At 32.4% G+C, this 207950-nt stretch overlaps 19 protein-coding genes across 29 annotated transcripts in view; 7 read left to right on the plus strand and 12 right to left on the minus strand.

Moving 5' to 3' along the window:
* LOC130827394 (monothiol glutaredoxin-S6-like) overlaps positions 1-75 on the minus strand; it is a 572-nt gene extending 497 nt beyond the window's left edge. The window contains exon 1 of the mRNA XM_057693101.1: positions 1-75. This exon is cut by the window's left edge and continues 497 nt beyond it. Within this exon, the coding sequence (XP_057549084.1) occupies positions 1-19 (19 nt within the window). The 5' untranslated portion in view covers positions 20-75.
* A 6334-nt stretch (positions 76-6409) lies between these two features.
* Positions 6410-7016, minus strand: LOC130827395 (monothiol glutaredoxin-S1-like). The gene has a single exon (XM_057693102.1). The coding sequence runs from the start codon at positions 6974-6976 to the stop codon at positions 6656-6658; it is 321 nt and encodes a 106-aa protein (XP_057549085.1). The 5' UTR covers positions 6977-7016; the 3' UTR covers positions 6410-6655.
* A 10819-nt stretch (positions 7017-17835) lies between these two features.
* Positions 17836-27814, minus strand: LOC130827396 (E3 ubiquitin-protein ligase MIEL1-like). Its single transcript, XM_057693103.1, has 12 exons — positions 27639-27814; positions 27464-27551; positions 27315-27371; positions 27173-27205; positions 26012-26089; positions 25865-25908; positions 25729-25769; positions 23387-23469; positions 23205-23296; positions 19696-19765; positions 19162-19200; positions 17836-18228 (listed from the first exon to the last, which is right to left on the minus strand). Exons 1-12 carry the CDS (start codon positions 27722-27724, stop codon positions 18085-18087), a joined length of 855 nt encoding a protein of 284 aa, XP_057549086.1. The 5' UTR covers positions 27725-27814; the 3' UTR covers positions 17836-18084.
* A 610-nt stretch (positions 27815-28424) lies between these two features.
* Positions 28425-33386, plus strand: LOC130827397 (uncharacterized). The gene is made up of 3 exons (XM_057693105.1): positions 28425-28883; positions 31849-31922; positions 32991-33386. The coding sequence occupies exons 1-3, from the start codon at positions 28644-28646 to the stop codon at positions 33067-33069; spliced, it is 393 nt and encodes a 130-aa protein (XP_057549088.1). The 5' UTR covers positions 28425-28643; the 3' UTR covers positions 33070-33386.
* Positions 33387-38607: 5221 nt separating this feature from the next.
* Positions 38608-41500, plus strand: LOC130827398 (bidirectional sugar transporter SWEET9-like). The gene is made up of 5 exons (XM_057693106.1): positions 38608-38862; positions 39149-39362; positions 39743-39934; positions 40028-40147; positions 40840-41500. The coding sequence occupies exons 1-5, from the start codon at positions 38771-38773 to the stop codon at positions 41149-41151; spliced, it is 930 nt and encodes a 309-aa protein (XP_057549089.1). The 5' UTR covers positions 38608-38770; the 3' UTR covers positions 41152-41500.
* Positions 41501-57653: 16153 nt separating this feature from the next.
* LOC130827399 (protease Do-like 2, chloroplastic) lies at positions 57654-76865 on the minus strand. Its single transcript, XM_057693107.1, has 21 exons — positions 76547-76865; positions 75704-75883; positions 74585-74635; positions 74240-74313; positions 74090-74153; positions 71856-71900; positions 68779-68886; positions 67211-67288; positions 66632-66698; positions 64160-64218; positions 63915-64014; positions 63128-63207; positions 62803-62859; positions 61982-62085; positions 59304-59391; positions 59088-59173; positions 58970-58994; positions 58769-58840; positions 58512-58562; positions 58371-58431; positions 57654-58285 (listed from the first exon to the last, which is right to left on the minus strand). The coding sequence occupies exons 1-21, from the start codon at positions 76757-76759 to the stop codon at positions 58041-58043; spliced, it is 1908 nt and encodes a 635-aa protein (XP_057549090.1). The 5' UTR covers positions 76760-76865; the 3' UTR covers positions 57654-58040.
* A 2691-nt stretch (positions 76866-79556) lies between these two features.
* Positions 79557-92248, plus strand: LOC130827401 (4-hydroxybenzoate polyprenyltransferase, mitochondrial). Of its 7 annotated transcripts, none has more exons than XM_057693111.1 (12): positions 79557-79746; positions 80045-80108; positions 80573-81084; positions 81734-82221; positions 84554-84689; positions 85956-86077; positions 89608-89677; positions 89781-89930; positions 90264-90399; positions 90516-90612; positions 91531-91613; positions 91709-92248. In XM_057693111.1, the coding sequence occupies exons 4-11, from the start codon at positions 81779-81781 to the stop codon at positions 91598-91600; spliced, it is 1224 nt and encodes a 407-aa protein (XP_057549094.1). In that variant the 5' UTR covers positions 79557-79746; positions 80045-80108; positions 80573-81084; positions 81734-81778; the 3' UTR covers positions 91601-91613; positions 91709-92248. The 7 variants fall into 7 exon arrangements, with proteins under 7 accessions (XP_057549094.1, XP_057549097.1, XP_057549095.1 ...); XM_057693114.1 differs by having other exon boundaries at positions 80573-80631; XM_057693112.1 differs by lacking the exon at positions 80573-81084.
* Positions 92249-93341: 1093 nt separating this feature from the next.
* On the plus strand, positions 93342-97382 carry LOC130827400 (protein ACCELERATED CELL DEATH 6-like). The gene is made up of 3 exons (XM_057693108.1): positions 93342-94414; positions 95798-96324; positions 96665-97382. Exons 1-3 carry the CDS (start codon positions 93646-93648, stop codon positions 97313-97315), a joined length of 1947 nt encoding a protein of 648 aa, XP_057549091.1. The 5' UTR covers positions 93342-93645; the 3' UTR covers positions 97316-97382.
* Positions 97383-97516: 134 nt separating this feature from the next.
* Positions 97517-107479, minus strand: LOC130827402 (uncharacterized). 4 transcript variants are annotated; one of them, XM_057693120.1, is made up of 11 exons: positions 107140-107479; positions 105204-105245; positions 104953-105097; positions 103729-103958; positions 101383-101440; positions 100552-100629; positions 100320-100408; positions 99489-99570; positions 98994-99179; positions 98656-98827; positions 97517-98403 (listed from the first exon to the last, which is right to left on the minus strand). In XM_057693120.1, exons 1-10 carry the CDS (start codon positions 107277-107279, stop codon positions 98690-98692), a joined length of 1188 nt encoding a protein of 395 aa, XP_057549103.1. In that variant the 5' UTR covers positions 107280-107479; the 3' UTR covers positions 97517-98403; positions 98656-98689. The 4 variants fall into 4 exon arrangements, with proteins under 4 accessions (XP_057549103.1, XP_057549101.1, XP_057549102.1 ...); XM_057693118.1 differs by having other exon boundaries at positions 97517-98429; XM_057693119.1 differs by having other exon boundaries at positions 97517-98425; positions 107140-107468.
* Positions 107480-109610: 2131 nt separating this feature from the next.
* Positions 109611-121130, plus strand: LOC130827404 (uncharacterized). 2 transcript variants are annotated; one of them, XM_057693122.1, is made up of 4 exons: positions 109611-109776; positions 116746-117364; positions 117451-117570; positions 119859-121130. In XM_057693122.1, the coding sequence occupies exons 2-4, from the start codon at positions 116795-116797 to the stop codon at positions 120645-120647; spliced, it is 1479 nt and encodes a 492-aa protein (XP_057549105.1). In that variant the 5' UTR covers positions 109611-109776; positions 116746-116794; the 3' UTR covers positions 120648-121130. The 2 variants fall into 2 exon arrangements, with proteins under 2 accessions (XP_057549105.1, XP_057549104.1); XM_057693121.1 differs by having other exon boundaries at positions 109627-109776; positions 116777-117364.
* Positions 121131-122186: 1056 nt separating this feature from the next.
* LOC130827406 (RNA-binding protein BRN1-like) lies at positions 122187-130378 on the plus strand. The gene is made up of 9 exons (XM_057693123.1): positions 122187-124023; positions 124218-124300; positions 125715-125766; positions 125907-126032; positions 126176-126255; positions 128848-129030; positions 129223-129547; positions 129710-129853; positions 129928-130378. Exons 1-9 carry the CDS (start codon positions 123852-123854, stop codon positions 130053-130055), a joined length of 1293 nt encoding a protein of 430 aa, XP_057549106.1. The 5' UTR covers positions 122187-123851; the 3' UTR covers positions 130056-130378.
* An 8026-nt stretch (positions 130379-138404) lies between these two features.
* LOC130827407 (rho GTPase-activating protein 2-like) lies at positions 138405-143532 on the minus strand. The gene is made up of 4 exons (XM_057693124.1): positions 143068-143532; positions 140636-140756; positions 140043-140393; positions 138405-139668 (listed from the first exon to the last, which is right to left on the minus strand). The coding sequence occupies exons 1-4, from the start codon at positions 143433-143435 to the stop codon at positions 139174-139176; spliced, it is 1335 nt and encodes a 444-aa protein (XP_057549107.1). The 5' UTR covers positions 143436-143532; the 3' UTR covers positions 138405-139173.
* A 636-nt stretch (positions 143533-144168) lies between these two features.
* On the minus strand, positions 144169-161035 carry LOC130827408 (serine/threonine-protein phosphatase BSL1). The gene is made up of 21 exons (XM_057693125.1): positions 160634-161035; positions 160484-160544; positions 160303-160381; positions 160135-160214; positions 159915-160009; positions 156351-156450; positions 153634-153703; positions 151986-152087; positions 151346-151427; positions 151087-151257; positions 149947-150142; positions 149654-149855; positions 149414-149581; positions 149046-149284; positions 147907-147991; positions 147703-147801; positions 147210-147409; positions 147046-147121; positions 145437-145572; positions 145220-145359; positions 144169-145030 (listed from the first exon to the last, which is right to left on the minus strand). Exons 1-21 carry the CDS (start codon positions 160836-160838, stop codon positions 144947-144949), a joined length of 2670 nt encoding a protein of 889 aa, XP_057549108.1. The 5' UTR covers positions 160839-161035; the 3' UTR covers positions 144169-144946.
* A 5291-nt stretch (positions 161036-166326) lies between these two features.
* LOC130827410 (histone H2AX-like) lies at positions 166327-167385 on the plus strand. The gene is made up of 2 exons (XM_057693128.1): positions 166327-166799; positions 166883-167385. Exons 1-2 carry the CDS (start codon positions 166590-166592, stop codon positions 167108-167110), a joined length of 438 nt encoding a protein of 145 aa, XP_057549111.1. The 5' UTR covers positions 166327-166589; the 3' UTR covers positions 167111-167385.
* Positions 167386-169060: 1675 nt separating this feature from the next.
* On the minus strand, positions 169061-171110 carry LOC130827409 (anthocyanidin-3-O-glucoside rhamnosyltransferase-like). Its single transcript, XM_057693127.1, has one exon. It carries the CDS (start codon positions 170931-170933, stop codon positions 169527-169529), a length of 1407 nt encoding a protein of 468 aa, XP_057549110.1. The 5' UTR covers positions 170934-171110; the 3' UTR covers positions 169061-169526.
* A 2162-nt stretch (positions 171111-173272) lies between these two features.
* On the minus strand, positions 173273-176049 carry LOC130827411 (dimethylnonatriene synthase-like). The gene is made up of 2 exons (XM_057693129.1): positions 175009-176049; positions 173273-174293 (listed from the first exon to the last, which is right to left on the minus strand). Exons 1-2 carry the CDS (start codon positions 175987-175989, stop codon positions 173664-173666), a joined length of 1611 nt encoding a protein of 536 aa, XP_057549112.1. The 5' UTR covers positions 175990-176049; the 3' UTR covers positions 173273-173663.
* Positions 176050-186412: 10363 nt separating this feature from the next.
* Positions 186413-192970, minus strand: LOC130827412 (dimethylnonatriene synthase-like). Its single transcript, XM_057693130.1, has 2 exons — positions 191928-192970; positions 186413-187402 (listed from the first exon to the last, which is right to left on the minus strand). The coding sequence occupies exons 1-2, from the start codon at positions 192900-192902 to the stop codon at positions 186773-186775; spliced, it is 1605 nt and encodes a 534-aa protein (XP_057549113.1). The 5' UTR covers positions 192903-192970; the 3' UTR covers positions 186413-186772.
* A 3362-nt stretch (positions 192971-196332) lies between these two features.
* Positions 196333-200456, minus strand: LOC130827413 (uncharacterized). The gene is made up of 3 exons (XM_057693131.1): positions 200028-200456; positions 197098-197216; positions 196333-196526 (listed from the first exon to the last, which is right to left on the minus strand). The coding sequence occupies exons 1-3, from the start codon at positions 200342-200344 to the stop codon at positions 196483-196485; spliced, it is 480 nt and encodes a 159-aa protein (XP_057549114.1). The 5' UTR covers positions 200345-200456; the 3' UTR covers positions 196333-196482.
* A 2160-nt stretch (positions 200457-202616) lies between these two features.
* Positions 202617-203294, minus strand: LOC130826669 (uncharacterized). The gene has a single exon (XM_057692238.1). It carries the CDS (start codon positions 203292-203294, stop codon positions 202617-202619), a length of 678 nt encoding a protein of 225 aa, XP_057548221.1.
* Between the last annotated feature and the right edge of the window lie 4656 nt (positions 203295-207950).

Genomic DNA, 207950 nt, shown 5'->3' on the forward strand with positions numbered 1-207950 from the left:
ATGGCTTTAAGGTGTCCATAATTATTAAGAAAATAATCAATATGAATTAATATTATATATTTTAAAAATATATGGGTTTTGAGTAGTGTTTGTGGGATTATGTAGGTAAGTTGGCTTATGTGTTTATATATATATAGACATATAATGATAAAGAGTTGCCGCACATCTTTCTTTATGGGTATAGATTGTCGTTTTTTTTTTCCTATCCAATCTCTGATTGATCATAGTTTTTGTGGACGGGATACACTGAGTACAGTGATATCTTCTTTATGGGTATGAGTTACTGTCTTGTTTTCTTTAGTACTCCTAGATTATAGTTTTTATGCGGGCGATATACACCGAGTACGATGATGATAAAGAGTTGTTTCACTGTCATGAACTTAAAATGAGAGCATATGTTTTATTCTTGAAACTGTGGAGGAAAAACCAATTTAATGATTCTGATATTATAATACCTAATATTATTCACTCTTTTGACAATTACATGTTTAGTCTTTGTCCTAAGATCTTGATCTTTAAGACTCTTAATTCACTTTTCTAATTAGATGATGAAAAGTAAGCATGTTATTTCTACACGATTCAAAGTGTCTTTAATATGAAGAAACCAACTCAACTAAAAATTTAGGCTGATAGTTGAAATTTCAAGATGTATTATACACTCTAATACGCCCCCCACATGAGAGCCAATTGGGCTTGAAGTGTTGATGCTCGCAACACAACCCTCATCATTCCTGATGCTAAATGTTACATTTTAAATGAGGGGTGGTAGAGATTTAAATCTGTGACCTCTTATCACACTAGCTCTGATAACATGTTAAGAAATTAACCAAATCAACCAAAATGTTAAGCTAATGGTTAAGGCCCTGTGATATGTTATTATATACTCTAACCGGTAAATTTAACGTAAACTATTTGTTGATTATATTTCAAGTCGCATCGCATCGCATCATTCATGTTGTAAACATTTTCTAAATAAATGAACAATTATAAAGGTGTTAACAAATTTTACTTTGCGTTGTCTAAAGGAATATCTCAAGCTTTTGATTGATGTTTGATGTTAGAATAACTGCATCATTATTGTTATCGCGAATAATTGCATCATTATTGTTATCGGTGTAGTTACTGCAATCACGATATTTTGCCCATTGAGACAGTTGATTGCATGAAGATATCAACTCACTACATTTGCACAAGAATTAACAAAAATATAGAAAATTTCTTGTGATTTTAAAACCCAATTGTGTTTTGGTTACTTTTTTGTCATATATGATCATAATGGAATACATGAATAAGTTAGAAGGGTACTCTCAGACTATGTGGTCTGATATCTGAAAGGGTTTCGGTTGTCTCTCTAGCATTGTTAGTGATTTGATGAGGGTAAATCCCTTTTTTCCGTAAAAATATTAATATTCAATAAAGTAAAAATTCATATACTTCGTATATAATGGTATAACTGCAAGTAAATATTTTCATAACATTACAATACTAAATTTTCAAAATAAAAATAAATAATAGTTTAAAATATTCTCACCATTTTCTTAACAAAATATATATTCAAACATGTAGCATAAAATTACAATACTAAATCTAAAAGACGGCATTTACGTAGTTTCAAGAAGGCCCATTTGACTTGAATAAAGTAATAAACGGCTCTCCAAGAAATGAAGGGGTAAAACTAGAGATTATTCCAATTTATTTGGTTGGTGAGAAGAAGACAATAAGCTCCTTTTACAGGAAAGAAATTAAATTCGTTGATAAAAAGGATGATAATGGTGTGGGATTTTTAGGAATATATGAAAAATTGAATGGGTGTACAATTAACAAGTACGGATCAAGGTGACACCTGGATAAGCCTGGTTGGTTGAAATATTACGAGGTCTACTCCTCACGTCCAATGCCAAAGTACATTTCTTTCTATTAACATTGCAACATTTACTCATGCATGGATCTACCTACAATAAAATATAGAAATATTGTATTTATTTGGCTCGGTTTAAAATTAAGTCTTTTGTTCAAATTGATTTTAAAGTCGGGTTAAAATCAAAATTAGTTACAAAATTAGATTTTGTTTAAAGTCGAGTCTGTTTAAACATCTCTATCTCATACTGTGTGTCTATTAATGAGGGAAAAAAGCATATAGCACTTTAGGTGAAAGAAAAACAACTCCTTATCTAGAATAACAAAGAGCTATATACCTTTTTTGGCACAAAATTCTTATCACTTACTTTGTGGTGTTTTATTGTTGTACATACGTTTTTTATTTTGTGGTAAGAATAGAGAATCTCTATCAATCAAAAGGAATGAAAATTAATTCTTCTTATAAGTGATGACTGGTGAGCGAATTTTATGTTTGAGCAAGCAAATTTTTGTAGGTCATTTCTTCATCTTTTTCTTATCATTAGAATTTAAATTAGAAAATCTAATAGTTCAAACATTAGTCATAAGACACCCATTAGTCTATATATTATTTACCTATATTAACCTAGCTTCAAACACATAAAACCCTAAGAGTTTTTATTATGTGATTCCTATTTTATAAGTTAATTGTGTTTGAAGTTTTCAATTAATTAAGTTTAATCACGCATCAATAATGATTAGCCACCTAAAGAACATAGCTCTTATTGAGTGAAATGTGTTAAAAGTCTCTCAATTCTATTATTTTTTATACTTATACATTTGTTTCCAAAAACTTGTCAATACATGAAACTGTTTAAATCCAAAGAATCATCATCATCGTGCTCATAAAAACTACTCCCTTCTATTCTTCTTATTTGTCTCATTTAATGTTTGGGAACTATTTACTATTTACTCTTAATTTGTATTTTATTATTAATCTATAAGTTAAAATATAGTCAAGTGGAATCTTGTTTCATTATTCTCAATGCAAAGATTATTAATATCAAAGTTTCATAATTCTTAATTATGTATAATTAAAGATATTAATGGTTAAAATGTTATCTCGATAAATGTAAAAAAAGTAAATGGGACAAATAGGCCAAATAGAAAGGAGTATAATTTAATTCTGAGGAGCGATGAAGGATGACGAACACATACCCTTAAAATAGCTAGGATGTGTCCAAACTCCAAAGACTCAAGAAAGACAGTTATATCAAGAGACTCCTTTTCAAGGAGAGAGAATGACTGAAGTTAGACTTGTAAGGTCTTAATCTTACAACACAAGTTGAACCATTAGTATAAAAAAAATATAAAAAAAAAAGTAACTAAATGAGTAAATGAATTATCATGTAAATAGGCAAAGAACATGAGCAAAAACAGATAAGTGAAAAAAATATTAGTAGTCTAAGACACGAATTCTTATCATAAATCTATTCTATATATTCATCATCAAAAGAAATTAATAAAACATCTAGTTTTTCATTGCGAGCAATTTTAGAAATTAATAAATCATAAATCTATTCTATACGTAAGGGATGAATTTTGTTTCTTTAAAACACATGCAACAGTTTTGTTTTTAACGTGTAACTTTTTTTTTAATAATATTGGCCAGACGGTCTCTTATAAGAGTGGTTGAAGTAACTATAGTTGAACTACAAAATTTGAAAATAATAAGCCATTTGAACAAAAGTAGTAAAAATCCAAGCTTTGGACAAACTTTAATCCCAAAATAAGTGTTATTGCCTCCAAAGCTACGTTTAGTATATACTCTTTGTTAGTAATATCGAACCAGGGCAACAGCTGAAATTAAGTCAAGTGTTTGTTCGCTGTTAGTAACAGCGAACAGAGACTTTGGTAAAAAAAAAGTCAACATTTTTGTTCGTTGTTACTAATAGCGAACAAAAGCAGACTTGGTCAAACACAGGTCAAACTTCTGTTTCACTATTAGTAACAGAGAACAGAGGTTTGATCTGCTTTGACCAGGTCTGCATTTGTTCGTTGTTAGTAACAACGAACAGAGACTTGACTATTTTTTTGCCCTGCTTCCTAAGTTCGCTGTTACTAACAGTGAACGCATACTGAACCTAGCTTATGAGCCATAGACGCTTATTTTGGGATTAAAGTTTGCCCAAAGCTTAAATTTTGACTATTTTTATTCAAAAGGCTTTTTTTTCAAATTTTCGTTGAACTATAGTAGTATAGGCCCATATTTCCACCTAAGACAATTAGGAAATTTTGAAATCTTTAAGTCAAAAAATCAAAAAAATGAACTAAATAATCCAACTTTTAAATTTATTCCAAAAGTAAGCGTGCAATTTTCAAATCTGAGGTTTGGGCTGTTCGCAGTTAGGTCAAAAAAGACAAAATAGATGTTCGCAGTTACTAACTGCGAACAGCTATTTTGACTTGTTTTTATGGAGCATGTTGTTCGCAGTTACTAACTGCGAACAGCTATTTTGTATTTTTTGAGTAACTGCGAACAGCTCCAAACCTCATGTTTGGAAATTTTACGTTTTCTTTTGAAATAAGTTTGAAAGTTGAATTATTTAGTTCATTTTTAAAATTTTTTGACTTAAAAATTTCAAATTTTCAGACAATTAGTATCCCAATTCAGATTGGGTTGACCACGAGGCCCATCTTTTAAGTGTCCTAAGACAATTAGTATCCCAAATGAGTATCTTTGTTTCCATTTGCTCATTTTTCTGAACCTGTTATTATTTTTTTTTTCAAAGAAACTTACGGCATGCCTCTGATTAATGCCTTTCATTTAGGCTCAGTATCAAATTTTAAAAATAATAGTGTTGATTAGTTTGAAAGCTTGCCGACCCGTCGAGTTAAGGGTTGACGGATCGTTAAACTCGCGACATCGTGCATTTTTTTGCCATTTTTTCTTTCTTAGAGAGCTTGGAAGCCAGAGGGTGGACGAAATCGCCGAGTGCGCGACATTGGTTTTATCAATTTTTTATCGTCTCCCTTCGTATTGATGTTTTCACTCTTGCTCTGTTTTTCGTCTTCTAGAGGTGTTCATTCGAGTCATCATATTGATTTCTAATTAGGTGTTATAGGTCCGTTTGACATAGGTTTTGTGTCCATATTGTATTTTACTTAATGGAAATCATTTTAAAGACGGATCAAATCGATTTAATTTCGGGTTATTAGGTCTGTTTTAAACACCTATATTCCTTGCCTTTTTTTATGCCATACATTGCAACTTTTTATTTTTCTTTTGGTTCTCTAACACTCCTTTGCTTATGCTCAAACTATTTTAAAAATTTATTTTTCATATTTTTCTCAATATTTGTGATTGCTAAAATATGCTTATATTTTGGTTTCGAATTCTAATATCACTCAAAATATAAAAACTCATCCATAAAAAAATTTGTATTTCCCCTACTCCAATCTTCAAATTAACCACATTTATGTGTATTTGTGATATGATGTAATTGTTATCTTCCAACCTCAAACAAACGCAATATGATTCTCATGCTTCCTAAGCTCCTTTTAAAAGGCTTCTTCCATGCTTATTTCTTTAAAAGAACCAACAGATGCCAGATAGTATGCTCTTTTTATTGTTTATGGCAAACATAATTAAACAAATGTCAATCTCACAATTAGACGCTACCACTCTACATTAATAATAACTCGTCTGTCTTTTTGAATTTACTAAAAAAATTAAATTGTGCGCATAATATTAAGGGAGAGAAAATGTTTATATCGGAATTGAAAAGGTAGACAATTTCTGTTACCAAATCAAGTAAAACGTGTTGGATATACTTCATATGTAAGGAAGATCACATATCGCTAAAATATTAGATTGTGGACTGGCATATAATGCTTGGTGAGTAATCCTTCTAAAGTCATATGGTTTTGGAAAAGAGTAAAACTTATCAATTGTTGTATCTAAGTCAACGCTCATTACTCGTGACTCGTGAGTTTGTGGACTCGAACTCACAGTTGCCCCGTAAATATGTACACACAAGTGAACCTATAAGGTGATCATATGACGAATTATCATAACCTAACAAAACGTACAAAAATAAAATATATATAAATTGTGACCGCATCCAAATAAAAAATGTAACAACTAATAAGCCATTCCTTTATGAGAACATTCAACACCACTTACAAATAATCGTTGTTACAATGAATGTAAATATGTAATCCAATGTCAAACACAAGTTTATTAGAACCAAATTGGTTCTATGCTATGAAATTTTTTTATTGTAAGGTAGGCTGGATTGTTGCTGTTGAGGTATGAGAGAAGAGGATAACTAAGTAAAAATCAAATTTAAGACCTCTGCTTAGAAAAAGTGGCACTTGCTTTAATTGAGATAAAACTAGATTCTCATTTTATGCTATAGACTTGAATATGTGAATACATCTTATAATTCGAACAATCGCCCACCAAGCACACGCTGAAACCATGCATGTATTGTAGCGTCTATTTGTAATATTTATTTTTTGCATTATTTGGCTCATATATGCGACGCATTTCACTTTGAGAACGTCTCATTCAATAGTTTGTGAAATTTTATTTATATTCAGCTAGAGATAGCATACATTATATAGCAAAATGAAGATTGATGGTACACATAATTTTGATTTTCAATCTTTCGTAAACACACACAACATGAGGATCTAATCATGCTCAAAAGAACACACAACATGAGGATCTAATCATGCTCAAAAGAACGAGGCATTACACAACACACTTTATTTGCATTATCTTACCAATAGTCCTACAAAATTGAACCTAAAACTAAGTTCTATTCCATACCCAAATAGCTCGGGCATCTATCAGCAACTGAACAAGTCGACCTTGCACCTGAAGGCTAATCAAATCATTCGGACCACCAACAAAATTTCCGCCAATGAAGATGGATGGTACACTAGGTTTACGACCCATCATCTTTAGAACTCGATCAATATCACCGCCATTTGGCATTTGATCGAGTTCATATATAGTTGGGTTAGCACCAAATCCGCTAATGAGTTGTATCATAGAGTGACTTACAGGACAATTAGTCTTACTGAAAATCACCACTGGCCTTTCTTGCACCAAACCCTTCACAACATCCATATCTTTCAACTAATGTAGCAAACTCAAATACTAAGCCTTGCAAAATAGGTTTGTGATCGACAAAATGTTGCAAAATTGGCCTATTTATAAGCCTGCCCTTACGCAGATTATGTGCATACATTCAACAAATGATAGCGATGTTGATGACATGATAAGTTCGAGAAATTTGATCCAATAGGAAACTTTTTTCTTTCGATTTTCATCCCCATAAATATTCCGCGAAAATGACATCTTGCATCATCTATGTTCTTCATAACCTTGAAGCAGATGACATCGGGAACAAAAGTACAAAACATAGGCATCCATGAAAATGGACTTTGCTAACACCCCAAATGAAAAGAATATTAAGCAATCCTGCATATATTAAAAGATAGTCCCCCGTCGCTTAGAATTGTCCCAATTGACCGAAAAAAACTCACAAAAACTGATCGCAAACTCAAAGGGACATAGCACTAAATTATTTGCTTGTTTTTTGTTTTTAGATTTTTTTGAAAATTAAAAACCAAAAATGAAAAACCAGAATAAGTGGTTTTCAGTTAATTTTTAATGGTTAGTTTTAAAAATCATTGTATTTTTGTTAAATTTGACCAACTTTTTATTCATTATAAAACATATTTCATATCATATGATTTTTAAAATTAAAAACCAAAAAAGGGGCCTTTTAATTTCATTAGCAAACTAAAACCAAGAAAAGTGACAAAAATGTTTTACCGGTGATCTCTAAGGGGGTTCAAAATCAGATACCGGATCGATCCGGATCCGAAAATCCAATTTTTTGAATAGTGAAAATCATGATCCCATTTCGATCCAATAAACGGATATCTGACATCCTAATGTCCGCATCGAATACCGGAAATCCAGTTTTAAAATTCTTATACTTTAAGCTTTTGGATGAGTAGGTTTCTTGACATAGCATAAAAACCAACATGATAAAAAGGTTACAAGTTTGAATCTATACCACCCCTTACTTTAAAAAAAGACATCCAATGCTAGATCATCTATGTAATATCTCGTGTCAGAGAGCATGATAACAAGGAAAAATTGTTCTGAATAATCCCACCTATTTCAAATCTATTGTGAATAATCCCAATTATTGATTATTTTTAAATAATCCAACATTTGTATCTTTTTTGCTGACAGCACCCCTTGCCACATTTTAAACAGTTATTGTAGATATCTACTATCAAAAGGAGTAGGGTTAGACCAACTAAGAAGCATAAGGAGGAAGAAATAAGTATAACGGCTAGTAAGTACCTATAATAGCCGGTTAAAATGTAGAAAGAGGTGCTAGTTACATAGAATAAATGAACAATAAATGAGATTATTCAGGATAATATTTTCTAAAATATATAACATATCTTTGAAGTTGAAACTATTGATTTAAGCGTTTTATTGAATTAATTTATTTAAATATTTATATATGTGATGTATTATAAACTCGATTAATGAGCTAGTTACATAGAATACAAGTTTGGAAAAGTAGGTGGTCCATAAGAATAAGGCAACTTCGGCTCCTCGCATCCCATATAGAATGGGATATTAGACATAAGAGTAAGGTAATCTTCATTTACAAAACTCTAAATCAACGGTTTTGAACTGTATTTTTCAAATGATTTTTTAAGCCCAAAAACATATAATAATAATAATAATAATAATAATAATAATAATAAGTGTGTGGGTGCTCAGGTCTTTGCTCGACTCCCCACCGACTTATTGTAAAGTTTATCTCTATGAAATAGAATATGATAATAATAATAATAATAATAATAATAATATTATTATTATTATTATTATTATTATTATTATTATTATGAAGAGTGGAAGGGGAGAAACCCTTCCTCAAAGGTGGGCTCCCCTCTCCATGCTAATGCAAATTAGGTTGGTTTGTTGTTCTAACTGTTTGTACAGTTTGTTTTGGTTTAATGGAAAAGTTTCATTCTCCAAAAAAAAAATAAATAAATAAAATAAAATAATAATAATAATAATAATAATAATAATAATAATACAATAATTATTATTATTATTATTATTATTATTATTATTATTATTATTATAATTAATATTATTATTATTTGGAAGAAGAAGAAATTTTCTATTAAAAAATGCAAAAACATGAACAAGAAACAGCCCAGACAGACACAATTGACTTTTAATTTCTGCATCAGATTGCCAAGTAGGCACACACCTTCTCGAAAGGGTTTCCTACCCGCATTCTTCATGTGCATAGAAGACATCATATATGGTCCTATACATCCAACTAGTATCTCTATCGTCCTCTTTGACATAGATAATAGTGGACCGGGCTTTTACTTCATACTTGATAGTCTTCAAGACAATGTCAGTGGACTTAACTTTTGATTGCCAAATCACTTCATTTCGGGTTTGCCATATCTGGTATATTAGGCAGCTCAGGGCGATGCAAAAATGTTTTTCTTTGTCGTGGACATTCTCCATTTTTTTGCAGCTATGTTACTCAGCGAAGATATACGGACGTTAGACCCAAGCCATGCCAGAACCGCATCTAAACACGTTTTTACAAAATCTGCACGCAAAGAACAAATGGTCAATGGATTCCTTTACATCACCATAGAGTGGACGAGATTCATTTGGGGTTACACCCAATTTGAATAGGCGGTCTTTGGTCTTGAGTATTGAGGAATGCGATCCAAATGATGAATCTCGTCTTGGGGAGCACATGTCTTGACCAAACCAGCCTTCCCCAGTTCACCTTCCCAATGGGGGGTTGTAACTTCTGATATACCTTGTTAATGTAGTAGTTGTTTTGCTCCATTGAGTCCCATAGTTTTTATTTTACATAGCATATCTTCTTAAGTGCCCAGCTAGAGGTAACGAGTGGATTAAACAGTTTCCATCTACCTCATTTCATATACACCTCATGAACCCACTTTACCCAAAGCGAGTCCTGCATAGTGCTGATGCACCAAGCAATTTTCCCAACTGCAGCAATGTAACACCCCGTAATTTATCGGGATTAAAAATAAATAAAATATAATAAAATAAAGTATAACAAAATAAAATAAATAAGTAATATTGAATTATATTATTTTACATGGTTGATTATAAGAAACGAAATAAGTTTAATTTTAACGGTAACGAATTTTATCGCATACGTTGTTATTGCATAATATTTCCTTGCTGTTTTTAATTAAAAAAAAAGACAATTACATAATTAATAATTAATTAAAAAAAATAAAAGATTAGGGGAGGGGAAGGGTGGCCGGTTGTGTGAAGGAATGGGAGGAGTCTTGTAACTCCTCTCATAAGTGTGTATTATGGCACATTAAGCTCATCCCTTAATTGCCTATTAATTCTTGTGAACACCATTTGAGTTCTTCACCCTTCTAAGCTCTCAAGTGAACAAAAAAAAAATCAGAAAAATTCTCTCCTTTGTGCTTGTTGTTTCGGCATTCCAAAAAAAAAAATTGTTCTTTTGTTCTTCCATTCAATCTTTTGATCAAAGGGGTAAGTTTAATTGAATTGCTAGTTATAGATTTTATATACAAGGTTTTCTAAGATGAATTACATTTTATGTATGATGATATCCTATGACTTTGAGGAGGATTGAGTATATTTTTATGTAATTTTCTTTAACAATCCTTTAATAAACCTTAATTTTGTTAAAAGTATTAAGTTATGTTCTTAATTTATATTCTTTAACAAAGTTTAAATTTTGTTAAAGGGTGATTTGGTTTTATAATTCTCTATAAAATTTAATTTGTTAAGAGAATTAAGTATTTAATTTAGTTATCATAATTTATGAAATTTCAAGTCTCTTGAAGGATTTTGTGGATGTGATCTTGCTAGAATTATTTTGGTCATGAGATTTAAAAGAAAAAGGGGTTGATAATGTATATATATAATAATAATAATGATGAATTTTAAAAAATTTTTATGTATATGTTTTCGGGCAGCAGGTGATCTGCCTCGTTAAAGGTGCCGACCCGGAAACGTTAGTTGTTTTCCGTTGTTTTGTGCACCGTTGCGTTAAAAACTCGTTAAACGCTTAAAATAATTAAAAATAGTAAATGGATGTTAGAAATTACGAAAATTGGTACCCAAGGTAATTGACGCGTTCCGAACGCAATGGCGAAGTAGGATTTTTCATTTGAATTTTCTAATCTGTCCGAAATGGCCCTTAAAGTTTCTGGTCAGAATGTGAAATTTGGAACCTTTGGGAATTGGATGTAAACAATTAAAAATTATTAAGTCTTAGTGATATTTTAGTGTATGGAGTGGATTAAATGTGTAAACACGTCCTAATACGTGATCGTTTTGTGTGTATGTTATTTAGGACCTCAATTTATAAGAGGGCGAAATTTCTGTCGTGCTTGAACATTGTTGTTGCAGCGCTTAAAGGTACACGCTTAGACCATACTGTTTATGTGGTTGTGCAAGTAGTGTTGTTTTATTTCTAATCGCGGCTTTGTAAATCACATAAGGATTAGACACCTCAAATAATCTGAAAGGAATTTAATTGGAAATTGAGAATTTATGTATTGTCACCCGAAAGGGTTGACGTTTGGTTATATTATGTTACCCAAAGGGGTTAATGAATTGATTTGGATTATTATAATTATTGTTCCCATGGCAGTTTTGGATCATTACGGTCACCATGGGGGTATGCATACTTTAGCCTTTGACGACCCGAATAGAACGGGCAACGTCTTAGGTCGGTGTTTGCCTTGGGATTAGCTCTCCCAAGTGTAATCCTCCAAAAGGATTTGGATTTATACTTGAACAACCCGAACGGCAACGTTACAAGTTGGAATTATCTAATAACGAATGGTTTATACTTGAACGACCCGAACAGGACGGGCAACGTTACAAGTTGGGATTAATTAATAATAAATGTATTAGAGCCTATGCATGCTAGGATGAACATTTTGCTTGTATTCAACCTAATTGATATTTGTATGAAGTCTCTGACGTGTATTGGTTGTTTCTTTGGAACCTACTGTGTGTTGTCTTACGACGACTGGTAGGTTGATTGCAGGTGGGGTCTGGTGTGAGATCTCGACGTAGAACCCGTAATAATCAAGACTATGTTATTATCTTTTGTATTAGATTATGAGTAGAAAGAAACTCTGTATTTATGTAACAAGAGATAGTTTTCTTTTCGCTTCCGCTATTTCGATTAGTTTGTTTAGAGGCCTCTAGGCTCTCGAGTTGTACGTTAGAGCTTCCGCTGACTTATTATCTTTCACGCTGGTACTGTTTTCTGTTTTGTCTATGTTTCTTTATCGACGAAACGTTGACGGTCCTAGAGAAAAGTCTTCTCTGGAGTCCAAGAGTGAACCGGAATTTGTATTTTCATATGGATTTCCGGGTCACTTAACCCGGACCATTACAAGCAACGTTTCAAATTTTGAGGTTTTGAATGCCAAGACCTCCAGCCTTCTTATGAGTGCACACATTGGACCAGTCCACATTACCCGGCGAAGTGTTTTTGGCATCTCCATGCCAAAGATATGCTTGACATACAGAGTTCATTTCCTTTAGTACTTTCTTGGGGAGAATAAACATTTGGCACCAATAACTCTAAATACTCATGAGCACTGCATTCACCAATTGAAGTCTAGCAGCATACGTTAAGTACTTTGCATGCCAAGTCCTGATTCTCTCAGTCATCTTATCAACAAGGATGTCACATTCGACAACTGTTATGCGCTTTGAGGATAGGGGCACACCAAGGTACTTAACTAGGAGATTACCTAGAGGGAAATGGAGTTCTTCTGTCATAGAATTTTTTTGTTCATTGCTCAAACCTTCTAAGAACATCATGGATTTATTGCAGTTAGCATGAAGGCCTGAAGCCTTAGAAAAGAGGTTGATGCTCTCAATAAGGATTTGGATTGAGGTAGAGTCCCCTTGGTAAGTTCTTTCTCAGTCGCCTAAACTCTAACCAAAAATAAATTCACTTACTTTCTAAATACAACTTAATGTAGTAGGGTAGTAAGGTTCGTATCCACAGAGAGATGGGGTTTGAGAAGGTTTAGTATGATATGTGCTTTAGCAAATGAAATTGAAAACAATCATTAACACAAAGAAAAGGGGGGTTTTGATTTGTTTTTCTGAAATAAAATAACTTGAATAAGCAATGAACTACGTGAAATCTATAACAATGGTGTTTTCTAAAAATCAATGGAAAGGATATCTTGAGTTAAGTTGATTGTATACTTCTTGTTTCTCATTGATCATTTAATACTTTACTTAAGAAATTCACTTTTGACTACCTATTGTGAAGATGATTATACTTCTATTCTCCTTAAGTGTAGCTAAACATCAAAATCAGTTTGAATGTAAAGCTCTTACTATTAGTTAATTCACTCCAATCAGGGAATAAATTCAATCCAACAATAGCTTTAAGAAAAGAGAATCAATAGATTTGCTAAAACTATTCAAGCAAATAGTTTTCAATCAAAATGAAAAGTTCATTTAGATTCTAATCATTCATAATCTGCATTCACAATTAGAACTAGTTGCTACCATTAATCCAAGTACAAAACTAACTGATTTTTCAAATAGATTTAGCATAAATGAATATTGCAATAACAAGAACAATAGTTGATTTCCAATTCAAACAACATTCATAAGATTATAATAAGAACTCTTCAATAATCAAAAGTATATTAAGTAGAGGAATTCTTACAATGAGTAATTAGAAGTTTCCAATCAACCTTCCTCAAGAAATGAAAATCTAAGCCTGAAGCTCCATAACCATGGAAAATCAGAAATGAAGAAGAAGAAGTATTTTAATGAAAAATTACAAGATGATCCCATTCCTAAGCTTTCTTGCCTATTTATCAAGATTTGATAAAGCTTCTTGCTATTGGATTTGCTCATCATTTCTCTTTGCAAGTCGCCTCCCAAATCCCTCTAAACATCCAATTGAAAATGAAAGCCGAAATGAGAAAAGTGAAATAGTCGCCCAGCCTACAGACTGAACTCCGCACCCCACGTAAAACTCCGCATGCCGCGCACGCGCGAGCCGCGTAAAACTCCACGGGCCGCGCATCTCAGTCTGATCCGATTCTTTGCTTGCTTCTTCTTTGCTTGAAATGATATATTTACATAATGACCTTCTTAATAAGACTAGGATTATCATCTTAGAGAATTACATCAATAAAAATATTCTATAAAGTAATTTCTTTAATTGTCATATTGTTAAATCTAAATTCTACTTAATAAAACCGAAATTGAACTGGAAAAATACACAAAACAAAGTATTATCACCCCTTTACTCATCAACATAATATCATCTACGAAAATGAGGTAGTTTAGGCCTAATTTCTTGCATCTAGGGTGAAACCTAAACCTACTCGATTTGCTAGATGCTTTCAAGATTCTAGACAGGTATTCCATCCCGATAACAAAGAGTAGGGGGGACATAGGGTCACCTTGTTGTATGCCTCTTGTCGACCGAAAGAGTTCTGAAGGTTTGACCGACCTAAATCCGTCCTCATCCACCGTAAGGTTTACATGGTTGTTTGTTTTTTAATCCCAACCCTGCATTCCATGTTAGTATGTCCAAATTGACTGCATTTAGAGCACCATAGCGGAGTCCATTCATACTGTACCGATTGTGTCATCAATTCATCATGTTCATTCGTAAAGTATAGTTCCTCTGGAATTCCCTCATTGATGTCCATATCAACTAGTACTCGAGCATACCACATACGCTCTATCTTAAGCGTGGTTGTATCAAACTCGGCCTAGGTACCCCACAATCTTCCTCAGTGTAGATTCACCCCAATATCTTACATTAAGTTTTGGTAATTTGACCAAAATAGGCATGGTGGTAAAGCTATTCTTTTCATACAACATGTTTGCATCCCAAGGCTCAATTATAAATGGTTTCTTGTCAAACAAGAGCCCCGTCATGCCATAGGCTTTCTCCTGATCCTCTTTTGATTGAAATTTGACCAGAAATACTCCTCTATTTACCATTCCAATTTTATCGACCTTGGTCTTTCCAAATACGCTTAATGAACCCATCAATAACATGGAGGGGGGATTGGCACCAAAAACAAAACATACCACAGCATTCTCAAAGTATTTAACTTCCTTAGCAATGTCTTCATTAGTTCTTCTACAAATGTTTCGAGATTTTGTGGTCTTACCTGGTTGAGATTGTGATTCAGCAGGTTCTGGTATGGTTGTTGAACCTGCTTAATACTCATACTTTCATCATCACTGTCATCCGCGGTATTTTGTTTCAAAATTGAAGCCCAATTACGGTTGGATGTCTGGGATACAGAGCACAATCGCAGTTCGCCTCTGCTGCTGACTTTGGTTGGTCGGACGTTGAAGGTGGCGCCTCTTTGTCAATGGCTGGCGGTGACTTTTGCTTCTCTATCACTTTTCGTGGTCGCCCCCCTGTCCCTATTGGAAAGCAGTTCATACATTGCAGTTACATTATATTAGGCAGTTTAATATTGGGCAGTTATCCTTTGTCAGTTAATATAATTGAATAAATGCTCATGTATATATGGAATATGATACTAAGTAATAAAAAAGAGAGGAAAACAGTATCTTTCACAAAATAAAATTCCAGAAATCATTAAATCTTCAGTCCCATGGGAGGGCAGTAACTACCCAGAGAGAAGGACCACCTAAAACGGAAATTAATCGACCACCTGGACCACCTCTGCTGCTGGGTGCACAAGCTCCACCGTCAATCAACAAACCGAACCCTAAAATCGTCTCTCCATCGCAGGAGAGAGATGCAGCAGTTTGAGAGAGAAGGGTTTATTATTATTATTATTATTATTATTATTATTATTATTATTATGTACTACAGTTTCAAAACTTACGGTCCGTTTGGTTACCGTTACTAAATAGTGGTAATGAGAATGAATTTTAGTGAAAATTTTAGTGAAATTTACCATGTCATTTCCATGATAATGAAAAGTTGATCATTAAATTTTTTTTTTAGTCATAATTTTTCATTACCACCTAATACCACCTCTCCATATGGTAATGCAATGGAATGAATTTTGTGCAGAAAATAAGATGATTAAAGTAAAACAAGCAAAGCCATTAAACTTGTCATGAGATTTTCCCATCAAAATTATACTAATTTTTCCTTACCATTCTCACTATTTAATATCGACTACCAAACGAGCCGTTAAAGTTAATAATATTTTCTCGTTTTTCTTGTCGTTTTTCATATCAGATCGAATTTCGTTTGAGGTAACATTGAGTAAGACAAAAAGCTAAGCATCTCAATCAGAGATTCCACATTAAATGTAGTGGTGTTTGTCTTTTAGGAAGTGGCCAATTGCCAAGAATATATCTCCTCTTAAAATGACACTACAATTTTGCAGAACTAACCAATTGTCATTATCATCCTCTAATATCTCGATTCCCATTTTCTTTACAACTTCATTTTTCTCCAAACCTCAGTTTTTTTTATCATTTATTCATGAAATTAAAATGTTCTCAAAATAATGGAACTGCCTTTGTATCACAAATGTGTAAATGTTGCATCTGGAAGCCTATCAAATGTCCACTTTGGTACTTTGTCATATGTTAAAAGAAGCTCAAAAATATTAAAGAAATTAGGATTTGAAAGAATTGGAAAAGCGGAGCAAGAAGGAGAGGACGATAATTGTGTTATACTTGTAATTATAGTTGTACGTTTTCATTATTAATCAACTATAATTTTATGAATATACATCTTTAAGGGTTGCATATAAAAAAGAATCTTATATTTAACTTATATAATTTAATATTATTTTTGATTTCGAAACATAATATTTAATTATATTTAATTATTTTAACATTAATTCTTTGTTAGAAAGTTAAAATCATTATATAAAACATTAATTATTTTTCAATTTCTACATTAAATTATCTTAAAAATTTAATATTATTAATAATATACAAAATTTGTTAATTTTTATTTACAATCTTAAGGGCTGAAAATTATTACCCTAATTTTATATTTTTTTAAAAAATTTGTAAAAATAGCAAATTTGAAAGAAATGACGGTTTGGTTTTTACAAAATTAGACAAATGGCAAAAAGTGCTCCTTTTTTTCACTACTCAATGTGACGTGTGTTAATATTATCACTCCGAAACATATATACATACTTCTCATATGTTTTAATTGTTGTTCTCATAAAAAAAATTTCTACTTATATCGTAAATTTTGGAGAAAAATAACCTTATTCATCCTCATTTTAATATTTTAATAATGTTTATAGTCTCCATATATCTCCCGCACACTTCATTTTAACATTTTTATATTCATTATGGTCCTGCATGATTCCCACTAACTTTATAAAAATATTTTTTATTAATTGTGGTCCCCATATATTTTTTTCCACTAACTTTCTTTTAATATTTTTAAAAATGTTTATGGTCCATACTTTTCCTCATTAAATTTATTATTCAATAAATAATATATCCACCATCTAAAAAATTTTATATTTTTTAATTTTCGTGAACAATCCTTGTCAAAAATTCATTAAAAAACAAATGAAGTAATTTGTATCAAATTCAGATTGTTTTACTTAGTTACTTTACATCATTTTCTATTTTAGTAACAATCCCCACAATTATCTCTAAATTTCATCAACAATGTTTTGTCTCTCAATTCTTTACCACACTTGTTTAACCAACGACAAAGTTTTATTTATACGATTTTTATTATATTATTGAATAAACCTTATGAAGAAATATTCTATAAGTCTTCATCTTTTAAAAATATTCTATGATTGAAAATCAAATCATATTTCAGTTAGAACAAATATTACTTTCCCCAAATAAAATTTAAAGTTTTATTCTCACCTTTTTCTTCCTTCTCTCGACCTACCTTGTTATTGAAAAAAGAGTTCAAAGCTTACAAACAGAATAGGTTGTATATTATACGCGAAGTACACAGAAAACCATATACCTAATAGAGTATAGATACAGTAGGATCCAAAAATAATAGGTTTGGCGTGAACAAAAGTTTCATTTAATTCAGGAACCAAGAAACTCAAAGATAGACTCTACAAACAGAAGCCAAATTTTGGAATCTGAATATTTCTTCGATTGCATACTATAAAATGATGGAAACAAGTTCAAATCCGACAAAACAATCAGCTATCTGACGGTGGCTCCGGCTGAATATCAAACTTTTGAGTTACGCGAGTATTATAAGAATTGCATTTACTGCATTTGTGTCCAAATATATGGAACTTCACTCGGCTTGTACCACTGCAGTCATTGCAGAGGATCATTACCTGCAAATGTTGATTACGGAATCAGTACTTTTGCTCCAGAGAACGCATGAAAAATAGCTTTTTACAAATCTACTAATTCCGAGTGGTCATAGAACACTTCAGTAGTTTCCCTTTCCTAAAATAGTGAATGGTTTGTGATCGGTTTTAACAAACTGATCTTATGTAACATTGGTAAATGTGGAGCATGAGAACATTTAAGTAGTTACCATTTCCTGAAATAGAAGGTCAAATCAACTTTTGTCAAAAGTGTGAAAGTCAAGTGAAAAAACAGGGGAAGTATGAAACAACATAAAATCAAGGGAGTTTTGTGGTATTTCCAGAATCCAGATCTCTATCATGTCCAGCACATAAAGTACCATTCCATTTCATTACCCCAACGCCATTTAGTAGCTCCCACCTAGGAGGGTTTGTTATTACAATATCCAATACCAAGATCATTTATATTTCAATTAGTGAACCTAGGGGCAAGGCAAATATTTTGGAGGGGCCTTATTTATTTTTACGATGTCTTTTAAATGGGGCCCTTCATTATATAAAAAATATAATTTTTTTCCCCTTCAAGAAAAATAATTGAAGACAAAATGTATTGTAACATTATACTATTTCAAATATAAAAAAGGTTTACACACAAATGAAATCACTTAAAAAGTATTGCTCGGAACCAGGCTTGAATAGCACCATTTAATATTTGAGGCCCCTTACTTCGAGGGGCTCTATGCCGTTGGTTACCCGGGATGCCCCAAGAACTGCCCATGTGTAAACCATACACCACCATGACTACTTCCTAGCCTCATGTAGGAAGAGTACTTGGTGGCTATGAAGATTTGTGTTAACCCTCCACTGGCTACTAACCCAATTGCATCAGATAGAGAGCTTGAAGGTGAAATGTCAAAATATTTAAGCAATCACATAAGGAACTAGATAGAAGGGTACCTCGTGCTGAAACTCGGCAGGCATCGTAGTAGCTCCAATCTGCAATCTCAAAACAAGGTATGTAAGAAAATAGCAACCTATATTTGATACATGAAAAAGAAACCAAAACTTTTCTTCACCAAGATATTCCTGCATTACCTAGAACCTATCCAACTGATGCAACACAGATAGAACACTCAATTGTATGTGTAACCAGAGTAACAGAAGCGCCTAAACCACTTCATCGAAAACTAAACTAGAGGAGAAAGAGTAACTCAAGAGTCCCATTTGCAAAAACATCTTGTGCGATGTTATTTCCCAATAATGTCCATTCCACATTTCCACTTAAGCTTTTCTATTTAACAACTAGAATTACAAGAAAGCACAATATTTGTCACAAACCAGCACAATACTAAAGGACAATATCCTGTATTTCTCATAAACCTATAATGGGAATGTATGCACTTTAAAATGGAAAGGAACTGCATTACGTCAATGGAATTACACAAACTCTGGAAGAAAAGAAATTGAAACATGCAAGAAATTTTATTTTACCTCCGCATCCAACAGTTCCCAATTTCTTGACATGTCCACAGCAGATCTTGAGCACACAGGGCACCGATACCTAGGTCATGAAGGAACCACATTAGTCAGCATAAGGGGAAAAAAGGTTAATCTAAGTCTAAACAAAATTGAAATAAACAGAAAACCACCCAGCAGCCAAATAATGCCCAGTGAACTCGCACTTTTCATACAAAAATATAAGAAACATACTTTGGGTGATAAAATTTAGAAAAAAGAACAGCTTACAAACCCACTTCAATTGCATTATAACGATGTAAATCTTGACTAGCAATAAGTCACTTCATTTTTGGTGGGCTACAGATAGTAGATAAACAAGCTTAATTTCAAAGTTCAACTCACATCATTATTTACAAATACGTCATCATAATCCACATAAATCCAAGACATGCAAAGGCAATGGACAATTTAAAAGGAAATGATTTACAGTTGCTTGTTACATTATTCTGATGCATCACATTTTGAGGAAGCTATACTTTAATAGTTATTTTAAATACAATTCACATGAAATTTAGATGAAATTTACACTTACTAGGTCTATAATTGGATTTCACTAGTTGATAATGGTATTTAAACCCACACATTCAAGAAACTTAGTGAATCACCAGAACCACAAACAAGAGCAAAATGTTTTAAGGCAGTGAACGAAACTATCTACAGCTGAAATTATTTGCATTTTTCAATTACCAAATTCTTTGTAGCAGACAGAGAGAGGAAGGTCAGTGATGTTAATTGACATCTCTTAATTTTTGAGAAAAAAATAGTACTAAAAGTTAAGTTGGTTGAGTTGGTAGAGTAGTTCTCTTTTAACCCGCTGGTCTACAGTTCAAACCCCCACACACCCCCACAAGCCACAACTTCCGTCCTCTTTATTTTTAACATTTAGGGAGCAAAACCTAAAGGTGGCATTCGACACTAAGACAGAAACATTTTTACTCGACACTCAAACACACATAACCCTTACTATCAACACCTATTCACCATTTTCAACCAAAAAGTCGCCCCTCACTCCTTCCGTCACTTGTAACCTGTCTACCAGTTTTCCCTCCACCAACCGTATACCGAATTCCCCTCCAACGACCACCAGTCATCTCTTTATCTATTCAAACTCCAATCTCCAATATCAATTGATGACATTTCACTTCTCTTTGGACTTTGAAGGTATGTATATTGAACATTCCTCAAAATTTATTAGGTTACTTATGTATTCATCTTATTCATAATTTATTCGGGATTATTTTAAATATTTACACTTTTCATTGAATTAAAATGACAATTGTGTACATTAGGGTTTATTCCAAATTTAAGGGCTTTTTGTGGATTAGAGTTATTTAAAGGGGTTTTGTTTATTCTTTCAATCTGCATTTGATTATTATTTAGATTAGCTTGAAACTTAGAAGTTGGAAGAGCTTGTTTTGTTTGACAATATTTAAGGGTAACGGTTTTTTTTGTTAAATAATTTCCCTACGTTCAATTGTAAGTTATTCTTCATTTTCATTTCAAGGATGTTTGTTGGTCTGAAATTATATGTACTACTTCATTCACTTAACTTCTAACCTTGGTTTAAAGAAGCAATGCGACCTCTATGCTGTAAAATATATGTAGAATCAGTTAAACTAGTCACTATGAAGGTCATATATTGTTGAAAATTAGTGCATCGGACTCATAGAAGAACAAGATGCAATTTTTTATAGATTTGGCAGTGGATTAGGCAGTTGTGTGGACACACTAGGATGGATAACATAAGGAAGCAGGTTCCAAGAGATACGTCAGGGGTTGGACACATTTCTGCAAAGATGTGTGAAAGTAGATTGAGATAACTCAGACACATGCAATGAAAGAACATTGATGCACTTGTGAGAAGGGTGGAAAGCATTATGCTTAATGGAAAGAAAAGTCACAGTAGACCCAAGAAAATGTAAGAGGAACAAATTAGGAATTACATGAGCAAGTTATACCTCCCTGAGGAATTAACTAGGAATAAACCTTGTTCAAGACATCAAATTGTTATCGTAGACCGTTAATTTTCGTTGCTTTGACTAGTGTTGCTGCCCTATGATTTTTATTTTATGTGGCATATGTTTAAGCGTTAATATTTGTCTTGTCTCTCCTTATCTTGTATTGCTAATAGTTGAGGGTCTCTATGGCCGCAACTTCCTTTGCTAAGGTTATTGTCTGTCGTTTTCCTACCCTCTTTAGATTTTGATCATAGCTTCTATGAACAGGATACACTAGGTATAATGATGTAATTATTTGAGTAAATTCAGCAGTATACAAGCATTTTTTTACAAAAAAAACTAAATATTTTACATTTGAACAAGACTGTGAAACAGTAAAGCAGCATTCCAAAGCATCTGTTAGGAGTTCTACAAAAATGAATTAAATATTTTACATTTGAGCAAGACAGTGAAACTGTACAGAAGCATTTCAAAGCATGTGCTAGGAGTTTACTAGAAGTTTGCTACGGACATGTGAGAATCAAATAAATCAATCATATGCTTTTGAGACTACACCAATCATTTTACTGTCAGTTTAGAATGTACTCGCCTAGATCTATTAGAGTTTCTGGAAGATTTAGAGTATAAAATAAATATCCCCAAAGTCTACGCAGTGGTGAGGTGCTCGCCCGAGCTTTCAAGTGCTCGACTTGGAAAATTGTGCAAACAGAGACAGTAGGTTTGAGTGCCCACTTGCTCAAATGAGCAAGCAATTCAAGGGCTGCCAAGACAGAAGCTTCTTGTCGTTGATTGCTTGTCCAAGCAGCCTTGTGCTCCTCCGAGCCTGGGGCGGCTTCTACAAGCAAGCCTTATCATGTACTTGTGTTTACAATACATTTTTCTTATTTAGATGCATATATGCTTTGATGAGGACGTGTTGTTTTGCACATATACAGAGGGAATGAATTCATGTCATTATTTGCACATCTACAAAGGGCATGAATCTATATCATTACTCATTAAATAGTGGGCATGGGGTGAGAACTTCACTACATCTCTTTAGAGAACTTCATTACATCTCTTTAGACACACATTTGCTCTACGCAATCCATGATTCAAAGTTTCGTGCTAACTCTTTGCATTATAGTTTCTGATTTCTTATCCAACCTTAATACATTTCCTTTGTCTAAATTCTTTGTACTAAGATTGTACTACGGTTGTTTTTATCTCATTGTGTAATTTTCATATTCAACCAAGCACCTTTGTGAGCGAAATAAGACAACAGGATAGTTTTAAACGCTTGTAACCTGTATCTAATTTTTCCAATAGATTTAAGTGAATTGAACATATCTTCAAACACACTAAAGAATCTGTCCAAGTGAAATTTTAAACATACATTTGTAGTAATTACATCATTCCTAATAAGAGCTAATAACCAAATTTCCTGAAGTGAAATTTGTACATAGCTGACGGTTTGACACTTGGGAAAACAAAAAGAAGTCTAAAACACAATGAAAACAGATATAAGAATGTACAACTACTTACTGTTTCTGTTTTAACATGTTTTTAAAGCAATCCATATGAATTGTATGTCCACATCTCATGACTTGCGTGCCTTTGATCGAGTCAAACAGATACTGTCCAAAAAATACGACGTGATAAGGGTATTACAACAAAATTACTAGGGCACATTCAGAAACTAAAAAAATTAAAGTTGACTACCCTACCTCGTAGCAGATAGGGCAAAAATTCTTCATGGCATCTTGTACACACTCATGATTGTCACGAAGGCCCATGGAGTAACAAGATCCTACAGTTCATTTAAAAATAATCAAGGAGAATTCCTTCAACTTCGTAAATCAACATTTAGCACTAAGACATCTCTTTTTTAAGTACAACTCCTTCACCAATGCTTATCTCCTAAGTTCCAGTTTTAAGTTATCTCAACATGCCTTCAAGATTCAAAATGCATTTCTACCTACATGACAGGTCTATCGGCCACCAAAGATCCTGAGAAGGGACACAAGAACAAAAATGAAAGAACGTAGATGCTTTACATAAATGAAAGTGCATAGATCTGAAAACATAACAGTGAACACAGAGAAACTACATGGAATATTATGAGCAAAATAAAAAGGTCAAACAAGCTTCACTTCAATCTAGCAAAAGACATTAAACTATAAGAGTAAATATATATATCAACACGTATAGTGATGTAACTTGGAAAATAGTTTACGACCTTCCTAGGATACCTTTAGATATCCTGGAACATGGAGGGCTTATTGGGGCCTTATACTGACCTAAGATGGCTGAGAAAAAAATCCCAAGAGCCACAAAATTTAGATTAGCAGTCTGGCCGCCGGCGCACGCATTATAATACAGCTAACGTCAAACAAGAAAGATGACATAACTAGGAATAAATTGTTGGATACCACCATATATAATAGCTTTTTTGCCCAAAACCACCACCTATATGAAAGTTTTGACTCAAACCTTGACATAAGTTATTTCCTTTTGGAATCTAATGGCCAATTTCACTACTATTGGCCAAAATCATGATTCTTGACTGGCTACCTTAACCAAAATGTCAAAGCCTGTAATTTCAGACAAAGTGACAAGGGAACAATGCTAGTGATTCTTAAGTATGTCCAACGTAGCTTGATGTGATTAAACATATGATTAATGATTGGAACCACCAACTAAGTCATAATGGTTCCATGTTTAATTCATGTGGATTAGCTCTTAATCCAACCTACATGGAATATGTGCTCACCAATGAGCTTTTTACTACTGACTAGTGCAATTACACATTCACAGATACAAAATTATCATCCCCATAAGGATATCTTATGAGTACTATTAACTCCTCAAGTACTAAAATGAATAAGGAAACAATTAGGGGTCGTTTGGTACAGCAGCTTTGGGGTTGAGTAATAGAATCAAGAAACAATTTGCGTTACTGAGTGTTTGGTAGGGTATGTTCAATAACCCAATCCCTTAACTTGGCATTATAGGATCCACTAGTTTGTTTCCGCTTCTAATTGAACGGTAACAAATCAATCACCCTCTGTTTCTCTCTTTAGTCTTATTGCCCTTTGTCTTCATGCCCTCTTCTCTCTCCTCTTGCCCTTAAATTACACATTCATAGGTATATAGTACTCAATTGCGGTAGAAGTTGCAACTTTTATTTCCAAAAAACATTAGAATTTCGATTGGACTCCATAATTAGGTAGGCAACAACAAATTTTCAACAATATAACCAAAATGTCAAACTATCATCTAGATATTGTCGAAATTCCAAGCCACAAAGAAGGAGAAAGTGCCGCCAATAAACCATAAGAGTTGTTATTCGTATGCATAATATTTACACTTTCATCCACAAATCAAAAGGAGAATAAGAAGTGAATTCAAGTTGATTATCAATAGTTACGTCCACACTATATAAAGACCTCATATTCTGAAATTTTGAGAGGTGAAAGATTGCATACTTGAAGAACAAACCCTAATAAAACAAAGCCACAAATAAACCAAATCAAAAACATGAAGAATAGCACAGCCAATAACTTTACTTTAGCACAGATAACTGCTGAAAAATGTAGAGAAGTTCAAAGAAAAAGAGAAGTCAATATGAATTTTGAGTAAATTTCAAGAGAGGGAAAGAGAACGAATAAAGAAGATTAGGGTCAATAGTTGTGTACTTTTGGTGCTAGTAAGAGAAGAGAAAAAAAGAACAAATGGTCGATTACAATCAAGTTGACTTTTCTTTGGTTATTGTAATTGATTCCACTACTTGTGGACTCAAACCAAACAAATAACAACAATAATCCTTACCATTACTACTTTTCTTTTTTAAGTGTTTCATTTCATTTCATTTCCACCCCGTATACCAAATGGCCCCTTACTAGTAATGAAAGTGCGACAAATTGAACAAGATGAAAGAGAAGTAGGAATGCACTCATGACATGTGGGCTGTGGCAACCATAAAATGCACTTGTGGCAATAATAAATTTAGGCATTGGAATTTGGACAACACAAATAACTAAAAGAGGTTATAAGGACATAGACATACCACACTTTGCGCAATGAAAGAAGTTCTCACGACCACCAACCCTGAAATTCGATATTGACTGACTTTTACATTTTGCACAAAGAGGTATAGATAAGAGTTCAATAAAGCACAGAAACAGAAAGAAAAACTCACTGACCTGCAAATACCACATTCATCACAGTGGAATTGTTCTTTATGTATCTGCAACATAGCCAATAACCATATCAAGCCCGTGATATGACAAGGTAGATCACTATACTACCTTAATACCACAAAAGAAAAAACAAAGAGTTAATATCCTTACCTCATCATCATAGAACTTACAAACCTCACAAAAATACTCGCCCATGTTAACTCCACAACTAGAGCAAACTTTTGCTACCTGTTCATAGATAAGAAGTAACATGGACAAGAATCAATATGTATGATATTGATGTTAGATGTGAAGGGGAAGAAAAAATGGAAAACCAACACTTCAAACTTCAAAGCTATCATTAGAAAACCCAGAGTTATCCTCAATGTAGTATAAATCATTAACAAAGTTGGGTTACCAAGTAATAACAGTGTGATGACAGCCTACGAATTCAGCACAACATTTTTGTCCTTGATACTACATCTATTCATCATACTAACCATTTCCTAGCCAAGGGATTGTTATGTCACACCAAGATGAATGGGAGCAAGGAAAAGTACTAAAAATGGATTGTTTAGTTGTTCTTATAAAGTATAGTTATAGTTGACTCTACATGTGAAGGTACAATTCAACATGCTTCATGAGGATGGTTGGATGAAGAAAGGAAAAATTTGTCAATGTTAATGTCTTCGAAATTTGAGTTGTTATTTGTTGTAGAGAAGCAAAGGAGACTTTTCCTTAAGAGGGTTTTACTTTCTTTGTGGCGATTCAATTACTTAGACATTTATTACATATTTGTTGCTTAGTTAAAAGGAAAATAAAAAAACAAACTGCAGCATATATGATGGGTCATCAATTTTGAAATGTAATACAAAATATATTAACGATAGGGATCTTTATTGGACATTGTCATTCGGCCTTTTAGGGGAAGCTTCAAATAAGAATGTAAATTGTCATGCACTCATGATATTGAGGATAAAATTCAAAAGAATCATATTCACATTGGATACAGAAGGCCTGAAGCCTAAAATGTTTGACCTACTCATTCGTATTGTTAGAATTTTTATAACTTGAGTTAGATTCATTTTATAAGAAATTTTAACAATTAGGTAGAAATGTCTTCCCCTCTTATTTTTGAAAGGCGCAAGGCGGCCAAGCCACTAAGAGTCTCTAGAGACTAGGCTTTAGCCGTTAGGCAAAGGAACCAGCCTTTGGGTGTGAAGCACTTCAAATCAAAGGGAAAAAAAATAAATAAGCAAAATATGTTGAGCCGAGCAAAAGTAATGTAATAGAGCCTTAACCCAACGAGTTAGATAAAATAGAAAGACTAACCGGTTGCTCAGTATCACAAACCGCACAAATAACCTACAAAAATCCATCATCACAAAATTATAAACCTTCCTCAACACCAAGAACAATTTTTTGGAAAAAAGAAGATTTTTGGCATGGAGAATTGGTGAAAGTTAAACAGTACTTGCTTAATTTCATGGCGAACAAGCTCATGCTGCTCCTTGGGATTGGTCAAAGAGCTCTATATAATACAGAAAAAAAAAACCCTAAAATCAGTAATTAATCACAATTGAAAGCATTAAAATTAGAGAAAGAAAGAAAGAAAGAACGAACCATGGCTTCGTTGTGACAATGGCGGCATGTGAAAATTCGATTGCAGCAAGGAGCTCGAATTCGGCATCGTCTCTTGTAATGGTTGCATCTGGTCATTTTGAAAAATAAATCACAAAATAATTAGCAGAAAAGTTAAGAGTTGTACTCCTATTAGAGATGAAGAAATAGCAGTTACCCGAATTGTAACTTGCCGAAATCATGGCGGTCTTCGGGAAAGGAATTTTCTTCGCGGTTATGAGCTACAGAGGTTTCTTCCGCCATTGATAGACGACCGACCAGCAGCAGCAGCACAACTATTTACTCGTTCGTCGAATCCAAATCAAAAATCCAAATATATTTTTTTTGCCAAATAGAATGGAAATTCAATGCGGTAATATTGAATTTTTTGTTTTTTTCCATGTAGACAAACAATTTTTTTATTATTTTGACCCTTTAATTTTTTCACATGACAAACAAAACTGTTGATTTTTATTAATTTTAAACTATTTTTACCCTAATAATGACATTTATCCTAATTACCTTAAATGATTACATTTATTAAAATCCAATCGAAATAAATATTTAATTTACAATTTATTTATTAAGATATTGTTCTTACCTCACATATTAATTTAATGTTTTCTCCGTTTCATATACTCACTGCAAACTTTTGATCTTCAATCTTATTTAGGCAATTTTGACTCATTCATAAGCATTCATATAATTATAGAAGATTTTGTTTTATTCTTCTTAAAACCTAGTTTCTAAATATATAATTAGTATAGTTTTTCATTTAGTCTAAATAAATATTACTTCCTCCGTTTCACTATACTTGTCGTATTTGACTTTTTACACAATTTAATGTGTTAATTTGAATTATTATATATTAAACTATTTTCATCTAAAAATTATAAAAAATAAATATTATAAAAGTATACGATTAAACGATTCAAATAAAATCTCACTTTTTCATATCTATTCCTACACATAGAAGTATTGGATTTGGATGGATACGGAGAAAACGAGTCCACTTCCCGTTTCTCATTCTTCACTACCTCAGGAGCTCACTCCTCTTGCCATTTTTGGGGGAAATTGATTCATTTCACAAACTTGTTTGATTCCATTCCCAAACAAGAATTGCACAAAAATTTAACCCTACTCAAACCTCTGTTTGATTTAGTGGCAATTACAACCGATATTCATGGCTTCTACATTGAGAGTTGGATTACAGAAAGGTATTCAGTATAAAGAAATAGTTAATGGAAGCTTGTTTACTTTGACAAGATTCATCCATGGTTTTGCGCTTCCACCATCAATGGACTCCACACTATCTCCCCCTTTGACTCTACCTCATCAGTCTGATTCCGATTATTCATGCCAATATCCGGGTTTTGCTCCTGGCGGCGGATCCATGGATCTAACGGCTGTTCCCAAAAAGAAGGTACACTCTTTTCTACTTCTGTTTATCGTTCGTTTTTGGTTATTCCTTGACTTTTTAAATTTCTGGGTTATTAAGTTTTAAATTCAATTTTTACGGAACCATGGGTTTAGGGTTTTAGCGGCGACTGACGATTATTTTGAATGTTAGCTGTAGAATTATTTTCTTTCATTAATTTGCTAATAATTGAAATTGTTGAACATGGATGCTAGAAACTTTATTTATGCAGTAGCAATCAAGATAGGCATTTCACTTTTGGATGCTCTGCAAAGAGTTGAACTTCTTTTTTCAACCAATGCAATTAGTGGCTTTTACCAGGGCAGGGTTTGGGGATCCGGGCGAGGCAACTTTTCACTTGCTGGTGATAACAAAGAGATTATTTTCAATTCACCCTGATAGCAAACATAATGTGCAACTTCACGTAACTATAAAACAATACACATGATTTAATGTATCATTTTAATATAGTTTTTATAATCCGAAACCAAAACTGCAAAACTCTGGTCCCGTCGAGAATGGATAATAAAGAGCTAAATCTATAGAACCTATTTGTTCAAATGCCAATTTTTAGTGTGAATAACTTCATAGCATCATTGTCCTTCGTGACGTATTGAACTCTACTTTTCATGTATATAGGCAATGCCTCCTTGGTCATTTGATTTATTTCTTCAACATGAAGTATTGTTTGGGGACTTCAATTAAGTTCCTCCTCATAAATTTTGCTAACAGAAGCTAAATAGAAGCTTTATGTTGATTTACGTTCCTGAAAATGATCAATAATTACATCCCTGCATAACAAGCTGTAGATTTGGCTAAATGGTTAACATCTTAGTTATCACACACTGGCTTTAAGTCAGTTGTTTTACTTTAAAGACATTCATTTTTGTTTTCCTAAATGTTCAGCACGATAGCAATTAAGAAAATCTTGCAAGTCTCCTTGCATTGTTTAGTTCGGTTTGAATGTAATGGAATATATTTGAGGCCATTGCAAGGTTATGGGACACATCGGTTGTATGGGCAAATAATGTGGGGTTTATAGAGTAAATGAGCTCTCACCTACTAGGCTAGTCTTTTGGGTGAGTTCTCTTGTTTATTGCAGTTTTAAAAGGAAAGTGTGACATCCTCTTAGGGACAAAGAGAGTACATATATATATATGATGATATAATACATTTAAATATTAGCACTGCTGCTCATGAAATGTGAGTAGTTTATTTCCATGGTTAGCTCAAACAATTAGAAAAACAATCTAAGTTAAGTGTTTCCCTTTTCATACTTACATCAAGCAATTGATAACAACATTTGTTATTATTATTTTCCTTACTTCAATATTCCATTTCATTCACTTTTCACCATCCATACCAAATGATCCCTTAAAGACTACTATTATGAAGATTGAAGACTACAGGGATCCATTTGAGATTCATCGATGCTAGTTGTTTTTAAAATATTGACAACGCTATCTCTTGCATTTTCTTGGCTGTCCATAGTTTTGTTCATCAAGTTTTTTTTTTATTCGGGGTAATAGGGGGAAGTGAATCAATCCTTCTCATAGATTGAACGTCACAATGGTGAAAGAGAAAGCCCTCAACTATCCGACTAACTCATGATTCTTAATTGTTTATTTCAATATTGGCTCTTTCAAATTGATTTCAATGTAAGGCCTCTGCTTTTTTGTAGGTTGATTACAATTTTAACACTTGTGAGGGCTAACTTAAGCTAAGCCTTGTTCAAATTGGCAAGATACCATAAAAAAACAATAAAATTTATCAATAATCTTTGTTAAGGCTCAACTTTAGAAGCTTGGAAAAAGAACTTGAAGTCATTTGAGAAAAGGGAGATGACAAATAGATATACAGTGATAAGCATCAACTTGATTTCTTAAGAGGATCGCATGAATTGAAGAAACTTTGTAGTTTGAACTGCATGCACCAACTCACTTCCATTATACCTTTATTTTTCAATGATAATCTGTTCATCTCAGCTTAGTTTAAAAGGCGCGAGGCCTCTAAGATGGTAAGTGTCCCTAGAGTCTAGGCTCTAGAAGCCAATTGAAAGTGCTATCTTTTGAGTTTTAGGCACCCCTAAATCCAGTGAAAATATAAATTGAAAACTCCACAAAAATGAAAAGAAGAGACATAAAAGAAAGAGAAGAGAAACAAAGAAGAGTAGAAGGTAAAAAAATAATTGACGGATGCTTGCATCAAGACTCCTTGACTAAAACCAAAACGCTCTTAGACGGCGCTCAAATTAGGTGCTCTAAAGCACTATGAGGCACTCATCTTATGGAACCACCTCACCCAAATAATTTCTGTTCAGAAGCCTCTAAATTTGTGTAATAAGAGTGTTCATTGAGTTTTCCAAGAAAGATATTGCTGCTCAAAGTTCACATGCTACTTTTGATATATACTTCTTTGAACAAAATACTTGCTCATTTTACATTGATAATTTGCTTGATTGGATTTAGATGCATATTCTGAGATGAAATGTTCAAAAAAAATTCACCGAATGACTGTTTACCTATTTTGTTTCATGCGAATAGGGGGCAAGAAAGCTCTATGATGAAATGGTGGTTTAATTTGATGTTGTCTAAGAATGGGTTCAAACGTAAGTGTCGGTAAAGTAAATCAATGAACAATCTTAGTTCTATTGAAAGTAGAAGGGAAGATATAACATATGAGTCTAAATGATACAGAAAAAAAAAAAAAAGCTTTCCACCCACATTTTTTCTCGTGACTATCTCTTCATGTCTCAAGTTAATTTTTAACTTTTTGATGAGTTCAATTGTAACTCAATTGGGAGTAATTCATATCAATTAAGACACCAGAAATTTCTATTTCTAAAATCAGGCTGTATTGGTGCTTATTCTGATGCCCTTATCTGACATTATTTGACGTTTGTTAGCTCCGCTTCATCTATATATTTTGTTATTGCGTTGTATGTTATTTTAATTTATTTGTGCTTGATCAGGTTTCAAAACACAAAAGAGGCATTAGAAATGGACCGAAGGCTTTGAAGCCTACTCCTGTTATAATCCGATGCAAGTAAGGGGTTTATCTGATTTGTTTCTTTAGGCTTGATTAGTTGACAAGAATAGTCTACATGAACTGCTGCATTTGAAGTGCAGAAAACATAGAGTCTGACATTTGGATACTTTTTGGAATTATAAATTGATGAGGTTGGCGTTTGGTTATTGGTATTGAATGGTAGTAATAGGAATGAGTTTTAGTTTTAATTTTCACAAGATATGTTACGTCATTTCGGTTATAGTGGAGTTCTCGTCGTCAACCATGTGTTTTTCGTCATAATTTTTTCATTACCATCTAATACCATCTTTTCGAGTGGTAATGAATGAATGGATTTTTTCAAGAAAAAGAATGATTAGAGTATAAGCTTGATCATAAACCTTGTCAAGTAGTTTTTTAAGTTAATACATATAGTTTCATTATGATTTCCACCATTTGATACCCATAACTAAATAGGTCGTATTGACTTCAATTCTTGTAAGATCACTAACTGAAAGTCATTTCCTCTCCATCTTCATTCAGGGGAGCATTATGAAATTAAATATTAGAAGTTATGGCATCCAATGTATCCCTCTGGCTTTGGTAGTTACTAATTGTTTAGGATGCCTAGTATAGTACTCCCTCTGTCCCTCTCATTTTGCACAATTTTTCATTTCAATTTGTCCTACTGATTGTCTCATTTTTCAACTCAATTCCCTTTTCACTAAATTTCACCCATTTACACTAGGTGCAAAATAAGGACAGAGCGAGTAGTAAGTAGTAACCTATGATTAAATTTTATAGCATGCCACTATTGTAAATGGTCTTTTTTTAACTCCCATATCCTTATTAATGATGGTTGGTTATAACTTGACAAATTACTTTGAATGGAACACAAATTCATACATTAAAATGTGAAAATTGCTCTAATCTTTCCTTGGGAATTTGGCATTTCCATACTTTCAGTTGTAATATGGGTGCAAACTTTTATATAAATAACTTCAATATAGTCACCTGACTAGCTGGCTGATTAATTTTTTTTTTTTTTTTCATATTTGTGGGTTTTTTTTTTGTTTTGATGTCTGCTTCAACCTATTGGCTTCATAGGAGTTGCGGCCGTGTGAAATTGCCACATTTCTATTGTTGCGGAGGTCGCAGGGAAGATCTCGGAGATGCAGCTAATTGATTCAGTTCTTTGCTTCAACAGCATAAGTTTTCTTCATAACCGCATCGCCATTTAAAATCAAACTCAGAAGTTGCTAGAGTTGAATGTGCCATTAGCATATGCTTAGAATAATAATGCTTCTATTTGGGTATTTGGTTTGTTTGACACGACTATGAAATCATTACAAGAGTTAATCGCAAACAACCTATTTGTTTTTATATGGGTAAGTTGCAATTTGCATACATCAGATCTTTGAACCTTGTCTAGGTGAGAGTCACTTGACATTGGATAACTATATGATGATGATGAAATATCGATAATTGATACAATTCTTGGAAGACCTACTCTCCTTTTAGAACCATAACCGGGGCTTTTTTTTCGTTTTAGTCTATTTCATTGAATTGGTTTTATTTCTGTTTTTTTGTTTTGATCCACCTTTTTAATTCTTATCCATACATTTAACTTATTTTTTTTTCTCATACACTCATTTCTCCTACATTCTTATAAAACAAACCTTTTTTTATCACTTTTACCTGTTTTTCTTGATTCTCATTCTTTTATCATTGTTACAAAAGAACCATTATTGGTGATCGGTTCATGTGTTTGAGTCGTTTTAAAAGTGTGTATTGTGTCTTAATTGATAATACTAGAAAAATACAATACTTATTGTGATAAAATGTTCCTTTAAAGTAGTCTTACATTTGTTGTTGGACTTGGAATGGAGTAGACAATAGTAGAGTAAATAATTATGTGACTTGCAAAGCAGTTCCTAATGTCGTGCCCCATTTATGCAAAATTTTGTCCAAGTCTTGACTGATAGTATATACGTGTTGTGTTTGTGCAATTTTTTTCCCTAAATTTTCGTAACACTAGCTTTCAATGTTTCATCTTTACAATTTTTTATGTAAGATACTCTCCCTTTCCTTAAAAATTAGTGTTATTTTATTTAGTTTATTTTATTGAATTTGTTTTATTTTTATTTTTTAATAACTCATACTTTTTTTTATTTCTCATCTACACATTTTACTTAGATTTCATTTTATATACACATTTCTTTCACTTTTTCATAGTCACATGTGATTTGCATGCCTTACAAAGAGGTATATATATATATAGTTGGTACATCAAATAGAGTTTCAGAAATGACTAAATGAGGTTAAAAGACTGAAAGAATTTGAGTGTGATTAAATGAAAATTATGAAAACCATTACCAAAACAAAAAATGATGTAAAGCAAAAGAGATCATTCAAAATAAAAATTAAGTGTAAATTAAACGGAATAATACGGAGAAAACTCTTTTACTATTTTTTTCATTTTTCTTAATTTTCACTTTATTTTGTGCTACAGTAAACACCATTTGTTTGGGACAAAACGAGTAACACGAAAACATGAAGACGTACCACAAATTGCGTAAATTATTTAGGGTACTTATAAAAGTGATGATTTTAATTTCCCTCTTAATGTTTCAATAATCATGGTCAAGGATGAAAAAGTGAGGTACCAATGCACGATTCTTATTGTATAGTGTTGTGTTTCAAAATGTTACCGCCTCTGTTCCTATTTGTTCTTCCTATTTGGATATTTCACAAAGATTAAGAAAAAGAGAATCTTTGATGGTAGTGGGTATTATTTTAATTATATAATAGTGGGAAGTAATGATTGTATTGGAAGTATGAGGTTGTAGTGGGTATTATTTTAATTAAATAGTAGTGTGAAGTAATGATTGTATTGGAAGTATGAGAGAGAAAATAATTATAAATAAAAGAAAATGGGTACATTAAAAGAAAAGGGGGATTTTAAGGGGTAAAAGTGAGATAAAAACTTTCTAAAAATAGAAAGTATTCTAAAGTGGAAGAACTTTTAAAACTACCCGTTATAGTAATGTGGAAGATCAAAAAGGAACGGAGGGAGTACTTCATTTGTTTAATAGACCTATAAAATTTTATCTGATTATCATCCTTACAAGTAGTATATTCAAGTGGGTGGGGTCGAAACGACAGTCCTTGAGGTTTAGAAGATAGGGATTCCTCAGTTTTAGGCTTTGAGCGATGAATCCTCTATCAATCTCAAAGGTAGGACAAACATTATCGAAATCCTATTTATTTTCATGAATTGTCAAAATTGAGGCTTTTATTAATTAAAATAGAGATTTTCTTAACTAAATTAACACATCAACACAATTTTTAATTTAAATACTATAACTAATAAAGATTCAACAAGTACAATTTCTGACTAGAAATATCTTAAATGCAGTTGTTAAAAATCAGATTATGGTCCTTAAATAAGAAAATGGAGGAAAAATTAATGAGTTGATGGCTAATATTAAGGAACGTAAAATATGGAAAGGATTGAAAATTTTGATTATTATAGAAATTAAGATTGGGATTATTAATGTTTTATGAATAGGGTGAAAATTAAATTAATAACGTGACAGATTTGTTTTAAAAAGAGATAAAAATAGGAAAAATGTAATCAAAACTCAAAAGGATTTGAATATTTGATATTATTATGTTAATATGTTAAGTAAAATTCTAACTATATTAATATGTTATTTTAATGACATATATATATATATATATATATATATATATATATATATATATATATATATATATATATATATATATATATATATATATATATATATATATATATATATATATATATATATGAGGTCCTTTAGTTTTAAGGACGTACTGTAGTGAGCATCCCGCACACCCCCAAAATTACCTATGGCCCACTCGACTAATAAGTAGTGAGTACTTCTTTATCTCGTTTAAATTGTTATTAATAATTATATTTTTTTACAATATATCACTATCAGTAGTAATTTCGACTTTCATCAATACTGATTAGTGAACCTTTGGAATTCAAGGGAAAAAGCAGAAAGCTGTGAAATACCTCCTGCTCGTTGTTTCTTTAATTTGTGTAGTCTGTCATATTCTTACTTTGCAGATCCCATTCATTTATACTTCTAACTGAATTAGTTTCCACATATTTTATTGCTCAACAAGTGATGCAAGCATTTTTCTTATAAAAATACGTTTTAAAGACTTTCTAAAATAAAAAACATTTAAAAGCAAAAAGAGTACATAAAAGCTAATAAGTATTCTTAGTCCATAAATTATTCTTGCGAAATTAATAATAAAATTAACCCTTCATTATATGGTGTAATATTCTAAAATAATTCTCAATTCAACATGATGTAGTCACTACACAACAATAGTGTTCAATATTATATAACTCTAGATATATTTTGTTTACAAACTTATTCATTATCTTATTTGATTCTTTTTCAATTATAATTTATAAATATATATATATATATATATATATATATATATATATAAATTTAGAGATATTAAAAATATTAAATTAGTGTATTGAATAATATATATAAAGTGGAGCATAAATTAGAATTTGGAGTTGTTAATTCTTACTCCCTACTATTAATAATTAAAATTCTTATAAAAGATAACCAACAAGGTGAGGCTCCTACAAACAAACCTACTATACATCTAGCTTTTTACCAACAAAAAGTGACACTTAACAAAGAAAGGAATGAGTTGTTAATTTAAACATCAAACGTACTATTATCAAATACGTGCTATATAAATATTTTTGTATTATTTATTATTTATGATTATTTTATATATTGTGGTTAATGTGTAAGAAAAAATATAGTCAAATGAAAATTTGTTTTGAGTCATCTAATCATGTATTTTGATAATATCAGATATTTTTTATAATTTGTAATTATGTATAACTCAAGATATATATGATCAAAATATCGTGTTAATTTAGCAAGTATAATGAAATAGAAGATATATCAACGAACTGACTCAATCTAAATCTTAAGTTAATGGTTGAAGTCTTATGATAAGTTACACGTGAATATAACACAGATTCTCCTCATAGCTAATATAAAATATATTATTTAAAATAAGAGGCAAATAAAATTCTGGCCTAAAGTCGCCTTTTCATAACGCTATTTAAAAATAAGTAGAAACAAATGAAATGATTTTGATTTGCTTTCAAAATAAATTAAATGAAATGAGGTTGATAAATCTTCTTTATTTTAGTGCTCTTTGTTGGTCTAATAGACCAATAAAAATCATGCAATGAGACCAAATATCTTTCAATCATTAAGCAACTGCCAAGTGCCAAATACTAGTTGAGATTTCAGACATATATTTTAGGAGTAAGAATTAGATGATTATTCATGGGCAAAAAAGAAAGGAGAAACCTTTTTTAGTTTTAACCCATAACCTCTACCAAAATAACAAGATACGTATTTATAATAATAATAATAATAATAATAATAATAATAATAATAATAATAATAATAATAATAATAATCTAAGTTATACATCTTTCATAGACTAGCTTATTGTATTCAAAAGGGTGTAGGCGTTCAGCTTGTTGCTCGACTCCCTACCAATTTCTTGTAAAGTTTCTCTTTATAAAATTAATTATCCTTATAATAAAAAAGATAATATAATAATAAAAGAAGTCTGGTAAATAATACTTCCTCCGTTCTTATTTACTTGCACCCAAACAATTTTTGTGCATTTCAATGCGTTTGTCGAATTGTTTATATCTAGAGTTATAAATAACTAAAAATTATAAAAATTTGATATTATGAAAATATGCGACGAGATGAATAAAACAAGTTTCCACATGACTATGTTATTTTCTCGTATGATAGCCGCAATATGCAAAATTACTTTAAATAATAAATAATGCAAAAGTTAATTTAGTGCAATTAAAAAAACAAAGGAAGTAATAATAATAATAATAATAATAATAATAATAATAATAAATTGAAACTTAATTGCTCTCAACTAGAATAATTTAGGCAGCTCTAAGTCCCAAAGATCAATGATAGGAGGCTACTTAATTTGTTGTAACACCTAAATCAAATTTTTTTTTTTATAAAAAAATAATTCAACTAATTAATGCAAAATTAAACATGAAACATGATTTACGAGCTTTATCAATAAGGGAGATGTTAATTTATATTTAGGGAGAGAGATTAAAAGTGTTTAGTCTAGGATTAAGTATACCTCCCTTAATATAGCGGGGAGATTCAACACAAAGCGCCTTAATATTTCTAGTAACTCTATTTTTTTATAGTGTATGTGAAATTTTTTTCTATAAATTGACTAAAAGTAATTATTAGTCTATTAAATCGACTCAAATTCAACCTAATTTAAAATTTACTCATCTTCAGAATAACCCGAATAAAAATAATTGACACAATTCATTCCAACCAACCGTTTTAACAAGTTTAAATATGACTATTAGTCTAATAGTGTTAACAAGTTACAAGTAGGCAAATAGTAGCCGCTAGAAGTATTGCAAAACAGCTCAACATCTAGCAACAAATGTACTTAAATTAACGAACTTATTTTAAAAAATAAAAGTAAAAAAAGAAAAAAAAAAAAAAAAAAAAGTAGGAATTGATGAGTCATGAGACTCCCAAGGCACGCCATTTGTGCATCTGGGTATTCCCAATGAGTCCCTATATATACCATGTTTGTTCACCTTAGTATACTTGCCCAAGTAGCCAACTAACTATAATAAGAATTCTCTTCTTTCTCTTAATCTCTCTTTCTTCTCTCTAAGAGAAGCTTATTAAGCTTCTTAATTCTCATTCACCCTTATAATTATCTCTCTAATAAGGGTTAAGGTTGAGTTAATTAATTAATTATAGTTAAAAATGGCACTCTCTTCTCATCAACTCCATCAATTAACCTTCATCTTTGGCATTCTTGGTAACTTTGTATCTTGTGGTGTCTTCTTAGCTCCAATGTAAGATCCACCTCTTCTAAGTTTATAATATACTTATGTTTAATATGGTATCAGAGATCAACGTGACAAATTTAAATCATCTGAAATATTTAGCAACATGTATGAAAGAAACATATTAGCGAGGATGTATGATGGAGTATATAGCATATTATAAAGTTTCAGAGAATTTGTTATTATAATAATTTATATTAGCTATTATATATAATTCTAAAAATTATGTTAATTATTTTATTAATTGTTTTTAATAAAAAAAAATGTACTTGTGCAATGTTGTTGTATGATATAGGCCAACATTTTGGAGCATATACAAGAAGAAATCAACACAAGGGTTTCAAAGCATACCCTACTCGGTGGCACTCTTTAGTGCCATGCTGTTATTGTACTATGCCCTCATCAAGGAAAGCAATGGAATCATGATCATCACCATTAACACCTTTGGTTTTGTCACTGAAAGCTTCTATCTTATAATCTATCTCATTTACGCCACCAAAAAGGCTAGGGTACGTTATTACAATTTTAATTTATTTGATCATTCATTAATATGCCTATTTTTATAAAAAGAAATGTAGCAAATTTATGGTAAGTTTGCCCTAAAGTAGTTGTTTGGTATTTAGCTATCGAGCTAACAATATAATTTAATATTGTTCGGTAAAAATTACTGTCAAGGAACAAATTCAACCAAAAGCTAAAGTTAATGGTTGAGACCTCATGATATGTTACAGGATTTGAAGTTGTGACTTCGTGTGACGTTGGCTCTGATACCATATCAAGGAACCAACTCAACTAAACGCTTAAACTGATGTTTGACACTCTATTATATGTTATATACTCTAACAGTCACAGTAATTGTTGAAATATAATTTGTTTGATCTGCTTGCAGGCGTATACAGCAAGGTTGATTGGACTATTTAATATATTATTTTTTGGACTCATAGTTGGTGTAACAATGGTGTTTGTGCATGGAAGAGATGAACATACATTGTTATCTCGTGGTGGTATGCGTGAAAACGTTGTTGGGTGGATTTGTGGGATATTCTCTGTTTGTGTATTTGCAGCTCCACTTAGCGTCATGGTAAGAAATTAATTTATTTTATTTAATAAATAAATAAATATTATAAGAATTAATAAATATATTTAATTATTTGTTTTTATTTTATTATAACAGAGGATGGTAATAAGGACCAAGAGTGTAGAGTTTATGCCATTTGGGTTATCATTCTCCCTCACGTTTTGCGCTATTTTCTGGTTCTTCTTTGGATTTCTCATCAAAGACTTCTACATTGCTGTAAGTAAATACATTATTTTAGAAAATTAAAATTTATTGAGATTGTAATATTACGTATTTATATGAGAATTTTTAAAGAAATGTAATTTTAACAGGTTAGTGGGTAAAAATATTAGTATTTCAATCTATTATTATCAAAAAAAATTTAACTTTTGATGATTAATTAATAATTCCACTTATTATATGTGTCAGTTGAAAATGTACTTAACCTAAATAATTTAGATCATCTTATACTTAACGTTATTTCAACCTTAAAAACACTTTAAAACTTTATTTTTTTATTTAAAGATAGTCTCGGCAATGAAAATACCACTTTTTTAAAATTTTGAGTATATTTTCAACGGACACGTAAAATATAAGTGATTATTTACGTATCATCAAAAGGTGGATTTTTATATTCTTTAGTGGTTGTTAAAGGAACAAATTCAATTTGATGGTTGAGGCGAGATAATATAATTCAAAACCATGAGTACTTTTTGTCACATTAGTTCAAAGTCAACCAAAAGCTTAAGCTGATGATTGAGCCTCATAATATATATATATATATATATATATATATATATATATATATGGTATATACGCTAGCAGTGGACAATAAATTAAATTATTAATGTAAAAAATTATCTAAATTAAGGAAAATAAATTAAATTGATAAATTGTTATCTAATGGGTAAAAAAATGAAAAATTTCAGTTACCAAATGTGCTTGGATTTGGGTTTGGAATAGCTCAAATGATACTATACATAATCTACAAAGACTCATCAAAGAAGAAGCAAAATAAGAACATTGATTTAGTGATAAAAGAAGCAGATTTAATACAATTACAAGAATTGGGTGTAGACATAAAGCAAAATGATGGGAAAGTTGAGAAAAAAGAGGAAGATTCTACGGCATTACACCCTCAAAACAAGGCTATTACTTGTACTGCCGAAAGTATTCAAGTTATTGTCCAAGAAATGGCTCAAGAGAATAACAACAACAATAGCCTGCACCGTGAAATATGACCGTTGGTAATTCAAAAAATGGAGATCATTGCATGTATGAATGAATGAGTGAGTGAACAAGACGCTACATGCAATGCTATGTTTGTCGTTTCATTCTCACCATGCTGCGTTTTGATGGTGGATTATGTGGGGTCCATTGTTCTAAATTACATGATATGGAGAAGATGGAGAGAGGAGGAAGATAATAGGATTGAATTTAGTATTAAGCTTGCTTTATGTATATTTTATTATTATCTCTAAAATTAATATCTAGATTTAATTGTTGTACTTTTAGTTTTCATGTTTACGTATTGGAAGTGAGGAGTAATTTATCATTTGGTAGTAAATATTATTATGTTTAGTAATCTCTCTATGTGCAAATTACTCTTTATTTTATTTTTTTAAGGATGTAACGAACAAACCGAATATATATATATATATATATAGAGAGAGAGCTTATTATTTAAATGAAATTATAGCAGATTTTATGGAACAAATAAAAAAAATATTGCAATTTTAAAAGGATAAATTACTATTTCTCCAAAAATATCTTTAAAGGGTTAGATATAATCTTAACTCAATTAATTAGATTATTTTGTTAATTTTGATCACTAGTTAGAGAGTATTGTAAATTAGCGACATGTTTAGTTGTTGATATTAGATATTGGAAATTGTAATGAAAATATATAAGTACTTAATTAATTAATTAGCTAGAATAATTGTTACTTGAAAAGTTTGTGATTATGCTTTTACCTACTAAAATTTTTTATTTTTCATAGAATTACTTATTGTTGATCACTAGTAAATGACTATTCACCAATTAATGTAATATTATTAATTATAATTTGATGGATTTAGTAAAATATACTAACTAGGAGTATATTGATATTTTTTCCAATATGAAAAATATAAAAAAAATAAAAAAATTTTAATTTGATTTTATGATAATATGATAAAGTGTATGTTGTTGGATGAGTAAAGTGAAAATTGAAAAGTGTCCTTTATTTGATGTTATGAGCAAAGTGAAAGATATACTAAATGAGGTAATATTTTGCAATTATTGTACAACAATCGTATTGCCAATATAAAAGGGTTTTAAGAAAAATCTAGATTTGGAGGAAAATACTATAATTGGTGTTCAAGACATTGGATTGTATATATTAAGAAAGGGATGTTTCAACAACAGTGAAAGACAACACTAACACTTGTTTATCAAGACATTAATTATAATTACAAAATATCAATAATTCAATTACTACTACATATTTTTAGGAAAATTTGTAAAAAAATCCTTTTAATTGCTGATCGACTCAAAATACTATATACTCTCAAGTATTGAGATACTTGACCTTAAACACTATGGACATTATTTTCAACTACCTGTTTTCGAGGTATTTTGAGTCAATTAGCAACAATTGAGGATATACAAGATTAAGTATCTCAATACTTGAGGGTATACTTGTTAAATGATAGTTGGAGTTATTTTAAGTCAATCAACAATAATTGAGAGTATTTTTTACAAATTTTTCTACTTTTTATTAATATTAAGCTGACGATTGAAATTTAAGGATATGTTATATATATTTAATTACAACCCTCAACTAAAAACATTTATGGTTTCAAACAAATTATTTAACATACTATAAGATTTGATTTTTAATTATCAATATAAACTTTTGGTATATTATTATTCAACACTCACGCTACTAAATAGGAATCATTATCATTATAAATTAAAAGGAATAAGACATCCTTATAATCATGCATGCATGCATAAGATACAATAAAATTAATTAAATAGTTATAGTGACGCATCAATTTGAGATCAATTTATTGATGACTTTTAGCTATGTTTTTGAGTTACAAACTAATAGATTTTACATAAATTTAAAATGATGAATAATGATCAAAATGGAATTTTTAACTTATGGCTAAGTTATTTTAGAATATGTTATATACTCTAACATGTTATCGTATACTTTTAGTCTTTATGCATGTAACATAAGCTAGCCCTCCTCATACTTAGCGTGAAATATTCTGCTTTAAATGAAGGGCACGTGAGAATCAATCCGTAATCACTCATTCAAAAGATTAAGCTGATAATCGAAATCAATAATATTTTACTTATTATACTCTAACAATTGATTTAAAAAGTAGTCAAATAAAAAAAAAATATTGAACCTTAGTAATTATGTTGCACCTTTATTATAGATTTTACTAGTTTAGTCAATGATGAATGAAATGAGTAGGTCAAGGGACAAGTGTAGGTCCAAAACTACCACACCTTTATTAAGCTCAAAAGAAAGGCAAAAGGATTCAATCACTTTCATTTGATAGTATAGTATGCTTGTGAATTCACGGTTCATGTTGTTCCCTTTTACATTATTAAGCTCTTCAAGAAATAAACTATTCAAGAATTCTTAGGCTTTTTTGGTAATCACCAACACATTTGTACTTTCAAGTCAATAAGGTATATTATACCCATGGAATCCTCATTAGCTTATTGCACCATCCTAAAGCAACCATACTTATTTAATGGAATAAATGCATGTATTTTGCTACTTAGGTGTTGTTTAGGAAATGAATACTTCTCGAAGGAATGAATAGTGTTGTATTGTTGTACGGTTTTTTTATAAACTTCTTTGCTCAAAGATTACAAGTAAAAAGCAAAAACAAAGATAAAATACATGAGATTTTTACGTGGAAACTTTCTAAACCCAGTAGAAAAAAATCACTAAACTCCACTATGAATTGAGTAATGGACAATAATTGCAGCCTCCGTTGAATATGGCAATATAATAAACTCCTTTCTTTGATTAGTAATTTGGACGGATTCTATAAAGATTAATTTGCATCACTTAAGACACTTTGGATCTTGATATAGAATATGTGGGCGGTTGAATACTTTCCTTTTTATGTCATTTCTCCAACAGTAATACTTGAGAAAAGAATGAAATTGACATAGAGATACGAACAATCTCTTTACCCAGTCAGTACAAAAATATATAAATATGTGTTTAAGAAGGATGAAAAAGAATCGGAAATCTTAATGAAAATTTGCAAAGTTTTCAACAACTCCATGTGTTTAGAGAGATATAAATGAGAGTAATTTCCTATCAAATTCAATGTCATTAATCACCAAGCATGCTCTTATTTATAGAGTAATCATATGCTTCTAATTTTGGTTAATAATGAAAAACACGTTCATACGGATCAAAGCATCGCATAGCGAACAAACGCACTAATTAAGAGTTCCAAAAAGAGTGCACTTCCTAAGTTAAGCATCATAACCCTCAACCTCGAACGAGCACCACTTGTTTAGAGCTGATTTTTTTTGTTTGTTTCGTATGTACTTGGTAATTCTAAGCACTTAGACCCTTAATCTTATGTTTATTCGTGCTACTATCTTTCTACTCCCTCCAATTCAATTTAGTTGTTCTATTTGGTTTGAGTATAAATATTAAGAAAATGAATGAACCACCTAAAATTATAGACTCATGTGCAATATTGAGTGTTTTTAATATTAAGATTTGGAGGGGACCACATAAAATCGTAGATCCATGTGCATATTGGATACTTTTAACATTAAGAAAATGAGGAGACCACCTATAAATATAGGTCTTAGGATAGAAATGGGACAAGCAAGGTAAACTTACCCAATAAAAAAATAGGACAAGTAAAAAGAATTGAAGGAAGTAGTATTTTAGGGAAATCTTAATATACTCTAAATGTTCCAATACAAACAAATTTTAGTATATGTAAGGTATTGATTATATATAATATACAATTTTCTCTTCTCCAAAATATAATTTTATGAAGGAGTTATTTGGCAAACGACACATAGCTAGTAGGTGGTAGTTGATTGAAGTGGCTGATTTAATTTACCGAATAATAACTTAGGTGATTTGATCACTCAATTCTTTATTCATGTCAAAAAAAAACTAAAATTAATCATCCAATCAACTATTTCTCCAAACAGCTTCAAAATCTTAATACTTTAAATGAGCTCAAGGAGCTAGGTGATAAATTTGAATTTGACATACTTGAAACAAATTTGTTTAAACCCTTAAGAATAACTAAAAAGTGTAGTAAAAATATTTAGAATTGGTGTAGTCATGAAAGCCACGCCACAACATGCTTGTGTTGTGAGTTGATTCTGTTATATGTTCAAACAAGAGTTAATTGTGTACAAGGCATGAATTGAAATGAAAACATAATGAGATGGAGTGTAAGTTTTGCTTAATATAGATAATTTGCATTTTTCGATTTGCAATTGAAATTTGTGATCTCTTGTCACGTATATCTTGTCAAAAAACTAACTCAATTATAAGTTTAAACAGATAGTTGAGGACCCAAAATATTGATTGAGGTTATATATAACATATTTTAGGACCTCAACTCATAGAGTCTAGTAATTGTAATAAATACAATATTTCTAAATCCCTTAACGAGGATTTATTGGACGACAAGTCTGGTGCCAACAGCTACGATAATTTCAGCTCCAATAGCGTATGTTTAAGTATTTGTAGTTTAAATCTCGTAATTGGATCTTGGGGTGGTATGATCAGTCAATCTTGCGATATGAACCTATCGTCCTACCTTTTTCGCCAGCGATGCGCTTCTGGCCTTGATTGCCTAGATCGTGCTTGGTGCACTGTTACCTTGAAGAAATTAAAGTGCTCAAAGCAAGTATACGCTCTGTATACATCAGCATGAGATGTCATCATAAGATTTTGATCCTATTGTATTGACCTTCGAAATCAGAGTAATAATTAACACAAACAGTTATCTCTAACAAATATATTATATACTTTTAACAGTGATTTCACATCTTATCATTTACTAATATTAGTGGGAGGATTCTTGATTGTTTGTTAAAGAAAGGGGAGTTGGTGGCGACAGTCCAAAAGCATTGGCGTCAGAAGATTAATTGTGCAAAACAAAAAGTGAAGAGAAAGTTCGTTACAAGACACAAATATGAGCAACCATAACCGAGAGTGTGGGAAAAGCAAAAAAAGCAAGTAGATGCATCATGCATGCATGCTCATCATTGAAATTTTAAATCATCAAAGGATGGTTTACTTTAAACGTACACAAAGAAAATAATGTGGAATCTAGTCAATATTTCATTTTATTCTTCTTATGTAGCCTTTTCTACAATTCAATTCAATTATAACCCTATTACCTAAAAGAGTATCAATATGATTCAATGTCATCTTACATACATGTAAACCTATTAAAAAGGTCGAACAACCAGATTTAGGATCGGATCAATTTCTAGTTGGATTAGCAGCTTTGGGTCATATTGGGATAGGGGTTCCACTCGAGATAATTTTGGATTTGGTTAGCTTTAGGTCGTGTCCGGGTTCAGGTCGATCCAACGGATCAAATATTTTTAGATTTTTTCCATATCATATAGTTGAATTACGGATCATCATAATTGGATTACTGGCCATAATTTTTAGGTTATGATCTATTAATTTTCACTTTGATTTTTAATTGGCTTTCGATCGAGTCAAAAATTAAGAGCTCTATTTACATGTTCGCTTTCAACAAGGAACGTGTTGTCTTTAGATTAATTTAACTTATTTAAAAACATAACTTATTTTTTCTATCAAACGTAACTTTTTTTTAATTATATTCATGTAATTATTAAGTTGTGATAATTCGTCATATAATTTCACTGTGGCCCACTTGTATGGACACGGGACATCTATGGGCTCGGGTCCACAAACCCACGAGCCACAGGTACACTTGGTGAGGTTTATTGTTTTCTAAAACCATATGGTAGTAGAAAGTTTACCGCATTCAATATATATACAAGTTTACAACCCACTATTTGATCGCTTGTCTGGCTTATGAAGAATTTCCAATAGTAATTACTGTATTATGACAAATTAATTGTTACAAATTTTGTAAAATTAAAAAACATAACGATGTGATATTATAGCGAAAGATAATTATACCATGAGTTTTATGATTATTTCATTATTTGCGACAAAAGAGAAGAAGACTATAGTGGAGGAAGAAAATCGTTTTTTTATCTGAGGAAATTGAAAGAATTGAAGATTGGGATTTCTGCAAGATATGCTTACATGTTAAATGTAGATTGTAGCATAAGTACATCTCAATTTCTTAACAAGATCCCACAAACTTTTAATGAATAGTCATTATCTACCAACTTTGTAGTAAACGTTGGTGAACTATTATGGTATTTTATTTTCAATTTTAATTCTATCTTATTTTTATCAAATCGACACACTTTGAAGTACAAACCCATCAATTAGGCACCGATTAATTTATCTGATTGAAACTGATTTTTACTATTCAAATTGATATTTACTGATTTTTACTTAACTTTACTCGTCAAAATTGATTTTTGTTGATTGTAACCGATTAATAATTATAAATTAATACTGAGTTGAACTAAAACTAATTTTTATTGATTATAACTGATTTTCACTTATTGTAATTTTAATTGATTTTACCTGATTTTTGCTGATTGAAAATGATATTCATTGATTAAACTAATTTTAACTGATTAATTATTTTTAGGGATATTCTAGATGATAGCAATGAAATTTTGCGAAAGGCCAGTGATAGCAAAATTTTTAAAAAATTCCACAAAATAACATTATACTTTTAGAATTTAAGTTGCCATAATATTAATGTTCAAAAAACGTTATATTATACGTTAAGTTGTGAAATTTTATTTTTACCCTTGTTTTTTATTACTTCATTAACGAACATATTACCAATAAAATACCCACTTTCTTCATTATCTTTGATTTGGGTTGTATGCATATGTAGCAAACTCAAAGGATATGAGTTAGTTAAAAAAAAAAACTTATTTTGAGAAACTCATTTAAAGTGCTCAAACATCTAGGTCCCTTATAAAATAGGACAAGTTATAATATTTAACTTGAAATAACGAGCAAAATTATTACCAGAAAGATAGGTAAAAATCAATAATACAGACAAAAATAAAAAATAATACAAATTAAAGAGACAGAAGGAGATAGTACTAGTAATTAATTAGCAAATGGACATAGTAATTGAATTCATTTAAGCATAATCAAGCTAAGAAGGGGCTAGAAATAGAATTCATTTGTATAGCAAAATTTGCTTTAGATCTTTGAGGATCCCAAGAGCATGTGAGGCCTAAGGAAGCACAACAAAGTGGTTCATCAGATACTCCCATGCTTTGGAGGGCAGTCCGTACTCAACTAGTTGTTAGGTTTCAATGGCTCAAAACTAGTCCTTAAAAAGCCCTTGTTTTACTTTCAATGGATGGTTATAATGTTAACCCTTCATTCCCCTAAAACCCAATTTTTAATAACTCATGTGCCTCCAACTTTCATATTATTTGGTGTAGTTATCTTTATTTATTAGGGCATCTAGTACTAGTACTATTACTTCTTGTATTGTGCTTCTACTTAGACAAACTTTCTTTTACTCTTTTTTGGAATATGCTTATAGAATATATTTTTGAGTTTTTTTTAAATAAGTAGTATATATGAGAAGTAAAAAGTTTTCTTATGCAATGTAGGTATGTTGACTACTATATACCTAACTTATTTAGATTGAATGCCAATTTAGAGAGATTATGTGCATGTGTAAGGTGTCTGATCGTATAAAACTTATTAAAGTAAAAGGCATTAATATTTATCTAGAGATGTTCGTGATTGGCCTGATTAATTGACACCAATTATAATCCACCCCGTCACGAAATTGACCCATATATTATAACTGAAATTCACTTCAACACTTTTATTTGATTTACATCACTTTAATAGTTTAATTTTTATAAAAAAACCAAAAACATTTAAAATAATTAAGGTCTAAAAATTATATTGTGTTTTTTCTCTTAAATAATGATTCAATCCTATATACATTAGGTTAGCAGCTAGTTTTCTGAGAGACTATCTCTTATAGAGACGGCTTTTCAGGTACAATCATCTAACATTTTACAATTTAAATATAAAGAAAAACTTAAAAATAAACACGCGCTTTTTAACCTGTCTTAACGTATTGAAGTTGGTATTTTAACCTATTAAAGTTGGTATTTGGACTTTGTGTTTTTACATGTTAAGTTGATGTTTTAGCCTGTTAAGTTGTTGGTCTATTTAAGTTAGTATTTTAACCTATTGAAGTTGGTACTTTAACCTAGAAGAGTTAGTATTTTAACCTATTAAAGTTGGTGTTTTAACCTGTTGTAGTTGGTTAAAACACCAACTTTAAAATACCAACTTCAACAACACGAACTTTATAACACCAACTTCAACAGGTTAAAACATCAAGTTTAATAGGTTAAAATACCAACTTAACCATCATAAAACAATAACTTAAACAGGTTAAAATATCAACTTTAATAAGTTAAAATACTATTTTCAATTGTAAACAACTTGATAGGTTAAACTCCAAATTGGAAAAATACCAACTTTAATAGGCTAAACCACCAACTCGAATATGTTAAAATATCAACTTCAAAGATTAAAATACCAATTAGATATTAAGAAAAATAAAATAAAATTTAGCATGTAATTTTTTAATTTTCCATTTAATTATAATAAAAATATTTAAAATCAAAATTTACATTGAGTTACGTGTAAATAAATATAGCAAGTATCGGGTAACAAAGAAAGTATATCAGTAGAGATAATAGAGTACATTATATGAATTTATTTGCATCTATTCTCTGTTATTTTAGTGAGCAATAAGCATAGCCCCCAATATGTATGAGTGTAAAGTAAAATCATATGTTGACGGAATCTTGTCTTTGAAGCCGTATACGAAGTTGAACAGACCATGGTATAAAAAGCAAAGAGCTGTCATGACTTGTGTATTTGGACGCGTAAATGTTCACCGTTCAACTTACACTTTTTTTGTTCTAAAATACTTAATATATTAGATTTATTAATACTATTTATCTTTAAGCTTATTTTATATATTATGGTTAATATGTAAGAAAAAATATAATCAAATGAGATTTTGTTTGAATTATCTAATCGTATACCTTTATAACATTAGCTTTTTATAATTTTTAGTTAAGCATTATTTAAGATATAAATGATCAAAATCACGCATTGAATTACATAAAAAGTAAAATTTAGCAAGTATAATGAAATGAAGGAACTATATACTTCCTCCCTTTGACCCTTTTATAATACGTGCACTTATTACCTTTTTTTGTTGTTTTATAACACTTAAAATCTTTATATCCTTGGTAAAAAAACAATTCAGTAATTCTTATTATACTCTTGCTTTATTCTCACTCATTATATCATTACTTTTTCACCTGCCATTTAAATAGAATTAAATAGACGAAAAAGTCGAAAATGCATTTGAAAGTGATTTTTCTTAATTTGTGTATCAATCTAAAGGTGCAAGTAATTAAGAACAGAGGTAGTATATTTTTTATTTCGTTTAACTAATAACATTGTTGGTTGTAAACAATGACTTTTAAGTGATCATTTTTAGACTGTAAGTGCATATTATATAAACTCAATAAAGATAATTTCACCATGAGACTATCACATTTGAAAATTTGTGTTATAATATTAGCTTTACAACTAAATCATCACCTAACTTGAAATAATATAGTGTCATTATGTATATATTTTATTGTCAAATAAAAGTTTAGAAGGCGACACCCCTCCTGCAGTACCTATGTTTCGCCGCTAGAAATAAAAATGCTATATTTGACGTTCAACAGCGCACGCACATACGCACTATTTTTATAACTAATGGCAAAACCAAATGGATTTGATAGAATTTAAAAAATGAATAACTCAATTATTAGCTTAGTAGTATGAGGAGTTGCTCGTCGAGTTTATAAAATTATTTATACTTCTCTCTATCTTGAACGTGCGATAACTCATATGTGGGTAACAAAATTCAACGTAATCAGGTAGATATCTTTGGTGAAGATTCCAATTGCAATGAGTATGAAAAAAAAATGAGCAAATTGCAATTATCAAATTCAGAAACAGATAAAGCATAAATGACTTAAAAGTAATAAAGTAATTAGGCAAAATATAGTGTAATTATAACAGTTAATTAACCATTTTCTGTGATGTTAGTACAAGTATATTTGTCTTAGTAACATGCCTTGCAGTTTAAAGACCACCCCATTTCGCCAAGTGATGAACCGAAAGCATGCAACTAATTAAACCATTCAAGATTCCTCACAAAATTCCTTAGATGGAAGATTCTATCTTGGGTGACATAACTTATTTTGTTTTTTTATGTTATCTAGATTTAGTAAAGTTAAAGTAATTGCTAATCAATCAAGATGTTTATTCGGATCGATTTTGAGTCTGTTTAAAATCGAATTTTATGTCCACATTAATTTATATCATTACAAATTTTTTCAAGTTAAGTCGAAGTCGATTCGAGTATGCAAGGCAGGGCGAGCAAAGATTTTGAAAGTCCTATTTACCTTTGCAATGTCTTTTAATATGGAGTCCCTTATTATATTAAACGATAAAAGGTTTTGCACTTTAAGAAAAATAATCAAGAAAAAATGTATTGTAAGTTGTAAATTCGCCGATTAGTACGCCTTTTAGATTCGTGATTTGCTCAAAATAAATGGTTTAAAAATAGCATAAAACCGGTCATAATTCGTTTTTTTTGATTCGCGATTCACAAGGAAATTAGTAAATTATGCGACACTGGTAGCATTATATTACTTCAAATAAAAAAGGTTTGCAAACAAATTACTTAAAAAGTATTGCTCAAAATTGAAATTTGAATAGGACCATTTAATATTTGAGACCCCTTATTTCCAAGGGCTCTGGGTGGTCGGCTACCCCGAATACCCTAAAAACTGGCACTGATGCGAGGTAAGATAAATATCGAATAAATATCGAATTGAGTCCGATCGAGTCTGTTTTAACACTTCAACTTACGAGTTTAGGATCCTCTCCATTACTTCAAATGTAATGGAGGGTCCATTACTCAAATCTAAGAGTTAGAATTACTTAATAGAGGAAAATAGGGAGAATTTAAAATTTTATTTTTTATTCTAAAATAAACATCAAAATTTTAAAATAGGTAATTAAAAAAAGTAATAAAAAGGATCCTAACACTGAACTTACTAAGAACCAGGAAGGAAGTAATACAAAATGAGAAAAGGTTCACTCACTATAATGCATCACATTTTGGTCACCTGAACTTGGCATTTTCGAAGAATGGACAAATTTGAGAAGCTGATTAGTGATTACATGTGAGAAAAGATACTGTAATTTTTTTATTTTTCTTTATTTGTAAATTTTGCAACAAATATCATGTCAGAATCACAAACTTAGTTGATTGAATAAAAAAAACTCATAAATTCTTATATAACACAGTTTTACTAGAAGATATATTTTATACATGAGTTAAATAGCTCAATTATTTAAAAAGAAAAACTATAAGAAACTATCTTATCTATAGGTTTATTTGCAAAAACTTACTTTAAATACTTTTTTTTGCAAAAAAATACCTAATGTAATATATTTTTTTACAAATAACTACCATTTAACAGAAAATGTTAATTGACTGTTAAGTTTGAGAGTTCGACCAATTTGAGAATTAAGTTGTCTATGTGGCAATATCTCATTAGTCCTCGAATTTTAAAATAATTAAAAAATAGAACACATAAATCAACAAAAGAAATAAAAGTTATTTGACGTCATTTTTACTCATTATACGGTATTTTATTCAAAAAACGGACGTCGCGATTATTATTATGAGATAACTTTTTCGAAAATCCGTTCAGAACAAGTACTTATTTTCCAAAGATTTATTCCATAAGTTAATCACGACGTCCGTTTTTTAAAAAGATTTCATTATAATGGGTAAAGATGACGTTAAAAATCTTTTTTGATTTACGTGTTAAAAAATAGGCGAATAAGTACTTGTTTCGATGGGATTTTTAAAAGAGTTACTCCATAGGGATCATTGTGACGTTCATTTTTTGAAAAATCATCGTTATGATGGGTAAAAATGACGTTAAATATCTTTTTCGATTTACGTGTCGAAAAACAGGCGAATAAATACTTGTTTCGACCGGATTTTTGAAAGAGTTTCCCATAAGGATAATCGCGGCGTCCGTTTTTTGAAAAGATATCATTATGATGGGAAAAAATGACGTTAAAAATCTTTTTTTGTTACGTGTCGGAAAATAGGCGAATAAGTACTTGTTTCAACCGGATTTTCGAAAGAGTTATCTCATAAGGTTAATCACGACGTCCGTTTTTTTGAAAAAGTATCGTTATGATGGGTAAAAATAACGTCAAATATCTTTTATTTTTTTGTTAATTTATGTGTTTTGATTTTTAATTTTTTAAAAAATATGATAACCAATGAGATATTGCCACATAGACAACTTAACCTCTTGAATTGGTCAAACCCTCAAATTTAATGGTCAATTAAAATATATATTACATTAGGTAGTTTTTTGAAAAAAAATATATATAAGATAATTTTTTACAAATAAACCTATAAATAGGGTAATTGCTTATAATTTTTCCTAATTTAAATTATTAACATATAAATTCCTATATTAAGGTTATTTTGCTGAGACACGATACCTCAGAACACTAAGTGAGTAACTAAAATGTTTCCCTAACTTTTTTATTTATTCTTTGATTTAGTCATTCTAAAACATTTGTATTTTAGTTAGTTTAATTACTAAAAGGAAAATCTTACATTATTTGATAATATTGCACTACATAGTAGATTGTACAAATTATTGATATTGTTGGTTTATACTTGCACTTTATCGTAATGTTTCAAAATCAATCAAAATATGACATATCCTTTATTTTTTAACTTGGTATATGGGATCGTTTCATTATGAAATGAATTCATTATTTTTCTAATTGATCACGTTAAGATTGTAAGTGATCAAGTGATCACTTTAAAACTATAAATGATTTTACGATAAAAAATGTACATTTATCAGTATAATAGAAATGACTTCACCATAAGACCGTTTCATCTGATATTTTGCAAATATTTTAGCGTAGTGATCATTTTAGGAACGAATTTACAAGATTATTTTTTCTTACTTATGTCCATTATAAAAATGTTAATAATTGAGCAAAACTTGAAGGGAAAGTGTGTATGAAACTTTTTATGAGGTGAGATTTGATTTTTTTTTTTTATTCGGAAATGGGGAGTAGGCAAGGGAAGAAAAAATTTAAAAATAAATTTTTATGTAGGCAAGGGAAGAAAAAGATGAAAATAATTTTTTATATAGGCATTAAGAATTAAATTTAGGGTAAAAGAAAAAATTTTAAGCACAAAGCTAACCCACAACTCTTAATTTGATAATTTTGAGATATAGCAACAATTAATTTTTTTTTCCTTTTATGAAAATGTTTTATGGGTTTGCAGCCTACGAAAAACGAGTTAACTCCTCAAATTGTCTTTCTCGTGATTTTTATGCCTCTTTTTAAATCCTTATGGCTTGTCCATTTCTTTTTTCATAAGTTCTTACTTGAGACGTCTCTACAAAAGACTCCTCAATTTTAGGCCAGCTTAAATTTTAAATCTAAAAAAAGATTAAAATAAAAAACTGATTCTTAAAACACGCACGTTTCATATCAGTCTGAGTAACCTTTCAACTTCCATTTACACTTTCTTACTCTCGTTCCTGACATAACTTCCTCTTTCAAAGTTGATCTCTAAAACAACTTCCTTACAAACTTCCATTAACGATTTCTTACGGTTCCATTGTCATGTTCAAGGCTTCTCAAACTCGTTCCTTTCATCCTTTGATTTTAGTTTTCAAAAGTTGCGTTTCCATCAAAGGTATTTATTCATTCTTCTCTCAAAGGTGGAATTACAATATTCTGATTTTATGGTTCCATTAAAGCTTCCATTTTCATTTTTTTGGGGTTAATTGTGTTATATATTAGTTGGAATTACAATTTTCTAGTTTTTTTTTAAATAAAGCTTCATCAATGGTCGAAAACAATAATGTGAAGAAGACAACAATGTCCACTGTTTGGGGAAAGTAATAAAAGCAACAGTAGTTCTTCTGATTTTTTTTAAAAAAAAATTAACCAATAATGAAAAACAATGGTGTTGAAGAAAACAATGACTACTTTTTGAGAAAGCTAATAAAAACAATTATGGTTATAAGTTCATATATTTGAGTATATAACAAAAATAATTGGTGTTATATATTACCTCATTTTAATGTTAAATTGTAAATATAGTATAATTTGGAGTTATAACATAATATATTTAAGGTTATAACATAATATATTCGATGTTTTATAATAACATATATTTGGAGTTATAACATAATATATTTGTGGTTATAACATAATATATTTCGGGTTATAACTTAATATATTTGGAGTTATAACTTAATATATTTGGAGTTATAACATAATATATTTGTGGTTATAACATAATATATTTGGGATCATAACATAGATCCCTTGATCCTCTTTTTACGTCCCTTAGTTATACATTTTTTATAAATATGATTATGTAATAAATTTGCAATTTGTTTATTGTAGTGTTGACAACAACATATACATAAATTGCAAACTTCATTTATTTCTCACCAATGGAAAAGAGGTTGTGAAGCTAACTCCCAAGCAAATCGAGGATATTATGGTTATTGGATTTGAAGGATTGCTCAAGATCATGAAGCATTTGCTTTATATTGTAGTTTTGACAAGAACATATATACGAGTTTTAGTGTATATTTTAACTAGCGCTGGCAAAAGTTGACCCAACCTACTAACCCGACCTAAACCCAACCCGAAATAAGTGGGTTTGGGTTGAGACTTTTGACCCAATTAATTAAATGGGTCGACCCGACCTGATATGTTTATTAAATGGGTTAGGTTCAGGTCAAAATTTTAAACCTGAAAAAACCTGTATAACTCATTTAATTAAATGTGTTAATTTCGAGTTAAATCAATAAGTATAAGCTAAACTTAGTTCATTTAATATTTAATTATTTTTCATAGTAAATACAAAATAAACAACAAAAAAACATAAAGTTAAAATTAAAGCCTAAAAAATTAGATTTAATCAATGTTAAAAACTTTAAAACGAAAAAAGAAATTATAACTGGTTAAGTGGGTCGAAATCAGGTCAACTTAATTTGTTGCAGGTCGGGTCAAGGTTGTGATTTTTGACCCAATTAACTAAATGAGTTGGGTTTGGGTCAAGGTTTTCTGACCTGTTTATATATGACCTGAACCCAAACCCGATCCAACCTGATCTGTTTGACAGGCCTAATTTTAACACCCTTTACTGTTTGTAGTTCAATACTTCTTAAGTATTAAATTACTAAGTTGATATATTTGACTATTGTTATTTAAATAGGACAAAGTTGGTATTATAAAATTACATAATTGGTATTATAATAGTATACAATTGGAGTTATAATGATTTACCTTCTTTTTTGATATTATTGTCAAATTACAGTAGTTGCATTTATATATTTTATAAAGTTGGTATTATAATACTATATAGTTGAGATTATAATACTACAACGTTGATATTATTAAATTACACAATTGGTTTTATAATACACAATGTTATACTCTCAACTACATAGACCTATGTCAAATATTCACAGTTATAATACAAATTATATTTAATTATATCCCCAAATATATGAATTTATAACTACAATTGCTTTCATTACCCTTCTCCAAAAATTAGTCATTGTTGTCTTTTTCAACATCATTGTTTTCCACCATTCATGAAGCTTCATTTTAAAAAAAATCAGAAGAACCACAATTGATTTTATTACCTTCCCCCAACAGTAGATATTGTTGTCTTTTTTAACATCAATGTTCTCCACTATTGATGAAGCTTAATGAAAGAAAAAAAACTACAACTGAATTCAATCACTTAATCTTCCATCATAGTATGAAAAACTGGTTTCTTCATTTTCGAGGGATAAGTTAACATGGGAAAAGGCAGTTAATGATTAGACTTTTCATATTCCCGAATATAATATACGCGCGTGGGAAGAAAGCAGTGGTTTTTTTTTTTGAAGAAAGCAGCAGTTTTTTTAAAAAAAAAAAATTAAAGGGAAATGTGGGCTTAACTCTTGAAAGCCGTCTTTTCAAAAGACGGTCTTTCAAGACATCACCTGTTCTTTTTTTTTTTGGTCTTAAAGATTGAATAGTCGGTTTCCAAATTTATGCACTAATATACCTCATAATTAAAAACTCAAATTAAATGAGTCATGAATGAGTTATGAGAGTATACTCTTATACTTGAATGCGGTTAATACACTTAGGTTTATAATTCCTGTAAATTGAAGTTTACTCCACTCTAAATGTCCGATTTGGGAGATTTAAGCTCATTTCGTCAGTGCGCTTTTTCCAAGACCTATCAAGGAGATAGTCAGAGTCACTAAATCCCTTCAAGTTTCTTCCTTTCAAATCTTTAAACTCATAAATTGTTATCCAAACAAAGAAAAAAACAAAAAAAAAATACATTAGTTTAAATCCGTTTTTTTTACTCTCTCCAAATCCTACAATCCAAACATAATGTAAGCGAAGCATCTAGAAGATTCATCACTGTCAATTGTCAAGCTAGACTAGCTCATACTAGGACTCAACAAAATGGATTTGAACATGAATATAGCCTAAGGGGAAAATAATGGATTCTAATTGGTGGTGATTACAACAAAATGTTACAGCAAAACTTTACAAAGATGGTTTAACAGCCTTGTTTCTGCCTATAGCCCTTGTGCTCTCAACATATGTAGTAGTCTTCGGATAATCAAAACTTGAGAATATACTGGCGACTCGGTTTCAGCTGAAAAATACGGTGCAGCAGACGCTTTGACGAGGTTCTGCAGTGACCTAGCAGATGTTGAATATATGGCCAATTGAGAGAAAATGGAAGTCGGTAATGAGGTAAAAATTCGAGATGAATCACGCCCAAAGAAGCCCATCGAATCCAATTTCCAAGTTTGAAACAGGGCTATCCCCCAAATCGTTATCTACATCGTTATTGTCTAATTTGTTATCCATATATGGCTCAGTTAGATCAGAAGATCTTTCAGAAGGAATCCCGTAATCTTTTAAAATACAAGATGAGACAGCTGTAGCTGCTTCACGCTCTAATACAACGAGGTAATTATCTTCAAACTCGAATACAAGATACTTATCCTTGCAAGCTGAGAGACGGGCAAGATAGATGATGAGAAATGAAGTTTGCTAAATGCTAACATTAAGTTACTAAGGAAGGAATTGAGTCCTTACAATCGACGAGATGAGCTAGATGATGAATGTTTCTGATTTGTATTCCATTTAACTTCAAAACCTATAGTTAAACAGGCAGATGATCATAATCATAAAAACAAGTCAACATAGATAAGGGAGGTCCCGACTCTTGACTCTTACCTGTTGATTGCTCATATCTTCATATCCAATATTCACTTCATTGGCCAAGACCTAGGACAACAATTTCCATTGAAGGCTGAATAAGCTAGAGATTCAAAATATTCAAAACCAATAACAATGCAGTTCTTATATTCGAGTAAAAGGAGTAATTTTACTTATTCTTCTCTACTTGGTAACTGAAAAGGCCAATGATACCCTTGAGTAGCGTTTTTAAAAAAACTTATGTACAAAATTTACTAACATATATAAAAGGCTACCTGTGATAGGATCACTATTTGCTCTCCTTTGAATCGTGCCAACGAATATCTTGCTTTTGTCAATAGTTTCAGCTGAGAAAAGAGTGCAACTGATATCAAATGTTTTTAACAACTAAATAGAACTACCTAACACATTACACACCTATTTCACAAAAAAAAAAAAAAACATATAAAGAAATTGTTTCTCATTGATCAACTTACCCCCATAACTTCTTCACATTCCTCTCTGTCAACCAAGAAATAAAAGAATTAATTAGCGTTTCGAATAAAATTTACAAAAGACAAACACCACTGAAGCATAAATTTATCAGAAGGTTACTCTATAAGTGGTTCAGAGAGTGGGGTGAACACCAATCCAGCAACTATGAAATATGAAGGTTGACCTCCTTCAATATGAAATGGTACCTTAAAGATCAGGAAAAGAGAAGGTTAAGTCAAATTTTACAACAAAAGAAATCAAATAAAAGTTAACAGAAAGAAAAGAAAGCGAAAGCTACCCAAATCACCATGAATAATACATTAGTAACACACTTACCAGATGGACGCGCGGGTTTATAACTGTCTGAACTTTCATATGAGACCCATTTCTAATGATGCCAAGCTCAACAACATCACCTGAAAATCTACAGCAAGAAAAACCACAAACTATCTTAAAATGAGGCCATCAGCAACAAAATCAAGCTAATGGGCATTAAAGGTTTTTTCGATTGTGCACTAATTCCCCAAATGCAGCAGATCCAGTAAAGCCAACTATACCCCAGAGGAAAACAGGCATTGCTCTACTCCAGTAGCCAGATTCACTATAAGCTAAGATATTCCCAAGCAGATGGTACATTTTCAATGTAGCCAAAGATTTGTAGTTGTTTGATTCATGTTATGATGGACTATATTAAAATAATTCAATTATAAGCACTTCTTAATTATGTAAAGTTGAAGATGATGTTTGCTATCAAGGGTCTATCGAAAACAAACTCTTCGTTATCACTAAATAAAGCTAAGAGATTGCGTACATTCAACTCCCCCAAAGCCCGTCTAGGCGGGGGACACTTGATGACATTGGGGCAATGGACTGTAGTCGCATATACACAAGCAACGCTCTTTCCTAGAAATACCATTTCAAAGAAATTGAAAATTTATTGAACTAATTATTAATACAAAGGAAATCAGTAAACAAAGCCCAAAAAATGAAATCCAGTAGGCCACATCATATCTATAACATAGGCCTTGCAGTAATATGATATATAATATCATTTAGCACGAGTGGACCGGGAGGTTTTTGAGGCCAATAGCTAGGTGTGAACAAAATTGCACGTTCTCAATTTCGGAACCAGAACAGATTAGGAAGTGACGGCCTGATGGGTCCGGAACTGGAAATCTAGAACCATCGTCAATTCTAGTTCCAATTCCTAAATTTGGTAATCGTTTTCATTCAAGTTCTAATATTTTTTTTAAAAAATAAACACTCAACACGATCCCAACACCAAATTTATTTACTTGAGGTTTAGGCTTGAGTTTTCATCCAAAATAATTAGCCAAATGTTTCACAGGTTTGAACTTGACCTTTGACATATATAGCCAAATGTTCGACACTTTAAAACTTTCATTCATTCGAAAAGAAAAAATATAGAGGCACAACTATATACCAATAATAAAGCACACGAAACGAACAAATACAAATTTTTAGTTAACAATAACATTGAGCATGGAATCAGCATAGATAGGTGTGAACCAGTAATCACAAGTTTTCCATTTGACAGCCATACATGGCACATAGCCTCGTTCTGCAACCCCAGAACGTCCAAGATTGCCAGGGTGTGCACTATATCGCCAGGATCACGTATAACCAACATATTACAAAGGTTTTTCAGCTAACCGCAACTGAAATATAGCACATGAAATCACAAAACCATCCCACACTGACCACAAAATCCATTTAGTGATTACTACCGAAAATGTATTTTAGCATTATGATAGCCATTGAAATGCGACCCAAATCACTCAGGGGAGAAAATGAAAAAGATAAAGCCTAAATAACTGAAAAATTTTGCTTATAAAAAACATTTGTGAAGCACAAAATCAAATGCACTTTCTTATGTTATCTAAATCATTCTATACATAATGTATATTGTATCATGTGTCCCTTATTTCGATGAGGCCAAAGGTCAATAGTTCTTTGGTTTCAGATTATAATGGATTATAGTAAAATGACTCATTAAATTATGCGTACTTTTTATTTATGTGAAGTTGTTGATGGTGTTTGCTACCAGCTACCAAGGGTCAATCGGAAACAACCTCTTTGTGTTGCGTACATCCGACCCCCAAACCTCGCTTAGTTTGGAGTCACTTGATGGCATTGGGGTAATGGATTGTTGTAATGTATTTTGTACCCAATCATTCCCATGTCACTCAAGGTTTTTTCATGTTTCTATTCCTGTTCACATCCCTTCTGCCTATGCGAATTTTGTGGCATGTAACTATTACAAATGGTGGTATTGGAAATCCATGAAAATGGAGTACCACAAAATGTGGGGAGTTGCTTACGGAATCTCCCTCTTGGTTATACCAGCTTCCAATGTTTTGCAAGTTCCTTAATACCAACCAAATAAATTTTGGCAGTTCCTATGGATTTCACAATTCAAACAATTTTTCATGTACTAGAACTTCCTACTGGAGCAAACATTGATGTCAACTATATAATCTCTTTGTTGTAAAAAAAGATATGGACAAATAATTAGAAGAAAAGATAGAAAGGAATAAAATGGGGCAATTGGGAAATGAGAAAAAAATGTGAAAATTAGTGGGAGGAGAGACAACGTAGGTATAATAACATTACAAGATAGCAATGTTGCAACCAAAATGAACTTTTCCACAATGGGCAGTGTTGAAACTAATTACAAACATAGGAAGTAATTACAATAATCCAAAAAAAGAAAATGCTTCTCAACTAAGAATACTGAGTATTATTTCAGGTTCAATTTAGTTATTATCAAGAATGGACAATGTTATCTACTTTGCCAATCCACCATGCGAATAGAGAATTGAGAAAAGTGAATCATAAATGATTATGGTTTAATCTTTTCCCACTTTGAGTGAATTTCGCATTCAAAGGCAATTTAGACAGAGAACTAGGTAACACTGAGACTGACTAGCCGGAAAATTGAAGCCAAAAAAACATGTTATGAGCAAAGCATAGACGAAGAAAAAGAATATTACTTCTGACTAATTAGATAGCGGAATGCAATACGCTCAGTTGATCGGAAGGGCACGGTTCCTTCACAGCCAATACTGACATCATTAAAACTCACGATCACATCACCCTGAAAAATAGCATAGCTTTTTAGAGTTGTTTTGCTAGTTGCAGTCTCGCCAATATGATATATACTGAATGATCACATCTTCAAAGAGAAAACATCACTAACATCATGTAATGGTCAGCAGTAGATAATTTGCAGAATTAAGTTCAGCAAAAGGAAGAACAGGAAGTCCCATGCAGCTAATGAAAGACATGCAATTGATTTTAAAGGGAAAAGAAATGAATAACAAATGCTGAATGCGAATGTGGTAACCCTGCCATTATGCATTTGTGTTCTTTTCTTTTTTTCTATGTAGCCAGGAAACACTCCTTATCAGTTTGAATCATTTAAATTTATCTCCATAAAGAAACCCTTCAGATTTATCTTAAAGTTGACAAGGTTAAAGTTCTTTTTAAAATAAAATTGATCTAAGTGAAAGCTCTTTCCCAGGTCAATCTTTACACCTCTAGCTCTATCCAGCACTGGTGTACCCAAAATCTTAAGAGAAAATCAAAGAAAACTAAGCAGTAACATGACCTTAGATGACAGCTTGAAATTTTATGCAGCCAAAAACTGATGCCAAGTCTATTTTGTAATATCCAAATATGTTTGGGCAGTTATATAAGCAATATTTTAGTATTTACATAAGGCATTGTCCTAAACAATCTTCTCATTATTCACATAAAAAGCATAAATCAATTGCGCATGGAAACATTTGATTGGAAAAAACAATCAGATTACCTCCTTTAAGGCATTATGAGCATTTGAAGTGGGTTCCACTCGGCGCACTAGTACCCCCTGAAATTAATAGTTAAAAGTCAATGCAAACAGACATTGTGTGTTGATCAAATGACATCTGTAGATTACAGAATAAAAACATCAACTTTTCCTATGTCAAATAGCTAACACACTAATGTATTTATATTCTGGATGAAAAAAGTAGCACAACCTCAAGATGTAAGCAAATAACATATGAGAGAAATCCAAAAACATAAAAAGGACCATATCATACTTAGCTTAAGATCTTAACAGCAGTAAGTATCAATAACTGGATATAAAGATCAACCTCATTAGACGGCACTTTTAAGCAGGAGCGTAAAGCTGGATTCTCCAACTTCTGAAGCATTACACCAAGACAAGGGAAACCTGAATATATGTTCTTAAAGAATGTTATAAATTATTTAACAGATTCATAATTTGAAAACACAAAACTCGTAAATATGTAATTAAGACAGTTCATATGAGCTTCTGATCTGAATATTTTGAATGAAGTGAAGAAAACAGCCCCTAAAAGAAAATTGTAAGCTCTGTGGATCAAAAACAGTACTTGTGCTTCCTCCCTCCCTCGCCCCCTTGACCTATTACAAAAAAGTTCGGACTTCAGGGTACAGGAAAATTTTGAGGAACTGAACCCAAAGAAAATCCACAAGCTCCTCAGTTCGTTAAAACATGCAACTCAATGATCACATTGAAGATTCAACCGATAAGAAATGCATATTGGTTAGGTTAGAGTGTGGTATCACCCACCTGAGAACCAATTCTCTTGGGCTTAAAACAGCTAGAGTTCAGCTCAACTGAAGTAAATGGAACCAAACTGAATTGAACTTCCGTAAAATGAACTAAATGTGGAGTTTAACTGAAGTAAAATAAAGTACTAAACCGAATAAGAGCTAAACTCAAATGATTGAAGAACATAAAGAAAATATTAACACAAATTTAACAGCTTATTACATATACCAACTTTCATATATGAAAAAATTGCAATAAGGGATAGGGCACAAACAGTGTCAAAAACAGGATCATACAGTAAACTTTAAACCTATTTTTGGAGGGTAGAGATTAGGCTTAATTACCTGTGTACTTTCCATTCCTTTCATAGTCTGTTAAAAAATGAGACACAACAGTAGTTGGAATCACATATCCTATGTTCTCCGTATCGTCTGATCTGAGTACCTATTTTTAGCAACATAGTTATCAAGTCAACAACGCTGCCTCAATAATACATCAAAAGAATGGTAGGTCCATAAAAACTTAATAACAGAAAGATTCCACTTGAGAATTCCATACTAAAGTAGTGTCGTTCACAAATTTTCTATACCTGGAACGCAACACCAATGCACTCCCCTTGGTCATTGAACGCAGGACCTCCACTGTTACCTGACATTGACTAGCATTAGAAAATAGAATGAAATAAAAATATTCAAAAATAATGATTTAAAGTCAAAATGGTACTTTACTAACTCTATTTTTGTAAGATAGAACATCCTTTTGTCCATGAGTTTGTGTCTTCCCCTAAAACTTATTTTTCTATATTTAGCTTTTTCTTTGGCAAATCTATGGTCCCCCAAAATAGAAGTACATAAAGTGATACTTCTACAACAACAATGTTATAGCCTAAATCTTATTATGTATATAACCACTTCTTGATCAATTTCTCTTGTAGAAATGGATTGAAGATATTTGCAACACTCACTTAGCAGGAGCTCTTTTGTATCCAACTTTACACCATCTCTCCTTAGATCATCCTTCCCAAAATGATATTCCCACATACAACGCCTTACTCCCGCTTACTTTGACCCCTCTTGGCTTTAATGCCTACCTACACAACTCTCACATAGCATTGATCTCATCACTAGTATCATCTAATACGATGTCATAAACAAACGCTCGTCTCCTTTTGGTCATTCATAAATATTTTGTTTCTCTTTACTCCAACTTGTATACCTCATCATATGCTTTTGACTTTGCCTCACGTGCTATTTGTTTTACTAGCTTCCTTTTGTTGGTAAGTTCTCCTCCAACCTGCACTTTCTTATAGATAAGTAGCATTCATGCTTCTTCTTTATTACGGACTTTAACTCTTCATTCCAACATATGGCGTCCTTTTCCACTATCAAGCTGCCCTTTCATTCTCTGTATGTTATCATTAGTAATGCGGATATTACAATTCTTCATATTCGTTTAAGTGGAGTCAACATCCTCCTTGCATGCCTAATCCACTTCTTGAGAGGACCGATCAACAAAGACATTAACATTCCCTTATTTCCAAGTTCCTCCATCATATTTTTTCTTGTCCTTGGATTACTCTTTGATTGGGTGATTGCACACCAACATCGAGAAAGAGTTTGACTTTCACTCTAGGCATTTTCCTCTATCTTTTCTTCTATCAAGAAGAAATCGATTTGGATTGCATCCCTCCATTTTTTATAATTCACCAAATGGCACACATTCTATACCACGTGTTAACCACTAACAAATCATATGCTTGTGCAAAGTCCAAATAGACTCTCCCTTCTAAATTTTTTGTTCCATATCCAAAGCCTCCATGGATTGTTTCTTTCACTGTGAGTCGAACATCAAAGCATTCAAATCACCATCAACATATAGCTTCATCCCTACATGATTGGCTAACCTCTCATCCATCACAAATAACTCGCATTTTCTTCTTTTGTATATTCACTCAGTCGTGCACTTTTTGTCTCCCTTATATATTTTTTTCACCTTTGACATTATATTTGTTACTTTAAATATGATTCTTTCATTCTCATTGGCTTCAGTCTTTTAGGAAATTTTGAGAAACTACCTTTAAATATTTTTTTCGGAAGTTTACCTCTTTAAAAAATTTTCCAAATAACTATTTAAAAATTAATTTAGCGAAAAAACTAAACATTTGTGTAATTTGGTATTTTTTGCTGGCATCCTTGGTCTATATAATTTCAACAACGATTCCTCAACCCCTAGCTTTCTTACCCACCCATGAACCCACCACTTACTCGTATCCAACAACCATAATCACCATACCAATAACTCGAAAGCTAGTAGCCACCCAATTTGAACCCCCACGACACAACTTCAAACACCTTGTCAATATCTTGATCCCATCACCATATTGTCCACCATCAACAACCAACACTAAAATCAAAGATAGTCATTAAAAATCACTAACAAACACCAAAAGGGGAAGAGTAAGAGACACTAACGAACACATACCATTCAAATGAATAAGGGAGTTAGATGATCGAACTCACCAAGATAAGTACGAAGTTTTGACGGTCGAATTCAACAATAAAGAATGTGATTGTTCATGGAGGATATGCGATGGGAACCTTGTTGTGACAGTAAAAGAAAGAGGGGGGAGAAAATGCAAAGAGCGTTACGGTTGGAAGGTTATGGAGTTTGATGGTTGAGGAGTTGGATGGTCGTTGAGTGAAAATTTGCTATGAATTCTGTTGGAAGGTTCATAGAGAAACACAAAAAAGGTTAGATATTTTTTTCTTTAACTCGACCAAACATAAGAGAAAATTTTGTCATTTTGGTTCATTTCCTATTCTCACCTTTGATTTTATTCATTTCCCGCTCCTAAATGTTCGAAAGCCAAACATTAGTCGTATGGCTAAAAAGCAGTTTGTACGTAGATATTATCTTATTAGGAACCTTTTAACAAGAATTATCAAATACGCAATCTATCAAAAAAATTAAGGATAGTTTTTTCCAACAATAAAGAATTATTGTGTAAGGTGGCTTTTAATGCTCCAAAATAGTCCCATAGAAACAAAAGTTTTACACTGACCAGGATTAATGGCAGCGTCAATTTGAATGCCAAGCAAATCAGATGACCCATGAGCATACGATGTAACCTGGAACAAACAACTATTTAGCTACTTGCATATTCATTGGCTAGAGCACCTAATAGTAGCAAGGCAGGTATAGGACATTCCAGGCAACATGTTAGCACCAGAATACATAAGTTTAAACATTTCTTTCCTCAACTATAGAGAAACCAAGCTAATCTAAGACAAGAAGAATGTAAATATATATAATGATGAAGCTTAACAATTTAGCATCAACTTCCATCAAAGTTTAAATTCGGAGCATAAACTAAAGAACTTGAAATTAAATGTTTATATAAAAAAAAGTGATCCCTATTAATGGTGAAAAGATAACCAAATTTTTGCTATGATTACCATCTTTTCCAATTCTGTTGTATTTCATAACTTCACTACCAATTCACCATCTAGAAATAACAATGTTTATCAATGAAAATAAGCAAAGACGATATCCAAAATAAATCCTATAGCTATCATCCATATCAATGAACTAAAAAGTTCATTAACCAAAGTTTTATGTTTAGTTTAAATTATATTCAAACCTCTATTCGTGAGACCACCCCCTTTGTCACAGAAATTGTATCTCCTCCAAGGGGATATCCAACAACAGTGACTGAATCCTGCACACAAAAATGCCACATCATTAGTTATACATGTCTTCAGCAGCACTTGGATGATTTTTCAACAAACCATCGTAATGCTATTGTCAACAAGATGGACAAAATTTTAATGGAGTTGGTGAAGCAGAAATTCATCAACAATTTTCTCAATGTTGTAAACGAAGGTAAACAAAAATCATAATGAAAGTAACATGTATGAACAATTTGCTATATCTCAATGTATATGATCAATTTCATGAAGAAATCAATATTATCCATTTGTGGTGTCATTTAAAAGAACACTCAAGCAGTTTATAATAAATAATGTGTTTATGAAGTAACAAGATAGACAAGAGGATACTTTGGCGCTTAATGCTTTCTTTAATCTAAAGGAACCGGGAAATAGTTGATTAGACCACTCAAAAAGTGCCCTTCATTAAGTTTTGGGAAAGGAAACATAGATTGCAAGACTTGATAGTTGATTATTTGCTAAAAACATGAGATCTTCATCATGCATGAACATGGGCCAAGATTCGACCTAGCTATATCACTCAACTCTATTCTCATCAAATCACTTCAAACTTGGATATATTAGTCAACTAAGGAGCAAGAGGAAGATACTACTCGTCAATGTAAGACTTATCGCCTTTCTTCACCCATGGATCCAAATATTATTATTGTACACAAGTTAGCCTAATGCTTAAAAGGTAAAAATTAATAAAATCAAAGGAATAAAATATGGATTATTCATCATTTGATTTTGCTTTGGATACTTCTATTTACTAGATTGTTGCTTGATGTCTTAATTACCAATTCTTTGTTCACTGTACCAAGCATACAAAGAATGAACAATATTTGTAGGAAGCTCAACTTCAAGCAATAGTGATTTTTAAGACTGAAACAGTGTGCTCTTGTCACTATTTCAGTTTTATGATCTATTTTCAAGCAAATGTTTGATTCGTTCCACTATTCAATGCTTGCTTTCATCTGAATCGAACAATTTGTTTTCAATCAAGAATTTCAGCTAGATTAATGAGAAATTCATCATACTAAGAATAATATACGAAGAGACTAGGATGTATGGAGCGTTGCACATAAAAAGGAAATCAAATGATACCAAACAGCACCTAAGTAATTAAAAGAAAATAGTAGTTTGCTAGGCAAAACTAAAAGAATAGTAGTTGAAAATTCTTTGTACTTTTTAAGAAATGCCAAACCAATTTTCAACAATTAAAATAATCATGGGTTATTTTTTCAACTAATTTACTTGGCCATATATATGAAGTTAGACATATAATAGCATATGCAAATTGAAAAGAGAATTCCTGCTTCTGCAAAAAAAGTTGCATAAAGAGGTATTCAACAGTGTGTATTTTTTTAATGTTACACTGGAATAAAGAATCCAACACAGCTTTCCAGCTTCAATCAATTTACTACCATTAAAAAACTTGATATAAATAAAAAAAAAATATTGTTCACAATTCACATGATTAATGGGAGCAAACTGGGACCTGTAGATGTGGTAGCCGACCTAAACGCAGTGGCTCAGCTCCTTTCCAGAACTCCTCATTTTCCACAGAAAGCAATGCTATGTCACAATCAACACCTCTGGCTAAAACCTGTACAAATGAACTAAGAGGAACATAAGTTGTTGAAATCCCTCACAAGTCACAACAATGAAAACCATCTGAATTATAAACTTATGGACTGATATATGAACTTATAATTCCTAAAATTTGTTAATGAAAAGGTGAAACAACCATGGCCAACTCATATGAGCTTATTGGTCGTTATCGGAAATTCGTAAAGTCTACAATGGACCAAGTCCACACTGCCGCACTTAACTTAATACATATTTTTGATAATTTTTCACCATTATCTTGTAGCTTCAGACTGATAATATCATAACCATAAAAACTTGAAAACCCTTGTCAAAAGTTAAGCAAAAATATTTGAAAGCTCAGAAGGTCCAACATTTTACTGGTTTGAACCTGGTCAGCGATAGACTTTTTGAACTAACTTACTGATTCAGAAACTAATCTGATTACGGTACATGAACAAGGAAATCTCATTTGAAATTGCATGGACTTCACGACTTCACCTTTCAAAATAAGTTTCAGGAGGATAAATCCAAAAAAAGTTCATATGAGGTCTATTATTTTTGTTATATAAGGGCTACCATGATATGATAAGTTAGCAGCTAACAATGATAATGAGATCATAAAAGTTAATATTAGTTTTAATTAGATAAAATATGAGATCAATGTTATGCAGGGGGAAAGCAGGAAAATAAAAAATTTATTAATTTAGAGACACCTAGAATTTCCCCCTTTTCACCTAAGGCTAAGCTCATTCAGGGCCAAGGCTAGAAGGCCAAATAATGCTTTGCATGGGATAAGTGTTGGTTCAAGCTTACTCAATGAAATGAGCATCTTATATATGCTTTCAGAAAGTCCATTAGCGCATCTATTTTTGTCTTTATTTATTGTTCTAAAACCAAAGAAGTCAATTATGCTAGAAGCTAATGATGAGCAGCTAGTACATATTCAGGGGTGATAAAATGTTTTCTAACATTGAAAATGGAAGAAGCTGAGAACCTAGGTGTCAGAAATCTCTTCTGCAGCTTCCATATAAGGGGAACGGACAAATGTAGTTCATTCACCTAGATTATATATTTGGTTCAGATATTGAAAGATGAAGCAAGCAAGTAAAATAAACTTAATTAGACTAATTTCAAAGTAGGGACGATCCCTTTCATTGCACATTAGTGGAGAACTTGAAAACCATTGTAACTACTTTTATTTTCCACTCTCTTCGTTCCTATTCGATGTTCCCATAAGAAATATTCACGAGAATTAAGAAAACTTGAATCTTTTCAACGTGAAAACATTATTTTATTGAATAATAAAGTAAATGGAAAAAAGTGGGGAACATAAACATTAAAAATATATTTATATAATAAAGTAAGTGGAACAAAATAAAGGGACTAATATCATTAAAAATGTTAAAATAAAGTTAGTGAAAAACACGTGGGGACCATAAGCATTAGAAAATGTAAAAATAAAGTTAGTTGAAAATATGTGAGGATCATAAGCATTAAAAAATATTAAAATCGGGGTGATTAAGGCTAATTATGTTCAAAAAATTATAATATAAATAGAAAGATTCTTTAAGGGAACAACAAATGGAACTACTTCGAATGGAAAACGGGAACACTGAATATGAATTAAGGTAGTTGATGATAATTCATGTATTAGTCAATTGTATTATATACAATTATACATGTAGCTCCTTATAAATAGTTGTAGAAGTCAAATGGTAATAATAGATAGGATTTGAGTAAAAAAAAACCAGTGTTTATTGTATATTGTTTATACGTGATACTTGATAGAGATTAGTTCTCTCAATATCGTAATATTTTATGGTAAATCAACTTGAGTATGTCTAAATGAAATATCAAGATTCTTTTGGATCCTTCAACTAAGTCTTGAAGGTCGAGAATTAGTTTATGCACTAATCGATTCGAAAATAAATCGCCAAAAGAAAACTAAAAACCTAAGGTTAAGCTATTTTAGTCGTAACGTCTTGGAGTGTTGAGATTAGAATTTCTTTAGGTGTTTGATCTATGTATATTATGTTAGTGTTTTTACCCTCATTTCCCTGGCATTTTGATTGGTTATAATGGAGTATTGAATATATTTGTCTTGTTTACGCAAATTTCATGCCCTTAGGGTAGTTTTTGGATACATTAATTCAATTTGTCCCTTCAGGGTATATAGCATTGCTTCCAATAGATTTAAAAGGAACTAAGGGGATGAAAACTTTTTGGAGGTCTTGTCTATGGCTGTTTTGGAGGCCGAGTGGAAAGAGAAAATATCTAGAATTTCAAATATAAATTATTACAGAAAAGTTACAAATCGAATGTTGTATACTGATTTTCTAAGATATACCACTATTGTTTCCCTGATGTGCAAAGTAACTGGCATCAATGAGAAGGGTGTCATTTACATAAAACACGATAAAAGACACTTCTTAGTTTTCTAAGAACATACTTTCTAATTCTAATTTCCTCTTACTTCCTTCATGCCTAAACTCATCATTTTTGTATCATCTTATCGATATCTAGAATAGCTTGTCATTTTGAAGTCTCTTTGTGATGATTATGCTTTATAAGATGAGTATGACACTTCCATCTTTCTAAGCATTTTAGAGCTTGTTTCATTGGTTCCCGCACCCCAACAAGGTACGACTTAAACATTGTCTCATATATTATTTTCAAAAAAAACAGCAAATAGGGGTTATTAATCCTAACCCTTGTTTAGGGAAGTAATGAGGAAAAGAACACATTAGAACACATTAAAAGTTTGGCAAACATCATTAAAAAAATAAAACATTTAGTCAATTCTCATAAACAGGATTACCAGAACTCCAAACTTCGATCCATCACTACATGTCGAGTCTTAGTAATGTAAGTGCGCAAGCATCTATGTTAGTTGATTAGAGTGGCGTAGTGAACGAGAAAGAAATACTTCACAATGAAAGTGTAGATTTATTTGGTAATTAAAAGACCGAGAAAGTAAAGGTGTACCTTCGCAACATATTTTGTATCATCACCCCTCCTCTTCACTTTCACCTGTATTACATGAAAGGTAGCATATTTGAACATTTTTGAAGTATTATGATGGTACTAGAAGGAGAACAATAAGTGGACTACCGGTGAGGAAGGGTGCAGTAAGACATCACAATTTTTTGTCATTTCAGCTTATAAATGATAACTATATAATATTAACCTTGGTTCATTAACGATTAACTGGATAAAAACGAGATCATAATACATATGGATTGAATTCCTCTAGATTAGCTCTATTAGAAACAATAATTCGATTAACACTTGTGAAAATGATTGGCTAGAAACTCAAAAAATAACCAATTTGCTTAAACTGGTTGAATAATTTGATTGACCAAATCCATTAATAAATCCACACTCTATATATCCAAATTAAGACAATTCCTGAATCATGTCCTAAAATAACATGGTGAGCAAATTGATTCTAGAAGCTTAGAATATCTTATCAACAACCGGATAGTTTTCATTTTTCTTATTCGACTCAAATTTTGATAACAATAATACTTGAAATAAGAAAACAAATCCGACTCAACGTAGGATAGTATATAAGTAAAAAAAATAAGTATGAAAGTAAAAAATAAGTATGAAAACCTTCTTCTCCTAGTCAGTACATAATTAGATGTCCTATTAACATTAGGACTTTAAGGAATTAATCCGGAATTTATCTTAAAAGCGCCAATTAATTCAAATATGAATCAATACCCTAGCTTGGCAACTTGATGCGTGAAAATCCATATAAACTACTTAAACCATGCATAAAATGCAATGTAAATTACTTAACATCGATGGATCTTCACAATGCCCTTGATAGTAGAGATGTCAAATAAGGTGTTTAGTTCAAGTTTTGATATGGCATCTCAAATTGGCCATTATTGGGTTTTGTAATCAGCATGTCTATTTGGTTTGCTCTTTAGATTCAGTTCATTTCTTGGGTTGGCTTGCGTTAATTTTGAATGCTCTATGTGATAGCATTGATATAAATAAAAATTTGAGAAAAAAACGCTTCTAAGATTATTAAATACTTTATTTGAGTAAAAAAATGGGAAAACACAAACTATCTAATTCTATAGATAAAGTTAATATGAGCGAACACAAATTTTCGCTTCAGATAATAATTATTTCTGAATTGAGTAGCTAATTCATGGTTGAGCAAGCAATCAACACCAATCTTTGAAGACTCTGGCATTGTTATTGTAAACGTACTTTTGGTAGCAACAGATTTTTGGTTGCAAATTTACCTAATACAAACAGATTTCTTTTCATTTAGCCCTGAGCAGAAAGTTTCGAGATCAATCACGATTCACGAGTCTACCTATTTAGATTTCAACACCTCTCTTTTGTATCATTTCCTTGGGGGTATGTATCCTTAATTTCATACCCATAGGCAAGCACTTCCTAACAAAGAGCATTTCTTACATAATCCTTAAATCTAGCAATAGGTTATTAAATATGAGACATCAAAAGCTTGCCTACATGCAGAGTTGGCTAGCCTAGTGAATGTGGTTAGGATAATATCAGCCACAGTGCACAATGACAAAGCCTCTGCCTTCACAATTTTAAGAAACCGATGGAATCCTGAAGAAATCGTTATATCTTCTTTATGGAACTTCTTTCTATAACCAAGACACTTCATCATAAAAGACATAAAAATTTTAATTTGTTTAATTGCTACCATCACTGATGACCACGGGATTTGTTCACGGTTTTTTTAGGTTCTCATTTTCTTCAGGTTTAACTCTATGTACCACAATTAACACAGAACAGATATAGAACCAGAGTCAAGATGAGCACAACAAAAAGTAAAAAGCAATAAATCAGGTTTTATGCATATTCAATTCAAATGTTGTTGAAGTGCCATGATTTCCCAAATGTGAGTTGTCCCACATCAGAGAAAGAGAAGAGCACTTTATAAACTCGAGTATGTTAATACTAATACCAATCGGTTTTAGTAATGAAACTCCTTTGAGTTTGTAGGTGGGTTAACTTTTCTCCTCCTTGTTTGGGTTGCCCAACCCATTTCTTAAATTTTACCAAATGCTTAAACATTAGACAATGTCAAAATAACATGCTTTTCATAAAGAAAACCAATAAGACAGAAAGAACACACATGAAAAGAAAAGTGTTGTTTATATAAGCTAAAATTAGAACAATTATGGAAATGTATAGGACTTTGAAAAAGCATAGCCTAATCTCACCTGTGTATCATGCTCAACACAATGTGCATTCGTCAAAAGTTTGCCATCACCTATCATGAAGGCACTGCATACAATCTTCCAAGTTCATATCATCAAATTATTTTATTCTGGGGGGAGGGAGGAAAAGGGTATCATTAGTGCAAAAGATACCTTCCAGTACTAGTATATTGCCTTTGCTTTTGCCAAGGAAGAGAATAATCAGGTGCAGTATGAGTACAATACACCTAGCAAATAAGCAACAAATAAGTACAACATTCTCCTTACAAATTTCGTTTGAGATTTTAGAAAGTGAACTCTTCGGCATAAATGAACAAAGAAAAATAGTATGAACTTTGATAATATCTCAGAATTGGCAGAAAGAGAAAATTCAAATAAATGTTTAACAATGCAAACCTTACTCCAACAAATGAATGTAAAGAGTAAATACAATGATCCTAAAAGGAGTATAAAACACAATATGACAAACCAATCAATGAAAGTATGAAACTTACATACCTTCACAACAGCATTCAAAAAAGTTGCATCTTGAAGATTTCCTGCCTCAGCCTGACAAAAAGGGTTGCTCACTTTTAATAAAACTTCATGCTACTAGGACACAAGGATGTAATATAGGCATTTTATTGTTGGTCACTTACAAAATTTATAGTTTGTTAGCATTATTGCACGACTATACACAGACAATAAATTAGCTAAGGAGTCCTCCAAATAATTTTATAAAACAAAATAAACAAAGAGCAGCAATATAACAAGATGATCGCCTACATCAACGGAAGTTTAAGTTTTAACCACATATAAGCTCAAATGGTGCTCCATAGAGAAATCTATCGGCAGCAGGTGGAGTAGCTAAATAGGTATATGTTTGTCACATGTCCTTTCCTTCAATAGTTTAGGACAAAATCATATATATGTTTCTTTCCAGCAATCCCCTAACCTATAATACTATGTTTTTCTTGCAATCTAAAAAAGATCATAACCTCCTTGATGGGCTCTCATTTGACTACCTGTTTAGATCATGTGACTTCTTTCCCAGGGAATAACTAGTGTGCTTCATGCCCAGAAAAATCTTCAAAACCTATACCTCTTGCATTCTGTAAGTTCAATGTTCCTCCCTTCTAGGAACCAAATCACCAAATGCATGATAACTTATAAATGGCAATACATGTACATCCAAAGGAAAGGCATGCCCAAATAAGGTTTCATCCTAGAATAAATTAACAATAAGTAGAGTAGTCTATAAACTTACATTTTATCCATCCTCCAAATCCTACGGTGGACAACAATGAATAAACTCAAAAGCAAATTTTTTTGTAGTAAGAATTAGCAAACACTATCAAATCTGAACCAATAATTCAAGCAACTAGATATATTTTGAAGCCTGCTTACATATGCAATGAAATCAACATCTTTTCAAGTTTTTTCCCATCATAGTTACTAGAAAGAATGGAAGACAAAAGCACTAAAGACAAATCTGGTATATAAAGTCCATTAAAACGCATGAATGAAGGTTTTCAAAAAACCACATTCAAAGAAAAAATCTGATAGCATAAAACCAGCAACTTTTCTTTGAAAATTATAACTACTTTCTTGCTCAAAGACAGTAACAGGAGACATCACCTGCTGCTCCTTCAATTCATATGCAAACCCTTTCTTGTCTCTCCTCTGCATGACAAAAGACTGAAAGCCTGATAATTGCTTCCGTCCTATGCCTTTGTTTCTGCCATCACGATGTCTAATTGTAAAATCTCTTTCACCTTCCGGCTTTCCAAAAAAACTTTTATGAGAGATTATTTCTGCCTGAATGAAAACAACAGAGTAACTTTATTTTCTAACTGCAACTGTACCTCCTCCCAGGCAGACCATAGCATAGCACCACTTTTAGTTACTGCTCTTACCACATCAAAAATCTTAAACAGAGGTATATATTTGTAAGTTTTGCGAAGTCGACATTTGATTTCATTATGGTCCTATCATCATTGCTAAACCAAATTTGTAATTCAGTAGCCAAATTGAATTCCGGTAGTTTGAAACAAACCGTCAAGGAACCAACTCAACCAAAAGCTTAAGCTGTTGGTTGAAGCCCCAGGATATGTTATATACTCTAACACGCCCCCTCACACGAGACCCTTTGGGCTAGAAGTGTGGATGCAACACATGTTCTCCTCATACATGGTGCTCAATATTCCACTTTGAATGAGGGGTGGTTGAGATTCGAACCCGTGACCTTTTGTCACATTGGCTTCTGATACATGTCAAGGAACCAACTCAACCAAAAGCTTAAGCTGATGGTTGAAGCCCCAGGATATGTTATATACTCTAACACAAACAAAAACTTAATAAACAACAAAACAATCCAACAGTGACAACAACGGACCGTACAGACGTACAGAGTACAGTACAATACTATTGCAACAATCCATATATGAAACATAACGAAGAGACGCAAAATTAGGGTTTTACCTCTCTAGAAATACTCCCATAAGAGGAAGAATCATAGATACTTGTTGTTGAAGCGACATTTCCATAGCTGCAATTGGCGGCCACAGAAATGAAGGCGCGAAATGTGGGATGGAGCGGAGGGAGAAAACAGTGAGAGGAAAGAGAAGGGCGAGCTGCTTCTGGGGAAGTTATTCGGTTGAACCAGCAACAACTGACAGCTCCCATGGTTGCCATTGTTTGATGAAGAAAGGAGGAGAGAGGTGGAGGAAAAATGGTGGTCTGCACTTGCTTTTCTTATCCTCTTAATTTTCGTATTGGCGCCCCTGCACTTTCTTTTACACCATTTGCTCAACATAAAAATAACGAAAGATTATATAATTTGATTTTTTTTTTTTTTGGAAAAATTAATGTAAATAATATAATCTTTTGTTAATTTTCTTACAATAATACTAATTATTGATTAACTTAGAATAACACTCCCTTTGTTTCTTTTTGTTCATCCCATTTACTTTTTGCACAGTTTTCAATGTAAATTTTAAACCTGAATATCTCTAAATACATATAATAAAAAATCATTAAAATTACATAATAAAAAAGTATGCATTAAGACGAATCTTCAATATCTCACATGGATATATTTTATCTTCTAAATAGATGTGAAAAACATTAATTAAACTTCTCTCTCCTCAAGGTAGAATATTTCAAATGCAAAGAACATTAGAAGAACGGAGAGAGTACCAACTTAGTGTATTTTCCTAGAATAATACCAACTTTAGTTTATTAATTAATTTACCATTTTTTTTTCTTATAATCACATATAGTTTGATTTTTTACATGTTAGGAATTTTCTAGGAAAACACCCCTTTAAGTTGGTATTATTCATGGTTAATCAATAGTTGGTATTATTGTAAGAAAATTAACAAAAGATTGTAATTCATCGCAATTTATCTTTTTTTATGATTTTCCTATGATAATATCATTTATTGATTAATTATAAATAGATGTATTTGTTTAGAGCAAACTCGGTATTGGATAATTTGATTTAACAATTTTTTTTCTAAAAAAGATAAATTAAAATAAAATATCGAAAAAAATATAAAAGAAAGGTAAAACTTTTTTTGACTTTTTTTATTAGTAAGAATTTTTTATGTAAAGCTTTAGAATTATAATCTAATTTTTCATTAATTTTCAATTTGTTTTTTTTGGTAATTATCTACTAAAGGAAAAGGTAAATGATAGTTTCAGTATTCCACACAAGGTATGGTTCTGGTGGGTTGTTTTTCCTAAAAGATGCGGACAAACCACACATATTCCCCTCAAGGAGGGAGTAAAGATGATGTATGCAGTAAAAAAACCATATACGCCTAAGGGTGTGCAACGAGGACCCAACGGGCCCCCGAGCCCAGCCCTTTATTAGACAGGCTTGCAACGGTTTAGGCTTTAAATGGGCCGGAATTTTGAAAAATCAATTTTTACTATACACTGAACAGGCTAAAAACGGGCTTTTGAACAGTGCTAGCTGCGCCCTTTAGAAGTTGAACCCCAAACCTTTTGCTCAATATACAGATGCTCTATCTATTGAGCCATAAGCGCTTTTGATAATTATCTACTATAGCAGGTTGTTCAGTTACTCGAGATTACTCCAAGCAAATATCCACAAAAATTGGGATTATTAATGGTTAATCAATAGGTGAGATTTTTACAGAAAAATCGTGAAAAAATTGGATTATTCGTAATTTTTCCTAAACATAAACAACTGGTCTTGGACGAGACGACCTCATAATGAGACCGTCAATTTGGGCTGGCCTAATTCGTGCATGTATCTCACATGCTTTTCTCTTGTTTTTTTCAATTTTTTGGGCATTTTTCGATTTTAATCTTAAGGTGTCAAATTTTGACCTTAAATGTATCAATTTCAACTTAAAAGTAAACTTTAAACATGTCAATTAAAATAAAAAATTTCAATTTTGACCTATTTGTGAGCAATTTTGACCTTAAGCTGGTCAATTTCTACCTAATATGATTCTGTTTCACAATTTGAGAACGAAGTTAATAAAATGGTATTATTTTATCATTCTATATTGATAAATTTCAAACAACAAATGAATGGTCAATAACACTATCAAGAATAGTGTTAAAACATTGTACAATACAAGTACTTTTATTCAATGCAACACGATGGTTCTAATGGAACATAAAAGTATTTGTACTCTTTAATCATCGATCAATAATAGTGATATTACTCTTTCCTTAACACGTTTATACATATTTGTAAATAGTTCAAATTGAATATGTTAATAGTTAAATTATGACACATAAATTGACAATTGATGTTTTATGATCTAACTCAATTTTGAACGCATAAGCTTCAATTATCGTTTTCAAAATAAGTATTTCAAAGTCTATAAAGATATTGTATGGATTTTAGTTCAAATTGAATATGTTAATACTTAAATCATGGCATATAATTTGACAATAATGTTTAATAATCTAACTCAATTTTGAATTTCTAATCTTCAATTATCGTTTTAAAAAAAGTATTCAAATTGTATAGACATATTGTATAGCATTTAGTTCAAATTTAATATGTTAATAGTTTTAACACCTTTATTGATAGTTTTATTAACCATTCATTTGTTGTTTGAAATAAAACCATATTTAGGTAGAAATTGATCAATTGAACGTCAAAATTGATCACTTATAGGTTCAAATTGAAATTTTTTACTTTAATTGATATGTTAAGTGTTACTTTACGTTGAAATTGATACCTTTAACGTTAAAATTGATAAATTCTCAGAAAATGAAAAAAACAAAGAAAAACATATGATGTTGTTATACACGCGAATTAGGCCGACCCACTCTTGATCTCAATTTGACACGGTCTCGGCCATGGTGAAAAATAAAATAAAATAATGTAGGAAAATTTTATCTAAATGTGATTTTTTATTGGAAATTTACGCGTAGCAAGGGGTGGGTTTCGAAACCTACTAAGCGCATTTCATATAATTTTTTTTTTAAATTTTTGATTATATCCCCAATTCCCGGAGAAACCCTCATTGATAATCAACATTCATTCCAATCACGAAACCCTACTGCTGCAGTCTCTTGTCAGCACCACGCCACCACCATGGTCTTGCTGCACTGCCGTCTTCCGTAGCATCCACCAGCCGCACTGTTGACTATCGTCTGCCGCACCAGCCACCACCATTCTCTTCTTTAAGGTTTTTTTTTAATTGCAATTTATTGTCATTTTATCTTGATGCTGAAATTAATCAAATTAATTTGTAACTCATTTCCAAGGTTGGAATGATTCTGAATTAATTATAGTAATTTTTTATTTGCAATTACACAATTAGGGTTGTTGATTTTGGGGTTTTTTGAATTGGGTAAATTTGTTGGCATGAATTGGTTTTTGAATTTGAATTTGATGTTGAAATCAGGATTATCATTAGTGGTTAATATATAGTAATGAGTAATCACTAATGTAGTGTTTCGTGGACTCATGGTTGTGTATTGTAGAGCTGCAAATGGATTGGTATTTCAAAAGAGTTGCTTCCGAATCACATTTTCCTTCTAGTTCAAGGTCCAAAAATTGTTGACATCACTTTTTTTTTTTTTTTGTTTGTCTGCATCTGCCACTGAGCTATTTTAATGTGGTTTAAATGTGATCATCCCTCGGTTGAGATAACCTCAAAAAAAAAAGTTTTTGTGCTACTAATTTTTATTAGTGTGGTATCCAACTCATATATGAGTTGTGTCTCACGATAAGACTGTTGCATACAAGAATTTTTGTGAAAGGAATGTTGATGGTAACATATTTTCTTAGTTTTTTTCATAAAATAGCATCAAGGTTTCAAACTTATAAAAACCATAACCAGAATATTTAAATATTTGTTAAGTAATGAAAAGAAGATTTTGGCGCGAAATTCAATCAAATTTGATATAATTTTGGGGAGAATTTTGATCAATTAGGATTATAATTTGCCTAATTTATCGAATTTACGGGAAAAGGGAAAATTTGAGTTTCTTTCATGTTTGATTTTCTAGGGAAAGGCGGTGGTGGTGGCACAAATAACGGAAAGGGGAAGGGCTAGTGCAAGTGCAAGGTAAGTGGAGCGTGGTGCAGAGATGGCGCAGTACAATGAGTGGGTGAAGGGCTAATGTTCGACAGTGAGGGAAGGGGTACAACAATGGTGGTAGAGTGTAGGGAAACTGGGGAGGGTTTACTTGTTTTTTCCATACGTAAAATGATACCTTTGGCGTTAATGTTATCATGTGTAAAAAAAAATCTACCATTATTTTTAATGTTATCACGTGTAAAAAAATCTACAATTGGTGTTTAATAGATCAGATTAGTTTGGATCACGTTTGTGTTCGGATCATATATAAATGAGTCAGAAATCCATTGACCGAACCTAACTTGTTTAGTCAAGTGAGTGGGTGGAAGAGGAGGAAGAGGATGGGTTTTTTCGTTTTTTTTTTAAAAACAAGATAACCTGATGTAGCATATTAATAGAAAATAATCCAAAAGTGGATTATTCACAGCGGAATAGTGAAATGTGAGATTATTAAATAGTTTTTCTTATTTTATATATATATATTTTACAAACAATTGTAAAATTTTAAATGAATCAAGTTTAAGTTTTATTGATTCACTTGATTTGAAATTAATTCGTTTAATAAATGAATTATAGATTTCAGGTTTAAAATTCCAACTTTAATACAACCTAATTAATAAACAGGTGAGGTTGAATCGATCTATTTTTTTAAGTAGGTCAAAGCCTCTACCCAACACCACTAATTTCGGATTAGGTCCATGTCTGGTTAGTAAGTCCAATTTTGTAGGCCTAACCATTTAGAATAGGAAAAGTTGTTAAAAATATTCTCAATCATGACTCATTCGCGCGTAATAATCCCTTTTATTAATTAACTCAAAATAATCTATATAATTGGAGTGATTTTCTATTAAAAGTTAAACTATATTTTTTTACAACAATCAAGAGGTATTTTGAGAACATAAATAAGACATTGGATTATTCTTTTGAAAGATTATTCATTTTGAGTTAATTAATATTAAGTATTACTCCTATTATTTTCAGCAATAATTTTGAGATTATTTTTAATTAACAAATTTTTGTATGGATTTTTTAATTTTTTTAATCTCACTATTCATCAATTCTCCATTTATTTTCCCTATGGCCACAACAGGGTTCCTCTCCCTTGCATAATTTATACAATTACAGCTCTCCAGCAATGGTGGCCTTGTCTCGTGTGTACCGTTCCATTCGTCGCCGTCTTCCATATTATCTCTCACTTTCTCCACCTTCTCTTGTCTCTCCTTCGCCAAACTCTAATCTGACTTGCATTCTTTACTCTCAAACCCATTCTTGTACCCAATTTACAACCTTTAGGTTCAATTTTTTAAGCTCTAATTTAATTGTTGGGAAGCTTCATCAGCTCACATCATCCCAGAAATCCTTCTTCTCTGCTTATTCTACTTTACCCCAAACCCCAAAACTCCCCAATTCTGGAAAACAAGGTGATAATGACAATGTTGATCGCTTGTTGAAGTTAAATAGTAAGATTGGCACTTCGTGGGTTGACTTGTATTTGCCGCAAAGAATTCGACCTTATGCTAAACTTGCTCGGTTGGATAGACCCATTGGTACTTGGTTGCTTGCTTGGCCTTGTATGTGGTATGATGTTTCATTTCCCCTTTCTTTGTTCTTTTGCTTTATCATTATGTAAATTTCATATTGTTTATGTATTTTTTGTTCACTATGGATCACATGAACTTTGTTGGTCTTGGGCATCTTTTCATCTGTTTGATACTAGATTGAGGAGAATTCATGTGGAGGATAACGGGGATGGTTCTTTGGTTCATGTAACTGACTCCAATATACTGTGATTAAGGTATTGACATTGTTGAATAATTTTAAACCTGAATATGAAGGGAGATTTCACACACAATCACAGTGTTAAACTAAGCTACGAATCGGTTGATTAGTTATCATGGAATGTTATTGTTTCATTTGTTTACAATTTAACAAATGTCACTGTTTGGTTATTCATGAAGATAGATTTTACATAATCACCTTGTTACAGTGCTTGATCTAAATCATCAAACTATGAAATCAATTAATTAGTGATCACATAATGGCTTGTTATCATACCATATCATGTAAATGAAATATAGTATTCATGTTTTCTTTTAATTTAAGTTTGCATGCTGTTGAGCCTGTCAAGATCACTGAGGTTGCACTGCTAGCTAGAATTGATACACTTAATTTTTGATGGAATGTTTTTATAATCTTCCTTGTTTAATCTACTACAATACTTACTGCACTTGGGAAAAAGATTAGTTATAATGACCTTATCTAACTTAACAGAGTTTATGTAATAAATCAATTTGTCCACATGTGTCAATATATGGGACTCAATATCTCTATTGAATGGCTTTGTATAAATTGGGTTTTACTTCAAGAGTGTGATAATGATTCTTGATATGGGCCCCTTAGTTGGAATGTTTGATGGTACTGACTACTAACAATAAAGATTTCATTGACTTTTTATTTTAGACTAGAAGTAAGTGGATCCCATACTTGGCTAGTTTTTGGATTAGAGTTCATTGGCTTGAGATTTTGATCACACTAGTAGCATTTCTTAATTAATCTTATGGGACATTAATTAGTAACCTTATACTCCCCCAAGTGATCAAGAAAACAACAATTTCAATTTTTTGGACGAGGAATGTGCAATGTTTACTTAATTCGATTGAGACAAGTGATTTATTGTCGGCTTTGGTTTATTTTTAGCTCATTTGGGAGAATCACAAATTTTAATGTATTAATTAGTGAATTAGGCAACACTATGAATGAGTTTAGAGCTATCAGTTGTACAAAACTAGCCTACAGAGCAAGTGATTCTTTGCAGCAAGGAGATTGATGATTGTGCAGAGCCTTGTAAAAGAATCTAAACTGGAATGATATCATGAAGAAGGCAATTAATAGAACATCAATAAGTATTGATTTTAGTTTGTTCATATTAATTTATGTTGTGCTGACATCTAGTTTCCTAGATGTACTCCTTCATCGTGTTTTTAATAATTGGTTCTCTTGTTGCTAAAACAAACAAAGGAATTTGCATCTTGATACTTTGTGCATATATTAATTAGCAAATACTTCATCATAAAAAAACAAATATATATTCTAAGAAACTTTAATTGGAAATCTTACGTAGCTTTTAAATTCAAAAATATTATATTTTAGGAAAATTTAAAAGAACATACTCCCTCCAATTCAGCACTAACGTCCCATTTACTTTATGCACTCTATCCAATGCACTTATTCAATCCTTAATATCTCTAATTGTGCATTATTAAAAATTGTGAAAAGTTGATATGAATAATCTTTGCATTGAGACAAATCAAACAAGATCCCACATGACTATGTTTTGACTTGTAGATTAATAATAAAATACAAATTAAGAGTAAGAGATGAATAGTGTCCAAAAAGCAAATGAGACGTTAGTGCTGAATTGGAGGGAGTATATTATTGTGAAATTCATATACTAAAAAATAGGTTGATTTTAACTTTTGTAGAAATTATTTTGAAGAACATATCTTGCACTGATATACTACTCCAAAATATTACATGCCATGTATTTCAATTTAGGCAGTAGCCATATTTCATATGGCAAGTCACTATGAAAATGCCATGTGGAATTTTACAGTCTTTTTATTAGATTGTATGATATGATATGGTAAAATGTTAAAAAAAAATTCATACTACCTCTGTTCCTAAGCAAATGCTTTGTAAACAAAAATACTACTATTCTTCGGCCAACTTTGACTCTAGTTTTTTGTCTTTATATTAAAAATAAACTTAGCCAGAGATCTTGTTAGATTTTTATCAATGCATACTTTCAAAATATCAAATTTCTATGATTTTTATTTGTACGTGAGTACGTTCATATATTGTCAAAAACTTCTTTCATGCTAAAATCAACTCATCAGCTCATTTTCTGTAGGTCCATTACCATGGCAGCTGAGCCAGGGAATCTTCCTGATTTTAAGATGCTAGTTCTATTTGGTTGTGGGGCCTTGCTTCTGAGGGGGGCTGGCTGTACAATTAATGATCTCCTTGATCAGGATATTGATGTAAAGGTAATTCTCTAGTTCTGCAATTTTTTACATGTCTCTCTAGTATATTAACATACATACCCAGAGCAACAACTTTCCTACATTTTGCTTATAGTTGCATTCTATGTTACTCAGACTCTTCATTTTGCTTCACGTACCCGTGTCCGATCCTTGAGGCTCGGACATTGCTATGGCACTTAAACACTTCATTTAAAGCATAAAATTTAATATTTAGACGTATTCGACACTTGGACATAGACCAATATCCGAAATCAATACCCGAGTCCAATTACCATGCATTTTCTATTCGATAAAATATGCACTATAACAAAGAACTGAACAAGGTTCAGCAAGTTATGTACTTGACCGACCTCATCGAGGTCGGTATGCTATTATTCACATATATTATTTGGACTTAGTATACTATATTCCTCCCAATATGATCTTATGAACTTGACTAAAAAATTTTGGTATCGTTGATTCATTGCCTTTTTTGAGTATCTAATTTGAAGAAAGATGCAACATAAACCTTTCATTTACCGCATGTTTAGATGCCTTTCAATTCTTTAGAAAGATAATGAAGCCTATTCTGTTTTCTAAAAGCTTATAAGTAAGATATAGAAAAAATGTCTTCCTGGATTATATTTAATTGGAGTTAATGTATTTGGAGACCAAAATTTATGCTCTTTATTTAGGAGCATGAGCTTTTTTTTGAAATTTTGGTTTCAGCTTTGAATACTTGCATTCCACTTGTTATTTATCGCTACTTTTTTCATTGTGTCGCCGCATTTTTTCATAAATTTTCCAACTTTGCCACTCCCTATCAAAAAACTTTGTCTTGCACAATTTTCCTTTTATTTGGTTACATTAAAATTAATCTTTTTATTATTTAACATTACTTTATTCATATTAATGTTATTTTTAGGTAAAATGAAAATAATTAATTAATTGAATGAGTTGAGAGAGTTTATGTTAGAAAGATATTAGAAAGATTAAGTCTAGAGGCAAAAAAGTGAAAAGGGGTGGCGACAAATAATAATGTCCAACTTGCATTCATACTAGCACTAGGAAGAGGAATTTTGGGGATAGTTTTTACTTGGAGCGGAGTGGCTCATCTAAATTTTGTTCTATTTGTTTATGTTTTCATTTTATATGTTTTTTGTAGATTTTTTTCATTTGATTTGATCTTGGTAATTACCCTCTTGTTGGTGATGTCTATGAGTGTTTCCTATAACGAAGTTCTGGAAATGTATCTATATAACTTTTTCTGTAAATGAAATTTATCTTCAGGTGGAACGTACGAAGCTAAGACCCATTGCTAGTGGTATTCTAACTCCATTACAAGGGCTTTCCTTTCTTGGCGTTCAACTTCTATTGGGTCTTGGGATTCTCCTTCAGCTTAATAATTATAGGTAATTTTGTCTCATTTATGATCTATGTTTAATAGTACCTTGAGTTTTTTTGATGCCTTTTCATTACCTTCTTGCTCTTGTATGAACTAGGGGAGTGGTAGTTAAGGGATCTTTTTTCCTAATGGTTCTTGGTGCAACTTCAGTCAATACTTACCTAGGGAAGTGTTTTGGCACTTTTGTGTATGTAATACCGTCGTTAGGATTGGGAATAAACACTTATTGAAGTTAGATGTTTCCTTTATTATATCATGATTAGATCATTTATGCTTATGAGTCCACATTATTGATGTAGTTGACAAATGAGATTATTAAAGAGAAGAAAACGTGAGCACTAATACCATCACAATATAAATAAATGGTGCGGCGCATTAGTGCAAGTATTGATCAACATTTGGTCACTCGAAAATTGAAGCATCTCATAATGAGAAGTAAGAAAGTTCAAGTCAAATGGAGGAGGGTTGGTAGGACTCGGGAATACTTTACATATTGTTGTGTGTGTGTGTGTGTTGGTGGGGGGGGGGGGGGGGGGGGGGTAGGGGGGGAGGAGAGATAAGGACTTCATTGGTGTCAACATTTTATTTAGCGTACTAGACTGTGCTTATATAAATAAGCTCAAAGATAAATAACAAGTTAAGAAAACCCTATGTTACACGGGCTCATCATGTTTTCAACTACTTGCATATGATCCTTGGCAGTCTAACACTTGCTCCCATACCTTTTGACTTTTTTTTTGAAATATGAAACCTTCTGTTCTTCGAACCTGACACAAGTACCTGATTTTGAGTAATATGGAAAAAATTTCTCTTGCCTGGTCCTCATCTATTCGTCCACACTATGACGTTATGACTACTGCCAAATTCTCGATTATGGCTAGCCACTGGCAGTGGCTGTCAAAAACTTGATAGGGGCTTGCTGGAAGTGGTGGACTTGGTTGTCACATGACTGATATTGGCTAGTCATTAGGTAGCAGTGTCCGCCGAGATAGATAGGATGGTTAGTGGAGAAGTAATTTTGATGAGAATATATGGCACATTTTTATGGACAGGAAGTTGGGTGGGTTCTAAGGATGTGATTTGTATGGAAAAACCTGACATGGAAGTCTTGAAAGCTTTGAATACTAGTTAAAAGTAGGCATTAAAAACAAAGTAAGGGTTTAAACTGGATTTATAATCTGGAAATTGAAGTTGTTAAGACCAAGGACAAATGTTCGAGTTTGATCTTCATTTGATTCAGAATGTGACCTTTGAGTTCCAACAAGAATATGATTTCAGTTCAAGGATTAGGTGAATTCTTGGTTGGGAAAGTTTTGCGTTTCTGGGTCTCGTAGTTGTATTGCAAAGAAATTATTCATCTTGGAAAAAAAAATCTAGTTGTGACTCCTGAGTAGGGAGGTCTTTTGGATCGTAGGAGAATGTTCAAGTTAAGAATCCAGATAAATTTGTGGATGACGATAAACAACATTATTCTGTCGTTTTAGAGAGCAAACTAGCCAACTGCATGGAAGCCTAAAAACAATTTTCTGAAGTTCAAAAGACATTGGAGACGAAGGGTAAGCAGTGATGGATTGAAGAGGTGATCATAAACTAGATTTACTATCACTTGATCAACACGAGGTTTCTTTGCTATGAGCAGCATTGAAGGGTAAATGCTTTAATGTTAAGCCCTTTAAAGCTTGTTTCTTTGTTTGGGCTGGTATCAAAGAGAAGATGAAGATGTTCTTTAGATGTGTCCTTACTCTGTAAGCATTGTCTTTTGTCTTGCACAATTGACTTGTAATTACATTCGAAATGTAAGCAACAACCAATAATTCTAAGGCAGAGTAACGCCCTTGCAATTGCAATCTGCACCATTTGACAAGTCAACTGTATGAATCTGCCAAGCTAGCTGTTCTTTTTCCCCCTTGCCTGTAACAAGGGGGATTCTCCAGCCTTACCCAATAAAAAGTCTATTCATGAGATAAACATGCTCTTTTTAGAATTCCTTTTTTCCAAATTTGATTTTCTTGAAAAGAAATTCTATCATTTAAAATTAAATTTGGGCCCTTAATAGCTTTGAGTTCTAGGCCACCGTTACATGGAAAAAATAAGGTCACATTGTATTGTATCGGCCGTATAGTAAAGGTAATCGAATTTATTGAATTGGTATTACCTGCATCGTAAAGGTGTAACAAACCGCATTTTAGGTCTTCCAAATGATAGTTTAGGCCGATATTTGGCGGTACGACCATAGTGTAAAAATATGGTAACAATTGCGATCGCGATAAAGGAACGGTAATGCGGTAACGAGAGTGAAGCAGTTTTTGTAACGCCTATACATCAGTAGAAACTATAAGCTACTATAAGATATCCCTTAATAGAGCTCAAAACGCAGATTTTTTACACTTACAAAACGGGAAATATATGTTTGTTTGTTTCGAAAACCTTTACAACGTGATCAATGCGACCTTGGTTTTACACTACGAGTACGACAACCGGATCATTCTGGTTACCGCATCACTATTTCCGTTACTGCAACACGTGTCCGTTACCGCAACTGTGACCGTTATCATATTTTTGCACTATGGACGCAACCCCTTTGGCCTACGCTTAGCTCTATTATTCTATCATTTCATAAAAATGGCAACTAAGACATGTACTCTCTAAATTTACTCCCAAGATAGAGTAAAGAAAATGAAAAGAGCCAACTAGTGAGAATAGAGAAAAAGAGATGGTCAATGGAAGATGTTGAAGAATAAAAGATTGAATATTGTCGTCATTGTTATTTATTTCCCCAACACCAATGTGCCAAGGAGAAGGGTAAAAGTGGGAGAACAAGAGGAGCAAGTAGAAAAAGTTAGTCTGTACATTCATTGTGGTTTCGGGGAAATTTTTGTCTTCAATACCACCAGCAAGCCCCTTTTGTAGCCTGTTCTCATCCACTCTTACCTCGTCCATTACTCACATATGTAGAGAGTTGAAGAGGGACAAGAGTAGGATCGATGCATTGCCAATTCTGAAATGTTGTAACTTCTAAACCACTATAGTGGTTTCTACCCTTCAATATTTTTCCTGACAAGATTCGACCAGATTTGTTTTGCAAAACCATAGTGTAACAGTTTTTTAATAAAAAAAGGGAAAAACCACACCAAGATACTGAATGGCTCCTAAGCAACTCTTAGGGTTTCAAGGAAAAATAATACTACATTGAATTTTATGCTAAAGTTTGCGGTCACTTTATGCAACTCGTTGCTGATACATATGACTAGATTGATTGCGGAAATATGGTTGGAAACTGGAAAGTTCATTTTTCTTGTGTATTCTACTGAAGTGTGGAACTATCTTGGAAAAAATTTATAGGAATACAACAATGCCGACAAACAATGCCAAAGCCTTGATCCCAAAAATATGGGGTAAACTTATAGGAATATGAACCACTTTTTTGTTCTTGAACTACATATGTAGTTAATTAAATAGAACAACCTTGATAATAAACTTCATCCTTTACTTATTTATTTAATGTTTTATGTCTATGTCACCACCATTCATCAACAGCCGCATTTTGGGAGCTTCATCCCTGCTTCTGGTCTTCTCTTATCCCCTCATGAAGAGGCTGACATTCTGGGTAAGAATAGTTGTGGGCTATTGTCTTATTCCTTTGTCCTTTCATACATAGAACAATGTGATTCCATAATGATGCCTTTGGGACTTGAAATTTTGACTTGCAGCCCCAGGCATACCTGGGATTGACCTTTAACTGGGGAGCATTACTGGGATGGTCTGCTGTCAGAGGAAGTTTGGACCCTTCTATTGTCTTACCATTGTACATGTCTGGTATTTTTTGGACTTTGGTCTATGATACTATATATGCCCACCAGGTACTAGCTCTTCTCATCATTTTTAACGAAATATAGCCAGAAAGAGGACACCCACTCCCCCTACCCCAAAAAAATAAAAAGAAAAACCATTAAAAGAATTAAGTGAAGAACCATATTTCTTCTACTTATTACCTGACAAGTTATAGGCCGATATGTGTCGATTTGATGGTTGTTTAGTGTTTACCTTTGTTGTTGCTTGCAATGTAAAAATATGGAAAATCTTTGGTTGCTTCTTTTGATAAAATTCTATTTTCTCATATTTCATTATCAGTTGAACATCTTCAAATTACTATTGGTTAGATAGAACATCAGTGAGATTATAATTTCCTGCAGGATAAAGAAGATGATTTGAAAGTGGGTGTCAAATCTACGGCCTTGAGGTTTGGGGATTCAACAACGGAGTGGCTTAGTGGGTTCGGCCTCGCATGCATTAGTTCTCTTGCTCTCAGTGGATTCAATGCACACTTAGGTATGGAATTTTATGTTTTTTGTTCTTTTGCTTGGGCTTTTGGCCATATTGAGAGGTGTCTAGGTGTTTGATTATTTGAACCTTCTCGCTTTTTTCCATTGCTCTTGGAACTACAGGTTGGCCATTTTATGCATGTTTGGTTGCTGCATCAGGGCAGATGGCTTGGCAGATTTATACAGTTGACTTCTCAAATCGTGCAGATTGCAATCGCAAGTACGTCACTCTGCCTTAGAACTACTGATTGTCGCTTACTTTGATAAGCTTATAGGTCAATTTGTTTTCCTGTCCTTGCATAGGTTGTCAAACCACGTTTCAAATGCATTTACAATTTGCAAAGAGCCGTGGCCTCTATAAAAACTTTTAGATTACTCAATAATATGCTATGTGTCTTTCTTTTTTTTCCCTGTAGTTGGGAAAGTAGTCTGCATTCGTGGATCCCCTTTTAAATCGTTGTGCACATTCGATTCAACCTCCAAATTTGTTATTTGTATTTTGTACCACCAATGGGCTTTTCTCAATGAATGAGCTTTTCTTAATGTTTCCTTTGCACTAGTGGATTTTAAAGCACATATTAGGGACTGCCATAATTATTTGCTTGAAACTCTTGTATTTTAGTCTTGTTATATGTGTGCACTCTCAGTTGCTGATGTGTTGTCATAATGGGTTCTTGAAAAAAAAAATACACACCGAACCCAAACTAAAGAAGTGTAACGATTAGGCTTATAAGATTATATCACGCTACTTAGTGTTTGATCCTTATTCTTATTTTGAATCACAACTTATAGGATAAGATGGACATAGTGTGTAAGATGGACTAAAAGGCTCCCTATAATTGACATTATCTTTAGTAAACACACCGAGTAAAATTCACCTCATCTATTTTGTCAAAGTGACCTAATGGTAATGACAATTACTGTTAAATGTTATAGAAAATATAGAAGTCACCTCAAAAACATTTGAACGTATACATTAATGGATCATAGAACTTATCATTTTGAATGCGATCCACTTTGCATCATAAAGCGACGTGTTTCTCTATCTCTTGTGTGAACATTTCGTGTGAAGTTAACTTTCTACCGTTGCAACCTTGTGTTCTTGTTGGAAATTTACTTTCTCCACTTGAATTTTCAGGTTCATTTCAAACAAATGGTTTGGTGCCCTCATCTTTAGCGGCGTCCTGTTTGGAAGGCTGACTTCATAATCCTAATACAGAGGTATTCAATGTTTTTTGCATTGCAGCAGTGGAACCACAACTGTCTATTATGTATTCTAGCAATGAGAATTACCTAAATTAAATGTTTTTCTGTAGGTTACAGTTTAGATCACTCATTTGCTCTGAATCGCACAAAGAAGCTGACCCGGCATCTTGTTGTCTGGAGAAAACTAATGGAAAAAGTCGATAGATGGTCTTGCATATGGTATACAATTGGTTCTCTGCAGAATTTTGTGATTCTCTCCGGGATTCATGAGCAGTTCTCAAGCCAGTGCATACATCAGGCAGTGCTTCTTTGAGACTAATGGCTTTGATCCAAGTGAACAGCGGCGAATATAGGATACCAATATAGCGTAACCCAAACACTCAATTTCTACATGCATACGGAATCAACTACACCGTCATTTTCTGTGTTATATGTTACATAATTTAGTATTGATTAGGTTTTTAATCAAATAACTCAGGCCATGGCCTAAACAGGCCCGGACTTAGATTCTCCCCTGCAAAAGTGGGTAAGGACACAATTTTGTTTCGGCTATTCCAAGCATATTAGCTAATCTCCCCTTCACTTGGGATTTGACTGTGTAAAAGCAAAATTATTTATAATTTAGTTTGTGTTCTGTTATTTGCTCAAAAGAACAGAAATGCCATAGCATAGCTGCAGCCATTGTTGCCTTACCTTGTTCTCCAATTTGGTTGGCTCAATCCTTGATAGAAGTAGGTAGTTGTGTCTAAGCTCCCTTTTCTTGTTTGTAATTTGCCTTCAATTTTTTTATCTGATTTGAAATTAGCTTGAAATTCGATCAAAAATTACTTTATTATCTTGACCATTTGAAAATGAGATGCCTTGAAAAAAAAAATTGATCATAAGTTGAATCCAATGTGTTTGACCCCTTTTCTCAATTTGTAGGTATTTCAGTTTTATTTTATTTTAATTTTAATAGATTTCAATATTTTTGTTAATGAAGCATTCAGAGTATTAGAATTTTATTTTTAAAAGTATTTTACAAAGTATTATTTTGGAAAAGAATTAGTGATAAGAAAACTAATATTTTCTTAGAGTGAAAATACTTCGATCCATAACACCTCGATCAAAGTTAACAAAATAACAGTGATTTACCAATATGGTAAATCACGTGTAGGTGGTAAGTATGTATTGTTTTATGACTTTATTAAATTTTATTTTCCTTTTTTGTTTTGATTATTTTATTTTTTTTATCTTTTTATAATGATTTACATAATTAATTTAAATTTTCTAATAAAATTGGAAAAAGATGTACTAAAAGTAAAAATAGTGCTTCCAAGTTCCAAATTGAAAACCAAAGTCAAGTCAATAAGCACGCTTTTAGTATTCTTGCATGTTACTAGTTATTACTCCCTTGTTCTCTTCGCAATTTCTGATATTTTTTTCATCGAATTTTGTATCTTCTTTTTATGATAGTGAGATTTTTTTTTTTTTTCATTCCATTAACTTATCCTTTTAATTGATTTCATCTACTTTTTTCGTTTTAATTTACTGGCAACATTGAAATACTTTCACTATTCACTTATCTCCTTTAATTTGTGATTTATAAATTAAAACATAGTCAAGTGGAACCTTGTTTGATTCGTCTCGATGCAAAGATTTTTAATATTAAATTTTTATAAATTTTTATTATTCACAATTATAAATATTAAAAGATTTAATTAATTCATTAAACTGCGTGAAAAAGCAAATATTACAACTATTTTGAAACGATAAAAGTATTTATTCTTCCTTAACTTAAATTTTGTGTATCCACCATTATGATAATAATCCCCATCACATCTTTAAAATAGAAAATCAAATCTTGTCTAAGTCGTAAAATGTCCCATCTTCAGTTGTCAGCTTTCTCTTCCCTCGACCTGCCCTATGCATTAGGCATTAACAAATGAATAAAGCACTAACCTATCAAGAGGAAACTTCCATAGTCAAAAGTAATTTCCAACAAAAGCATTAATCACTGACTAATGAATTACTATCACACCTTCATACAAGAATAATTTCTCCAAAAATGAGTCCTGATTCTGCAACTCCCATTACTCTAACCCATTCCGTGGAAGATGAAATTGAAACCTCCTCTTCGGAAGCCATTGATGCCTTTCTTAGATCAAGGGCTACTAATAACATCGACCCAGTTCACAGCAACAGATTTTGTTCATCTCAATCTTCCAGTACAAATTCCCTTTCTTGGGAAGATAATTTTGTCCCAATCGAACCAGATTTGTACAAGTTTTTGGTAAATGGAACGAAAGATGAAATTTTAGGTTTAAGTACAAATTTAGAGGAGTTTAAGTCTTCGGAAGAAAGAAATTCTGTTCTTCATATAGCAGCAAGTGCGGGACAATCTGACCTAATTTCTGATATTCTTCCCCAATGTAAAGAATTGATTAAATGGAAGAACATAAAAGGTGATCTTCCCCTTCATTCTGCTGCTAAATCTGGGCAATTTAATGCCCTTAAAGCTTTGATTACTTGGGATGGTTTTAGTAAAGAAATTTTGGGGTGGGTAAATAAGGAAGGGGATACTGTTTTGCATATTGCATTACAGAATAATCAAAAAGAAATGGGTGAGTTTTTGGTGGGTGAGTATTGTATTGGTAAAGCTTGTTATATGATGAATAAAGAGAAAGTTTGTCCTTTGTATTTGGGTATTAAGTTAGGTTATTGGGAACTTGTGAGGAATATTATTTCTTATACAAGTCAAAATAAAGAAGATTCAGAGGAGGCTCTTCTTCAAGGAATGTCTGTTGCTCATGCTGCCATTGAGGTTAATAACATAGGTAAACTACTCTATTTTCAAAGTAGACTTAATTTCATTTAGTATGTATTTGGATGGAAGAAAATAGAGGGAAAAAAAGAAGGGATTTAGAGGGATGATAATTTCTTCTTTGATAATAAATTGGGAGAGAATGAATTTGAAGGGTAGAAATTTGGAGGAATTAGATGAATGATTTTTGTTAAGATATAATTTTTTAAAAGTTGGAAAGATTTAAAAGAAGACTTTTATCTCTCTTTCTTTTCTTTTCCTTTCCTTTCCTTTCCTCTTAAACAAATAAGAGTTCTTCCCTTTAATTTCTCCTTCTTTTCTTTCCCTTCCCTTTTTCCCCTTTCTTTTTATTCTAATCTCTTCAAAGTTATTATCCAAACATAGTATTAGAGTTTAGGGTTATGTAGTAGTACAACTTAATTGTTGCATAAAGACTTAGTTTTTGGTAGATATTATGATCTACAACCATAAGATTAAATTTTTGCTTGATTTAATTTCTTAATATGGTATTAAATGCAAGTGATATGACTTGGTTACATAACATGTTATTTGATATCCTTGTCATGGTTTGTATCTCATGCATCCATGCACCCTCATTTCAAGTGAAATAATAAGGGTCTTGCAATGAGTCTTGTAGTGATTCTTGTTCACAAGAGTGTTATCGTTAAAGTGAAAAGAATAATGAATCGTACACGCAGTCTTGATAAATAATCTTTTTGCACAACTTTTAAAGTGGGAGGAGTTTCCAAATTGTTCCAAGACTAATTAGAAGAGAGAAGAAAGCAAAGGGGAAGGGAAGGGAAAGGAAGAGGAGAGATAAGGAGGAAAAGTATATCTTGTTTGCTTATAAAGAAAGGTTAGGAAAAAAGGAAGAAAAATAAGTGTTTTCCCTCAAATCTCTCCATTCTAAACAAAATTTGCTCATGTTTCATTGAACACATTCCCTCCAAATCTGTCCCCCTTCCATTTTGTTATCCAAGCAAGGAATCTCCATCCTTTCAAATCCCTTTTCTTCCTTTTCCTTTATTTCTCTCTATCCAGATACGCTGTAAACAAATAAAGTTGAGTCTATAAAACTAAAAGAGTCTTGTATGAGTCTAAATGAAAATAGATAAAAGTTAGCGGAAATTTGATGTATTAGAGTCTAAAGATTAAAGTTTAAGTTTGGGATATTCAGACCCTAAGTGATAGGTACAAAGAAGCCTATGATGCATTTACACTTTTAACCCAAAGAAATTTTGTTTGAGGGGGCGTGATATGATATAGTACATACATATAATGGAGCTACAACCATACTTAAGCTTAATCTTATGAGTGTAGCTCCATAAAAACTGTATCTTCTCGAGTTCATTGTTCATTCACGCTTCAACCATACCAATTTTTTCGAATGGCGCAGAGGTCTTGAAGGAACTATTAAGCAACCACAGAAATCCGATTGAGTCGTGGGATGAGGAAGGTCGGAGTCCATTATCGTACGCAGCATTCAAAGGTTACCTTGAAGTGGTTCAATACTTGCACAAGGAATTTCCTGAGTGTGCATTCAAATGTGACAAGGATGAGGAGGGCTCATTTCCTATTCATAAGGCAGCAAGTGGTGGGAGTATAAAGGTCATCAAAGAGCTGCACCATACTAAGAGCTTGCTTAATAGGACAGAACAGAATATTCTTCACGTCGCAGCTGCGAGTGGCAAATCAAAACTTGTCTCTTATCTTTTAAATGTGCCGGAGTTACAGGGCCTAATTAATCGAAAAGACAAAGATCAAAACACGCCTTTGCATTTGGCTACCAAAGGATTCCATCCAAGGGTGGTGTATATTTTGACGCGAGAAAGGAGGTGCAAGTGCGAGTTGCAGAACAAGGATGGGCTGACAGCTCTTGACGTCGCTGAGATCCATTCAGGGCCATACCCCACATTTAAAGCAGTAAGTTAACACATTTGAATTTATGAACCCGATTCCTTGAACAATCGTCGAATTTGATTGGTTTATAACTTCTTGATAGATTTCTTGATGTAAATACATTAGATAGTTGGCTTAGTTTTGTATATATGCTTACCATGGTTGATGAGAAGGTATCGACGTGTTACTTTGCTTATGATTCGTAAAATTAGACTACCGACTTGATGTAGTACATCAATGTCAAAGCCCTGATTCCAAAAGATTGAGATCGGCTAGACCTATATACATGTAGGAGGATATATGTTTTGAGATTTCACCCAAGACAAATTATGTCTTTCCCTAAAAACCTGAGTTGTTTTTGCAGCGTTTGACATGGATGGCTTTAAGGTATGTGGATGCACCTCGAAGCTCACAGTTAACAAGGAAGAGGTATGTACAAAAGAACGGTATACAAAAGCAATACAATAAAGTTAATGACACAAAAGCGTTGGAAGGCTACAAGGATAGAGTTGATACTCACTTACTGGTGGCAACACTAGTGGCAACTGTGACTTTTGCAGCCGGGTTTACTCTCCCAGGAGGATACAATCAGTCTAATCCCGACATAGGCATGGCAGTCCTCGCCCATTTTTGGGCGTTCAAAGCGTTTGTACTATGCAACACAGCAGCATTATACAGTGCTATCTTAAGTGTTGTGAGCCTCATGTGGGCATACATGGGGGATCGTAAACTAATCCTAGTTTCCCTTAAGTTTGCACTGCCCTTGCTCGGGTTTGCGCTTGCTATGATGTCTTTAGCCTTTATGATGGGTATATTCGTCGTGTTGAAAACTGTATCGTGGCTTTCTTATGTGGTTTTGGGCATAGGTTCTGTCTTCTTGCTTATTGTGCTTGTATTTTTTATTCCACTTTACAATCCTTCTTATATAAGGAATTCTTTAGTAAGGTTTTTCTTTTCTGGTACCTTCCTGTTGTTGCTTATAGTGTGTGAAAATAGCATTACTGAATATGACTAAAAACATTTTGGTGTGTAAGTTCTTTGAGAGATTGTTGATTTGTGCTATAAGTATAAAGTTTTTTGCATTTCTTTGGATGAAATAATCTCGACAAGGGTATTTTAAAGAATCGCCTATAGGCAAGGAGAAGGGGATATTAGTAATTCTCTTAGGTTGTGAGAACTGAATCTTTATCACAAGAGTGAAAGGAAAAGTAATTACTAGTACAACTCATGATTCTTCGGGGAATGGAGTAAATATCAAAAGGGTTATCTCCAAAATCTAGTTCACTAAGGCGATGTTTCAAAGGATGACAATGAGCAGATCGCATCGGAAAGAAGAGCACCTGATAACCGTGTTTCAGGAGGCTTATTCCGGTGACATTTCCTACTTTGTTGCGGGAAGTTTCATTTATTTTGAAATGTTTATTGTATTTAGCTGAAAGAAACAAACTTCGGATGGTTAACAAAGAAATATGAAGCATAGTCTTTAACGATCTTTATACCACCAAATAAACTCATTAGACCCAAGAACAGATCTAAAACAAAATCATATACTGTCAATAATATTTAAAAAAAATATAGATTAAAATGCAAATAGTTAAGTATTCTTTCTAGATTTAAAAAAATGTGCTTAATGAGACTTGAACCCAAAAGTCAATGTTTACATAGAAAAGCTCATACCAACTAAACCAACACATATATCAATATCTCTAGGTATATGGTTTCATATATAAATTAAATGCTAACAGTTGACATCATTGAACGACCCTAGATCTGACCTGATGTCTAGATCGGCATCCCACGGAGAATGCATCGGAACAAAGACGGCAGTAGCATAGTAGTCAGTACGAGCTCAAAATATATCCACAGTATGGAGTACCATAGAACAAGAATTGGTGTATAAGTTTAAACATTACAATCTATTACTGTTCTTGCTCTTCTATGCAACACTGTGTTTACAAACATAGAGATCTGCAATGATGTGCTCATTTTTTGGTTCAATGAGAATGATAATATGATAAAGCACACCTAAACTTCACAAGCACTATTTCAGGTTACAATAGAAGATATCCAGCGGCATAGCAAATGTGAACGTCTTTCTTCCACCTACGAGGCACTTGCAACATTGCTACCTAAGTATAAATAAACTAATGAACACTTCTAAACGGGGAAAATAATAGGAGTATTCTCATCAAAATAGTCATGCCTAGTGTATCCCGCTCATAGAAGCTATAATCAGGGTCTGTGGAAGGTTAGAAGACAGCAAACTATAACCTTATCTAAGGAAAGATGGAGGTTGCGATGATAGGAGTATTCTATTACTTGAAAAAAATTTGGAGAGGAGCAATCAAACATTACCAGTTATACACCAAGGTACTGTTGTTTGCATTCACTATGCGACCCATGTGGAGATTGCTAACACAGGAAGCATGATTAACAATCCATGATTCACAAAACTTTCAACATCGCCAATACTATCGAGTTTCATTTGGAGAGTATTCCATAAATGGTGAACAGGGCATGTCTGGTCCTGCGACGTGCAAACACGTTGATTTGTTTAAAGTTCATGTAGTAGACCATGAGTTGTTGGGATTAAGGCTTCGGAATTGTTGTAAACTTAACACAAACTTCTACTAACAAAGAGTCGTTGAGCTTAATAAAAAAATTACTTAATAAAAAGATAAGAAACAATTTACCTTTGAATTAGATATATTTTGCAAACCATTGTCCTCTAGCAGTTCTCTTTGGTTCTGCAAGTCAGCTGGCTGCTTTAGTGGCATTTTGATTATATCCCTGGTAATATCTTTGCTTGAGAAAGCTCTATAAGCTGACTCCGTGTGAATTGTTTCCATGATTGAACCAAAGAAGTTTGTTACAGGAACCTGATGAGAGAGAGCGAGAAGGCTAGTGAAGGAGTCTAAGGTGGATCTCATTGCTGAAATTAAACAACAGTACTTCTAAAACACCAAAAAATGTCAAAGCCTTATCCCCAAAGATTAGGGTCGGCTACTGGTACTTCTGAAACATAGAAAATATAATTTATATGTATTTCATGATTTGAAGCTAAATCGGGAAGGTATTACATGGATAGAAATCATGTGGATATTTTATAATCTGTGAAGTTGTAGATTGTGTTTGCCATCAATGGTCAATCAGAAACAACCGCTTTGTTTTTATAAAGATTTGCATACCTCTCCTAGATTGCGTTGGTATAAATCAGTTCGGTAATATGCCGTAGACATAAGCAAACTTGGGTTGTAAGAATTAAATAAACTGCAAAGGAAGATTAATGGAATACATTATCATTAAAGGTGAGAAAACATGCATTGAATAGGCAGAAACAAACACGAGAGCATACCACTTGTTAAACAGATAACATGCATTCAAATATTCAATAGGTATTGGACATCAAACAGTCCTTTATTTTAGCTACCATTGGCTTACCACTTAATCCAAGAGAGGAAGAGCTAAAAGCTGGTAGTTCAGTGCCTTAGTCCATGGCACCATCCAAGACTTCAAGGCTGATTCATCTAAACAACAGTGCAAGGGGCCACAATTAGGGGTGTTCAACGGGCCGACCCCCCATTTTGAGCCCATATCCAGCCCATTTTAAGAAGATTTTGTTAGGGCTGGGTTGAAAATAAAACGGGCTCTACAATAATTAAAATGAAACGGGCTATAAAAGGTTTGGAAACAAGCCAGCATAATTGATAGATGATTTAGTTATTATAAATGACAATGCCAATGAGGATCATTAACGTCTCTACAATTTAATTATTATAAATGATAATTTAATTATTTCCTCCTTGATTGATCGTGGTTTTCCCAATAGATAGTATTTCACATCTCAACTTGTTTAAAGAAACATACAAGTTTTAAGTTATAACTTTAACTTATAACCACAACTTGGTGAACTAGCATCCGTCATTTAGTTAGCTTTCTTTTCTGATTACTATTAGGTATATGAATTAAGATATCAGGATCGTACAAAAAAATCATAATTGATGATTATTTCAATGTACCTGCTCAAAGAGGCATTGTCATGCATATTTAGCCTTTCAAAAAACGCAAGGGTATAATAAGTGAAGCGATCTACAACAGATACGCCAACCTGAAGCAGAAAAAATTACATATAAGAAAATACATGTACATGGCTACTTATAAACATCAAGAGCATGAATACATTTCCCATCCTTCATAAAAAGGATATTCAGAAAATTGATTAGTAGCAACCAGAACGTCAAAGCTACTTACATCAGAATCCAAATGGTGAGAATATGAATTTTCCCCTTTCATGCTACTCCCGATTGCCAAAACTCCAGGTGATTGAAGCTGCAAAATGAAAAACTACATTATGCTCCCCAAACGGGTTGCACGTTGTTGAAGATTTTTCATTTACTTCTCCATGATCTCTGAACATGTCAATAAAGTAGTTTAAGCTGCACTATTGTGAAGAAACTCTCATAGACCTTTGAAAATATAGTCTCCAACTATGTTACTCGGACACTTCATTTTGCTTCACGTACTCGTGTCCGATCCTTGATGCTCGGACATTGTTATGGGACTTAGAGACTTAATTTTAGGTGTAAAATTGTATTTAGAATATCCGACATGTTGAACACGTACCAGTGTCCGACATCAGTACCCGAGTCCAAGTAACATAGGTCTCCAAGTTCAAGGGCTAGAAGAAAAGGGAGGAGACAGGGAACAGAAAGAAAAAGAAGGAACAGGGAAAGACAGTATGGTACCCATTCCGTACCTCTAAATTTTAAAAAACAAATGTGCTATGGAATTAACGAGATTAGCGAAGGTAAAGATAAGAGCGACCTTTCCTTGAGCATTCATGATTAGCTGGTCCGCTCTTTGCGGGATACAATGGATAACATTTTAGTAACGCGTGATGAGGGGTAATTCAAGGATTAAAAGCAGTAAACAAACTTTCAAAGAGAAACTGAAGCTCATAAGAGCAATATGGAATATATCCCTACACATTCATCACACATAATTATTCTTACTTTGTTTTCTGGGTGAGAGAAGGGACATAAAATAAATGAGATCATATGCAGACACAGACTACTTGCAAACCTGATTGAAAAGAGTGGCAGCTTGACAAGTGTCAACCATAATCAGAAGCTCCTTGAATCTGAAACAGAGAACACCAAAGTTCAGAATCTTAAAATTCCATTAGTCATCAAATCACATTGAGAGAAATTCATCTTTAGATCAACTGAAGAACTCGACTTCACACATCATAGTTCCACGTAACGGAAGGAAAATTCATGCAACGCATACATTACCTATTATTTGCATTCAAGCTTTTAAAGCATAGTTTCTCATGATATTTGTTTCATATGAAAAATTGCTCGGATTGAATTTTCCAACTTCCGAGTTACAAATATGAATATTCCTTAAATCTGTCTAGTTCTTGCATATATTCCAATTTTAGTAATAATCATTAGGTTGTTATGGTCCATCGCAAGGTATGGGACTTGTCCCACATTGGTTGTAAAGTGCAATTGATGTGGGGTTTATAGGCAAATGGGCTCTCTCACCTCATAGGCTAGTCTTTTGGGTGAGCTCTCCTGTTTGTCCTATAACAGTGGTATCAGAGCCGGACTCGGAGTGGGTGGCCTGGAAGAGCTAGTCGTGACCCAATGTAGCCGTGACCCAACGAGGACGTTGGCCTTATGGGGGGTCGATTGTTATGGTCCATTGCAAGGTATGAAACTTGTACCCACATCGATTGTAAAGTGCAATTGGTGTGGGGTTTATAGGCAAATGGGCTCTCTCACCTAATAGGCTAGTCTTTTGGGTGAGCTCTCCTCTTTGTCCTATAACAGATGTCATGAAGGGCTGGGAAGGAGTATTATAGGAATTAAGTAATAAATAATACTTAGTAATTAGTTAAATGAGAGAATAAAATGTGGAGATAATTAGTGTAAATAGAGGGAAACGGGAAGGGTTTTAGGAATCATGCATTCAAGTAATACTTTTAAGAGGAGTTTTATTACTCATTAGGAGAGAAAAGCCTCTCGAAAGCTTGTGTTCTATCTTTTGTAATCGTTCTTTGTTTACATTCAATCTTTCCATATACATTTACATTTTACATACAAATTATTACATTCTTTACATTTTCTGTTCAATCTTTAGCAATTTCATCTAATGGCTAAGCCAATCCATGACATAATCATGGGGTTGTTTGAGGTGAGGGAATTTACCAGGATGGAGTATTCCAACTTCCAACTTCCAAGTCACCAAAATGTAATATGAATTGACTAATTGAAGTTTGCATTATGCAATATGGTTCTATCCAAACTCTTATGTAAATTGAGAATTAGAATTTGGTCATGCTTGTGTTCTAGTTGTTCATCAAGAGTGTCAACTCATTCTATACCCTTGATAGCTTGTCCCATATGCCAATGCAAAAAAAATGTGCTAGTGTCAAGACACACACCACCCAGCCCATCAACGGAACACTTCTACGCCAAACACCACCACCTTCAAAAGTCCCTGGCATCAACAACTGTAAAATTATCCATGAGCGCCCGCCAATAAACCCCCAACAGATGCCACTCGCAACCCTCACTTTAGACCTATCCCATCAGCTATGCTCATGAACCAATGTCCTAACCCCAAAATCCCTCACTGCCACAAACCAATATCCCCACCTGCCCAGAGACTCACAGTTAGAGTAGTGCAGAATGTCGAAAGAAAAATTACTATTTAAGGAAAAATTTTCATTCAGGGGGGAATAACATGAAATGTTAAATTGTTGTCTTTACTAGAAGTTATAAAAACTGGAAGTACAATTTGAAACTACACAAGGGGAATGGCTGAATGGAAAAAAAAGACAGAATGGTATTCTATTTTATAAGGAAAAATTACCGTGAATAATACAATCTTTTGTTAATTTCCCTACAATAATATCAAGTATTGATTAACCATGAATAATACCAACTTAAAGGGGTATTTTCCCAGAAAATCCCTAACATGTTAAAAATCAAACCATAGGTGATTATAAGACAAAAAAATTGTAAATTAGTTAATAAACTAAAGTTGGTATTATTCTAGGAAAATACCCCTAGTTGGTATTATTGTAGGAATATTAACAAAAGGTTGTATTATTCACGGTAATTTTTCTATTTTATAAACAAGCAGCGTTGATATCATTCAGAATATGACAAGGGCCCCTCATATCTTCTAGTGGTAACTTTTTTTCACCTCTTCCTCCATTGTAGGACTTTCACCATGTCCATGTGTCAAGGAAAGGTATAACTATTTACTTGAGACATCTAGATTTCAGATCTTTGCATCAGTGGAAACAGTAAACCGTAATCATGAAGTATCTGCCTACACTAAAATAATAACACATTCATAGATAACTATGAAGTTTTAGATATGTGAAAAATATATGAGTAATTCGTTATTTACCTCTGCTTTTCTTTCATTTGTTTCACTGCATCAGCTAAATCATGACTTTGAAGTTCCTCAGAGTCTTGAAACTTCAAAAATTCATCTCCTCCATGGCCGGCCATGTATAAAAGAATGTGGCTTCCTTCATCACTTAACAGCCGTTTTGACCTTGGTACTGCATTTTCATGCCGTCCTGTTAAAACTCGCATGAAGTTTTCTACAGTGACCTCATAACCTCTATAATCAACCTGCAAATCATACAAAGTGTATTCATCTCTGATCAGTTAAGGTATTTAACCCTATCGCACTGGCCATTGCCTGCTCTACACTTAGAAGTTTATACAGAATAACAAGCTATCAAATTATAAATAAACAATAAATAATTTTAAAAGGCTGTAAGCACTAAAACATTCTGCCAGAATTTTCGATTACAATGTTGAAAGGCTGATGTGAACAAAAAGGGGGATGTTCTACTTCAAACAAAAGTAAAATTGTATACAGCCCCTCCATCCAACTGAAGAAAATAAAAATATCTTAAGAAGGGAGAAACACACTAGCCATGATTGTTAACAAACATCACTTTCTCCGTCCCATATAAAGTGTGACTTTTTGAAAGTGATAAAAATAAAGAGAATACCATTTATGTTATGTTTCTCGACATATGTGTAATTTATTACCATGTTAAATGTTTATATATTGTACAATTAGAAACATAACAGTTATTTTGGGATTTCTATCGAAGAAAAATATACTCCTTCGGTCCCTCTCAATTTGCACTTTTCATTTTAGTTTGTCCCACTGACTTTGCACTCTTTTCTTTTTCGGCAATGATCTCACTCTCCTTCTTTTAAACTCATTCACAACCTTATATTCTCTCTCCTTCTTAACCACACATTCTATCATCCACTTGTTTTTTGTAAAATTCTCCAACACAATTCCTAATTTCCACTAAATTTCACTCATTTTGCAACTTGTGCAAAATGAGAGGTACAAAGGGAGTAACATATTAAAAGGGACGGAGCCACGAAGGGCGTATATTAGAAGATATGTCTGCATTCTAGTCTCTACAAATAATAATCGCTCGTCAAGATAGTGACAATTATTGTGTCAGATAAAGTAATGAAATGACGAGCATTCAAAATGAATAATAGAATTCAAAACATATAGTGAAACAAGATCAGGTGGTAGTAACAGACAGCAACTAGGTATGTACAAACTACAAACTCAACAACATAAAAGCACCTCAACATTGTCTCCATACAAGTTAAGTCGATGGTTCTCGTTGTTGAAAACTTGTGCAGGGTACTTATTTCTAGCATTACAAGCCATATCATCAGCCAGCATGAGTATTATCCTTTCATCAGGTATCCCCAGCCTCTTTACAGTCCTAAGTTAAAAAAGGAAAGCAAAGTTGCAGTGACTAATTGGGCAATACAAAATGGAATATTACTGGAGAGCGGGAGGAATTGAGGACACTTCTTTTGTAAATTTACCTATATAAAGATAGAGTATTCGCCATGTGTCGATAGTTGAACCTTCAAAATAAAAGATCGGTTCAATTATACTAAGCAATCAAATCAGTGAAACTAATAGACTTTATATAGGAACATAAGATTAACTATTTTAAGGGTCAAATATGATATTTGTATTACTCCAAGAGTACAATGAGCTTCTCTAAGATAGAGATCATGGTTTTTTCTCTGAATATCCAATAAAATAAGGTCATATAGGTATCACAAACTGCTTTGGAGATAAGTACACCAGCTATTACATGATTACAAATCGAGAAAAGCAGGAGCACATCGAAGCAATCAATTATTTTCAGAAGGAAATTTCTTCATACATAATTCTTTAGTTTTCCAATGATAAGGAACCTAAATAACCAAACGCAAATCCCAATACCCAACAACAAAAGGGAAAATAAGCGTAGGTCCAAAATTCATAAAAGCATCTTTATCTTTGAATTTGGTCTGCTTATAAGCTTGAAAAAAATTCTAATTAGCAGGAAATAAATGAAAAAAAATATTAAAATACAATATGAAATACACGAACATTGAAGCTATTGTTGACATTAGAATTCAATACAACTCAAAATAAATCAACTAAAACATCCTAAAAATTCGGCCAAATAACATATCATAAGAAAAAGAAAAGAAAAATCTATTCATATGGAATCAAATGCAAAGCCTATAAATGAGCTCATTTATAAATACATTGTTAGTCGAATCTTTTTTCTGTTTTTGTTTTAGTCGTTGTAATGAACCTTGTATATACTGAGCTCACATGGACATGATTACATACTTACTTCATATCTTGATACTTGAACCACTTCTTCCAGAAAGCTCCCACATTTAAGAGAATTATAACTTGCAAAGAGGAAGTTACTGGCAACACAAAATGGCATTCCTCTCGATTTCTAAAAACTTGGACTTTGGTTAACAGAATAAGAAAACTCTTTCACTATAGTGGTGAAAACCTCTTGGCTTCATTCTAGTTTGTAACAACTTTCTTGCTCAACCTCAAAAGATGAAATTTCACATCAGCTCAAAAACTTATAATTCTAAAAGAAAATATTTTTTAGAATTACTTTTCGGAAGAAAATCTCTTCACAAAAAGTGTATAGCTTGACAGAAATTTGGGCGCAGCACATGGGATAGCAATGAAACCAATATTGTATTGCATATATTACAATGATTGATTACATCAAGTACTGTACCATGATGTTTTTGGTGAGACTCTTGTTATTTTGTGAGCTCATGTCTCACTATACTCTCTCATTTGACGAGAACACTCATGGTGTTCCTCACACATGTATTTGGTGACAGCACATGTTACTCTACCTCTCTCGTCCTATAGGAGCTTCTTTTGTGGCTCATCACTCCAATCACACATGCTTGCCCATATTTATACTTGTAGAAATTCTTTCATGCTCACAATTTGACATTCTAAAACCTTCTTAAACATAATCATTATTTTGCAAAATCATCCAAATTTCTAGACTTCCTCAACACTCGGTTCCTAGTTCTAGAAAATTCTTATTTGCTTGCACTGATAAACATGGATTTCTCTAAATTTTCTAAAATTATTTCCAACATTTCTTCCCAATGAAAAGGCTCCTAAATTACTTAAAACATATTCCCAATAACCCAGCAACAAAAACTAAAAATCTAGCTCCACAATCATTTTTTACTTTGAAATTAGTCCATTTTTAGCATCAAAAACACCCTTATTTAGCAAAAACAAAAAAACTAAAACCAGAAAAATACATACACCAAGATTGAAGCTGCTCTTGACATTGGAAATTCATAAAATTAAAACAAATCAACTCATTCAGCAAAATAACAACCCATTTAAATAATCCGAGAAATAGAAAATGGGAAACATTCAATCGATCTACATCAATCAAGAAAAAAATAAAGGGTATATTACCAAAAACGAGAGGTGCAGACTAAGACAGCCCAGTTGTTGGTGTGCATTGTGGTGGAAAATTTGGATTCAGCAGTAACATTAACATTATACAACCCAACAAATAAACAGAAAAGTATTAAGATTGCTAAACTTGTATTCATCTTTATGTAGACCAAATTTTGGAGAAACAGAAATCTGGAATTCCCCCCTTAAGCTCATAGATCGCAAACCTACGGATTTTCAGATTTCGGATCAAGAATCAAGAATAGGGTGCTCATAGGAAGAGGACTAGAGTAAAAAATCGAAACAGCTAGTATCTCACGCCCAATGCATTACAACGACATCCAGTTTCTAATTTTTTATGAAATGCTACTGATACCACTTTTTTAAAGAAAATTTTATATAGTAGCATTTAGTTTATGTACAAATTAATTGTCGTAGTATTTTCCGTTAAATTTTTGTTAAATTCCGTTTAATTCATCATTTTGTAAGTTTTCTCCACATGATAGCATCCAGTTTGTGTTTAATTCACAATTTTAACTTTTAATTTACCAAATTAATATTTAATTCACCGTTTTATTCATTAACGCCCATAAATATTATAATAATTTTGTTTTCATTCAAATTATTGGCATTATAAAGTTCTAAAGGTAAGTAGCCAAGCACTAATACTAATACATATTTACTTCAAGCAAAATTAGAGATAATTCTAATAATAAAAGCAAGTAAAAGTTATCTATTTATTTATCTTTTTCTTTACAATTTATGAAAAAAAATGTATAAACCAATATTACAAAAAGCTAATGATTAACGCCGTTAACAAAACAGGAAGATGGTAGGTAGGATTTGGTGTTGATGGAGACGATGGGGAACCAGTGTTTATAACCTCTAACAAAACCTTAGCCTTTTGTTGTATCCACTTGCATCATTTTATTATTATTATAATTATTTCTAATTTTGCGTGAAGTAAATATGTATTAGTATTAGTGCTTGACTACTTACCTTTTGAACTTTATAATACCAACAATTTGAATGAAAACAAAATTATTACAATATTTATGGGCGTTAATAAATTAAACAGTGAATTAAACATTAAATTGTTGAATTTAATGTTAAAATTGTAAATTAAATAAAAACTGGATGCTACCATGTGGAAAAAACTTACAAAATGATGAATTAAACGGAATTTAACAAGAACTTAACGGAAAATGCTACGGCAATTAGTTTGTGCATAAATTGGATGTTACCATGTGAAATTTTCTTAAAAAGTGCTACCACTAACATTTCATGAAAACTGGATGCTACCATGTGGAATTTTCTTATCTTTAATCCCTATTTACATTATTAATGCTTATTTAATGTAACCTTAATGTCTATTTTTAATATCTTAGATATCTATTTAAATCATTATTAATGCCTACTTATAATATTTTAGAAAAAATATAATGGGCTGACCAATTAGAATGGTCTCTCGAGAATTTGTGAGATCGAAATCAAAAACTAAAAAATGATATTTGTTGTAGCTAAGACGATATCATATTATCTAGTTTTGCTAGTTTTGAGTTAATCTAAAATTCTAACGATCAAAATGGTCAAAATTTTGTGTTTTTCATAAAAGTTATTTAGATATGACTAAATATTTATATATTTTATTTCTAATTTCTTTTGTTTTGAAGGAATATTTTGGATTCTATTGAATTATATTATATTAAAATTAAAATACTTTAACAAGTATCATTCCGAGTTTTTACCCAAAGCGAAGTATATAGAAATGTTGGCAATATGAATAGTTTCAAGTCTCCAAGATAGTTACAAATTATAGCCTTAAAAGTTGGATTTTTTTGTAGATTACAGCTTTAATCTTATTTTTCTGTGAATTACATCCATTAAGGTAATACAACATTCAAGTCAAATTACAGGATTTCGACCACTCAAAATAATCAGAATCGTATGATTTGGTCAGAATATTATAGACATTGGTACTTTAGTAACCGTAATTCGCAAAAAAAAAAAATTGTAATTCGCAAATATCCTAATCTTGAAGAGTGTATTTTACAAATAATTCTAATAAGATTTCAGCAAGTATAGTACTAAGACTTTTATTTTGAAGATAAGATAAAGCATCAATTGGTGATGTGCATTGTGGCTCGATGGATAGAGCATTTGCATGTTGAGCATGAGGTCTGGAATTTGACCCCTGATGGGCGCAGGTATCACCTGAAGAGTTTCTCGACTGCGTGCATCCTCTTTAGTCTCTTCTTAAGGGGATATGTATCCACTTAACTGCGCAAAATCCTCTTGACAATTTAGAAATTGAAACTGCTTTGTGATTTTGTATAAATATATTTTTAATTATCCTAAATTTAAGATTATATTAATTAATAATTAATTTCACATAAATACTTATTTTTTAAAATATAATTTCTCTTAAATAATTTTTTAAAATTTAATATCACATAAATACTTCAATTTGCTCCAAAGTACTTGTATTTGTCAATGGTAGTATAATTGTTAGTGAAACAATCATTTAAAGCTATTAGAACCCTAGCTCCTTTGCCTTGCAAATAATAAGTAATATACTCTTGATAAGTTATATAGGCGCGGGTAACCTCCGTGAAGCACCGGAACTCCGCGCACTTTCCACCAATTCATAGCTCGGTAAACACCCATTTTTTCCTCTCTAATATCTTCAGATCTCAATTTTATGCCTATATATATATATATATATATATATCTTCTTTTCGTTGATTTTATTTTTACAATCTCAATTTCAGTGACCTCGAAATGGTTCGAATTAATTTAGGGTAGAATATTGTAATTTTAAGTTACTGATTGATATTAGGGTTCTTCGGACTGTCATTTCTTTTGTTTAATTGATTTTGTCACTGTTTGTTACTTTTATACCCTAAAAACCTTGTTCGCAATCTATTTTTTTTATTTTTGTTTTATCCCTAATTAGTTTGGGTATATGTTTTAATCATGCCTATATTGGTAGTTTACTGAATTTGAGATTATGGCAGACATTTTGAACATTATTTATTGTGTATTTTATCAATCAGATTGTGACCTTGTAAATGTGACCTATTTGAGTATACAAGTTCATGTAATTGGTGATTTTGGGATTACATTGGTTATTTGGTATATTTGTATGATTGTATATAGATCAATTTTGAGTTCAATTGGCATTGGCCTAAAGCAAAGTATCCCTTATATGATGGATCGAGTGCAGTCCTGGGTGCAGTTTTTGGGGAACTGAGTTGAGTTGGGTTTTTAATTGCCTAGAATACTATGTGTACTTGAAGATACGCAACTGGTTGCTTGGGTTTGGACTTTGAAAATTGGTTATTATGTTGCTGTGTTACCGAATGACACACGGGATAGCCGAGATTATGATCATTTAATAATTACGATTCAACATGGGTACTAAAGCAGTTTCCAATCATTGAGCGGAAGAAATTTACTTCTAACAATCTTATGAGCGCCATTTAGTGGCTGACTATCTTGAGTATAGTGTAGAAACAAGACCGCTTTGCACTTTTATCATATCGGCCGAATCGTAAAGGAATTGCAGCCAAAACCTCTTTTTTGAAGTCGTTTTTAATCATTTAGTAGTGAGATACTTCCTCAGTTCCCATGAAAATGCATCACTTTTTTATTTGAGTTTGTCTTACTTGCTTTACGCTTTTTTTGCAATGGCCTCACTTCTTTTTTGTAATCTCATTCACAAACTAATTCTTCCTCTTTATCTCAATCAATCAATTTTCACTTATACTTTTATTTCGTCTTATTATTCAACTTCAAATTAACATTTACACCGTAAAAAGGGGATCAATTTTATGGCACAACGGGAGTATAAATTTTCCTCAAGGTTCTAATGTTAATGTACACTGAAGTGTTGAGAGTTGTGACTTCTATAATTTAAATTTATTTATGGATATAGAGATTTGGAATTGTATACGGTTTTCAACAGTTACAATATCAGAATCAATCATATGGAACCAATTGTTTGAGGATTGTAAGAAATTGTTGGTTCTTTGATCTATGTTACAAAGAGCTTGTGTGAAGTGTTAAGTTAATTCATTGAACATGTTAGTGTAACTTTTACTCATAAAGACATCTTCTATCAAATTAGTTTATCTTCGGAAAAGAGAACCTACATTGTAATAGGAACAACAAAATGCAATTACAAGAAGATATTATAGGGGAAATTTTCTATCAAATATTTCCTGGAGTCTAGTGTATCCTAGTTTCTTTACATACCAATTTGACTTGTAGGGGAAATATTTTTCTTATGTTCCAAAGCCTTCTTGTGGATTGTGTCTTTGGGTAGGCTTTGAACATACACTTTAGAAATCATTATGCAAAAACAAGGCCGCATTGAATCGACCGTGTTGAAAGGTCTTTTATAAAAATGAGTTGATATTTTTCGCGTCGTAAAGGTGTAAAAAAGTTGTGTTCGCTGTATCAAGGTATATCTCATGCTTCTAAGCGTTATGATAGTTGCATTAACTTCTGTTACTACATCACTGTCATGATTGTTACTGCAAATTTTGCACTATGCTAGAATATGTTACATCACTTGATAAGTGCTGAATCAACGAGAGATCATCATTAAGGAGTCGATATATATTTTCTTTGTTCCTTAATACTTGCAACATTTGTTTTTTATGCAATCTAATGCGTTCTTTTGATAATTTATATCTTAAGTTATACATAACTAAAAATTTTAAAAGTTAATATTATGAAAATATCCAATTAGACAATTCAAATAAGATCCTATGTGACTATATTTTTCTTACACATTAGCCGCAATATGTAGAATAAGTTTAAATGATGAATAATAGCAAAAACTATATGTTGCAAGTATAATGGAACAAAGGAAGTACCTTACAAGTAGTATGTAAATGAAATTTTACATCTTTTACCGATGGGTGGTCCAAGATGAAACAAGTATAGTACTTGAAAACTAAAGATAAACTTAAGTAAAATTTTTGAAATAACATATTATGTTTTGCTTTTGCTTCCTTCGTTATTTATTTCTCACATGAACAAGCTTGATTGAAATTTTATGTTTCATCCACATTGATGATGGTCTAAGTCCCTTGATTAGCCACACTATGTGTTGACTTGGTCTTAGAATTAGCAACTTTAAGATTATCCTCTTTTACCCTGAAATTTAAATCCAAACTTGTCTTTTTGACTGATAATGAAATTGTGTGTTGCTTTGGTACAATCTTTCCACTCATCGATTGTAATATCCTCATACATCTAGTGAATCGTTTGGCACTTGGTTGCATTTGAAAATGCGCTTTAAGGCACCTAAGTGCCTTGGCTAAGGGTGAAACATCATGTGTTTTATTTATGCTTCAGCAAAAAGTCACTTGGGGCTCGTCTTTGATGGAGCTTTAATGCTAGTTTTTGCAATCCAAATTCTGTTTCGTCCATGCAATACAGCCTTACCTATTTTCTATTAGCAACAAGGAAACGGACCAAGTATGATATGCAATAAGTACAAGTGTGAGCAAATGAGTAGCCTGGGCTTTGAAGCCTTGGGGAAAATAATTTGAGAAAGATTCTAATGCTAAGTTCGATCTTTGCAGCTCGTATGCAAATGGGAACAAGGGATGCATTTGTCGATTTGAAAAACATTTTATTAATCAATTAAAAGTTAGATAAAACTTGTTAATGGTGGACACCAGAATTACACATAGTACTCTATTTAAGACTAGATCTATACCTTAGAAAAGGAAAAAGAAGGCAAAATTAGGTTTGAACCGGATATGGAGGGGCCTTTAGGAGCTATTCTATTGGGAGATCTAAACGAACTTATTTACCTTGGGTTTTTTTTTTTTCTATTGGAGGACACCTTGTCAACTTTTCTTTACTTGGCTGTTGGCTGTTAATAGCTACATGTTTCCTTATTGAACTAAATATTGGTTGAAAGTTGACATCACCTTGCCATTTTTTTTTTGAAAGAAAAGGAACGCTAAGCATCACATTGAATCTAATTGGAATACAAAGCATCCTTAACAAAGGTCGGGGCAACATCTTCCCAAACCTCGACACTAACTCCAGAGGAAACCCATTGAGTAACCTATGAGCTACACTATTACAAGAACGGGGACAAAAGCTGAAAGACAAAGAGTGAAAAAAATTCTTGAAGAGGAGACAATTATCAAGAATAGCTTGCACATGAAAACTTCTTTGCCCATGGAAATTCAACGAGTCGATGATATTCTTACAATCACCATCCACCAAAATGTTCGACCACCCCCGATCATTAATGCACGAAAGAGCCCAAAACAAAGCTCGAGCTTCGACCTCTTTAGCAGAACTGCCGACCCAAATAGTCTTAGAGCTCAAGAATGAACTTACCAGTCCTATCTCGAACCACAAATCCAAGACCAAATTTCTCCTTAGAAGCAGCAAAGGCACCATCAAAATTGACTTTAAGGACATCAAGAGGAGGACGACCCTAAGAAAGCTTCTCCATACTACAAGATCCAGAAGAAAGAGCCATGGAAAGAGAGTGATGATAATCCTTGAGCCAATCCGAAGCGCTTCTGACATAAAGAAGAGGAGGAGCTTGGCGATTCTCAAAAACTAACTCATTCCTAGCTTTCCAAACTTGCCAACACAAAGTTGCGAAGAGTTTGGTCTTAGCAACACCCGAGTTAAGCCAAACCCAATCAAGAACATCTCTAAAAGAGGGAAACCTTCTACCTTCAAGATCAAGTTCAGAGAAATCCCATAACATTTTTGCCCAGTGACACTCAAACAGCAAATGCATCAAATGCTCATCTCGGCCGCATCTCTTAACCCAAAAAAGCTAGGGATACCTTTGGAATTGAGGTTCAAACCATGAGGGATGCTATCCCAACACGCACGCCACACAAAATCTCGAATCTTAGGAGGAACTTTAAATTTCCAAAGCTTTCCCCATAAGGGATCAGGACCTTAGAACATGAAGCAAAGTCCACGTCATTCATCAAATGAGAGTACACATCCTTTACACGAAGAGCTCCATCGACACCCTGAATCCAACATAATTCATCCTCAGCTCTACCAATGCTAATAGGGATATCCAAAATCTGATCGGCCTCAAAAAGGCAAAAATTTATCACGAACCAGCTTCTCGTTCCACCTCTTCGTATTTTCATGAATAAAATAATCTAAGGTAACATCAACCATCAAATCTGAACGTGGAGAAACGACACGCCCTAACCCAAAGCCACCGAACCAAGCATCCAACCAAACACTGATTTTTTTTGCCATTACCAACCTTCCGGCGCAAACCACCTACCAAAGCCTTACGAGCTCCCCAAATGCTGCACCAACCATAGCTAGGGTAACATCTCATCCTAGCTTTCCAAACACCACAAGAGGGAAAATATCGAGCCTTAAGAGTCCGAGCAACCAAAGAGGACTGACGGAAATGGAGCCTCCATAACTGCTTAGCCTACATGGCTTGATTAAAAGCCTCAAAATCACGAAAACCCAACCCTCCAACGTCCTTAGGCCTACAAAGAAAATACCAAGCCTTCCAACAAATCCCCTTTTTATCCTTAGGAATTCCCCACCAAAAGCGACGAATCATATTGCTAAAATCCTTACACAAACCAATCGGAAGCTTGAAACAACTTATAGCGTAGGAAGGAATAGCCTGCAAAACGGATATGATGAGGACTTCTTTATCAGCCCTAGAAAACATCTTTTCTTTTCACCCTTGCACTTTCCTCCAAACTCTATCACGCAAATCTATAAGGAAATCCTCTTTGATTTGTCAAAAACGGTAGGCAACCCAAGATATTTCCCATGAACAACCACCTCTCTAAATTCCATAATAGAATTGATATGATGGCGCAAACGGGTATTCAGATTGTGACTAAAAGAGAGCTCACACTTCTCCAAATTGAGCTTCTGACCAGACAAAAACTCACACCAACAAAGAATATTATTAATAATGGTAGCTTTCTTAACCGAAGCTTTAGAGAAAATAATGTTGTCATCAGCAAAAAACAGGTGTGTAATATCAGGAGCATTTTTGGCAATACAAACTCCACGCAACATCTTAGAATGATAAGCTTGCTTAATCAAAGCACCTAAACCTTCGGCACACAACAAAAATAAATAAGGAGAAAGCGGGTCACCTTGTCTCAAACCCCTCTGAGGAACCATAGGAAGCATAATGCCCTCAGGATAATCCCATTCGATTCGATCGTAGGCTTTGCTCATATCAAGTTTCAGAGCCATAAAACCCCTTTTCCTAGCCGAACTGATCTTCATAAAATGAAAAATCTTCGAAGCCAACAGGATATTATCTGTAATAAGACGCCTCAGAACACACGCACTTTGATTTTCATCGATGATATCAGGCAAGAAAGTTTTCAATCTATTAGTGAGAGTTTTGGAAATCAACTTATACGAAACATTACACAAGCTAATAGGACGAAGGTTCTTCTTCTCACGAGGCCTTTTGACTTTCGGAATCAAAACCACGTGGGTATCATTCACTTGAGCTGGCATACCCCCAAAATTAAGGAACCGAACAACCATACTGCAAACCTCATCTCCCGCAACATCCCAAAACCTAATATAAAATAAAGCAGGAAAACCATCCGGACCAGGCGACTTAGCCGGTTGCATGTCTTTTAAAGCCATAACAACTTCATCTTTGGAATAAGGCTTCAAAAGAACATCTCGCATAGGATCAGATAAGCGCACCTCAACATTCTCAATAAGGTCTTTATCAATAGGAGGCCCTAGAAGATAGAAACAACTCAGAATAATATGCATTGACCACACGCATAAGCTCCTTCAGAGCAAACTGCTCCACACCCGAAGAATGAAATAAGGAAATAATTTTGTTCAGTTTTCTACGATGAGAAGCACGATAATGAAAATAAGAAGTATTCTTATCCCCATCTCTCAAAATAAAAGGTCTACTCCTTTGCCAAGCTTCAATTTCAATCTTTTTACGAATGTCTCTAATCTCATCTTCAACTCTACGTTCCTCCTCAATATTAGAAGTAGTTTGAGCCATCCAACGAAGTCTATTCAACCTTTTTAATAGCCACCTAAGACGCTTATGAATGTTCTTAAAATTATGTTTGCCCCCCCTATCCAAGATATGACCACAAAGCGAAATCTTCTCAGACCACAAGCCAAAACTAACCTTCCCTGCATCACGCCAAGCAAGAGAAACCACACTCTCAAAACTAACCTTGCCATTGTTGATAACTCGTGTGTTGCGTGATGAATCTTGGTTTATTTTCTTTGCTAAATGTAGAAAGAATTTAATCTGATTCCAGCTTGAGATACTAGGAAATTTGCAGTGTTTTCTAAAATGAATATTAGGACAACTTTACTGCATAACGAGTGTATGGGGACTTGTGAATAATTTTCTCTGTACTTGGGTTCATGCATGTTCTTTTGAGTCAGATCTCTTGGATACTGTATACATGTAATTTGAATCAAGTAATTCATTAATTTGGTTCATTAATGTCAAATGTTTTATTACCTGGATTGTTTTTTGTTTCTGCATGTTCTTTTATGATCTGATCTCTAGGATTTTGTTTGTATGTAATTTGAATCAAACAATTCATTAATTTGGTTCATTAATGTCAGGTTTTATCTCTTGGGATTGTTTCTTGTTCAGTTTGACAGGAAATAGAAAATGGTGCTGGAGAAGAATAAGAAGAAAGAGGGGCCTGCTACAAACTCCTCTCAATTGTCAATCGTAGAGAAGAAGACCCCAAAACATTTGAAGCTTAAAGCTAAAAAGCTGAAACAATCTAACAAACAGAAACTGCTGAAGTCAAAAGAAGCAGAATGTTCCACACAAAGTCAAAACCTGAATAGAGATAAGAACAAAATCACTACCAGAGTGCAAAATGAAACCAATCACAATATAAGTGAAAATGAGAAAGCGAAGAGTTCACTCAAGGGGAACAAAAAGAATGGGAATATTAACCATCAACAGAAAAAAGTTGATGCTCCGAATCCTGAGAGAAAAGTGAGTGGATTGATCTTCATGTGCAATGCAAAAACAAAATCTGATTGTTTCCATTACAAAATTATGGGTGTCCCTTTTAAGCAAAAGGAGGGTGTGCTTAGTATAAAGCCTGGTTTAAAGCTTTTCCTTTATGATTTTGATCTCAAACTTTTGTATGGAATCTTTGAAGCTTCTTCTGCTGGGGGCATGAAACTTGAGCCACCTGCATTTGGTGGGGCTTTTCCAGCTCAGGTAAATCACTTTGAAAGCTTGTTTAGTTAACAGAATTACAGAATATTCAAGCCTTTTCATCATTGATGTTGATATTATTTTTTCAGGTGCGCTTCAGGATATTTAAAGACTGTTTGCCTCTCCCTGAAAGTGTATTCAAAAATGCGATTAAGGATAATTATGATGAGAGAACACAGAAATTTAAGACGGAGCTAACGTCCAAACAAGTAAGATGTTAATCTTCTTTGACTTTTTCTTTGGGGTTTGAAGTTTCAAACTCAAATTGCTGTACACTTTTGCTGGTAGTCCTTTGTGAACCACAGTCATAGACCTGGTGGCTGTTGTCGAACATAGGTAAACCGTAAACACAATCATGTACTTAATTCTTGAACTTTTAGAAGCTTTTGATGGAATAGGCTATAATTTGGCCGCCAAAGGACCTTCTTGTCGGAAAATATGTTAAATGAACCATTTCGAAGTCTCATCCTCTAGTCATCAAATGGAACCGAGGTTGTGTAGAGATGGGAATGAGGGAACATTGGAATTGACAAACATAATAAATTAGGTTCAGTTATAGTTTTGCATGAAAAACAGAAAAGTGACACCGAACACTAAGATTCCGGTATCCCAATATCATTAAATGGCTCTTGCCTATTAGGAGTTTTTAGAGGGGGGTGATATACTGATATGTACGCAACCATATCCTTGTAATAACAAAACAAAAACATAAGAAAAACAGAAAAACATATGTATTTTAAAATTTAGAAAAGAGATACTGAATTGAAGCCCAATTTCCTGCTTAAAACGTAAAAATAGCTTTGCATCTAACTATTCACAAGTGAGAATTTGAAAGGAAAGAGGCTAAATCTAATGAGGCAGATAACAAGAGAGTTCCAGATTTTGAATAGTGTAAGCATCTAAATTCTAAGCTTAAGGAAAATACTAGTATTGCCATCACCAGAGGAACATGGGGGTGAATGACAACTTACCAATTGAGAATGGATGTGGTCATTCAGCTCTGTCGTTGGCCCTTTTCCAAAGGGTCTAAGGGAGCTTGTGTGAAATTCCACTTGAGTGATACTTCTGTGGCTTTTTATGCCCCCCCACATTTTTGTTGGTCTTCCTCTTTTGAGGGAAAAGGCATGTGTGTGCATGTGCGGGTCCAGGACAATGATGTCAACAAGTTAGATAATTAAATAATTACATTCAATAACGTTTTAATTAAGTCAAATGTCTACGGCCAATTTTCATATTTGATCAATAATTCACTATTAAACTATCAAGTTTGATCAATACTTTCAAACAAATACAAAACAAGTCCTTCCAACTTTCCACTATGCCTGGGTAACAATTTTAGAGAAAAGAAATAGAAGGGAAAGGGGAAAGGGAAGGAAGGGAAGAGAAATGAAAAGAAGGTAATTCTTGTTTGTTTAGGAAGGAAGGAAAGGGAAAGCAAGGGAGATGAAAGTTTTCCCAATTAATCTTTCCAACTTTAAAGAGATCGAAACCTTAACCAGGGAGTCAAAATGCAGTCGAGTCATCTCGGAACGACTGTTTTCTAACTGCATATATGGTCACCGTTCTTATTTCTCGCGATTTGGAACGGAGTTTCAAAAAACGACGAGCTAGGTTGGAAATTGGCCGCATCAACCGTTACAAGCCTCAATTTCTCGCGTTTTGTAATGGTATATATGTTCACCACCGAGATTACGTGTGAGTTCTTAAAATTGCAGACAACAGTTGATGTTCTGGAAGGTTGAAGGAGAAGAAGTGAAGTCTTGGTTGATGTTCTGGAAGGACTAAGGATGAAGGACGGAGGACGAAGGAGAAGTGAAACATTTATTAGAAGCTCAAAGGAGAAGAAAGTTCGGTTGATGTGTTGGAAGGACGAAGGAGAAGAAAGCTTGGTTGATGTGTTGGAACGACGAAGGACGAAGGATAAGTGAAACATTTGTTTTTTTAAATTAATAATAAAATATGGGGGTAAAGCAGATATTGGAGTATTGCAAGTATTATAGTACAAGTGGGGTTGGTTAAGTGGGACTTGATAATATTAAGTTGTTTATATAAATAGATAATTTAATTCTAAATTCTTTCGATTGATATTTGAAAATTGTATTTCAAAAATATAACGATATTGCGACCAAGTTCGTGACCGCGACCGTGTTTGTTCACTATGACCTTAACAAATATTACTCATCTGATCCCTCTAAATTCCTCCCCTCCAAACCCCGTCTTTCTCATTTTGTTATCCAAACAAGGGATTCTTCATCTCCCCAACTCCCTCTCTTTTTTTTTTCTTTCCATCCAAACTTAACATTCAAATCTCAACCTAATCGAAATAATAATCAAATAGAGTTTGAAAGAGTAACGTAATTAACTAAAAATAAAGTTAATTGAAACATTTTCTTGATACCTAAATACAAATTTTCATGGATAAACCTGAAAAAAAGTCCAAGTAATATCTAATATAATTGGTCATGAATATAATTCTAAATTCTTTCAAACTCTGCAGGTGAAAAGCCTTAAATCGATGTTTCGTCGTGTTCGGCAGCCTCATTTTGATAACCATTCTGGTGTTCTGCAACCTAAAATCTCTTCTGATTCTCTTTTCGTCACTGAGAAGGAATATCGTAGCTATGGCTTGCGACCACAATTGCATGGCACAAGGCAGGATGCAGTTCCTTATGCTCCTGTTCTCGTTCCTGAGTCTTACAGGACTGGTCCCGAGGTGCAGGGTTTTAAAAGTGCTGTACAAGAGCATATCAAACCTGCTCCATTACATGGGCATTTTCCCTCATTGCAGACTCAGGCAGGTAGTTCTGAGCCTATGTTTTTGAGTGAAAACGAGTATCGGATGTATGGTTTGCGAGGCCGAACTGAGCGTTCTCCATTGGTACCATCCTCCACAAAGCCACCTAACCAGTTAGATCGTCACCGAGAGAATCTATACCATTCTCATAATGATCTTGTGACCACATCCGGCCCGTTTTCAAGTTTAACAGCAGGGGCTGGTACATATGAGCCACATTCTCAGTCAACAGTGATCGAGGCATATCGTGCTGACTTGCGCTCTGCACGTTACTCAGCTGATTACCATTTACCTCGAAGGGTAATTGATGAAGGGTTGTATGCATATGCTTCTCTTGATTTATCTGAACACAAGAGAAGTCATACTAGTGGTCAATTTGGAGTTGCACCCGCACCCACTCCCGCACCTGCACCTGCACCTGCACCTGCACCTGAACCTGCACCTGTTTCATCTCGATACTCATTTGCTGGGGCACTATATTCCCTTAGGTGACAATAGTTTGTAATGCGGCCTATCCTTCTGACAAGTATAGTTTCAAACGCAAGCCGTTGTAATTTCGTTTCGGGGAATTGATGATGCATGTGAATAATTTCATTCCGTTCTAACTGGAATAACATTTGTGGGAATGTGAATTTGAATGCTAGAGGCCGGTTAATATCAGAAAATTATCTCCAGAAGTTTTAATGGCTGATGTTGAGATAATCAAATCTTTACTATCTTAGTTGAGGTTGCGTGTCCAAGCCTTCATGTTGCAATGTAGTACATGTGGAGTGGAAACAGAGAACACAACTGATTGTCCGAATAGGTGCTTTGAGATTACCTATGGAGTATGGAGTAACTTATCCCTAATTTTTCCGGATATAGTAAATTTACCGTATTGTTGGTATTAAATTGTGCTAATGAAAACAACTTATATAATTTACATGAATGTATTGTGTCGTTTCCATCGTAATCATAAAGAAGTTTACCACCTAATACTTCCCATGTCTCATGAAATTTGTCTCACTTTCTTTTTTAGTCCGATTTATTACAACATTTGTCGCATTTTTATTTTTGACTATGATCTACATTTTAATTTTCATCTATATATTTAGTTTACCTTTTTATCTCATCTGCATATTTCTATGACTTTAAGGGTTAATCTTTTTCCAAATATAGCCCATCACAATTCACAAACTAAACTCTCGCTTTGCACCCGCAAAAACTTATTCTTGCCTTACAGTATACTAGACCGCGGTTGCATTTTTTATCTTTGTTATACGGATTTTGTTTAGTAGTAGAGAAGATTTTCAATAGTACCCTTTATATGGTGTCAGAGAATAAGCCTTATATAATTAGTGCACAACAATTTCATTGTGCTACCACATCAATTTCTTTCACCAACCCACGCTCTTTACTTTTCACTCTAGAAACTCACACTTCCTAACCCATATTATAAACACTTAGTCTTGGAAGAGACAACCTCATAATGAGACCGTCAATTTGGGTCGGTCCAAATTGCGTATATAACAACCTGGGCGTTTTTTTTTTCATTTTCTGGGCATTTTTCAATTTTAATATTAAAGGTATCAATTTTAGTAAAAATTCATAAATGTTCAGAAAATTAAAATAATGTTCGTGAATTGGGCCGGCCCAAATTGACGCTCTCATAATGAGACTGTCTCGTTCAAGTTTTTATGTATTATAAAAAGCTTGTATGTGGCCACCGCGATCATACGACAGTGCAATAAATTTTTTTTAACCCACCAACTCTAAACTACCTACTTAAAAGTTAAATCTCTTACTCCAAGTCTTAATCTTTCTTCATCAAAGGCTTAATTATTTTTTAACTACTTGCTATTCAACTCCTAAAATACCCATTTCAAAACTTAAAATGTCAATTCAAATCTTATGAGAGATTTTATTTTAATGGATTTAACCAGTTATTAACCTGGATAAGTTAAAAATGACACAAATCATTTTAGTGGCTCTAAAGTTTTAAAAATACTCAACAATTTAAAAAATATAATTAAAACACCCCTAACCCCCAACACTCCTATTGACTCCATCACCACATCTTTCCACCTCCCCTCTCCTCCTATGAAAACCACCCTAAAACCTCTCGCGACACAAAATTACCACTAACGCCATTCCATCTTAGATGTAGAATTCACCACCACCATCAATTGTTTGAAAAACGCCACTAACTACCACCCCATCAGCAAATGACCTGTTTGAGATTTATGGACTTGTCTAGCATTGAGGTGGGGACTGGAATGCAGAGTCTGCCACACGCTTTGCTACGACTTTTCTCACATTCCAATCAGGTGGACGGTGTTGGGTGGATTTGTGAGTGAGGCAAGTTTGGAATTGTTGATTAGCGGCTATGGGCTGAGGGGAAGGTGTTTTAAAGTTGGCAGGTAAGATTGTGGTTGTTTGCTGAAGGAGGGGTGGGTTTATAGGTTTTTCCTTGTTATTTAAAAAATTGCAAACTAAAAAAATCAAAGTTAACTTGTTCTATAGATTGTAGTTCATTCAAGACTACAAAATTAGATTGCAAGGAAATTTCACATGGTAGCATAGGAAATTTTATGAAACGCTAATTGTAGCACTTTTGTAAGACTTTTCCACATTGTAGCATCTAGTTTATGCCTTATCTGACTGTCGTAGTATTTTTCGTTAAATTCTTGTCAATTTTCATTTAATTCACCATTTTGACGTTTCTATTCTTATTAAGTGTTGGTTGTTGTCTTTATAATTTGTCCTAAATCATATTTATGCTCCCAAATGTTTAATTCATGGTGAATTAAATAAAGATTGACAAGAATTTAACGGAAAATGCTACGACAGTTAGATAAGGTATAAACTAGATGCTCCTATGTGGAAAAATCTAACAAAAATGCTACCATTGCGTTTCATAAAAATTTAATGCTATCGCGTGGAATTCCTCAATTTTTAAATATAATATAAAGTTAAATTTTTTGTAATTAAATCACACAAAAGTTAAAAATTATAAAAGTAATTTTCCCTTTAAAAAATTTATTTTTTTTATATAAGAGTATTTTTTTCTTATAGTATATTGATAGACTTTTTAATTTGAAATTGTGACTTCGCACCTTACCTTAAATTAATTTTTGGATGTAATAGAAATTGGATGAAAAATTGACCACACTTTTTCTTAAAAAGAGAATTGAATCCAAAAATGGGCAAAGCAGCAATTTAGTCATAACAGCCGAAAAAACAATGCTTTGGGATTGGACAATCTTAAGATCACATCTTATGATTTTGGACGACATGGGCCCCACTTCATCCACCCTGTAATTTAATTATCCATCAACTTAAAAAAATTAATTTAATTGAAATAAAAAAATAAAAATAAAATCAAAACACACGGAAGGTTATTTCTGTCTTTTCAGATTTATATACCCTCTTATTTAGATCCGATCATCCAAATCGTAAAATATTTATTCATAATCATAAGGGTAATTTCGTAAATACATTAAATAATCAAGGGCGTAAATTCGGATTGACGAGAAATTAAAATAATAATTTACCGGACGATCCAACTTTGCCATTTAGAAAGACGCCATCTTCAGACAAAGAAAGAGGAGAGAGAAGTAGAAAGAAAGCGAAATACAGTTGCTGAACAGAACAGAGGAGAGAGAATATACTAACACTAGGAAGAGGAGGAGGAGGAGGAAGAGGAAGGTGTTAACAATGGCGGAAGAGCAAAAAGGAGAGCGGAAACACAGCGAGGAAAGCGTCAAATTATTTGTAGGTCAAGTACCTAAGCATATGACGGAAGCTCAACTTCTCGCTATGTTTAAAGAGTTCACTTTGGTTGACGAAGTCAACATTATCAAAGATAAAGTTACTAAAGCTTCTCGAGGTTTTATAATTTTTCATTTATCTGAAATTCTTTGTGTTATTGCTGTTTTTTCGTTTACGACTGTGTGTGTTGGTGATTTGATCGAGGGTTTTTGACAATGCGAGCTGATATTGGTTGATCTGAGTTCAGATTTGTGTCTATTTTCTTTTGTTGTGGTGTTTTTGATGGTGAATTTGATTTTTTCTTGTTATTAGGATGTTGTTTTGTGATTTGTCCGTCTAGAGAAGAAGCAGACAAAGCTGTCAATGCTTGTCATAACAAGAAGACGCTTCCTGGAGTAAGTTGCTCTTGATCTCTCTTAACTGCTTTTTTACTTGTTCTTATCTATGATCTACTTCGCTTTCTGTATTTCTATTTTAGCTGTTCAATTTATTCAACTAGTTGACTTTGGTTCATTGTTTATATTAGCCCGCCAATCTCAATTAATGTTTGTCAAAACATAAAATCGATGATGTATGCATGGTAGAATCCTAGCCGCTAAGCGTGCTTCTGGATTTAGACAATTTTATCCTACTCCTATGGTTTATAATGTATTGTGCTTCGGAAGGCAAAGGTCAAATTTGCTCGTAAATTTGATTTCTATCTAGATTTGTGGTTTCTTTCTTTCACCTTGAAAAATTGTGATGTTTTGGTTGATTAATCTTACACAGGATGCTATGGTTCTGCATTGTTATACTTCTGATTAAGTAAGTTCGTCTATTTTATGGAAGAACCTGTGAGTGTGAAGTGGAGCTGTAAAGTCATCTGATTACATGCTCAAGTTAAAATTCCACATTCTTTAGAGTGTTCTTACCATCTAATTGAATTTTGTGAAGTTTTTGTTTTTTAAGAGAAATTTTAAAAGCAATTCTCTTTGTTTCTAGAATTCATAAAATATTTTTCTATTTCGGCAAATGGTTCATGTATGTTAATTTTATTAATGGTCGGTGGTAATGGGTTGGAGATGAGAGTGGATATGCATAATATTGCCGGCATCAGTATATTGCAACCATATTATTAATGTTTTTGAGCTCACAGCGACCGAAATATAGGCTGCGACGACACAAAACCATCCACATTTGTTCATTTGTTGTATTGGAGCTGTTGTATATATAAAATTTCCTTGCTTTTATGTGGTGCGTTTTGATATAAAATTATACTTAGGATACTGGATTCTGTATAATGCTTTGTAGCTTGTAATATTGAAGTCTGCAATTCTATAATGTGTTACTATGTTATTGGTCTCTCCTGTATATGGGAGCTCCGTTTCTATCGCTGTATACTTGATGCCACACTTTAGGTGATCTGTCATTCAAAAGGCTGCCGTCTGCTTTTAGTTTTGTGCATGCGATGCAATTGGACTTGTGCTATGTAAACTTGACGTCAGGCTTAGATGATCTGTCATTCAAAAGGCTGTTGTCTGCTTCTAGTTTTGTGCGTGGCATGTCATTACACTTATGCTTTGTAAACTTGACATCAGCCTCTTAGGAATAAGAATTCAAATGTTTTGAGCTGTTCCTTTTCCTTTGTTGCGTTGATATGATTCAAATTTGTTATGTGACATCTGACATGGTTATATGTGTAGTTTGTTTATAACATTTTGGATATGTGCTTCTCCTTCTTCTTACTTTTAGTTCTAGCGCTTATGCTATATGTGTTCAGTATAAATTTTTTCTCTTGTTTTTTAATCTTTCCCTACTATATATCCTCAGGCTTTGAGTCCCTTGCAAGTGAAGTATGCAGATGGCGAACTGGAAAGATTAGGTCTTAATGAATTCTTGTCCTGAGTACCCTCTTACATAATATATCTTTTATAAATTTGCAACATCCCAATTTCAGTCTCTTTATGTAAGACCTTATCCTTGTTTCTGTTCTGACTCAATGTTCCAAATTTTATATGCTAGAGCACAAGCTTTTCGTTGGCATGCTTCCCAAGAATGTCTCTGAAACTGAGGTTTCTGCTTTGTTTTCTCAATATGGGACGATAAAGGAGTTGCAAATTCTGAGGGGGTCTCAGCAGACAAGCAAAGGTTGCTACATTTACGTAATACCTTATTTGAAAATTTTGTTCCAATATAGTTTCTTTGCTTTTATTTCATCGTGATCTTCGTGTTATGCATGCAATGTTATAATTGGTCACTTGTTTATGTCAATGTTATGTCATTTGTGGCAGGATGTGCATTTTTGAAGTATGAGACAAAGGAGCAGGCTCTTGCAGCAATGGATGCTGTCAACGGAAAGCATAAAATGGAGGTTTGCTCTTATGTCTCATTGTCAACTTGTGTTGTACGCTTGAAACCAACTGAGCAATTTTCTTGTAGAATCATATTGTTTATATGATTTGATTGTCTGTTATTATATGTGATGATCTTGCTGCTTTCTTGATACATTTTCTAGTTAACTGATAAGCTTACTGATTTGATTTAACATACATCTTATCAACGTTGGATATCAGACTAGTCATGGTTAATCTTAGATCAAATGTAGCTGGATTTTGCTATGAACTGGCGAATTTAATCAAATAGTAAATCTGAAAATATCAAATAAAATAAAATAAACTGAAATTAAATTTAAAATGAGGTAAAATTGGTGTAATTAGGATAATTACAATCAATTTGTAAAAAAAGAAAAGATAGTTTCGAAAAGCTTGAGATCTCTCAATTTAGTATAAAACTCACCCACAATATGTTTAACAATTTTCTGGATGGTAACTACCTTTCCACTTCCCCCTATTTATAATAACAAATCCACTTAAAACTAACTTAATGCCCAAATCCCTATTAACTTAGTAATTAACTAAAATAACCTTAAGCCTATCATCCAAAATACCAGTTCATTGCAGATTTTTAGTTGTCTTTCCTATTGGCTGGTTTAGGATTGTCACTTGCTGAGTGCATTTTCATCTGTACTGTTGAGTCACTTGATTAGTGTCTTGTGGCCTCACAACTGTATTGAGTTTACTGGTGTCCGTCTTATTGAACTGGGTTCTTATGAATTATCATCTGAGCATCAATTGGCAATATGTAAGCCACCTTGAATATATGGATAATGAGATCAACAGATGATTACAAATAATGGCAGGGTAAAGATCGAAAAAAGGGCCTCAAATATTTTTATCCTTTTATCCCTAGTAGTAAGAAATTTTCAACAAATGGCTGTGCATCGTCGCTTCATGGAATTCCAGAATGTCCATACTTTACTAAAATTCTCAGAGATATTAGTGTCAATCTATACTGCTAAATATTTCTGGGAAGTTCTCTAAATACTAGTCAAATGCTATTAGAAAAGACGGATTTAGGAACACCCATATACAATTCTCCGCCTTTTCTTAATGTTCTTTATCGTTAATGTGGCAATGAAATGTGGGGACAAGAAAAGAAATGTGGCAGTGAGGGTGGAAAAAAACACGTAAAAATAGAGAAAATATAAAAAATAATTTAACAAAAAAGGAATAAACTAAAAGTGTAAACAGAAAGAATAGATTAAAATTGTAACTGTAAAGAACTTTGACAAACCGGGATTATTCTTTTCTAAAGATTGGATACAACTTTTCTGCTATTTTTTAATCTGGGGTCGTTTTCATGGCATCTAACTAAGCTACTAGTAGTATAATTATTCTTTTACACTTTTAAACTGTATAAATGTAATCTTTCTTTGGAATTTTCGTTTCTTTTGCTTTTGATCACAATCTTTCTTTGGAGAAATAGTAAAGGGGCATTTACTAGGGAAATAGGGAGCTCACCTAATCATGAATGACCTGTTCTTTATTGCATGAACTAAAATATATATATGTATCCTACCATTTTGCGAAGGAGAAAGAACTATTTAGTTGTAATGATTTTGATGGAGGACAATGATTATGAGTATGATAATTACTGACATGTATTGTGATTCCTAATAAGTTAACTAACTAGTAATTAATTTGTGAAAAACAAACAACTCTAATAATTTCCTCATAGGAACAAAAGTTGAAAAAACTAACTCTAATAGTTATGTTACCAACATGGCAAACTATAAGTGCAATTAGAAATGGAAGGTCACTAATACAGACTCATACTTATAATGAAGTGTAACTTGACAAAAAAAGACTTCAAATCAAACTCCATGTCAACACACATAGATATATGTCCTGCAGATTCTATCTTGATTAAAGGAAAGCTGCCTAAATGTCATCTACATGAAACGTTCTTTATTTGGCCATGCCTGTATATTTACTTGGTCATATTTTGCCTTACAACCTTGTCCCAAATCTTCTTTGGATGTCTCTTCTGCTCATAGTTCACTTGGAAGAGATGCCTTATCCTAATATTCCTGAAACATTTAAGTGTCCTTGGCCTCCTTAGTTTTTGACTTACATGTATGTGAAAAGATCACCGTGGCCTCTAAGTATCTTGTTGGATGTAGACCCCATGTAGATCTAGTGTTGTACTTCTCTGCAGTTCTCCACTAGGGTCCCAAGTGATGTAGTCTTTTAGTATATAATATAGATTCCACAATGTTATCAAAGTAGCTATTTCATATTTGAGAATTAAGATATGAGTATTGTTTTTTCACCCTATTCAATCTGCTTCTCACTTTTTTTCCTGTGTCATGAACTAGCTATATACCCAACTAGTTGTAAAATATAATGTTTTCCTTCTTTGATATAGGTATTATCGTGCTCTGATAGCATCTTCCTAGATTCTAGTATGGTATTTAAAAGATTTTTTAGGCGAAAACATTAGAGAATTTTTCTTTGATTTTTTTCCTTCTTATTTTTGATTAAGAAATGTTGAGGTTAACTGTGAGGTTTGTTTGATTGGAGTGCTGTATTTTTCATGTAATAGAAACTTTTTCTCCTGTCAGGGCTCGAATGTTCCTTTAGTAGTTAAGTGGGCTGATACAGAGAAAGAAAGGCACGCTCGAAGGGCTCAGAAGGCCCAGTCACGTGCTTCAATTGAAGCAAATGGTGATCCATCACAGCAATCTTCTTTATTTGGAGCCATGCCAATGGGTTATGGTCCTGCATATAATGGTTACGGATACCAGGTTTGTTTTATTAACAAGTTATCAATTTTATGTCTTTTGTGTAGCACAATTATTTTTAAACATTGCTTTAGGAATGGCCTCACATGTTTTTACTTATTTTGAGCATTAGTTTATGGTGCTTCTGTTGGTTTAGTTTTTAATTGTGATCTTTTTCTTGCTTTCGTCTGTGGTGTCTGTTTATATATATATTAGGCTCCTGGCGGTTACGGAATTATGCCTTATCGCTTGCCCCCGATGCAAAACCAATACCCTAATATGGTTTCTCCAGTAAATCAAGGAAATGGTTTACGCGGTGTGAGACCTGATCTTTCTCCGGGTGCTGCACCAAGAAACTATGTTGGATCCGGTTATCCTGCTGTTCCAAATCTTCAATATCCTGTGCCATATCCCGGAGGGATGATGAACCACAGACCGGTTAATAGTTCTCCAGGATCCATGCAACCTAGTGTTGCTAACAGTCCCTCTGGAACCTCTCCTGGTGCAAGTCCAAGTTCAAGTTCTGTAAGTCAGGTTGAAGGTTGGTAAATTTCTCCTTAACATTTGTTTGGTTTCAAATGACTTTTTATTTGGAACTTTCCATTGCTTCATTTTAACACTACTGGCAGCTATTCATATAGCATATATGCAGTCTTGTTATACAATTGGTATTGATTATTGCGTATGCTTTCTTATAATCTAGGACCACCTGGTGCTAATTTGTTTATATACCACATACCTCAAGAATTCGGTGATAATGAATTGGCAAACGCTTTTCAGCCTTTTGGAAGGGTCTTGAGTGCCAAGGTATTTGTTGATAAAGCAACTGGCCTCAGCAAATGTTTCGGTATGTCATTCTCTTTCTAATGCATAAAGCCAACTTAGTCAGAATGCTTGGATCTTATTATGTGCTTTTTACAGGATTTGTCAGTTACAACTCACCTGCAGCTGCACAATCTGCTATTGGTATGATGAACGGTTTTCAATTGAATGGTAAGAAGTTGAAGGTTCAGCTTAAAAGAGATAACAAACAAAACAAACAGTATTAGTTTGGACGTATACCATGCATTGGATGATGGTCTGCCATATAGTCTCGATTCAAGCAAGAGAAGTGGGTGGTATGGAGAAATCTGGTTCCAGTTATTGGTACATACCCAATTGAAAGTTCCAGGGGGTTTAAAGTCCCACAAACTCATAGCTGTTGTTGCAAAGCTTAGATGACCAATTTACTTGTATCTTATGTATCAAAAAATTCATTTGGATTTTTAATTCTTAATTTATTGATTCTTCCTCGAACAACTCTTGCGGCTATGACTCTGTATATGTCTGCAAAAGAGAAAAGAAAAGGGTCATTTCTTCATTATTTTTCTCATTAATTTCTTGGATTAACTACTCACTCTCCCCCTACCCCTCCCTTCTATTCCTATGAAGTGAACCTTTTTTTTGAAGTTATTGATACTTCACATACTGCTTCACTAGAAATTTTTTTAAGCTGCAAGTGTTTCTCTAATATGTTTGGATTGTTCTGTTGCTGGTGTGTTTATATTGTCCATGAATTGGATGCCGAAGCAACCTTGAGCACAAGACTTATTCATTGGACTGTTAATCTCGCTAGACTGAAGAATTCTCGCATTCGGCAGTGCTATCATGAGGTAATGTATGGTTTATTATTATTATTATTATTAGAAGTTGGATAGTATTACTATCATTTGAATTATTTATTGTTATAAATAGTCAGTCTTGTTTTACTTTATTCATGCTTCACAATATGCCAAATTTGTTTTATGGTGTGCACATAGGAATATAGGATATAGGATTGCCTGACTTTTAATTTGATTATTATTTTTTATATAGGTGCCAATTTCCTTGGGATTTGTACTTCACTGGAGATAAATAATGAAGAGAAAGGAAGATTGCAGGTATATTTGATTGAACATTATTTTCTTTTGTTTTACAGATGTGGTTTGAGCTTAAATCAGAAGTTGCAGCATTAGAGTAACTTGAAGTCCAAATTAATAATTGAAGATTTCTTCTGAAATAAGTCTTTCATCTGAAAAAGACTGGATCCAATCCTGATCATCTAGACATCATCATGAGTTGGTAAACAGCCTTGATTGTTTTTTAGAAGTCTAGCCAAAGCGTTTTTTTTTCTTTGATAGTAACTAGCGAAAATTAATGTGAGTGCTTGATTGAAACATGGGTTAATGTTATTTTATGGAAAAATGATGCTCTATGAATGATGATATTCCAGAATAAATTATTTTTTTAATTTTCACAATTCTTGTTTGAGTGTTTTTAGCTATTTCTCCTGTTTTGCTTAATTGTGATCGTAATGCTGATTTAGCTCATCAACTTGTTCAACTGTGATTTGGTGTAAGCTGACAGTAGTATGCAGCATTTGATGTCTTCCCTTTTAAACATTTTAGACATTAAGGCAATACCTGCTAGAAGAATAGCAGTAGTAACTTCCAAAGCTATATGTTGTTTTGCATATGGATCCATACTGTTAATGCTATAAATTGCTCTTTAAATACGACTGTTATTTACATTGTTATTTATATCTAGTTATGGCCTTATGGGTTGTTAAGTAATGAAAATGTCAATTTAAGAATATGGCCATTATTTTAGATGGCTTTGGATTATGAACTCAGATTCTCATACTTTTACAACTCTTGCTTAAAGGTGACGGTGTGACTGCATGCTTGTCTCCATACAGTGCTTATGATGATTGGTGAATCTACTTCAAGCATAAAAGGTTAGACTTGAGCTGCCTTCATTTCTGTTAGTTTCCCTTCCAGAAATTGTTATCATATGGATCGTCTAACCTTGACATTGAGTACTCCCTCCCTGGAGAAAGCTCCCAAAATTTGGTGCGTAATGATTTGTTTGTAGTTGAAGAATAAGATAAGATACAAATGAATAGTTGAAACGAGTGGTTAAGACAATGAGAGTAAGTTATTAAATGAGATTAAAAGAAAAGAAGCTGATCATCGCCAAAAAAGAAAATAGCAAGTGGGACGGACCAAAATAGTTAGTGAAATATTTTAATGGGAAAGAGGGAGTATTATCATATGATTTTAGCGAGAGGAATCTATCCGGACCTGCTTAGGCCATGACTTAGATCATTAGATAAAAAACTCATTAATATTGAATTGAGTCTAGTTAATTTAATACATGTAGAGATGAGTTTTTGACCCATCATAACTAATATCTTGAATTTTCTTTGATTTTAGCCATCAAACCTTTTCTTGTACCATTGTTGGTTGAAACTTGAATTTTCTTCAAAATGTAAAATATTACAGAAGGGATATTAAAAACTTTAATAATAAAAATTGAATCCTTCAATTTTCCTCCTATCTCCCCTTTCTAAATTAATGGTATTTTTTTGTACAAATTTTTCCAAAGTCAAGGTCCTAGTCTTTAGCTTTCCACGTGTTAGTTCAAATTTCTAACAGGTGGTGTATTATCGCAGTAGAAATATTAATGATTGAAAATAGCAATTAGGCTTTAAAATTAGCATAAAATATGGCCAATAATCATAAAGGAGTATTGAAAAATGTAAGTACCTACATTGGATTGGTTATGTTTGAAGGTGCATAGTGGCCTACAATTACAAGACACAAGCTGGTTACTTATGGGAGTTATATTCCTAATTATTGTTTTTTGGACAATTTTGTAAACATAATTACCCTAACGGTCCGTTTGGTTAGTGATATTAAATGGCGGCAATGCGAATAATTTATAGTGTAAAGTTTCATCAGAAGTTCCATATCATTCCCACGGTAATGAATGATTATAAAAAAGTTCTTTTGTTTATAAATTTCCATTACCACCTAATACAACATCTCCCAATGGTAATGCATTGAAATGAATTTTATGATGAAAATGAGATGTTTGAAATCTGGTAAATATGACCGTCAAGGTAGCCAAGATATTTTTCAACAAAAATTATACTAGTTTTTCATTTTCATTCTCACTTTTTATTACCACCTACTAAACGAACCGTAATAGTAATTGATCTATAAATCTAACTCTTGGAGTATTATCTATGTATGGTTTAATTTCAATAACACGTTATTTTGACTATAATCATTTTTTCTGTCAAAGAATAAATATTTTAAAAAAGTAAATATTTTATTTCTGTAAATGTTACGCAAGATATTCTTCATCATTATAATGCTTTCTATTTCTATTATAATATCAATTTAGTTTATTTATAAGAATTTTATACTAATGACTGAATTTGTTCTATGCGGGAACTACGTTAATACACTATATGGCCATGGGTGTTCCACTTAGCAACAAGTACAACTAAAATGTTTTTTAACAGGAGAAAAAGAGGTGCATATGGGAAGTGAATAATTGTATAAATGTGATGCAAATGTGATAAATGCGTGGTTGAGATTTTAACAAAGAGTAGCCCAACAATGAATTGTGCAATATACTATACGGAGATCTCTTGTCGATGAGGTCTCAGGTTCGAAAAAGGTAGAGATATTTGTTTTATTCTTTAGTCTTTGGGTCTGGGAGTCTTAAAGAGGTTGGGAATATTACTTTCTAATCATCTAGGTTGAGCCGGTTAATTTGTTGTTGATTTAACTGTTTTTGATTCTTTGCCGGCGACGATCATGCACAGAGAGTTTACCCAATGCATTAGTTGTAGCGGCTTTCACCAATTTGAAACATTTTTTTAAAGAGTGTGAATAATAGTTAAAAATAGAATTTTGAAAAATTCTATAAATTCTATTGACAGATTAAAAAGTTATTGCAATTTGTATGATAGAAGTGTATGGCTGTTACGAGGTCTTTCTAAATAACTGTGAATGGTGATTTGTGAAGTTAACAAATCACCTTTATGTGGTAGGATTTGACAGGATGAGACTTTAATGATTTTAATTTACCTTTTTTGATTTTATTTATTTTATTATTTTTTTTGTCTTTTTATAATGATTTACAAATAATGATTATTGATTAGGAATTATTGGGTTTTGCTACCTTGGACAATGATTTCTAGATGGGGTAGCAACAGCATGTCTTGTCTATACCAGTCCCACCATTCTTTATTGTTTCCCTCCTTATCCAATTTGCTTTGGTTTGTTTTATGTCAATATCAAATTCGGTTTGGGAGGATTAAAACTTGGTTAATTTTATGAATTTGACTTTGTTCAAAATAAAAACAATGAAACAGCCATATAAAACGTGTTGCCAAGGCCAATATTTGATGGTCAAGGATACTACGGTTTGCCTCTCAAGATTATGGTTCTGTTCGATTATGACATGAAACACATCATATGATATTCGAGCATTATAGTTATCCATCTCCAAAAAATTATCACAATTATATATTTATTACATGAAGTTTTAAAAAAAATAGCAAAATTTTGTGTGAATAATATTAAAGAAGAGTCTAAATGGACAGATGAGAATAACAAAATTTACTTCTTACTTGTCGTCACCTTTGAACTATGTCATTTTATCATAAAATATTCTTCATTCAAGTTTGTTCAAGTTTCAAAACTTATACTAATATATATATATATATATATCAGCTAGTCTCTTGAGAGACCGTTTATTTGAGACGTATCTCAAGCCCAGCCATTAAAGATTATACATACTTACCGTATTCTTAATGCCTACTTACATTATTCTTAATGCTTACTTACCGTATTCTTAATGCCTACTTACATTATTCTTAATGCTTACTTACCGTATTCTTAATGGCTACTTTCAATATCTTAAATGTTTACTTAAATCATTCTTAACGTTTACTTACAATATTTTAAAAGTTATATAATGGGCTGACCCAATTAGAGATAGTCTCTTAAAAAGACCGTCTCTCACAAGAATATATATATATATATATATATATATATAATATTGAAAAAGTAATACTTCATTTGTTCATTAAGATGTTTTCATTTACCATTTTAGGTTTTTCTATTTGTTGTTCTCCTAAAAAAATTTTCTTTTTATATCACAAATTTTGGACATAATTAATCTTGTTTATCTTCATTTTAATTTTTAATATTTTATTAATGTTTATGATCCTCTTATGTTTTCTACTAACTTTATTTTAACATTTTTATATTACTTAAAGTCCTCACATCCCACTAATTTTATTCTAACATTTTTCAAATAATTATAGTCTTTATATTTTTTTTCTGTTAATTTTTTAAATGCTTGTAGTCCTCTTTTTTCTATTAGATTAATTATTCATAAGATAATATATCAAAATTTTATTTTTTTGTTTAATTTTGGTGAATATTTTTTAAAGATACCAATTTAAGGAACAATAATAAATTTATTTTCAAAATAAATAATTAAAAGTAGAGCAAGAGTAATTGATTATCAAAAAATCATGACGACTGAAAAAGCATGTGAATATGTTTCCTTCTAGATGGTTAATCTTTCCTTATTCAATACTAGGAGTATAAATAAATGTGCCTTCTAGAAAGCCACCATACAACTCATTATCAATTGTATAATATATATGATATGATTGGTCTGATGGTCTCCCACACTCATGAATCCCATATAAAACTAATCAAGGCCATCCATTTATTCATGATTCATTCCAATGGGAACAGTTAACCTTTTTCTTCTCTTCTACCCACCATTAAAGTTCAATTCCACCTAAGGATTTAAATACCTTTCTTCAATATATATGTATTTTTTTATATATATATACTAAAAAGATTAAAAAAAAAAAAGTAAAATTTCAAAAGTGCACAAACATACATCATTGTTCATCTTCTTTTGTTGTATATGGTTATGTTTTTGTATATATAATGTTACTAAGTATCTTACATTCTAGCTTACAAAAACTCCACTTATTTCTATTTTTTTAAGTACATAATACGCCGAGGAAAAGAGAGGGTTATAAGAGGGTACGGCAAGAATCGAATTTAAGACGTTAGCAAGGTGGTACATCCAACAACTTAGATAATAGCCGATTTTCTAAAAACCTTTACTTATTACTTATTAGCTATGGCAAAAAAGGGTGAATTAAAGAAGGTGTTGGCTGATCTTTCTCCTTTCTTTCTCTTAGAGGCTGGTGGTGATTCAGAAGGTGATATTGATTATCATGATCATGATTATGGTCATAACATGATGATGGTGATGGGGTTTGGATGGAATGAAAGTGAAGAAGATTCTGAATCATGTAGCTATGATGTATGTGATGCAACATCAAGTACTAATACAACATCACATTCACATTCCCCCAACATTAATGGAGAAAATGATGTATTGGGGATCAAGAAAACGATGCAACATCAAGAATTACATGGAGCAACTTCTATACACCATCATGATCATCATCATCATCACAATGATCATCATCATAACGATGATGATGTTGATTGTAAATTGATGATCAAGAAGTCAAAAAAAGGTAAGCAAAGTAAAATAGAATGCTCAAGCACATCAGAAGTTATGTCAACAGCAAATAGCAATAGCACAAGGAGGAGGTCGTCATGTATTATTGATTCAAATGATGGGAAAAAGATGAGTGAAAAAGAAAAGAGTAGACTCTTCTGGGAGTCTTGCTTGGCTTCTTAGTATTTCTTTATTCTTTTATTTATTTTATTAAAATGGAAAATTTGATATAATAATCTTAATTATCTTCATTCACTTCAATTATATACCTTTAACTATCAATTACCTCGGTATAAAATTGAATATTAGAGTAATGAATCACAATTGAATAACTGTCATACTGATAAAAGGTAAATGTGGTTCATTTTTTAATACAACTCTTATATTCAGATTTATATCGATATATTCTAAGTGGATAAGAAATCATTAAACTTGTTAATATTCAATTTTTTCTTTTTAAGTTTTTATATGATTCTTATTTTATCATGCTATAATAAAGTAACTAGGGCTTAGTGGGGTCCAATTTATAAATTTAAATTACTTTATATGTGCTAAAATTTTCCCTTTATGGTTTATTCTAATAAATCATATTCATCAAGTTAGGCATTAAAATGGGAAACCCAAAAACAGGCTTTGAGCTTCTCAACAACAAAGAGACAAATATGAAATATGTAATTAGTTGAATACCAGCTGGTTTTCATTTTGCTCTTTATTTTATAAATCTTGTCTCACAAGAATTGCTACAATTTTCTTTCGAGTTCATATCATCAAAATTGCAATTTTATTTTTGATAATGATTCGCACTAATTCTCATCCACATACCATTTAACTTATTGTTTATCTCATTTATATGTATTTCTTACTTTTTTACAAAAATATAAATATCTCCATACTTAAACCTTAATCTTCAGACTCTGCCACATTAACTTTCCTCTAACATTATATCTATTTTTTAATATTTAAATTCATAGAAAACTCTTTAACTTTATACTTTATTAAATTTTATGTGATAATCCTGAATTTTCTGCTTTTCTACGTCGTACACAAACTTTTTTTAATTCACGTGGTAACCTTGACCTTCTAATTTTTCCACGTGGGAGACAAAAGAGAATTTCTTTGATTAGCTTTACACTATTTTAACCCAACTTAGTGACATTTTTTTTCATAAAACAAACATTGTGATCAACCTAAATGACCACATATTTCAACATTTAGTCGAAATAGGTACTTAATTTAAGCAAAAACTTAACATTTTGTCTATCATATAAAAAAGTTGGAAGCTCAAGATCACCACCTAAATTTAAAAAATATTTGTAAAAAAGCCAAAAAATCGAGGTCACCACGTGGAATGTCCCATTTATAAATAATACTCTTAACTATTGCTCATGGTCTCAAAATATCCCAAACTGTTATTTAACCCTATATACCCCAAATATTGAAATATTTAACCTTTATACTCCCGACTATTGCTCATTGACTAAAAATACCCAAAAACAACTTGTTGAAAACAATGTGCTTAGTGTTTGGTTATGTTTCTAATACATGTTGAGGATATACAAAGTTTAATAATAATTAAAAGTATTTTGAGTTAATTAGCAATAGCAAAGAGTATTATTTACAAATTTTCATATATCATATTCATATTTACTTCATTAAAACAAATCCTACAATATATATGATGTGGCAGAATATGATTTGTAGTAGAAGTGATCTTAAGTCAATAAGAATCTTGCCTCAAATCGTTAAAAACAAAGATTCTCCATAAGACTTTGCCTAAGTTTAATCTTTAAACTTAAGTTCGAGTTAAGACTAGGAATAAACGCACTCTAAAGTTTTTATGATTGGCAAACACGCCTTTATTATAGTTGTAGAAATTTCAGAGCATAGAACTATGAAAGAAACGTGAAGTTGCTGCAAATTTTACCAAATTAGGAGTAATGATGGTCTAAGCTTAGAAAAACCTTCTTAAAAAGGACTTAGCAAAAGTACAAATTGACTCCAAACCAGACTCAGTAAACTACCAAATACTCAAATACCACAACTTGATCATTTTTGTCCATTGTAGATCAACTAATAACTACTACTTTTCAAAATAAACCAAATTCAACATCTGAAAACAATACTTCTAAAAGTTTAAATTCATGGTTAAGGGCTTAAGGCCTCATAATGGTTATATACTCTAACATGTCCCATCATACGACTAGAAGTGTAGATGCAGCACATGCTCTCCTTATCTACGGCACAAAATATTCCACTTCGAAATGAGGGGTGGATGAGATTCGAACTTGTGATCTTCTGTCACGTAGGCTTTTGATACCATATCAAGGAACCAAAACTCAACCAAAAACTTAAACTTATGGTTAAGGTTTCAGGATATGTTATAAACTCCAACATAATTACAAAAAAAACAACTAAATTTCAATGTTAAATTGGTACAAATAGATCAATTTCCCCTGGGAAACCAATTTCTACAAATCCATACAAATACAATTTTAGTGAGACTTGAACTTTCATGTTCAAGTAATCTACTTCCATCATAAATGGTCAAGGGCTCAAAGTATACAAAGCCCTTTGTCAGCTTGAAAAAGTCAGTGGAAAATTAGACCTCTAATCTTGACTTACTAGGCTAAGAATATTTAAATGAAGCAAAGCAGTCCTAAACTCCTAACCCATCATGAGTTCATGAAATCCTAGCTCCATAAAGCTGTGATCAATAAATACACACAACAAGACAGATTAATGTTGAATAAGATTTTCGAAGCTACCTTGAGAAATCGAGAATCCCTCATGTCAACTGTTGATAAATAATGGCAATGAAGTTGCGGTCTCCACCATTTCGACATCTTTTACATCCTCATATCTATCCGATAAGCTTTTGATGTCAAATGAATTTCCTTTAGTACTTGATCTACAACTCCATCTTTTAGAGTCAGGAATTAATATGTCGGACTCATCCTTTCGATTACTCGCTAGTTTGTTCTGGTCTAATTGGTTCAAGAAGCATTCTTCTATTTCGCTTAAGCAACCATGTTCATCTACATTATGACTATAATCAGCTGATTCATCACAGTCAGAAGCAGACCCTCTTGATTCACAGCTTGTATCCATTTCACGTTGGCTGTGATATTCCTCATCACTCTCTCTGCCTGAAAGGCGCGACGACATAGGTGAATAGCTGTCATCAGTCACAGCCTGTTCACGTTCTCGTAGACTTTTTGTTATTAAGGTTTTGAGCAAGTTCATTACTTGAACAGCATGCATTAAAGCTGTCAATGGATCCGACATCTGCATCGTGCAAAATAGAGAACATATCAGTTTGAATTACACCCAAGAATTATATAGCCAGCTGTAGTATGGACCATGGGGGTGTTTGGCAAATGGGAATGGAAATTGTGTGACTTTTGATTGAGACTTAATATGAGACTCTGAGGCCAAAAAAAGTCTCATCCCTTGTTCGTTATGTTAGACCTTTAGAACGAAATTTTGGGTCTAAAGTCTCAACCTTTTAGAGATTTGTAATCGAAATTCCTATTCCCTTCCTCCAAATCACTCCTGCCAAACAGTATTACATGAGTCATGCTGGGGGCAAAAACCATCCCAATATTTCTGCTTTATTTACATTTGAGATCAGACCTAAATGCAATAGTACTTAATGATACCTGAGTCATATTGGGCGCAAAAACCATAGCAATATTTCTGGCATTCATTTTATTGAATTCCTCATCCTCTACTACATCAGCCATAAGATCAATAGCCCAGTTAAGAAGTGCAGCTTCCATTGGTTTAAGCTGTTTAACAAGCAGGATGTAATCTTCTTCAGTGTTGCATTGAAGAACTTGCTCTGGAGAAAGACCATCAAGCACTCCAGAAGGGAGCTCCCGAAACCAGGTCTTGATTAAGCCGGCTAAACAGTGTACATCTATATCATCTGGCACAATCCCCCTGTTAAGCTGATCTCTAACTTCTTGTTCTTGACCATTTTCTGGGTTTATCCGAAATATTCCTTCTGCCTGCAAATGCAACACAAATCCTTGATATAGGATAGTAAAAGTGAAGTAAGTGAACACAAATTCGTTTACTTTCTTTCAAGCAGCACTTGTATATGCTGTGAACAGGGTCACATTATTCGCTAATCTCCATGCAAATCACAAATTGCGAATCGAACAAAACAAATTATGGTAATTTGGCAATTTTTGGCAAATCAATTGACAAATTATGTTACATTGGTTGCGATGTTTATGAAAATGCATACCTTAAGACCACCTTGGTAGTACAACCTCTCTTGCATTAGCAAAAGTATTATGGGGACACTGTTTCCTTTGGAATCATACGAACATTGCATAGATTCTGCTGAAACACCAAACACGCTAGCACTGCAAAGATGCAGACCAAATGAAGTACCAAGCAAATATTTGGAGATTTTAAATACAATATTTAAGGAAAACACATATCCTTGAGTTTAAATCACTTGAACAAATAGATTGTTGAAATGTAACGACGCATATTGTAGAAGCATTGTTCCATAAAACTGTCTAATTTTTTTGATTGCCTTTGATTACAAAAATTATAATTACTTATAGTATGATTACAAAATACATTGTATATTCCGATTTCTAACATTGTTCACGCAAAAGTCACTTAGTGGCGTTAGCATAATCAAATAAAAACTCTTTCTAAAATTATATTTGGAATGATTAGTTGACTATGCTCACAACAATTAGCACAAAATTTTCACCCACCTATAATCATTTGAGACAACCAATCCACAACAAATTTAAATCAAACATGTCATGTAACATGTATCTGTACATGCAATGAATATTCAAACTAAAATAAAATTATACTTCTCTATTATATAAATAGCCATGAACATTGATAGACCATTCCTTAGTCTCTACTTAAAACAATCATTGATATATAATCATAAAAAATGTGTAAATTTATTCCCACAAGATGTATAAAGATATCAAGTAGGTAACCATCGTGATTTTCAACAAAAAAATCAGAATATTGGATGATGGAGGAGGGAATTAACTCCTCTACAAGCTAGGATAGTTAAACCAAATTACCGAAGGACACGATTCATAATTATTGATGATAACCTAGACGCTAGAGTAATTATTATTATTATTATTATTATTATTATTATTATTATTATTATGTTTATTTATTATACATTTATGTATTTGCGCAAGCATGATTAAGAAGGTAATGCGTACCCTACTCTATTTATGTATCACGTTAGGTTTCTTCAATTCATTATCATCCTATATCTTTTTTTTTCTTCACCAGTATTCGTTTTTTCACTGTAGATTAATGTACAATTTGATAATAAATTCTCAACTTATTAACATTTTAATTTATAAAAGTTAAATCTAAGGAGTGTTTGTTTAAAGGGACTTGGAGGTGGGAATGATGATTTTAAGATTGAGATTGAAAAGTCTCTTATTTGTTTGAAGAGAATGAGATTTTATGAAGACTGAAGAATCGAAATTAAGAAAGAAGTTCCATAAAAAATGTTCGGAGGAAGGGGTTGTATTTTGGATTGCGACTTGAGAGTTAAGAGGAAAAGAATAAATAAGATTAAATTTATAATTTTAAACTACTCTATTATTTTTCAACAAATTCGCATTCTATTCACACCAATTACTCCATTAAATAAAGGCATAAGACATAAAGTCTAATCTCAAGCCTCCATAATACTTATTCCCTCAAAACAAATAATAGAAGCCTCCAATTGATGTATAATGTGATGATAGATTTTTAACTTTGACTTATTATTTGATAATTCTATCTCCAATTCAAAGCAATTGTTCTATTTGATTTATTTGACATTTTTCATCGATTACTTTTAATTTGTATTTTATTCTTAATTTAGATGTTAAAATATAGTTAAATGGAATCTTGTTTAATTCGTCTCAATGTAAATTTAATTAATATTAATTTTTATAATTTTTAGTTATGCATAATTAGAAATATTTAAAACTAAATTAGCAAAATAGATAGTTTGTAAAAGACAATTAATGTGAATTGGAGCAATTACTTAATACTTCTGTCATCAAAACAACTATCTATTTAAACATATCATAATCAACATAATTAATATCTATACATATCATTAAATCTTAAGTTCATTGGCTATTTCTCTAATAAATTCCTATGGCCATTGAATGAGTAATTAAATTGAAATTTTAATCCTAAAGGAGAAGGAGAGTGACCGCTAATTCATTAAAAGTCTTAATTGAAGAGACCTCCCTAGCAACTCTCTCTGGCTTGAAATTTGCGCCTAATTTTACTCTCATTCAACACTCAATTGAACGACTCATGAATAAACTGCACTTACTTATCAATCAAGGAATTCAACCTTTATAATATAAATATCTTCTCTTCCAAAAACACAAAATCATTTAATTCAATCAATTTAGTAATGTAATTAGAAAAATTATAAGTATACTTAATAAGCAAAAACGAAATCACGAACAAATTGATATCAAAGTCAAAAACAATTTGAATTTAAAAATTAAAAACTAAAAATGGTGACAAGTAAATTAATCACCTAGAACTAGGAGCTTTAGGTGGAATTTCAACTTGAAATTCAAGAGGAAGCTCATTATTAACAAGCAAAAACCAAATCACGAACAAATAACTTCAAAAATTAAAAAACAAATTAACGTAAAGAATTACCTAGCACTAGGAACTTTAGCAGGAATTTCAACTTGAAATTCAAGAGGAAGACCAAGAAAACCATGAAATCGATCAAAAGTAACATGAGTAATATGCTGAACATTGGTAGGGCAACCAATTTCCATTTGACGAACAGTAGAAATAACTTGCTGACTTCGATCCACACGACAAGAAACCATGGATTTCCTAATAGTTTCCAAAATCAACGTAAGTAACGAGAGCTGATTTTGTTCATGAGAAGAGGATTTAGATAATGATACAGGACTTTTTGAAGCTCCACCGCCGCATACTCCGCCTTTTGTAACCATTATAAGACCAGTCATTTTTCTTTGGGTTTGTGGAAATTGTGTTTGTTTGTGTGTCTTCATGTGATGAAGAATGGAAAGATTGTTTGTTGTTGTTATTGGGTTTTGTGTGGGTATATTTAAACTTTGGAATTGGGATAGTGCCTTTTTGTATGGGGAATTGGGATTCAAACGGATACTTGTTTTTCAAATTTTGTAAGACTACTTTTACCTTTATCTGCATCTTCAAATATCTATCACAAATTCTTCTCAAATATGGTGTTTGGAGACTATCTTTAATTGAAATGGTTTATTATATATTTTTTTAAAATATTATAAGTAGGCATTAAGAATGATATAAGTAAACATTTAGGATAATAAAAGTAGAAATTAAGGATACGGTAAGTAAGTATTAAGGATAATGTAAGTAGACATTAAGAATACGATAAGTAGAGCAAAAAAGTCAAATTGGAGATTGAAATGGAAGAGTGGCATAGTAAAGAAATTCAAATGCAAGATCAAATCCCACCTATGAACAATTGAAAGATACTTTTATTGATTACACTTTAATCACACTCTCACTTTAATAGAATCACTCAAATAAGATTTCAAAGAGAAATGGAAAATATTCAATTATATTCTATCATTAAATCCTAATTTCGTAACTCTTCCTCATTAGAATAATCTTTCTCCATTTGATGATTCCGAAACTTTGAACTGATTAAACTTAATCTAATAAAAAAAATTAAAAATAAGCTTTTTTGATAGCACCCATCAAGACATTTAGCTTATTAATATATATTTGAGCCTGTGGGCAATAAATATAACATCATATAGTTAGGGCACAATCAAAGAGAACATTCTAAAGATTACAATGGCAAAAGCCACAATCCTTAAAAAAGTTAAGTTGAAGCAAAACGAATTTCATCATGGTTCAGGGCGGAGACAATGAATAACTTGCAAAGCAAAACAATGCAACTTTTGTGCTCAAGGTTGTTAGGATCGAATTCTACTTAGCATCGTTGAGAAGTAGGATCAAAATCAGTAAAATTAATACGATTCGTATGATCCTACAAATATGCATAAATATGATTTGATTCAAATAGTCGGTCGCTCGTAATTGCATCAATCATGTGCGAAGTTTCTTGCAGATTCAATTGATTCAACTATTCAACGAATGGTGTACAATGTATAATGCTCTTATTTTCCTTTAAAGGAAAGGGAAAAAAAATAATTACATGTATATATAATTTCATATTACAATAAATTTAAAAAATAAATAAAACACTCAAATAAAAAGCTTTTCTTATGCATCTCCTGACTGCCTGGCTCTACACTATGGTACTATAAAAACAAAGGTTATACGCCATACAAAAATGGAACCGACTCTTCTACAATGCCCAAACTACATTTACAAAGGACGAAATTTGCTCTATCTAAACACCTTAATTCGAATCGAGACTTATTGCACACAACTGTAATGTGTATAACTAAGCATCGTAAAACATATGTAGATTTATTGGACATCGAGAACTAAGTGCACAATGAGGCACACACACATTTTGCTGATGAAACGGCCTAATGTACAACCAACTTCAGATATATGCAAGTGAATAACGATCATGATCGGGCTGAGGCCGACCTCGAGTAGGAGTTGGTGGCCTTTGGATGTTGAGTTCCTGTACAATCCAAGAAGTAAAATTAACCCCAAAAGATTCTAACACTTTTTTTAGTAAGTTCCCCTTAAGAAGACATTCCTTTTTAGGAAAGTTGGTAAATTCAACTTAGTAAGAATTAATGCTTAAAGTTTGTATTAAATAAGCACACAATCAAAGGAAATAGAGACGGGCGGTTTTTGTGGGCTTTACCTGCATCCAAGTGTCATCTACAGAACGTTCTGGAGAAGTCTCAGGTGATTGCATAGGGGGTGGCAAGGGGTGAATCAACTTCGGGACTACAACCAAACCACGACCGATAACTAATATTGCTCCAGCATTGTTCGCAGTCCCTAAAGAAATTTATAATCAAATTACTGGTATATGGCAAGGCAAATCAATTCTAAAGATTGTTGGTTAATCTAGTTACCACAATAGTTAGTAGCGGAGAAGAGTGTAATCAACTGGCCTTGAGCAAATCGTTCAAAACCATCCATCACGCACTCATGGGCTCTTATAATGAGTTGCAGTTTATTTCTTTTACAAAACTCCGTGACCCGGTCAGGCTGCAAGTATAACATATCTAGATCACTGAATTAACCAAATATGAGTAAATCATTTTTAATCTGGAATCTAATACGGTACACTACAAGTCTACAACTATGCCCAATGAAAGAGAAAAAGGGTAATGGTGACAGCGAACAAAAAAAAAGGGCAAATCAGCGACATTTGTACTGCAGAAGAATTATTTGTTAAGACATCAAACATATTAACATTTGTTCCAGAGCTAACTACAGGACCCAAGTAAAGGGATCAGGTAGGCTTACAGATGTGCGACTATTAGGCATACTAACTGGCCCAGAAATCACTCTTAACTTCACTACTAGTAGCAGGGTAGCATGCCTATCAAAACTGAGTAACTACAATCATTTAGTCAACAAACAAGTACTACGATACCAAATTTTAACAAAAGAATGTATACCAAGTAACTAGTTCTTCTGAGTCACTGTAAAGCAAAGAGTTAGTAATTTCAACAAAAATGCAATAGCATGATTTCAATAAGGAGATAGTAATCTCATCTAGCAAGAGATGGTTGACTAAGGGAACAGAAGATTCAGTTAACCTAGCAAGAAGACAAGTCCTAAGGGAGCACAGCAACTAGTCTCTTCAGCGAGACTCTTCTGCTCATAAGCCCACTATTACGACTCCCCCCATCCACAAGTCAAGGAAAGTAGATACAATTTTATAGACCAAATGGGAAAATTCTTCCCAAAAGACTAGCCTATTAAGTGAGACTGTGAGAGAGCCCATTTGTTAAACATACCCCTCATTAGTTGCCTACGGAACCAATGTGGGATGTCTCACAACTTGCAATGCGCTACACTACATAAATATTCTCAAAAAAAACGACCTATGCTTCAAAATTCAAATGCAAGGCTACTTGGGGAAACAACACATCAAATCCCTCCACCAGAAATCAAATCAGTAGTCCTCTTTAAGTATAACCTCATTATGCTCATAAGGTGAAACAATTGCAGGAGCCTAGGCATGCCTATACTCCAATACACCGCACAAGCAATGGCACAATTATCCTTTGGTACAGAATCTCAAAATTTGGATTAGATAAAGTAACTTCATTGACTATATTGGTACTCAGTGGAAAGTCGAGAGAATATTTAGAGTGCTAGATAAGTCGCACCTCAGCTCAGATGAGAACCAGGAAAAAGGCAGTACGTAACTTCCAAAAATAAAAACTAAATAAAAACAATTGATTTATCAAAGATTCCTACATAAATGTAGTAGCATTTGGTGCAAAACAGTGCCGAGTAAATATTATCCACCTCAAGGAAACAGGTCATTATTCAACATTTAAAACTTTCCACAGATACCTTAGTAATCATACATAAGCCCATTCCCAACCATCCTTTAGATGAAAATTTATGTCAGGAACCACTGAAACTAGTCAAGTCCTTTGTGCAAACCATCTTATTAAGCATGATTTAAAATCAATTAGACAAAAAGTATCAGCATAATCATACCCCGAATGTAACTAGACCAGGGCCTCTAGCATTTGGCCTCAGTCCCTCTATGCTATCATTTTCAGTGGGATCAGACCTGCATATAAGAGTTATGTGAGACATATATAAAAAGTAACAGAAAGGAAAAACCAGGAAAAATTACAAAATAGCAATCATATATGTACCACAGCAAATCCATTAGAACTATAGATCCGGCATCCATTGTTATGGGCCTCTCAAGTTTCTCTATTTGTTCCACAGCTTGTATAGACCTTCCAATGCCACCATGCATACAAATAATTTTTTTCTCAATAAGAGCAGCTAGTGGAAGACAATTGAAGAGCTGATTGAACCGTGTCCATGCCCAGATCCCATCATTCTCTCCCTATAATTTTTGCAATGTTAGAACATTATATGAGATAGTAATGCACCTCTCAGGACTTGTAAGTCAGAACCAAGATTGGAAATTGTATGTTGCTCAAAATATATTTTCTTGATTTTATATATCACTCCCCATTAAATACATGCAGTTCACCAAACAGTCAACTGTAAAATACGCAAATTTGAGACTGGAAAATTAACTTCATATAAGGTAGAAGAATGTCGGACTTCTATTGAACATCCAAAATGGTATTGTATACTTAAATTTGGACTGGAGTTGATGAAAAACCACATTACCATTCTTTCAATGCATTCAAGGCGAAATCCAAAGAGTGCATTAATGTCAGCAGCTTCATGATTCCCTCGTATCAAATGAACATTTTCAGGATATTCAATCTTCAAGATAAATAGATGTTACAAATTTGTTAGTTCATATTGCATTCCTGGATATTCACAAAAAACCAACCTAGCAACAGAATTAGAGAAGTAATGCAGGCATGCCTTCAAAGCAAGAAGTAATGTAATTGTCTCTAAGCTATGCTGCCCTCGATCAACATAATCACCCAAGAACAAATAGTCAATATACCTGGAAAAGAAGAACATTGGTCAATTAACTGCCAAGTCATAAACTGCAAAGTAACAGTAAGAGTTAATTCATTATTAAAGAATCATAAGTGCAGCACTTATAATAGAATAAGTATTTAGAAAGTGTCCCTCAAAAAAAAGACACAGAAAGTAAGAGCAGAAATTTAGATGCATGTACCATGTGGACATCACATGAAAATTATTCAAAAAGTTCAACCTCAAAAATTCTCATAAAAATCAATTTGACATAATGCTAAAAATAGCCACATCTAACTGCCAAGGCACACAATGACCCAAAAATAACTTTTCCATAAAGGCTTAACAATGATGACATGAGACTTCAGTCTTCACAACAAAGATAATATATCTAATTTGAGAATCATGCAGCAAAGCTCAACACTAAACCTCCTACCTCAAAACATTGAAGTGGAGGGTTCAATTTGCACCTAGTATATAACTAAACTTCCGGTAACAAACAAATTAAGGATAGCAGAAAAAAGACCAAAGGAAACACACATGCACATTGATCGAACATTGTTTTAATGCAGTACAAGGATAAACACCAACTGATGAATTTAGCTTATATCTCTCAATTTCTAAGATGTTGGAAGAGCAAAAAAAGAGCATGACCTTGGATAAAATTATAATATTATGTAACCCAAATGTCATTAAGTGGCTCCTATCTAGGCTCGATCAGATGTACGCCGCTTTACCTTTGTAAAAACATAAAGGTTGTTTCAAATCGACTCTTAAAAGAAAACAGCATCAGAAATTTCACGTATTTAAAGAATGCACAAGATTTGAATTGTCATTTTACTATGACCTCAGATGTGATGAGGAAAATGAAATCACATCAAACGGACTAGAACATCTTAATTTTTTTCATACACATACCATCAAACACTAGTTCTATAACTCACACAATTAAGCAAACCTGGAAAATCAAACTATAAACATAAAAATTTTGAAATGTAACAATGAAGAAGGTTTGTTTACATCGAAATCTTTCATATATGTCTAGGTATGTCAAATGGAACAATTAGCCATTTACTTACGTAATGTCACCAGCAGTCGAAGGAAATCCATATTCATCAAACAACCGCATTAAATCACCAAATTGTCCATGGAGGTCACCAAACACTTTGATTGGAGCTTTCAGCTGAAGAACAGTTGGCTCTTGCATAAAGATCTGTTCGGCAGCATGACAAATTTCACCCACTTCGTAAGAATCTAAGAAAAATTTCCTATTAACTGGAGGTTTCCAATTTCGTGGCCTGAGCAAAGTAGATATGACCTGCCAATAGATGAAAATAACTAAATTGGAAATTTAAATAATATATTTCCGGTTCATAAAATTTATATTTTCAGTTTTTCAAGTGTGAAAAACTCATGTAATTATACAAAATCTTTTAGAACATCATACTTTCTTATGCAAACCCTGAGGAGACTTTTGCCTCGCGAACTTTTTTCCAAGAGACGTTTGGTCACTACTGACAGGTATCATGCGCCTGCTCTCATTTTCAAATTGATCTAGCGATAGCTGCCTCACCATACCTCCTAAGTTCCCTACAGCTTCTTTAGCAACTACAACCTGACGAAACAAAATGTTCAACACTAGAATACCAAATGCGCAGTAATAACAATTTTAAGTAAGAGAACATACTGCTCTGGGATGAAGACGAACATCAACATCAGTATCACTACCATCTGAAGGAGTATCTGCAGTGGGTGTGCTGCCTTGTGACAAAGGTGTCTCTTCTGGGGGAGATGTAGATGCAGCTTGAGCAGCTTGCCAGACAGTTCTGACTGCTTCAACTTCAGCAGTAGATGCCTCCACAAGTTTATCCACTGCTTTTTTACCAAAGCTGTAAAATGGAAGTTCTAAAGTTCAATATTATTCCACTAAGTCTCTCAATCTATCAAAAGCCTTTATCAAATCAAGGCAACAACTCATACCTGACACCACCAGAACCTGAAACACTTTGTTCATGTCTTCCATCCGGTATTGGTATGGGAGTTGACATACTCAAACTAGGTTGATTCATTCGAGGTCCAGTCAGGCTTGAGGCTCTCTCAGGTGTCGGTGAAGAGGAGCTAACTTCAGATTGTGACACTGCATTCTCTGCAACTAAGAAGTCGTCTAGCAGAACATCTGCAAAGCAACGTCCCATTAATCACACTATGCTCATAATATGCATTTCATTGGTTATAGTGAATACAAGAAATCGGTATGCAATAAAGAATACTTACTCCACTCAAAAATAGGTGTCTACTAATCTAATAATAGTAATCCATAATGTATGAAACTAGATACCAGGTACTAGTACATATAATTTTCAATACCAATAATAACCAAATTTGATTTGAAAAGCACTGGATGTGTATGACTTCGACGAAAATTAATTTAAGATAGTCAAACTTACATCACTTCTCCTTATCATCTCAAATCCCTAAAGAAAGTTCCTAATATTTATCCTGTGATCTAGGATCTCTCCTCTTCCTAGCCTCGAGTGTTAAAAACTTTGTAAAGTACATGTCTCTTCTAGCTGCATTGTCGCTATGATTTCTACACTTTTGTATCGATCTCCTACTTTAGAACATTATACATAAAAGGTATTATCTTATCCTGAAGTCATACATTCTGGTATCAACTCATTTCTTTGAGCAACTAGTTTGTTTCTCTATCTATTTAGTCGCACATGGATAAAAAAAATATCAGTTACTAGCAGACTAAAGAACAGTGCAGCAAAAACAAGAAAAGGAACAAGTGGTAAATCTTTCACTTATTTGCACAGAGGAAGCATTAAAAAAATTGCACACGCTAAGTTGCAATACCCAAAACAATTTGATCTCTAATTTATTACACAAGCAGTACAGCAGAAAGAAACTACTGAAATTTTCCAATGAACATTCTCTCAAGGGATTCAGTTTTGGATTTACAGTTCATTAAGACCGGTTTCATACTTGGATTACATAGAAATTCCATTATATGACATTAAAGGAATGTGCTAGATATAATATATAGATATATATATATAGATATATATATATATATATATATATATATATATATATATATAAAGCAGACATTAGTACCTCCTCTAAGACCACCATAAATATATATACGAACACCAACAGAAGCTGCCGCATGGCGACAGCGGCGCATTAGCTCCATAGAAGGATCATATTCTGTTTGTCCCTTGTTAACCTTCAACGAAGTTACCATCCCATTCCTATCCAACCATACTCCAGCAGCAGTGTCCAAAACTTCAGCAAATCATATAAGACAGCATTTAGTTATTACTTACAGGCAATTTTATACACACAAATATATGTGCACAAGTCACACAGTTACCTGCAATAGCTGCTTCACCTTCAATTGCGCGTCCTCCCCTAAGAGCACCCCCTGTAACATGCAATCTAGCCCCTACGAAGACCTAATAAGCAGTAATTTTAAGTATAAACTTGGCTCGCAAATTCTTGGAACTACACTCATAGAGAATGGTTTCACAAAATTTAAAACATGGCATTTGTCAAATTGGGAAGTTTTGTTATCAAAATGGAAATTTTGGTATAATTTTTTCTATTACAAATTCTTTTCAAGAGTTGGGGTTGGTGATCTACAATTGAACTAGTGATTCTCAAATCCTTGCACTGATCAAGAGAATACAGCAAGAAAACGTGGCGAATTCTTAAGATAACTATCATCAATGTTTTACTTCCTCTTCACTAAATGAAAAATTGGCAATTTTCATTTAGTTGTGTGCCATCCCTACGACCAGCCTATCACCATGTAACATAGGGATGAGAATAGACATTTCAATACCCAATTCAAAATAATTCTCACTCCCAATTTTCATCAATAACTAGAATCGCTATTTTAGCATATTTATTCCCAATCCCACCCTCCCGAATCCCAATCCCAATCCCATGAACCAGGTGGCCCCTTAAGTTGATGAACAAAATACTTTTGATACACAGCCACAAAAACTTACCGCAGCATGTTGGTACCTTGGAGAAGGAGAAACACCAGGTGCAAGAGTCCACTCCCATTGACCATTTCTATGCATAAGCAGCCCATATGCATCAGCAAGGGGCTGTAGATACAGATAACATCAATAACATATTGCTTTGCAGCTATGAAAGCCTTTCAGCAACAATAGCAAAACAAATTGTAGGTACAGTCAAATGGAGTTCAACAAAATTACATAGAAATGTAGTATGCTAAGACTGTACTAAAGTCCACAGACAACAAAATTCTATCAGTACAGAGCAAATAAGAATGAAATCAACAAATAGCAGTTGTATCAGAGGAACAGATGGCTAAGTCCTGTTGGAATCATGCCAAACAACATAAATTGTGCACAATATAAACCTTTTCATGTGACAGACGAAAGGAAAATAAGGATCTTATGTTATGTAATGGCAGCTTTATAATAGATTACAAAGTTGTCGCAAAGCTAAATCCTGTCTTATAACATTCCAAAAAAAAAGAGCACATCAACACGCCGTTAATCCCTGACGTAATGGTGTAATGCCTACTTTGTAAATCTTTAGATTCCCAAATTCCCGCTAATAGCCATTTGTTCTGGTGACTGGTGGGAAGGGAGATTACAAAAATGGAAAGAGTGATAGAACCAAAAAAATTGACGTAATAGGTGATGAAGAGAGAGGAGAGGAAGTATCTAAAGATATCCCATAGCACCACATGCAGTGTGATTCTACTAGGTTTGATAATTTTATAGGTTAATTTTACTTGAGCTATAAAAGATTACGACACCTCGATTCTTCTCAGGTTGGACCATATATTGTTAATTCTGCACTAGGGTTATTGAATACGATCTCATGCTTTTTACGTGACACCAAAGTCGAGATCATAATAGCACCAACAATTCACTTTTTCAATTTAGTGAACCGTTTAATCTTAAGCACGCCTAATCTCAACTCACTAAAAATAAGTCGTACACACATCTCTTCAAGAAGTTTGTATTAAGCCATTGTTATCCGGAATGCAATTCCTCTAAAATGTAGGATGGGAACGAGAATGTGGAATGCAACCTAGAGTGACTCAGGAACGGCTAGGTCCGGGAAAAATGTTGTATAAGATGTAAAGTTAATTTCAAAAGAAAATGATTTTTGTGCTTTAAATTTCGTTTTTATAGACTTTTTCAGCTTTAAGGTTTTATCTCGTTGATTTCCTCCCTTTTCTCTCTACTTTAATGTATAAATGGAGGCTCAAAATCCTTTTGCAATATTGGTTGAAGGTATGCTAAACTAGGGGACAACGCTTTGATTGATTGAAGATGCGTTTCATAATCTGGAACGGGCGTTTCGGGGTTGCAGAACGAGGTTTCGTTACATGTTCTAGGTTTTTGTGTATTGAGCTACGCTATCATAGCTGCCCAAGTCTTCCACAAGAAATGCAACACAATGGCTTACAGACATAGAAAGATATTTAAGCTCTACAAGCAAAGTAATTGTTGTAAGGTCAATAAAAGCTTCAGATTTCTATGACCGTGATTGTAGTATAGAACAAAAGAAACCAATAAAAGGCCACAAGATATGACAACTGTTTTTAGAAAGGGATGAGACATGAAGATATGGATAAAGAGAAGGAGCAACTTCACAACAAAAGCAACATACCGCACCAGTTGAGTCCCTTCCACCACATAGCAAAAACATGCCATCTGATCGAGCACTTGCTGTAGCATACCTACAAATGGCGCAAATATATATTGTTGAAAACATCTATTTATGTTTCCAGCATAAAATAATATGAAACAAGCATTCTTAAGAGAGGAGTCACAAATGCAAAGGAAGACAGACCAAAAATAAAAACTGTAAAAAATCTGTTAATGGAAATCCCATAAGTGAGTGCTCGCCACAAATTACATCCCAAGAAAAATTGGTTGGCCTTAGCTACATGATGAAAAAGAAGAAAAGAGAGGCGACCTACTAAGCTTGGATCGCCTCTGTTTCCAGATTTCCACTTTCTAATTTATAACCCATTTGAGTCAATTTTAAAGTACAAACCACGAGTTTGCTGTCTGTGAACTCATTTGCTTCATATTCATTGGCTTATTCCTATATAGTACTAGAGGAGGGAGGAGGGGGTTTTAACCCTATCTAACAAAGACTATAATCAGATATATAGAATTTGAAATAAATGAAAATTTGGATGCTTATCCAAAGAAAATTTCTCACCATGTAGAGGAGCTAAGCACCAGCATGCTAGGAGTGTGTGCGTTTGAAACAATTACCTCTTTTCAAGGTGATAGGCCCATTGACAAAAATTTCTACTGGTAGAGGTGGTATGGGAGAAGGTGGTCTTTTAAACGTCACTTTTATTTTCTTTTCCTAGGCATCTTTAGGACCTATTCAATATCACTAAATCAATTGACACGAAATTCAATGAGATGTAGTAAAATTTTGCATTGCAGAATATTGACAATCACCATCATCACAATTTCTCGGATTGATCCCCACACGGCCACACTTGTCATCTTTCTACCACACGCTTTTATTAGAATAAATTAGTGTTCATTGATCATAAATTGATCATGTAATCTAAAATGCCTCACTTATTTTTTTTTAGCCAATAAGCACCAAACATCTACCAAGTAAAATACATCCTTTTTCACTCAGAATAAAAGGTGATGATACTCTCTCCAACTCAAAATGTTCAACCATTTTACTATTAAGTTGTACCTAGATGTCCCCTCAAAAATAAATATCTTTGCCCAAATTCCATCTTTTTGCCATGAAATACTCTCCCACATTTCTCTGGCTAATCACTTTTCCAGCAAGCGTCCCTAGTTTCACCCATTTTACCTTAATAAAGCAACCAACGTGAAAAAAGCAAACAATTAGGAACAAAAAGAGTAGAAATTAGATATGTTCATCAAAGTTTTTATTTCACATTAAGTGTGTCTGATCCTTTATACTTGAATCTGAGAGAACACTTGAACACAAATTTTTTGTGTAAAACTCAAGGGAGTAGTTAGTTAGCGTTCTGTGTCAATTTGACTTAGCAAACGAGAAACGAATTCCACATAGAAAAAAGAGAAAGAACAATAAAACACCCCAAAATAGAAAAAACAAAACATGTCAATTCACACAATGATGCTCTAAGACTGAATTCCACGACATGCAGTAGGCTAGAAAAACCAAAAATTTGATTCCAACAATTGTCCATACATAATCTCCTCCATTTATTCCTATCAACGGTTATATTCACCTCCAAGTCTCAAGTTCTCATATCAATTTTCAGACATGTCATCTTTTAAATACAACAATATGAGCTACAAGAGTAAAGAAGCAAAAAGTACAATTTCAAAGATTGTCCACGCATAAAATCCTCCAATGATTCCTATTTATTCTCATATGTACTAGCAAATCTCTATTCTGCATATCATTTTTGAAGCATGCCTTACGAGATATCTTTTAATCTCACTTAAGACGGATACAAAAATCAAAATAAAATTCGGACAATTGTCCACATAAATCTCGTCCTCCATTTATATAGAATATCGGTCACATGCACTTGAGGATCCCAAAACTTATGATCAAAGTAATCCATAATTTACCACTCCAATTCTAAGATCCCAAAATATTCAAAGTCATTTTTGCACATAACCAAACCTTAACACTTCTCTTTTGTCTTATCTTCAATATTTACAGCTCCAAGACGTTTTCTTATCTCATTTCAAAATCATATCCTTCAGTCTATGTCCACTCATCCATTTTAGCATAAACATCTCTGCAAGCCCCTTATCCTACTAAAATCTTATAAAAATATATCGACATTCAGGCCCATAAAACCTATAGTCCCATACATGTTGGTCTCATAGAACCGTCCCTTTGATCTTATTTGGGACAATACGATCCCATAATATCCCAATTGCACCTCTCTATTATTCACCATCACAACATGCAAGCATACCAAGTGGTTGTCGGCTAGGCGAGATTCGGGTCTGCGAGTCAAATTTAGACATTCTTAACCTCGTAAGTTGTAATAAAAAAATGGATATTTCTAACTGACCCTTGATGCTCATTTTGTTCCATTACTAAAATGCCATTAATAGATTTCATTTTGATTGACTCTTAGTAGAAACTATCATATGCAAGTTAATATAGTTATTATTTTTCTTACCAGGGGCTAGTAACATGTATTATATATGTAGGACATCTAATAAGTTAAATGGTAGTATGAGCAAGACTCGAAAATTTAGGTAAAATCCAACTGTAGACAAAAAAAAAAGCAAAAAACACATAAAATAGAATGACCCATCTGCCAAGCCATCCAATAACAAGCCCCCAGAATTGAAATACCATACTGAAATCAGAATTAAAAGACTCACATTCTAGCAGAAGGTCTATCACCTTCAGGATTAAGCCTTTGCCAAACATATGGTTTTTGAGCAGTATCCAAAACCCAAGCGTCTGAAAGAACTCTTTTCCCTGAAGAGATAAACAAAATATCACCCTTTGGTTAGTATTTTCTTTAATCAATTCCACAAACAAGAAGATAATCACTAAAAAGTAATTAAGAAAACAGCAAAATTCTCGGCTTTGCATGCATAAAAGTACAAGTATAATAGTGGACCCTAGACAGTTACATAGATATGTGAATACCATAACTCGTAAAATAATAGCCTTCTCCAAAGCTAATAAGTGAGCACTTTCTATGTAACCATTATTGTTACCAAACTAGTGATATATGCGTTGGCACAAAACAAGAAAATCCCACTTCATAAAAGAAAATCCAATAGATCAAAAATTTTATTGGCAAGCTACACGCGCTCACTCAGTAATAATGGAAATTTCACTATCTCATGCTGTAAAAATTGGCAATTGGTGAAACAACAGTACTTAATGAGTGGAAAATAGACAGAGGAAAGACTTGCATAATATTTGGATGAGAAGGTGTAAGTAAAAGAATGGGAAGTGTGTGATCACAAGAGCAATTAAGGATATACAAGCATAGCAAAAAAGGCAAGCATTATAGTGAAAAAAATATGAAAGAATGTGACGATACTTGCATATTGTTCGAGAAAGAGAAGAATATGGAAGTGAAGTTGTGAAGGTAAAGGAGGATCCTTGGATAAACCTACACGTCATACGATTGGGGGGATATGTTATATTCCATCCACCCCTAATGATACCACCTTCACCACACAAGCAAAAGAACAGGTTCAACCTTTATATTGTTCATCAGGTAGTTGTATATCAGGAGATCGTACTTCCAAATTTTTCTAGTTTCTTCTAGAGCTATATAACAAAATCAGAAAATTATGCTATTGCTCATTCAAATTTCCGGCCAAGATACTGAAGAAATGTGGTATATGTCAAGATGGAGAACAAAAAAGAGTCATTCAAGAAAAATAATGATAGTGACTTCTATGATAACAGGACATTCATTCAAGGATAGAAAGAACAAGTGAGAAGAAGAAGATTCTAAGCAAACAGAAGAGAATTTGAAAAGAAAGAAAAAGAAAAAATTTGAAAAGAGAGAAGATTCTGAGTAAACAGAAGACAATTCGAGTTGTCTGTAAGTGAAGCACTTAATGACCATACAAAATGAAACTCTCTCGTCCTTGATCAATTCATAGCAATTAAAGCATGGCACAGAAAAATAACTAGCAATGAACTAACTTTGACGCATAACTGAATATTCTAGGAAATTTAATTATAAAACTACTCTCACCTTTAGGTGATCCACTTTTAAAAATCTCACCTTTCATTTATCCTAGAAAAATCTTACCTTTGCAACATTTTTTCTTTTAAAGAACCTCAACATCAACTACTAAAAGTTAGACCATTATAAGTCACTATGTCCTTTAATATAAAAAATGACGCAATGGTCAAAGTATTCTAAGATAGATAAACCATGAGATTTTAAAAGCTGAACAATGGGATTTTTAGAGTTAAATTTTTCAATATAATATCAAAAGACTGATTTTCCACATCTCAAATGCTTCTCGCACTTTTGATAAATCTTTGGCAGAGAATAATCAAGTAGTTGCATTTGAGAGATCATCATGTTAACCAAAATTCATGAAAAAATAAATGCTTTACTTTGTATTTATAAACTTATATGGAAGAGATTTCAAGAATAAAAAGCACCACGAGAGTGGAAGGTTTCATACTTTCTTTGTGTCCCTCATTTTCATCTTTATATACTACTATATTTAGGCCATAAAAGGTCAGTTGTCATTCGTACCACTCAAGAGTTCATTTAAAAGTTTGGACTTGTAAAGTTGAAGGCCTTCCCAGCGCCTACTCTTTAATGTGTTCTTAGTTCCAATATGGGGCTACGACTACCAAACTTTCTACTAGTTGTTTTGTTTGAGTTCTTTATCTCTCAATGTAGGTGTACATTGAGTACAAAATAATGGCAGCAATCACATTGTGGCCACATTGTAGACGTTTTTTAGGTTACCGCAATTGCAAATGCACTATAAGTCATGACAACCGAAACCATCTGCATAGATTGTAAAAGTGGTTTCACAACCATTACCACAGCGGAAACCGCATTTGATATTGTTCACTATGTGTGAAGAAAGAGACTAAAAAAGGGGGAGAAAAACCAAAGATGGCCCAGAAGGCGAAGTGAAAAGGGATATGAAGTTACTGATTGAGATTGTAAAAAATTGAAATTATAGAGAAGAAGAATATATGTGGGCGACCATTGGAAATGATATATTGGTTCATGATATTAACCCCATATTTTAGGATTAAGGCTTTGGCATTGTTGTTTTTGTAAACCCCAAGCTCAATATTCACCTGAACTTGAAGTTTCGACCACAACTCTTAGCTAATAAATAATCATAAACGCTAGAAAAATGATTTAAAACCCTAGGCAGCTTATAACTTCAGCCCTTTGGTTTATATTACTCAATCAAATAAAAAAAAGAAAAGGATTACCCTTATATTTGAAATAGACACAAAGGCCGAAAATTCCTAAAACCTCAACATATAAGATCATATCTCACTCATTTAAGTCAGCTTTATGCAATTGACAAGTCATTCGAAATATCTTCCACTCTTCTTTCAAGCCTAACTTATTCTACCTTTGAATAATTTGTAAAGGGTGAATTATGATTTTCACAAGTTAGCCCTTACTCGAAGAAGTTTGCGTATTCATGTCATCTACAAACTCCCAAGGACCATGTGTAAGCCTTTTGAGCCTCTATGTGCAACAAAACTAATCAAACTTGTCTCAATTGAAGCTGTTTAAGCCATGTTCCAAGTTCTTAGAATGCACGACTAACAGTTGACCACCATCCAACCAATCTAAAAGAAACATTAGAGCTTGTTCATTATTATTTTTGGTCTGATAGTTTTTGTTTTTTAAAACCAAAATTGGAGTATGATTTATGAATATTTAAAAAAATGAAAATGCAGACATTGAACTCTTCGTAATTGTTTTCTCATAGTGCAAAATATTGGACGCATCATCGCAATGTACAAGATTTTAAGGTTAGTGAAACCGTGATATAGGAAGTGATAACCGCAGAACCATTGACCGCCAAAGCGGTTTGGTAACCATTCTCATGATTGAGAACACATTTAAACCGCGCTTCTTTTTTAATGTGGATATATATTTCCTAATAAAAATGACATCTATCATATAAGTAAAATTTTTAGCCAGTTGCACTGCAATAATGCTTTGTATCATAAATTGTTGGCATGAACCTCAAAATAAATACTTACTCCTATTATGAGACGAAAAGAACATACAAATTTGCAAAGTGGTGAACTTTATGTGATGCCCTTTTTCATATACAAGTATAATGCAGTATTCAAGTCACCAACAAGATCCAAACTGTAATGAATACTAATAGAACATATAAACATTTGAAACGTTTTCCCGCTGAATAAATTCAAAAATGCATCAAAAGAACTCAATTTAAAGAACTGACCATCATTGCCACTGACAGTGACAAGGAATCTTTGTGCAACCAGATCCATTACATGTCCATATCTAGGCCCAGGTCCTTGACCTTGGACAACTACTCTGCAAACGCACAGTAAAGGAAAGAAAATGAATGCAATATATGGTTGATAAATACGTAACCTTAAACACAAAAGGAAACAATCTATCATATCAATACTTAAATTTACCACCAAAAATTCGCTGACCTGTGCCATTTGTACTTATCATTGGTCAAATCAAGCACATACAGATCATCAGTAGAATGCCCAGCAGGTCCTATGCCACCCTACCCACAACTCCGAAGCACAACACCCACATCAGTCAAACACAAACGTTATTGCTCATCAAATATAAAATTAAAAACCAATAATCACCTGAAACACAACCATAGTTCCAACGGCAGCTGCAGCGTGAGCTGCCCTAGGTGAAGGCGGGTCGCCTGCAGGTCTAATTCTGTTTTCACCAATTGCAAACATAAAATGCATTCAAAATTCCAATAAAAAAATGTCAGAATTAAACAAAAAAACACATTAGTAGAAAGAAGAAAAAAAAGACCTGGTCCACTTCTTAGTAAGAACATCATAAGAATGAACAGAATTAGTAACCCCAGCTAACCCTAATTAAAAAAAAAACAAACAAACAAACAAAATCAGCAATTGAAATGAAAAAAACATAAAGAATAATGTCAGAAAAAAGGTAACTAACTGATGCCAGGGGCAGAGGAAGATGCGCCGCCTTCAATGGCAGTGGCACCACCAAAAAGAATAAGACGAGGGCCTTGAGATTTGGAAGCAGCAACAGCGGTAAGAGTATGACCACAACGAGAACCAGGCGCATCATCATCGGAATCCCAAAATGAATCCAATGGGGAGTACGTTGGAGCAGGCTGTAACCACGGCTTAGACGCCATTAATGAATAGATATCAAATAGAGAAAAACCCTAGGAGAGAGAAAGAGAATTGAATCACTTGATCATGGCGGGCGATGTAGATTAAAGATTACTACAGAGGAAGGATGAGGATTTTGGAGTGAGTGAGTACACAGATCAGAATTTCCGGGGCTCGTTTTTTCCTGATGATTTTTTTTTTCGCGAATTTTTTTAAATATGTATTATGTATTATATATTATATATTATATATTATATATTATATATATTATATATTAAAATAAAAACAAAAATTGGGGGAGTGACGCGGAGGAATGAATTGGGGAAGTGTTATGGAGGCAGTCAACCGTTATGATGAGGATAGTAAGTGCCTAAGTGGGGTCTATAATCAGTTCAGCCCGTCTTATATGAGATCGCTTTATAGTGAGACGATCTCAAAATAAGAAGCCCAAAATAAGTTACATTTTTCTATTATTAGGCTTAATGAGTTACCGCAAGTGTACGGTGTTGTAGCACATACAGGTCGAACACGAGGAGTGGAATGCGAGACTTAGGGCCTCTTAGGTATTGGGATAACATAAGACGGGAGTAGATGATGGTTTAAATTATAATTGTAACTAACAAACAATAAAGAAAGAAAACAGCGATCCGATCCTAGATCGGACTTGGGATCGCCTCCTAGAATCTCATTCCCCTCACTCTCGAGAGCGAGAATAAGACCTATGGGCAACAAATATCCAACAACCCGTCAATCCTTACCTACTCTCGTAGGCCAAGGGTGAAACTCCCAATCTGTGGGGTGAGTGCAAGGTTCATCTCTCGTTGATCCCTTGCCCTCAACTCCGATCATTGAGAGAGGTCGAATCTCCTAAAAACCCAACTCTCGTTCGTGTTTAGAGGATGATCTAAGTGACCTCAACAATAAATAGAGTAACCCACTTCTTAGGTTCACAATCAAACCAACATCAACCATTAACTACCAAATCAATCCATATGCAAAGGTTGGGTCAACCCCTAACCCTAAAAGACTACTTACTACTCATACTATAAATATATCTAGCAATGACAATAAATCCAAACATGATGATCAAGCTACTGAAATTAAGCAAAAACATATTATAATTCAATAATGGTGAACATCACAAACCATTATAAAATTGCAAACTAACAAAGGAATAATGTGATTAAAGCAAGAAGAAATATACCTATAATGTGATCAAATACATCACTTTTTCATTCAATTATATGTAACAAATTCTAAGTTACTATGAAATTGCTAAAATAAATTACATAAATATTTTGCCTAATTTAACTCCAATTTTAAAAAAATAAAATTCTAAATTAGGTAAATCTATCATGTAAACAACTTATATCCACTAAAATTTTAAATTAGGTAAATCTATCATGTAAACAACTCATAATTGGAATTTTATATAAAAAAATGTTAAAAGAAATAAGGAAAAAAATATACAATTTTCAAATAAATAAAACTGGGTATTCGGTTTCTGATTCGGTTTAAACTGGAGTATTTAGAATAACCGGGTCACATTTTTAGGTACCCGAAAAAGTGGGTACTCAGATTTTCCGATCCGGATCGATCCGATACCCGATTTTTAACAGCCCTAGTTACAAGTGCTTATGATAAATCATGTTTAGAAAAATGTCAATATTATGAAGTAGAATGAAGTAGGTCTATAAAATCATAAAGAGAAATTGTGGGGTGTGTAGATGTGGATAGTAATAGTGCATTTGCATTCATTACACTGCACCTTCATCATTTGATGGGCCAGTTTGGATCCTTTACTATATTCCAATTGAAAATTCACATTTTGAGTTGGAAGGGAGGGGAAGGCAAATTTGATCTGAGGATCCAATTCGGATCCCTAGACTTAAATTTGTTTTATAGGGTTTCAATCCCAAAAAAGATAAATTTGATAGATTAGAGTTGGATTTAAATCTTTTACATATTGAGATTTGGACTCAAATTTATAGATTCGCTAGTAAAAGGTTTAAAATAAATTTTTGCCAAGTGATTCTAAACGTCTAATGTAGTGAATAAATTCTCAAATGAGATAGTCTCACGATGAGAATATTTTTTTCAAACTAACCTAATATACATTTTACAGTGTTATAGTGATCAAACTTATAGAGTGTTCACTTAAAATTTTAAAATGACCATTTATAATAACTTTCGAATGAAGTTTTAAAATGATCACTTATAACCTAAAAGTGATCATTTACAATTTAAGTTATCAATTAAAAATAAGTTGATTACATGAACCTCTGTTGTGATAAACGGTCTCATAAAAGGCTTGAATGTAGGGTCGCCTAGTGCAAAATCCATAGATATAATTTAGTTTTAGAGTTCTATATTAAGAGTTGGCTAGTTGAGTTGTACTTTTATATAAGGTTATATCTATAACTATAATAAAAATAATTATTACTAAAAAAAATAAAATATTCACATTATTATCTCCCTTAAGTGCATATGTATCACATTCTTATGAAATAAATTCCCTCCAAAATCTATAATGATGTGATCATCATCATTAAATATAATATATTTATTAATGAAGTATTATATATTAGTACTATTGTACTTTACTATTATCCACAACTACTCTATTATCTACTCCTATAATTTTTTTTACTTTATATGTACAACATTTAAGAATTAAGATATTAGGAAATAAACTACAAATTATCTTTCTACTTATTTTTTAATTATTCATATAAGCTTCTTACTTTCTTTCAATTAAATATATATTATATAAAGATTATCAAACTTGGATTAATGGTATTTATTTAATAATAGAAAACATTAAAAGTTTATTGCATACGTTGACATTTGCTAAAAGTTTTTTAAAAGTATTTGATAAATTTTTATGTTTTAAATAAAAGTGTTTGGTTATTGAGTAACGTTTGTTATTGTTCTTTCATATTTTCAAATTGATGTCATTAAAAATATTTATATAAAATATTTGACATTAATCTTCGATTTATCTATAATTCATAAGTATTTCTACAACAAAATACAACACCGACATTAGCAATATAAAATATTGATAATTTGTCAACTTATATTTTCTAATCATTTAAAAAAATATGCCTTCTTATTATAAAATTTGTTTTACGATTTGTGTGGTACTAGGTGAGAATCGGCCCCAGCCAATAGTGTAAAATTAGTTCTTCTAATACGGTATTATTATTATTATTATTATTATTATTGTTATTTAGTTGTGAAATTTCAAAGGTGAAAAACATAAATATTCTGAGTACATAAAGGAAAATAAATTTTGTTTTAAAAAAAAATAAAATATTTTCCTATTATTTTTAGTTCAGTTAGTAGGGGAGGTGTATTAGGATAAATTTGGATAAATCTAGAGTTGTTGATTGTGTGGTATATCTTGACCCAATTGTTATGCGTGACTAAGACATTGTGTGGTAAAGAGAGTACTATACAGATTTGTTATTTGTGGGTCACTTGCACCTCATACCAATTACCAGCTAGTGATCATGATGAGTGAATAACGTAGAAAATCATAATGTTGAATTAAGATTGATTTGAATTTTAAATATTTGATTTATATTGCATAATAATGAGATGTACTACTTCTATTTGTATAAATAAGGACTAAAATAAGAAAATAAAATATTTTCTACAATATAAAGTTTAAATTTGAAGTTTATAAATGATATAAATTATAATCTTTTTATATTTTATATTTTCGATAAACTAAAAATACAAATAAATCTATAAGGAGTTAGGAACAAGAACACAAATATTGAGTGCATATGTGCACCAAGTAAAGGCCTAAAAGACTCTTTTCTTGATGATTAAAAATGCAGCCAGAAGCCTTCATACAAACCAATCAGAATTAATGCACAGATATGATCAGTTTTGTACTGATCTTGATCAAAACCCTCTCAATTCACTGTTAGATTAGGCCAAGATCTTCACGTTTTGGGAGAGGCTTCACTCACTAAACCCCCAATGGACTATACTGAATATCCCTCTTGCTTCACTCACAATGGGAGAGACTCCGGTTGGAAGAGAAACCCTCCTATTCCCTTGAAAGTCGCACTTTTTGAAATACCTCTTGGTAATTTGTTAAGAAATTAAAATCTATTTTTACAAGGGAGAGGAAGCTATGTTTATAGGCTTCCAAATACAAACACACGTGCCTTGGCATGCCTTTATTAAAAAGAAATGGAAATAACTAATTTTGACTAATAACCAACAAAAGTAGTTGATTATTTCTAAGTCACTGGATGAGGCTTATGAGTATGCACTGTCCTGCTTCCCTTGGCCCATGAGTCCTAGTTTCTTGGCCCTAATGGCTCTCCATGTCTTTCATGGCTTCTATGGCTGTAAGTGGAGCTTTTCTAATAGTTGTGAAGTCTGGTAGACCTTCAGCCAATGCTAGTTGGTCCAAGCTAACTGACTGTGAACCAAGACTGGATGTAGGTTGGTTCCCTTTTGAGACAGATAATTCTATTGGACTGGCTTGGTTCAAGGCTGTAGGTACCGAACTTGGTTCAATATGAGCTGAGTATAATGTGGGTATAGATGGATATACCTAGTTTGTCATGGTATATGGGGTGAGTTTAAATACGTAATCAGGTTGTCAGTGATGATTATGAAAATTCCACCCGACAAGGGTAGTGGTTTGGTGTTTGGTGTAAAAACTTTAGTTGGGTATGAATAAAGAAGAGTTGATATATGCATGATTTGTATCAATACAAAGATTATTGATATTAATTTGTTATAATTTATAATTATGCACGATCAGAGATATTAATGGTAGATTTAATGCATCAGCAAATATGCCAAGTCAAATGGAGAATTTTAGATGAATATGAGGAAGTAATAAAGGATTAATGGTACTACTACCAATAATAATCATTTCAAATAATAATAATAATAACTTTTTTTCCTTTATAAAATAAAATGATATATTTTTAACATAAAGTAGTCGCTAAGAAGGACAGAATTACAAAAAATCAAATCATTTTTTTTATATAATACTTATTCTCCTACTAAGACCAAATAAAATGCTAAAACAGGTAGGGATGTTCACCGGTCCCAATCCGGACCAAAAGACCGGAATATTAAATATTCTAAGACCGGAGACCGAATCAGATCCATCCGGTCAGGTCTCGGTCTTACTCGGTTTCCTCATTGTCCGGTCCGGGTTTAGACCGGTTAGATCGAAAGGAATTTTTAATACAAAAATAAATAAAAAAATGGAAGATTTTAAAATAATTTAGCAAATTATTTATTATAAGTATATACCATAAAAATCGTAAATATTATTCTTCTTCAAAATTACTTTTATACATATTCGGTCTAATCCAAAATTTTCAGATTTAGACCGAACCGAAAAGAAAATCCGGGATGAAGAATAAGTAAGATGCGGAGTCCGGATCGGTTGCACGGCCTAATCCGGTTTAGGTCCTAAAAATAGGTACTATCAACCCGTACCCGTTCTATAATTCGAGTCATTACTCACTTGAGTCAAAAATAGGCTAAAAAAATTCAAATGTGAAAAACTAAAAACCTCGGCGGGAATTCAACTTTCGCATATAAAATTAAACTCAACTTTCACGCTGGCAATCCGTGTTCACCTAATTCAACCAATGGAATCCATCCGTCGCCTCCTATAAATACATTTCCCCCGCTCTCTTTCAATTAACACATCGAAGAACAGCCACATTCTCAAATCCTCAAGATTTTCTTTATAGTTTCTACCAATTCAAGAAGAATCATCAACAATGGCCGGGAAAGATGGAGTAGTTGCGGCAAAGAGTGGCAGGGGTAAGGCAAAAGGTGGTGCAAAATCTGTTTCTCGTTCATCGAAAGCTGGTCTTCAATTTCCAGTTGGTCGTATTGCTAGATACCTGAAGAAAGGTCGTTATGCTCATCGTGTTGGTTCTGGTTCCCCTGTGTATCTATCTGCTGTTCTTGAGTATCTTGCTGCCGAGGTACTACTCATTTCTCTCTTGAGACGCTATTTAAATTATTTGAGGTATGTGTTTTTTGATTAAATTTTGATTTCAATTTACAGGTTCTGGAGTTGGCAGGAAATGCAGCTAGGGATAACAAGAAAAATAGAATTATTCCAAGACATATTCAATTGGCTGTTAGGAATGATGAGGAATTGAGCAAGCTTTTAGGATCTGTAACTATTGCTAATGGAGGCGTTCTGCCGAAAATTGAGTCAGTTTTGCTTCCTAAGAGTACTAAATCTAAAAGCGATAAGGCAGAAATCGGGAGTGCTTCTCAAGAATTTTAGGTTTTTTGTTTAATTTTGTGAAGAAATATAGGGAGATGTTAGTAACTAGTATTGGGGTTTGTTTAGTTGAACTTAATTATTGTGAATTTCATTTTGATGAAGCCATATGCTGAATGAACAGCTTGTTCTTTATGAGATGGACACTTATTTTTCTGCAATTTGGTGATCGTTATCTCATAGACAATTGTCTCAATTAAAAATACGGGTTAATGTCCACTGTTATATGCTATGATTCATTATCAAAATAAACATAACTTCATGGTGATTCATTGTTTAGAGATTTTTTTTGTCATATGCTGATTGTTACATGGTTTACCCTAATACAGTAACACATTATAGTGTTGTAGACATTTGGGGATGCACATTTTACAAAATGTTGTTTACTCGACTTTTGTAACTAGCCTCGGGACCTCTTTATTCATTACGATTAGTTTACAAACATTGATCCCCTTAGGAGCTAGACTGGGAGCCTGTATGAGCCATTTTTGTAGATTGGTTTCCTAGCCATGTCATAGATTTTGAGGCCAAACATCTAAAAAATCACTACAACACCACACTACCAAAACGTCTTCTCTATTGTTTGGACCACAACAATTAATCTGATGAAGGGACGGAAGCCTATACAAATAGTATGTACTTGTATCCATTTAGTTTAAAATAAAAAAAATACAAATAAACTATTATAATGGTTTATTAAATTATGTGTACGTCTTATTTATATGAAGTTGCACGATATTTGTTATCAAGGATTATTGGGAAACAATTTCCTTGTTAGTATATGTCAAGGAATCAACTCAACCAAAACTTAAGCTGATGGTTGAGGCTTCAGGATATATTATATACTCTACCACGCCCCCTCACACGAGATTCCTTTGGGCTAGAAGTGTGGATGCATTGTAGGCTCTTTTCATACCCGGCGGTTAATATGCCACTTTAAATGAGGGGTGGTTGAGATTCAATCCAATGACCCCTTGTCATGCTGGCTTTTGATACTATGTCAAGTAATCAACTCACCAAAAGCTTAAGCTGATGGTTGAAGCCCCAGGATATGTTATATACTCTACCAGTATCATCATTAATAAGGGTAATATTGCATACATCTAATTCCTCCAAACCTTAACCTAGATAGAAGCCACTTAATGATATTATGGTAATGGAATGGACCATTAAACTCTTATGGTTGCTATATTGTCATCTTTTGATTCTCATTGATGGTTGAACTGACCATTTAGGTCATGCGAAGATATATTGTTGCAGAATCTTAAGAAAAATTAAGGGAGTTTACGAGAGGAAAAGAGGTCACTCAAGAAAGCATGCGAGAGTTTGTTCAAGGATTAGATTTGCCTAAGACGGCAAAGGCTAATCTATTAAATTTGACACCACATACGTACATCGGAGCAGCGCATGAGCTGGCTATGATGGTCGATGTGGCCGTGAACATGGTGTATGGATTCTCGGATTCATAGACTTTTTTTGATTCAGATATATCCCATCAAGTTATATTTTTTGTCAACTAATAATGTTTTTGCCAACCCAATAATAATTATAGCATAACTTAAATCAACTGAGTGAATATTTCTAACTGTCTGCAAATCCTTTTTATTAGGACAACACAATTTGATTTGCTGTTGGCATTCAGGAATTTGAATTGCTATTCTGCAAGATTGCAAGAACATTGTGGTTTGTCCATGCTTTATAAATTTTGAATGAACTTTGTATGCAAGAAAACCTACATCCAATTCAAGTACCTTTCCTAGTTACATTTTAACCTTTTCATTTCAAACTTTTTGGTATGTTGTTTTTATTTGCACGTCACTCTCAATCAGGGTTTTATTACCTAAGTTATCTCTTTGATAAGTGTATGGTTTACTGTCATCCAACTCTCTCCAGACCATAATGATGATGACGATGATGATTTCAACTTGAATTTGCACGCCATTCTCGATCTGGGTTTCAATACGTAAGTTATATATTTGATAAAGGTATGATTTGCTGCCATCCAACTATCTCTAGACCATTATAACTTCTATAAGCGAGATATACAAAATATAATAATGATGATAATTTCAAACTTTTCAGGCCGGTTAATTTTTGGGTTGCGAGTTAAAATTCCTGAGTTATAACCCATTAACTTCTAGTCGATTTTCAAGTCAAATTTATGTCCAAATCTAAATTTGACATAATCTAATTGTATACAGCTAAGTACACAACAATGCAACACATAATTGTTACAAAAGCAACCATTATCGTTACTACTTTTACAAAAGAAAAAAAACCCTAATACAAGACCATTTCATCACCTTTTTTTACTATTGTGAAGCCTATTAAGAAGTACTCCATAATCGTAACAAAAAAACCCTAGCAAAGTAGCAAGTAAGAGTGCCTTTAAACAAACAGTTACATTTTATTATTGTTGTTAACCCTTGTAAGCCAAATCATGGAGTTCCTTAACCAAATTTGCAACATATTTATCTTCAATCTCTTTATTCAAGAAAAACTTTCTCCATTTCATATGATTTTCTCTAATGGATTTACCTGGTTCTTCATCAATATCCACCATGATCATCTTTATTGCTTCCAAAATATCATCTTTCCCAAAATACCCATCATCTCTTCTATTAACCTCCACACCCACCTTCAAATCACCACTAAAAAGCTTAGAATTCAAGAATTGATCACCCTTTAATGGCACAAATACTAATTGACAATCATTCACTATCCCTTCAATTACAGAACTAAATCCAGAATGGTTAAGATAGCATCCTACACTTTTGTGTGCTAATATGTGCTGCTGCTGGACCCACCCAGTATGAACTACCCCCCTTTCTTTGATTCTTTCTCTAAACCCTTCAGGTAATGATTCCTCTAATTTCTTTTCAGAATCAATTGGATTAATCCCAAAATTTAAAACCAAGAAAAAGGGTAAATTTGTTAGTTCTAACCCAGTTGAAATCTCTTTAATTTGATCATTATTCAAGTATGTTTCACTTCCAAAATTGCAGAAAATGACGGATTTTTCTGGAAATTTTCCCAACCATTTCCGCCATTTTTCTTCTAATTCACCAGATTCTGGTTGAGGAACAAAACACCCAGCTAAAATCAAAGGTTTTCCGATCTGGGTTTGAATATAATCCAAATACGGACCTTCGATTTCAGTACAAGACTTGTAAATGGTTGAATCACATGCTTTTGTGAAGTTCATAATTCTTTCGAAAACAGATTTTCCGCCATTAAAGCTCTTGAAAAGGTACTGAAAATCTCGAGCCTGGAAAGCTTTCATTGAAGAAATCGAAGAAGTTTCTGGAAACCCTTTTGAAGGCTTCTTCAAATCCTCAATACTCGGCAATTTTCCAGAAACCACCATTCTTGATGGAACAGTAAGATAAGAATTCGCAACAGCAGAAAAAACACTGAAATTAACCCCTTTAATATTCATCTGAGCCGCCATTGAAGGAAGCCAATAATGGGCAAAATCAAATAGAACAATCTGGGGTTTAAGATTCAAAAGTAATGATTCAACTTGGGGTTTCATTTGATCAAGTGCAAGTTTCAGAAGTTCAGCTGTTTGATTTGTAATGTCTGTACTACTATCAAAATTGGGGGATAGTCCTACAATTGGAGGGATAGTTAAGGGGATAATTTGGTTTGTAGGGCAGTTTTTAAGGGAGGATTGGATTCTTGGGATGTTACCTGGTATTGAAAAGAAAGAGATTTGGATTCCATGGGAGGAAAGCTTGTTAGAGAGTTGTATAAATGGGTTAATATGACCATATGCAAACCATGGAAACATCACAATGTGAAGATTTTTCTTTGTGTTTTCCATTATTTTCTTTACTTTCTTGATTCTTTTTTCTAAAAGATTGTTTAGAAAGTGTAAGATTTGCTTGCTTTGTTGATAGTCTTTTTCATCACATTTTTATAGAACATACATGTGACTATGTCAATGTGTATGTAGGGGGGCAGTTGTAATTTATGCCTTTTGTAAGCCCACGTCACTAATGTAGCTCATGTTCCTCATATGTACTACATTAATATTGCTTCTTGATAGTTCATGGCCAACTTTCAACCTATAATTGCTCCTTTTTAGTCTAGTTAGTCTCTTAAAAGATCATCTTTTTAAGAGATATTGATGTACAATTTTATTTAACTGCAAGCGCACGGTGCACGTGTAGTCGCAGGTCGAACACAAGGAAGTTAGGACAAGAAACTTGCTAAATTCTACTAAACCCTAAGACAAGAACAATTTAATAAATGACAATTTCTAAGAAAATAATTAAAGTATGACAAGGAAACATTAAACTAATACAAATTTGATAAAGAAGGATTAAACTAATAATGAGAAAGTAAATCAAAGACAAGAAATTAAAAGCTTACAAGAGTTAAAATGATGTTCAAATGGAGAGGAAAATGAAGGAGGAAGAAGAACAGACTTTTAGTCTCCCTCCTTGTGCTCCTCTAAAGAAGGCTTAACCTAAAATGCTCCTCATTAACCCCAAGATAAACCCCTAAGAAGTTAATTAAAATAAAGATAAAATTAAATAATACAAAATTAAAGTATTGAAAAATGGGATGCACAAATTCCAGAAGAAAAAGCCTGCTCGGCGTCCACTTTCACGACCAGGAAGTCGAGTTGGCGTTTTTGACTGATAGTTTCTGCAAACTTTAAACAATCGTCATTTCTTACTCGGTTATCGAAATTGGACATATAATATGCCGTTAGAAAGATCTTGAAGTCTAGTTTCCAATCCCACAAACCTTTTATTAATGCAATCTTTCTATCAAAAGTTATGGATAAAAGAGTAGACATGCATCAAATTTCACCTCCAAACTTTTGCATTATAAGCACTCTTCTATTCTTTTGTTCATTTTTTTTGTAGAACATCTTCACCCGAGCTAAAATATTTCTTAGTGAACTCCTTCATCATTAAAACCAATTCATCATTAAAACCATAAGAATTATGCTTAAAACAATCAAAACCACTCAAAATCAACATGAATAACCAAAACGAACAAAGTAGCATAAATCTTCAAAATAATCACGGAATCACTAACAACGACCATCATTAAGGAGTATGAAATGATATAAATAAGTGCAAATAATTGCACTTATCAGACATATCTCAGGCCCAGTCCATTAAAACTTAATGCCTACTTATATTATTCCCGTATCCTTAATACCTACTCACAATATCTTAAATGTCTACTTACATTATTTTTAATGCTACTTACAATATTTCAAAAAATATATATTGAGCTGGCCCAATTAGAGATGGTCTCTCAAAAAGACCGTTTCTCACAAGAATTTGTGTTTTTAGTCATGGTTGTGAGTTAGAGTGTTTAATGGTCGGACCTCTATTTTAAGCTCTTATTCGACTTGTTTTTAGAAGGGTTTTGTAAGGGTATGGTTGAAAATGAGTTGGGCTGAAAATGAACTCTACTACAATCAAAAATGAAACGGGCTATAAAAGGGTTTAATAAAGGTCGAAAACAGGCCTTTGTAAATAGAATAAATGATGGATGATTTGTTATTAGAAATGACAATGCAAATGAGGAATATTCACATTTCTACAATCTAATTATTAAATTGATCAGTGTGGATTATAATAATTTTTAGTAATAGAAACAGACCGGCCTTTCCTGTGTAAAACCCGCATTATCAAACTCGGCCTATATTTGCTTAAGTCCAGTCCGATTTGTATCCGGCCCATTAAACACTCCTAGTTGAGAGCTAATTTTACAAATAAAATTAATGTGCACAACTTTTACAATGTGTAACTTCGTCTTACAAGGGAGGTAACTTTGAATCAAGATCATGTTTATTAAATAATAAATGATAATGATGAAAAAAAAGGATTTATAGCAATAATAACACAAAGGGGTTACAAGAATTAAAATTTAAATAATTACACCCTAGGTGAAGATTAGCCTTTGTATATGATATACGTTAACTCTGTCTTACGAAAGGTGCAACTTTAAATCACCATATGAGTAACTTGATTAATTAATACTCCTCTTTCCTATTGATTTTACGAAACTAGTATTAATCACAGTACTTATTATTATTTATGTATTGCTTCATTATTATTTATACATTCACTAGTACCTTATATAGTTATACCAATCAGAAAAACAAAATACAATTAAAAGATAAGACTGCATAGATTGTTTAATTTTATCTTTTATAACCGTTAAGTTTATTTTATTTCTCCATAAAAGATGTTATGTAAGAACATAAAATTTAACAAAGACACGAAAGGAGTATTCCTCTGTACCATTGACAATGCTACATTATACATTTCTACGTGAAAACTCTTGAGAAAATATTTAGCAATCTCAACGAGAGGAAAGGATAATATTATAAGCAACTTAAACGTTGACATTCGCACAAATTCTTGTGTGAGACGGTCTTACCATGAGATACTCCTAATACATGAGTTGATTAGCCCAAATAATACAATTATTTGTATATAAGCTTTTTATTTTAAGATCATCTTACAGAAAGACATTCTTATAGATCATTTTTTTTTTTAATTTATTTTTTATCATAGTGGCTTTACAAGGCATCATACATCTCGACAGGCATCCGGGTTGCAAGAATAGCATGTAATGGGCTTTTCCTTGGCATAGCAAGGCCTAAAGCCTCTGACATATCAATTGGGCCCCTTTTCTCGGCCCGAATATCAAATCCTTGGATCAAACGGGCCAAAGTTAAGTGCACCACTTGTAACCCAAAAGTCATCCCGGGGCAAGCCCTCCTACCCAAAGAAAAAGGGATGTACTCAAAACATACCCCCTTATAGTCAATACTCGTATTCTCCACAAGGAACCTTTCTGGTCGAAAATCATTCGGCCTAGACCACACTCGAGGGTCACGATGTATTTTCCAAATATCGACTATTATGCGAGTTCCTTTTGGGATTAAGTGGCCGTCTATGTAACAATCTTCGGACGCCTCTCTTGGACCCGCCAAGGGTGATGGTGGGTACAAACGAAGTGTTTCCATTACGATGGCTCGTAGGTACGGTAGATTTGGTGTGTCTGATTCTTCTACCCATCTTTCTTTACCAACAATGTGGTCCAATTCTTCTTGGGCTTTCTTTAGTGCCTCTGGATGGTTAAGTAGCAGTGACACAACCCATGTTAATGTGATCGAGGTGCTTTCTGACCCGGTCAATAGTAGTATCTGTATTCATATTAAACAAACTTAAACATCATGTTTCTATAATCCGGAGAAGATTTAAGACAAAATAAAATGATGTTGATAATATAAAAAAACATCGATCAAAATGAAAATGGTTAACTAATCTTTATAGATAAAAAAGTGTTTAATAATGATGCTTGGATCTGAGTCAATGATGTCACATAGCAATGCACCTACCAATTTAATTGGCACATATATTAGTACCTTTAAGTATATGATTGTAACTGACTATATTATTAGGGTGCTTTGCAAACTACTGACAGCTAATAGCTGGTTGGTGATTGGAGTGACTAATTTAACCGATTGATTTTATCAATTGGTTTGACTATCTGATTTTGAATTCGCTGCTAGAAGCAATTTGTCCAAAATTAGCTGATTTACAACAATATAACAATAAGCTGTTTCAATCAGCTAATTTACCAAATGTTAGAATTTTATTGACCATTCAACCATTTATTTGTGTCAAAATCAGCTAAAATTGCCTAAAAAATTATTTTTACCAAATACTCTATTAAATGATACACTTGTGAAAATAGGCATATCAATGCATTTTTAAAATACATTTAGTCGTTTCCCATATGTACATGTTAAAAGTATGCATATGACTATTTATGTTGAAATTCAACTATATGTGTTATGGAATTAGACCCATCGATATCTTATTTTTTAAAAGATAATTAAAATGAAAATAAATTACCAATGATGTTGCCTTGATGACGACCTCTCTAGTATAGCCGGACATGATACATCCTTCACCTATGTTTGACAATAACACATCCATGAAATCACCATCCTCATAAGTAACATTTTCTTGTTCTTTCCTTCTTTGTATATGCTCATCAACCCACTGTCCAATGATCATATCAATTCCCTTATGAACATCCTTCATACACTTAATGTATCCCACAAAATCGAACCATTCTAACCATGTCACAAAATCGGAAGGAATAGCAACACCAGCAACATATGTTGCCTTACCAATTAACTTCTTAAATTGCGATGGCAATGTGCCATTTTTTTCGTATGCATCAGGAGAAAATGTTTTCCCTACTATCATTCGTATAACGATGTTAAAACTATTATACTCAAACCACTTACAAAGTGAAATCACACCACTTTGTAACGTGTTATGTTCAACATGTTTTTGACATTTCTTAAACAAATATTTGATGAAAGAATTTATCTCAGCATTTCGAACATGTTTCATTTGTTCGAGTCTTTTTTTAGATAAAAGCTCAACAGTTGAAATCTTTCTAATATCACGCCAATATTTTCCATAAGGAGAAATGGCGAATGATGCGTAATCATAAGCAACGTGTTTACTAAAAGCCATATTAGGCCGTGTTGCTGTTACTGCATCATTGTTTGTGAAACAATCTTTTATCATTTCCCATGAACACAACACAACGGCTTGTTGTTGGCCGAGTCGGAGCAAGTAGATTGGCCCACACTCATCGGCCATAGCGCCGAGGGTTCGGGCTATGGTTTGTTTACCTCCTAAGAGATGCAAGTGCCCTATGAATGGTAACGCCCCTCGTGGTTGAGGAAGTGGTGAACAATTATGTTTCACATTTTTATTTTTTTTCAAAGTTAGTGCACTTAAGAGTGTAGGAAACAAAGTTAATAAAAAGAAAGTAATTACAAAAATTATTTGCCAATATGAAACAAAATATTGCATTTTTTTTCTTGTGAAAGTAAACTTAAAATGATGAATTTGGGGTTTTGAGGGTGAAAAATATTTTAGTTTATGGTGCTATTTATAGAAGTTTGTTTGTAGCTCTACAAGTGGTTATTTTTTAAGTTGGTACATGTGGACTTTGATTCTCCACTACATAAATAAATTTTGCACCACATATTTTAGCATGAGAGCATTACTATTTACTTCTTAATACTCATGATAGAAATTTTTTTTAATTCCAAAGGTCAGTTACTTATCATTTAAAAATTCTCATTTCTTTTATTTATTTTTTAAAGATTTAACTTTTATATCACGTTTTAAAAGTAAATGTAATATAAAGGTCAGTTGTTTAAAAGATAAATATTATGAAATCAAAGGTGAAAATTTTAGATGTAAAATTTTCATTTTTAATATTCTGCCTCAAATTTTGCCCTCCTATTACATATTCTCTCCAATTCATTATTAATGTCTCATTTGCTTTATACACTTTATCCAATGTACTTATTCAATCCTTAATGCCCATAAGAAATTAATGACTATAACTCCTAAATAATTGAACAATGCAAGGGTTATACATCTTAGCAATACTCCCTCCGATGCAAGAGTTATATATATATATATATATATATATATATATATATATATATATATATATATATATATATATTATATTTAATAAATTAGTTATATCTTTCAAAACAAACATAAGAAATTGATTTTTTTAATACATATAAAATAAAAGATCAAAGGTGAATTGCGTTAAAATCCCACTTAACCATGTAATATCTGGTCAAAGCCCTCAAAACCCGATGACTTGACAATAATGCTTACATTTTATTATTTATAATGATTATAACTCCTAAATAATTGAAAAGTAATTTTTAAAATCCTCAAATTTCAAATTAGTTTTAACAAATAATTGATCTAATAAATATACCTCAATAATTCTAAAGCCTCAAAGTAACATGATAGAGAAATAGATTTGAAACGAGATTATCGTTTTGACAACGTTGATAGCTACGACGACTCTGAAGAACTTGTGGTTCATAAATCATACTTCTATCCTATATTTCTATTCCTTCGAAGACTGAGTCTATGACAATTGACAAAGACAGGATGAAGCAAAAAGCAAGCGTTATACTTCTACTTCCTTGTTATATTATACTTATTACTGATAGTGATGTTTTTCCACTTAATGTATTATAATCAAGTGCGAATATTTTAAAAGAATATAAGTACTTCAATAACTTGGCAAAATGGGAAGCGGGTGCAGCATGTATTTCTCTCATATTTATATCCAACCTAAAATTTTTATACCTACTACTTATTCACTACTTATGGTAGAGAAGATTTTCATACCCACATCTACCCACCCACTATGGTCTATGGTCAATTGGATATACCATAAACTCGCCTCATTCACTCAATCATGCCCGCGTTATACTGTAACAACCCGAAACTAACCAACTGATTAAACAAAATTAATTTAAACTAATGCGAAAGCTTAACACTTATATCGGGCTATTACGTTGATAATATAATCAATTACTCAACTAACTATATCATCCACTAGACATCTATTAAGGATTTAATTATACAGTTTAAAAATTTTGAAAGATGTAAATAAATTACATCAAGAATCATTTGAAATGATTTAAAATACACAATTTTCTGCAGAAAATCGAGTAGAGTTCGTTTGTAAATTGGATGAACCAAAATTTTTCATTTTGACTTAAAGTCATCTGCAAGTTCAAAACCAACATTTCAAAATAACAACTAATCAGTGGCACGTGCGCCAACCATTTCAAAATCACATCATCTCGTATGGTGAAATCTTTTTTCCAAAAATCCAAAATAAGTGCTAAAATAATTTTAAATAAAAGATTTCCTTTACTTAATTTTTTTTATATGAGTGGTTGAGATTATTTTGTTGATTACTAATCTTTACGCTTTCAGCCGCCGTTGACTTCATCAATCTCAATCTTCTCAGAATCTATCCCCCACCAGGACAGGTTCAAAGAACAAAACCACATAGTCAATTTATGCTGAGTACACCTTTAACATAGCTTAAATCCTTTCACAACCCAACCCAAATATTGATTATATATAACATATAGCGGAAAAGAAATTTTATAACTAAATTTACACAAAATGATTGGGCACTGCTTTCTGACTGTACAACGACTCTAACCTTCATGTAGGTCATGTATCGGCATATAGTATTAGCTAAATAGACTGAACTAGATACCATACTATAAATCTAATACATTTGCAGGTAGGATTTATTAATCATATCAATCATATACTACAAAACATTTATTTTTGCAAACACAATACTATTAAATACATTATAAAACATTTATCTTTATTCTTTATTTTTCGATTTTATAAATCAAATATCTTTCCACTTTCTTTGCCAAAACATTTTCTTTCAAGATTAGAAATTATCATTTAATGGATAGAACTTTCTTTTCTGTTTTCTTTACTAAAACTTTTCCTTTTAAAGTCTTTAAATCATAAATCTATGGAATGGAACAAACTTTCTTTTCCATCGGGCTAGCTAGGCGCTCCGGGTAACTATTAGACAAAGATCCCTAGTGTGCACACCCCATAAACGGCCAAGCCGTAGCAGAAGATCTAAGTCTGAGGTACTGATCAACGTACCCCCAACCACTAGTGGAAAAAAAGCTTATATGCTGCGGTTTTATCCCTATTCTATGCTGCGGTTTTGACCCGCAACACTTGTGATAGCAGCATATGACACAATATTATATGCTACGGTTCAAAACCCAGCATATAGTCACCTTTTGTTTTTTTTAAAAAGAGGGACTATATGCTGCAGTTTCTTCATTATTTTTTTTTCATTTTATATTTATTTGCCAATAAATATTTAAAACTATAGACATAATAACAATTACACTAATAATCTTTTAATATTTCCCCAATCATCACTAAAATTTTCTCACACAACTCCAAATCAATCATTATTACTTAATTATGTATATAGTGATGGATGACGAATTTTAATTAATACTCCATAATAATCCATATTTTATAACAATTGTATTTTACACAATTGCAAAAATATATATCTTTACAATCTAACAATGTTATATATATATATATATATATATATATATATATGTATATATATATATATATATGTGTGTATATATATATATATGTATATATATATATATATATGTATATATATATATATATATATGTATATATATATATATATATATATATATATATATATATATATATATATATATATATATATATATATATGTGTATATATATATATATATATGTATATGTATATATATATATATATATATATATATATATATATATATGTATATATATATATATGTATATATATATATATATATATATACATATATATATATATATATACATATATATATATATACATATATATATATATATACATATATATATATATATATACATATATATATATATATATATATAGACACACACACACGCAAATTAGAAAAATCTATACTAATTAATCGACTACCTTGTCCTTTATTTCATCAGTGAGTTAATGCATGTTAAGGAACGCAAATTCAACATTGTAGTTAAAAAAAACACAGAACATGAGATAGAGGATAGATTACTTACAAAACGCAAATAAACTTATATTGGTGCAACCATGTACTTACAAAGTCGTAAACTTATACTTTTGCAAACCAAATTCATACTTATACTTCTTCATACTTATATACAAAAACAAACTTATACACAACATTCCAAGTTATAAACTTATAATTACAAAACTTATACACAACATTTCAAGTTATAAATTTATACTTAGAAAGTTATAAACTTATACTTACATTCGTACACAACCTACTACAATTTGCAATCAAATACAATATTTCAATACTTTAAAATTCATACTTATACTTCTTCATAACAATATGTCTTACACTTTAAAATTCATACTTGTATATACTTTTTCATACATAAACACAAAATTAAAAAAACTTATAGACAACATTTCAGTTTATACACAACATTTCAAGTTATAAACTTATACTTTTAAATCCATACTTATACATAAAAGCAAATTTAGAATTACACAATACTATATTTCTTTTATCATCATATATCTATCAACTTGTCAAATTACCAACATTTCAAATTATAAACTTTACACAAACCATATAACAAATAAAAAAAAATAATTAATCCATAAAAGCACTTCACATGAAACAACATTGTAAATATAGCGCGAGCTGGTATGTGACAAATCAAGTGGGTATGGGGTGTAGAGGCTGGAAATGGAACGTAGTTTAAAGGCGGGTAAGACATTGTACCCACTACCTACCGACCACCTATGGTGGGTTGACTGTTAATACCCACATCCACATATTATCCAACAAATTCATACCATACTCGTCTAAATTGAAAAGGATGCGGTATAAAAGCCATATAATTTTATCCTCCCCTCTATCCCAATTCAAATCATTAACTAAGAACTAAATTTATTTTTTTTGAATAAAAAGATTATATTTTTCAGAAGCGTCCTAAACAATTTTAGAGCAATAATTTAATATTACAATTTGTGTTTAATGAATATACATTTTATTTCAAAAGCTTTTAACACTAGTCAATACACTATTTTTAAATCAATTAAGAGGGGTTGTGTAACATCATAATTGAGGAAGATTGAGATCATAACTACATTATAAAAACAAGGGAGTCATAAATAAATTAGCTAGTCAATGAAATATAAAGTTGAAATAAAGTTGGCATTTAAAATTGTGTGAGATAAATTTTTTATAATATTTTTTGTTTCTTTTTTAATAAAAAATTTGGATCGGACTAGACTGTTCTACGCCAGTCTGTTCTGGCCATTTCTTTTGAAATATTTTTCTAGATTAATATATTTATTTGTGAAACTATTTTGCATTTACAATCTTCAAATATAATAATTTATAATTAATTAATTGCATTAACATAATTAAAGTATATATTACGAACCATAAAATAATTACATCTTAAAATATCTAAATAGTAATTAATTTTTAAAATTAAAAAACTACGGTTCTCAACCATACTACTTGCGTTACTACTTACACTCTTGTGTGTTACACTCGAGTACTTAAATTACCACACCTATTACATTATTTCCTATCATAAACTATTGTGAGAGACGATTTTTCCGAGAGACGCATTAGATATATGAGCTAAATAGCCCAATCAATACAAATAAAATAAAAATGTGAGCTTTTTATTTTAAGGCTATTTCTTTAAGAGACAGTATCTCACATAAATAGCTGAATATATATATATATATATATATATATATATATATATATATATATATATATATATATATATATATATATATATATATATATATATATACTAGCTAGTGTTGGCCTGATATATACTTGACTTTGTAATCAAATCCCATTTAAACTGGCTTTAAAAATGTATTTATAATTATATAAAATCAAGATGGACATAAAACTCGATTTTTAACCCACTCAAAACATTTAACTGGAATTGAGCTGAGAATCAAAATGAACACGTTAACGAATGAGCCCATAGTATCTTTTTCAAATGTCTTATCGATTAGCTTGATTGATTGATCAGCTTTGTCTTGAATAGATTTTCAAGCATTATTATTGTAGAATTCAAGACTTTCTTCATTATGTTATTACAATAATTGGTAGGGCGGTTCATGAATGTAAAATGAATTAATTTTTGGGAGTTACTAAATTTCGCCACCTTTTTTTATTTTATCGCCATCCTTCTCCAAATAAAATTACGAATTTGTCCCTAAATTTTAAAAAGTTACAATTTTGCCACTCCCTACAAATTTTTTTATTTATTATAATAATAATAATAATAATAATAATAATAATATAAATAATAATAATAATAATAATAATAATAATAATAATAATAAAATCCAAAAAAATAGGAAAAAATATGCCAAAACGTGGATTGACACGAGCATGATATGATGACACATGAGCCTAACCGTACATGTGCCACAATTTAAGATGACCAAACATGATACTATACAACGCGACACTTTTCATGTAACGACTTAGCATGAGGCAAGACCTCTATGACATTGAACAATTTAATATGACATAATTTCTAATCATTTAGATTGTGACTAGAAAAAACGATCGAAATGTCAAGTAACCACAAGCTAATCTATTCATAACGTGAATTATTTAGCTTACAATAGATTTTTTACATATTAACTCGATTATTATTTTCAGAATAAAGATCAAATCCTTGGATCAAACGAGTCAACATCAAGTGAATCACTTATAGTCCAAACTTATTCGAGGACAAGCCCTTCTTTCGAATGAAAATGGTAAATATTCAAATTTTGATGCCTAAAATCAATTTGTTAATATTCATTTATAAATCTTTTGGGACGAAACTCGTTGGATCTTATCCAGATCCGTGATCACGATGCACCTTCCAAATGTTTACAATTATACAAGTTCCTTTAGATATAAAGGTAAAATTGATAAAATGATCTTATTAAAAAAAAAAATTCAAAGATAAAGTTTCAAAAATTGTAATTTTCAAAATAAGCTTCTTTGTGTATGAGTCTAGGTCAGAGTCTGATCGTTGTTACTAACAGAGCATAACAGTAAAACATGTTAAAAGGGAACAAAATTAAATCATAGATGTTGTTAGTTCGCTGTTATTAACAACGAACTAATATTTGTTGTATTTTTGTACTTTAAAAAATTATAACATTGTGTTCTTTTTGTTTGTTGTCAGCCTGTTAGTAATAACGAATAAAGTCGTGGGGGATTTTTTTTTGCCATATTCTTCTCTTGTTCCCTGTTACTGATAGCAAAGAACCCCTGATCTTAAATTTAGATACGAAAACGCTTATTATAGGAATAAAAATTTTCGGAAATTTATTTGTAGAATTGTTTTCAATAAAAAAACCGATGTTATTGTGCATTTGTGATGGATGTGTTTTCTATCTGAACCGGTTAAAAGTAGTGTCTGAAGTCAAATTTTGATTTTAATTAATTATTTTATAATTTTAAGTAATCACTTAAATATTATAAATCATTATCATCGTATCCAATGTATCCCGCTCATGGAAAACTATGTTCAGGGTCTGGGGAAGGAAGAAAGACGACAGTTTTTTCCCATAGAGGAGAGTGCAGTCAAAGAGTCTCTTGGCTCGAGAAAGACTTAAATAATATAAATAATGACTTTAAATTTATAAAAACTGATTACTTTTAAATTGTAATTAATCACTATAATATTATAAACAATCACTTTAAATAAAGTATATATTGAGTAAACTCAATAAGATGGTCTCACCTTGACAGTCTTACTTAGGAATTTGTGAAAATAATTTGTAGAGAATCAGGTTGTCATAGTTGGAAAGCCAAAAATATATTTTACAAAAAAGTTATATATGAATTACACTTAGTCATCCTTTAACTTAACTTGGCCTATTATTAAAAATAAATTGTGGCTCTAGGGAATTCTATTATGGGTATTATATACAACAAAATGAACAAATATATTTTCCTTATTTTTTTTAAAGTTATAATAATTGTTTAAGGTTACTAAGGGCCTGTTCGATATATAATAATTGTGTGTGGATAGTTGATAGTTGTAACGTGGTTTATGTAGTTGTGGGTAGTTATACTGTTACAACTGTTAGATGTTTAGATGTCTAATAAATAGTATAAATTTAAGCTAAATGATAGTCTTTGGATTACAACTATGTTGAAAAATATATAAAGTCTCAAATACTTTTGATTTGAAAAGCTACAAGCCTACAATTTGTGACGTTTTAAAAATAATTACTTTTATTACTAAACGAAACTTAAGTACTAACAATAACAAATTTTTTTTAAAAAAATTATTTTAGTTTCATTAAATCACTAGCTACTACTTCAAACTACAGCGTCAAGCGCAAACTAAATAATTGTTGGATTTTAGTTGTAAGGGGACAAGGGGTCATTAAAATACAAGGTTTTGAACCGCCCCTCAATTTGCAGTCCTATCAAAACCCCTCTAAAATTGAAATCCAATCAGATAGTTCACATATATTTTATTAAATTTACTATATTTTACTTATTACACAATTTAATATATGATTTTGATTATTTATGTCATAAACTATACATGGTTAAAAATTATAAAATATCAAAATATAAAAATATACAATTATACATTTCAAATAAGATTTCAGTTATTTATATTTTTTTTAAACATCAAATAAGCAACATTAAATAAGCATGGAAGATAAATATGTACATAAAATTACCCAATCCTTAAATATCGCCACCCTTTTCATTTTATCGCCACCTCCTCCAAATGAAATTACGAATTTGCCCCTGATTTTTAAAAAATTACAATTTTGCCACTCCCTACAAATTTCTTATTTATAATAATAATAATAATAATAATAATAATAATATCAATAACAACAATAATAATAATAATTAACTTTTTTATATTCTTCAAAAAGAAATAAATAAAATTAATAATAATAACAGTAGTAATAATAATAATAATAATAATAATAATAATAATAATAATAAAATTAAAATTAATAATTATTATTCAAAAAAAAAAAAATTTGAATCGCCCAGACCCGGGCGATTAGACCCCAGTTCAATCGCCCAAAAAGTGGCGATTGATCAGGGGTCCAATCGCCTAATTTTGGGCGATTCACTTTTTTTTTTTTTTGGAAAATTTATAATAATAATAATAATAATAATAATAATATTAATAACAACAATAATAATATTATTAACTTTTATATTATTAACAACAATAATAATAATAATAATGATAATAATAATAATAATAATAATAATAATGATAATGATAATAATAATAATTAAAAGAAAGGGAGAAATGAAAAATTACAAAATTCAGTAATGCTCGGCATCACATTTGCTCTTCTTGAGAGAAAACTCACAGCTTCTTTCCTGGTCATGTACAGTTGAAGGCTATGTTGTATAAGATCTTGGACCTGCCATTGCAACATTAGATCAGTCTGGAAAATCGTAGTGTTTCTTATTATAAACTAAATGAGTTCGTAACCCACATTACATCTTGACTAGTGTTTTAAGAATGAGATAAAGTTTCAATGTATAATCCCAGAACATTCATTACAATTAATTAATTTACATTTACGATGCTTAAAAAAGCTCAATTAGTAAATTGGCTGTTGGAATTCTCCCTATTAATTTACATTTACATTTAATGCATATCTATTCTTAATATATTATTATTATTATTATTATTATTATTATTATTATAAATTTTCCAAAAAAAAAAATAAAAAAAATAATCACCCAGAATTAGGCGATTGGACCCCGGTTCAATCGCCACTTTTTTGGCGATTGAACCGGGGTCCAATCGCCCGGTTCTAGGCGATTAATTTTTTTTTCTTTTTGAATAATAATTATTATTTTTAATTTTTTTATTGTTGTTATTATTATTATTATTATTACTTTTATTATTATTAATTTTATTTATATTCTTTTTGAAGAATATAAAAAAGTTAATTATTATTATTATTGTTGTTATTGATGTTATTAATATTATTATTATTATTATAATAAATAAGATTTTTGTAGGGAGTGGTAAAGTTGTAATTTTTTAAAAATCAGGGGCAAATTCGTAATTTCATTTAGAGGGGTGACGATAAAATGAAAAGGATGGCGAAGTTTAGTAACTCCTATTCAAACGGTGAAAAGTATATAGGTATTCTTAAACATGACATGTAATATCACATATTTGTACTTCTGTTTGGAAGGGGATCTTGCATTTAATGTGGTCAGCGGTCTCGATCCCCATTGGATCTTTTTGTGTTAGATTTATGCTGATTAATTTATTAAGTGAAGTATTGGATTAGGTACAAAAATATTAATATCGATTCAACTCAAACAAAAGCTAAAATTAATAGTTAACTTTAAAGCATAACTTAAATTTTGTAACAACTAGAGTTGGTTAAGATTTGTTTGAAGCCATACCAACACATGTAATGCCTTTAAATTGCATATAGAGATTGAAGTAGGTTGTGCTAGCATACGGGTTGCCCAAACAAGACAAGATTTAAAAAGCCTCATTATGATAACCGAAATTGTGGTCGTTGGGCGAACCACTGACAAAAGGTTGAAAAATAGCACGACACAGCCCGTTGCATGAGATAGGCACTCGAGCTAGCTCAACCAGCATGACACGTAGCACGATATATAAACTTATTACATAAAATTCAAATTTATAATCATCAAAATAAATAAATAATACAAAAATAAATACTTTAATTTGAATAAATAAAAAATATGCATACTTCTATAATATACAATGATTTACTTAATGTAATTAAAAGTGATAAAAATACAAAAAGAAAGCACAATTGTCAAAATGTGGAATGGCACAAGCATTACATGATAGCACATGTATGGGACTAATGGTACATGTGCCAAAATTTTAAATGACGAAACCAACACATTACAATACAACACGATACTTTTTATGCAACGACTTAGCATAAGGTAAGACATGGATAATATATAGATATTTCAATACGACATAATTTCCATAATTAGCTAATTATTTAGATTGTGACAAGAAAAGACCACCAAAAAATTATTTAGCATTCCAATGATTATTTTAACATCATACTATCATATCTCTTGCATGATAAATGTATATTGAAAGCTTTATCATACATTTAAGCAATAGATCTTACTAGTAACTTAGAACTAGTAGTCTCTATTTACAAGGATTCATACAACTGAGTGGACAAACGTGCTTTAAGGATAACATTCAAGGGGTCGGCCTTAGGCAAGGCCAACCCCAACTTTTCCGACATATCAATTGGCTCATTATTTTCCGAACAAAGATCAAAACCTTGGATCAAACGAGCCAACATCAAATGAACCACTTGTAGTCCAAAATTCATTCCAGGACAAGCCCTTCTTCCCAATGAAAAAGGTAAATATTCAAAATTTTGACGCCTAAAATCAATATTTTCATTTTCATTTATAAACCTTTCGGGACGAAACTCATTGGGCCTAACCCAGATCCGTGGATCACGATGCACCTTCCAAATATTGACAATTATACGAGTTCCTTTAGAGATAAGATACCCATCAATGTGGCAATCTTCCATTGCTTCTCGTGGGCCCGCCAACGGGCTTGGTGGGTACAAACGAAATGTTTCCTTGACAATGGCTTGGAGATAAGAGAGATTTGTGATGTCTGATTCTTCAACCCATCTTTGTTTGCCAATTTTTTGATCCAATTCTTCTTGGGCTGTCTTTAGGGCCTTCGGGTTGTTCAATAGTAACGATATGGCCCATGTTAGTGTGATGGATGTGCTTTCTGACCCGGTTAATAGTAGTGTCTGCAGTCAAATTTTGATGAATCAAACATGATGTAGATCACTAGATGTAATATAGCCGTCTTAAGATAGTCACATCTTCTCTCGATTGGTAATTAAAAAATATTTTTAGAATTAAAATTTTGAATTTGTTTCTCATTTAATCCTTTTCTTAACTTAACCTACTTGTAATTAAAAAATATTTTCATAAGTGCACATATTTGCACTTATTTATATCATTTTATATTCCTTAATGATGGTCGTTGTTAATAATTCCTTGCTTATTTTAAAGATTTATGCTACTTTACTCGTTTTGGTTATTCATGTTGATTTTGAGTGATTTTAATTATTTTAAGCATAATTCTTATGGTTTTAATGATGACAGTGTTTACTAAGGAGATTTTAGCTCGGGTGAAGATGTTCTACAAAGAAAATGAGCAAAAGAGTAGAAGAGTGTTTATAATGCAAAAGTTTTGAGGTGAAATTTAATACATGTCTACTCTTTTGGCCATAACTTTTGATAGGAAGATCACATTAATGTAAGGTTTATGGCATTAGAAACTAGACTTGAAGAGATTTCCAACGATATATTATATGTCCAATTTTGATAACCAAGCAAGAAATGACGATCGTTTGAAGTTTGCTGAAACTGTCAGCCAAAAACGCCGACTCGACTTCCTGGTCGTGGAAGAGGACGCTGAGTATGCTTTTTCTTCTGGATTTCGTGCAGCATATTTTTCAATACTTTAATTTTGTATTATTTTCTTTTATCTTTTTTTAATTAAGTTTTTAGAGTTTATTTAGTGGTTAATAAGGGGCAATTAGATGAAGCTTTCTTTAGAGGGAGCATAAGGGGGGAGATTGAAAAACCCTTTCTTTCTCCTTCCTCCATCATCTTCCTCCATAGAACTCCATTTTCAATACTTTTAAGCTTTTAATTTCTTATTAGTAGTTTAGTCTTTCTTTATCAAATTTGTATTAGTTTAATCTTTCCTTGTCAAACTTTAATTGTTTTTCTTAGAAATTGTCATTTATTAAAAGTAGTATTGTTCTTCATATTTTTGTCTCTTGGATCTTTAATTGTGTGTCTCATAGTTTAATTATTGTTTTTCCTTACAAATTTCATTATTATCATTTTCATTCATGTCTAGTATCATCTTAGGGTTTGTGTTCATCGCTTCCACCATGAATAATGAGTAGATTTATTTTCTAGGGTTAGGGTTTGAACCTATAATTCAAGTATGATTTAATTATTGAATGTGTCCATGAAATTAGGATTAAAGTGATTGAATTGAGCCAATAACCCTAGATTAAATATGCTTTGTTGGACTAGTCAATAGAACTAGCGTGTGAGATTAGGATTAACTTTGCTTAAAGGTAAATTTTAGTTAAATTCTTATTAATTCATTCAATAAAAATAGTGTGTGAGAATGAACTAATAGGGTCTAATTCTAATAGTTAATCAACAAAGCGAGAGTTTGAGATTAACAAGATCATATTTAATCACGTAATTAATCCGACATTTCATAGACACTAACAAGGGTTTTGATCATACAAGAATTTAGGGGATTTCCGACACCTTAGATCTCGTCATCATATAGTTTAAACCCATTTCATATTGCATTTTTAGTTTGTTACACAAAAATCAATCAAACATTTTTCTCTTTGAGCAATATAATTAGTAGAAATTAGTAAGTTCCTTGTGTTCGACTCGCGACTACACGTACACCGTACACTTGCTATTAAATAAAATTTGCACATCATATTTCTAAGGGTTATTCGGCATATGGTAGCTGTGTAGATAGTTATTTGTGGTCTAAGTAGCTATGAGTAGTTGTACTATTGTAACTGTCGAACAAACATGTTTTTCGTTTTTTTTGTCCTTTCTAACGTTGTGATGTTGTCTCCCGTTTGTTCGTTGTTAGTAACAATGAACAAAGAATTTTTACTTTTTTTACCAGTTTCTTTGTTCGTTGTAAGTATCAGAGAACATACCTAACCTCAACTTTGGCATAGAGAAGCTTATTTCAAAAACTAAAATTTTCCGAAGTTTAATTTGGAAATTTTTTTGATAACTAGCTTATTTTTTTTTCAATTTTTCCAAGAAAACACTACTTGAACTATATTTTTAACGGAAAATAATATTCAGTCTCATTAAACCACTAAATGCTAATTTTAACTACAAGGCCAACCACAACCTCATTAATTGTTACTTGACTTACTTCTAGATTATAGTAATGTAAAGGGGATGTGCTACTAAAATACGAGACCCTGGGCGTCGCTCAATTTACCCTCTAATACTTTTAAAAGTCAAACCCTTCTCAAATGAAATGCAAACAAACATAAATATATACTTCCTCCGTTATATCGTACTTGTTACATTTGACTTTTAACGCAATTTAATATGTTATTTTAATCATTTACATATTGAACTATATACATCTAAAAATTATAAAAAAATAATATTCTAAAAGTATGCGACTAGACAATTCAAATAAAATTCCACTTGACTATATTTTTTCTTACACATTAGCCGCGATATATAAAATAAACTTGAATGCTGAATAGTGTTAAAAACCCTTATATAGCGATTATTTCAGAAGGGGGAAGTAGGTCTTAGCTTGGCAGCCTATCCCAAGTGTGTTTCTCAGAGAAGGTATTATCAACCATTCTCAATTAGGGGTGTGCAAAATGAGACCGGACCCGCGATTCGAACCGGAACCGGTTGAGATCGGACCTAAACCGGACTAGATCGATTGCATCCGGTCCACGCTCCAGGTGTTACTTATTCTTCATTCTGGGTTTTCGGTCCGGTTCGGTCTAAACCCGGAAAAATCCGGATTAGACTGAATTAGACTAAACATATAAAAGTAATCTTGAAGAGGAATGATATTTACTGTTTTTATGTATATAATAATTAATAATTAATTTATAATAATTTTAATAATTAATTTATAATTTATAATGATTAATTTGCTAAATTATTTTAAAATCTTTTTTTTAAATTTATTTTTGATATCAAAAATTACTTCCGGTCTAACCGGTCTAAACGCGGACCGGTTCGGAAGAAAATTAGGTTAAACAGGGACCGGACCGAATGAAACCGGTGCAGTCTCCGTTCTTAGAATATTTAAAATTCCGGTCTTTTGGTTAAATGGGTTCCGGCTGGTCCGGTCCTAATTTGGACCGGTGAACACCCGTATTCTCAACCATGAAAAGATAAATCACATCTTTGTACTTCTGGTTGGAAGGGGTTTTGCAATAAATGCGATCCCAATCCCTCGTTATATATGTTTTTTTTGTTAACTTTATGATATCTATAACTATAATTATAACAAAACACTGCTGATATCATTACTTTTTAAAATTACTTACTTGTCACTCTCTCAATAAAAGTTTTCCCTCTAAAATTTAGTGTTGATGTCATTGTTATAATGACTAATGTTTATATCATTGACTTTTCTACTTTTTAATTATGATTATAATATTATCCATATGATTGATTTTTTATTTTTTAGGTTACATCATTTAATGTATTAGTAAATCATATATATTATATTATTTTTTTTAATTATTTATAAAATCTTTATAATGTTATTATTAAATAAGTATAGGATATTTTAAGACAGTTAAAACACAAAGCCGTAAATTTTTAATTTTTCTGTTTATACAAATATGTCGGAGAATAAAATCGTGCATCAGAACGGCATTATCCAGTTTGTGTGTACTAATTATTAGATCAAATACCAATAAACTAACTCAATCAAATGTTTAAATTGATAGTTAACTTTATAGTATGATTTAACATATGTTCCTTTCGTTTTTTTAAAGTGGTTTTATTTGTCATTTTTGATTATTCTATTTGTTGTTACTTAAAAGAAACTTTTTATTTATGTCACAAATTTTGGATATGATTAACCTTGTTCATCGCCATTTTAATATTTTAACAATGCTTTTGTAGCTATATATTTTCCCATAACATCATTCTAACGTTTTTATATTTCTAATGATCTGCACATGTTTCTCATTAATATTTTTTTCATTAACTCTATTTTAATAATTTTGATGCTTATGCATGATCTCATTTTTTCGTCTGTCAAATTTATTATTCAATAAAATAATATATTTACTATCTAAAAAATTCTATTTTTCTCATAAGCATTTATTATGAGAATGGGTGTTTGGTAAACGACTGATAGATGATTACAGTGTTTGATTTAACTATTTGATTTTATTAACTAGTTTGATCAGCTGATTTTTAACCCGCTATTATGAACAGCTTGTTTAAAAACAACTTATTCATAATACTAAGTTGTTTTAACTAGCTAATATAATCACCAATCATTAGTATTGGAAAGTATGACCATCCAATTCTCTATTTAAATCAAAATAAACTAAATTTGTCTAATAAATTATTTTACCAAATATCATCAATAACTTTAAAAAGTAGAAGAATCAAGTTAGATAATAATAAAAAAAAAAAAGTATAAACAATGTCCACTAAAAAATTAAAATGCAGGTAAATCAATAGGATAAAAAAAGTACTTACCAATGCGGTTGCTTTGATAATAGTGTCCCTTTCATACCCATACATTTCACAACCATCACCAATATTTGACAACATAACATCCATAAAATCACCATCTTCAACCTCTCCTTTCTCATTACCTTTCCTTCTTTTCATATGTTCATCAAGCCAATGACCAATAATCAAATCAATATCATGATGAATCTCCTTCATTGATCTAATCAACCCCATCAAATCCAACCATTCAATACCCGGAACAAAATCCGACGGCACAGCTACTCCCGAAAAATACGTAGCTTTTTCTATTAATCTTTCGAATTTCGAAGCAAATGTAATTTTATCATCATATAATTCATGAGAAAATGTTTTCCCAACAATCATATTTAATGCAATATTAAAACTTGTATATTTCAACCATTTACATAATGTAATTTTATTGTTTTTATATTTAGATAGTGTTTTAAATAAATTTTTAAGGCAAGAATTTATTTCGAAATTACGAATATGTTTCATTTTTTCTAGCCGTCTGATTGATAATAATTCAACGGTTGATATTTTACGTATGTCACGCCAATATTTTCCGTAAGGGGAGATAGCAAATGATGCATAATTATATGCAAGGTGTTTACTTAGAGCTAAATTTGGACGTGTAGCGGTTAATGAATCGTTGTTTGTGAACAACTCCTTAAGTGTTTCCGATGAGCTTAGGACAACCGCTTGTTGATTTCCGAGGCGGAGGGCGAAGATTGGACCGGACGTGTCGGCCATGGAGCCGAGTGTTCGGGCTATGGTGGTTTTTGTGCATAGATGGTGTAAATGGCCTATGAAGGGTAATGCACCCTTTGGTTGTGGGAGGTGTTTTATGGTAGTTTTTTGATGGGTTTTTATGTTGTTTTTGAGAGATTTTTTTGAAGCTAAGTAGGCTTTTATTAGAATGGTTAAAGCTAGGATTACTAGAAGAGTATTGAATTGCCATGATGTAGGAGGGTTTTCCATGGTATTGATGTAAGAGGATATTTGTGAATTTTGTTATGGGAATATTCCAATATATATATATAATTAACTCGTCTTGTATGAAACTCTCACCATGAGACGAATCCATTTAATTAGCCCATTTCTTTAATCTATTATTTTAAAATTATAAGTGATCACTTTAACATACTAAAACATGGCTAATTAGCTCAATAAAAATGGTCTTACCATGAGATCGTCTCATTTAAAAATCTCTTATGTATAATAGGATTCCAATTGGTGTCTGATTGTTTAGTTAAGTTGGTTCATTAATATGATATCAAACACTAACGTGATATAAAGGTTACGTGTTCGAATCTCATCAACCTTTCATAAAACATATTTTGAGGTTTCAATATCAAATTTAATTTGTGGTTTAGTCTCATTTTAATTGCTACAAATTGTTTGTTACTTTTTTTGTTTGGAAATTCATTCATCAAAAAATCAAATGATTTTCTTTTTACTCTAACTATTTTCTTTTACAAAAATACAAATTTGGATAACATAAAATTTTCAAGATAAAGAAATATAGCAATTAATTTAGAAAGATAAAAAATATTATAATTAATTTGGAACAAGAAATTAAATATTAACTAGAAATACTTACAATTAATAATAATATATTATGTGGGACTATTGTCAAGTTACAACTTACAAGAATAATGTAAGGACAAAATACTTTCTTTAAGGTCTTGTGTTTTCATGCAAGCAGCTTGGAAATTTTTTCTTTTCACATGTCATGATCACCAAAGTTTGAAATTGTGGTTCACATTTCGATGGGTCCAATATGTAACGTTTATTTTTCAAATATTACTTAGCTTGTGTATTATTCATCATTATGGTGTGATGTTGTATAGTTTGGTATCTAAATTAGATTAAATACTAAATTAGACAATTTTTCAAACTAAACAAACAATTTAATGACTAAAAACGTGTACAACCAAATTACATAAGTATTATGTTTTTATTTAAATAATAATAATATTAATAGACTAATACTATTACCTATAGCTATTTTTAGTCGTTGAAGTGCTCGATATTATCTACCAACCACTGATCAAAAATTTGATTACATGCCAATTACCTACCAACCAATGATAAAAAGGTTGGAAGATAAATAGCGACCAACTTTTTGATCATTGATTCGTAGGTAACTAGTGACAACCTGCTTTTCGAATAGTCGGTTGCCGACTATTTTTAATTTGTAACACCCCATCGGACTGCCGGTGACTACCTATGAATACTGAAGATTAGCTTCACAAACCAACACAAGTCCTTTTAACGTACTTGGGTCTCACTCGTGCGTGTCCGCGAAAACTTTTCAAGAGGTCACCCATCTTAAGATTGCTCCCCACTAAGCACGCTTAACTGTGGAGTGCTTAGCAAGTGGACTCCTATGATTAAAAGATACACCTTATTGATATAAATAGTCAATTAATTTTTTTTTAAAGCTCAAACCAAATTATCATATAATTATCGATAATTACAAAAGAAAAATATGAGGTTTTTATTTAATCAAATTTGTGAACTATATTTTGTTTTCTCATACAGGAGACATAACAAACAGCTCTTTGTCGTCACATTCTTGAAATCTTGATGAGGACCACACTCGATCTAGACTTAAGAGGACGACCAATAATGTTCCACAAGCAAACTCTGACAAAGATGGTTGTCTAAAATTAATTTAAATGGATTAAAATTTTAGAGGAGCCAAAATTCATAATGTACCATAACTTGTTTCAATTAATTATTTTTCAAAATACTAGCGTTAATAGATTTGATAGCCCAATTTAAGATTGATTAAGGTTCGACTAAAAATTGGTGGGTCATAATCTTAAACTTTAACTTATATCGATAAAACTAAAAACTCTTTATCGACCTAATAGTAATTAGAACCTTATTTTTTGTTCCCTTTTTTCAATTTTGTTAAAATTTTTTTGTTTTCATGTCATTATTTTGTTGTTGAAATTCATTAATTTTTTACATATCCTTATTTTTAATTGAATTGAATTGAATTAGTCCAACAAAATTAGTTAAAACTTTAATTTTTTTACTTAACTACTCACTTTAGTTATTTAATGTTTAACACGTAATTTTTTCAATATAAGTTTCTTATATGAACATATGTTACGGTGGGGCTTTTGTTTACAAGAATATCTCTTAAAAGAGATGTATTGATAATTTAATAATCTTTTTATAAAAACAAATAATTATCTAGGCATATGAACCAAACATATGTCTCATCTAAAGTTAAAAAGAATTTGAATATAGCCCACATTATCTACGCTTATATGCGTGGCTATAAGACTAATTAACCGCACTTTTAAATGTGGCTAATCGCCTAAGTATAATCCTTAACTAGATTAATTAATATTCTCTCTCCCCATTTGCTTTTAAGTTACTATTTATCAATTACTCTTAATTTGTATTTTATTCTTAATTCATGCATTAAAATAGTAAAACGAAATCTTGTTTGATTCATCTCAACATAAGGTTTATTAATTCTAGTTTTTTTAATTTTTAATTATACACAATTATCGCTATTAAGTATTAAATTAGTGCATTGACAAACGCAAAAAAGCAAATGAGACATTCAAAATGAAACTGAGGGAGTATTATTAAACACATGAACAAACACTCTTTAGACGTGATAGGATGCTTAAACATTATTACCCTAACAGCCCATTTGATAATCGGTACTAATTGGCGAATACGACAATAAAATGTTATTGTAATTTTAGTAAGGATATCTCTTGATAAATTTAGTGACCATACTTATTCTCCTTCAACAAGCTCATTTTCTTCACAAAATTCATTCAAATGCAGTACCACTTAAACATGTGGTATTAGGTAATGAAAAATTGCGAACAAAAAAAAGACTTTTTTATGATCAAACTTTCATTACCATGGTAATAACATGATAAATATCATAAAAATTTACACTTACAAATTATTTCCATTACCACTATTTAGCACTGTAAAAAGTCGAGGACTTGCTTTGGTTATCTAGTTTTTCTTTGTTCTAGAATTGTTAGCAAACAGGAAAACACTAGTAAAATCAAAATGGAAATAATATGGCATACTTACTTTGACATCAAGTAAATCAAGTTCATATTATTGTTTACATAAATTATGATAAAGGAATCCTAGGATTTTGTATCATGTATCAATGTATGTTAAGACCTTTCTTCCAAAAGATTTATATCCGTTAATTTGTCCTTGTAAACTTGGCAACTATTAAGTGTATTTTGACCCAACTATAAAATTAGATGTATCATGAAGAAACAAACTACATGCTAACTTCTTCTAATTACAACTTGACTAAAACTAACACAATCGATATCGATTCTAAGGTTGCGGGTTATGTCGATACAAGATTGTAATATGATAATTTTGATAATATAGGGCCAGAATGCGTCGAGAATGATGGTAATGGTTTTAATTTTGATGATACAAATTTCTAAATGAAATCATAATTTCCAAACACATTATTAGCGTATTCTCTTACAGCTTGTACCATAGTTTAACATGGAAACCATATCACCCAGTTGTGGCACTGCAGTTGCTACTTCTTCAAGGACTTTCCCTGTTTCTTGGCTAGTTTTTTAGCTGAAAATTCAATTCAAATCATCAGAAAATAGAAGAAATTGCTCACTCAAAATAACTACTTCGAGGTATATAGTGAGTGTGATGATCTATTTTAGCAGGGCCGGCCCTATATGGGGTAAATGGAGTTTGTGCCTCGGGCCCACCCAAAAATATAAGATTAATGACATTTAACAGTTAATAATTAGGAGCCCAAAAAGTATATTTAGTAGTTAGAGACCCATAATGAATATTTTGCCCCGAGCCTCACAAATCTCAGGGTCGGCCCTGTATTTTAGCTAGATAACACAGGACAACTGACATCGGGCAAGTTTATTCTATTTTCACCTTCCAATTTTAGAAATAAACATGATCATCAGATTTGTTTTGAACTATGTTGTTATTCCTCTCAACAATGTTTATAAAACACTAAGTTTGGACAGAAGGAAGAGGAACAAAAGGAAGAGATAGCGACGGAAAACTAGAAGGGTTTTCACCTTCCTTTCCCTCCCTTTTATCGAGTCATGTTTTATTCAAACATAGAATAAATGAATGTCCCGATAATCAAGACAAAATCCTAAAAAAGAGCATTTACCTTCTCTCCTTTTGGCTTCGGATTCGGCAAAGAACTCCTTCCATTCATCGGTCAAAACAAAAATCGGATCTTCATCTTCAAGCTCTTCATATTCTTCAAGACCATCATCGATGAAATTCCTTCATAAACATAAAGAGATAAAGCTTTCTGAATCTCGTGGATAACCAACCAAATTCGTGTAACAATAATGTCATTATATATTCTCATTATGAGCAGTTGGACTATTGATGCAGATCATGGTCCATCATGTTTAATTTGGAACATATAATGTTGACAGAGCCGACTATAGTCATGTTCTACATGAGCTTGAGCACAGGGCCCCATTTTGTGGGGCCCACTCTTAGTTTTTTTATTAAATATATATGGGTATAGACGTGAGGCAACTCTTGTGCTACTGACAAAACTACCTGCGGCTACTTCTTAGTCATTTATGTAGTACTACTACTTTATTTTATTAATAAGTTTATGTACTCTATTTTATTATGTTAATATCAAAAATATTGGTATTGTTTATGGGCCCCAATTTGAAATTTTGCTCCAGGCCCCCAAAATGTTCAAGACGGCACTGATTGTGTTGATGTAATGGGGGTCAAATCTCCGAGATACCATTGATGAACTCGAAGGCAACCGTTCTTTACGTTCATTGAAAAGGTTACTAACCATCCAAAGTCTTTGAGGCATTCCTCAACTTGATTCTAGGAATCTAAATTTGTAACGGAGTCTTCATTCATGTTTTGTTCTAGAGTCTTATTCGAACATAGATGAGTTGGAATGTTTTAGCCTTCAAAATTTTCAGTTGAATTTCAGTTCTAAGAATTAAATGTGAGTCTAGAATGTTTTGAGTTTGTATTCTAATTCAAGCTTTGAAAGCACGTTCTCGAATTGTGGAGATGGATGCGTGCAAAGAAAGTGAGCTAAGAAAACAAGTTACACACAAAGGTTGAAACAAGGATCCAAATTTCAGAAGTCCAAGTCGAAAATTTGAGCTTATCGATCCAAGAGTAAGCACATCAAGAAATAGCTAGGTTATGAAGAGCCAGAAAACAACTATGGTCACGATGATTTCGGCCAACCCTACACTCTAGTATTCAAACTCCGATTTAAAATCCAAAAGTTTGAAATTTAAATTCATTGGGGGTCTAGAAACACAAAGATGAGCGAAAATGGGCGACCACTTGATGAATGTGGCTCAACCATCTCGATCAATTTTTCTGAATTCAAAATTCACATTTGAAGTTTAAGTATTTATTTATTTATTTATTTTTTAATTGATCAAGGAAGTTGAGAATAACAAGGAGAAGACATGTACATGCGTGTAAGGGTTTCAATTGACTTCAATTTTCAACTTTGAACTTCAAACAAATGGTGGAATATTCTTAGCTAGGTTTAAGTTGTTTTAAATCAGTCCAAAACTCAACGGACATGTGAAGCTAAAGGCACCATCTCATAAGCCATTAGGTGGAACGTACTGAGTTTCTTCGTTTCGTGTTTCTATGGTTTAGGCTTAATTCTTGGTATTTAAATATTGTAATCTTTTATACAAGTCTTAGGCTTAGTTTAGAATAGCTTTTATTATATACAAAACCATTTTCGGGGTATGAAATACAAACAAGTTGAATATGCACAAAAAACTTTGTGACTTCCATTCTTTGCCATTCTTTCCTTTTTTTCCTTTCAAGATTGGGAGTAGACCTTAAGTCATCCATAATAAGCCCTTAGCTAGGTTATTTGTGTTTTTGAATAACTTAGGGACTTAATTATCCATGATGAATTTTCTGTATTGGATTTCAAAAGTCAAGTAGATGTTCTATCTTTTTCTTTCTTTCTTTTCTGAACATTCGAACATAAATCCTAAAACAAATCCCCCCATGGCCGATTTCCAACCCCCCTTCATGACATTCAAAGTCGGTGGAACCGCCCTTGAACACACACCAACTGAGGAACCCTAGCTTAATCTATCTCTTGCCCCTTAAACACTTAACACATGCTACATCATCTCTCTCAAATCTGTCAAACTATCAAACCGTATGCCATCTCATCTTTCCTAAACCCTCTAAACACGTATCAAACCCTCAAACACCGTCTCAGATCCTAATACCTCCTAACCCTAATGTGTGTTCTTTCATTCTAAGTGTGTATCACCCAACTTATACGTCCGGTCCTACATCAAAACTTTTACCATTATGTGCACCTTACTATAATGTAGGAAGAGGAATTATAAAGAGGGAACTTAGTTCATGGCATATCCCTAATAATAGGAGAAGGACAAAGATAAACACTTATTTGGAACAAATTGAGTTGTTATAAACAACTTGAACCTTCATGTCAAAGGACAAGAGGAATCAAGACTCAAAACAATTGGGGGTACCTAGCTACTTTTTTTGGGGATTATAGACTAAGAGAAGGAAAGTATTAAGTAAGATTTCATCCCAAAACCTTGTCTAGGGCAGACGATATTTGCTCCAACTGAGACGAAACCCGATTCTCAATATACTCCTAGCTGCTCAAAGTAGCATCATATACTTGAATATGCTCATTACTCAATTCAATTCAAGTAGTAACATTCCCAATTCCAATCCAATTCCATCAATCAAATTAAAGTGAAGTTAAAACATTTATTAGCCATCAAACTAAATTTCTTTTAGTTGAAGTAAGGTTGCTACTTTGAACCCATACAGATTCAAAATGTCTATAATTCGAAGCAGAAACAATACAGAATCTATTCAGATGTTAACTAACAAGGGCAATATATGAGATTAGAGAATAAAATTAGACAATATGCATGAATCAAAAAACAATCACAATTTAAACAACGGAAAAAACCCAATTGAAGAATCATAAATTACTCTGAAACATATGATTGAAAGAATAAAAAGGATTAAAAAATGGTGGTAATAAGAGGAAAAATGTAAAAGAATAAAAGAGCTTACTGGGTATCCGGCAAAGTATGAGAAGCTTCAGACCCAGAAACACCAAGATTGGGATTAGTATGTAGCGGAAGGGAAATTGAATTGGAATAATGTGAATGAGAGTTTTGCACAAGCACTGCACATTGACACTGAACTTGATGATGGTGATGTTGATGAAGGTGATGGTGATGGTGATGATGAAGGTGATGGTGATGGTGATGGTGATGGTGATGGTGATGGTGATGGTGATGATGAGGGGAGAGAGGAGTAGGGTGAAAAAAGAGGAGGTGGTGGGAGTGTTTGTGGGGAGGGTGGCGGCAGTAATGTGGTTGCTCCATGTTATGTTCGCCGGCGGCTCTGCGAACCCCAGTTCTTGTACACCGAAGAAGACGATGCACGAGCCTTATTTCTCCATGAGCAAAATTAGTTACATTTTCGTTCTACAATGATCTAAATTTATCTACCTAGAGTGAGTCCACTAACTAGATAAGTTTTATTTAAAAAAATGATAAATTAAAATACTTGTCAAAAAGAATGTAAAAATAATAATTTTTTTATTTTATAAAATCTTTTACGTATATTTTCCAAATTATTTTCTAATTTTACATTAATTTTCAATTTAATTTATTGGTAAATTGACTACTGTAGCATATCATACGATTACCCAAATTTACTTTAGACAAATAACGCTAAAGTTAAGATTATTCATGGTTATAATAGGTGAGATTATTATAGAAAAATTATGAAAAGATTGAATTATTTTATGTAATTTTATTTCAATAAGTAAATATTTATTAATTATCGTCTAAAATGACTAAAAATATTTTGAGTATAATTTATTAAATATTCTTAAAAAAAATTGTATTCTAATAATCAAAATGTAGATTATAACATTTGAAATGATGTATTAAACATTAAACAATTACAAAGATAATTTTAAATACGAAAGTATATGTTAAACAATAAATATTGATTAGTAAAAAGTATATTAATTACATTGTGTATAGTAATAGTTATTTTTTAGCATTGTATTTTAGTTATTTTTTTGCATTGTATTTCATTTACCATTTACGGCACATTGGAAAATTTTTAGTTTATGTCAAATATTGCATATTAAATTATAGAAATTTATATCTATTTATTACATTGTATATTATATATTATTTATATTTATAAGAAAAGTCTAAGGTAAGAAGATTTTGAGTTTTTTTAGTAAAACATAAAATGTATTTACCATTTATTGTCCACATAATCAAATGTGTATTATTTAACATACATTTAAAAAATAGTTAATATTTTATGAATGTTTAGACATAAATGACAAACTTTTTCATAAATATAAGGATCTCACACATATATTATCAACCTAAATATAGACTAAAATATCAAGAGCAAGCATTTGAATGTAGCAAGTAGCAACCAAAAAGACAAAATGACTTAGAAAAGAGTATGTTAACTATAAACTGACGTTTAAACAATCAACATACTTTGACCATAGGGTGCGCTCATTTGAGCACTCATTATCCTTAAATGTAAGTGTTGAAACAACTGTATAAAAACTCCTAGATCCTTTGTGCACTCTCTATCTCAGGGGTAAAGAAGAAGCTAAAATATAATTGGGATATTATCAATGGTATTTCTGTGTTATTGCACTATATTTTTGGGGTCCCCGTATTTTTCGTAATTCCAATGGTACCCCCAAACTATCTTGCTAATTACAACTGTGACACTTTTTAACTTTTTTCCGTTAATTGGCCGTTAAATTTTGAATTTGACCTAACCATGGTTAGTGTCTTATTGTTTATATACCCAGGTGCATCATTTCAAACACACGTATCTTCTTCTTCCCTTTTCCCTCTCCTCTTCCTTCTCTCCTTCTATAGCTGCTTCTTCAAGGTACTCATCATTTTGCAGTAAGGTGTATTCCGATACTACCAAAAGACGACCTGGGAGCCCTAACGTTTATTCCATTGAAGTTGGTGATAGTTGGGTAAGTTTGAAGAAATGTTACTATGACCCAACAAAGTTCTATGATATTAGGGTTTCGGGTTCAATTAACAATCTGGGAAGAATCTACTACAAATGTATGTCGTGCCAAGCATTTGAATGGGGTTATGATGCTGATTTGAAGGAAAACCTTGATGAAGTTGCACCTCCAGAGGTTCAAGGGGCTGCTCCTGTAATGATGAATGGGGAACTATTTAATGAACTCAAAACTATTGTTCTAGGGTTGTCCAAGAAGGTTGATAGCTTACTTAAGGTTGTGGTTTTCATGAAATTTGTTGTAATGTTCTACCTACTGTAATTTGTTCTTGCCATTGTAAAGTAAGATTGTAAGCATTGAAATGGTATCTATCTATGTAAGCTTAGGTATTATGTTGGTTCTTGCCATTTTAAAGTAAGATTGTACTTTATCTTTCATTCCAAAACACAAGTTCATCACCAAAAAATTTAGATCAATATGCATACCAAGTTAGAGCTGTTCATCCATAATCATACATAATTTATACAAAAGAGGATTAGTAATTACAATCACAAGAGGATTAATCTACTGTTCATCCTAATTCAGTCAAAAGTTAAGTAATTACAATCGCATATTACAAATACTATTCACTTTGCTTTGCCTTTTCCCTTCTTTGATGATGTCTTCTGCTTTACTACTGACTTTCCCTTGCTCTTGGAAGTTGAAGCATTATCATTGTTTCTTGCTGCCTTTTGTTTTTTTGTTGCCCTTCTCTTGCAGGTGGCCTTGTTGTGACCAAAATCTCCACACTTCCCACATTTTATTGTTTTGCTCCTCTTTCCCTTCCTCTCTTCATCATCACTTCTCTTTCTGTTCCTACAAGGCCTACCAACATCTCTCTTGATCACAGGAGGTAATATAGTAGGGTGCTCAGTAGCTGGCCACTTATCTTGGTCAGGGATAGGTTTAATGCTGTGACCATAGGCCAACTTATATTTCTCCACTGAATACCATTCATGAACAAATGATTGTGGATCATGACCTTCATGAAGAATAGCTCTCATTACATGCCTACATGGTATGCCAGTGAGTTGCCACAAATTGCAAAGGCATGTGTGTTGGTTCAAACTGATAGACAAAGTTGATTTACCCTCCATCACCTCATACTCCCCTGGACTAGACATGAAACCCCTGCAAGACCTACTCTCATTGCACAATACTTGAACTCTCTTCACAATGTTTGGACATAGCCTCTCCCAATCTTCACACTTCTGCCTCCTTGCAGCTAACCTAATCATTGTGACTCTCCTAATTCCCTCTAACATAGTTAACACTGATTTGCACCTGTCAGTTTCTAGGGTTGCAGTGAAGCTTTGTCTTGTTAATGTCACACTTTAATTCAGGATTGAATTTATGTTTTGTCCATCTCTCCTGTGGACCCAAGTTAGCAAGCCATTTCCGAGCCTCAGGGTTGTTTATGTCAATCTCATTCATGACCTTTGCCAATGTGAAGGTTGAGAAAGCCCCACATGCTAGCCAAAACAGTTGCCATAACTTAGGTCCAGGAAAAGGCTTCTTCCAGTTGGCACTAAGTTGTCTGCAACAATACCTGTTTTGCACCTTAGGCCACAAATCATTGAGAGCCTTGTTAATTTTCTGCATTTGAAAACAACATATTAAGATTAGGTTTAGAAGATTATGTATAATCAATGAAATGCTAAGTAACAAGTGTACATACCTTCTACCTGTCAGGTATTATGCACTAATTGTCTCCCCTTTTACTTGGTTCAAATACATGTTTAAGATGCCAAATGAAGAACTTCCAACTCTCTTCATCTTCACATGAAACAATACCTTATGCCACTGGAAACATTTCATTGTTGCCATCAAAGGCAATTGCAGATAACAAAACACCACCATAATTACCCTTTAAATATCCACTCCAATAAGACTCCTACAACCAGCAAAAAGGCCATCCAGATAAGCCTTAAAAGATATGAAAATGCTCATAAATACTAGGGGTCTATCTGGATGTGTAGAGGGATACTAAGCACAATTTGCATGTGAACTCTCGTTTGTTGATTTGATAACATCACAGTAAGATAGCAATGCACTGTATGATGTATCATGCCCACCGTTAATGATACTCAAGGCCATGTTCCTCACCCTATACAAGCCTTGTTGTGCCATCTCAATACCATATCTGGACCACAAAAGCTCATTCAAAGCCTTATCTGGGATGTCATTATTAGCCCTTATGTCCTCCAGCAACACATTGCATGCCCACTTCACTGTTACCATAGGGTATTTGGTTTCTAACCCCAAGCATGTGTGTTCAGGATTTTGAATTTTTTTGATAGCCCAAGTAACACCATCAGCCAGCGTAGAAGCATGCAATCTTCACTCACAATTTGCATCACTACACCTAATTGTGTACCTAAGTGTGTCTGCTTTATCAACAATCACAGAAAAATCAGATTGTATGCAATAATCCCTAATAACATCCCTCAAATGTTGCTTATTTGTAAACAATTTCCACTCCTTAATCACAATGTTCCCAAAACCTTTGTCTGTGTACAATTCCCCATTCCTATACAACTTAGCCAAATAATTATCAAAGTTATCACATTGATCATCCCAAACTGGTCCTTCAAATGGATTAAAGTGATCTGTAATTGCATCAACATCATCCACCCTAATGTCATCCTCTACCTCAGCCTCTTCATCACTATCAACACTCTCACTGTCACTACTATGGAATGACATGGTTGGACTGAAAGATTCATCATCACTCTCACTGAGCAAGGATCGTGTTCCAGATGCATCAGCAACCTCCTTATTCTGTTGCACTAGTCTTGCAGACTTTCTAGTAACTGCCTTCTTAATTCCCTTTCTTTTCAAAGTGGTCTTTGGGATTTTTTTGGTTAAACTAGACTTTGTCTTAGCAGTTTTCTTTGGGGTTTTCTTTGGTGTTCTCATTGGTGTTGTCTTCTCCACATTACCTTCATCATTACCTTGACTCTGGATAGGATCATTAGCTTCATCATTAACTTCATCAGCTGGATTTATCTCATTCAAAAACTCAGCATTTTCAATGATCACATCATTGATGTTAACAAGGGATGGTGGGGGCTCCATTTCAGTCTCAACATGACTGCTCTACTTTCTAAGAACAGGTAGTTTGGGTCTAAACGCAATCTTTGGTTGTTTCCAGCCCTTGGGCTTCACAATTTGTAATGGAGTTGGAATGGGATCCACTTCCATAGCAAAATCATCTTCATTCACAACAGGCTCCTCACAGACATCATCAACATCCATATCATCCTCAACATGTTCCTCAGGTGTTATAGGTTGGTCCTCACAGAGTACATCAACATCCACATCATCAACAGGTTGTTTCTCAGGTATTACAGGGGTTGGAATGGAGTCCACATCACCATCAACACTCAACATAGGTTGTTTCTCATAGGGTCCACTAAGGGTTGGAATTATCATAACATCATCATCATCAGGTTCTGCAGGGGTTGGATTGGGTGTCAAATCTTTCTTCTGTGCATTTTGCTTTAAGGTTTCCCTAAGCCTCCTAGAATTATCTAACAGGGCATTAGGTTTTGAGTCCCCTACATGGATGCAAATACTGTCCTTGCCCTTATTTCTATTAAACATCCCGGCAATGCTTTATCATCAAGTAGTTGAACATGTCTCTTTTTGTATACATAACTAAAACTGGGATGTTCAGGCATCAAATGTTCCTCCCTCTCAGCTTTATCCCAATAATCAATGATTATGTCTAGCAAGTTAACTAGGTCGACATCATCAATAAAAACTTCCGTCTTTTTACCCTAGTATACAAATTTCAACACCACACTATCATCCATTTAGAATCTATTAACAAAAATAAAATATTCCAACATCAATCATCCATTGCACAACACATTCAAAATTCAAAAAAGCCCTAATTTTTAGGGTTTAGTACTTACAAAAATAACCGAAAACACTTTTAAACCACATAATTCAAGAACAAAACCCTAATGATCGCAACATTTAAGGCAACAACATCAAAAAAATTGCAGCATTATACTCGACATTTAGGGCAAGAACTCAAACAACCCAACATCTTGCATGTACAGAGAGAAAGGGGGAAAGATTAGGGAACTTACCGAAGTGAAGTCAAGCAGTAATGAGGAAGAAGAGAAGCTTCAGCAATGGCGTACTGAACCTAGGAAGAAGATGATGAAGACAGAGTAAGCAAGTATGTGTTAGGAGGGAAAAGGAAGAGGGAAAGCAAATGAATCAGAAACTAACCATGGGTTGGTTTTATATAAAATTTAACGGCCACTTAACGGAAAAAAGTTAAAAAGTGTCACGTTGTAATTAGCAAGATAGTTTGGGGGTACCATTGAAATTACGAAAACTACGGAGGTACCAAAGATAAAGTGCAATAATACAGGGGTATCATTAATAATATCCCAATATAATTTCAATAGTTTTTAGTAATTTGATCTTCATTTACTTTCTCTCAAACTTTGTAGTTTAATTTATGGGTTTAACAAGGTACCCAAAGATGAATGTCATACGGTCTAAAAGTGTTCATTTCAATTTTAAGCATTTTATCATGTTTAGATTACGATATTCTTTGACTTGTGCTTAGCTACGAGTACTACTTTTCTCATAAGATTTTGGTGAACTTGCTCATCAAAATGTAGGAACTCGGACAAGTTTTTGGATTGTTTAGCATGAAATATTGCCTTATTTAGTAAAGTTTACCATCTAAGCTATCTCAAAAGTAAAAATTTTTAATCAATAATTGTGATTTGTATTTCACCAAAAAAAAATAATAATAAAATAAATAAAATAAAAAAGATAAATTAAAATAACAAAATGCTTACCCTATTAAATCCTACCACATAAGTGTAATTTATTAACCTCACAAATAACCGTTATTTACTAAGATCTTCTCAATCCAAAGGTGAGCAAATGTCTTTTCTTCGTTGATTATAATCTAATTTGTGATTCTTTTTAAGATAAAAAAGTTAACCATCAAATCAAAAGTAAATAAAAATATACCCATAATAATCTTTTTCATTTGTATGTAAAAATCAACTTAGTCCAACTAAAAATCTCAAAAAAAAATTTACATTTAACCTTATCTTATTGACACATCAAAACCCAAAAAGATATCGAGTAAACAATTTTACGATTAATTAAAAATCACTTTCAGCTCAAATGAAAAAAAAAAAAGACTTTTCTATTTAATTTTTTTTTAATGAATTTTGCATTGTTGGTTCACTTTCACTTTTGTAAACTAACAATAATAAATGTCTAATTCTACTAAATATTTCTTAACAGTTCACTTATCTACCTACTTTAAAAGCAAATAAAAACTGCTAATAGTCCCAAATAGTCAAACCACAAAATAATTTAATTTCAGCTCAAAATGAAAAAAAGACTGTTCTATTTAATTTTTGTGTTTTCTATCTTTTGTTTGACAAATTCTTTATTAAGGCTGTCTCATCATAAAACGATTTAATATGGGCTGATCCAATTTTAAATTTTTTAAATTTTAATAAAAAAATTATTTTTATTTAGTTAAATATATGTAAATTTAATTTTGAACTGCTATGCCCGTCGATTAGCGGCAAAAGGGATTACTAATCTAATATTCACGTTCTTAAATATTTTGGAAAATACTATTCTTTTATTGGTTTCTCTACGATGATACGAATTTTCGATTAATTTTGAATAGCATAATGTTTAATCTTATTTTTACATTAGCATGATTTACCGGTTAATGACCGGAACAAGAGTTTAAACATGATCGTTGTACCTTCAAAGATTCTATGGATGTGTATTTTGGCTAGTAAGTATTCTCTTTTCTCTATGTTTATTTTGTTTTATGGTTATATTTAATTTTTTATCAATTAGGGTTTCATGATTTGATTTGAAATGTAGATATATAATTATAATTTTTTTAAATGCGC

The sequence above is a fragment of the Amaranthus tricolor genome, chromosome 11 (assembly GCF_026212465.1).
Source record: "Amaranthus tricolor cultivar Red isolate AtriRed21 chromosome 11, ASM2621246v1, whole genome shotgun sequence".
Taxonomy (NCBI): domain Eukaryota; kingdom Viridiplantae; phylum Streptophyta; class Magnoliopsida; order Caryophyllales; family Amaranthaceae; genus Amaranthus; species Amaranthus tricolor.

Excerpts from the sequence above, each read along its gene's own strand:
- LOC130827395 (XM_057693102.1), bottom strand. The coding sequence starts at position 6,976 with ATGGATGTTGTGAAGGGTTTGGTGCAAGAAAGGCCAGTGGTGATTTTC.
- LOC130827396 (XM_057693103.1), bottom strand. The coding sequence starts at position 27,724 with ATGGCGGAAGAAACCTCTGTAGCTCATAACCGCGAAGAAAATTCCTTT. Across the intron at positions 27,552-27,638 it reads TTCGGCAAGTTACAATTCGG|ATGCAACCATTACAAGAGAC; the intron begins GTAACTGCTATT and ends CAAAATGACCAG. Across the intron at positions 27,372-27,463 it reads ATTGTCACAACGAAGCCATG|AGCTCTTTGACCAATCCCAA; the intron begins GTTCGTTCTTTC and ends TGTATTATATAG.
- LOC130827397 (XM_057693105.1), top strand. The coding sequence starts at position 28,644 with ATGGCTTCTACATTGAGAGTTGGATTACAGAAAGGTATTCAGTATAAA. Across the intron at positions 28,884-31,848 it reads CGGCTGTTCCCAAAAAGAAG|GTTTCAAAACACAAAAGAGG; the intron begins GTACACTCTTTT and ends GTGCTTGATCAG. Across the intron at positions 31,923-32,990 it reads CCTGTTATAATCCGATGCAA|GAGTTGCGGCCGTGTGAAAT; the intron begins GTAAGGGGTTTA and ends TTGGCTTCATAG.
- LOC130827398 (XM_057693106.1), top strand. The coding sequence starts at position 38,771 with ATGGCACTCTCTTCTCATCAACTCCATCAATTAACCTTCATCTTTGGC. Across the intron at positions 38,863-39,148 it reads GGTGTCTTCTTAGCTCCAAT|GCCAACATTTTGGAGCATAT; the intron begins GTAAGATCCACC and ends TGTATGATATAG. Across the intron at positions 40,148-40,839 it reads TCAAAGACTTCTACATTGCT|TTACCAAATGTGCTTGGATT; the intron begins GTAAGTAAATAC and ends GAAAAATTTCAG.
- LOC130827399 (XM_057693107.1), bottom strand. The coding sequence starts at position 76,759 with ATGGCAACCATGGGAGCTGTCAGTTGTTGCTGGTTCAACCGAATAACT. Across the intron at positions 66,699-67,210 it reads GGGTGGTCTCACGAATAGAG|GTTACATCGTATGCTCATGG; the intron begins GTTTGAATATAA and ends TGTTTGTTCCAG. Across the intron at positions 58,841-58,969 it reads AATGTGAAGAAGTTATGGGG|CTGAAACTATTGACAAAAGC; the intron begins GTAAGTTGATCA and ends CTCTTTTCTCAG.
- LOC130827401 (XM_057693111.1), top strand. The coding sequence starts at position 81,779 with ATGGTGGCCTTGTCTCGTGTGTACCGTTCCATTCGTCGCCGTCTTCCA. Across the intron at positions 84,690-85,955 it reads ATCAGGATATTGATGTAAAG|GTGGAACGTACGAAGCTAAG; the intron begins GTAATTCTCTAG and ends ATTTATCTTCAG. Across the intron at positions 90,613-91,530 it reads CGTGCAGATTGCAATCGCAA|GTTCATTTCAAACAAATGGT; the intron begins GTACGTCACTCT and ends TTGAATTTTCAG.
- LOC130827400 (XM_057693108.1), top strand. The coding sequence starts at position 93,646 with ATGAGTCCTGATTCTGCAACTCCCATTACTCTAACCCATTCCGTGGAA. Across the intron at positions 94,415-95,797 it reads CATTGAGGTTAATAACATAG|AGGTCTTGAAGGAACTATTA; the intron begins GTAAACTACTCT and ends CGAATGGCGCAG. Across the intron at positions 96,325-96,664 it reads CATACCCCACATTTAAAGCA|CGTTTGACATGGATGGCTTT; the intron begins GTAAGTTAACAC and ends TTGTTTTTGCAG.
- LOC130827402 (XM_057693120.1), bottom strand. The coding sequence starts at position 107,279 with ATGAATACAAGTTTAGCAATCTTAATACTTTTCTGTTTATTTGTTGGG. Across the intron at positions 101,441-103,728 it reads CAAATGAAAGAAAAGCAGAG|ATTCAAGGAGCTTCTGATTA; the intron begins GTAAATAACGAA and ends TCTCTGTTTCAG. Across the intron at positions 99,571-100,319 it reads GACAATGCCTCTTTGAGCAG|TTTATTTAATTCTTACAACC; the intron begins GTACATTGAAAT and ends CTTCCTTTGCAG.
- LOC130827404 (XM_057693122.1), top strand. The coding sequence starts at position 116,795 with ATGGTGCTGGAGAAGAATAAGAAGAAAGAGGGGCCTGCTACAAACTCC. Across the intron at positions 117,365-117,450 it reads GTGGGGCTTTTCCAGCTCAG|GTGCGCTTCAGGATATTTAA; the intron begins GTAAATCACTTT and ends TTATTTTTTCAG. Across the intron at positions 117,571-119,858 it reads CGGAGCTAACGTCCAAACAA|GTGAAAAGCCTTAAATCGAT; the intron begins GTAAGATGTTAA and ends CAAACTCTGCAG.
- LOC130827406 (XM_057693123.1), top strand. The coding sequence starts at position 123,852 with ATGGCGGAAGAGCAAAAAGGAGAGCGGAAACACAGCGAGGAAAGCGTC. Across the intron at positions 125,767-125,906 it reads TGGCGAACTGGAAAGATTAG|AGCACAAGCTTTTCGTTGGC; the intron begins GTCTTAATGAAT and ends TTTATATGCTAG. Across the intron at positions 129,854-129,927 it reads TGGCCTCAGCAAATGTTTCG|GATTTGTCAGTTACAACTCA; the intron begins GTATGTCATTCT and ends TGCTTTTTACAG.
- LOC130827407 (XM_057693124.1), bottom strand. The coding sequence starts at position 143,435 with ATGAAGACACACAAACAAACACAATTTCCACAAACCCAAAGAAAAATG. Across the intron at positions 140,757-143,067 it reads GCTAAAGTTCCTAGTGCTAG|TGCTAGCGTGTTTGGTGTTT; the intron begins GTAATTCTTTAC and ends GCATCTTTGCAG. Across the intron at positions 140,394-140,635 it reads ACTACCAAGGTGGTCTTAAG|GCAGAAGGAATATTTCGGAT; the intron begins GTATGCATTTTC and ends TTGCATTTGCAG.
- LOC130827408 (XM_057693125.1), bottom strand. The coding sequence starts at position 160,838 with ATGGCGTCTAAGCCGTGGTTACAGCCTGCTCCAACGTACTCCCCATTG. Across the intron at positions 150,143-151,086 it reads TTATGGTGGTCTTAGAGGAG|ATGTTCTGCTAGACGACTTC; the intron begins GTACTAATGTCT and ends GTTGCTTTGCAG. Across the intron at positions 145,573-147,045 it reads CTGGTCTAGTTACATTCGGG|CCTGACCGGGTCACGGAGTT; the intron begins GTATGATTATGC and ends TTATACTTGCAG.
- LOC130827410 (XM_057693128.1), top strand. The coding sequence starts at position 166,590 with ATGGCCGGGAAAGATGGAGTAGTTGCGGCAAAGAGTGGCAGGGGTAAG. Across the intron at positions 166,800-166,882 it reads TTGAGTATCTTGCTGCCGAG|GTTCTGGAGTTGGCAGGAAA; the intron begins GTACTACTCATT and ends TTCAATTTACAG.
- LOC130827409 (XM_057693127.1), bottom strand. The coding sequence starts at position 170,933 with ATGGAAAACACAAAGAAAAATCTTCACATTGTGATGTTTCCATGGTTT.
- LOC130827411 (XM_057693129.1), bottom strand. The coding sequence starts at position 175,989 with ATGCAATATTTTGTTTCATATTGGCAAATAATTTTTGTAATTACTTTC. Across the intron at positions 174,294-175,008 it reads TCATCAAGGCAACATCATTG|ATACTACTATTGACCGGGTC; the intron begins GTAATTTATTTT and ends ATATGAATACAG.
- LOC130827412 (XM_057693130.1), bottom strand. The coding sequence starts at position 192,902 with ATGGAAAACCCTCCTACATCATGGCAATTCAATACTCTTCTAGTAATC. Across the intron at positions 187,403-191,927 it reads TTATCAAAGCAACCGCATTG|ACACTACTATTAACCGGGTC; the intron begins GTAAGTACTTTT and ends ATTTGACTGCAG.
- LOC130827413 (XM_057693131.1), bottom strand. The coding sequence starts at position 200,344 with ATGGAGCAACCACATTACTGCCGCCACCCTCCCCACAAACACTCCCAC. Across the intron at positions 197,217-200,027 it reads CATACTTTGCCGGATACCCA|GAATTTCATCGATGATGGTC; the intron begins GTAAGCTCTTTT and ends ATGTTTATGAAG. Across the intron at positions 196,527-197,097 it reads CGAAGCCAAAAGGAGAGAAG|CTAAAAAACTAGCCAAGAAA; the intron begins GTAAATGCTCTT and ends TTGAATTTTCAG.
- LOC130826669 (XM_057692238.1), bottom strand. The coding sequence starts at position 203,294 with ATGTTAGAGGGAATTAGGAGAGTCACAATGATTAGGTTAGCTGCAAGG.